The sequence below is a fragment of the Pseudoliparis swirei genome, chromosome 13 (assembly GCF_029220125.1).
Source record: "Pseudoliparis swirei isolate HS2019 ecotype Mariana Trench chromosome 13, NWPU_hadal_v1, whole genome shotgun sequence".
NCBI lineage: Eukaryota > Metazoa > Chordata > Actinopteri > Perciformes > Liparidae > Pseudoliparis > Pseudoliparis swirei.
Genome location: NC_079400.1, coordinates 7,582,151 through 7,865,764, shown reverse-complemented (window position 1 = coordinate 7,865,764; position 283,614 = coordinate 7,582,151). Strand labels below are relative to the sequence as shown.

Sequence of the window (283,614 nt, the reverse complement as noted above, 5' to 3'; positions counted from 1 at the left end):
TCTCTGATGACCATTTCTGACACTTTGAGCACGACCGCATGAGAGTTGTAACCTCCACCAATCTGAAACACAAAGAAGTCACTGGATTACTGAAATGTTCGTAGTAATACCAGCAGCCAGATATATTTTTAAAAAACAAGAAAGAAAACCTCATTAGTAAACACTGTGCATCGAAATTCTCAAGCACATGATGCAGCTGAAAGCTATCTTAGACGATTGTCTCATTAGATTTTAGGAAGTGATTGAGAAGGGAAGTCTGCTAAAATCTAGAAACAGTGGTTAAGTGTTTTGAAGGACGTGACCTGCCACATTTCTAACAATAACCGTGTTCTGCATGAAGGATCCTCTCACAGTGGGTATTTTATATATTCATAAGTAGAGTTATGCGAATATCTTTCCAACTTTACAGAATTTAGTTTTGTCTTGTCCCTGACGTCTACTGGTATTTACAATGCAAAAAAAACATTGTTTTGCGGACGTGAACGCACTTCATCAAACACCAGTACCGACTCAATGTTGAGACGTAACCGCTGATCCCGTGGCGGTCACCCTTTCCATTACTCAGAGTGCCATAGAAATCCCGCAGTATTTCATTCTTCCATCTCTTGTTATGGTCTACAGTTAACATTTTTACCAGTTATGGTCTTCACGTCTACTGGTTTCTCTTTACACCAGTTGGTGAAGCAGTTAATTGACTGTTTTTTGGTTGTGCAACATTTCATAGCTCTCACTTTCTTTCTTATTATTGGTAGCATGACGTCCACCTGAAGAATTCTCTTCGGCTTACCACTCAGCTGAAGTCATTCCCCCCAAAATATTAAAGTTAACACGAAATATGTTTGGTAACTGTCGAGCCTGAACTGGTTGCCCAAAATCTACTGTTATTTTTATTTTGAGTGCGCACTGATATGGAACACTCAGATAAATGTAAACAGCTCTAGGACATTATGGCTGAATAAAGTAAACCCTGTGACTCCCTCTCAACCAATCAGAATGCTTGATTTCATCTACCTGTATTATAATTTATTTTATCAGACTTTTCTCTCACAATATATAATGTTACTTCTTTAGGAATGAAACGGATACTTAAATAAAACCATCTGATAAGTTCAAAGTTAAACTCTATCAAAATCGTGAATATCCAAAGCGACAAAGCTAATGTAAAATCATATTTAGGAAAAGTAACTAATAAATTCACAGATAAATGTCGTGGAGTAGAACATACAACATCCTTTCAATTCCTCTGAAATATCTTGGAATAGAAGTATAAAGTAACATTGGAGGTACAACTTAAGTACAGGTAACTATGCCATGGCCCTGTTGATGCTCTGGTTCTGGGACAGGGATGTCGTATGTGTACAGATTGTAAAGCCCTTTGAGGCAAATTTGTAATTTGTGAGAATGGGCTATACAAAATGAACTGAATTGAATTTAAAAAAATGAATGTGCACTTGAGGAAATAAACGACAGGAACGACACCGGATTCTTGTACACAATCACGTATCTACCTGTCCCGCGGGTTGATGGGAGAAGGCCTCCACTAGTTTCTCCACACCGTAGTGCATGAGGAGGGAGGTGTTGTACATAAACTGGGAGTACGGGATGTCATCTCCGTCGATGAGGAAGCTGTCGGGCATGAGCGGGTGCCAGTGGTAAAGGTGGCTGAACTCCAGGGCGATGCGGTTGCTGTACTGGAAATGTGTGTTGAAGAGCAGGGTAGGGTCGAACTTCAGTTTCAGCAGGTAGCCACTCAGATGCTGCACGTACTCTTCAATTATAATGTTGATGATCTCTCCTGGGGGACAACAACAACAATCAAAATTTGTTCAAGGAATTAGGTGATTTTCTTGGAATATTTCTTGGAATATTATTGGGATTTGGACAGTTGGCATTATATTTTGGTTTGTTTTCACAGTTTTCTTATGTTTTAAACACCAAACAATGAGTTATTTGTGGGAAATAATCAGCTGATTATTAAATAACAACAACAAATATCAGTTTTAGCCCTAAATGTAATTTTTTACTGAAAGGAAAATAATTAGGAATAAACTGCCAGTTGTGTACTGAAGAGCTTTTACATAAATACAAACCTGTTAAAAGTTATTTCTTATTGAGAATAATGAAATATATTTGTGCCAATCCCTCTCTCACAGAGAAAGAAGACATTGGTTCTGACGTCCTCACCGATGATGATCAGTCTGCTGGTCTGGAAGAGCTGCTCGTCGTCCCAGGTCGGATGTTCTGCCTTCAGGATGTCACAGACTCTGTTGTGCTCCCTCAGCCATACGGTGGCGTACATGCTGAGGCCCGGCAGGAGGCCGAACACCTCCTGACCAATGGCCAGACGGTCTTCTGGAAGGATGCGTTCAGGGTACAACATGTGCACAGGGACCTCGGCTGCAGTAGGAGGGTACACATCCCCATTTACTGTCTGTAAACAAACACAAAATAGTATTTCAGAGAGACCATATTTTGAAGATGTGAATCAGAACCATTTTAAGGGAGTTCCTTCTCAAACCCTGATAACAAGCATTTCATTTCAAAGAGAAGAGTGTCAAAGGGTGTTCTCATATTAAAGTTATTTTCAATGATCACAGAATTGTAATTGTAACCCATAAAGCAGGCTACAGGAGGTGACATATCTTGCTCCTTGACTGGCTGCATGGCTCTTGCGACGTATATACAGAAAAGATATGCGAGTGATCAATCGATCTTCTCCTCTAACTGTCAGGTAAAAAAAAAGCCAATCAGCATATTTCTTGAAAATAAGACTTTCTTTGCCACCTGATATTTCAGCTTTCCATCTTCATGAAGCCGGAGGTGATGCTGTCTCACGAGGTTGTCTCCATAGATATTGCCCGCATCCACCTTTAGAGAGAAAAACACATGCATTTGTCAATAGATTCACAACCAACAATGAATTCATATTAGGTAGCAGGTATTTATTGTTTAATAATTACATTCTGATAATTAAAACTATGTGTCTCACCCCATGTCCTAAAGCCTTGGTGAAGCCACCTTGAACGGAATGGTCCGTCTTGAAAAACTGGTGGGTGAAGTGTTGGGCCATGAAGGCAAACATCAGATTGGATCCCTGAGGGTCTGGCCGAAAGGTCTTCCTCCTAAAAAAACGTTCAGTCAACACTCCGGGATCAGGTAGTTGTGGTTTACCTGTTGGAAAATAAACCGTTAAAGATGTCCTCGGGAACACCGTTGTCTGTGTGTGCAAGTTGTGCAGGTCTCACCTTTAGTTCCCATCGGCAACGGGCAGTCTTCAGGAATCGGAGGGAGGAGACGGGTGTAGTAGGAGATGTTGGAGTACGACTCCAAGTTGAGGTATCCATATTTGCTATTGTAGGTCGGTGGGCTTGGAATAAGTTCGGTTCTGACTTTGTGAGAATATGAGAAAATTATTGTTTTCTTTTTCAAAAATGTTTTCACGAAGGCTTTCAGTCTGAGTTTGTTAGCAAATGATAAAACAGTCCAAAGTTCCAAAGTGAGAGCATGCCACTCTGGCAATATTGAGCAATGGAAATACAAATTTGTGGGTTCAAATAATCTTTTTCATCACATATCTTACACGCCTCAAAACTTTCAAACCACATCAGGGGAATACACTCCAGATGCACTTCAAAAATAGATTTTCAGATGAGTTACTGCTCACATTTAGTTGGGGTTGTCTCAACAGTTTGTGTCTATAAAAGACAAACCCACTCTGACCTTGAATATTACCATAATTAACCCACAAGGCCTCATCTAAAACTGCCTTGAACTCAGCAATATATTCATCAAACTGTCTGCACCTTTAAATACAAGGCTGATGAAAACCCCAAATCCTGCCAATATTGTGTATTAAAGTGTACATGCTCTCACAGTAAATAAGAGCAAAGATCTGTTAAAAAAAAATGCTGGAGAAATATTAACTGCAAGCCAGTCGTGTTATTTTATCCGCCGATTGATTGACTTGTTGGCGGGCTTGCAGTTTTTTTTTAATACGTTGAACCTTTTTTCACTTACGCGTCAGCACTCATCTCATGATTGTGTCTCGCAGGAAAGAGTTGTTGACGAGGTCCCAGAACCACTGGAAGTGGGTGAGGATGTAGTGGAGGACCTCCGGGCTCGGCTTCATCGAGAGACGAAGACTGGTCCAGAGTTCCTCTGCACACAAAGATAGAATAAGTATATGTTCCATAAACTTCTAAACAATCTTCCTTTTGTAGAGGGTATATCAATTGGGAATAGTGGTAATACCGACGCTTTATAGATCACTTAAATCCACTAATAATGTAAGAAAAACCTGCGGACTTGTGTTTGTTCTCCTTCAAATGACCCTGAATTTGTGTTTTTAGTTCTTTTGTTCATAAAGAGGTGAAGGGTTCGGATTAGGATTGACCTCAGAAGAGCTGCAGGACTTTGGTGATGATGTAGTCATCACCAACTTGGACATATTTACAACTGCAGACTTTATTGATTAATGGAAGAAAAGAAAACAACGTTCATGTGTTTAAAAATATATTTTCACTAAAATAAGAAGAGTGGTTGTAGTTAGTGTGTAGCACTTGAGCTAGCAGGTACTTGGGAGGTTGACCATGCAGCCATTCACTTGAAGGACACCGTGGTAGGACTTGAACCGACCCACACGTCGATGAATGCAGATTCATATCCCAAATGCATATGTTTCTGTACTCACGATCAGTGCAGTTGTCTCCATAGAAGCGGTGCGAGTGCAGTCGCATCGGTAGCTCTCTGGACCAAAGCGCACGCACTCCTGTGTTCTGACACGGTAAGAGCAACAGGGATTCACTGCGAACGAGGACAAAGATCAACTTACTTTCCATAAAGGAGTAATTGGAATGATGTCAGACCTGCTCAACAAAATGACAGTGCATGTGGTGCATTGGCTCAGTCTCAATAATTGCAAATGCACACAGAGAGACTCACAAATGCAAACACGAAGATTCACAAATATATTCTATTTATAAATGCACGCACAACAATTCACAAATACATTCCAATGCACGCGTAAATAAATTACAATTTATATAAATGTAAAACAAAAATCACAGATATATTTATGCATTTCTATGTGGATTTATCTATTTTATTTTCGATTTATATGTATTTATTTGTGGATCACTAAGCCCCGCCCTCAAAGGCGGGACAACATCTGATTGGCTACAGATAGTAGCGCATGTATGAGTTGAGCCACACGGAGTCTCAAAATGCGTGCACAAATGTGTAGCAATCCACAAACAAATGCAGTGTGATCCACAAATAAATACATATAAATCCACAAAAATAGTCAAATCCACATAGAAATGCATACTTATATATTTTTGAAATTTTACATTTATATAAATCGTAATTTATTTACCTGTGCATTGGAATGTATTTGTGAATCATTCTGCATGCATTTGTAAATTGAATATCTTTGTAAATCTCGTGTTTGCATTTGTGAGTCTCTCTGTGTGCATTTGCAATTATTGAGACTGATCTGACCCCGAACTCATGAATACTAACGACTATATACAGTTCACAGGAAGTGTTTCTTAAATTAGGACTTCACTGCTGCCTCGCACGCAACCACCTCCCTCGTATCTTTAGCTCTCTGCCGTTGTAGCACGGCTTCCTGTGCTGCCTCCATACTTCCAAAAGTTAAATGTGATAATGATAATGCTTGCACGAGCTGTTTAAAATCATGTATTTTTTTTCACCAGGAAAACAGATAACAATGTGTTATTTATTGTACATGAGCATGAATAAATGCAACATTAGCCGACTTCTATTTGAGTTTAATCCGTGTCAGTCGAGGTATTTCATAACTATTTCTCACTTGTTCACATTTTTTATGGTATGAATTACACTCCTTAATCAAAGTTTGAATTTAAATAAGAAGTCTGTTTATCCATACATCCATTCATGGAGCTTATCCTAAAGATTACTTTTACATTTGATACTTTAAGTATATTTTGCTGCTTATACATTTTGTGCTATTATTTAAGTACAATTATGAATGCTGGACTGTATTTGTATTGTGTGGTCTGTAGCGTAAGTTTGCAACATTTAAGTCAAATATCTTAATACTTTGTCCACCACTACTCCTGAAGCTGCTTTTCAATATTTGACTTATTTAGATACTAAAACCTGTTATTTTCTGTGCTTACCCATACAATACCCGAACTATTTGTTGTTTTAAAACTGACCACTGAAGCAAAATGAGCCCCTTATACTCAGATGTGTACCATATACTAAAGTTAAAAGAAAGAATATGTGTGTCAGCTTGAAATAGTGTAATTATAACCTCAACCCACATTCTCAAATAATTATTCAAAACAATAAAGACTTGTGATGAGGGGAAAGAAAACTTACCAACACTTGAGTCAGCAGCACATGAGCTCTCCAGCAGCAACAGGTTGAGAAACCCGATGAAAAAGATGCTAAACTCTATAACAACAAAAACAATAACATGTGGATATTATCAATCAGTAAGCACATCAAATTCTGTCTGTAGGTGTTTGATTAGATAATTTCAGCACTCACCTTTCATGATTCCCACGAGAGGGTCGTTCTCTGAGGGCTCAAACTTAAATTGTAGTTGTCTGAAAAAAGTTTGTTCACAGTGTTCCTCTCCTTCTAGAAAGTAATTTGAGAGGCTTTGGTTTGCTGCTCTCCTCTGTAGCAGAAAGGGAAAGCAGAGGACAGCCATTTCCCTCCTCCCACAGGAAAAGTGGGTGGAGCCTAAAAGGTAACAAATGAGCACACCTGTGAGCAGAATAAGAGGGGGGAAACAAACAATTAAGAAAAGCAGCAAACTTAAATTGTAGTGAAAAATGTTTGTTCACAGTGTGCCTCTCCTTCTATGAAAAGCAATTTGAAAGACGTTGGTTTGCTGCTCCCTCATAACAGCCCATACCTGCTAATATGGTCAAACAGGCTTTATATGAATACCTATAGAGAATGGGCGGTGACATAGTTTCCTCTACTTCCTCCATTTAGTCTGCAGTACATTTAATAGAAAGTCTGCTGCCACTGGATGATGTTTAACCAGATGTGGAGGGCAAATTGATAAGTTCATGATGCACAGAGTGAACAGTAAGTCATGATAATATCTGACAGGGAATTTATTTGAGTTCTTGTGAGAATTTCGCCCCGACATGCTCCGCTCACGAGCCCCCGCTGCGCCACCCCCCTCCGCCTCCTCATGCCGCGCCCCCTCCCGTGTTTGGTGAGAAATTAACCACGTCGACATTAGCACTGCTGAAAACATGACTTCGCAACTGGTCCGTCGTTTCCTAAAAAAAATAATAATAAAAAAAAGACTCCCGAAATCCATGATTTCAAAGCCTTGTCCAGCTGTTTACCAGTGTTGGGCAAGTTACTGAAAATTAGTAATTAGTTACAGTTACTAGTTACTTCTTTTAAAAGTAATTTAATTAATTTACTAGTTACTGTATATCAAAAGTAATTAGTTACTAGGGAAAGTAACTTTTAAGTTACTTTTATGTCTGCTTTTTTAATGTAATGAACAGGACTGAACAGTCAAACACAATAAACATATTTTGTAGACCTATTTATTGCAATCAACAGGGCAACAGGCCTTCAAATCAAGCAGTAGTACACAAGTCCCTTTTAATACTTAACTTTATACAAAATAACTGTCTTTTAGATGTGGATAGGGTCTTTGCACCTGCACATAATTTACAACTCACCACTACATTTTTGTCTTTAATTTCGACGAGGGAAAAGTAATGTCCATACTTCCAGGAGAGAAAGCCCATTCTATCCGCACTGTCGGCCATGATGTGGTTTAATGCTCATTGATTGATTCGATTGGTGTATATTGTAGCGACCCTGTGAAGTGGCTGTCAATCACAGTGTGGCACCGTGCGTGCTGGTCGAGGGGGCGTGCCTGTGATTGGCGGAGTAGAGGGGAGGCGGGGTTAACCTGCCGGAAAACGGGAGTTAAGGTTGGTTGACGGAACCGTTGTTGTTGACGTTCGAGCTGCTGAGCTGAGAGGAGCACGCTGTCTGTAACATGTAAATCCACATCATGTAAACACACTGTGTTGGTGGATGCCCAATAAAGTGAGGATTAATAACGTCGTCCCGTCTCCGTGTCATCAGTGCCATAACGTCCGAGACGTTACAATATCATTGCGCCACCAAGGTCCTGCGATGTCGGATCAGAAGCAGCTAAAGTAGCCTAGCTTGTCTTCTTGTCTGCAAGTGTTCATTTTTCACAAAAGAGAGTAACGCGAGTAACTAACTCATTTACATTTCAGTAATTGTAACTGCGTTAGTTGAGTTAAAAAAAAAACTTCGTTACATGCTCGTTACCGCAAAAAGTAGTGGAATTACAGTTACTTTGTAACGCGTTACTCCCAACACTGCTGTTTACTGATGTTAGTTATGTTTAGAGAATAGGGAGAGGGAGAGATATACAGGCAGGCATCTTCTTTGTGTTGTATAAATGCTATTTAGATCATTTCGAAAGTATGTTGAACTTATTAATTCATTTTATATATGTCACAAGAATTCAATGCTAGCTCTCGGTGTCATGCTATCCTTGTGCCACATTTTTTATGTGGTATGTTTCTCTTTGTTTTGTCTGTTCCAATTTTACAAAGATCAATCTTGTATGAGCATTGTAGAAGGGTGAAAAGAGTAAACGCAAGAAAAAACAACACTTGTAATAACTACTTACTAACCCAGAGTCAGGTCATGCCCGGAAATATCAGACTGAGGCTTTATAACGTTTTTACAGAGGTTTAATATTTCCCGGCATTTTCCCGCATTTCTCAAGCGGTCGAGGTTAGTAAAGTTGTTTATTATATGGCATTTTTCGCTCCAATTATTTCGTAAATAAAAACAAATTGTAATGTTCATAGAAAACATTTCATTTTGTTCAGCTCTCATGTCTTCTCACAACACAAAAATGTGTTTCAGGTGTTGCTAGCAACCAATTACTTAAAGGGTACCTGTAGCCCAAAACAACAACGTGCTACATCCATTAGGCGCATCAAATAAATCATATTTTCCCCGCCGCTATTGTCAACAAGTCACGCATAGCACGAGGCTTTAAATTTCTTTGTCAACATTCCGAGTCCGTGAACGCTTCAGTGCGCAGACATATTGCCAGTTATTTACTCATGTCAAAGGTCACTATGACGTAGAGTCGTTGAAAGGAATTCAGCCAATCCGGAGCCACTTCTACACGCGTTGCTCAAACTTACCGATTTGACAGTTCTCCCTCGGGTGCAGGCCCCCGAACATGTCGGCCGAACATTGCATCAATGAAAGACATCTCCAGCGCTGGCTTATGCGCAATGTAGCTATCAAGCTCACGCTTTTGTGTAAAGCAGATTAGGTCTAATGTCACTATATCATCGGACATAAGTTTGTGTTCTTTACAACAAATGCACTCTATGTCTGTTTTTTGTGGCACACATTTCCAGGGCTCTCAAGTTTTGAAGACAGGCAAGTGTGAGATTTCCATCAGCACCCGATACAGCTGACCGTTGCGCGAGCCGGCATCGAGCCGAAAAGAGTTGTTGACGGGGGGGTGGGGTGCTAGTGACTATCTCTACTCCGAGAAAAGTTGTTGACCGGGGTGCAGTGACTATTTTTGCTCCATCCCAATGCGCGCAGACCGCGCCGGAGCTCTGCAGCGGAACAATCGATCGGCGTATTGAGCACCCCTGCATTCAAGCATTAAATAGCCGAGAGGTTTTTTCAGCGTGAGGAATTCGATGTGTGGCGGGAGTGCGTGAGATAAGACCGATATGCGTGAGTCTCACGCTCAATGCGTGAGACTTGAGAGCCCTGCATTTCCCACAACTGCACCAAACGTCCGCCGACTTGCGTGCACGGTCCGGTCCGCACGGTGAAGCATCTGTACCGGCGGTCCTTCGGCATCAACTTCATCAGAATCATCGCTATCGCTGTCACAATTAACTAAATGGGGATAGTCTGCTTTTAATGGTTCATACAAGTATCCAGTTGCTGAATCTGACAATCTTTCATCGTCCATATTTCGCCCGTTTTCTTTATTATTATCAAGTTCTCAGCATTTGTTTGCGAGCGCTCGACGTTGTTTACATTGGTTTCTGATCACATCCGCTGTGGTTGGCTGTCGATCTATCAACGATGTGACGTCACACCACCTGCGCCATATTCAAGCACCAGTGCAATGAAGCTTGTCGGAGTTGAGGGACTTTGAACAGCCTAAACTACGTATTGTTATTGAATACTGGACCGTCAGTGCATGAATAACCTTTAGAAACACATTATCTTTTGATCTGGCTACATATTCGCGATCTCAACAGGTACCCTTTAACTTCAGGTTACAGTGATCAATAGAAAAATCATTTTGCCGATGGGTGCCCTTTTTTGGGGTTTGAGCACCTGCCCCCCAAAATGTCTGAGCACGTGCCTGTATATATGTGCGTGTGTGTGCGTGTGTTCACACAGTATGAAGAAGACTGCAACCCAATGCATAAAAAAGGATTTAGGAAACACCAAAATACAATGTAAATTCATGATCCACTCCCAGCATGCCTTGTGTCACCATTTGTAAAAGGGGGAAACAATTGGTTCAGTTTAAACTAAAGCGGCAAGTTTAACTTTCTTATTAACATTTTAACCACGTACAAAGTATAAGCTTGTGATACAAATACTGCACCACGTGCGTGTACTACTTTATTATGTGGTGTAGTTTGTAATGCACCAGAGGTGAAGCACGTGTCTCCGAGCTAGTGGTCCTCCTCTCTGGTGTTCTTCAGGCATCACTCTTGGTTCTCTTCAGAGCGCATAAATCTTTCGCCTTTTACTAAAGATTTCCGTGGAGCGGACCAATAAGAGTCTAACTCAATTTTTTGATGCCCTGCTTACGCGGGGCTTCCTCATTGGTGTAAAAGTAATTAATACTATTATCACAGTTTTAATTTCATTATTTAGTAATTGTTCATTAGTAATACAAGGAGCCGTTGGATTGTGTCTGTGTACTGTATGCATTTGCTATAGAAGTATTATGCACAATTTGGCTTTTGTTCCAGTAGTGCCATCAGAGTGGTTAAAGTAATGACCAGGATTAAGTGACTTGTGATCAAAGTAACTTTATGAAATGAGAATATAAATTTGGGGGAGAAAGGAATCACATTTATCACTTTATTTATTTAGTTTACTCATTGATAGATCACGTTATAAGTACTGCTATGGAGTGCACCGCACTTTGTGTTTCATAAGGTTGTTGTGTGTGATTACTTTATAAATGTGTATACTTTAAAAGAAGAAGACTGCAAACTACTGCATTTTAAAATATTTTGAATTAATGGATATATATAAGACAGTGATAAAGAAAACAAAAAAACACAATGTTGATGACATGCTCCAGTCCCAGCATGCCTTGTGTCACGATTTGTAAAGAGGGGGAACCAATGTGTTGCGTTTAAACTAAAGCGACATGTTTTAAAAGTTTAAAAGTACATTTTAATCACGTACAAAGTACAAACTCAGCCAACAAACACTGCACTGACCGTATTTATGACTATTATGTTGTGTAAATGTATACACCAGAGGTGAAGCACGTGTCCCCGAGCTAGTGGTCCTCCTCTCTGGTCTTCTTCAAGCATCACTCTTGGTTCTCTTCAGAGCGCATAAATCTTTCGCCTTTTACTAAAGATTTCCGTGGAGAGGACCAATAAGAGTCTAATTCAATTTTTTGATGCCCTGCTTACGCGGGGCTTCCTCACTGGTGTAAAAATGTTAATCAACCCCCAAATACTTGAACTGCAGTGTTTCCAACAGCTGTTCCTTGTTTACTAAAGATGTATTATGTACACAGAATACGAGGTGAATCCCACATAAAATGGAGGCCAACTGCTGTTATATACCACAAGAGGAAGAAGGACGCCATTTCCTTTCTACAGACGGTCGGCCGAGTTGTCTGAGTTTCTCGGGTGTTTGTCTCATTCTCAGATCTAATCTCTAACAGTAGCGTATATATACACACAGTATGTCTAAGACTGCAGAACACTGGCTTTTAAAGTACAATAAATGTGTCGGATTCAATCAAAACGATAAAGAAAGCTAACAAAAAAACCGGAAACCAGATGTTGCACTCCCAGCATGCCTTGCGTCACCATTTGAAAAAGAGAGAAAAGGGTGGTACGACACTCAAACTAAACAAGTTATAAAAGTTAAATGACATTTTAATCAAGAACAAAGTACACGCTCGGGCTCTGGTTATATGTACTACTTTATTATGTGGTGTAGTTTGTAATGCACCAGAGGTGAAACACGTGTCTCCGAGCATTATTATTATTATACAAGCTCATAAACAAAAAGCATATTTAATCTCTCTACAATATCACATATGTATATAACTCCTTTTCTTTTAATGGTTTTTTAATATGTATAATACTGTACTGCAGGCTTTGGCTCGGTTTTATAGTGACGGACCAATTCATGTACCTTCTTTCTCTGAGTGGGTTAATGTGCATGTGTGATTCCATTAGAGCAGAGTGAAACTGAATGTAATGATTTTATCAGCATGTAATATTAAACAATTATAAATATATATATATATATATATATATATATATATATATATATATATATATATATATATGGTTTTGAGTGTCAGACCTTCTTTTATACAAATCCCAAAATAATGACACGGTAATATCTGAAGAGGACCATGAAAACTCTTCTTTACTAAACCATTTGATTGGAACACTTACGAATAAAGACATCCTGCAAGCTTACTCTTTGAATTATTTTCAAAACACAAACTTCACGCAGAAAGTGGTGTCCAATGTTCACAGACACATGTACGCACACACACATATACATATATATATATATATATATATATATGCAGGCACGTGCACAGATAGAGCCCTAGTGGTGCTCAAGCACCAGCCCCTTTGCCCTGGATGAGTAAAGTGCCCTTTTTGCTGGAGACACATTTTCTTTATTCATCCGTATTTAAGAATAAAAGTTACTCTCTCTGTCATCAAGTCCCCCCAAATGTGTCTTAATATCCGACGGGGCATTTATTTGAGTTCTTGTGATTATTTCGCCCCGACCTCCGCGCGCTCACGAGCCCCTCCTCTCCCCCCCCCCCGCCGCGCCCCTCCCTCCTCCACATCCTCCTCCGCGCAGTGCTCCTCGCGCCACCGAACGGGTGCACCTCCTTCTCCTCTGACCCGCAGCATCAGACACACAGGTCGTGACGGTGTTTGTCCCCTGACGTTGTTTTGTGATAAATCAACCACAACATTAGTGCTGCTGAAAACATGACGTCACAACTGGTCCGACGTTTCCTAAAAAAATAAACAAACAAAAATTCAATTTCAAAGCCTTGTCCAGCTGTTTACTGACGTTAGTTATGTTTAGAGAATAGAGAGAGAGAGAGAGAGGAGAGAGAGAAGAGAGAGAGAATTCAAGAGAAAAGAGAGAGAGGGAGAGAGAAGAGAGAGAGGAGAGAGAGAGAGGGAGAGAGAAGAGAGAGAAAAGAGAGAGAGAGAAAGAATTCTTATTCCGTTCTATTCAACAGGGGCTAGTCTAGGATTTGCGTGGCCAGACTGAAAAAATAATCATAAGGCCTCTCTTGTTCAGAGGGCCTGGCCAAATGTGGAGGCGGGCCTTAGTTTGAGGACCACTGCTCTTGGCTGTTGATGTCTATCAATATCGCTCATTTTGAAAATGACGTCAGAGGGCAATACGGATCCGTATCAGACCAGGAGGGCAATACGTGGCCACTAGCCAATCAGAACACTTTTACTGTCATTGCTGTATAATAATTCATCTTTATTCATAAAGAAAATGTAAGCTAGCGGTCTGATGCTGCCCAGAGCAAACGCAGTTCGAGGACAGCTCCATCAGTGTAATGCTGCTTATGCTTCAACTCGGTCAGAATGTCTTTTTTTGGCATTGGTTGCCCTTTTTTTGGTTTGAGCACCTGCCCCCCAAAATGTCTGTGCACGTGCCTGTTAGAGTTAGTGTGTAGCACTTGAGCTAGCAGGTACTTGGGAGGTTGACCATGCAGCCATTCACTTGAAGGACACTCGTGGTAGGACTTTTGAACCGACCCACACGTCGAAACGTGCAGATTCATATCCCAACTGCATATGTTTCTGTACTCACGAATCTCGCAGGAGTCTCCATAGTAGCCGCTGTTAGTGCAGTCGCATCGGTAGCTCTCTGGACCAAAGCGCTCACACATTCCGTTCTGACACGGGTAAGAGCAACAGGGATTCACTGCGAACAAGGAAAAGGGTCAACTTACTTTCAATCGAGGAGTAATTGGAATGTCAGCCCTGCAAAATGGCAGTGCATGTGGTGCATTGGCTCGGAACATTACTGAAAACTAATTCAAACAAAGACAAACTGAAAATGTTGAAATTATTTACATATTACTGTTTGTGTTTGTGTGTGTCAAACATGGCCCAATACTTTGTAACTGTTAAAGCTAATATCTACCCTGAATGAATATTGACTAGGGCTGTGAAACGATTAAAAATTTTAATCGGGTTAATCACAGGTTTTTGTGGATTAATCATGATTAATCACATATTACCGATATTCTCGGTATATTTTGTGAGAACATAGAGATTTATGACAAAAGACGGATATATACATTTATACATTCTTCTATACAATGGTGCTGCAACTCAGCAGTTATTTAGCAGTTTTCTTCCATATGGAACATTAATACATCTTCATCCTAAACAGAATGTTTAACCCTCCTGTTACCTTTCGGGTCAATTTGACCCCATTCAATGTTTAATGTCGGTGTTCTTTGGGGTAAATTTGACCCCAGGCTGTTTTTCACTGTGTCAAACATATAAGAAATATCAACTTTTTTATTTATTTAAAGGGCTATTTAGGTAGTCAACAAACAAACATAAAGTACCTCACACTTAAACTTGGGAAGCAATATTAATTCTAATAATTTTCTGAGGTTTTAATTGCTGGGGTCAAATTGAGCCCGAGGGTAAAATATGTTAGTAAATGTAAAGGTAACAGGAGGGTTAAACAGAACATTTTTCTCTTGTTTGTCAACCATTAACTCCACCATGACACAATCTAAAGGCCTCTAGTCTTCCTCTAGCAGCTGCTGAGGCAAACTGACTGTGTGGGTTTTCTTCATGAACTGGGCCGTGATGAAAGGGACGGCGGGACACCGCAAAGCTGAAACCTCACCGCCCGGACACGGACAGGTGGACAGATTGACAAGTGACTTTTTTTTGCTCGGTCCCGATGCGCGCACGGAGCTCTGTGGCGAGCGAGACGGAGATCGATAAGTGTTAACGCAACGCGTAGAGACAGAAATGACATGCTGCTGTGGAGATACGATCAACAACAGACGTTTAGTTTAATAAAAGAACAAAGACGTGCTATAGAGAACATGTCAGGGGGCCAATCTCTTTAATGTCATGCGATCTACCGACACTACGCCGCGATCGACTGGCAGGTCGCGATCGACGTGTTGAGACCCTGATCTACAGGGAACAAAAAGTCGTAACAAGGTTTCCGTAGGTGAACCTGCGGAAGGATCATTACCGATGAACAGACCGTCTGCATGAGAGCGGATAGAGTTCAGATTGAAGTGGTGTATTGGAAGCTCATTTTGCAAGTGACTTGCTTAAAACTCTGAGCAACTGAGGCACTGGGGAAGAAGCTGGGGGGGAGCTGCTGGCTGGGCTGTGCGGTAAGTTGAGCGGTTAACTGAAGCATCTGGGTTGGTGAAGACAGATGTGGAGGGAGGTTGTTGTCTTCACTACCGGACCTAGCTCAGGTTAATTTGGAAACTGTTGGTTCAAATAAATCTACGTGAATTGAACTCTGATCCAAACTTTCTGTGTTCTTTGGGTGTTTGATTACTGAGGTCAGGTGGGTGAGTCTCCTGTGGCATCTCACTCGCAGTCAGATAGGAGAGAGATACAAGTTTAAACAGCATCAGGTTAAGAAATGAGTCAGAATCGACCAAGAAGAAAGAAATCCAGCCACAACAATTGGCGAGCCAGCCAGGAGGGGTCCACGGGAGCCAAGCCGGAGCGAGGCGGCCTTTGCTCCCTCACAGACTGACCGATCCAGCCAAAACAGACATTATGGCTGAATGAAGTACACCTCGTGATTCACTCTCAACCAATCAGAATGCTTGATTTCATCTACCCGTTTTATAATAAACACCTAATATAGATTAACTAATTGCATGTGACACAGAAGTACTGCAACCCTATCTCTCGTTTTCAGACAGCAACGGAACCAGAGCAGCGTGTTGTCACTTATCTCACACGTGCTACGAGGTGATACACCACCCTTTGCATCCTGTCAGTCCGTCAGTATGAGAACTCCAACAGACATTTAACCATTTAGTATTGGGATTGGAGATTTTTCTTTATTCAAATTATATAGAAACACCAGTAACTCCACCTCTCCTAAAAACAAGTCTGACTGGGATTATGACAGATGGAAAGATATCAAACAACAACTACAATATATCCCACAGTCAGTACATTGATAAACTAATTCTGATTATTGAAATCGTCATTAAAGTTCAGTCGATGGTTTCCCTGGATTGGTTTCGTCCTCGTTTCGGGGCACATGGAAGTCCACGTATGGACACCACTTGGTGTTGAGGCACACCAGTTTCTTCAGAGTGGAAGTTTTCACGATATTGAACCCCGTCTCTCCCCCAAAGGTGCTGGGCTTCCAGTACTCAGGGGAGCAGATGGGGTTTCCCATCAGGCCTTTCAGGGAGAAGGGAGCACCCATCTCCACTATGCTCTCGCCAAAGAGACTGGTAGCACGTGTGTGCTCCAGCAGGAGGCCAGGGTAGAACTCCACAGCATCTATATCACCATAGAGCTCCTCTAAACCTCGGGCCATTTCGACGTCACCTGTTTGGAAAAGAGAAAACAGCAGGTAATAAACTGTTGGCAAATGGTAAATCACCCACAGTACGTGTCACACAATTGTGCTTACCAGTTAAGTCATAAAAAGAGGTGTATGGCTTTTGGTTGAACCTCTTCCTGTATTCATTGAAGGGCTGCACACGCGTCGCTCGGGACTCTCTGATGACCATTTCTGACACTTTGAGCACGACCGCATGAGAGTTGTAACCTCCACCAATCTGAAACACAAAGAAGTCACTGGATTACTGAAATGTTCGTAGTAATACCAGCAGCCAGATATATTTTTAAAAAACAAGAAAGAAAACCTCATTAGTAAACACTGTGCATCGAAATTCTCAAGCACATGATGCAGCTGAAAGCTATCTTAGACGATTGTCTCATTAGATTTTAGGAAGTGATTGAGAAGGGAAGTCTGCTAAAATCTAGAAACAGTGGTTAAGTGTTTTGAAGGACGTGACCTGCCACATTTCTAACAATAACCGTGTTCTGCATGAAGGATCCTCTCACAGTGGGTATTTTATATATTCATAAGTAGAGTTATGCGAATATCTTTCCAACTTTACAGAATTTAGTTTTGTCTTGTCCCTGACGTCTACTGGTATTTACAATGCAAAAAAAACATTGTTTTGCGGACGTGAACGCACTTCATCAAACACCAGTACCGACTCAATGTTGAGACGTAACCGCTGATCCCGTGGCGGTCACCCTTTCCATTACTCAGAGTGCCATAGAAATCCCGCAGTATTTCATTCTTCCATCTCTTGTTATGGTCTACAGTTAACATTTTTACCAGTTATGGTCTTCACGTCTACTGGTTTCTCTTTACACCAGTTGGTGAAGCAGTTAATTGACTGTTTTTTGGTTGTGCAACATTTCATAGCTCTCACTTTCTTTCTTATTATTGGTAGCATGACGTCCACCTGAAGAATTCTCTTCGGCTTACCACTCAGCTGAAGTCATTCCCCCCAAAATATTAAAGTTAACACGAAATATGTTTGGTAACTGTCGAGCCTGAACTGGTTGCCCAAAATCTACTGTTATTTTTATTTTGAGTGCGCACTGATATGGAACACTCAGATAAATGTAAACAGCTCTAGGACATTATGGCTGAATAAAGTAAACCCTGTGACTCCCTCTCAACCAATCAGAATGCTTGATTTCATCTACCTGTATTATAATTTATTTTATCAGACTTTTCTCTCACAATATATAATGTTACTTCTTTAGGAATGAAACGGATACTTAAATAAAACCATCTGATAAGTTCAAAGTTAAACTCTATCAAAATCGTGAATATCCAAAGCGACAAAGCTAATGTAAAATCATATTTAGGAAAAGTAACTAATAAATTCACAGATAAATGTCGTGGAGTAGAACATACAACATCCTTTCAATTCCTCTGAAATATCTTGGAATAGAAGTATAAAGTAACATTGGAGGTACAACTTAAGTACAGGTAACTATGCCATGGCCCTGTTGATGCTCTGGTTCTGGGACAGGGATGTCGTATGTGTACAGATTGTAAAGCCCTTTGAGGCAAATTTGTAATTTGTGAGAATGGGCTATACAAAATGAACTGAATTGAATTTAAAAAAATGAATGTGCACTTGAGGAAATAAACGACAGGAACGACACCGGATTCTTGTACACAATCACGTATCTACCTGTCCCGCGGGTTGATGGGAGAAGGCCTCCACTAGTTTCTCCACACCGAGTGCATGAGGAGGGAGGTGTTGTACATAAACTGGGAGTACGGGATGTCATCTCCGTCGATGAGGAAGCTGTCGGGCATGAGCGGGTGCCAGTGGTAAAGGTGGCTGAACTCCAGGGCGATGCGGTTGCTGTACTGGAAATGTGTGTTGAAGAGCAGGGTAGGGTCGAACTTCAGTTTCAGCAGGTAGCCACTCAGATGCTGCACGTACTCTTCAATTATAATGTTGATGATCTCTCCTGGGGGACAACAACAACAATCAAAATTTGTTCAAGGAATTAGGTGATTTTCTTGGAATATTTCTTGGAATATTATTGGGATTTGGACAGTTGGCATTATATTTTGGTTTGTTTTCACAGTTTTCTTATGTTTTAAACACCAAACAATGAGTTATTTGTGGGAAATAATCAGCTGATTATTAAATAACAACAACAAATATCAGTTTTAGCCCTAAATGTAATTTTTTACTGAAAGGAAAATAATTAGGAATAAACTGCCAGTTGTGTACTGAAGAGCTTTTACATAAATACAAACCTGTTAAAAGTTATTTCTTATTGAGAATAATGAAATATATTTGTGCCAATCCCTCTCTCACAGAGAAAGAAGACATTGGTTCTGACGTCCTCACCGATGATGATCAGTCTGCTGGTCTGGAAGAGCTGCTCGTCGTCCCAGGTCGGATGTTCTGCCTTCAGGATGTCACAGACTCTGTTGTGCTCCCTCAGCCATACGGTGGCGTACATGCTGAGGCCCGGCAGGAGGACGAACACCTCCTGACCAATGGCCAGACGGTCTTCTGGAAGGATGCGTTCAGGGTACAACATGTGCACAGGGACCTCGGCTGCAGTAGGAGGGTACACATCCCCATTTACTGTCTGTAAACAAACACAAAATAGTATTTCAGAGACCATATTTTGAAGATGTGAATCAGAACCATTTTAAGGGAGTTCCTTCTCAAACCCTGATAACAAGCATTTCATTTCAAAGAGAAGAGTGTCAAAGGGTGTTGTCATATTAAAGTTATTTTCAATGATCACAGAATTGTAATTGTAACCCATAAAGCAGGCTACAGGAGGTGACATATCTTGCTCCTTGACTGGCTGCATGGCTCTTGCGACGTATATACAGAAAAGATATGCGAGTGATCAATCGATCTTCTCCTCTAACTGTCAGGTAAAAAAAGCCAATCAGCATATTTCTTGAAAATAAGACTTTCTTTGCCACCTGATATTTCAGCTTTCCATCTTCATGAAGCCGGAGGTGATGCTGTCTCACGAGGTTGTCTCCATAGATATTGCCCGCATCCACCTTTAGAGAGAAAAACACATGCATTTGTCAATAGATTCACAACCAACAATGAATTCATATTAGGTAGCAGGTATTTATTGTTTAATAATTACATTCTGATCATTAAAACTATGTGTCTCACCCCATGTCCTAAAGCCTTGGTGAAGCCACCTTGAACGGAATGGTCCGGCTTGAAAAACTGGTGGGTGAAGTGTTGGGCCATGAAGGCAAACATCAGATTGGATCCCTGAGGGTCTGGCCGAAAGGTCTTCCTCCTAAAAACGTTCAGTCAACACTCCGGGATCAGGTAGTTGTGGTTTACCTGTTGGAAAATAAACCGTTAAAGATGTCCTCGGGAACACCGTTGTCTGTGTGTGCAAGTTGTGCAGGTCTCACCTTTAGTTCCCATCGGCAACGGGCAGTCTTCAGGAATCGGAGGGAGGAGACGGTGTAGTAGGAGATGTTGGAGTACGACTCCAAGTTGAGGTATCCATATTTGCTATTGTAGGTCGGTGGGCTTGGAATAAGTTCGGTTCTGACTTTGTGAGAATATGAGAAAATTATTGTTTTCTTTTTCAAAAATGTTTTCACGAAGGCTTTCAGTCTGAGTTTGTTAGCAAATGATAAAACAGTCCAAAGTTCCAAAGTGAGAGCATGCCACTCTGGCAATATTGAGCAATGGAAATACAAATTTGTGGGTTCAAATAATCTTTTTTCATCACATATCTTACACGCTCTCAAAACTTTCAAAACCACATCAGGGGAATACACTCCAGATGCACTTCAAAAATAGATTTTCAGATGAGTTACTGCTCACATTTAGTTGGGGTTGTCTCAACAGTTTGTGTCTATAAAAGACAAACCCACTCTGACCTTGAATATTACCATAATTAACCCACAAGGCCTCATCTAAAACTGCCTTGAACTCAGCAATATATTCATCAAACTGTCTGCCCCTTTAAATACAAGGCTGATAAAAAAAAAAAATCCTGCCAATATTGTGTATTAAAGTGTACATGCTCTCACAGTAAATAACAGCAAAGATCTGTAAAAAAAAATGCTGGAGAAATATTAACTGCAAGCCAGTCGTGTTATTTTATCCGCCGATTGATTGACTTGTTGGCGGGCTTGCAGTTTTTTTTTTATACGTTGAACCTTTTTTCACTTACGCGTCAGCACTCATCTCATGATTGTGTCTCGCAGGAAAGAGTTGTTGACGAGGTCCCAGAACCACTGGAAGTGGGTGAGGATGTAGTGGAGGACCTCCGGGCTCGGCTTCATCGAGAGACGAAGACTGGTCCAGAGTTCCTCTGCACACAAAGATAGAATAAGTATATGTTCCATAAACTTCTAAACAATCTTCCTTTTGTAGAGGGTATATCAATTGGGAATAGTGGTAATACCGACGCTTTATAGATCACTTAAATCCACTAATAATGTAAGAAAAACCTGCGGACTTGTGTTTGTTCTCCTTCAAATGACCCTGAATTTGTGTTTTTAGTTCTTTTGTTCATAAAGAGGTGAAGGGTTCGGATTAGGATTGACCTCAGAAGAGCTGCAAGGGACTTTGGTGATGATGTAGTCATCACCAACTTGGACATATTTACAACTGCAGACTTTATTGATTAATGGAAGAAAAGAAAACAACGTTCATGTGTTTAAAATATATATTTTCACTAAAATAAGAAGAGTGGTTGTAGTTAGTGTGTAGCACTTGAGCTAGCAGGTACTTGGGAGGTTGACCATGCAGCCATTCACTTGAAGGACACTCGTGGTAGGACTTTTGAACCACCCACACGTCGATGAATGCAGATTCATATCCCAAATGCATATGTTTCTGTACTCACGATCAGTGCAGTTGTCTCCATAGAAGCCGTGCGAGTGCAGTCGCATCGGTAGCTCTCTGGACCAAAGCGCACGCACTCCTGTGTTCTGACACGGGTAAGAGCAACAGGGATTCACTGCGAACGAGGAAAAGATCAACTTACTTTCCATAAAGGAGTAATTGGAATGATGTCGGACCTGCTCAACAAAATGACAGTGCATGTGGTGCATTGGCTCAGTCTCAATAATTGCAAATGCACAGAGAGACTCACAAATGCAAACACGAAGATTCACAAATATATTCTATTTATAAATGCACGACAACAATTCACAAATACATTCCAATGCACGTAAATAAATTACAATTTATATAAATGTAAAACAAAAATCACAGATATATTTATGCATTTCTATGTGGATTTATCTATTTTATTTTGATTTATATGTATTTATTTGTGGACTGCTAAGCCCGCCCTCAAAGGCGGGACAACATCTGATTGGCTACAGATAGTAGCGCATGTATGAGTTGAGCCACACGGAGTCTCAAAAATGCGTGCACAAATGTGTAGCAATCCACAAACAAATGCAGTGTGATCCACAAATAAATACATATAAATCCACAAAAATAGTCAAATCCACATAGAAATGCATACTTATATATTTTTGAAATTTTACATTTATATAAATCGTAATTTATTTACCTGCATTGGAATGTATTTGTGAATCATTCTGCATGCATTTGTAAATTGAATATCTTTGTAAATCTTCGTGTTTGCATTTGTGTCTCTCTGTGTGCATTTGCAATTATTGAGACTGATCTGACCCCGAACTCATGAATACTAACGACTATATACAGTTCACAGGAAGTGTTTCTTAAATTAGGACTTCACTGCTGCCTGCACGCAACCACCTCCCTCGTATCTTTAGCTCTCTGCCGTTGTAGCACGGCTTCCTGTGCTGCCTCCATACTTCCAAAAGTTAAATGTGATAATGATAATGCTTGCACGAGCTGTTTAAAATCATGTATTCATTTTCACCAGGAAAACAGATAACAATGTGTTATTTATTGTACATGAGCATGAATAAATGCAACATTAGCCGACTTCTATTTGAGTTTAATCCGTGTCAGTCGAGGTATTTCATAACTATTTCTCACTTGTTCACATTTTTTATGGTATGAATTACACTCCTTAATCAAAGTTTGAATTTAAATAAGAAGTCTGTTTATCCATACATCCATTCATGGAGCTTATCCTAAAGATTACTTTTACATTTGATACTTTAAGTATATCTTGCTGCTTATACATTTTGTGCTATTATTTAAGTACAATTATGAATGCTGGACTGTATTTGTATTGTGTGGTCTGTAGCGTAAGTTTGCAACATTTAAGTCAAATATCTTAATACTTTGTCCACCACTACTCCTGAAGCTGCTTTTCAATATTTGACTTATTTAGATACTAAAACCTGTTATTTTCTGTGCTTACCCATACAATACCCGAACTATTTGTTGTTTTAAAACTGACCACTGAAGCAAAATGAGCCCCTTATACTCAGATGTGTACCATATACTAAAGTTAAAAGAAAGAATATGTGTGTCAGCTTGAAATAGTGTAATTATAACCTCAACCCACATTCTCAAATAATTATTCAAAACAATAAAGACTTGTGATGAGGGGGGGAAAGAAAACTTACCAACACTTGAGTCAGCAGCACATGAGCTCTCCAGCAGCAACAGGTTGAGAAACCCGATGAAAAGATGCTAAACTCTATAACAACAAAACAATAACATGTGGATATTATCAATCAGTAAGCACATCAAATTCTGTCTGTAGGTGTTTGATTAGATAATTTCAGCACTCACCTTCATGATTCCCACGAGAGGTCGTTCTCTGAGGGCTCAAACTTAAATTGTAGTTGTCTGAAAAGTTTGTTCACAGTGTTCCTCTCCTTCTAGAAAGTAATTTGAGAGGCTTTGGTTTGCTGCCTCCTCTGTAGCAGAAAGGGAAAGCAGAGAGGGAGGTTAGCCATTTCCTCACTCCTCCCACAGGAAAAGTGGGTGGAGCCTAAAAAGGTAAATAAATGAGTTACACCTGTGAGCAGAATAAGAGTGGGGAAACAAACAATTAGAGAAAAGCAGCAACTAAATTGTAGTGAAAAATGTTTGTTCACAGTGTGCCTCTCCTTCTATGACAAGCAATGTGAAAGACCTTGGTTTGCTGCTCCCTCATAACAGCCCATACACCTGCTAATATGGTCAAACAGGCTTTTATATGAATAACACTATATAGAGAATGGGCGGTGACATAGTTTCCTCTACTTCCTCCATTTAGTCTGCAGTACATTTAATTAGAAAGTCTGCTGCCACTGGATGATGTTTAACCAGATGTTTGGACAGGAAAAACGATAAGTTCATGATGCAGAGGAACAGTAGAGTCATGATCAATATCTGACAGGGAATTTTATTTGAGTTCTTGTGGGAGAATTTCTGCCCCACATTGCTCCGGCTCACGAGCCCCCGCTGCGCCCCGCCCCTCCGCCTCCCTACATGCTGCGCCCTCCTGTGTTTGGTGAGAAATTAACCACGTCGACAATAGCACTTGCAAAACATGATCAAAGATCTGGTCCGTCGTTTCAAAAAAAATAATAATAAAAGACTTTGAAATCCATGGATTTCGTAAAGCCTTGTCCAGCTGTTAATGAAAAGGGCAAGTCTACTGAAAATTAGTAATTAGTTACAGTTACTAGTTACTTCTTTTTAAAAGTAATTTAATTAATTTACTATTGTTACTGTATATCAAAAGCTAATTAGTTACTAGGAAAGTAACTTTTAAGTTACTTTATGTCTGCTTTTTTAATGTAATGAACAGGACTGGAACAGTCAAACACAATAAACATATTTTGTAGACCTTATTTATTGCAATCAACAGGGCAACAGGCCTTCAAATCAAGCAGTAGTACACAAGTCCCTTTTAATACTTAACTTTATACAAAATAACTGTCTTTTAGATGTGGATAGGGTCTTTGCACCTGCAACATAATTTCTACAAACTCACCACTACATTTTGTGTCTTTAATTTCGACGAGGGAAAAGTAATGTCCATACTTCCAGGAGAGAAAAGCCCATTCTATCCGCAGACTGTCGTACATGATGTGGTTTAATGCTCATTGATTGATCTGATTGGTGCATATTGTAGCGACCCTGTGAGCGTGGCTGTCAATCACAGTGTGGCACCGCGTGCTGGTCGAGGGGCGTGCCTGTGATTGGCTGGAGCAGAGGGAGTACGGGTTAACCTGCCGGAAAACGGTGGGGAGTTATGTTGGTTGACTGAACCGCGTTGTTGACGTCGAGCCGTTGAGCTGAGATACACGCCGTCTAACATGTAAATCCACATCATGTAAACACACTGTGTTGGTGGATGCCCAATAAAGTGAGGATTAATAACGCCGCCCCGCCTTGTCATCAGTGCCATAACGCCCGAGACGCAGTCATCATTGTCACCGTATGTCCTGCGATGTCGTGATCAGGAAGCAGCTAAAGTAGCTCAGCTTGTCTTTCTGTCTGCAAAGTGTTCATTTTCACAAAAAAGAGAGTAATGCGAGTAACTAACTCATTTACATTTCAGTAATTGTAACTGGCGTTAGTTGAGTTAAAAACACTACAGCATGCTCATCACAAAAAGTAGTGGAATTACAGTTACTTTGTAACGCTGCTATCTCCCAACACTGCTGTTTTCATTGATGTTAGCAGGCTTAGAGAAGAGAGAGGAGAGAGAGCAGCAGCATCTTCTTTGAAGTTGTATAAATGCTATTTAGATCATTTTATATGTTGAACAGTATTAATCATTTTATATATGTCACAAGAATTAATGTTAGCTCTCGGTGTCATGCTATCCTTGTGCCACATTTTTATGTGGTATGTTTTGTTTTGTCTGTTCCAATTTTACAAAGATCAATCTTAAAGGAGCATTGTAGAAGGTGAAAGAGTAAACGCAAGAAAACAACACTTTTGTATTAAATTCACTTACTAACCCAGAGTCAGGTCATGCCCGGAAATATCAGACTGAGGCTTTATAACGTTTTTACAGAGGTTTAATATTTCCCGGCATTTTCCGATTTCAAGCGGTCGAGGTTAGCAAAGTTGTTTTCTATTATATATATTTTCATTCCAATTATTTCAGAATAAAAACAAATTGTAATGTTCATAGAAACATTTCATTTTGTTCAGCTCTCATGTCTTCTCACACAAAAATGTGTTTCAGGTGTTGCTAGCAACCAATTACTTTCTAAAGGGTACCTGTAGCCCAAAACAACAACGCGGTTACATCCATTAGGCATCAAATAAATCATATTTTCCCCGCCGCTATTGTCAACAAGTCACGCATAGCAATGAGGCTTTAACGCCTTTTGTCAACATTCCGAGTCCGTGAACGCCCAGTGCGCAGACAAATTGCCAGTTATTTACCTGTCAAAGGTCACTATGACGAGTCGCTGAAAGGAATTAGCCAATCCGGAGTTACTTATTACCTGCTCAAACTTAATGATTTGACAGTTCTCCTCGGTGCAGGCCCCGAATATGTCGGCCGAATATTGCATCAATGAAAGACATTCCAGCGCTGGCTTATGCGCACGTAGTTATCAAGTCACGCTTTGTGTAAAGCAGATTAGGTCTATGTCACTATATCATCGGACATAAGTTTGTGTTTTGCAACAAATGCACTCTATGTCTGCTTTTTGTGGCACACATTTCCAGGCTCTCAAGTTTTGAAGACAGGCAAGTGTGAGATTTCCATCAGCACCACAGCTGACCGTTGGCGCGAGTCGGCATCGAGCCGAAAAGAGTTGTTGACGGGGGGTGGGGAAGTAGACTATCTCTACCCGAGAAAAGTTGTTGACTGGGGGCAGACCATTTTTTTTGCTCCATCCCAATGCGCCGCAGATTCAAGGCCGAGCCTGCAGCGAACAACGATCGGGCGTATTGAGCACCCCCATTCAAGCACAACAGCCGAGAGGTTTTTTCAGCGTGAGGAATTCGATGTGGCGGGAGTGTGAGATAAGACTGAAGGTGAGTCTCACGCTCAATGCGTGAGACTTGAGAGCCCCTGCATTTCATTACAACTGCACCAACGTCACGACGGCGTGCACGGTCCGTCCACGGTGAAGCATCTACCGCGTCCTTTCGCATCAACTTATCAGAATCATTCGCTATCGCTGTCACAATTAACTAAATGGGATAGTCTGCTTTTAATGGTTCACAAGTATCCAGTTGTTGAATCTGGACAATCTTTCATCAGCCCATATTTCGCCCGCTTTAGACATATCGTTCTTGTGCATTTGTTTGCGGCGCTCGACGTTGTTTACATTGGTTTCTGAACACATCCGCTGTGGTTGGCTGTCGATCTATCAACGATGTGACGTCACACCACCTGCGCCATATTCAAGCACCAGTGCAATGAAGCTTGTCGGAGTTGAGGGACTTTGAACAGCCTAAACTACGTATTGTTATTGAATACTGGACCGTCAGTGCATGAATAACCTTTAGAAACACATTATCTTTTGATCTGGCTACATATTCGCGATCTCAACAGGTACCCTTTAACTTCAGGTTACAGTGATCAATAGAAAAATCATTTTGCCGATGGGTGCCCTTTTTTGGGGTTTGAGCACCTGCCCCCCAAAATGTCTGAGCACGTGCGTGTGTGTGTGTGCGTGTGTGCGTGTGTTCACACAGTATGAAGAAGACTGCAACCCAATGCATAAAAAAGGATTTAGGAAACACCAAAATAAATTGTAAATTCATGATCCACTCCCAGCATGCCTTGTGTCACCATTTGTAAAAGGGGGAAACAATTGGTTCAGTTTAAACTAAAGCGGCAAGTTTAACTTTCTGATTCACGTTTTAACCACGTACAAAGTATAAGTTTGTGATACAAATACTGCACCACGTGCGTGTACTACTTTATTATGTGGTGTAGTTTGTAATGCACCAGAGGTGAAGCACGTGTCTCCGAGCTAGTGGTCCTCCTCTCTGGTGTTCTTCAGGCATCACTCTTGGTTCTCTTCAGAGCGCATAAATCTTTCGCCTTTTACTAAAGATTTCCGTGGAGCGGACCAATAAGAGTATAACTCAATTTTTTGATGCCCTGCTTAAGCGGGGCTTCCTCATTGGTGTAAAAGTAATAAATACTATTATCACAGATTTAATTTCATTATTTAGGAATTGTTCATTAGTAATACAAGGAACTGTTGGGTTGTGTATGTGTACTGTATGCATTTGCTATAGTAGAAGTATTATGCACAATTTGGCTTTTGTTCCAGTAGTGCCATCAGAGTGGTTAAAGTAATGACCAGGATTAAGTGACTTGTGATCAAAGTAACTTTATGAAATGAGAATATAAATTTGGGGGAGAAAGGAATCACATGTATCACTTTATTTATTTATTTGACTCATTGATAGATCACGTTATAAGTACTGCTATGGAGTGCACCGCACTTTGTGTTTTATAAGGTTGTTGTGTGTGATTACTTTATAAATGTGTATACTTTAAAAGAAGAAGACTGCAAACTACTGCATTTTAAAATATTTTGAATTAATGGATATATATAAGACAGTGATAAAGAAAACAAAAAAACACAATGTTGATGACATGCTCCAGTCCCAGCATGCCTTGTGTCACGATTTGTAAAGAGGGGGAACCAATGTGTTGCGTTTAAACTAAAGCGACATGTTTTAAAAGTTTAAAAGTACATTTTAATCACGTACAAAGTACAAACTCAGCCAACAAACACTGCACTGACCGTATTCATGACTATTATGTTGTGTAAATGTATACACCAGAGGTGAAGCACGTGTCTCCGAGCTAGTGGTCCTCCTCTCTGGTGTTCTTCAGGCATCACTCTTGGTTATCTTCAGAGCGCATGAATCTTTCGCCTTTTACTAAAGATTTCCGTGGAGAGGACCAACAAGAGTCTAACTCAATTTTTTTGATGCCCTGCTTACGCTGGGTTTCCTCACTGGTGTAAAAATAATAATCAACTCCCAAATACTTGAACTGCAGTGTTTCCAACAGCTGTTCCTTGTTTACTAAAGATGTATTATGTACACAGAATACGAGGTGAATCCCACATTAAATGGAGGCCAACTGCTGTTATATACCACAAGAGGAAGAAGGACGCCATTTCCTTTCTACAGACGGTCGGCCGAGTTGTCTGAGTTTCTCGGGTGTTTGTCTCATTCTAAGATCTAATCTCTAATAGTAGCGTATATATACACACAGTATGTCTAAGACTGCAGAACACTGGCTTTTAAAGTACAATAAATGTGTAGGATTCAATCAAAACGATAAAGAAAGCAACAACAACAAAACGGAAACCAGATGCTGCACTCCCAGCATGCCTTGCGTCACCATTTGAAAAAGAGAGAAAAGGGTGGTACGACACTCAAACTAAACAAGTTATAAAAGTTAAATGACATTTTAATCAAGAACAAAGTACAAGCTTGGGCTCTGGTTATATGTACTACTTTATTATGTGGTGTAGTTTCTAATGCACCAGAGGTGAAGCACGTGTCTCCGAGCTAGTGGTCCTCCTCTCTGGTGTTCTTCAGGCATCACTCTTGGTTCTCTTCAGAGCGCATAAATCTTTCGCCTTTTACTAAAGATTTCCGTGGAGAGGACCAATAAGAGTCTAACTCAATTTTTTGATGCCCTGCGCAAGCGGGGCTTCCTCTTGTGTGTTCAAAGAAATAACTTTTTGATTTGGATATTCAAATTATACCATACTGTGCAAACCGAAGCTTAGATCTGCATGTGTTGCTCTACAGAAACATGTGTGTAGGAAATTCAGTGTTGCATTCTCAGAGCGTCCCAAGACACTATTTTATTATACTATACATTATATTTTGTTCTTGTGGTTCAACAATTGCAACAGTTTAGTTCATTCCTTCACCTTATTTTCAAGTGTTTTATTTAAATCTTGGCTGTAAATAAGAACTTAGTTGCTGATGGTCTATATTGAGGGCTCCCACGTGCAGCATTAAATAATCCTTCTTTTTTCCTGTATGTTAAACACATTTTGATCCAACGCAGTGTCCTTTTAAACTGACCAAGAAACGGCTTCCACTGTGTCCAGCTTTATTGTTGATGTATCTATTGTCCAAGATAAAGTTTATATCAGTTTAATACTGGATATTAAGTTGATTCTGTTCCTCTAAGTAGCGAGGGGAATTTACTTGAAACCGTAATAATTTCATGATCTATACTCTCGTTCAGCCGACAAAGACAGATGTTGTTCATTAATTATGGTAATGCTCATTACCATTAATTAATTATCTTCCTGCCACTCAACATTTACAACAGTATTACTTCAGTTTCCTGTTTATTAACTGTTTAACACATAATCACAGTCACACGTGTGTTAAGATAATAAAAAAACGTAAATCAATATGTAGTTGAATGTCTGCACCTCATAGGCAGTAGGAAACATGTTCCTCCTTATTCCTCATGAAAAGAGACTGGCTTTGTGTGCCAGTGTGTTCGTGAAGGGGGCGGGTCCTTCCGAAACTTACGATCAGGTTTATTATCTACTAGAAAGACGTAAAACAACAGATAATAACTCTTTTGACAGTGCTGTTGTGGCTTTTATCGTAAATTATGGTTCATTGCTTTAGATCAACGACATTAACCGTCAGAAGTGTGCTATTTTAATTCTATGTACGCAGGCTTCCCATTATGCATTGCGCCATAGTAGCTTTCGCTAATAAACGTTAAATAAACACGTGCTTCTTATATAAGCATACCATTTCTTCCGTAATATTATTCATTGTGTTTTGGTTTACAGTTTTAGTTTATAATTTGAGTTGTTATATAAGTGAGATTGAAGCGAACCATCAGCTAAAGTAGTGATGCCGTGAAAGTGTATGGTCTCAGCGACGGTGGCCGGGCAGATCACTCTTGGTTCTCTTCAGAGCGCATAAATCTTTCGCCTTTTACTAAAGATTTCCGTGGAGCGGACCAATAAGAGTATAACTAAATTTTTTGATGCCCTGCGCAAGCGGGGCTTCCTCTTTTGTGTTTAAAGAAATAACTTATTAATAATAATATTAAAAATACATCATACCCAGCAGGTATTAATGATGTCATACAGAATAGCAGTTTGACAATATACTCTCTGTGTATCAAATGTTTAAATATCTTATTCAAAGTTTATATTGTTACAATGTTTCCTGGACACATGTATTAGTTGTATCCTCTGAAACACGTTATTGGACACCATCGTGGATGTAGTGCAAGTATATTATGTGTTTGAATTTCTGTGACGTGTGTCTTGAAACTGTGTGTTTTGGTTAAAGACTCGTTGTCTCTTCCAAAGTTGTCAGAACATATATTCAGAAGAGACTTGATTTATATTCAGATGGCAGTTTTCCTTCTTATTGTTGAAGTTCCCTGAGTGGTGGGAAAGTATATTAAGTCAAATATTGAGGTACTTTCTTTATTCGATGCAGCTCTGTACAATTTCAGGATTAAAAAAAAAGAAATATTCCAAACAAATTGTATTCAAATTAAGTACTACAAACCTACCGTAACATTATATTTAAACAAGTAGTAGTAATGCCCAGAGTCAATGGAATTTTTCAAAATACCAACAAAAATAAATAGGATTAACATTTTCTAAAAGACACTTTAATTACTTCACTATATTTATTTAAACGCTATGATTACCTTGCAGACAAAGATTTAAACACAAAGTATTTGATCATGTAAGTATATTTGTACTGTTGGACCTTTAAAACTCTAATTTAAGGATGTTAACTTGTAGCATAGAGTATTTCTACATTGTGGGATCTAAGTCTTTATTTAAATAAAGGTCACACTTGGTGGAAAGTAACTAAGTACTTAAATACTGAAGTAGAATATTTGCAGTGCTTATTGACTAGATATTTCCATTTCATGTTGTAGTTTTACTACAGGTCAGAGTGAAATGTGTGGCCTCGTTACGATGCAGATTATACGGTTTATAAAGTTGTTCAGATATATCTATGCCTCAAGCTTTAATATTACAATTATTCCTAAACATATCAAATATGTCAAATTATTTTCCAATTCTGTAAAATAGATTCGTTTACCTTGTACACTTAAAGTCAGTTGTAGAAGAAGTAATCAGATATTCCATCTTAAGTATACTGGAGCATAAAAATACTCTATTACAAATCAACATCAAAATATACACAATGCACCAGAAGTGAAAGAACTGATTCTGCAGAATGGCCCATTTCAGAATAATTTGTATTATATTATTGTATTATAATAAGTGATAAGTATGAGACTTCATATTCTGCTGGATAGCTTTACCGGATCAATCAAGTCTTCTCCTTTGATACTTGATTTATTTGTTGATATATTATTAGTTTTATTAATCTGACTTTAAAATAAATAAAGTGAAGTAAAAAGTACGATATTTGTTTCTAAAAGTACAAGTAGAAAGTATAAGAGAAAAAACTAAAAATGTTACTTAAGCACAGTACTTAAGTAAATGTACATCACAGTACATCTTACTGATTGGTATTTCCAAGACGTGGCATTGGTACTTTTACACGAGTAAAGTATTTAAATACTTCTTGTCGACATGTCAGGATATTTGCTTAAGTGTTACAATTCAGGATTTAATTTTGCGTCCATGAATTGAATAATAGACCTTTAATCTGAAATATCACTCCAGTTATGTTTTCCTACTATACGCATGGAGTAACGCACACGCACACCACCACACACGCGCACGAACAGCGCCATCCAGCGTTGCACCGGAGCAGCATCATGCCAACAAGGTCCGTGTACGTAATGTTATTTTGTTTTTTCGTTTCATTCCAAATACGGAATACGGAAATCACGTGGTTTTTTCGTTTTCCGTTTGAAAACCAAAAACGGAAAAACGGAATACCACCTCCGTATTTCGTTTCTGCTGTCTGAAACCAAAAACGACAGAACGGAAGTGCTTAAAATGAAGTCAAAATAAAAGCCATTGATACATATTCGTATTAACCTTAGAAGAATATTAATTAATCAATATAAAGAATAAATAATTAAACGGGGATATTTTAACGATGCAAACACATAGCAGAAGAATATTTATTAGTCAATATAAATAATAAATAATTAAACCTGGATATTTTAGCGACAGTGGTGACTACAGGAAGTTTAATATTCATGTACACAGCAAGAATCAACTTGTCACTTAATCGTTGCATTGTTTAATGCAACACAGTTCCTAATATAGATTAATCAAAGTAATTTGTCTGTGCATAGTTGTTGCTGTTATCACATTTATATTTCCACCTCATTCTGCTGCTTCTTGGGCCAACACTGCAGACCCTGTGTGAGGATACGCAGAGTAAAGGGTTCACCTTTATACCACTAGATGGTAGTAGACCTGTATGTAATACTAGGTTCTTGATACATATGTATTTAATGCCGTTTATTTCCTCTGATATTTAATGTTCATGGTTAACTTCCAGCATAGTTGTATACATCATGTATTTACTTGTTTTATTTGTGTCATTTTGGAACGAAACATTCCTACATGGATGAGTGAGGATATGATGATCACCAGGCAATACATATTGCCAATTGAAAAATATAGAGACAGTTGATTTATTCTTATTAAGCAGCCTTCAGTTAGCACCCAGTCACAATACCACCTGTGCTTCACCTGTAACCTTCATTACTACTGTCATCATCATCATGTGACCTGTTCTGTTGTGACTCTGCTGTCAGTGTCTTACCACATCACATCATCATAATGTAGTACTTTGGTCTCAAGAAGGATGGAGCTCTGTGTCGTGTGTGAACACTGTTTTGAAGAGTTGACTACATGAGTTATTGAATCAGACTGAAACATGGAGAGCACAGCTACTCTCACATTTCTAAGATGACAAGTTAATGCAACGATTAAGTGACAAGTTGATTCTTGCTGTGTTTATGAATATTTAACTTCCTGTAGTCACCACTGTCGCTAACATATCCAGGTTTATTTATTTATTATTTATATTGATTAATTAATATTCTTCTAACGTTACCCTGCTATGTGTTTGCATCATATCCATCCATCCATTCTCATCCGCTTATTCCGGGGTCGGGTCGCGGGGGCAGCAGACCCAGCAGGTTGACCCAGACTTCCCTCTCGCCCACAACATTTTCCAGCTCATTCTGGGGGATCCCGAGGCGTTCCCAGGCCAGCCGGGAGATGTAATCCGTCCAGCGTGTCCTGGGTCTTCCCCGGGGTCTCCTCCCAGTTGGACGTGCCTGGAAAACCTCTAACGGGAGGCGTCCAGGAGGCGTCCGGATCAGATGCCCGAACCACCTCAGCTGACTCCTTTCGATGCGGAGGAGTAGCGGCTCGACTCCAAGCTCCCTCCTGATGTCCGAGCTCCTTACCCCATCTGAGCCCGGCCACCCTACGGAGGAAACTCATTTCGGCCGCTTGTATTCGCGACCTCGTTCTTTCGGTCACTACCCACAGTTTGTGACCATAGGTGAGGATTGGAACGTAGACCGACCAGTAAATTGAGAGCTTCGCCTTTCGGCTCAGCTCTCTCTTCACCAAGACGGACCGGTACAGCGCCTGTTTTACTGCTGCAGCTGCACCGATCCGCCTGTCGATCTCCCGCTCCATATACCCTCACTCGTGAACAAGACCCCGAGATACTTGAACTCCTTCGCTTGGGGCAGGCACTCTGTTCCCACCTGGAGGGAGCAATCCACAAGTTTCCGGCAAAGCACCATGGCCTCACTCACCTGTCGGCCGCTTCCACAATAGAGGCTTTGAACATGGTCCACTCGGATTGCATGTCCCCAACCTCCCTCGGGATGTGTGAGAAGTTCATCCGGTGGTGGGAGTTGAAGACCTCCCGGACAGGGTCCTCGACCAGACGTTCCCAGTTCACCCGCACTACACGTTTGGGCTTGCCAGGTCTTTCTGGCCGACTCCCCTGCCATCTGATCCAACTCGCCACCAGGTGGTGATCAGTTGACAGCTCTGCTCCTCTCTTCACCCGAGTGTCCAAGACATACAGCCGCAGATCAGATGATACGATTATAAAGTCGATCATTGATCTCCGGCCTAAGGTGTTCTGGTACCAAGTACACTTATGAGTAGGGATGGGTATCGTTAGGATTTTATCGATACCGATACCGATACCGGTATTGCTTATCGGTATCGGTATTTTTCGATACTCTTATCGATACTTTTCAATAATTTGGTGCTCAAAATTATAGACATGAATACAAGATGTGAAGATTAAACAGTTATTTTATTGATATTGTCTTGCAGAAGTAACTGTATAATTTACATTAGCTTCTCAGAAGCAGACAAAAATAAATATAATAACTTAAAGGGGCCTGGCTCTCCCTATCATGCTTTTTGGAGTTTTCCCTCAAACAGAGGATGAACATTTTTTGTAACATTAATGCATGGAAACATGTCCCAGAATGAAAACTAAATACTGCACTCAACAGTTTTTGTTTAAAAAGATAAGCATGTTCACTTTCTCCGGGAGAAGCCGAGATCTCTCCTTACTGAGAGTGTTGCCAGCTGTGGAGAACACTCTTTCAGAAGGCGTTGAGGAGGCTTGAACACAGAGGTAGGTGGTGGAGAGCTGAGAGAGGACAGGAAAAGTTTCCTTCTTTCTCCACCACCAGTGGACAGGGTCTTCTGATGTAGGGATGGGAAGGAGGCCTCTGTAGACGGACAGCTCATTCCTGATGTTCTCGAGGATTGTTGGCGCTGTTGTTTCCTGTTGAATAAGGCTCCTCCGCAGCTCTTTATCCTCTTCAGCAAAGAGTTCCTCCAGTGCAGAGACCCTGGGTTTCTTGACAACATGAGGCTGAAATATAATATTTACCATGTAAATGTATTCAGGCTTATTGCTTTTGTTAGAACATATAGCATTGGTATTACAGAATCATGTCTTACTTACATTTTCCACCTCCTCCTCTTCATCCTCTTCATCCTCGTCCACTTCCACTTCCTGAGCCTCCACTGGCACTGCATCCTCCTCTCCTAACATCTGAGAGGATATCAACATATTAATGTTGCTATGCACATTATTGCAATACAAATAAAAATACACTGTAGTAAACATTGCAAACTTTTTCTTAAATATGTAATTTTGATAAATACTTACTTCCCTCAATGCTGCTGCCTTCAGTCGTTCCCAAACTTCATCAGAAGAACTCAGCTTTCCCTTGAATCTTGGATCCATAAGAGTGGCCTCCTCCAGAAAGGCCATTATGTCATGATCCTGTACACAAGAAAATAATAACACTTCACATAACACTTCACAGTGAGGGAGCGAGGGTATATATCGTTACTCATTATTAGGGAAAGATATGCAGCTGTACCTGGTAACGTTTGGAGAGGTCACTCCAGACCTTTTCTTTTACCGTGGCCACAAATGTGGAATCCTCCTCTTTGACAGTTAAGTGGGTCTTCAGTTTTTGCAGAATGGGAATTATCTGGCCACATGTAGAAGACTTGTCGCTTGACACACACAGGGTACTTGTATACAGCATGCGCATCAGACTGACAAAGTCCTCAGCCCTCCTGAAGTCTTCATCTGTGATCTCTTCAAGTCTGATATTAAATTACAAAATTATAATGTATACTGTATTGACCATTTAGTTATACAATAATTTGTTTATATCATGACATGGATTTTCTTCATCCTGACAAGAATGAACTATTTTTTTAAGACTTATTATAATAGCATTATTATGTTTGCTTAGACCATTAATTAATTCATACCTGTCTCTCTTCATGAGCTTTTTGGCACGCAGGTCCAAGAATGCTGCCTGTATTGCAGGATATTGCTCCACAAATCTCTCCACCATGAGATAAAGAGAATTCCAGCGGTTTTGACATCAAGGACCACAGAATGGTCAGGCAGGCCTGAAATATATAAATGATGACCAATTAAAATGTATTTATTCCTCCTGTCCTGTCTGAATTACACTGAAACAATGAGGCAAAGTTTCTTACCCAGGAGACGCTGCTTCTCTTTGAAAATGGTCTTAATCATTGAGGATCTTTTGATCCAAACGATCACATCCGGATCCTTGCTGACCACTTGGAGATAGCTTGCACATTGTAAACCTTTTGTGCCCCTAGGTTTAGAGAATGCAAAGCATCCAAGCTTTGTTTGTAGCTGTCGTACAGCCACATCCATATTTGGAGCGTTGTCGACAGTTACAGCGACGACCTTCTGTCTCACCCCAAATTCAGCCAGGACTTCATCTATTTGTTCAGCAACAACAGGCCCTCTGAGACTCATATACTGCCTGTGTCTTAAGGACTTTCTGCTTCAACTGGCCTTGGTTAATGTAGTGGGCGTGACCGTTATGTAGTGGTCCTGTGTAATACTGGTCCACCCATCACTTGTAATGGCAACTTTTTCCACACTGGCAAGCTCTGCCCTCAGGTTCTCTTTTTCGATGTTATACCAAGCAGGTATGAGTGTGTTGGACAGAGTGTCTCTGGAAGGGGGGTGGTAATTAGGGTTAAGGGCTGTGGTCATCTCCCTACAGTTGGAAAAATAGCAACAAGCATACATATTTAATTATATACATGTATATTGTAATTTATTACATCAGTTAAACTGAATAACTTACTACACTCTGTAAATAATATGTTACATCTTTGCACTTCTGTTTATATGCTACCTGCCATACTCTATGCTGTAGATTTTTCAGAACATCCAATTTAAGAAGTAACATAGAGTGCAAGAATGCTCACAACGTCGTAGTCTGCTTATATTCAACACAGAAGAAAACGTTGGGTAAGTCAAAACTAGGGCTAACTTACCTAACAATTAGATAGCGATTTATGCTAAGCCAGCTACCGGCTACCAAACGTACCTAAACCAACTGGACTCCACTGTACTGAAGGGCTGCATATCCTTCACAATATACTTTGCGATAGCCCTATGACATGTTGCTTTCTGATCCTGTGTCATTGTCCTCGTTTAGCTATAGAGAATGGAGAGGCCACCGCTGTCTGACTTCTCCTAACATTCTCCTGTGTGGATGCTGTCGCTGTTGCTGCTGCTTGACTGACGTTGTCTATGGGATTATTTGGGGACATACATTAGAAGTTGCTTGATGGCTCCGAGTTAATAATTGTAGAGTTATAAACAAAAACAAATGTTACCTTCACGTGTCGAAGTCGAGGCAGCCGTCCCGCAACTCGCACCAGGTTGCACTGAGGAGGAAGACGTTGTTGTTGTGCTAATGCTAGCACTATTAGCACTAGCATTACTAGCAGCCACAGTGTTTACTAGGCTGTCAAATATGCTGCACCGTTTGAGATTCAACGAGTGTCTCGTTTGCAAATGCTTCATCAAGTTGCTTGTGTTACCCCCTTTACAAGCAACGACTTGAGTACAAAGATTGCACTTTGCACTATCGCCACTCAATTTTTGAAAGTGCACCCAGACCTTTGATCGCTTCGCTCTGTCCGCCATGACTGCGGGAGTCTCACAGTCACAACACAAATCACAACAATGATAAGAGCGCGCCGCTGGCCAATCAGAGGGGTCTCAAACCGGGATGAGGGTCACGTAATATACCGATAGCAGCACCGTATGTCCAGCGGCTTAACGGTAAACCGATACCGTCAAATCAGGTACCGGTATTGACTTAGTACCGGTTCTCGGTACCCTAAGCCACCTTATGTTCGAACTAGTGCTGTGAAAAATAACGCGTTAACTCAGTTAATTCAATTACAGGTTTAACTAGTTATTTTATTTTTACGCATTTAACGCATGCGCAGAATGAGCTTCCAATCCGTCTGTTGTTGGTCGTCGGGACGAAAAAAAAGTCACTTGCAAAATGAGCTTCCAATACACCACTTCAATCTGAACTCTGTCCGCTCTCATGCAGACGGTCTGTTCATCGGTAATGATCCTTCCGCAGGTTCACCTACGGAAACCTTGTTACGACTTTTACTTCCTGTAGATCAGGGTCTCAATACGTCGATCGCGACCTGCCAGTCGATCGCGGCGTAGTGTCGGTAGATCGCATGACATTAAAAGATTGGCCGCCCCTGACATGTTCTCTATAGCACGTCTTTGTTCTTTTATTAAACTAAACGTCTGTTGTTGATCGTATCTCCACAGCAGCATGTCATTTCTGTCTCTACGCGTTGCGTTAACACTTATCGATCTCCGTCTCGCGCGCCGCAGAGCTCCGTGCGCGCGCATCGGGACCGAGCAAAAAAAAAGTCACTTGTCAATCTGTCCACCTGTCCGTGTCCGGGCCGGTGAGGTTTCAGCTTTGCAGCGGTGTCCCCGCCGTCCCTTTCATCACGGCCCAGTTCATGAAGAAAACCCACACAGTCAGTTTGCCTCAGCAGCTGCTAGAGGAAGACTAGAGGCCTTTAGATTGTGTCATGGTGGAGTTAATGGTTGACAAACAAGAGAAAAATGTTCTGTTTAACCCTCCTGTTACCTTTACATTTACTACCATATTTTACCCTCGGGGTCAATTTGACCCCAGCAATTAAAACCTCCAGAAAATTATTAGAATTAATATTGCTTCCCAAGTTTAAGTGTGAGGTACTTTATGTTTGTTTGTTGACTACCTAAATAGCCCTTTAAATAAATAAAAAAGTTGATATTTCTTATATGTTTGACACAGTGAAAAACAGCCTGGGGTCAAATTGACCCCAAAGAACACCGACATTAAACATTGAATGGGGTCAAATTGACCCGAAAGGTAACAGGAGGGTTAAACATTCTGTTTAGGATGAAGATGTATTAATGTTCCATATGGAAGAAAACTGCTAAATAACTGCTGAGTTGCAGCACCATTGTATAGAAGAATGTATCAATGTATATATCCGTCTTTTGTTATAAATCTCTATGTTCTCACAAAATATACCGAGAATATCGGTAATATGTGATTAATCATGATTAATCCACAAAAACCTGTGATTAGCCCGATTAAAATTGTTAATCGTTTCACAGCCCTAGTTCGAACATGGTGTTCGTTATAGACAAGCCGTGGCTAGCACAGAAGTCCAATAACAGAACACCGCCGGTTCAGATCGGCCGTTCCTCCCAATCACTCCCGCCAGGTTTCTCTGTCATTGCCCACGTGAGCGTTGAAGTCTCCCAAGAGAACTATGGAGTCTGCAGGCGGTGCCCTCTCCAGGACCCCTCCCACCGACTCCAAGAAGGCCGGATACTCTGAACTGCAGTTTGGTGCATAAGCACAAACCGCAGTCAGAGCCTTATGGTGTGTTCACACCGGACGCGTCAAAATTTTGACGCGCGTCGAGATTACATGTTAAGTCAATGCAAAGCTGCGTCGAAGCTGCGTAGCTGCGATTTTCCAGCGAGCAGCGCGTCAGACTCGTTTGAAGCAGCACGAACAGATGGTTTGTCGCGGGGCGAACTCAGCGAACAGAGCGAGCAGACGCAGCTCCTCGACGCGCGAGTTGAAATTTCCCAACTCCAGCAGCAAAAACGCGTGAGTCATAGTTGCGTCAGCCAATCAGCGTTGAGCAGCTCCGCTCGTCATCGTCCTGCCGGTTGCAAAAAATGGAGGACAAGATTATTATCGCCGTCTGTGGGCACCCCGAACTTTACGATAGAACTCTTTATGCTTACCGAAACCGGAGCTATAAAGATAAAGCGTGGAACAAGGTCGGAGAAGCCGTGGGACTACCTGGTAAGTTTTGAATGTATGTATTTGCTTTTATTCTCGCTATTTGTTGTACTTTACTATCAACCAACCGCCGGCATATGTGTTTCATGGCAGAGGAGATCTGCCGCCGTAGGTGGAAAAGTCTCAGAGACACGTATCAAAGAGAGAAGAGAGAGAGAGAGAGAGAAGCGCAGTGGGAGTGCAGCTCAGTCCACTAAAAAGTGGAAGTACTCTGCGGTCCTGTCGTTCCTCGACCCATTTATTACTCCGCGTCCGACGCGTCCGACGCGTCTGGTGTGAACACACTTTTTTCGACGCGCGTCGAGCCTGCTGCGTCAGACGCGTCGAGAATTTTTTCGACGCGTCTGACGCAGCAGTTTCGACGCGCGTCGAAAAAAGTACGCAGCTACGCAGCTTCGACGCAGTTTTGCATTGACTTAACATGTAATCTCGACGCGCGTCGAAATTTTGACGCGTCCGGTGTGAACACACCATTACTCCCCGCAACCCATAGGTGCAGGGAGGTGACCCTCTCGTTCTCCGGGGCAAACTCCAACACAGCAGCGCTCAGCCGGGGGCTTGTGAGTATCCCCACTCCCGCCCGGCGCCTCCAGAAAAGAAGAAAGTCCAACCCTTCTCCAGGAGCTTGGTTCCAGAGCCAGCGCTGTGTGTGGAGGTGAGCCCAACTAGATCTAGTTGGTACTGCTCCACCTCCCGCACCAGCTCTGGCTCCTTCCCCGCTAGCGAGGTGACGTTCCACGTCCCTAGAGCTAGTCTATGCCGCCGGCGATCGGCTCGCCCAGGGTTGTTGAACCGCTCTGAGTCTGGACTCTCACCCGATACCTGTTTGCCTTGGGAGACCCTACCAGGGTCTAATGCCCTGGACAACATAGCTCCCGGGATCACTGAGCCTCTCAAACTCCTCCACCACGTTAAGGTGGCGATCCACGGAGGAGTTTGCATCATAGACCACTGTAAATACGCCCTTCCTTTCCACAACATCAGCTCTCTTTGGAGTGAGCAGTTTGATGGGATCAAAGCCGCATCTGTGATGTCACACAGTGAGGTCATCAGCTCTCAATTATCAAATTGAACGTGCACATTATTCAACAGAAAATATTTTCCAGAAGTTTAACATATTTTCTATTGAATAATGTGCACGTTCAATTTGATAATTTAATGACTTTTCCTGTAACTAAAAACATAATTTTTCTAACAAAGGTATATTATAACATGTAGTAACTTGATATATTTGACAAAAATACATTTTGCTTGATACTTATTAGTGTTGAGTGATCTTCTGTCCCTGCGTTGGGCGTCTCTCGTCCATGCATGCTCTATCAGATCCTGAAACGAAAGGGACAAAATGCAGACAGCGTCCAGTCTCTGCAAGGAGAGTCATTCGTCCTGCTCTCAACACTGAAACGAAAGGGAAAAAGAACGTTGCAGTCAATGCTAGTTTGACCGTTGCGTGACAAGCCACAATAATGCCGGCCTTGACGTTGATGCGATCTTCTGTCCCTGCGTTGGGCGTCTCTCGTCCTGCTCTCTGAACCTGATGATGTGGGTCCTACTTACACACTCTGAGAGTGAGTAGTGTGATGTCACTAACGACGTCAGCTCTCTTTGGAGTGAGCAGTTTGATGGGATCAAAGCGGCATCGTTGATGTCACACAGTGAGGTCATCAGCTCTCAACCAATGAGTTTTAGTCAAAGGCTCACTGGTCCGTGTACGTTTTGTTCGTTTGTATTTTCGCTTCATTCAAAATACGGAATCCGGAAATAACGTGTTTTGTTCACTTCTGTATTTCGTTTCTGTCGTTTGAATCCAAAAACGATATAACGGAAGTGCTTAAAATGAAATTCAAAATAAAAGCCAGTGATATGTATTCGTATATACAGTGTTCTATGATGCAAACACATAGCAGGGTAACGTTAGAAGAATATTAATTAGTCAATAGAAAGAATAAATAATTCAACCTGGATATTTTAATGATGCAAACACATAGCAGGGTAACGCTAGAAGAATATTAATTAGTCAATATAAATATTACATTATTAGGTTTATTTATTTATTATTTATATTGATTAATTAATATTCTTCTAACGTTACCCTGCTATGTGTTTGCATCATAGAACACTGTAAATACGAATATATATCACTGGCTTTTATTTTGACTTTCATTTGAAGCACTTCCGTTCTGTCATTTTTGGTTTCAGACAGAAACGGAATACGAAAGTGGTTTTCCGTTTCTGGTTTCAAACGGAATACAAAAAACCACGTTATTTCCGTATTCCGTATTTTGAATGAAACGAAAAAACAAACTAACAAAACGTACACGGACCGTCCACAGCTCCTCCCCGTTAAAACGTGACACACATCAGTTGTGTGACAGGTCACGTGACGGTAGCATTGATCCGGTAGGAGGAAGGGGAGGGGAAGAAGGGCGAGAGGAGGCGGAGGAGGAGGAGAAGGGGGTGGCTGATGTTGCCGAGAAACTGCGTCAGGTCAGCCGGAGACAGCCGGATCCCGACAGGAAGCGAGTTGGTTCAGTTTCAGAATAAAATAATGTAGTTTAGACGCATTTCCTGATTTAACATGTGAGCCTTCTGTATCGTGGCATGAAGAGGCCACTGGTCTCCTAAGAACAACAACATTATATCCCCAAAACCATGGCTGGACAAAGTCCAGAGAGTCTTATCAACCAAATCTGCAGCTCTGTTAAGGTTTTTTTCAGACTCGTTTAGCTCCATATTTTAATGCCATGCCACTCCCAACGTCCCCGATCTCATCGACCTCGTTTGTTTTCAGCTTCAGTCGGCTAGCTGGAGGAGGAAATGGAACATCAAGTGACTAAACCATTTTTTCCCTTTCTCTTCGAATCAAGGTTCAAGGTTGTAGAGAGACAACCAGGGGGCTCCCTGGAGAGGGCCAACGAGCTGAACTGTGTCTTCAATAGGTTTACTTCACAGCCCTCATCTGTCCACCTCACAACACACCTCCCAAGCACCTCCCGCTCCGTCCCCCCTTGGTGAGCTGCCTGGTCCTGGTTCCAAAGTCAGACTTAATCTGACCTCAAGGACTTCCAACCTGTTGCCCTCGCATCCCAGGTGATGGAGAGGCTGGTCTTGTCCCACCTTCGACCGCTGGTGAAATCATCACTGGACTCTGCAATGTGCTTACCATCCTTGTGTGGGCGTGGACGACGCCATCATCGGTGGCTCTGTGAGAATCAACATCATCCAACCACTGCTGCTGGGCGAGAAGCTGCGGGTGGTGGTGGTCGAAGCGTCCACCGTCTCCTGGATCACTGACGGCCTCACAGGCAGAGCACAGGATGTCCGACTGGGCCGCATTCCGTCTGGGACGGTGGTCAGTGATGTTGGACCCCCACAGGGGACCGGTCTGTCTCCCTCCCTGTTCACCCTGAACACCACCGGCCTCCAGTACACCTCGGGGACGACGGCTCCACAACCGTGGAGAGTTCTGGGAGAGGATGTGCACGTGGTGGAGGAGGATGTGGACGTGGTGGAGGAGGATGTGCACGTGGTGGAGGAGGATGTGGACGTGGTGGAGGAGGATGTGCACGTGGTGGAGGAGGATGTGGACATTCCTGATAGGGGAGAATATTCCTGCCCACTGCTATTAAACTTTATAATAAATCACCTCTGGCCAGATCCTCCTCAAATGAACATCAATAAACCTTGCACTGCTGTCACTTTATACTTTAGATACACTGTTTACACTTTAATTTTTACATTTTCATTTCCTTTGTTAGGGTTAGGGGGTTAGAATCTAAATCTAAAATAGTCTAAAATATAAAGATAAATCTTAAATGTAATATGCCCCGCTATTTTATTGTGTTGTATATTTGTAAACATGTTTGCTGCTGCTTCATGTAATTTCCCCCTGGGGATGAATAAAGTAAAATCTACTCTAACAAGTTAGTAACTATGGCAACATGATGTCAGGGATGTGTGGCTGTTGTTCTGTTTGGCAACCGAGTGTAACTTCATCGCCTCGCGTCATTAAAGTTTCTGTGAAGAACTTTTCGCTGGTTGCAAAACTGTTTCAACACGATGCCTCAATGTGACCGGAAGTAAACGAGACCATCAGCGGGAAGATTGTCTATTTCTGTCGAGTTATTCTGAACGCTCGCCAGCTCCTCCTCCTGCAAAGGAGCAGAGCTTTGCCTTGCTGAGCCGACTCCACGCCGGCCTCAGGATCTGCTGCAGTGAAATTACAGGTTTTGTAAAGAGGATCTGGTGCATGGAAACACGACCACCTTCGTGGTGAAATCAACACAAAATGAAAGTTCCTTATTCAAGTTATATATATATGGTTATTTGGGAGTTTTTCCTGATCTGATGTGAGGTTTTGGGGCAGGGATGTCTATGTGTACAGATTGTAAAGCACTCCGAGACAAATTTGTAATTTGTGAAATTGGGCTATACAAATAAACTGAATTTAATTTAATTGAATATAATATTAGAAAAACACTTCTCTGTAGGGCAATAGCTCAAAACCACCGACAGCCTCTATACCCATAACAATAACATTCAATATTGCCTCTCTAAAAACTGTTTCAACACACATTATAGGGAAACAGTCACATGGGGTCCTGAGACCAAGATGCTACTGTGAAGCCTGGTAACAAAACCAACAAAATGTTTGGTGTGTTTGAAACACAAAGAGCTGGATACAAAATAAACATTTATTTTGCTGTTCTGGTGGATTGGCTTCATCTCAGGGTGACATGGAGCTTTTCTTTCCTCCATAAAGTGTGAAGCTACTAATGGAGCATGTAAAGAAAGTGCAGTGGAGGGAAAGCCTCACAGCTGGAGAGGGTCCACAAAAGGCCCACAAGTAATTATATGAAATTACAAAAGCCTAGAATGACTACCTGTTACTACCCCTGTGCCTACTTCTACAGCTGCTGCATTTATTTAATTACTTGTTTCTACATTCAAATTCAACAACTATTATAAAAGATATGATATGTTCACAATTCAGACTTACTTGTGACCATGTATTTACATGAAAGGTAAACGCTATAAAGCAAAGAACCGACTGTGAAATTCATCGCTTACTGGGATCTTTTAAAATGTGCATGTACTCACCAAAGTGCCGTCAATCATCTTCTTCTTTTGGAATTGGCAGCAGCCATCATCCGGAGTGCATTATCTCCACACTTTGCTCAGGCGTGTGGACTACAAATAAAATCTTGCCCATTAATCTTGTCTGTCTAATAGAAATTAATGAACCACTCGCCATGTCCTGAAATCCAACCTCCCAAGTGTTCCTCTCATCGAACACAACCCCTGGAACCATTGTTCACACACAAGTCTTCCTTATCACTTAACATATTTAATTTAAGGAGGGTGATTCAGCCTTATTCTATTCAAAAATGACGTCCCTTCTCTCTCTTTTGTCCTGACATACCTCCATTACCATATCAGATCGACTCATCGTACCCTTTTGATAGAAAAGGTTTCCTTCCTTGTATTTTGTATTATTCACTGCAGAGAAAACCTCCATGTGACGCCACAAATGAATTTATATAAAATATACTAAAATAGAAACTCACATTTTTGTTGTACATAAGATACATAGTATTACAATTTGTATACTCTAAGGCAGCTATAATACATATTTCTATATTAATAGTGGGTAACAGTGTTATATACTGTATATGATTTTTCTGGATTATTACTGACAAGTGTGTATGTTGAATTTTACTGCTGTAGATGTTTAAAGTTGTGCTAATTTGAGCTCTTTTAAACTGTTAATAGTTTAATATTAAAGCAATGCATCATGTTTATATACACACATATATAGCACATGTGTATATGTAATCATGTGTTTGTAGTGAAGTGAGTAAATGTACTTACTTATATATCCCCACTGGAAACGTTGTGTTCAAACTATAAAATGTATGTATATATATTTCCTTTGTCATTTCTATGCACAGTGGATGTTTTAGTCTTGATTAATTGTCTTAACTCAGTTTGACCTCAGGTTTTATTTTGAAATCCGTCCCCGGAAGTGGTCCGTGTCGCCGGTTTCCTTGATGCTGGTTTGGGAGACCAGTCCAGCTCGCCTGCATTCCTCCTCTCTCTAAAGCCTGACCGATAGAGACAGAGCAAGAAAGGAGGGGGGGAGAAAACACCGATTATTATTCTCATTCGTGTTGGACTTTAAAAGAGCCAGTCGCCACGCAGGACCCGACAGAGCCGCAAACAAACCCCCTCTTCAACCTGCTCCGGTCGGACCTACAAAACACGACAAAAAAATGGCGTGTATTTCCTCTTTAATAACGACGGGACTTTCCCGTTAACGTGCAGCTCAGCTGTCGAAACGAAGCTTTCGGAGAAACGGCCTCCTCACGGCGGATATCTCCCCTCTTTTAATCCTCCTTTTTTCTTTTCTTTTTTTTTTAATGAGGATTTTCAAGATGGCTGATGACAGCTAACAAGGACAGAGAGGCGACGTCCCCTTTAAGATTAGGAGGGCTTTTTTTTCCTCTCCCTGTACTCTTAATCAGTTAAAAATATATAACGTTATATATATATAAGATATGACTGCTTCTAATAAATAATGACCACAGCTTACACGAAGCGTCCTCTCGGGTTGATCTAGTGTTTCATCCTGTTACCTGTGCGCTGGTGAGGTGACGTCTAAAGGTAATTTACACCGTTTTATCCGAGATAAGGAAGTAGGGAAACACGTTGTTTGCTAAAGGCTGAGCCGACGAGAGGTGAATACGGTTGAGGCCACTGGGTGAAACGGTCATCCTGATCTTTGTGTGAGGATTTATTTGATATATGTGTCGGAGTGGGGGGACCAGGAGCCTCTGCAACAGAAGCCAACATTCCTGCGGATCCTAAAACCCTTTGTTTTGTGCGCAGGAGGTGGACTCGATTATTAAAACGATTAACTATGCAGTAAACGGGCTCGAGATCAGGGCTCCGGGGGTGATTTTTTTCATGTTTAATGAGATTACAAGGCCTTTGTTGTCGACAGAAACCTGGTAGGACGAAGAGAAGGAGCGAAGGAGGAAAAAAACCGAGGCCTTGTGTACAGATATGCGAGCTTTGCCACACAGCAGGCGTTATTCAGCTCGTAGAAATGTGTCTTTTTTTGTTGAATTGAAGGGGCTGAAGGAAGCCTGGCTGTCGATCTGACTCGTTGGACAGTGTTTATTGTCTGCTGCCAAACCGTCGCTGGTTGTGTGTGTGTAGTAAACTGCAGGTGGAGGATCCTCGGATACTTATTTGTGATTCAACGGACAAAAGCTTCGCGCTGCGTTGAGATTATTGACGGATTCAAGCGCCCTTGAGGTCCAGATTTTAAAAAATCCGGTTTCGTGTTTTTTTGCTGCTAAAAAGACTCTTTGTGTGGGTAGTAATCAGGGTGTGGGCCGGACTGGAGCAGTCTGTTTTCTCGTGGTTTTCATGCTTCGTTTGTCGGTCTGAATTTGATCCACAGTCGATTATAATCCGAAACTCTCAAGGTAAAAGGGCCCGAGCAGGCAGCGAGGAAGTGGTACAAGGATCAACTGTCTTTTCATGTGCTACACAGAGATTGATTCGGCTCGTGATCATACAAGTAGATATGTAGATGTTTTTCTCTGTGCCTCGATTGCATTTCATGGTTTTACCTGCAGCTGACAGGCTTTTAGCTTCCTGTAGGCCTATAAACGCACAGAGGGCCCAGTGTGTGTATGTGAGAGATTTAGAGGAAAGGAAAGCACCGTTTACTGTAATCTGTGTAACATCAGCTCCTGCTGTGCGTGTTGAAATCACCAAGGTGTTGTAATCTTTGCCGTCTCTGCTTACATTTTCTGGATTTTGTTGCCTTCCTGCTGCAGCAGTGAGCACTACTGGTCACCTGTCAGGGAGTCTCGTTTGGTGTGGTCACAAGGGTTGAAATATATATATATATATATATATATAGACTGATCTTTCAGGCTGGCATCGGGTTTGTTTAAACAAAATATTTCCCCCCCCCCAAGACTTGTGTCGAGCCGTGTTTTCCTGCGAGGACCGAGAGGCCTAAGGGTCCGGTAGAAGTGGGGAACAGTTAGTGTATGCCTGCCCGCACCATGATGTCCTCTGACATGGCTGAGACGTGGAGGAACTGTTTTGAGGAGGAGCTCATCTGCCCCATCTGCCTGCACGTGTTCTCAGATCCCATCCAGCTGCCCTGCAAGCACAACTTCTGCCGGGGCTGCATCAGCGAGGCCTGGGCCAAAGTGTCCATGCTGGTCCGCTGCCCCGAGTGCAATCACGCGTACACGCAGAAGCCGAGCCTGGAGAAGAACCACAAACTGTCCAACATAGTCGAGAAGTACAACGCCCTGAGCGTGGAGAAGCCCACCGCGCCGGCGCTGCAGTGCATCTTGTGCCGCCGAGGCCCGCCGCTGCCCGCCGTGAAGGTCTGCCTGCGCTGCAACGCCCCGTGCTGTCAGTCCCACGTCCAGACGCACCTGCAGCAGCCGTGCTCGGCCCTCGGGCACCTGTTGGTGGAGGCGGAGGCGGTGAAGGCCTGGACCTGCCTGCAGCACGACGAGTACAGGCTGTACCACTGTGAGGCCGAGCAGACGGCCGTGTGCCAGTACTGCTGTTTCGCCCGCTGCCACCCCAGCCACGGCCACGCGGTCACCGACGTGGAGCTGCGACGCAACGACATCAGAGTAAGAATCAAGTGTCCGACGCTAACGTTAACCAAATGCACTCTTCTTCTTTTTTCACTTCAGGGTGTAGCCGCAAGTTGACAATCGGGACATGAACACAATTCCAGCCGGTGGTTTGCCTCCATCGCTGGCTCTTTAAACAAGAAAGATGAAATGATTGGCCGCTTTAATTATTTATTCAATAGTTTACAAAATATACCGGCAACTATTTGATAATCCAGTAATCATTAGTCATTTCTTAAGCAAATAAAACTCTAAAGATTCACCGGTTCCAGCTTCTCTGATAGTAAACTAAATGTTTTCTGAAAAGGAAGAAGACATTTGAAGATCTCGCACTGCACCCTGGGAAACTGACGTGCGTTTCATAGACTAATCCATTAATCGAGAAAGCAATCGATTAATGTTTTTGCACCCTGCTCTCCGGTGGAAGATCAACCGATAGTTGTGGCCTTGCTTGCAAGAATTTGTCAATTCACTGGTGATCAATAAGTGTTGGCTAAGTGCCCACTCAAGCACCAAAAAGGATCTTCACACAAGCCAGTGAGGTCATTTTTATTTAGCCAAGCAAATACCACCAGAACAAAGGGCATATTATTGTTTCGGTTCCCTTCCTCCTGGAGGGCAGGAATCAATTCAGTCCATCAGAAGCAGAATTATCCTTTCTGAAACAATATCGCATTTTACAGGTTTTTCTTCCGCGCTTGTTCGAGTCTCTTGTGCATTTTTCCGTTGTGATCCTCTCCGACCTCCGTTCTCATCTGTCGGAATGACAAACAATGCAGTCGAGGGTGGAACAATGAGGGGCCCTCAGAGGGCCTTATCTCCCCAGCACAGGTGCATCCTAGCTCGGGGATCGCCAGTTGTGAAGGGGGGGTTTGGGAGTGGGGACGCGGGGAAGGGGGATTAAAGTGATTAGTCGCCTGATTCTGCAGTCGACTTGGGCTTTTTTTTATTAACCTCTTCCCTTCCTGGAGATTTGGTGCTGGCAGAGGTCGGGTTGGTTTTCCTCCCCCCTTCCTTTTTAAAGGTGGTGTGTGACCGTCCAGCTTCGTCAGAGGGAGAACCATGGAGGCCTCGCTGCTGACTGACTCATGTTGTTCACCCAACACCCGAATTAGATGTCAACTGTGTCATGCTAGGGTGTATTTCCTGCTGCTAATGCTATGACTCAGCTTCATCTATAGTTAATCGGTTGCCTGGGGCACAGGCGGGTGGGACCTGTTCTGAATATTAAAACTGTAAAAACAAAAATGAATAAGCCTTCACATTGACATCTTTTTCATTTTTAATCAAGATGGGGCGATAAGTAGAGCCTGATTTAACCACGCCCGCATGCTCATAGCAGACCCCTTTCATGGCAGACATTTTGACATCACATAGCGACGGCACAGGAGACATTAATTACAATACCGATGGCTCGGTTCAATAATGTTTCTTGGTTAGCTGGCGTCCACAGAACCAGGACCTCCCTTAAGTGGAATGCAGGCATCATTAAGTTTATTACGTATCCTGCTGCGTAAAGATGCCGTTATTAAACCGGTTTACTGCGTTAACATCTTGTAAATGTGTGTTGGCATTCGAGGAATAGCAGTGCGTTGAGCTAACATGCTAACATTTGCTATTTTGCACGAAGAGTACAGCAGCTGAGGGGGATAGGAAAGGCTTCAGGTAATGATTATTTATTATATAAAATGCCAGACTTTCTTCTTTTTTTTAAAAATTGCCATTCTAGTTTTCCACAGTCCAAGGTGACGCCTGACTGAGAGATTGAGTTCAGCCCCATTGACCCTCATGGTAGTGACTGTGACTTCCTCCATGTTGAATGTAAGAAGAGTGAACCCCTTCTCCACACACACCACCCTACAGCGACTGCCCCACCCCCTCTTTCTCTTCACATCCGTCAGCCCCCCCCCCACTAAATGCACCTCTCACACTAGCCAGTACCGACCTCCCCTCTGGCCCTGCTCTCCTGCTCTGGTGGCTCTGATGGAAAATATGCTGTTGTGAAATGACAGCTGAAGAGCACCCTCCCCTCTTTATAACCCCCTCACTCCCCCCAAAGGTATCCCATACATGTAGTTGCGACCCCCCCCTCTGGGACGCTTGGCTCCTTCGACCCCGTTTTTCCTCTGGCTTCTGCTCGGAGCCCGACTCAATCAATCAGCACAACCAGGTCACAGTCCTGGATCTAACCATGCCATGTGTGTCTCTGTGTGAGGAGGGGGGGGGGGGAGAGATATCTAGGGCAGTGGTTCCCAACCATGTGCTACCGAGGCCCAAGACTATGCAGGTTGTCATTCCTGTTGAGCTCTACAGCAGCTGATCACCTCATGAAAAACTAGAACGGGCACTCGGTAGAGCGCATATCTTCGCATATCACAAGATTGGGCATTGAATTATGAACATTTTGGCATTAGTTGCATGCCAATTGGACAAAAATGTATCGTGCTTTGGTAAAAAAAAAGATGTTGACCTTTCCATGACCTTGACCTTTGACCCGATTGATCCCAAAATCTAATCAACTGGTCCCCGGATAATAAACAATCATCCCACCAAATTGCATGCGATTCGGTTCAATACTTTTTGAGTTTTGCGAATAACACGCATACAAATAAATAAATAAATAAATACACGGCGATCAAAACATAACCTTCCGGCATTTTCAATGCGAAGGTAAAAATCAGCTGCCCTCTTGAGATGATGATGATGATGATGATATGTGAACAGATCGGCAGCCTGTGAAAAACAACTGCATTTTAACTGGTGGGATTACAGATGAATTGAAGGCCCTTTTTAACCACTGAAATATTTGAGAAATACAATTATACAAGAATATTGTATAAATATTTCTTAAATGACCAATAATACTATTTATATAAAGTGTCTTTTGACAAATGATGTGGTCTGTAATTTATAAACGATACAAAGAGAACAAATAAATACACCGACTGGTTCTATATGGAGGCTAACGCACTCGCTGAGGTGGTTACCGTTGGACCTGTGAGCACGTTGGCACAAAGCCTCCCAAAGAATGAAGACTTGTTTGTTTGAATCTAGATCATTGCGGCAGTTCCACATTATTTAGTGCTGTAATATGTTATCACCATGCTTCTGTCCTTTAATGTTGATTGAGGATTATTCATATCACATTAAATATTAATAACATGAAGGATTAGCAAATCTGTGTCAATGACATTCCTATTCTCAGACTTAATGTCGGGAGCGACATAAAGAATCGCTGCTCTCATATGGAGCCTTTAATTACCTTTTTTTTTACAATTGATTTTGACCTCAAGCTCACCCAGATGGGCTTCTCGGCTTTGCCTGAGCAGGCGACCGCTGTTCACGCGCCGCCGCCGTCGTCCTGGAAATAACCAGTGTTGTTTCCACAACATTGCCAAAGCTCTCTGGGCGCCTTCCACCGCGTGAATGCAACTTTCTTACAGAGTACAAGTACTGAGAGAAGAGCGGCTGGAGCTTTTTCTGCCTCGGTATGCCCATTCATCGATCTCTCCGCTCGCTGCCCCCAGCTCCCCCAACATTAGTCCTCGCTCTCTAATGCAAACGCAAAATAGCTGTTTGTTGCCATGACGGCACACCCTCCCTACTCCGCCCGCCCACCCTCACAGGGATTGTGTGTTGGTTGGGAACTAAATTAGCCGGCTCCTGGATTCTCATATCTCCGGTGTGGGGAGGGGATGCTAGCCGAGGTCACCAACCCCTTAGAAGCTGAAATCTTTCTTTCTTCCTCACCTCGCAGCAAAGCCTGTTAAGGCAGCAGGAGCGCGTGGAGGAGCGCGTGCAGGAGATCGAAGAGCAGCTCTGCAAACTCGACTCTGACAAGTGTGTGGTGGAGGTAAGTTGTTTTTAACACCCTGATTCTTTGGGCCGTCAGGAAGCACACCTACACGGCGTTGATGCAAAGGGCCATTTGAGTGGCTTGTTTGCGCGTGTGTTTCTCCACAGGACCGGGTGTGTGAGCTGAAAGAGGAGGTGCGCCTGCAGTACCAGCGGATGCACCAGCTCCTGGAGGAGGATCTCGGTCGGACGCTGGAGGCTCTGGACCGGGCTCAGGCTCGGTTCTGCCAGGAGAACGCGGCCCAGGTTTTGGCTCTGGGCGAGCAGCGCCACGAGGCCCAGAAGCTGCTGAGCTCCATCCACACGGCCTTCAATAAGGCGGAGGAGCTGAGCTTCATGAAGAACACCAAGCCGGTTAAAATACTCACAGACAGGTGAGAACCAAGTTGGATTTTTTTTTTTCGGGTCGTTTTTTTTCTGTTTGGCCTGTGGGTCCAAACTGACGTCTTATCTTACATCTGACATGGCTCCTGGCATTTCTTTTGCAGGTCTCAGGCGTGTGTGGGCAGCAGCCTCCCTCCTTACAAAGTGGGGAATCTAAACTCTAAACAATTCCTATCTGAAATCTCAAAAAGAGAGAAGAGCTTAAAGAGAACGCTGGAAGGTAGGATAAAAAAAGACATTTCATCCGGTTTTAATCCCGGACATTAATGCGCTTTTTCTTTTAATAACCACTTTTCTTTTCTTTCACACCTTTTCTCTTCTCTCAGTCCCCCTTACCCCTCCCTCCACCTTCCTGCAGTCTGTCCCTGCGTATTCCAGCGGTCAGAGCTCCGGCTCTGGAGCAGAGAAACGGAAACATTCCACTGCCTTCCCAGAGGGGAACGGCAACGTCGGAAAGACCGCCACTCCGGGTTTCAAGGACTCCTCCTCTTCTTCCTCATCGTTAGCCAAACAGCCCTATCTGGGCTCCGGCTCTGCCTCCGGAGAAGGTCAGTCCACCAATCAGCAGCCTCTGGGCCCCTGCGGCCCGCCTCACATCGGTGAGAGCGGCGGGACAGGAAGTGGAAGCGGCTCTCTGACCAACCACCATTCAGGCTCTGTGTTCGGCTCCTCGCACTTTCCTCCCGGAGGCAGCGGCTCCTCGCACTCCTCCCAGCAGGCCGTGCTGCCTCAGTATGGCGGGCGTAAGATCCTGGTGTGTACGATGGATAACTGCTACTGCTCCGGCGTGCCGTCGGTGTCGGGCCACCGCAGCCATCCCTCGTACCCGCGCTCTGGCTCTTTTCCCTGGGTCAGCACCCAAGACTACCCCCCGCCTCCCGGCCTGGCCTCTGGAGGTCCGTCCATGCAGGGCTTGGCAGTGAGGGACTGGATAGACGCCTCGCAGACGCACAGACACGCAGATTTTTATGGGCTGTATGGGCAGCCCTCAACAAAGCACTATGTCACTAGTTAACAAAGTAGACATACACACACACACGCACACGCTTGGAAATAGAGACATGCACCAAAATAGCACACCGTTACCGTCTTATTAACCGGAAACAAGTTAGAGTATACACACATTCAAATATTACGATTTGTCAACACACACACACACCAATCTAGAACATGTACACACATTCGGGGTCAGGGTTGATCTCTTGTGTGTTTTTATTTTCTTCTTTTCTTTATTTTCAGTCAGTGTTTCATGTAGTGTATTATATGTAAAAATGCAAGCCAACACGCTCACTCTGGCACAACTTCACTCAGCGTTTTACACATGAACAAGAGAGGCCTCAGAGAAGATGGAGACATGCATCCTTTTATTATTTATAGAGCAGAAGATGGATTGATAGAAAATCAACTTTTGTTAGAAAACGCCTCTTCGGGGCTGTTCACCCACGACGCTAAAGGAAAAGAGATGACAACCGTGCAGTGTTGAGCTTTCCAGTTTAGCGCCTCATGTTTCTGTGTAATCACCCTCTAGTCGGACTGAGATCAATTGCCTTATTTTATTATTGGCATCATGTTTGTTTTCTTCTGCCCGGCTCACTTTGTTTGGTTTATCCTTTTAAAAGAAGGACTCTCGTTTTCATGGCCATGGCACCTCATCCCTTCTTTGCCGAGTTCAGGGATGGATCGTACGGCTTGAACACAAAACGCTCTTCCATGGAACACCCACAATGCACTTGTGGACGCCTTGTTATGCCTGGACTACAGATGCGGACCCACAGAGGGACACTGGAGCTGCATCTGAAGGGCCGGTTGACCCTGGCCCAAAGAGTTTTGAGGATTTGGCCCTGACGCTGAGCACTCCCCTCCTGCTATCAGGCTTCCCATCGGACAGAAAACCGTCTTCTGACAAAGACTGTTTCCATTTAGTAATTACTATGACTTTGTGTTATTTGGTACATCTGTAGGTGTCATGCTTGTCTAGAGACTTTGATTTTAGAGGAAAAGGCAAGACTGGACAGACCAAACCAATCAAGCATCTAAAGGATCTGATGATGCTGTAATTGTACTTCCTGCAGGGCAAAGATGTCACTTCCTCTCAATAAGCACACGAGCTCTTGGCTTCCTGTTTGCAGCAGAAATCATGCAAGGAAGAGTTTTTTTAAGCACTCATAAGAAGAACAATGGGGGGGGGGAAATGTATGCAGTTTTTAAAATGAGTGTATGGAAGAAAAGAAGGGTGGGAGGAGTTTTTTTCATCTAGTTTTTCTAAAAGATCAAGACTGGACTGCGAGATGTAAGCAATTGTCATCCTAAAAAGGAGCAACGTAAAGAAAAAACAACAACATAAAAAGTATCTTTTTTTTGTACATATTTTGTGAAATGGAAAAATTACAGACGTGATTTGGAGAAGGGTTCCAAATAAACAAACTCATTAAAACCAGTCTGCTGTCAATTCTTTTTTCATCTTCTTTTAAAGGATAACGGTGGTGATGCTCAACATTTTAGTGTTTGTACATTTGTCTACGATCTCCAGCAGCAGGTTCAACATTTGAACTGTTCTCGACTTGCTGTTAGAAACACTGCTGCACTGTTTGCAATAATAATAATAACTTTATTTATATAGCACATTTTTTTAAACAGTTTACAAAGCGCTTTGACAGACAACACAGGAAACAGTGAAGCCCAACAAAGCCAGACAGAAGTCAACCCTGATAGATCATTACAATAGATGTAACAATTATTCCCAAATAATCATTTAAATAATAAAGACAGTCTGTAAATATGGGTTTTAAGAAGTTATTAAAAGAGATTATTAGTCTTTTCAAAGAGTGATGATGTATTCACACTATATTCTCAATGTGTTTACAGTTGATAATGCTTTGATAAATTTATTTATAAAATGTCTGCATCAGATTATGCAACCACTCCCTTTTTTGATGCAGCATTCGTTTCATATTGGAGTTGTATAGCGTTCATGTCAACATAACATTTTAAATATATTTTTTTAAAATCAACTTTATTAACTTTGTTATACCTGACTTGGAAAACAAACCTGTCAACCAAAGTCTATTGATTTGAAGGTGCTTTTCGATATTCAGAGCAGATTCCGGGCTCTTACCACGGCTCGCAGCTAAGAAATCCTGTAAACAACAGACAGCTACTTTCTTCTCTGCAACATTACTGCAATGAATGTCGAGAGAAACGTTATTGATTATTGTAACTATGTTAGATTTAAGTTTATATAGTCAATACATCGATTAATACGACCTCCCAGAGCTGTTTTTATACATGAATGGAGCTCTATGGTACAAGGGAAGGAGTTAGGTTGAATGGTGAAGTTCATACAGTCATCCATACACAGTCGTCTGCTTACTCTTCAAGACTTTTAAAAAAACAAAGAAATGACATCCTCCCACCAAAGAATCGCCCGGCTCATCTCCTGTTGACCTTTCTTTGACATGCAAAAAATCTGCCTGGCTGCAGTATAAGTGTATTTATTTAGCTTAAAAACACACGTCCACAGGAGAACACTTGAACAAACTTTAAATATCTCTGTGTCTGCCCAGTTCAGACGGGGCTCATGAGTATGTGTGGGTGGAGGCCCGCAGAGAGAAAACAGGATGGAGAGAACGAGTTTTGAGATGAGTAGTTGTTTGTTCAACTCGTGATTAAGATGTTGCATTAATGCTCCCGCCCACCCTTCCGGCAGCCCATTTCAGAGAGCACGGACGATTTACCTGTATTTATGTGCTTTGAGTAAACAGGAAATGCAAATAATAACAAATAAATAAATATATCTATATATGTTAGTAGAGAAAATGGAATGTATATGGACAAATACACTAATCGCTCTATTTCCAAGAGTTAAAAGAGAAAATTGATACCGGGCTCATGTTTGTCTGCTATGAAGCTACAGCTAGCAGCTGGTTAGCTTAGCTTAGCATCGAGACTCAAGGGGAGACCGCTAGCCTGGCTCTGTCTAAAGGTTACACAATGCACCCACGTGTCCTTTTTTCCAGTCAAATGTTTTTTTCCAGATTAAACAAACAAGATATAACATGTGTAACCTTTGGACTGAGACTGTTTTAACCTGCTTTCAGTCTTTATGCTAAGCTAGCTGTCTGTAGCGGTGTACTTTACGGACCGACATGAGAGGGGTATCAACCCTCGACAAAAAGAAAAAGCAAATGTTTCCCAAAATATTCAAAACTATTCCATAATTTTCTTATTTTGTTGGGGGGTTTCATATTTCCAAGGTTAGTAATTACCTTTTGAGCTCAAACCTATAAAGCTAATGTGGATGCAAAGTCCTTAAATTGCTCCCAAAAAAATGGAAATATACTGTTTCATTAACTCAAGATAATGTGAAAGCTCTAAAACCCGTATCCAAACTAACCTCACGATGAAGCCATGAATGAACTTTCAAGAGTTGAACATTCATTCAAAAATGTCACTTTGAGTTTCTGAACACTGTTTTTTTCCTTCTGACGCCAATCAGCGGTTAAAGTAAAAACAATATTAAATCATATTTCTTGCTCTCCCTCCGCCCTCGTCTACCTCCCACCTCTTTCCTGTCCTGAGGTCTGATGTTTTTTGTTTCTCACATCAGCAAACCTCAGCAGAGACACAGGCAGCCAAGAACTGTGGGGTCGGAGGTGCAGCATAAATTACAGCTCTGCTCTATCTTTCACTCCTTGACACACACACACACACACACACACGTACACACATGCACACGCACACGAAAACACTCCCTCTCTCTCTCTCACTCTCTTTCTGTTGACACACATTTTTTCACTCCTCATGGATCACACAGCTGCAGAAAGGCAGTAATCTGGTCGTCTACGTCTTCGATATGTATCTGACGCACGCACACACACACACACACACACACACACACACACACACACACACACACATATACACAAAGTCTTGCTACTTTAAATTACCTACAAACACTGTGAGGGCGAAAAGCTTTTATGCACTGATAAACCAACCAAAAACCTTTTTCTTCTCTCATTGGAGGTTTTAAAAGAAACAGTTGTTAAAGTTGTTAAAACAACAACGTTGACTGTTTGCTGTTTTGTGTGTGTCGTCAAGCAGCTGGTTAGCTTAGCTTAGCATAAAGACTGAAAGCAAGCTGAAACAGCTAGCATGTCTGTTGTTGGTTGGCAGCCAGTGTAGACATGCTGAGCCAGATATGCTTTTTATAGTCTTTATGCTATGCTCAGCTAAGCTAACCGGCTACTAAATGTAGTTTCGGATGTAATGTTCAGAAATGACAGCGATATAAATTTTCTCATGTAACTCCCAAGGTGCGTCATTCTGTATTTCTCATCCTGCCTTGTGAGAATGTAATGATATAGAGAGTAAAGGGACAACAAAGAGGGAGAAGAGAGTCTTTGTGAGAAGAGAGGACGCCTTGACAATGAGGATCTTTGTGAGCGAAGAAGAAGAGGCCGTCTGCAGGTCTCTGAGGCCCAGTGATTGAGTCACAACGTAACACAAAATAAAACACATGGCAAACTGTTCCTAGACGCTAGGGACACACTGTTGGACACGTAGCACCTCCACATGTCTTCTTCTTTTAGGCAATTAGTTGAGTTGCATTTACTTTCGCTAACGCACTAAAATTACACATAAAGAGCATTTATTGAGACAATCGGAGAGCAAAACCTCAGCTCAACTCTCCAAAACTTTAACTCATTCACTGCTTTGCACCCAGTTTGCAATTAAAAACGGCAATTTTTGCGATGATGCAAAATGTTTCATTTTTCAGGACTTCAAGAATATTATCGATAGTTTTTCTTGCAGGACGAGTTCTAACTTTATTATTCTCATTGGTGGCCTCAGTAGGTCTAATCAGCCACATAACTGTCACAGCCAATACCTGAGTGGGTTAATCTATGATAATGTTTCTTATCAGATGATGTTTTTTATCAAAATAACCAGCTGTCAAATCCAATAAAAAGTGCAATCTTTCCCTCTTTGTGTGTAGAGTAGAAGTTTAAAGTCCATGAATTGGAAACTCGCGTCTAACATGCAGCACAGGTATGCAGGTGGCCTCAAGCTGTGTGGTTTGTGCAATGCAGACTGACATGTCCATGAGGAGAAATCCAGCTCCTCCCGCTCAGCCTCAGGTCACGAGGCGTTGACACGACCAGGTGGATATACAGCACCACCTGCAGATCTCACGCTGTTCCAACCGCGGAAAAACTAGACGTCATTCATCTTTTCTGAAGCAGTTAAATGTTTGATTGCCTCCGTAAAGGTAAAGAATGACACAGGCTTTTATTTTTCAGTTCGGAAATCAAACTTTTGAACTGCACACGTTTGTCTTAAAGCGATGTCAACTTGTGTCCTGTGGTCCCAGTTGCATAGCTAGCTGCACGAGTTGGAAGCAATTTCGATCCGAAAGTTATTTTCTTTTCTCAGACTTTTTATTTTGAATAATCTCTGGTGCTCGAAGAAGGCTTGAAGGTTAATGATCGACGACAGAAATAATAAAATGTTCTCCGTGTACCACACGAGAGAAAAAACGATAAGAGACAGGTCTGACTTTCTCTTTCTTATTTAGTGAAATTCATCTTACAATCTCTTTGATCCCTCTGTTAAAAACACACAGGTGTTTGTCATCTATATGTGGAACTATGGGCTACCGGAACCTGGTCTTTACTTCGAAAGGCTGTACTATCACGCCCTATTGGTCTTTTCACTTGGACCATGTTTAGTTATGGAACGGTTTGTCAGAGTTTAGAAGAGACATGCTGGAAATTTGACATGAATAGTTTTTGAGACCTTTTTTGTGTATGCAAGTAATACTTGTACAGGGGTATGACATAATAGTGCTATATCACTTCCAGTACATCTTAACACTGAATTCAATGCTCTACTTAATCCATTTCTTGTTCTCTTCTCCTGCTGTCTCCAACAGAGGCCTCTCCACACAGCCTCCGATGCTGTCATTGTCATGAGCAGCTTACTTCACCTGCTGCTGGTGTGTGTTTGACCACGAGAGCCCGGCGAGATCAGAGTGAACCGATAACGCAGGAAGCAACTTTAATCAAGAATTAGGAAAGGAAGGATTTCTAAATTTCGTGTCTTTTTTTATTCACATACAGTACCTTCAATTCTGGACAGATTACATTCAAGAATATCAAAAGGAAATGCCAAAAAAGTGAATTCCCCCACAAACCCAAGGAGCACACAGAAATGCATTACAGTACGTAAACCTTGGTTAAAAATGTGCACGTTAGATATGCAAACATTATAGACTACAAAGTACAGCAGGGTAATATATACTCTATAACATTTTCTTAACGTAACATTTGACCTCAGGGCCGAGCTATTTACACTTGATCCAAAAATGTAGTTCCTCTCAACGATTTAATCTCATCTTTTTTTATACATTTTAACATGTACAGTATCGTTCTTTAGTGGGGAGAGTTGGAATCATTTCTTCAACATCCTTTGAGTCGCACACACACACGTCACACTGGTTGTTGTTTGAAAGCACTCTACACTCTACTTTACCATAAATAACACAATTACAAAAATATACCTCACTTCAAACAGAGCCATCGTGGAAAGATAAAAAACAAACAGCACAAACTGGAAGAATAAAATGGAGGAAAAGGTTGGGAGGGAGGTAGGAGGTGGAGGCGCTGGTTTCCAGGACAGTGTGTGAGAAACAAGCTGGAATTCCAATGAAAAACAGCAGTTTAATGGGAATGTTTGAGGTTGTGACAGGCTGTGGGTGGTGGCTGCGATTGGTTGGGACAGTGATGGTGACGTGGGTAGTCAGGGTGGAGGAGTTTGATTTCCCGGTATGGGTTCCCTTTGAAGTCGAACAGCCCTCCTCTATGTGGAGGCCAATGTAGGAAGATGTGCTGAGATTAGTAAACCAGAGATATGGAAATGCAGGGGGTTAAAAAGTCCAGATCCATGTTGGATTAGTCGTGTGTTTACAGTCACAGGTATATCCCATCGTACTAAGGCTCAGGAGGGTGCAGTGTGTGTCAGTGTATGTGCTGCTGCTGTTCCTCCAGAGAAGCAGAAGACTAGAAGCAAAGCTATTTTTTCTTGGAGTTGATGCTCTTGCAGACCCAATTCATGCCCTCCTAAAAGGAAATAGCAGCATGGTGAGAAGAAGAAAACAAAAAGGCACGTAAAGGTGATCGCAAAGAAGTAAAGTTCAGCTCGTACGCTCACCTGAATCCCCTCACCAGTGAGGGCGGAGCAGGACTGGATCTGCCACATGCGATCCCGGATGGTGTGCAGGTTGAGACCCTCTGCGATCTCGGAGGCTGGGGCGGCTGTCAGCAGGTCCTGCTTGTTTGCAAAGATCAGCACGGGAACGCCGCTCAACTTCTCTTCATCCAACAACTCGGCCAGTTCCTGCAACACGCACAAACATCTGGCAATTACACACAAATGCCAAGTATATTCACTGGATCTAACTAGTTTGGATTTCCCAGTCTCTCAATTTAATTTTGTTCACCTGGTATGGACACAAATCAAAGGAATTATTTGACTTAGTAATTTGAAGACACCACCTTTGCTTTTTGAAAATGTGATTCTCTATTCTGAAATCTATCCATAACCAGACAGTAGAAGTACACTGCATCATGCGACGTTAATCTCTGACTATTTTTAACCTTGGTTTCACTTTTATCAAGAAGTATTATTTTCAGCTGCAGTTCCTATCTGCTGTGGGTGGTGGCTGTGATTGGCTGCTGACCCTTTAATCAGCAGGTTGAAGTTCATATTTCATTCCCTGGTGGACACTGACACGAAACAACACACGTTGAACACACCTGACCCGTCTCCTCAAATCTCTTTCTGTCAGCACTGTCAATGACATAAATCTGAAGAAAAAAAGATGTTTTCTTTGTTAGCATGTGCAGCAGGTTCTCAGTGCATGTGTGTACGGTGACTTCAACAAAGACAAACAGATCAAAACAAGAATGTAGATTTTGATTACAAAAATTAAAAAATAAAACCAAGTTATTTACTGTCTCACCAGCACATCTGTGTTTTCAAAGTAGTTTCTCCAGTACGGCCTGATCTTCCTCTGGCCCCCAATGTCCCAAACATTCAGTTTAAAACCCTGAGACTGGACGCTCTTGATGTTGAATCCCTGGACAGAATGCAACGGTTAGACAGGGGAAGCTGAAGCAATTCCTGGGACCAAGAAAGAGATGCATCCCTGTTGTATTTTGTCGCTTTGCTCTCATAACAAGTGGTGTCTGCGTGGACCTTCCCTCCGTACCTGTGTGGGGGTGATGTGACTGATGTCCTCAGATGCCAGCTGTTTGAGCAAGGTGGTCTTGCCACCGTTGTCCAAACCCAGCAGCAGTATCCTCACCTCCTGGTCCGGTGTGCTCTTTAGCTTACGCAGGATGGACAGCAATCCCTGGAGAAAAAACAGTGATGATGCTTTTCCAGTGGGACAAGAGGCAGGTGACAAGGAGACAGCGGGAAACTAGAGAGGGGGCAAGGACACAGGAGAAAAGGGGGAGCACTGTTGCAGCTAACCACCATTGTAAACATGCATCTCTTCCCCTGTAGTCCCCCTGCGGCTCATGAAGACGGCCAACTCTCCAAACGGAACCAATACGTGAGGACAATAGCGGGTCCTGAGAGCAGCTCGCCACATCAACTTCTTTGGTGTCACTGTACCTTGTTGGCTACCTCGTTAGTTGTTTCAGTGCAGGGCTGCTTAACGTTTAGTTAAGTCTAGTTAAGTCTAGGTAACGGTACGCAAGAAGGAGCTAGAAGAAGCTACCGTGCTAAGCTAATCTCCCCTGAGAACCGATGCTGCCGTTTAACGTTTGTTTTCTCGGTGGCCATTAAATCCCCAAAGTGTTCACAACGAGCTTCTTAAAGCGAATACGTTCACGTTTAGCGAGGCGTTTAACAGCTAAACAGATCATTATTACGAGATAATCTAAACTCACCATCTTGTTGCCTTCTCTCCTGGAGACGCCGCTGAGGGTTACTAAGGGGAGTGACGTCAGACGTACAGTTACGCACAGATCTCGGGCACGCGCCTAAAGATGGAGGATGCGCGCAGCCGGACGCCTGCTGAATGTTTCAAATGCAGGCCGAGAATAGTTGCACGTGTGTCGTCTGGTGGACGGTTGTTTGCCGTGAGACGTTGACATAACGTTTAGTTAATTAGTAACGTAATAACGCCTCACGGTGGGTGTCACGCAGGGAGCTGCCCCGCCCCGTGATTGGTGGACGGTCTGCCACGTGTTCGCGTGTCTTTACTCACGAGCACATTCGGTTACCTGACAGGTTGCCGCTGCTGTGTGTGTGTGTGTGGCGGTTGAGGAGGAATCTCTCTCGAGGGTAATGTTGCGTTCACGTTATTCAGTTTTGACTAAAGGTTGCAACTCGCGAGTCGATGCTGCGACTCGAATTGTGTTGGTTAGTCGCTGCCTGCAGAAGTCAGCTGGTCACTCGAGTTATGAGTTGCATCACTCTGAGCTCACGTTTGAACTCTGTGTCCTGTAGTTCTCTCGCTCGACTTAACAAAAGACTTAAAGCCTATTGAGTGTATGTCCGTTTTGTATTCAACACATTTAATGCACGCACACGCTTCAGGTCGCTGTGTGGACTGAGGAGGTGAGTCTCCAGCTGTACCATACTGCGGCCTGCAGATCCAGTTTCTCAAGACTGGTGAACATAACCTTTGTCATGTAGATTACACTAAACCCTGTATAGCCTACCTTCAAATGCATGTAGGGCTGCAGCTACTTATCGCTCAATTCATTCATTCACACATTATCATAAACCAACTATTCAGTCTGTTTTTGGGGCTGCAACTAACACTTTTTGTTGTTTATCGTTCGTTCATGGGAGGGGGAAAAGCCAATGTGCTTCTTATGTCCAACAAACAATCCAGAACATTAAGATATTCAATTGACTGATAAATATGTCACTGAAAAACAGAAAATCCATTCCATTTAAGAAACCAGCAAATATTCACATTTTAGGAGCTGGGTTCAGTCAATGTTTGGTGTTTGGGCCCGAAAGAAATCATTGAAATGTTTTTTTTAATTTACAGCATTGCTGCAGATTAATTCATATTTCTTCCCGCAATTGATCAACAAATAATTACGTGAGCTTCTTGATCCAGTTCAAGTTGCAGAACTGGGAACTACAAGTAATTCAATATACCCGTGAAGATATGGTTTGTTCATATTTTTCGAGGTATATTCTTATCCAACAATGTGTATATCTAATTATTCTTTATCAATCAAAAAGGCCAAATATTCTCTGGTTGCAGCTTTTCAAATGTGAGGATTCACTGCTTCTCTGTTCATGTAATTTGTGAACTTCATATATTTTCATTTGTGCCGGATGAAGCGAGCCACCTTGACCTACAGTCTTGGTTCTCTGGGAAATTGTTCAGTATTCTCAAACATTTGATAGTAAGAAGAATGATTATTAGCTGTAGGTATATGTTCTCTTTCTATTGATTCCAGTCTTTTCTTTTCTTAATTATATGTTGTTTATATAGTGCCACATAGACTTTTTACATTTTGCAGGCATTAACTTTACTTTCTAACGAACAGCTGCATAAACACTCCATTTCCAGCCTCATTGAGGCTTCAAAGAAGTGCACTGCTACGCTCCTCATTTTCCCTCTTGTTTGCAAAAGATTAAACCACACAAGGCTTGTTTTCTTGTTGTGAGGTTTCACCGAATCCCTCCATTAAAATATTGTTAATGTAACGCTGAAGATGCTCAGTGGGACGTTTGGGTAGTTTGAGCTGGAGTCAGCAGGTTCCCTCTGGTTGTGTGGAAGCAGAATGCTGCAGCTGCAAATACCCCAAATGGCAACCCATGGAAACATTTACCAGGAGGTGGTCTATAATTTCGAGTGGAAGTTTGACCCTTGGGAATTCTTTTGTTTGTTCAGGGTTGTGTTGGGTTCGAACCAAAGGTCCCATGTCGGCAGCAGCTTGGGAGAGAGGATCAAAACCAACACGAGTACTTTAGGGCCGCAACTCAAATTTAAATTATTGTTTGATCTTGCGATTTGTAATATATTAAACATAGCGATTGACTGTTAAACAACCTAAATATATTTAATTGACTATCATAACAAGACGTATACGTCTTCTCATTCGAGAGGCCGTAACAAGCTAGTGTTGAGCATTTTTGCTGAAAAATACCTGAAACGATTAATTTACTATCCAAATAATTGCTTTCACTTGTCTTAATCAATCGCTTGTGTTCAATCATATGTTTAACTGCAGGTGTAGCCGAGTCAGTCTCATGTACTTTTCTTTACTTTTAAAAGCACATTAAGGGAATTATATTATTATTCCTCTTTTCTGCAGGTTTCCACCGCAGCAGCTGAGCGACCTCCTGCAGAGTAAACCGAGGCGGCCATAGACGTGAACGTTTTTTTTATTGCATTAAGTTGCGACTGCTTTGTAGCAACCACCATGGATCTAGGCTCATTTGACATCGACGCGCCGCAATGGGACCAGTCGACGTTTATGGGCCGGCTGAAACACTTCTTCAACATCACAGACTGGCGAACGGCGGCTTTACCTGACTCGCGCTTGGATGAGGCCAAAGTTTTAGTCGAACACTGCAGGTAAGAAGACGCACGTTTGCTGTCGCACAGAGACCGTAAGAGCCGATTGTGCGACGAAACACACACACACACACGCACACACACACATTATATCTTAACTCGGCAGTTTCAGCAATCGCACAACCGAGAAACATAAGTGTTGGGCTGTTGCAATAGTTTCAGACGGTTTGAACTGTATCCACAAATAAATATTAACTGACTTAGTCCTGTACAGAGTTTGAAGGGTAAAATATGCTTTAGTCAATACTCATATGGTACATAGTATGAGAACTCCCTTTTGATATTTGGCTCATACCCATGGTGTCTGCACTTTAACTGCCATCTGCAAGTTTCAACATGAAAAAAACCCGCCTCTGCATGTAGGCGATGGTGTGAAAATAGAAACAGAGGGGAGATGTTCTATGTGTCCATGTCGTAAAACCCCGAGTCAAATTTGGGATTTTGGGCGATACAAAATAAATTGACTTGAATTGAACATCTGCTGGCCCTCTTCAGGTCAGGATTCGTCCCTCCCGGCACCACAGAGGAGCAGCTCCACTACGCGAAGAAGCTGTACGACTCGGCCTTCCACCCCGACACCGGGGACCGCATGAACCTCATCGGCCGCATGTCCTTCCAGGTGCCTGGAGGCATGGCCATCACCGGCTTCATGCTGCAGTTCTACAGGTACCGAACAGGAGGAGCTGCATTGTTACCACGTCATGCTCGTTTCGCAGAGACAAGCCGTCTCATCACCGTCTGCTTTCTAGGACAGTTCCCGCCGTGGTGTTCTGGCAGTGGGTGAATCAGTCCTTCAACGCTCTGGTCAACTACACCAACCGTAACGCTGCCTCCCCCATCACTCCCAAGTAAGAGCGTACTGCCCGCTTTCAGTGGATGTCTTGAAGGAACGATAGTCCAGCTGTGTTGTGTATTCAGCCTCTTTTAGACCTTGTTACTTCAACCTGATGGTGATTTTAGCATGTTGGTCTCATTTCTATATATGTTCCAGATTCACTTTCACTTTAAAGTCCCGATGTTAAAAGTTGGATCTCGTTGCATTTCCACAATTCTTCCCTCAAGTCTGAATTATTGCCGGCACGTTAATGTAACGGCAACAGATTACATCTACATATTGGCTATTAACATCATTTTTAAATCATCTCTTTGGCACAAAGGAAATCTGTTTGATCACAAAATACAGTTATTGTGACGATTTAAAGTTTTTGAGTCTGTACAACATGTTGTTTACCCCTCATTGCTGCGGAAACAGATGAAACCTTCATACAACCACAATCATTATTAGACCAGCACTCTCTCAATACGTTCTGTATTTCATTCATGCAAATAGTAGGACTGTAATTATTAATGCCCAGGAAAATGCTTCACAAACAAGAGTTAACGCAACGTTTTGTGACTTTTTTTTTTAAAGGTGAGGAAATTGAATGCAGCCTGAAAATATAGAAATGTTGCTCTTCTTTTTTAGATTGATAAACTCTTCAACTCACTGCTGTTAGTAAGCAGTAACGCCGCTCCCTCCCACACCGGATGCCGTGACATTTATGTAACGGACACCGATGTCTGAATGTTGTGTATTCAAAGTGTGAAAAAGGCTTTTGTTGTCCCTCTCAGGCAGATCGGAGTAGCCTACTTCACAGCGACTAGCACTGCGTTGGCAACAGCGGTGGCACTCAACCTCTACACAAAGGTACACACACACGTGCACACACACACACACACACACACACTGAGTTTTCCTTCTGGCTTAGTGTGTCATCAAACTCATCTGCCTCATTTTAGCTACAGGACGATCTCACTTTTTCAAAGCTAGGCGTTATCTTTATCAAATGAATTGTGACGATTGACAATTAAAGTTAATTATGTGATATCAGTCTTGGAATTATATAGTTTTTCTGGAACAATTTGCAAATATTAAAGTGTACCTGTTGTAATTAGGCTGAGATATCCATCATTATGCAAAGTGACCACTTCCCACTGATGACTCTCACCATGTGCTTTTTTTTTTACTGTAAAAGAGGCTTAAAGGGTTTACAAGTTTTATTTATGAATTCTGAATCATCATCATGGTACAGCTGACCCTAACCCCCCCCAACCCACGACAATATACATCATTACGGTTGTGGGGACATTCATTTCTGCAGAGACGTTGCGTGTTCTCTTCTGCATCTGCACACAGTCTCAAATGATTCCTCCTTTTTGAAGAATGTCATCGAGCTTTTAACGCCTCTCCTCCTGCAGAACGAGTCTGCTCTAGCGCCATCTCATGGCGACTCCCAACGGCAGGGGAAACCTCTAGACTAGAGCCCTGCTGAATTTAGGTCGAAATGGGTGTGATTTTACGGAGTTCTGAAAGTTGATCAAATGTTTTGACTTCTCGTCTTAAAACTCTAAATTTGCTTGATGAATCCAATGTGGGCTGAGAGTGCAGCCGAAGAGATACAACAGAGATAAAAACACCTGAGATTCAGACTTCCACTAGCAGGGAGGTTTTTGTTTTCTCTTGAGAGAGTCTTCGTTCTCCAAGTATCATTGTACCCCTCTTGATTTTAAATGTTTCAGTACTATCATGTGAAGTAACAAGCTAAATGAACCTGGTGTTTTTGTGTCTTTCTCCCGCAGAAAGCTCCTCCTCTCGTGGCTCGCTGGGTCCCCTTTGTCGCGGTGGCGTCTGCCAACTGTGTTAACATTCCTATGATGAGACAACAGTAAGTCCTCAAGTGCTATTGCTCCAAAATAAACTCCTTAAAAGAAAAATGCATGTGGAGGCATTGTGTTGCGCAGGTTTTACTGTGCTGTACTCCATCCAAGTGCCTCTCTTGGATCTGCTATTCAGAGAAGCTCAAATCACAGTGCTCTGTCTCCTGTGTTAGACCCCTGAGATGTTCTGTGTCAGGCTGATGAGGAAATCGCTGTCCAAAAATGTTTTTGAGCTGTAATCATGTTTTTGGAGGCCAGCTTTTAATTTAACAACTCCAAAAAATAGTTTTTTTCGGCATCTTTGGCCATCACCAGAGTGAAATATCTCAAAAACTATTAGATAGTTAGACTGGAATCATTACACAGGACAAGAGAAGCCCAAAGGATATCAAAAGGCGATACCCACCACAACCCTGCTGCCAAGTGACAAGAGATGCAGAAGCATCAGCTGCCACACCACCAGACTTTTCCTCAAGTCATCCCCAGTACTCATGACATTTATATATATCTCAATCTCAGAGAGAAAGAGAGATGTTTACAACTAACATGGTGGTTGATGAGAACCTGTTTTCACTTAAAATGTCTTTTTTTCAGGGAAATTCTGAATGGCATCTCAGTCACAGATGAAAATGGCAACAATCTGGGCCACTCTACGGTCGGCACTTTGGACTCACTTCAAGACACTTTTAGGATTAGTTCATTAAATGTTGTACAGTTCATAAAGTGTCTTGTTTGATCTCCCCCTGTAGAGAGCTGCAGTAAAAGGCATCACTCAGGTGGTCGTCTCTCGGATCAGCATGGCTGCACCAGGAATGAGTACGCAAAGAAGCCTCATCACATCAACATTGTGCTTTTGAAGCTACCTTCTCTTAAACCTTCTTCTTCTTCTTTTATCAGTCATCCTCCCCATCATCATGCAGAGAATGGAAAAATACAAGTTCATGCAGGTGAGACCTTCATTGCCCTCATCATCGTCCTCCAGCTAAATAAATGTGCAGCCGTCATCTGACTCTTTCTGTCTCTTCACAGAGGATCACGTTCCTCCACGGACCGATTCAAGTGATGCTGGTGGGAGTGTTGTAAGTAGAGGCGCACAACATGTTTCAATGAGCTCACAGGTGGTTTGTTCACATTTTTATTGTAAAATAACTTTTGTTTCTTGTTTTATTTTATAGTTTGGTCTTCATGGTGCCTGCTGCCTGCTCCTTGTTCCCGCAGAGATGGTAACAAACTTGTTTCTGTACTTTCACCTGCAGACAAATGTCGCTTAGAGACTATTTATAGCGATCCACAGAATTTTAGCATCGATTTCTGTAAAGACTCGTGATGGACAGTTAAATGATCAAAATTGATGGAACAGAAAACCGAGATGTTGTCGGTTTTTATTCCACACATCCTTTCTTGTCAAGACCGGGTACATTACCCACAATGCTACAGTTTTCTAAATGTCTAATAACTAAAATAAAAGCAAATAAGCTGATCATCTAAAAAAGAGACTTAATGAAGGGTTGTAGAAAATGTACTTGTTGGAAATACGATGTTTTAAATGTAAAATAACTTTTATTTCCTCTTTTCTTCTCTTTTTCCTCTGCTCCCTCGCTTCTTCCTAAAATATTTCTCTGTCTTCATCAGCTCAATGGCCGTGTCCAAGCTGGAGCCCGAGCTGAGAGACTCCATTATGTCTCAATATGGAGACGCTGTGCAACGTGTCTACTTCAACAAAGGCCTCTGAGGCGGAGGGCTGACTATCTGCTCGCGCACAAGACCGAATACACATGTCTGTCTCATAATTAGATTAGATCAATCATGTCATTTAAAAAAAGATCCATTTATTTGGTTCAAACTAGGTCGGTTTGCCTCCGTTAAACAGATACAAAGGGCGCTGTGTGGTCCTGTTGAGAAACCAATGATCTCCTCTCAGGAACAGCACATTACTTTGTCGGATTAGAGCTCTTGTTGGTTTGTCCTTCATGACTTAGATTTGAAAGAAATCTTCTTCTTTTTTAAACTGTTCTCCTTTCTGTCCGCCGAGCTTCCTTACAATCTGTGCCTTTTGTCAAAGCAGCAACAACACGGCTGGATTTATTTTTCTTTAAACTAGCTTTTCTTTGAAACCAGAAAAGTACTTCTATGCATGGGTCAAACTCATTCTGTGTGGTGCTGCAGTTCTGTGTGATAAAAGTGGAGGATGCTGCCCTCTTCTGGCAGAATGAGAGTAGACTACAACTTGTTTGCATGATTTATCTGAAAGGTTTACCAGTCGGATCATGTTGTGTGTTTGAACTCAGACTTGATGAAAGATGGAATAAAACCAAAACATTTGAAATGTCGAACCCTGGATATATATATTTTTTAACGGATCTATATTCGATAAATTTTACTTATAAAAAAGTTGAGGCAACAGTCAACTAATTTGGATGAAATGGTTGTTAGGTCTTTATTGAACTGAGGCCGTGGAGGAAGAAATACTCCGTTGAAGTAAAAGTACCAAATCACAATAGAAATCAAGTATTTAAGGATTTTCTGCTAAATATTCTTTAATGTTCTAATTCTGAAAACAAATTGACCTCTTAGGCGGATGTTTTGGATGCATCAATGTCTCGATGGCGTTTTACGGTTGTAGCTGGTCAATGTGATGTAGTTTTAACTACTTACATATTTCTTTAAATGCAGTTAGAGGTTGAGAGGTGATTAATGGGGGAGGGGAGGAGAAGAAAAAAGACAGGATCTGCTTTGAAAAACGAGGATTAATTTCTTTAGATCTTTCTTTTACTGTGAAATATGCCGAAAAGAAATTGTGAAATCAAAAGCAATTTTTGTTTTGTTGGTCGGACGCAGTGGCGGGCCGTCAGGGCCAGCAAGGCCTTCTCTGCTGGCCTAAACATCATCAGAATATATATTTTTTTCTAAATATATTTTCCCACAAATATGTATTCAATTATTTCCCAGGGTAAGAGTTATTCTCTTAATTTCATAGCGTTCCTCTTGGTTGCGCTGCTGCCAGCCCCAGGTTGAGATTTGGAGGGCTGGTCTTTTTGTTAGATCTTTTATCCAATCATATTCAGCCATCGTGTGTTGCCAGGGGGCTAACATCTGCCCTTAGGCCTGCAGAATCAACATTGCGGGCGCTGGTAGCTTCAAGTGAATGGGAATGACAATGTTGTGTCAACCAATCAGCTTTAGAGTTGGCTCCTGTAGGCCTTCTAGCTGGCCCCGGAACCGGCACAGGTTCCGTCTTTTGATTGGATTACCAATATTGAGAGGCGGGGTCTATGGGCAGGTATATGCAAAACCTCAGAACTAGGAAACTGAATTTGATAAAGGAATTAATTCGCGGACTACAAAGCTGTTTTTTCAACCCACAATGAGGAAAGAAAGAAGGGTGGATTTTGTGTTCAAATAATCAGTCTTTGGTGAGTCGGCATACAATGCATTCTATTTTTTATTAAATGTGTATGTATGTTTGGCACAAAATAAAATGGCAAATAGCCTATGTTGCAAATTATTTGTTTTCTTTCTTTTATTTTCAGTGAATAGTTATGTGTCTTCATCATCACGGTGAAACTGCTTTGGGTGCGACAATGCCCTGTTTAGTGAACAAACTAGTGCAAGTGACTTTTTTTCTTCTTTTTCTCCGTCCCGATGCGCGCATTCTGCAGCGGGCGAGACGGAGAGCCGAGAGAAATGACATGCTGTTGTGTAGATACGATCAACATCAGACGGCTGTTTAGTTGAATAAATGGACAAAGACGTGCTATAGAGAAAATGACGGGGGCGGGCCAATTTTTTTTAATGTCATGCGATCTACCAATACTACGCCGCGATCGACCGGTAGGTCGCGATCGACGTATTGAGCAGCCCTGGTCTAGAGCCATGGCATCATAATGATAGTAATAAGAGGTGGATTAATTCGGGTGGGACTGTGTAGGACCTCACTGAAGGCCCAGGCCCCAGGCCCACGGCCCGCCACTGGTCGGACTGTTAATGCAGAGTTACTGCTCTTGTGTTTAACAATGTGAAAAATAACATGCAGAGTAAATCTAGCTGTCAAAAGTTTAGAAGTACAATATTACTGAAATACTGGGGAGTAGAAGTATACATCTGCTTCAAATACAACTACTAAAGTACTAATATTGTGTAGGCCTACAATCAGAGAAATATCTCCTTGGATCGTGGTTATTTATTTAAAAATGCTAAAATATGAGGATGGGGTAAAATTAAGGAATACCTCAAATTCATTTTTCTAAAAGAATATATTAAACTTAATATATTTGCAGACAGAGCTAATGGACATGTTTAGTTCCAGCCGGAGGAGGCGGCGCCCCCTGTCGGTTCATCCGGTACCACCGGGAGGGGAGGAGGAGCCGCACGGGCTGCTTTATAAAACCGCCTTGATCTTGGAAACGAAAACACTCCCTGAAGACGGACAGCTGCAGACACCAGTGAGGACACCTCAGAGGAGCAGCCGAGCACACCGCGAAACCTCTCCGTTACACCGGAGCTCAGCGAGCGGACCACCCGGTGTTTATTCGGTTCCTGTCGGTTCAAACAAGAGAAAAAGAAAAGCGCAACGGGGCGCTGCTGGATCTACACCGCAACGCATCTACGCAGCTACGAAGAGGCTGAGCAGAAAAACGTCGCATCATCGTTTATGAAAATGTTTTCCGTTAACGGCATCCTCTGCACGCTCGCGCTGCTCGTCCTGTGGCGGGCGGAGGAGCTCGCGGAAGCGTGCAGCTGCGCTCCGGTACACCCGCAACAGGCGTTCTGCAACGCCGATGTGGGTGAGTAACGTCACAGCACCTCGGGGACTGTTGTTGTTGTTGTTTACCTAGCCCATGTTGCACCAGGCTCCCTACGCAGATACGGGGAGCTGCAGCAGCGCAGCCGCCTCTGGCGCGCGCCGAATGGGCTCAAAGAAGCTGCTGGAAACTGATAGAAAGCATGAAGGTGGAGGGTCCGCGAGGCCATGGCCCGACAGTGTGCATGGCATCCAGATCACACACACACACACACACACACACATCAGTGACGTGCGGTGAGGTTCACGGTTGGTGAGGCACTGACTCCTTTAGTGTCATGTTTACAAATATATAAACCCAAAAGGGTAGCTTATTCAATTGGCTACTGGTTATTTCATGTCTCATCAGCATTCTCCACACAACACAAACGGTACATATTACAGATACGTAAAACTTACTTACGTACTTCGCGGCAAAAAAACATATATATATTTTTTAAATGCAAAGTAGCGTGAATATATGTGAATAAACTTGACTCACAAGCATTAGTCTTGTTTTGGAGTAATTTTATTCATGTGTTTTTCTGTCTGTGTGCTTGCTGTTAGAGTCCTGGCGATTGAATCTCAGTCTGAAGAATCTGAGAATCGCCATCCCACCCACCCGACTCTGAATCTCAGAGCAAACCCTGTGAGGCAAGCTCTGTGCGAGATACAGAGTCAATTCCTGCTGGAAATCACTTCTATATATAAACTCTGTTTCGGCGCTCCGTGACGTCACTAGCGACGTCACAGCACAGAACCGTGAACGCTAGCGCGCTATTAGCATCCGCTAGCTAAACGGCGCTAGCCTGAAATAAGAACAAGTTTGAAGCAAACCTTTTAGCTCCGGCGTTGGTCTACCTGTGTTAATCACGTCCACTTTTGACTTAAAGTCTAGTATATCTGAGTATTATCTGCCTCACCCTGCGCCTGGTTTTATTTACAATCAGGGCAAATAAACATATCTTCAAACATTATATTTGCGACATGCAGAGATACGGCAACCCGCACGGGCCAATTGCATGCATCAACCCAGCTTGTGATGGATTGCGCAATCAGAGGTGAGGCTTGACTCGTCGCCTCAACTCTCGTTTAAATCCTGTGTTTGAACAGGAAATAGGCAAATTGAGCGATTTTGACTATAAAATGTTCGAAATTAGTCATACATAAAGATCGGTGGACAAATATTAATATACATTTGATGTTATCATTTTATTTTTTTATTACCTTCTTCCCCTGACCGCACGTCCCTGACGCACACATACATGCATACATACACGCCGATCGTCATGTCATGGTGGCACAACAATACAGCTCTAAAATACAAAAGTAGCCATCTGGGAAGGACATGAATATAAAAAACACGTTATTTAGTTGTCATGGAGACATCTCCCCCCCCCCCCCCTACACACACACCCACAGCTCATGTTGAAGAAAAGTCCCCCTTAAATGTTTTTTAAATATCACAACAAGGAGATAAAAGTGCACCTGTCAATACAACAAGGAGCTATAGTCACGAGCCCCTCTGATTTCATTGTGTGTCTCAGTGCAGTGCTCTCGAACCAACAGTAAAGGGGACGACAGTGTCTCTGGAGGTGAGAGCCTCTTCAGTGACAAACACAGGACGGCGCCTGACCATCACGCACATACATGATGTCTCGGGTCTGGAGGCAAAGTGCAGCTTCACCCGGGACGAAGCAGGGCAACGTGGCACAAGAGAGGAAATGAAACAAGGAGGGAAAGAGCAGAGAGGTGGATAAGGGATGGAGAATGTGAAGAGATTGGATGGGGGGTTGACTCTCAACCACAGAATATGTCCTTTCCTCTTTAAAAAAAAAATTCATTTCCATTCCGGCCCTGTTTCTTCCTGTGAGGGGTGGTGCTGGGAGGAATTACAGGAATGCTGCTGGGGTTTTCCCAACTTTGCTCCAATGTAATATACACACACACCCGACTGTAGGCCGGCTGCCATGGATGGTGGACACACACACACACGCCATTTGGCTGTCTGTTCAGGGTGAGTTTTAGTAGGAAAAAGCAATAAAGGTCCCGGTCCAAGTTAAAATATGCTCGGCATCCTTGAGAATGAGAAGCTCCAAGACCACACGACTTTGACTTCATCCTTTCTTCCTTCTCTCTCGACTCCGTGTTCACTTCCACTCGCACGGCTGTATGTTTGTGGACCAGATAGGTATCTGAGTAATTTTCTCATTGCAAAAGGAAATCTCTATTTTTAGGCGTGACTCAATGTCTCGCTGAGCTGGAAGGACTTTGAGACGGTATGTCTAACAGGAGAGGTGTATCTGAGGTGTGCGCGCGCTTATGTTGTCGTTTAAAGAGTGCATGAGTCAATATAGCTTTTATCCGAGGAGGGAGGATGCACAATGGTCTATGTCATTGTGCGGTGCGCCGATGATTTTCGGGGTGGACCTGAGGATGAGACTGTGTGTTTTTTGTCCTGAAGAAGCCCCAATGGGGGAGAAGACGCTGCACAGGACTGTAGATGGAGGAGCAGCCGGGTGAAATGGGTTTGCAAACTCGCGAAGAATCATAATACAGTCGGTTATCTGGTGGCCCAGAATGTGCATGTAGGACACAACACAGTGACTTTGTCAACAGTTGTGTGGTCGGACAATTAGATATTTGTTTTGGTGAAATTGGGACACTCCCACGCACACTGTTCATACAGGGACAGCAGTGTGTGTGTCACCTTCTATTTTTCAGGCTAAATGATGCACTAGATTAAGACCACAAGCCATTAAAATCTGACTGTCATGCACCTACCACACACACGCACACTAACGCACACTAACAAAACACACACACAGAGACACAAACATCCTCTTTTTATATAAATCTGGTGCCCACAAAGGGGAACTCCCCGAGCAGCCCGGCCCAGTCAGCCTGTCCGGAGGCTGGGCGCTGTGGAAGACCAGAGGCACCCCGCTGTCTGCAGGAGTGGAGAACAACACCCATATTTATAAAACTAGTGACCAGTTTCTTAGGGAAATGTACTAAACATGCAGCATATGTTGCTGTGTTGAGATATTTTAAAGTAGAAACCAATTGAATAACTTTTTATTGGACAATATTTGTATTTAGATTGTTTTGAATCATGTATTTTTACACCGATTGCTCCTATATGGTTCATAAAGTGTTATAGGGATATGCTTTTCAGTAAAGTTAATCATAAGAGAAAAATAGCGCTAGGAGTGAATGTTGGACTTTCATTCATCATTTTACCTGAAACACAAAACTCCAAATGAATGCCATGTCTTGCTCTGCATCAGCCGGATGTAAACAAGCGACTGTTTGTGTTATGGATTTCACTATTCTTGACTTATAAGGTTGATGCAATGTCAACAGGTGGTCAACAAATATAATGCTGCTTTAAATATTGAAACAATTGGCTCAGTTTTGTAGAATTGTAAACTGAATACTTTTTGTATCTTGGGCTGTTGGGGCATTCTTCACCATTTTATTTATTTTTGTCATTTAAAGTAATCCCCATCACAAATGTGGTCGAGGGTCATGAGGGCGGCTGAAGTGTGTTTGAGGGCGTTTCGTCACTCGTTCAGCAGAAGGCTCACATACGTCTGGACAAACCACTTCAGGGATGATTCGGTGGAGTATGAAAAAGGAAATGGATAGTCATGCAGTGGGATTAATTAGTGATGGGGCACTTAGGATGTGGTGTGTCTTCGTACGGGGTTCGCATGGAAAATATTGCGTAATGCAGCTGATGCAAGTATAAGTAATTAAATGTCGTGGCACAGGGTAGTGGTAGAAATGTGGGTCAGCTGGTGGTTTATGGAGGGGGCTCCTGGCTGCTGATTGGTCCTCAAGCCATCAGCAGGGAAGCTCGGCCTCCTGCAGGCCTCCCGGTCATCGTGCCGTTTTAGCATCACACTTGTGCAGTCGGCTGCCTCCGCAACACGCCGTTCAGACTGCACAGGATGATCCGCTCGGGCTTTATGACAGCGAGGGGGGTAAACACGTCTGCAACGCCGAGGCAGACGGATAAGCTCCATAACAGCAATCCAACAGGATAGTTTCCCCTCAGAATCGTGTCCGGCTGCTGATTCTTCGCTCATTAGTTTGCAGCTCAGAATGAGGTCGAGAAATGAGAGCGGAAAAACTAAGAGGAATGCAGGAGAGCGTGCCAGCCAGGTATACTTGTATGTGTGTGTGCGTACTCTGGCTGCTGCTGCATATTTGCATAAACACCAGAATGGAATTTAAATAAGAAGAAGTTTGCTTCCCTGCAGCTCACTAAATGAATTTATAAAGCCAGTTATCGGCGCTGATGGCTGCCTCTATTGTGGATTTGTTAATCCCAGAATCAACAAATCACAAAACGGATTAAACAGATCCTCAATTTATGTTCACCTTTTTATAAGGTTGATACAAACATCTGCCTGGTTAAAAACTGGATCAACTATGTGTTTATAGTTATAAGAATTACAGAATTCTGTATTTAGATGTAATAAACATTCAGGCTTTCCTGCCGTGTTTCGTCGTGGAGGTGATCCCCCTCACATTCCATGAAGACCACATCCTCTCAGTTCAGGACGTGGATGAATTGTTGCCCTGATATTGCCACTGGACCCCAGTCCTCTCAGTTTAGAGACACAAATACCAAACGGCTACGAGTTCTAGCTTCTCAAAGCTGAGGATTTACGTTTTGTTTACGTTTCATGTCTTTAATTTTTCACTTTTTTGACATTTTATACAGCAAACCAATAATAGTAGTTGTCGTAGTTACATGCGCGGAAAAGCAGAAGAAGAGCGAGACACGTGATAAACTCTTGGAGCCATGAACTCCCATATTTGTGTCTGCTCCAAGTCATAAACTGAATGTGTGTGTGTCCACTGTTCCTGCTTATTTGATGTTTTCTGTCGATTGCTCATATTTTCCATTCTGAATAAATGCCCTACGCATAGCTGCAGCTTGATGTCAGTTTGGCCATTAAAACACACGGTGAGAAACATTGTCTCTCTCTCTCTCCCCCCCTCTCTCCTCTCCTCTCGTGTGTGCATATTAGCTTTCAAGTTTACTCTTATTTATCAATTCTGCTCTTTTGCCGGTTTCCTGGTCATGTTTGGAAGCAGGAAGCTTCGTGCTGCAGGCCACATCTGTTTATGGGTCTGGCCCTCATGCAGTTTGGGACCTAATGGGAACCTTAGTTGGGTTTTCATTGACAGGTTACTCTCGACCTTGATGTGGTATGTTGTGCATGAGACTTCAGGAAGACTGCCCTTTTATTAGCCTGAGATGTGGTGAAAGAAAATGGGATGTTTCAGTAGCCACAACTTTCAGTGGAATCGTTTTATGATTGGATTTGTTGAGCGGACATTTTCAGTAGATTTTGTAGTTTAAGACATTTTTTAAACAATAACATCTGCTGTCAGTTTCTCCAATATGATAATTTACTGCTTTTTTCTGTTTTACATTTTTGTAAACTCTTTGTCGGAGAAAATAAGACATTTGAAATCGATATTTAAAAAAACATACATTAGATTAATCATGAAAATACTTGCAGCCCGACTTCTATTGTTATCCAGTGTGTTAGCCATGTTGTCTGAGTGAATGATTCTGAACAAAAATTACTCGATAAACACACTTTCGTGAAAAGTGGCCTTTGAGATTTTTACCGGAAGTAATTGTGAAACGCTGAAATCAGTGAAACGGTATTACCAACACATTCAGTGATGATTACAAATCGTAAGGCATGAAATCACGTAAAAAAACAAGAAGTGTTGTAAAAAGGAAACCAGTTCCTCAAAAAAGAATACACCCGCATTTTTTATGAGGTTCCCAATAAATGTAATAAACGGGATATTTCCAGTTGAAAAATAAACCACAAATAATAAACATGTACATCGATACCAATGTATCTGCAATGAGCTCACATGGTTCGGGCTCTCGTCTTTTCACAAGAGCTGACTTGGTCCACAACATGAGGACGCTTCATTTCCCCCCCCACCCCGCTCTCAGCAGCTTTCTGAGACTTTTTATTGGAAAATCTTTTTTTATTATGGTGGGATCATGTAACAACGTGTAATCTGACGGTGTCCTGCTGTTTTCCAAACAGTGATTCGAGCGAAGGTGGTAGGAAAGAGAGAGGTGCATTCTGGGAATGACGTCTATGGGAACCCCATCAAGAGGATCCAGTATGAGATCAAGCAGATCAAGGTAAGAAGACACAGATTTGAGTCCCCACCAGATGCCTCCTAGTATTTTGATGTTCGGGCTCTGACGCCTTCATTCTGACCTTTGACCCGGTCGCTGTGGTTCTGATCCAGATGTTCAAGGGGCCTAACCAGGACATCGAGGCCATCTTCACTGCTCCTGTGTCCGCTGTCTGTGGCGTTACCCTGGATGTCAACGGCAAGAAGGAGTACTTGATCTCAGGTGTGTATTACTTGTCTTTTATGTCTGCTTTAGTTCTGGAGAGATTTATTTAATCCAAACATGAACAGAAATCCTAAAACGACACATTGAGGAACTAACGGATAAAAAAAACAAGAAATAACATGTTATTAATGGTCTTTTGAGGTGCTGGTTGGTGAATAGAGCGAAGCAGATTTGAAGATTACCATTATATTTTAATAGTAGTAATTATTTAGTTATTAATTACCTCCAATCTGTTTTATATCTTTGTGTATATAGTATTTGACAGTCAAAATATTATATTTTTTCTTATATCTCTTTGGTCTCTAGTGACCTTTAACCAGTAACCAAGATTCAACCTTCAAAAAGATAGTGAAAGAATAGAAAGACAGACGGGAAAGCAACAGGAAACAGACACAAAATCAGATATCGACCTCCAGGTGTAAACAGTCGGTCAGACAAACATGAGATCGGATGAAGACTAACAGGCCATTTTGTGTGTAGGAGGAGTCAGTGTTTATGTTATTATGGGTAATGATATGCTGCTGACTAAACCCTGTGGAGACGGGGAGTGACCTTGTCTGTCGTGCTACAGCTTGAGCTCATGAGAGTTGCAAATATGCGTTATATGTGCCTTTTTATATCTCGATGCTCACGGTGATGATAACGGCCAAATGAAGAAAAAAAATGTAATTCTAAAGGGAGCTTCTTCCTTTTAGGCTGGATGTGTTGCGTGTCCGTGACCTTCCGCTGGAGGTGCATTTCGCTGCTGAAAAAACAGATCTTTCCCCTAATGTATTCCTAGGAGAGTAAATATTGGACTTAGATTTATCAGGTGGACACAAGCTCCTCAACGGCTTGCTGTGTAAATAGGCACCTGTTTGCTCACAAGTTAGTCATAAAATGATTAATATGTCCGTGTTTCATGCAGCGAGTTAGACGAGAAGATTGATGCCACTCATGTCTGTTTAGCTGCGACGCTACAGCCAGGAGATGCAAGCTAAGCATTAAGAATGAAAACGGGGCGGAAACGGCTAGCCTGACTCTTACTAAAGGAAATCTGTGTACCAGCATCACTAAAGTTCATTAATTAATACTTCATATCTGGTTAATTTAAGACAAAAACACTTGTCTCCAGTTTGTATGCTAAGCTAAGATGACAAGCTGCCAGCTTTAGCCTTATATTTAACAAACAGATATCAGAGTGGTATCAATCTTCTTATTCAGCTCTCTACTAGAGAGTGAATAAGCATATTTGTCAACCTCTTCCTCTCGTGTTCATAATACTATCATCTGGCTGTTATTGTGACTGAAAGCAGCAGAATGAGACGCACAGGATTGTGATGTCAGGCCTGCTCTGGTTTCCCCCTGGCAGACAGAAATGCACCCGCAAATACTCGGCCATAATTACAGAGTTGTAAGAGGAGGAACTGCTGAAGCCAGCGTTTCCTCTCTCGGACTGCAGGACTTGAGCAGTGGGAACAGTGGGACAGTTCACTTTCTGCGGACCGGGGCATCTTTTAAATCAATTCATCCCCCCTCCAGTTGGAAGTGTTAACAGCTGGAAGCGTTCCAGTGAAACGTGAGTCAGTCTCGTCCACGAAAGACGAGCTGTAAAGACTCCGACATGTTGAGAGTTGCTCTGCAGACAGATAGCGGCGAGGTCTGGAGGACGCGTCCTCAGCACATCTGCAAACTCAAGTTGAAATATCTTTCAGTTTTGACTGGTGCCGCTCGTGCGTGAAACATAAACACCAGCTTCTCACACAGAGGACAAACGTCTGTGTATGACAGATTATATCCGTTTTTACCTGTGAACATGTTGCCTGACGCTCAAAGCGTTTGTCCTTTAGTCCAATGAGAGGAGTGATGTTGACGCTTGCATCATCGTGTTATGTTGATATATATATTTTTCTGTCGTTGTGAAGTTGTTATCGCTGTCCCGTCCTCTTACAGGCAAGGCCGAGGCCGACGGAAGCATGCATGTGACCCTGTGTGACTACATCATGCCCTGGGACTCCTTGAGCAACACCCAGAAGAAGGGCCTCAGCCAGCGCTACGAGATGGGCTGCGAATGCAAGGTAAGACACAGGAGGACTGTCTGTGTACGCTGATCTCCAAGAGATCACTGTCCGTGAGGGTGGGAGGCAGCCTATTTCTTTAAATGTTTTTATGAGACCAAGTTATTTTTCTTGAGGTTACTGATTTCCTGTGGTTACTGGCTGTTTAATACTACAGCAAACACATTGAGCCTCTTTGTCAGTCATACAACAGTAGAGCAACTGTTGTATTGTTTTCCTGTGACTCAATGCAGGAGGGGGATAGTGGACTCTCACAATAGAAGGAACTGCATAGACAGATAATTACTAAATGACACAACATTTACAGGCTTTTGCAAGGGTTTTCAATTTCATGACAACTTTATAGTCAGTAACTAGTAAATAAGGTTTAATTGCTTTAGTATTTGTACCTAGACTCGGTTATCGTATTGGTTCTTGAATTGAACATTTTTGAATAGTCGCCCAGCAGGTTGTCCACACAGTATAGAGAGATTGTCCTGTGTGTCTCTGCAGATTGTGCGCTGTCCCTCTTTGCCCTGTGAGATCTCGGCTCCGAAGGAGTGTCTGTGGACGGACCTGATGATCGAGAAGCAGGTGCACGGACGCCAGGCCAACCACTACGCCTGCGTCAAGAGGGCGGACGGCTCCTGCTCCTGGTACCGCGGCATCGCATCGCCCAAGAAGGAGTTCCTGGACGCCGACGACCCTTAGTCACGTGGCTGACCTGACTGCCCACTGCACAGCCCGGCTGGGAAATACATGTTAACGATTCCATTGAAATTATAGATAACAACATCGGGCAAAGTGATTTTTTTATTAAAAAAAAAAAAATGAAAAGGGAAAGCTAATGTGACGGAATTTACCTGCTGGTCTGAAAACAACCTTTAGCCTCTCTTTGTATTTGATGTTCGTTAGCTTGCTCGACTTTACTTGACGGGGCTCAGAGGTTGTTCTCAGACACGGCGTCTCTGTAACAAAACAAATGAAATGTCATCGTGAGACATAGACTGGTCAAGTGATGATGTCACTTCCTCCTGAGGCTGGCGTCAGGAGGAAGTCAATTCTCTGGGCCACTGAGCACTTCCCTGCCCCTCAAAGTGCTTTCACAGCTCTGCTCTCCGACTCCACCAATCAATCCCAGATCTCCTGACGATCATTCGTTACCCCTCGTGTTTCTACTTTTATTACCTCATTCTCCATTTTATTCCAAAGCCAAATTACAAGTTGTCTTTCTTTTTTTTTTTTAAATGATTGTCTCGCTCTCTCTCTCTCTCTCTCTCTCTCTGAATACAATTAGTTACCGCTCCTCTCGTCTTCTCGAGCTGTTTGGCCACCGGTGACGCCCCACGACACGCTTAACTGTTTTCGTGAGTGCTCTTCTCTGGTTTCATTAGGTGACAATCTTTTCTCGTGGTGATTTTAACTGAAGCCTGTGACCGTCGCAGGCCTCACTGGACCAGTCTATGCTGTGTGAAGATGAGCGCTCTAAATTCAGACCGCTCATGAGGTAAAGCGCCTCCTCGTCGCCCCCACAGTCCAATCAGAAATATCCCAAATTCAACTTCCTCATCTTGTCTCATCCCTCTCAATTGTTCTCCCCACTATGTAGCTGTACAGTACCCATGCATATACTTTTGTTGTTACTTGATTATTATTTACTGCATTAGAACTAGATTTGCACTTTTTGAGGATGAGTTCCAGTAAAGACAAGAGCCTGAACACTCTCATGTGACAGTTATTATAGTTCGCCGAGACCGACGGATCCCCCTCAGGTGCAGATTTCTCCTATTTTGAGTGCTTTTGGTGATCCATATTCACAGACTTATTCTTGCTATCTTTGTCATAACAGATAAAATAGTACTTGCAATGGAAGAAAAACAAAAAAAAGGGGCGCGTGAGAGGTTCGGTTATAAGGGATCTTTTTACAGATTTTATGTGTGAAAGAGAAAAGAAAAAGAGCTTTGTTGGATGTTATTTCAGTGTCTTTGTATTATCTGTTGATTGTAAATGCCAACAGCAGTTTCATGGTTTGCCAGTATATTTTCGCAGATGATTAATTTCATGAGTAATAAGGTCTTTACATGCTTAACGTTAGCTTTGACTGCTCCCTCCACTTATTAATGAAAGCTTTACCGCTGTCATAGAAAGTAAGTTACTCAATCCAAGTTTACAGTGCTGTTTTATACACCTCAAGCTACATTAACACATATATATATTATATGTTTGTGTGTGTATATATATATATATGATGGAGTATTAGAGGCATAATTTAAAAGTAAACTTTCCACTTTCCATTACCTTATATTTTTCAGTGTTCTAATTATACCTGTCATGTGTTTTCTTTGTCCACGATGTCTTTAGCTGTAGTGTCGAGGTGAGAACGTCCTCTTGCGCTGGAGTAACGTGAGAGTGAGGGAGAGTAATCCTTTTTGGAAAGGTGTAGAGAAATGGGAAATGGGTACCTGTGTGAATAGAGGACTGTGCATGTGTTAGATGCTTTATGTAAGTCCGGGCAAAGGACAAAATATGCAGTATTATCAAATAAAAACCACACGTTTGAAAGAATGATTGCTGCCTGTGTGAGTCTTATTGGGTGTTTGCTGATACGTATTCGGTGGCGTGATGCCGGCTGGAGGTCCAAAGTGTTAAAAAAAAGAAAATGAAATAAAACATTATAAATTAAACTTGTGCTTTGAGCTAAATGCTGACGTTGGCATTTAACAACACTCTAGCCTCACAGGGCCACTAGCATGAAGTTAAGATAAGAAAAAGCATACCAGGCATTTAAAAATAAAAACCTGGTTGTGCCAAATGCTGTGAGCGTACACAGTGACAATGATAACATATTTATCAAGTATGTGTAAATTTGCCTTCTAATCCAAACATCTCCAATGTGCACTCAATTTCTATAACCTGTGGCATGAAAAGTGTAATCAATAAACTAACTAACGAGCTGCTAAATGAGTCAAATGTCACAACTTAATGCTTCATAAACACATGTCCGTGCGGGAAATCACATTGTGTTAAGAATATAAAAATGCATACATAGTACCCCATGTCCCTCGCTTTGCATTAAGGCCCCGAAGCACCAAACCGTGTGTCCTCCGATGGCATTCGGGCTCTGACCAGAGAGAACAGCTCATACTCAGCTCACCCACATGTTTTGGAACATACTGACACTGCTGGATAAGAAGCACAGATACTGTAGGAACAAACACTTCTTGACCTCGGCCAGAAGATGACACATCCACACAGGGAAGATAATCAGGAACTCTGTGCAACCCTTGGCTCTGACCTCATCCTGACTGCTCAGTCGTAGAATTGAGATTTAAATAAGAGCCGTACCTGTCACCGTCAAAGAACTTGTTTATGAAAGCAACAGATAGTTTCAATGCCTTTTAGTTTCTATTATATTAAAGAAACTGCACAGCTCCTGCTTTAGATGGAGAACAACATACACACACACTGATTATGAGGATGACGAGAAGATCGTGAGCCAAGAGGGTGGGACCACCCTGAGCTCCATCAGAAGGTGTTCAAAGTCTAAACCAGGAACACCTCCATCTCTTTTAACCAACCAGCGCTGCTGTCGTGAGCCCAGAGGGTGGGACCACCCTGAGCTCCAACGATGAGACGGACAAAGATTAAACCGAGTGACGTCTCCATCTATATGATCTAATCACGCTGGCTCTTAAAGATATAAAGAGTCATGTTCTCCTGGAGAACTGCAGTCTGTTATTGAACGATACTTTGAGCTGACTTCATCCAGGCCCGTGCTGCACGTTAAATATTGTGTGTCTTTGGTCTTTTGTTCTACCACACTTGATTAAATCCACTTCGTTTTGAATTTTACTTTGCCGTCCTGGTCATCTTTTCCCAACCTTCGACAATTGCTATCCTCAAATGAGAACTTTGTCAAACTTATTGAATCAATTTACCACGTGGACTTAGTAAAGCTAGCTAGCTAGTTAACCAGTCGATAAACAGGTTAACATTTAGAGCTGGTATCCTACCAGCCAGTACTAGCCAATCCCAGCACAGTAGGTCGGGACTAGACGGAACAAACTAATAACGCTGGTGAGTTTCCTCGTGTTCACCATCTTCATTTATCTTGTCAGCTAATTAGCAGTAAACTCAATACAGCTGAAGCTAATAGGGAATAATGTCAGTTTTACAAGTCAGAAACCAAAGTATTGAGCTTGATGGTACTGGAAGAAATGTTAAAGATCACCAGTTATTACATCTCGAGGGGATCATAAATGTCTAAACCAAATTCGATGGCGATCCAGTTGATGACATATTTCCGTCTGGACCGATGGAGCTGCCATGGCCAAACGTGAGCTTCAATAACTCTTTTATTGTGGAGAAAAGTACTCTTCATTTAAAAATATTATAATATATTATTCCACATTTTCGGTGCGGGTATCAATATGATCGTGTAATTAAGAACGTCTTAATTATTGACTGTAAAACCGGATAACCAGTAGAGTAGCTTCTGCAAGTCTTCACACTGAATTCTAAATTTAACCTCCAAACATCTGTAATGTTGGTACATAGAGATGTCGAACGTGGCCTTCATTTGGCATCTGATAATTTCCCACTGAGGTCGTCTGTGTGTGAGGGACGTACTTTAGAGTGGAGGAGGAGAAGGGCAGTCAAATACTCTTCAAGAGATGTGGTAATTGACTCAACTAGAAAAGTATTTCAGAAATGTGCAGGCAGAGCCCAGACCGGGCGTTTTTACCGTCTCTGTTCATTCTCTCCTCAATATGTCATACAGGATTGTCATAATCATCCGTTATAAGAAGGGATTTAACTTCTCCCTTCACTCGGTCACTGTGTCAGAGGCAGGGTGTGAATTCAACTATAAGGGTATTTAGGGGAAGTGGACTGATGCAAGGTGTGTACTTTACTGACTTCTGTCACTTCTCCTAAATCAACTCGTTGTACTTCTCCCTTTGTGTTTTAAACCCAGTTGCGTAACACTTGAGACCGAGAAGTCGGTTAATTGTTGCTGCAACCTCTGAGTTGCAATCCTGGTCACCTTAAAGAGGGAGAGGACATGCAGGAAGAGACACAGAATAAATACTTGTTTCAAACATCTGTAGTTTAGACTGGATGTTCTAATTATGAATCAAAGAAAGACTCAAACTTTTACATATTGTTGATTTGAGGCAACATCACATATTTTGACCTTTCTATTTGCAAACATTTTGCTTTTAAATAATTTGTAATCATACTTCTACTTTAATTTATTATACCCATGTCAAGCTTCTTTATATGTTGTACTCCACTACATGTATTATAGAGCTTAGTTTCTAAAATGTTACCTTGTTCAGGGATAAACTTAGATACATGGTATTTAAAATAATCTCAATGCTGACAGGCTACAGCTTTAAAAGTAGTGGTATAGTAATAAGAATCAGATTTTTTATTATTTTAACTATGGGATGTTGCTATTTTACTTCAATCAAATATCTGGCTACTGCTTTCCCCACTGGAGTAAAGGGTGAGGGAGGATGCTGATGTTTAAGATTACCAGAAGGCCTCAATTACTTCACCCTCCAGCAATAACCCAGGATGCAGATTGCAGATACTGATTTATCTAATGAAATAAAATCAAGTATGTATAGCAAAGCTTCAGTTACCTGTCGTAAATAATTCCACAGAAACACTATCCTTTGTAGTTGTGATGCCACCCGGTGGCCACCGGACAACACAACAGCCTCTTCACGCTCCACTGAAGACCTCAACAAGCCAAAGTTACTTCTCCAACTCATATTTATGTAACTATGTTCAAAGAAAACTCATAGACAGTGGAATAGAACAAATAAAAACACCAGGCTAACCACCAGACATAACTTAATGACAGACAGTAAAAGTGCAAAAGTGTTGGCTTCAAAATATACCTGAAGAACAATACGCAGGCTACTAATCATGCACAATGGTCCATATCAGAATGATTTATTTTACAATATTAAAATGTAATGATTGATGCATTAATGTGTCCAGCATGTTAATGTTGCAGCTGGTAAATATACAGCTGGGTAGCAGGTGAATTTAAGCTCGGCAGTAATAAAGTCTCATATTCATCTATAAAAATACATGTTACATTATTGGATGAATATATTTTCTATCTACAAAGTAACTTACGTTATTAGATTTACAAAAGTACAATACTTCTCTCAGATATTAAGTGAAGTATAGTAAATACTCAAGTACCTACACATTGTGATTGAATAAATGTACTTACATTCCAACACTGCATACACACACATACAGAGTAACACACACATTAAGTATGAGAAGCAATCGAGCACAACAATCAAAATGTCCAACGCTGTGTTAATGAGTGTGTGAATTGTGGATCACTGATATTATCATGTCAGCGCCCGCGTGTTTGCTCTCAGAGGTTTACAGAGTAACAGTCCTTCTTATAGCGAACAACCCAAACAGTTCCTGATCAGAGTCGTATGATTCACACTCACATCGCCTGATGAATTTCTTCTTTGTATTTTGGTTTCCATCCGTCCTCTTTCTGCCTTCACCTCCAATCTGTTTTGTTTGTGGCTGATGAAACTGAACTGTTGCAGAAAACACTGTTTCAAAGAGCTTTTGGTGACGATTGCTTCGCCTCATTCAGTGAACGGTTTTGTTAACCTGCAAGAGGCTCATTTCTTTACGCTTTCAGGTCAGGTCTTTTGAAAAGCACCGAACAAAACCTGACACCTTTGACTTTTGGAAATGTGCCCACTGAAACCCTCATCTTCTGTAAGTGTCTGTCAATTTAAAATAGTATAGAGATCAGATATTTAAAGCAAAATCATCTGAGATTAATCCTGTTCCTGTCATAAATGTAATGTGTATTTTCAGGGATGCTTTTTTCTAAACATTTTCCTCCACTGCATAGATAATAATAGAAGCAATAGTAATAATAATAAAAATAATAATGATAATAAACAATGCGTTTTAACTAAGATGAATGGAAGCTGCAGCCCCACACAAACCTTTTAGATTTTATCTTTTTGAATCCCTGAAGAACGTAGATATGTGGGCAGCATTTGGGGCTAATCTGTTCCCATGAACGTGATTAAATCCAGATCATGGTCAGCATTGTTTACATATTTTACTTATTTTTTTGACCTTGTCTTTTAACTCAGACATCTTCCCTGTTTTCTAATTTAGCAAACCTGAAGCTGACATTGACTTGGTTTTGCAATAAATGTCAGAAACTGTTAGATGGAGCGTTGAGCTCAGAGCTACAGCCTCGAGCCTCGAGCTTTGAGCCTCGAGCCGTCATCACGGATGGGATTGATTTATTCTTGTTGCCCCTGTTCTCGCTGTATTGGTATATTGTTATTGTATTTATATTAATATGTTGTAATATTTGCTTCATAAGTATTTAGTTTATGTATGACAATAGACCGAGTCTGGAGTTATTTTGTTTTTTTTGGAAGAAATTTGCTTTAATCTTAAGTACTAATATTAATTAGTAAGTAGTAAGTAGCCCGGATAAAATTGTTGAATTTATATATATAGAAAGAAAAAAAGATATATATCGTAGCCTATTACTAGGAGAGAAAAAGAGGGACTGAATATAGCTCTAATTTCATAGGCATTATGGAATTGAATATCCACCACAGGCTGACTGCAGTTTGAGGAATAGCCCCAATGAGGCTTAAAAGGAACAAGACGAAGATGAATGATACTTGGTTTCTTATACGAGGAACAAAAAATATGGTAATTACACTTTCTACTTCTCTTACATGCTGGTCTTTTTTTTTGCGGTTGTCTCGGCAACCACTTGCATTTAAATGATCAGAGCTATTCAGAGAGAGACCATGAAAATAAGACAATTGTGGTCTTATGTTTCATTTTAATTTTCCCATCAGGAGACATGTTGATTTACAGACATTTTTGAATGTTATGATTATGTTTTATACCTTTTCTGTATTCGTGCGTATGTGTGTTTGTGTTTTTTTTTTGTGTCTGTGTCTGTATGTGTGTGTATGCAATAAGAAATAAAGGATAACATAATGAAATAAAATAAACTTAATAATAAAGTTAAGAAAACATAATAAACACTGAGTCTTGAATCTTGTAAAGCCACACAATGCTGTCAAAGTTATCAGGAGTGCGAGGTCAACAGAAAGAGGGCAGCTCTACAGGGGAAGGAGAAGAAATGAGATAATCAAAGACTCAAATAGATTTAATGAGTGAAAGAAATAAATGGAGTGAAAATGATAGAATATAGTGCAAGTGAAAGTATAGAGAAAAAGAAGTACAAGGAAGTCGTTTGTGTGTAGAAAGTGCAGAATTAAACTCAAACACCAGCCTTAAAGGGCAATGATATCACACTAACTTAAACCTAATAGCACTGGTGCTTACTGGCAGATGTCAATAGCCAAAGTGTATTTATATTTATATAGAGGTTTATAAAGTAGCAGCTCCGACACTTGCTGGTATTTTTGACACAGTAACAAGGCTGCATGATAGGAAACCCCTCTCATTCTGTAATAAGACTCAGTGTTTCCTCTACTGACAATACTGTTACTTAGATGATTACTTTTAATGTAATAATGATGCTGTAATCACTGCTTCATTTGGTATTGATGTTAAACTCTATCGGCTAAATGATCAATAAGGTTTTGATAGCTGATATTTCTTCCACTACAATAAAGGCTATGCCATTAAGTGCTACTGCTTTGACCTTTGTTACACTTTCTTATCTTATATTACTACTATACTGTTACTTCTTCTATATTTATCGTGCTACTTTACTGTGCATAAAGTAACATTTCAGAAGCACATCATGTAGTATTTACTTCTTAATTTGGCAGCAATTTGTAGGTTGTTTTATACCAAATATCAGTTCATATTCATAAAATAAAAAGACTAATTAAAAGGCTGCTTACATGTTAATGTATCAGAAATCATAATAACATGTTATAATTTATTTTAATATTATGCTTTATATAATTTTTAAAAATGTATAGAATCATAAACCATAAGATAAAAAACATAAATAAATCAAACATATTTTAAATAAAATTATATAAACACAATTTTAAAATGCCTACATACGTTTGAATGTGGGACTTTTAATTAATTTATACACCGTCATTTAATTAAAAATAAAGTGTATTATTATATCTTCCCCACTGAAATGCAACATAAGGTACGTGTCTATGTGTCTGTGTGTGTTTGTGTCTATGTGTCTGTGTGTGTTTGTGTCGATGTGTCTATTTTTCTTTGTGTCTTTGTGTCTGTGTGTGTTTGCTCAGCTCTGACCAAACTAGTCTGAGCCCCTAAGTGTGTGTGGGGGTGTGAAACAGCAGGAAAGTGTGCATATGTCCATTTGTCACCACTTCCAAGAATAAATGAACAACTGTTCAAAGTAACACCGCAGTGGGTGTCTACACACACACACACACACACACACACACACACCAGCATCCGTGACCTTTTTATGTGAGGAATGTAGGCTATTATAACATGTGTTATGAGGCGGACACCTTTTTGTGTGTATTAGTGGAAGTGTGGAGAGTGTGAGGCTGGATTCAGGAGTGAGGTCAAGTATGTGAAAAAGAGGGAGGAGAGAGGAGAGCGAGAGAGACAGAGAGAGAGAGAGAGAGAGAGAGAGAGAGAGAGAGAGAGAGTAGTGTGTGCTTTTTTTCTCAATGTCAGAGTCTGGTGCCAGAGGGAGGGAAAACACCAAAAGACTTCTGATTGAGGCCGGAGCCTTTTAGTCAAGTGTGAAGTCGGCTTAGGAGGAGAGTAGAGCCCAGAGATGCTGAGCGGGTACCACTAGCATCGCAACACGGCGCGTTGTGATGGGGACGGTGAGCGAGCTGTGTGCCTCCAGCTTCCAGGCATTTCTCTGTCCTGCGGTGCGACCCAAAGGTGAGTGTTTTTATTACACTCGTCAATTTTGGTTGTCAAAATAGAAATAAGAGACCTATTGTCTCTGAGCTTATGAATACATATTGTGTGCCTTGATGAGTAAACCTTGAGTTGCATTATTTACACAATTGTCTTTATTTTTCTCAGTTTTAATTAAATCGGTTGCCATTATTGGTATCATGGCATTTTTGCTGGTGACAAACATGCAGAGCAAGACTGGCACAAAGTGCAATCAGTGTTCAGTTGCCGTGGTGATTTTCTGTTATAGGTTATCAAGACACAGAGTGCTCTATAAATCGGTGTATGTGTGTGTGTGCCATGCTGTGTTTCTGACATTTCTCTGTTTATCTACACACGAGTCAGACACACTGTGTGTGTGTGTGTGTGTGTGTGTGTTGTGTCATCCTCTGGTCCAGGGTCCTGCTCTCCAGTGGGTGCTCGAGTGACATCATCTCCATCGCCACTGCTCTCCCTCTGTGCAGGTGCTTTCGTACTGTACCAATGTGCTCATTCAAAAGCCATTCTTACTCAATGAAAGCCGCGCGGTGATCACACAGGTTGTTTCCCCACGCTGTAAAGCTTTTATGAGCTATAGCTAGACTTTCCCTTCTATATCATGTCATTTCTTCTGCTTGATTATTTATGTTACGCCTCAAGGCCTCTGAAAACATGTTCACACCTACACCCTTTACTTTTACATTTTTAAGTTGTCAGTTTTGGTGGTGATTATTAAAACAATTGTGATAAATAGAATTCATTTAATAAAATTAGGTATAATGTTTTGTTAATTTATATAATATGATTGTTATTATTAAGATTATTTTATTTTAACACCTACCTTTAATTCTCTACATTCCCCATTCTATGATTTTATTGATTTTTTCTTTTTTCTTCCTATTTTTCACATTTTATTTTTGTTAATTCTTCTTTTTAACTAATTTTCAAATACAAATTATTTCCATGCAATCCTACACAACAATAAGTATGTCGTATATTATGGATTTTCAAGATATTTGAAAAAATATTATTAGCATTTTGCTTTTTACCATTTATAATTAATGAAGAGTTGGATACTTTTTAAATTCAAGTTATCTTTTACTCTATGTTACTCTGGATAATCCACAGACCTCTCTGCCAACTGGTTTCATTTGAACTACTTTCTACCAAAGGAAACATCTGTCTGTTGTCTTTGGGTGAGCGGACCTTTTAAACGGTTACATTACAGCAGCTCTTGTTCCCTGCCCGTCTTTAGCATATCCTGTTTTTGGTGTGTCCAAACTCTGAATAAAGCACTGATTCAAGCACAGCTGCAAATCCTTTCCTCTATCCTTCCCTACATCCGCTCGTCTCCCTTCCTCTTTCCCTCACACATAGGCCATGCACCGATCATCTGATATCAAATTCCTCAGTCTTTAAACTCATTTATTTAAATATGTCTGTCTTCTTCAGCAGGTAGGGGGATAATATTGTAAAGTTATTTTCTTTTGTATCTTTTCAGTCGAGTTTCCTCTTCCTGCTTCTAATGAAAGCCATTCACGACTTTGTACTGAACAGGGTGGAGTGCTACAACTTGCATAAAGTAGAGCATTTACACACACCCTCAGGGGTAAATTCATTCAATCGGCTGTTTTGAGCATGCGGCTACACCCATAGAGATACACACAAAACACGTCTATAAAAACTCAAACAGATTTGAGGATGCAAATACATTTCTTCTTTTTAATTCTACTTTTCTTTCCACATACATAAAGGAAACTGCTTCTGCCAGAGAACAACAATATGGAAAGGAAAAACTTTCAAACTGTAAAAATACGAAATCAAAATAACAAGACAGCTGCTCCACAATTTTGAGATGAGACTATGAAATCAACAATGTTGACAGCAGGTTACTGAGTCAAAGACGAGCTATTATCACTCCGAATATCATGATTATATAGCTAAGAAATCATAATCCTGGTTTAAAAATCTAATTTCTGATGTATTATGTCATCAGCTCTCAACCAAAGGCATAGATATCTATCATAGATATATATATATCTATATATATCTATCTATATATAGATAGATATATAGAGAGAGAGAGAGATGGACAGACAGACAGACAGACAGAGAGATGTCAGTTCGTGCCTCTCCGCTCTCTGATTGGCTGCTGTCGCTGAAGCCGCGCCTACGTCATCCTGCCCCAACACCGGCTGCGTCTCTCCAGTCCACAGTTGTCATTAACTGCCAGTCTAACGGTATCTCACTGAGGAAATACAGACACGTTTCGAGATATAAAGTTACTGTAAAGTGAAACATTTAGCGTCGTTCTTTAAAACAGCGTTCACCAAAGTCCCAGATATGGTTTTAAAGTCGGAAGACGGAGTTGGTAAGTTGACCCGCTTAAGTTAACGTAAGCTAGCTAACCAGTTTAGCCAACCAGCTAATGAAACGTTATCCAACGCTGTGTCATCGAAGTGTGCGCGTGACATCACGTATTGCCCGAATACCTGCTGGTTTCACACTGATATGTTTTGGCGTTTAGTTTCTTATCAACAGAGCAAACGCTCTTTGGTAGTCTTTATAAACTGGTACAAGGGATCCATGACTATTCATGTAGATTGAGGCCAGAGCTCATGGGGGGTTGTGCTTATTGTGCAGCTTTATAGTCCATGTGTCTATAAATACAATCAATGCGCCCATTTATCGGGTGGAAGTTAGTTGGCTTGGCTGCAGGCACTTCTCTGCCCATTTTGGACACTGGCAGGGAAATTGGTTTGTGGGGAGACGTCAACAGGAACATAACTTGGATGATAAATCAGTTTCCTCACAGCTCCACCAGAGCTTCCTCTGGTAGCTTGAGCCACTCGTCCAGGATGTGCTTTATGAGGAGGTCTCTTCTTCTGTCATGATGAGGAAACCTGTTCAAACAGATTACACATGGGATTTAAGTTAAGATGTCTCACTCTGTCGGGGAGGAAACGGCTCTCAAAATGGACTACCAATAACATGTATTGTTTCAGTAAAGCTACCTTCACAACTTCTACCAGGACAGGAAGTTGTTCATATTGTGATTTTCCACTTTACAAAGTGACTGGTACCTTATTTTTAAGCATTATACTACTAGTAGTCCATTTAGCTTTTTCCTACCTGATAGATACTTCACTTAAAAAAAAAAAACGACACCACCTTGAGACAGCAGCTCAAGTTGTCATCACTTCCTCGCACGTTATTTTTCTTTTCGTGCGTCCCGGCACGGTTCGTTCTCCCCTGCTGCTTAGATTTGTTTCTGCGTCCTAACTGGGCTTTTGAGGCTGTGTGAATGCAAATCAGTCACCAGGGTGTTTACCATGACCACAAGCTCATGGCACTGTGTTCAGCTTGTTTTCCTCGGGGCCAGGGAACATTGAAACGCACAATTATTGCCTTGTGAACACGGACATTGATTTGTGTTGCCGTGTGAACTGCAAGATACTGGAGCACTCGATCTCAAAACACAGATCATTTTCTCACTGCGTTGCCTCGGGTCCTCGGTCAGCTGCCGTCCTGTGGGTGAAACGTAATGAGACAAACCAATGAGGGAGCTGTTGTTGGTGTTTTTATGAACACCCACATGTGATAAGCAGAAGATAATGAACTATTTAATTCTACAAGAACAGATAACTCTTGTTTAGCAATGGTTATTTCTTGAATGTTGGTTGTTGCTGCTGTCCAGGAGATGTGAGTTCCCTTCTCTCTCTCTCTGGGACACCAGTGATGACCACATGGGGGAGCCTGTGTTTGAGACTGAGTGAAGGAGGGAGGAGTCAAGATGGACAGGGAGAGGTGGGGGAGACACACACACACACACACACACACACTCAAAACACACGTGTCCTCATCTTCATTTAGCTGCAGGCCTGCTCTCCTCCTTTCCCCAGTGCTGGAATGAGACCCTGAGGATTAAGAGGCAGGGAGGCCGGACGAGAGAACCACAGGATTGGGATTGGGATCATTGGAGGGCTCGGGCAGGACTGGATTATTTTTGGAGCTGCCAGATTGAACTGCAGTCTGTCTACATTATCCACAGGCTGTTTTGGACTGTGAATAGTAACTCAGTTGGACTTAAAGACTTTATTAAAAACAACCGGAGTGGGAATCAAACCTCTTTTCAGCAGCACTGGGAGTACTGGGGCCATTAAAACCCCGCGGTGACGCTTCTCAGCAGAAGGTAGACTCTTTCTCCCGTATGAACCTCAGGATTATGGCACAAATTTGTGTTCAGTGCGTCATCATAACTTCAGCATCAGAGCTATTTTGAAGAAACGTATCTGAGTGAGTGTGTGTGTGTGTGTGCGTGTGTGTGTGTTGACACGTCTTCCTCTGAAAATGTCAAGACAGCTGGAAACCCGCACAGAACACCTGCATGTTTTCAGTTGTTTTCACGTCATTGTGTCTCCAGAGGGTGTAATGTGTTGCATAATTTACAAACAATAGAGCGGCAGGAGAAGGATAGAGAATGAACGTGAGTCTTGAATACGCTGGTTGTCCGTAGCAGGTGGTCGTCGGCAGCATTGCTACGGCGAGGTGTCCCATTACTTTACAACACAAACAAACTCGGTGACCTCCAGACGATGCAGAGCAGCTGGTTGAAGACCTATGTTGTTGTTTATGTCAGAATAAGTCTGTTTATTTGTCTGAGGGGAGGATGAATAGGACCGTTTTGTGAGTCTTATTTCCTCTCTAAATTAAAAGCCAGAGAGAGGAAGTGAGTGTGAATGTCAGTTTCACTACCTCTCTGCTTTACAATGCTGCGTTATTCTCGTCCTCGGGTTTATAATAAGAGTTGTTCCGGCCTACTTAACCCTCTCTCTCTGTGGACGAAGGTTATGTGTGTGTGACGAGTGTGTGTGTTCCTGTCTGTGTGTTTCCAGTATGTCAATAATATCACGATCCAAGGCTGTGGCGCCCGTCACGCCACATTGACCTTAGGCCGAGTTAAGTCACAAGAGTCTGCCTCCATGACCTGAGATGGAGTTTGAAGGGTTTACAATTTACATTAGCCTAGATAATTGTAATTACCTTCGCATTGAAAATGCGGAAGGTAATGTTTTGATTGCCGTGTATTTATTTATTTATTTGTATGCGTGTTACTCTCATAACTCAAAAAGTATTAAACCGAATCGCATGAAATTTGGTGGGATGATTGGTTATTATCCGGGGACCATTTGAATAGATTTTGGGATCGATCGGGTCAAAGGTCAAGTTTAAGGTCATGAAAAGGTCAAAATCTTCTTTTTACCATAACGTGGTCAATTTCTATCCAATTGGCATGCAACTAATGCCAAAATGTTCATAATTCAATGCCCAATCTTGTGATATGCGAAGGTATGCGCTCTACCGAGTGCCCGTTCTAGTTTGTATATGTGTACTGTACAACTGAAAGTTGACGCCATGTTATTTACAAAACCAACGAAAAACAAACACTTTGTCAACTTGGCCGATACCGTTTTATAGACCGGATGAATCGATTAATCAAGAAACAAGATAAGCGTCGCCTTTTATTGAAGCTCAGAAGGGAACATCATGGGTTCTGTGCACAAGAACCGAAATAGAACTGATGAATATAGAAAGTGAAAAATGTAAACGGGAGCAGGGACATTGACCTTGAGCTAGGATTACTTATATATATGTTGCTATAATTCAGTGTCTCAAATGTCCAGATGAGTAAATGGACTTCCGTTTGTGAAGTTGTTAAAGTTTCTTGCAGTTATATTTTTAATGGTTAGAAAATTGAAGGTCAATTGAAAACCAATAAAAAATGTATTTAATTGACAGATTAACTTTTTAGAATTTTAATGACAACAATCATTGTTACATGCTATACATCTTGAGTTCTGGTGAATCGTTCCTCCTTTGTTGCTCCAGAAGTTGACTGAGCGTCTCGGTCGGGCACTGGATCCCTCAGCGTGACTCACAGCACAGCTACACATGTCCTCGCTGGCTCCTTGTTACTCTGCGTAACTTTCGCATTTTCTTCACTTTTTTGTCCCTAGTTGGAGACTTTTGTAGAGAGTAGCCGGAGCAGAAGCTTTGTTAGGCACCCAGTGGAGAGGAGCAGTTACAGTTGACGGAGCAGAGGTGTGATGTGTGACACGTGCATCATGCCCATCAACACAATAACTACATGCTGCATTCCCTCTTTCATTACCTTCGCATTGAAAATGCGGAAGGTTATGTTTTGATCGCCGTTTATTTATTTATTTATTTGTATACGTGTTACTCGCATAACTCAAAAAGTATTAAACCGAATCTCATGAAATTTGGTGGGATGATTGGTTATTATCCAGGGACCATTTGATTAGATTTTGGGATCGATCGGGTCAAAGGTCAAGGTCATGAAAAGGTCAAACTCTTCTTGAATCGCATGCAATTTGGTGGGATGATTGGTTATTATCCGGGGACCATTTGATTAGATTTTGGGATCCATCGGGTCAAAGGTCAAGGTCATGCAAAGATCAACATCTTCTTTTGACCATAGCGCGGTCAATTTCTATCCAATTGTCATGCAACTAATGCCAACATGTTCATAATTCAATGCCCAATCTTGTGATATGCGAAGGTATGCGCTCTACTGAGTGCCCATTCTAGTTACTGGAATGTAATCTTCCTCTTTCCTTTTTTCTTGTTCTTGCTGAAGGTTTCTAAAGAAAACCCACATGTCTGTGACTAACAGCCACGTTTCCCTCCTCACCTTATCGTTCCTCTGCAGGTATCATGTGTGCTGTGGACTCAGGGACACACTTGTTCATGTGTGTATTAAATATAAGGCTGCATGCACATTTCAGCTTAACTAATACAGTTAGATGTCAAGTCTAATTAACCATTTCCAAACCATGTTTCTTCTATTTATAACGTGTCTCAACAGCCTGTTTTGTGGGTAATATCAATGTGAGGCACCATGGAAACACCTTCTATATGTTTCATCCTTTGCGATGGACATTTGTAAATTGTGAAGTCGATGCTGAAAAAGGGCCTCGTCGTGTTTAGTTTTAGTAACATGTATATTTATTAGTTTTTATCTCTGCCTCCTACACCTACAGGTTAACTAGAGAAACATAATTCTCCGCAAAATGTGGCTGAAAATTAATTTATTGTCTTCATTTTTACAGTTATTCGCGCTTGGGCTTCACGATACATGAACGCCGTCTGAGTGACATTGTTTTGTGTTTTAGATGTTATTAAAATCCTTCTTTGTCGTTGTCACCGATGTTACGACCCAAAGTCATCACGTGTCTGTGTGTGTGTGTCTGTGTGTGTCTGTGTGTGTCTGTGTGTGTGTGTGTACACATATCTATAAGACGAAGGGGGTTGATTTCATCCTCCACTTTGGGGTTTGGATGCTGAGGGTAGTTTGATGGATCAAAGATTGTGTTGCCATAGCGATCCAGAGCAGTGGGACTCTCGGGTCAATCTTCTTCTTCCTCCTCGTTGTATTGAGTGTGTTTCTCTCCTCAGTGCCTGATGATCTCAGTCCAGAGGAGAGACAGGAGCTGCACAGCATCCACCGCAGAAAACAGGAGCTCCTGCAGGACATACAAGTAATAAGACACACTCATCTCCGTTTCACCTTTAATTTATTTAATCAGTTTGTTAAGCCTTCATCTGAGGTTCCAGCTTCTTGGCAACGTTTTACTTTTTTTGTCCTCAGTTATTCCTGCTTGGACCAAATGCTTTAACAAAGAGAGTTTGTTTCGAGCCCTTCTTTAAAACCCTGCGGCTGTGTGGACTGTCGCACATTTCTTTCTTTTTAACAGTTCTTTTATATTTTTTATATTTAGCGTTCACAATGTCAGTGATGTTAAAATCCACAATGTTTGTTCTGTGCAAATGTATATCTGACGTTAAGAACCGGTTTCAGCAGTCTGAAATAGACAAATCAAAAGGGTGTTGTCCAAAGTTTATGTTTTTGAGGGTAATTCCCGCTTCGTGTTTCCTCTCCTTGCTCTGTTGAGCTGCAGTGGAAGGAAATCCACTGGATTTGTCTGACGCCTTAAATTCAGTTAAAAGTTTCAATAGATTTTGGCACAGAACGAGTCTTGTGAAAGTCTGTTTTTATGACGGATGTTTTGAGGCTTACTTGAAAAGTTGTAAATCTATTCTCGTAGCCATTTTATTTATTTCACAGAATTGCAGAATCGTACATTGCATTGTTTACTTTTCGATTTGCAGCCCTTTGTCTGAACAGCACATTGTTCAGGTGGTCCTTCCTTCTCTCTGTCCTTGAGTAGGTTTGTACCTTCATGTCTAGACATTTTTTGGTGTGTGTGAGTGAGTGTGTGAGTCTATGTTTGGAGGGGGGTGTATAGGCCTATGACCACTAGAGTGTTACTGTACACATTCAAGACAGATGAGTCTATCTCTCTCTCTCTCTCTGTCTGTCTGTCTGTCTGTCTGTGTGTGTGTGTGTGTCCGTCCTCCAGCTCTCTCTGCCTGGAGGGACAGTTTGACCCCCCGCCTCGGTCCCCCTTCAACCTTAAATAAATTAGTGGGATTGTCTGTGTCGGCCTTTTATCTGGACAAATGTGTTTTGCCAGATTAGGGGAATAGCTGTCTTTATCGTCTTGATCAAAAAATAGCAGTTAAAGAAATTCTGAAAGTTGAATCAAAGAACCGACGATGACCTTTTAACCAGCCTCGTCTGTATGTTTGTTGATGCATGAATGAGTTTAGGGCTGCAACTAACGCTTATTTTAATTAGCGCTGAGGCAGTTTGATAGTTAATTTGTAATTGTTCATTCGTTTCTCAAGTTTAAAATATCCCAAATTCCAGAGTTACAGTTTGTTAATTGTTTTATGTGATAATAGACTGAACATTTGGGGGTTTTGGACTGTTGGTATAGCAGTTTATGACATCAACTTAAGCACTTTGTTTTTGCACTATATGACACAATGTTATAGATAGTCATCTAATTAATTGATTGACTAATCACTTTAGCACCAGTATAGTTAATGTGGAGTATAATTTCCCTTGCAGCAAAAGGAAAAATTTGTCAGGACAGAGTTCATGAATCTCAGAGCCGTGATAAAATATTTTGTGAAAGCTCTTTCAACACAGAATGGTAGTTTAGTTTTGATACTGAGGGAAATAAAGATTTAATATATATATGTTATTAATTTCTACCAAGCAAAAATATTTAACAAGAGTTTTATAACAGGATTCAGATTTGGTTAAAATTCTATTGAACCCCATCACTATTCTCCAGTCAGCAAGGTGAGCGTCAAAAACAACACACAAAGACAAACACACACACACACACACATACACAGCCTCAGGGCAGCAACACTGTGCGACTAGATTGATGGAGTTTATTGCAGAGGTCGACTCTCTCCTCTAAGCCCGCCTTGTGTTGCCCTGGTGGGGGTTGGGGGGGGGTAATGAGCCATGAAATATTCCAGTAATGGAGATGAAGGATGCTGTTCGTTTATAAGCGGGATGGGGGGGGGGAAAGAAAAAAACGAATGCCAATTGAAGATATCTACCTTGTTTTCCTGGTTTTCACACATCGCATACTACACACGTCCACTGAGAGTTGTAGATAGTTGTAGCTCTAATCCGAGACACTGGCCTCGTCTGCTTTTCCAACTTTTTTCTATAATAATCTCAATTCCTTATCTTTTCTGCTGGGCTAAGTGTTTCTCCATCTGTTGCTTTCCTCTCCTCGTTCCTCCCATAAACCAGTCCAAGTCTTTGATCCGGCATATTCCCGTCTCGCCACCCGCGTACCACTTAAGTAGCCCGAGGGGGGGAGGCCGTCTGATGAATCTGGGTCAACACGGGGGAGAGGAGGAGCTGGGAGATGGAAACGGGAAGGGTGGTCGGCTCTGAGCCCAGAACAGGTGCTGCAGCTCCCAGAAAGGCTTTTCTGCAGAGGGCGGCTGTTCCACAAAACTCCTGCCGAGAGGAAGAAAGAGTTGGTCTGAGAGAGCGAGAGAAGCAAGTGTGCACTTTTAGCCTTTCTTTCTGGGTCATCTCTTCTGTAAGAAGTGCTGGTCTGGATGTGTTGGTCGGTGAGATGCAGCTGGAACAGACAATCGTGGAAAAAGCATTTAGCTGCCCAGAGCCAATTGACCTCACACATCATATCACATGTGTGTATCATTTGTTTTCTGCTTTCTGATTAACCGCTCTCTCTCTCTCTCTCCCTCCCTCTGTCTGCCTGCTGTCAGAGGCTAAAGGATGAGATAGCAGAGGTGACCAATGAGATTGAACACCTGGGCCTGACTGAAGAGAGGTAAAGTGTCTCTCAATCATTTCGCTGCTTGTGCGTGGGCAGCTGTGGTCCACTCAGACTTTGTTGTAGTGAAAGTGCATTCATGGGGAAAGACAGAAACATCTGCGTTACACTCATAAAAGAGTGCACTGCTTTGTGGGATGTAATGCTGCAACTAAGGATTGTTTACATTATTGATTCTTCTATCAAATATTTTCCTATTTTCTCCATAAAATGTGAGAAAATAAGAATCACTTTTCCCCAGAGCCCAATGCGAAGTCTTCAAATTTCTTATTTTGTCTGACCGACAGTTCAGAACAAACACATTTTAATTTTAATATTCCAAACACAAGGTCCACTTCACGGCTATTCGGGGAGCTTTCAGCCACATTGAAAGCTTCCTCTTCTTCATCTGAAGAGGGCTTTCGGTAAAGGTTGAGAATGAATCTCCACTCCACGATGTTCAGCTTGCTACGAGGAAAAGCACCAACGCTTCTCAACAGAGAAGCTGAAACTAGTGGATGTTTGGCGTTTTTTCTTGAGAAATAAATTAAATGATTAGTCGTTGGTTTTTTTGTGTTCATATTTTGCAGAGCCATTAATTACATTTCTGTTCTTTTTAATTGGTTTTAGGAAAAGCATGCAGAAGAATAAACAGATGGCCATGGGCCGAAAGAAGTTCAACATGGACCCCAAGAAGGTGAGAACAAATGAGGCGCTTCCCTTTTCATCTAACGGATAAGCGTAGGGCTGCAACTAAACATTATTTTCTTGTCGAGTAATGTTGTGATTATTTATCACTTAATCTTCAAAACCTTTGTGAAGATTGAGTGATATATTATTCTGTTTTGTCTGAACCAACAGAATAAGAAACAGATCCTCAGCTGCTGTTTGGTGGCGGTTGCAGGTCTAGATTAATGTTAAGAGTTTTGTGAAACTGCATTGGACTGCTTTTCTAAATTAAAATAACAAGCGCTGCATCTGATCACTTGGTGTTTGCACCTCATTGGACAAAACAATAATGTAATAATTGTGATTCAGATATTTTTAAGAAGTTAATATTTGGTGTATTTCAGTGAATGTTCAGACTGAGTAGTTCTGATTTTCTCCACCAGGGGATTCGCTTCTTGATTGACAGCTCCCTGCTGAAAAACACCAGCGATGACATCGGCCAGTTCCTCTACAAGGGCGAGGGGCTAAATAAGACCGCCATCGGCGACTACTTAGGCGAGAGGTAAGTGATACTAGTGCTGTTCGCTCCATCGGGTCATTTTTCACAGACAGACATTTTTATTCGTCATAGGAGGAAAAGCACAAGTGTTAGGAATAATTCCTTCTGTACAGCTTCAGCAAAGAGTCGGAAAACCTGGAAATTATTTTTGCACTTCTAGGTCCCTCCTCTTAAAGTAATTTTTTAAAAATATTTTTATTTAAAAACTTTTACGGTGCTAAAAAGAAGCCGTTGTTAAGAAGTAGATATTGAGACAAAGCGCCGTCACATCGACTAATTTGCCTTTCCAGCATCGTTGTGTTTACTTTGCGCTCATGTGACAGTTAAGAAGGTTGTTTATCGCCTAACGTTAGCTTTTAACCAACAATGTTGTGTCTTATCAATATGCTATTAGTTTTCTACATTATGGTGCATTATCAGATCTAAAAGATTGTGTGTGTGTGTGTGTGTGTGTGTGGTGCAGAGATGACTTCAACATCGAGGTTCTGCACGCCTTCCTGCAGTTACACGAGTTTTCAGACCTGAACCTGGTCCAGGCTCTCAGGCAGTTCCTGTGGAGCTTCCGGCTGCCCGGTGAGGCTCAGAAGATCGACCGCATGATGGAGGCGTTCGCCCTGCGATACTGTCGCTGCAACCCCGGAGTGTTTCAGAGCACAGGTACATGCTATTCAGAAGAGGGAGGATAAAAAAACATTACAAATCTACTTTCACACACATATTTTTTCAGTAGATGTTGAATTTATTTCAGGAGTCCATTGTATTTTGGTTTATCCTTCCCCAAGAAGTCCCTTTCTTATAGCTATATACTGTTTAAATCTTTTTTTTAAATCAATCACAAAAACACATCACAGATAATCTCATATATCCTTTTGTCTGACTCATTTTCAATGCACAGCGGCTGCACATTTCTGTCTTGGCATACACAACCTTGTGTACATGATTGAAATCAGCTAATACAATTGAAAAGGTACACACACACTCTTTGTCTGCCTTTACAGATACCTGCTATGTGTTGTCGTTCGCTGTGATCATGTTGAACACGAGTCTACACAACCCGAACGTGAAGGACAAACCCTCCGTCCAGAGATTCACAGCCATGAACAGAGGCATCAATGACGGGGGAGACCTACCGGAGGAGCTACTCAGAGTGAGAGGCATTTATTTCCCTTCAGCCTTCCCCTCTGTGGTATATTTGGACAGTAACAAAGTGTACTTGGTCGTTATGCAGACAAAAGTACTACAAAAGCACATGGTTGTATTTGCTTTGATGAATTGTGTATATCACACTATGTTTCCAGTTGATGTTACGCTTAGTTCTTTTGAATAAAATGTCTAACGTTAGTACAACAGCTAAAAGACTTAGTTAACACAACAAATGTAGCTTTATCCTTATTTAAGAGCTGTATTTAAATAACAATAGCAAAGTATCGGCATTAAAATATACTTCACTAATGTTGCAGCTGGTAAAAGGAGAAGGTACAGTTCCTGTGTCCTGCTGAGAGACTTAACCCATAAAATTACAATTATTAATTTATTATATTTTGTATTAATAATCTGATTTTGCAAAGTTAGTAAAGCTGTAAAAATAAATCAAGTGGAGTGAAAAGTACAATATTGGCCCCTGAAATGTCGTGGAGTAGATGTACAAAGTAGCATCAAATGAAAGTACTTCAGAGAAGTACTTGAGTAAACGTCGTCCTCCTCGTCTCCGTGTAGAACCTGTACGACAGCATCAAGAACGAACCCTTTAAGATCCCGGAGGACGATGGGAACGACCTCACACACACCTTCTTCAACCCCGACAGAGAAGGATGGCTGCTGAAACTCGGTATGAGAAGCCATGTGACGTGAAAGTCAGGAAACAGAAATAGTCATGCAACTCTTTTATATTTGGTGCATGATTATTACACAGATGTGCTTTGGGCCGGTCACCAGAAAAGACGGCTCTAAAACATGCGTTTTATCCATAAGACGTTTATTAGTCACCCTGACTGGATTTCACATGACTCGGGCTACAGATATGCCTTTTGGTCACACAGGATTTATACATGAAGAAGACGCAGCATTCAGCTCGAGCTTTCTGGGAAATGACTTTAAAGACGACTTTGTTGTGAAATGAACATTTAGTTCAACGGCCGACGTGGTAATGGAGCGCTCCCTAAACACTTCTGTGGTTTTGTGCCACGTGATTAAACTACACATTTTAGAGCGGCCTTTTTATTGTGACCAGTGTTACGCACACCTGTGTAATTATCATGCTGTTTAATCAGCATCTAAATAAGCCACACCTGTCAGGTGGATGGGTCGTCTTGGCAATGGAGAAGTGCTCACTCACACAGATTTAACCACATTTGTGACCAGAATTTGAGAGGAATAGAAACGGTCTACGTTGTTTGATTTCAACTTGTTTAAAATTGGACCAAAAACAATTGTTGCGTTTATATTTTAGTTTTAATGCATTTCATTTCACTCGTTCTCAGTCAGCGTTATTCCTGGTGTGATTCACTGAGCTGGGAGGCCCTCTACTGGACTAGATGTGTAACAGCGCCTTCAACATGAGGACAAGTGGTGTTGAATCGTTGTACAATCATTTTGTTGACATTGTTCTTGTTTGTTTTGTGTTTCATGGGTTTTGACTCCAGGAGGTATGTACCCTTAAACTCTGCAGCATTAATGCACTGCTTTGCTTCTGAACTGACACCCCCCACCCCCTCACCCCCGCCTTTCTGCTCCCACTGGCTTTGTGCTTTTGCCCTCGCATCACAATTGGCTTTCGATTGAAGACAGATCATTCCTGCGCTGTATGCTCTTCAGACCTGATGTGAAAACATTGAAAGTAGTTTCACATCCTTTTCTAACTGCTGGCAACCTGACCCACATTTTCACTTCAGCTTTCATCTTAGCGATCAGGAAGGAGGCTCATATATAACTCGCTGATTTGTGCAGTCGCTGTGCTTCTGTCGTCAAACGAAGTCCAGATTTCTGCTCCAACAATGTAAGTTTTGTGTCCTTAATAAAGTTGTAGCTCAACTGTAGTCTCTCCTCAGGTGGACGAGTGAAGACCTGGAAGAGACGCTGGTTTATCCTGACGGATAACTGCCTCTACTACTTTGAATACACAACTGTAAGTAATAAGAGATTTCTCATAAATAATGGATGTTGTCACAAGTATGTACTTGGATTTATTGTCTTTCTGCTGTTTTCAAGGACAAAGAACCCAGAGGAATTATTCCACTGGAAAATCTGAATATCAGGGAGGTCGATGACTCCAAGAAACCGGTAAACTCTTTATTTCCTCTTCTCTTTCGGCCACATTCTGTTGTGTAATTGGACAATTTCTGCTGAGATGGAAATGGCAGATATTGAGGAATATAAAACTTTCATAAAACTGGATGCAAAGATGCAAAAGAGATGCTGCATGCCAAAAATAGCATAATATGAACCAAAAGTTCAAATAAATCGGGTAATGTCTTTTAATGTCACCTCTATTCGCCATTACATGTGGATGTACATTATGTATTGTGGTTGGACAATCATTAGTTTTTTAATTAAAGAGCTATATAATTTTTTATTTGTTTTCCTCTCTAAAACACATCCAGAGTTTACCAAGAATTGTTTTATATATATATATATAAATTAGCACTTTTCAGTCGTTTCCTGATGAATCTTGTCGGTCGTGCCTCCTGACAGAACTGCTTCGAGCTCTTCATCTCGGCCCACAAAGATCAGGTGATCAAAGCCTGCAAGACGGAGGCAGATGGACGCGTCGTCGAGGGAAACCACACTTTTTACAGAATCTCCGCCCCGACCGCAGAGGAGAAGGACGAATGGATCGACAGCATCAAGTGAGCCACGTTGAAACCACCCCCCTGCAGGAAGTCCCGTATCTAACCCTCCCTCCTCCTCCACCTGCAGAGCGGCCATCAGCAAAGACCCGTTCTTCGAGATGCTGGCCGCTCGCAAGAAGAAGGTCTCGTCTCTGAAGGGGCTGTAGAGCTGCTGAGGATTACATCGTGGGAAGGTTTGACTGGACGAGGACCCGACTCCTTCGCTGCTGCTGCAGTGACGCTTGGACCCGACGGAGGATTCGGCTCTTAAAGAAGCTCCGCCTTTGTCCGGTTTGGACCGGTGCAGCTTCGGTACCGACGGCTCGTTCTCTGCCCTCCCGTTTAAAGTTTAATTTCCCACCCAGAGATGAAATGATTCAGTCGGAGAGCTTTTTATATTGTATCCTCTTTTTGAACACTACTACTTCTGCAGCTTTGAAGCTGGGCCCTGTGGTGAGCTCTCTCTCTCTGCTGCTCCTCAAACAGGAGATGTTTTCACTGGTTGATCTCCAGGTGAGAAGACGGCTGCTGATGTTTGATAGAAACCTTTCTACACCTTTTATGAAAGACCCATTACATAAAAGGAGAAGGATGGGAACAGCTGATGAATGAATCGCATCTTACATTAAGGGGAGTCAGAAAACACTGAAAATATCAGCTGGAAAACATTTCATCAGCTCTTCCTGGACGCTGGACTTTGTTGTTGTATTGTCTGACAAAACAAATCTCTTTTCTAAGCCTGTTTTCTTACTGCTGTTGGTCTTGTCAAAGCACTGTAATGAAGGCGATGCATCAATAGCTACATATTTATTTATCCAGATTTCTTTAATTTATTGTTTTGAGTTTTGTCTCATTAAAAGTTTGCAAACCAAAATTTTACGTTGAAATAAAAGTCAATGAAGACAAACCAGGACTGGAAAATGTTATTTCTGTAATTGTTTAGTCATTAATTTGTTGCGATTGCCGTGTAATTAAACAATTTGTGCCATTAACTTTCCTTTTCACTGAAAAAAAAGTAATCAAAACTGTATACTGGTTGCGCTGAAAAGTCATTTAGAAGATACAGGAAACCACTATAAAGACTTTTAATCGGATGTAAAAGTGCTGATGCAGCATGACTGCAGCATCAATCAGATGACGATGATTCCTGCCGAACATTTTACTCTACGGAAGGAATGCAGATTATTCAACAAGCAGGCGTGTCGCGCCTATTAAAACATTGAACTGTAAAACATGGAGATTAGAGAAGTATCACAAGACAAACTTTTTTAAATGAGCCGCTTTCTTTAAAGCGATTGGTTCCTCCATAAATATTTTTTTAAAACATGTAACATTAAATAGATTTATACTTTAGTGAATAAAACAAATAGCTTAAATCTGACATCACCTAATAAGGTTAAGTTAAGGTCCCTTTACATGAGCAGTTATTGATGGGTCGTTTCTGGACACCTGATGAATGTAACTCCAATATTATCTGTTTGTAGCTCCGCTTCGGCCTCCACCGGGTCAGGAAGCTCTCCGGATGTTGCGCTGCTCATTGCTCCAGTTTGGTCACCAGGCCTGAGCCGTGTTCGCTGAGCTTTTAGAGTCGCCTGCTGCTGGTTGATGATCTTTAACCTTTTAATAAAGTCTTGTCTTCATATGTTGCTATGGCGATGAGGGTGAACATCCACCACGGCACCAAACAAAAAGGTTCACGCATTTGAAGTCATTGTAAAAACTCACATCCTTTAATATACAAAGATAACACTGTACAGATGAGCTCCGATTGCTGCTGTAAACTCTTTCAGACGTCTTAAGGCCCCTCATGGGATTGTAATTCTTTACCATTACAGCTGCTATCAATATCGAATACATGCAGCACGTCCTCAGAGAGGTATCTGCAGTAGGAGAAGTAGTTTAAATGTTTTTTAATGCGTGTAGCAAAAAACATTTAAATGTGTAATGACATCAGATGTTAAAACTAACAGAGCAACAGTTGGTCAGGTTAGAAATGTTTTTAACTTCCTCCTCTGTGTGCGAGAGGTCAGTTCCTGGACACGCTGAGGGTTAAAGCCGAGGAGGCTGAAGATTACCCAGCATGCCGGTGGTAAAGTATCCCGTCTGCGGAAAGACCTCCAACTCGACCTCAACGCAGAAGAAGACTCAAGGAGAAGACTCACTCCTGTTCGAAACACAGAGAAACACTTTCAGTATTTTAGATTTTTACCACCGTATACATTTTACTAACATTTAACACTGACACTCTAAATTTATGACTGTGACAAACTTAAAAATCGATTTTTTCAAATAATAATTCATTCAATAATAATAACTTACGATACTTTGACTTTTAATAAGTCACAACACCATAACTATCCCACATCACTGCTTATCCGAATGCATTATATGAGGAGGACCAGTGACCCTCATTCAAAGCCATCAAATGGGCGAAGAGGGGTGAGTTCAATGTGTGAGACCACAGTGGGAAACCGCAGTCTCACCACTAGGGGGCAGGCAGCTCCACCCACACAAGGGTTCAACATGACATCAGCAGCAGTTGAACCCTGCCTCCCTTCAGGAGAGTGTTCAACGTGTCTCCAAGCTGTTGGACGTTTTTAGTTTCGAACAATAGAAACCTGTGCGGCCGATAAGAAGTTTGTTTTCTTTGTCCTTTTAACCGGAAAAGCTGGAGGTTTTTTCCTTCGTCAGGAATACACAATGAGATAAGCAGTAAACACAGAGGACAATGTCCTACAGATGAGTAAACAGCCAATGAGCAATCCAAAAATAATAAAGGAATTAATTAAATTACCAGACAAAATAAAACAGAACACTTTTTAAAAAAAAGTGTTTATTGTAAAAATAAGTGTTTATAGTATTCAGTTGTATAAATTTAGATTAAATTATTTTTATTAGATTATTTTTTATTCAGGCGCGAAATCCACTTCTTACATAATCACCATATATAGATAGATGGATGGATGGATAGATGGATAGATAGATAGATAGATAGAGACACAAAACTGAACACTATTCAAACATTAAACTGAGCTTCAAAAGAAAACCCCGGTGCTTCGAGTGATACGTCGTCAGTCGCGATAAAATTCAGAATCAAATGTCGCAGCCGTTTGTATTTGCAACTCATCGTGTTTGTATCGTTTGGCCCTCGAGGAACTTTCTGTTGTCATCTCAACGCGTTCACAGTTCAACAACATTTCAGCCGGAGGTCACGAGCCAGTGAACCTCCACTGCCAAGCTCCCTCAACACGTTTACAACAAGTAGATCACCCTCCCCCCCCCCCCCTCCTCCCTCCTCCCCCCCCCCTTGTTTCTATCCAGGTAGTGTTAAAGAACCACCCATTTACTGTAATTATCCTGCATGCGACACTTCCTGTTCTCAGAAACCAACACCCATTGTTTGTAATCTCCTGCTGTGGTCTTGACAGGTTTCCTCTTGGCTCGCTATCGAGTTTCTGAAATGAAAAAAAATGAAAAAACATCTGCCCTGTTCCGAGTGAGTAGTTTGTGTCTTTCCCTATTTTTATTTTTATAAAAAAAACCTCTTAAAAATGTTGACTGGCGACGAACCCTCCGACTTCCCCTCGCCAAGTCTTGACAGGACCCCGGTAACCGACCACGGCGTCAGACCATCAGCGCCACACGCCGCTGACTCACTTCTGGACACAAGTGGATCAGCCGCCGGCCGGCCCCGCTCAACCTCTGGTGACGGGGCTGCTGGGAAGACGAGGACGGGACCTGCCATTTGGGACACGCCACAATGACTGCAGGCATTTCTAAGAAGCCACAGCCTGTGTGTGTGTGTGTGTGTGTGTGTGTTAGGAAGTTCTTTACAGTTTGTTCAGGGAAGTATTTTGTCCACAAGGCAAAAAACGGACAAACAAAGCATGTAAAACATGCTTTAAAGGAAAAGTCTTGTTTTGTTTTATACAACTTGTGTCTTATTCTTAATGGATAACTCTGAACACTCGAGGGTCGACTGTGGGTCAGAGGTTAGCAGGTCCGTCTTTCAATCGGGGGATTAACTCTGTTTTAGGATGCACTGAGTACCTATCTCCTCTTTTTTCTCTCCTTAAGGATGAATTTTCATCTCTCAATCACACGTTACTAACTCTGCTTTCTCCCCGGAGTCCTTTTGACATAGATCCTATCTGCCTGATGGATCATCGAGGTCTGGGTCATGGAATTCCTGCTCCTGACTACGCCACTGTCCTGTTGAGACTCCGCCCACTGTTGAGTCTCCGCCCACTCCTCCTCCCCACCGCCATCTGCCTGATGGATCGTGGAGGTCTCCATCGTGGAATATGCCTACTATGAACTATTCATACACTCTGTCATATTCATTGAATGTATTTAAACTCTAAATCTGTCCTTCTGTACACATGACATCTATTGCATCTGTCCATCCTGGAGAGGGATCCTCCTCTGTTGCTCTCCTGAAGGTTTCTTCCCTTTTTTCCCCCTGAAGGGTTATTTGGGAGTTTTTCCTGATCCGATGTGAGGTTTTGGGGCAGGGATGTCTATGTGTACAGATTGTAAAGCACTCCGAGACAAATTTGTAATTTGTGAAATTGGGCTATACAAATAAACTGAATTGAATTGAACTCTGAATTGTTCCCTGTAGCTGTGCCTATGAATACGAATGTAACATTATTTTATGTAATGTCCTGAACTCAGTAGTGAAAACAAATTCATACTAGACCCTCAAAATAATACTTGAGTATTTCCATTTTCCGCTACTTTATACTTTACTTGAAACGTTGTTAATGTGCTGACGGAGCAGAAATCACTTCAGCACAACAATGACATTCATGTATTGATATTTTACTGGATTTGGAAAAACTTGTGAGCAAAGAGATGCCTCTGCTCTCTTCCAGCAGACACAGAGCAGCATTATTAGTCATGGAGTGGACTTTATTTCCACCTAAAGATTAAAAGGAATAATATTCTGTTCTTTTAGCTCCGTTCTGGTCTCCACCAAGTCGTGAGGTATATGTCTGGCTCTTCAGCCGGTAAACACTCCAGTAAACCAGCTAGATAATAACTGTGTCTGTCGGGTGCCGAGCAGCTGGCGTACGCAGAGTTTTACGACTTTTTCCACTGACAACAGCTGCGTCTGGAACCCAGGTTGATGCGAGACCGAACCAAAACATTAAAGTTCTGGCTGTAAAGAAGAAGAAAAAAACTGAGATCTGAAAGACCCTTGAACGTTGCATGGAGCTGCAGAGTTGGGTGCTATTCTCTGTGGGTCCTTTAAACCATTGTTGATAACAAATTATTAATCAGCTTCAAAACGGTCCGATGTGAAACAACCAAATGGATCAGAACAAAACAAACAAGTTAATTAGATGGGAAGAGAAATGCGATCACCTGGGGGCGACTTAGAAGAAGTTCTTGATGAAGGGAGTGACGAGCTTCACCCACAGCTTGACGTGGCGGTCCGGCCGCTCGAACGTGGAGCCGGACACCTCACTGGACCGCTGGTACAAGAGCTCCTGCTCCTGAGACGCACACAGGTGAGTCGTCCGCTCGGTCACGCCGTCATTCAGGCCCATTTCTGCTCGCGGTCAACTCACCTCCTGCAGCTGGCTCTGCAGCTCCTCGTTCTCCGTAACTATGGCGATTTGGGCCTCCAGGTCACGGTGAACCGAGCGGTAACCGAAATTAGGGGAGCCGATTAGAGTGAGGCAGGGCCGATGCTGCCCCTGGAGGTAATACCACAGACCTGCAAGGAGGGGCACAAGAGGAGTGAGCCGATGCTTCGGAGAGACGTTTTCCAGCAGGGATTTCTGAAAAGACCCAGACCACCACTAAGAGGAAGCACATGCAGAAACCCCCAGCGCCTCTCCAAAACCTCAAAGCTTGAGAGAGTGAGTGTACATCCTTGTCCCGAGGCTACGACGAGATGACTGTACAAGCCGTCTTCTCTCACGCTACATACTGCTGTGACCACAAGAACAACAACATCACAGCGATGCGTGTTATTATCCACGCGGAGCCGAACGACACCAGTCTGGACGCCGAGGGTCGGCTTCAGGCGCTTTTATACACGGTTGCCGGAAAATTACTTTTCACGCGCGCGCCATGGCAACGCAGGAACAAAGCAGACGGCCCAGCTGATGGCGGTTACGCAATCATGATTACGGATGCCGAAGATGATGGGACTAGGAGGAAGACGTCTCTTAATATTTTAGGGACCCTCGTGGGCGAGGAGAAGTTGTCGATGGAAAAGTTTGTTTGTTTGTGTATTTTATTCAGTCAATCAAATACAATATTATCCTATATAATATACAAAAGAGAAAGACTGAAAAGGTATAGGTAGAAGCAAAAAATGCTTATAAATTCCTATCCTAAATTGAAATCAAAATAAATCAGAAAATTAATATAAAATAAAGAAAATAAAACAAAAATAATAATAAACAAAATAAAAAACAAAATATATTTATATATACTACCACATACATCTTCCATATTAATAAGTTTTTAATTACATTTATAACTCAAGAATTGTTTTATAAATAATTCCCTTGAAAACCAAAAAGGAGTTCACCAGTCTTATATCCATTTCAACATTATTCCATAATTGGACTCCTACAACAGAAATAAATCTTCTTTTCATCCCTTTTTTAGCCTTTTGTACCGTGAACTTACAAACATCTCTCAAATCATATTTACACTCATGTATTGAAAATAAACTTTGTACACAGTCTGGCAGTGACTTTGCTTTAGCTCTGTACATTGTCTGCATTATTTTATAATAAACCAAATCATTAAATTTCATAACACGTGATCTGTAAAATAAATAAAAGTCAAGTCGCCCACGGAAGCGTCGACGCCGCTTAAATGTACCTGCGATGTTACCGCTTTCATTGGCGCCAGACGTACAGCGTTTCCCCCGAATTGTTACGAGATCTTGAGTTAAGGAAAATGCGTGTACAGATATTTCTCAGAATATGATCAACCCCGTTTCCATTCAAGGGATTTAAGATCGTAATCTCTTGTAATCCACATTGACGCTTGAGTCACTGCTCAAACTATTCGCGCTATATAGTCACATTTCAACTATCTCTATATTTTGCTCAGAAATGTGAACTTCAAGGACCTCATGTATGACATATCTGTGGATGTTTCCTCTTGGCTGGGCGGCAACAGAGACGTGTTGTCAGTGTTCCTGCTGGTTTACAGACTGAAGCACGCGATACTGCGTTTTCATTCTAAAGTCTTTTATAATCTACTTTTTGGTTTCTGGCTGCTACAAATATCTTGCCATTCAGTTTATGTTCATGTTTCTCGAAGAACAAAAAGGTAAGGGGGCGTCATCACTGCGGAAATACGGCTCATTTTCAAGAATTACAAATTTGACGAAACCGCAAACAAGTCAAAACACACAACATGGAAATAAACCAGGATACTGATTTAATTTAGTTGAATATTTCTGGTGAAGCAGATCTGGTGCTTATTAAATGCCGTTTCCACCCACTTACTGAAATAACAACTCATACACTCTCACCCGTCTGAGATCGTCTTAAAAAACTCCAGCTTCCGTTACGAAATATCACGGCTGATGATGGCAACACGAAAACAGTCAAATAGTCGGTTTCCTGCTTCTAAAAAGTAAGACTTCACTTTCTTTATCGTATTACATGTATAAATACAGATGACCTCTTGAGTAGAGGCGTTTGTCATGTGATCGGTTTTTAAATCATTGAGCGTCGACGATCACGAGAAGCTTCAAGCAGCTGCTGATTCACAATGTGCGACGCAGGTTTAAATGTTCGACTGAACTAATAAATCAGGACAACCTACAGATGTGTGCGTGAGCTTTGCTGTTTTATACAATTGTAAATTAAATATCTTTAGAAGCAATATAGAAAGTCGTCGCCGTGGTTTCTAAGATGATAAACAAAAAATGCTTCAAACAGAAGATTGCTCTCCTTAGCAGAACCGGACGGGCGCGCGTGTGTGTGTGCGTCTGCGCGTGTGTGTGTGCACTTTTGATTCGTCTCACCTTTGGCGTGGAAGGTCCACTGTGACCTCTGGTACTCGTGCAGGTGAACCCTCTCCTGCTGGCCCAGCCGGCACACCTGGTTGTAAAACTGTCGGGCGATGTGCGTGTACGCTGCGGGGATCGCCCCGGCGACGCCCTTGGCTCCGAAGAACCCGTTGACCTCGGGGGAGGCGGTGAGGATGCGGTAGCTGGCGCCGGCCCCGAGCACCAGCCGCATGTACGCCCGCGTCAGGTTGAAGTAGCCCGACGTCAGGAACACGCTGGAGTCCGGACCGGCTTCACTCAGCAGGCGCTGGAGTTCAGTTACAAAGACGAGTTTGTATTCGAGTCATTAAAGAGCTGAAATGCATCCGGATGATTGGTCGCCTTTGTATTGATAACGGTATAGTTAGTATAATTAGTATAATTCCCCTCCTCATGTTGGCTCACTTGTGATCGTTACGTCTTCAATAATTATGCTGACCAGTTTAAACTGCTTAGTGCTTCTTTTTTGTGTTATCTCATTAAAAACATGGTTCACATGTACGCGTTGAATCGTAACGCAACCACTCTGCATTTAAAAAGGACTCCACGTATTCACTGATTTTCTTTTCCTCCCTATTTTTTATTGAAGTGTATTTTATTTGTTTACTTCAGTGGCCTGACGATGCAGAAAAAAGCAGGTTTGGGCTGTGCGAGGACAACACAAGTTAAAATCGGTTAAACACTTCTTTTAAGAATTTAGTTTTTTCCAAAAAGCAACGAGTCTTCTTCGTGCACGACTGGAAATAAATATGCACAACAGCCACGTCACATCCTGGTAAACAAAAGCAACAAAAGAGGAACAGTGTATTGAAATAAAGTCCTCCCTTTGTGAAACTTGTTAAATGAAACTTTTTATGGAACCACAGTTTGATCTGTTGCTTTGACTTATATTATTATCACTTTATTGTGTTCATTCCCAGAATATTTGACGATCTGGAATAAATGTTCCTATATTTCCTCATGTTTTATCAGTCACATGGTTATCTATTAGTCATGCATTATTGTATGAATCACATGGTCAAATATCCCATAATGACAATAAAGAACCGTAGTCTAATTACATTCATGACTCGTTACTGAGGAAAATGAACAAAAGGTCAACTTCAAAGCATTGACGACACGAGTGGATACAAAATTAATAATTTAACAGCAGGGCCAAATGTTATGTTTTAATATTAACATCTTTTCAGCGTGCTCCGTGTATGCTTTGGGTTCCAATGTCCTGATGTCAGGTGTGGCGCCTCACCTGTGTGACCTGCTCGTCCACCTGGATCCCCAGAGGCTTCATCTGGACCAGCGGGAACACCCAGGTGTCCTCCTCCCCCTCGCTCATCCCATCGTCCTCCGACGCCCCCGAGCCGTTCAGCAGCTGCTGCCTGACGTGGGCCGTGTTCACCACCTCCATGATGCGCTTCCTCGCCGCCACTGAGAAGTCCTGCCTGTTGCCTGGTTACCGCGGAGAGACAAAAAACATGAGCGCGCACAAGTGGGAGGCGGGTCAAACCGATCTCTGGGTCACAGTGATCTGGGCTGCGAGTGGTTTGAGAGGATATAGGCACGCCTACGAGCACGAAGCAGAGAGCAGGATGTTGATGGGGAGGAAAACACAACCTCAGCTGAGGAGCCGTTACTCTGGAAAATACTCGTCTTCCCGGAAAATTACAGTAAAAACTATCAGTTTAAAAGGTTGTGTTCACAGAAAGCGAAGACTTCTGGATCAAAGGAGCGAACATCTTGATCATGAGCTTACTGCACTGCTCCCGACTGTTGACTTGATGCTGTGCCAACACACATCTCCTCCTGTGAACACCAAACTTTCTGCACTTCCACTTTTTCTTGGTCGGCGTTTAGGAAAATGTGAAACGTGACTATTTTCAACTTCATGCAAATGACATTTCCCAGTTCAGCTGGCGAGTTCCGCATGACCTAGAATCCCATAAAGCCTCGAGACGTGATTCGCTCGCGTCCCATAGAAAATGTATAGGTGTGTCCCGTCGCCTTTAGTGAGTTTTTACCGTAATTCTCACTAATCTGTCAGCCCAACATGCAGCACGAGGACACAATGTGGTAATTTAGTCTGATTATTATGGTCATGGGATGAGAGCGAGGACGTTTAATGTGGGTGACCCTTGAAACTGCAAGGTATTCTTTTAAGTCAAACTCCTCATTGCAGATCAGCAGTTAACATTTTACAGTTCCAGTGTGTGTCTGTTCCCAATCCATGTCGTCTTCCAGCAACGATGTGACGTCACAACCTCCTCCTCCTCCTCCTCCTCCTCCTCCACCGTTCCAGAGCATGAAGTGTCAAACTGTGTCAACACATGTTGGAGAGTAAACATGTGTGTGTGTGTGTGTGTGTGTGTGTGTACATACACACACGTTTGGTGCCTACCATTGTACGGGTGCACCATGCCCTCCTGCACGGTGACCGAGTCGTCGGGCTGCAGCTGTAGGGAAATGTCTCCCACGGCTTCCACCAGGTCGGAGAAGAAGTCGGCGACCTCGCTGCAGTTCTCCAGCAGCACGTAGCGGTCCTGTCTGTTGGTGAAGTACGAGTCGCTCAGGTTGGCCCTGATCAACGAGAGAGAGACTGTTGTCAACAGTGTTTAGACAAGAGGAACGACAAAGAACAATATATCTAAACCAGAAACATGAAGAAAGCCTTAAAAGGGAGAAGTCGTCATCAGCTGGAGCTAATTAATTATGTTACAGCTAAAATTGATTCACAACATCAGGTATTATTACTGAACAGGAAGTTTACAAATGTAATGCCCCCTCCTACAGGAGGCGGGCGTTGATCTCAGTGTAGTCCTAACGCTGCTCGGCCAGTGAGTGCGTTTTATTCGCCCTGACGTGAAGAGCCGGGATCCAACGCACCCGCTGATGATGATGCTGTCGTCAAACAGGTAGACTTTGATGTGCTGGACTCCGATGGTCTCGTTGAAGCGCTCGGGGACCAGCCGGCGCAGCAGCCCCCTCAGGTCTGGCGTGTGGTACAGAGACACCCTCATCTGAGAGGCGAAGCGCTGCAACAACGGCAGCAGCATGGTCCTCGAGTTGGTCTGTCCTGCACGCCAAAACACAAACAGGACAAACGTCAAGAGGACGAGCGGCGGCAACGACGAGAAAAAGAAAGAAAAAGGAAAATGCCAAGAAAACCTCGTGAGCCGCGGGTGTAGTCCAGCAGAATGGAGACTTTGAGGTCGGGGGCGTCGCGGTTGTCCTGCGAGCGGCGGAGAGCCTCCTCCATGCAGTCCACCTGCAGAAAAACAAACAGACAGAAACATCAACACCTGCAGCAGAACCAGAGATATCGTCGTTTTCCTCGACGCTTCAAGCAAGTGTTCGGCCATCCGTTGCACAATCAACCGATTAGTCGATCGAGGGAGAAGTCAAATCGATAATTAATCGGTATCGTGCAAAAAAAATACCAGAACATTTATTGTACAATTTATTACATTTTTACATGACATGTCATTTAGCCAACGCTTTTATCCAAAGCGACCTACAATCATGTTACATTCATACACCGTAGACGCAGCTACAGGGAGCAACTCAGGGTTAAGTGTCTTGCTCAAGGACACATCGACTAGGGGATTGAACCTCCAACCACCTGAATGAAAGACGGACCTGCTACCCACTGACTCATAGTCGCCCAATTGTCTTTTCTTGGTTTCATAAGATTGTAAAGAGATAATCTTTGAGATTTGGACGTTGTAATATTTTCAGCATTATCTGTCAGTTTGTAAATTAAACAATTCATCAAGTAAATAACAGATCAATTAAGATCAATAAGAACCACAGGCATTAAACGCAGCCATACATCTTCTCTGAATTTGGGGAATTGCGCTCCAGCATCAAGCTGCTCGGATCGTTTCACTGCAGCAGAAAACTTTGAGGACATTTTACTTTGAAAAAACAGCAACAAAAGATGTTTCCTGTTGTCTGTAATCAGGTTTTCATTTCTCACTCCAAGTCTTCGTTTGGCAAACCACAAACTGAGGTTTGTATCCCTCTCGTTGTCAGCCAGTGTCATTTGTTGTCACTCTTGAGCTCCAACAGCCTAGCAGGTGGTTTTTGCATCTAAATTAAGGGGCACTGGACTGACGTAAATGTTGATAAAAAAGCTGCTTCAGTCTTCAAAGTTGTCCAACTTTTCTTTCCGTGCACAACTGGGATCTCAGCGTCCCTCTGACGCTTACACTTTGTTCAGCTGCATGTTGTTTTGTAAACATTCAAAAGGATTAGATTAAGAAGTATTGACAGTAAACAGCACACGGCATTTATCAAACAGTTATCATCTGTTCACCGAGCCGTGGGCAAAGCGGGAGGAGATGGCCGCTCTTCAGAGGGCACCGCTGGTAGCGAGCGCAGAGTCTTTATTTGCGGCGAGCGTCGGCATTTGTTCCACATCTTTGATTTCTTTCAGCTTAATTGTGCATCTGGAGCCCAAATGCATTTTTTATACGCGACTGTTGTGTAATACGTAACGACACCTACACTTCCAGCTTGGCTCTGGAGGGAAATGTGATCATGAGGTGGAGGGGAACACTGAAACAATAGTTTCCTTTAAGGCAAAGAAGCATTTAGTCACGATGCAATGTCAAACTGCTCAAACTCCTTCCACCTCCCATTCCAGGAGAAAAGTTTGTTTCACTAGTGCTACATTTTAGTCATCAAGCAACAGCACTCTGACATCCTGAGACAGGAAGCGTTGACCCAGAGGACAGTTTGTTCGAGGAAAGGTGGACACTTGATTATTATGTAAATGAGGTTGATTGTGACCGTATCCCATTTTTATCGGCAATAGAAAACGCTGACGGTCTCCAGAAATACAATCTCAAGGAGCAGAGTGAAAATATATGATGTAGTTACATAAATGTAAATCTTATTTCTCCAGAGTATTCAAACAACCCTCGAGGAGAGAGCGACATGGTCAGTCGCTCCTCTGTCATCAAGTTTGATGCCCCACATTTAAACCATTGACCACCTTTCTGCATTCAGACACAGACTCCGGATGATTTATTTTGGCGAAGCTTTGTCCACATTGGCTTTTATCCTCTCATGTTTGGTTTTTAATATATTTATCATCAAGCTCTCTGAAAGAGGAGTAACATTGTCGGACTCAGTTAAAACACTAAAATGCAGAAAGTGACATCAGACTTTTCACATACGAGATAGCGGTACTCTCTACTCTGGATGACTTTTGCATGTGGGGAGCTGAAAAGGTTTCCTTTGACATTTCTGATTATTTTCGCTGCCTGCACCTGCGCTTACGTAAACGCGCCGCACAGGTGTGAGAGTCTGCATCAGTCGAGAAGCTGTTGTGCCGAGCGTGGGATCCCGAGCCTTCGGTTTAAACCAAGGACCACACACGTATTTGGAGTCTGAATTTAATTCAGGTCATTGTGTCCAATTACAAGCAAACCTGAGCATCATCCTGTGAGATTACAAAGTTTGGCAGCAATCACAACTGATTAAAATGCTGCTCGCTGTACTTGGACATGTTGGACTTGTCCGTGCCTCGTTCTGTGATTCACCGTCTGCTGCGCCAAACCAGGACACACACACAACTAAAAGAACAGCTGCATGAGTCCAGCCAGTGGTTTGTTCTGGGTTAACGTTGTTATGCTCGGCCTTCCAAGCATGAAAAACAGCAGGATATCACATGCCAACACTGGTCTCCTTATACCCATAAACCCTTGCACTTTGGGTTCATTCCGTGTCGCTGGCCTGGAGAACATTTTAACTCAGAAGAACACTGTGGGTTTCTTGGAAGGCGACTCTGACTCACATTTTCTGGCATCTCCAACCACTTATTTGGCACAAGCTTATGTTTGGATGCCATTGTTCTCACCTGCGCCACACACACGCACACACACGCACATGCACACTTGCGAACACACTTCTCACCAGCTCCTGCTCCAGCTGACCTGTTCCTAGATACAACGAGGCCATCACCACGCGCCTCCTCGCAGTCTTGATCCGCGCCTGAGGGGAAACAAAGAGAGAAAGAAACGGACACAACAATGAATGTGTGCGGGCGTCAGGAACCCGCTCACAAATATCTGATTCCGAGAAATAATAATAGGATTATTTACTGGCAGTCACATGCGCACATACAAACAAACCGGATTCCTCAAGAGTCGTTATTAATAGAACAACATCGGCATATCTTTGGCAGTTGTTGCAGCTTCAGGTGGATTACCGCGTATTTAACGTGGAGAGTTCCTTCTACGGTGGAGGCCGATTCAATGTAGTCAGAGGTGATCGAGGGACGGGAGAGTGAGGTTTGATAAAAATAGAAATAACTCTGGATAAAGCATGTTAAAGTTTTCATTGGGAGAAATGAAAGTCTGCAAGTCTGAGTTATCAAGAGGAGTCAGGACAATGTTTGAACAACAAGCAATTATGTCGATTCATTTATCCGTTTCCTCTATAAAATGACAGAATGTAGGGAAAGTGCAGATAAATTTTTAATGTCTTCAAATTTCTTGTTTCCCCCCCACAAAAAGTCCCAAACTAAAATCCATTCAGCTTCCAAGGATACAGGAAGAGGAAAATAGCAACAAACCCTCATAGTTGAAGAACTGGAACTTAATGTTTTATTTTTTCAGTTGAAATGAGTCATCAACAAAAGTTGCAGATTACTTTCCCATGAATCAGATTTCATTCCTGCAAAGACTTAATGAATGTATTAAATGTTACTACAGTGAACACCACACACACAACATGCACACCTCCATTGTACTGTCGAGAGGGAAATCTCAGGTCGACGACACAAAAGGGGAAGTGAAAAGGTATGATCCTTTGTAATTTGGGTGAACTGATCCTTTAAGGATAAAGGTCGCCTGACTCCACAATGGAGGGAGACATCCTTTGCATTTGTCGGCAACAACATCCAAAAGGCTTTGCTGCTTTAAAAAAAGAAGAAGATATTTCATCCCGTTCTTTGTGCCAGTTCCTTTCCATTTTGTTCAGGGCACCACACACGTGGTTGGCTGGCTCTGCAACACAAGTATCCTGATATACTGTAGCACCAAACAAAAGGAAGCTTGTGTGTGTGTGTGTGTGTTAGAAAGTGATATAAAAGGAGTGGAAGTGTCAATAAATCAGACAGACCGGTTCCTTCGTGTCCCTTTCGTCTCCTAGCAAACAGAACATGCCTTCAAGCTGCCGTGTGGAGGGTTCCCTCCCGACAGAGTGAAGAACCCAGAGCTGAAGACTGAGCCTTTAAGACGACGACACTGTGGGACTCTGACTAACGTTACATGTGCAGCAAGCACATCTCATGAATTTTTAGGCACCGTCGACACACAAATACAATTTTGTAATGGATATTTTCCTCTATGTTTTGGCCTAAAACTAAATTTTGGTCACTAAGATGTATATTTTATATTCACTTTTCTTCCTCTGTTAAGGTGTAGATTTTTATCGGGGGAATTTGGCAAAATAAGCGACGTCATTTTGCCAATTTGTGTGAGATGTCTGAATATTTCACTTAACTAGACTCCCCTAGATCCACTCTGTCTTCCGTCTACACATGAGGACATTTTGGTTTTCGCCATGGCACCAAATATCAACTTTGTAAAAAAAAAAAAAATCCGTTGCTCTTTCTTCACTATTGTTTAGTATTCGTTAACACTGACAAAGGAAATAAAGCTAATTGAGCACGCGCTGGTATTTGAAGGATCGTTGCCTTTAGCGGCGAGCGTTTGGAGTCGTTTGTGTGGACGGAGAAATCTAATAAAACTAAAAAGGTTGTGTGGACAGAATAATGTTTTAAAACGAAGGAGGAAAATCTTTGTTAAGAAAGGACCGGTATGTTTAGATAGGGCTCACTATATTTACCTTCGTATTGAAAATGCGGAAGGTTATGTTTTGATCGCCGTGTATTTATTTATTTATTTGTATGCGTGTTACTCGCATAACTAAAAAAGTATTAAACCGAATCGCATGAAATTTGGTGGGATGATTGGTTATTATCCGGGGACCATTTGATTAGATTTTGGGATCGATCGGGTCAAAGGTCAAGAAAAGGTCAAAATCTTCTTATTACCATAGCGCGGTCAATTTTTATCCAATTGGCATGCAACTAATGCCAACATGTTCATAATTCAATGCCCAATCTTGTGATATGCAAAGGTATGCGCTCTACCGAGTGCCCATTCTAGTTATGTATGTTATGCTAAAGCGTTTGACAGGATGCAACTTGTGTTCAAGTATAGTGTGTATAAATCACAAAGCTATACATTATGCTTGGAAGGGTCTCGGCTACGACAGCAGCAACGAGCCGATTTCTTGTATGCAAAACGACCGTTTACGCTAAACCACGTCCTCGTAGGAGGGAAGCTGCTGCACGGCTGCCACCATAACAGCAGCGGCGGCGTATAAAGTGTAGATTCCTGTTTCCTTGTTCCCAGAGCAGCTGAATAGGCTAAAGTTAGAGGAAACACACAAGGATTCCAACGTGGTGACACACAGCAGGTGAGGGACGACGTCAAGAAAAATAAAGAGCAACCCAGTTGGTTTAATTCCAACTGAACATTTGCTTCTTTGTTAAAATTGAATGAGTCACAATTGAAGGGAAATGTGCCAACTAGCACATTGTTATGAATGTTTTAACAGGTAATCTTTTTTTAAGTCGTCAAGCCTCTATATTTAGCACAAAAGAGCTCAACAACAAAGTCCTGACTGCTGCAGCGCGCTTCTCTGCCAACTTAGGTGTTGCAGAGAAATACACTTTGGGTAAAGTAATGCTTCCTCAAATACCTCAAGCCCCTCCGCCCGCATTTGTTACCTCACAATACATAAATATCGGCAGGCCTTTGTTTTGGTCTTTGAGTTCTAAGCTAAATGAAAGAACTGACCTTCATCGCCTGGTAGAACTGGTCGGGTGAGGTGAGGATGTGGATGTGGGTGCCCGGCACACGGAAGGCGGGTACGTGCTCCGCCATCCATTGGAAGTGGCCACAGAGGCCGTCGGCGCCCTGAGCTCCGGCTGTGGGCTTGGAGACATGTCGGGGGGGCGGGTCGGCTTCAGCCAGGAGGGGAGCCAGCAGCAGCACCGAGGACCTGGAGGGAACCATCGGGAGCTTTGCTTTGACATATGTAGATTCAACGGTGCGTCTGGATTTTCTTCTTCAGTGTCCTAACGTTCACCCCGACACCACGTCCCCATCGTCGCTGCCAAACGATCTCACGATACGGTCCGACAATACCGCCACATTAAATAAAGACAGGGTGGGGTTTGATTCTCAGACATGACTGTGAACCTCAGAGGCTGATTGTCAGAACTCAACTGAATTCCATCATATTCATTACCACCAGAACACACACGCATAGTTTACGTTTTGGTTCGGAATCAAACCCTCAAAAAAAAAAAAAAAAAACACGTCTGCGAGAAGTCGGAGGAAACAAAAGTCACATAAAAACAAAAGACGGAGCTCGGAATTTTTTCCAAAGCCACTTTGCTGACTTAAAACTTCTGCAGCAAACGCAGAGAGGGGATTTCCTCCCTGGGCTCAAAGTCCCATCGTTCATAAACACGCATACACGCAAAGAGCCCGAAAACAACTGTCGCATATAGGAGAACATCTTCGTGTCCATAAAGTGACAAATGTTATCTGGAAGGAGCACCTTGAGCTTGGTGATGGGGTTATGCAATATGTGACGGATCGCCCCTTGACCCTAAAGCACTTAAATTGTTAATGCAAGTGGTAAAAGATAAGAAGAGTGTGACAGGAGATAAGACACACTTTGAAATGAAATCCTTTACAAGGGTGGAGTTTCTGCACACATGCATTAGAATACCGTCTCCGTAGATGCCCCCTAAATTAAGACCATCAGAGCGGTGTAGCGCACTTAGGAGATCAGCGATTTCGTGGACACCGAGATGAAGTTAACTCAGGGGTGGGCAAACTGTTTGACCTGCGGGCCACATTCGGTTCTAAAATGTGACAGAGGGGCCGGGCCAGGAGCATTTGGACACGCAATGTAATTTATTAAACCTGGAGATTGCGTCTGTTTTTTATACATTTCAATTTAAGGTGCAAAGTTAAAGTAATCAATATTTACTGGAAAGAGATGAATGGAATCACTTTCAACATTCAAAACAAATTATTACCCAACAAAATACTCAAGCTCAATCATTTCTAATGGTTTTAAACCCCGCAAAATAATGGACGGATTGTCCTGAGAGATAGACTGTATTAAATATCCTGCCTGCAGCAGAAACTAAAAAGGTCTTTAAATTGAGGGCGATGTGCGGCGTCATCTGGTCAGCATGTGTATGAACCCGTCACAAACAGACTGACAGCGCTTTACTCGAGAAAATATGACCCTAAATCTGACAATTGAAGTTCGATTTTTAAAAATTATTCATATCTCTTCTGAAAACACTCCTTTACTCATGTGGACAAACTGTTTTGGTGTTTGAAATTGGTTTACCAAAGGTCATACGTTCACAAAAGCAGTGAAATATCTCTATACAATGCTAGATACATGTAATTGCACCTGTCCATCCTGGAGAGGGATCCTCCTCTGTTGTTCCTGACCCGATGTGAGGTCAAAGGTCAGGGATGTCTATATGCACAGATTGTAAAGCACTCCGAGACAAATTTGTAATTTGTGAAATTGGGCTCTACAAATAAACTGAATTGAATAAATGAGGAAAACAAAATTTTGTATTCACGTTTTTTTAGTAAAAATGATGTGGTCTGTCACACATTCACCAAAATGATAAAGATGGGACTGAGAAATGACTTCATATTGCAGATAGTTTCATGGGGTGTGTGCAAATAAAAAATGACCATTACATTTTTTTATTTTTATAAATATGTATTGTACATAAAAATAAAAAAAATCTACATTATATACATGTTGTGAAATATTAAACAGAACACAACTATTGACTATTTACAATATGGCTTCACTATAATAACATCATGTCATCGTGTCACGAGACCTCTCTACTGGCCGGGCAGGTGGAGCTGCAGGTGGAGCTGCAGGCTGCGCTGCAGGCGCTGGTGAATCCTCTCTGTAAAATACAATACTAGTCAGCACCGCGCACAAGTTACGGACACCGGGATGGACACCGTGACACGTAACGTGTAGTAAAGACTCTTACCCGGTCCAAGTGGCTCTCTTCTGGCTGCGTGTTCCTCCTCGTGGCTCTGCAGCCCCTCCAGGCTCCGCGCTGCTCGCCAAAATCACTGCGGCCGTTTCTAAATGAGCCTCACCTGTGTGGTGGGCGGGACCTTTGTGATTTACTGAGTGTTCATTGGTTGTTTTTTTTCGCAAAATGTTGACAGACAAACGGATTGACAAATCATGGTGAAGGGTTTTGTGTGACGAGTACTTTCCGCGCCAACTCACACCGGAATTAAACAAAGTCGCGATTTGGACAAGTTCGGCGGGCCGGATTAAAAAGCCTAACGGGCCGGATGTGGCCCGCGGGCCGTAGTTTGCCCATGTCTGAGTTAACTCGTGACATTTAATGAGGTTAGATGCTAAGTTAATAATGCTGGACTTTTGTTCGTTACTGCAATGAATAGAGGAGCCGTTTACTTCAATACGAGAGTGCATCACATCCCTCTTGATCTGAAGCATGTGACGGGAAACAACCAAATCCGTCTGTCTTCCTCTGAATTCAAAATTCCCTTTCTGGCTTAATAGATTTAAATCCCTGTTTGTCTCCACAGATTTAGATTCAGTTATCAAACTGTTTACTGTCTGTCTAATCGAGTGATGAAAAAGACTGTCTTTTAATATATTTTACACCGGACCCAAGACCACAAGCCAAGACTTTCCACCAGATTCTGGTTGCAAGAGTTGTTGTGAGGTCGACCATGAAGCCGTGACAAAGCCGAGCCTTTTATATGATGGAGGAAATTCTGCAGGATTATAGTACGAGATAAAGACAATAAAAGATATGGAGAGGACAGATTCTCATGCCATGCTCTACACTTGGTTTCCTTTTCGGTAACAGAGACACGATCCAGGAAACTGCCAATCACACCAAGTACCTAACAATGAGGCTTGTTCGAGATTAAGTATTGCAATCACACAGAAAATAAAGATTTTCTTGTCGTCAAATCAGAGAGCCAATCAGCTCTTTGATCTGGAGACAGCCAGGCGTTTCCCATCATGCATTGCAGTTCATGCAGACAGCTAACACTGAGAAAGTTCTCCTCCTAAACAACCAAGAGCGTCCTGACAGGGAACATCGCATCACCGCCTGGTGCGTAAACGGCACCGAACGGGCCTGAAGGATATTCACACCAGGTGTTGCAAGAATTAGACTGAGAGAATCATGAAGGTACCGGATACTCCAGGCCAGCACAGAGTCTCAGGCCACCAGGATTCTGAATGAGGTCTCGGCCTCAGACGGTGCGATTGATGGACTGAACAAAGACATAATCATTAGTCAGAATTCCTTCTGCTCAGACGTGTCAGGGCGTCACATTAAAAGAAGAGTCCCTCTGACCAATAACGCCTCAGGTGCGTTCTGCTACCGAGTGACATCACCTATGTGAACGCCGACTGGAAGCATCACATGATGGGGAGGCTGTCTGAAAGATGTAACTCAGTACGCCTGGTAGAACTGGTCGGGTCAAGTACTATACTTATACTTCATTCTGCGCTACTTTCTACTTCACTACATCTCAGAGGGATAGATTGTAATGTTTAACTTGACATGAATGATGAAACGCTTAAGTTACTTAACAAGTTAAGATTATTGCACAAAAGAAGGAAAAGTCGAAAGGCAAATTGTTGTAACTTTTCATGAAAATACATTTCATGGTACAAACTTCTCAAGTGTAAATATTTGGTTTATGCTGTTGTACTTTAGTTAAACTTTAATAGCAGGACTTTTACTCATAACCAAGTCGTTCCACAATGTGGTGCTACTTGAGTAAACGATCATTGTACTTCTTCCAACAGCTGCGCTCTCACTCACTCTCACTCCTCCCTCAAACTCACTCCCTCAAACTCACTCTCTCACTCTAACCTTCACTGATGGAAACCCGTACTTTCTCTGACGACTGGCTTCGACGTGAAGGGTGGAAATCATAAAATTCTGACGATAACTTTCACCCTCAATAAGCTACATGTTGAAGGCTAAATATGTTAAATAATACAAGATCAAAACAGAGCGTCACATGTCAGATCATTGGCGCATGAGCAGTGACAACATTAGCAAAGCATCTGTATCTCGTGTGGTCGAAAGCTCCACGCAGGAAACATAAACGTCCGTGGTATCCTCGTGTCTCCGGGCACGAGTCGTGTCTCTTACCCTCCTCTTCTGTCCCGCGCGCGGAAAAGCCGGTCAGATATTCGGGTGAACACCCCGGTGATGGCCGGTGAGTACACGGAGTACACCAGCCTCCTCCAGGACATGGGAGCTGCCATTGCTGCGGCAGAGAGACTTTGAATAAAACTTTATCGACACAACTTGCACAGACAGGCAGTGCTTATTGCCCGCTGTGGTCGTAACGGATACGCAGTGTTACGAAGAGTGTTCTTTATTATGTATTTCCCGCAACAACAAGTGAATACATCAGAGACAATAATATAATTAGTTGTTTATGTCTGTCCGTGGTGTTTTGTGATGTTTAAATGCCTTAAAACGACCTCTAGTGGTCAAACTGTAAACTACATCGCAACTTCAATGTTGTGGAAATGTTTTTGACAACAACAAAAAAGATTTACCCTGAAGTCAACCTAAAATGTAAAAAAAATCATCAATATTATTATGATTATCATGATAATAATAATGATTATTATTATTGTGATTTTAATTATCTGCATTCATATTATTGTTGTTGTTGTCATTATTATTAATTTTCCAATTTTTCAAGTGTGTTTTTTCTTTGTATTTTAATAAAATGTTTGTTTATATGGGAAAGAAGCAATGTAATATCATGTTTTATCATCTTTAATAATGATGCTTCACAGTTAAAAAATATTTGAGATTAACACATCAATGCATTTCTGGTAACACACACTTGACTTTTGCCACTTACATTATCTTTTGCAGGTGTGAACCAGGTTTGTGGTCGTGCAGTACACATCTTGTTCACAGGTGTTTGTTCCAAGGAACAGTCGTTATAGAATACAATGGCTTTAAACTCATTATCACACTGTAATTACATATGTGTGTATAGTAATTAGTAGCATGATGAGCATGAATTGCTGTTATCAATAGTGTTGTTATAGTTTGAAAGTTGTTTTATTGATGCCCACATACAGTGAGTAGAAGCAACATAGTCGTCATCTTTGATCTTTGTTTACTTTTATTATGTGTGCAGGATTTTTTTGTGAGAAAAGAAAAAGAAAAAATAACATGTCAAAATAAAAATAAAAATAATATTTGTGAGCATATGAAAGGTATTTTGTTGAGTACCGCTTATTAAACTACCCAACAGTAGAACCGCTTAATAATAGCTCATACATAAAATATAACGATAAAATACTGCTTTCACATCTTCCAGTAATAATCAATCAATACAATATATGACAATATAACACTGACAGAGAAAATTCTGCATTATTAGTACATTTACTCTTAATACCTTCAGCGCATTTTCTGAAAATACATTTATGTTTTTATTGAAGTAAGCCTTTGGCTGCAGGACCTTTAGCCTGTAATAGAGTGTTTCAGTTCAGCAGTATAGCCAGTTGTTGCTCAAGAGCAATGACAGTAAGTCAGTTGCTTCCTGACACAACACCAGGGCCTGAGAGACATCATCTTTAAACCTTAACTGGCTTGCAGCTCAATAATAGTCCATTATCTGTCATGTTATGGATTATACTTTTGCCTGCAGTTAAGGTAAGGGGATCCTGTGTGGAAGAAACCAACATGTTACAGCAGCACACGATATCAAAGGAAATTAATTGAGTATTTAGATCAAAATAATAAATGTATGTAATCAAGAATGTGACATAGAAAAGTACAAGAACAAATATTATTGAGCAAATATTTGCAGTCGTAGAAAGTATATGTGCTCAACAATGTTGTGGTGCTTTACTTCAGTGTTTACATGTTATATTCCTCAACATGTCAGAGGGACATATTTATTTATTATTTGACATACAAATTCTCAACTTAGAAAATATGTTGCATCAAGATTACATTATATAAAGCTATAACAGCAGCCTGGTATCATAGCATATAGTCATATACAAGTGTCTCATATTTTAATACAATGTAGTTTATATGGAGTAATGATTGTTGCCCGGCATAGACTCCTATCTATATCAGCCAGTAAAGTCTGGAACACACATATAATAATGTAACCTATTATCATTTTTGAATTATTCCGTATGTAGAGTTTGTAACTCATTCACGTGTATGCGTGTGCGTGTACGCGTGAGAGAGAGAGGGTACCAGGAAACAGCCCTGCAAAGGTCACGCTGATTATTTATTGGCAATCTGCCGAGAACGAGCGCGGGCACGTGCATGTGTTCTCTGCGTGCACGAGCGTGATTCCTGGAAGAGGATCTGGAGGCGGAGCCTTACGAACATCGGCGTTATTCCGAAACAACCTCCAGTAACCTTTATGCACACACGTTACACGGTCTCGCCTTCAGATATCGCCGACACAACATTCCTCCGCGCAGGAAAGGAACCCACACTCTTTTTGGATACTTTTTTTTTCTTTTTCTGATTTTAATGCCTGAGTTAATAATTCATTTAGGACTACTCTCGGGTAGTTTGCATATCTTTTCTTTTGGCGAAGAGCGGCTGCGCTGCGGGGCTGAATATATCCGCAAGGTAAGTTAAAGAAAAGGCATCCGAAGCGGCTCGTTGTGCATCACTCGGGCAGACACGGTGACAGAAAAGAGACGCGTTATAACGCAGATGTAAGCACAGCTGATGTTAGTGGCTGCTATTGGTGCAGTGCAGCCGGTGAGGTTGGAAGTATACATTTTTTTAGGGGGGGTTGTTTCGCAATATTGTGAGTAGGAGACCGACTTCCATACCAGCGGCTCCTCCATACCAGCGGCTCTGGTGCGGTTCTGAACCGTTATGGCGCCTCCTGCTTCCCTCGGTCCCGCACGGTTCGGCGCTGCCGTCTCCAGGTCCCCTTTAGGGGGATCAGAGCAAACCGGACCAGGCAGAACACTTTGTGTCTGTTTTATTCACGGTGAAACCGGAGAACGGGGCCTCTGTAGCGCGGTCGAGCAGGGAATAAGGAGTTATTTAGTCAAAACGAGAAGGGGGGGCGGGGGATTTAAAAAAAAGCGCGCCGGACTCCTTCACAGTCACCCCGTTTCTAAAATCCCTTGTTGCGGTACGCCCGATCGAAGACAATTGAAAGCAATCAGGATCCAGTTGCTGTCTGGCTGCGCGGCGCAGCATCAGGCTCCGCGCGAGTAAGCGAGGATTCATTTAAACTAAATATAACCTGCCTGCCCAGTCGTGCCTTATGCATTTGTCAGAATCGTCTTCTCTGCATTTCATGGGGCTCAACTGGAGCTCCATGTGGCACAGTGGTCGTTTATTTTTGTCCGCGAGCATGAATGAAGTGTCAGAGGAGACTGCAGCCTGAATGTGTGCATCAGTCTTTATATAGATGGGTCATCTGTGCTCCTTGTCTCCAGCTGTGTGTAGGTGCTCTCTCCCAGCCCCTCTCTGGATGCATCAGACTCCTCTGCCCCGGGGCCCTGGACCCGGTGTGTGACCCAGCCACTCTCACCCCACCCCCCCTCTCTTTCCTCTCCCTCTGCCCCAAACTCCTTTCCACCTGTCCACCTCTGCGCTCCTGTCCTGGGCCCCCTGCCTCTCGACCAGCGGGCAGAGGCAGGGGGCCATGGCGCCATGGTAGTCTTCAGCGGACGCAACCCCCTCGCCATGAGCAGCGTGACCCCTCCGGAGGGCAGGGTTCAGGGGTCAAACTCTACCCTGCATCACTACAAGCCCTTCAGCTCACATGCACACTACCAGCAGGTCAGTCACACATGAGTATATAGAGAAAAAGCTGTTTCCATGATTGAAGTGTAAAAATGGGCTGATAATGACTTTTCTTTATTATCATTTCAGGTGATGCGTGCATTGCGTAAGCTGCAGGAGAGTGGGTTTTACTGGGGTGCTGTGGGGGGCCGGGAGGCCAGCGTCCTGCTGCGCTCTGAGCCGCCCGGCACCTTTCTGATCCGCGACTCCTCGGACCACCACCACTTCTTCACCCTCTCCGTCCAGACGGCTCGAGGGACCAAGAACCTGCGCATTCACAGCGAGGGAGGCGGCTTCTACCTACAGCCAGACCCACAAAACACCCAAGAGCTCCGGCAGTTTGATTGCGTGCTGAAACTCGTCGCGCACTACATGGGGAAGGGGCCGGATGCTGGAAGAGGCAGAGAAGGGGCGTGTGGGGGTAATTCAAGAGAGGCGGAGAAGACGGGGTGCAGCGTGTATCTGATCCACACCAGCGGAGAGAGGATTCCCTTGGAGCTGCGGCGGCCCCTCTCAAGTTCTCTCTCCTCCCTGCAGCATATGTGCAGGAGGACCCTGAACAATCTGGGGGGGTCGGAGCGAGCGGAGCAGCTCCCACACACACTTAGAGACTTCCTGGAGGAGTACGACGCTCCCATATGACTGACGGGAACTGCAGAAGCTCCACCACATGGACCAGGTGCCCACGAGGACGGCACAGACAAGTTCTCGGCTTGTCCGTGAATAGAGGCGCCGTCGGATGCCGACCAGAGTTAGCCTCAGATGCCAACGTGAGGTCAGTTTTTCATTGTGTCCCAGATCTGCTTCAACTCTGGCGGACACCATCTATATAGTCTCCTGGGGGGTCTGGGGCGAGGAGCGGGATCTAGGTAACCAACGATTACCTCGTCCGTCCAGCCTTTGCAGAAACTGACCACTAATGTGAGTGGCAAAACGAAGTCGGAGGTCAAAGGTCAATGTTTTCTTATGACTGACTCAGACGCAGAGCACAGCCTCGTAGAAGATTAACCAGTCGATAGTAACGACGACAGCGACGCCAAGATCAATGCACCAACCGGTGATCCCCGCGGGTTAAATGTGCTGAAGAAGAAGCCTCTCCTCTCTCAGCCTGACATTTACACACTTTGGATCAGCGGACTGAAAGAAAGACGACAGAGAGCAGAAAGGTGAAAGAAGGAGGAGTTAACAGAGAAAAGGCAAAGTCCAAACGTGGGGCGTGTGTGTGTGGGGGGGTGGGGGGGGAGTTGAGAACATACAGTATTTATTTGTCTGAGTGTGCGTGTGTGTTTGTGTGTGTTGTGGTAGCGCACACATTTCCATTGCTGCTTCCCGCAAATGTTGCCTCACAGAGGGGCGAGGGAGAGGGGGGGTGGTCATGCACGCCAGCTCCATTCTCACACACATACACACACAAACACACACACACACACAGGTACAAAGCCAGCATGAAGGTTGATTGGAAGCGTGGGAACAACAAAGAGAGAAGAAAAGGCCAAACAAATCATTACAAAGCATCTTCTCCAGTTTGAATCCCGGTTCTCCTTCATTACCTTGACAGTGACAGAGAACAGGCGGCTGTTGCCGAGACAAAAGCTTGTTACCGAGACAAAAGTCTTGGCGCGGAACCAAACAAAATAGCAGAACTTATTTTTATCCAGACCGGCTGGAAAAAAGTGTCACTGTTAAAGCTCCTTGGGGAAAGACGACGGGGATGACGATCCATAATATTTGAGGGTGGTGGTGTGTGTGTGTGGGGGGGGAGAAGGATTGAACGAAGGAGAAAGAGGAGCGGGAAATGGGATTAGGAAAGGGAAATTGAAGAGGACGGAGAACTGGGGAGGGGGCTTGGGTGAAGGAGAACGGGGAGGAGACATACTGGTATACAGCTACAGAATTGATGTGATTGATGTCCCAGACTTTGAGGAAATGATGGAGCTCAACAGGACGCCGCTCCTTTAAATATAAAGCCACGTTTGCCAAGATGGGAAGGAAAAAATGAAGTTTTGGCTGAGTCTTAATTCTGTCTTTCAGACCCTCTCACAGTGATTTATTGTTTAACATTATCATCTCCAACGTATTTCTTTTTGTGCTCATGAAGGAGAAAGTGAACTGTTATGTGGACGTTTTTTTTATCCCAGTAATTTTAGAAAGGTCCCCCGTCCCCCCGTCTTACTTTCCATTGTTACCTCTGAAACAGGAGTTGTTTGTGTCTGTCTGAATGTCAAGGGAACACAAAACTTCCTGAAAGTGATTCTTAAAAACAAAACTAAAAAAACAAAGTAAAACCAAGACTCAGATTTGATCAGAATGTTTTTTATCTGTGTTTGATTAGTGCTCATACTTTACCTGTGATCCATATTGGAGTGGGAGCCTTTTCACATCATAAAATGTTTTGATCTCATGTGGCCACTTGACAAGAGCACTGAAATAGTACCACGGTGATGCTTACTATTATTATTATTATTACTTTTGGTCAAATCTCAGTCTTATTTCCTCACGTCAACACCCAGTTTCTTTGTTTGTTTGTTTGTTTACATGTGTTGCACGAGTGACCCACATGTGTTATGTGAATCATTTTGTCTTTTATAAAGACTCTCGCTAAAGGCTGGCCACTAGTCTGGCAAAGATACAAGCTGTAATATCTGAAATGACAAAGCATTACATAAAAAAAGGAAAAGGAAACGTTGCACATATTTATATTTCTAAAATATTTCAATAATTTATATTAAAGAGCACTATTTTTACAAAAGTCAATGTGTTTGCCATGTGTGTTACTTCACTTCTCTGTTCTCTTACTCCACTGAGTCAATATTGACTTCACTTATCGTAACGTATTGTTAAGGCGGACTGTATTCCAGCAAAGCCCCGCAAATAGATTACTGACGGGAAAAATAGGATTTCCTCGTGAAACAAAGCAATGTTTATTCAGTCGGCAGGCTTTAAAGGAGCCGGACCGTCCCAATACGAGCGCACACACACACACACATTCATCATAGGGTTAAAATCACTGCAATCATCACTTATTGTTTTCTCTGCTGGAGCATTGTGGGTAAATTCCAAAGGCATGGGGAAACATATAGTAAGGGGCGTGGGCACGGTTTTGTCAGATGTTCCCTGCAGATGTACACAACACACAGTGATAAAGGGATTCCCAGAAGCATGCCGTTATGTTAACAAACACACACACACACACACACACACACACACACAATTTGACACAGCAGTTACTGTGTCGAGAACTCACTTTGGGTTGGACCTAACTGGAAAGGAATGCAGCCCGGTTTTATACATCCTGCCTGAGGGCCTGAGTGAGGAAGGTGTCTTCTTCAGAGAGGGGGAGAGAGAGAGAGAGTGTGTGTGTGTGTGTTTGAGGTCAAATAGGTGAAAGGGTCCACGTGGAAGAGATTTATGATGGTCTGTGGTTTTAGTGTGCAGCCAATGCAAAGTGTGTTTGTGTGTGCTGATTGTTGTTAAAAATGAAGCAAGAGGTGAGTTTCTTCACTTCAGTATTCCTCAAACACACACACACACACACACACACAGTTCCAATTCCCCGCATACCTTGTGTTCTATCTGAGGCTGGCTTCCAGGAAATGAGGCACTTTAATTGAGTTGAGTTTTTACGGTTTGACTCGTGATGGTGTGTGTATGTAAGCGCAAATGAGGTGTCTTTGTGTGAGTGGGTGCATGAGAGAGAGAGAGAGAGAGAGAGAGAGAGAGAGAGAGAGAGAATGCCACCTGAAGCGACGACAATAGAAAAAAAGCAAAAGGAGGCAGAAAGAGCATTGAGTTCAGCTCAGAAGGGTTATACATATAAATCTATATATATATATAAATATTCACATTAGATTATTCACCACACATACACATACATAGACACTCACCACTCACAACAACCCACATATATACACACACGCCAGCCACAGACCTCTTAGGAAGTGAATGGACACAGTTTAACAACTGTTTGTGCAGCTTACCTCAGTGCAGGTATAGCTACAATAACTCAAAAGCCCAGTTTCATAGTTCCCTATTTTGCTATGACACTTGGAGGAAGAAATGTGTGTTGAAAGTTGCTGTGAGTGTGTGGGCTGAATACAGATAATTGACTTGAAATGGGAGCAAATCCCCACAGGCGAAGAGATGATCAACAATCACATAGTATGTGTATAATGTTTAGTCATTCACATACTTTTGGCTGTAAAATGGCAACGAACTACCACGATTGAGCTTCCCTTGCATCTTAAGAGCAAAGTGTGTGTGTGTGTGTGTGTGTGACACTAGTTCTTTATGGGGAGGACTGAGAGAGCCATTATAAACACATAAAAAATGACGTAGCTCAAACAGCAACGAGAAAGCCGTCTTCCCAAAATCCAACCTGAGTAATTCAGTTTTATACACAAACACATTGTCTAAATAAGCCAGCTCGGCTCACTATGACTCACTGTGTTCCCCACAGTTGCCTGGTTAGCGGGGCTGGAATATTCTTGCCTGCATCCTTCGCTCCTCTCGTGAATCTCACACACTCATAGAAAGTCTTTCCACCATGATTCATTTTTTTTGGGTAATGACTGTGTGTCCAGGGCTCAACGGTTGTCAACAGTGTCCCCGGCCAAGTACAACACCCTCAAACAACTGAGCTTGGTTCGTTTTTGTTGTTGTGTGTGTCGTTTTTTTAACAATCAAAACGTTCACGCTAAAGTGTGGACGTAAAAGCTTCGACAATGTGTTTCAATACAACACAAGGAAATATGAAGCAAGTGGAGCGGTGAGGGAAATGCTTTCAAAGTGACTGATAACATTTTGCGGTATGATTAAAATCTAAGTGTTATTAACAGTTTATGTCTTCGTTTCTTTTTTTTAATCTCATGCCAATGTCAACGATGTCAAGCGTAGAAGGTGGAAAGAATATTAAAGGGTCCGGGAGTATGCCTGCAACGAGCAATCCACAGTGGTCTTCCAGGAAGGAGCTCCGGTTTGCTGATTATTTCTTCCAGGAAGGCTTTTTTGTTTGGCTGATCTGCGCTTATAGGAAAGACGTTTGGTTGGCCCATCAGCTTGAGTATTGTCACAGCCGCTTCTGATAAAGCCAGACCAGCTTCCAGGAAACCAGAGAGTTACCCTCCAGCATTCCATCATTCCTCCACCATCACCGCACAGAGGGAAGGAGAGGGAGCAGGAGGGGTATAACAGGGACACGGATCAATAAAAAACATATGAGAAGCATACAGATGCACTAAAAAATGCATGCATGTATGCATTTGTGTGCTTGAGTGTGTGCGCATGCATGTGTGTGTGTGTGTGTGTGTGTGTGTGTGCAAGAGACACACAAACACAGCCTTGACAGGCTCTCACTAACAAGCTCATTGTGACATATTAAAACCGCAATATTTTTCTGAACTGACTACACCACCATCCCCCCTACACACACGCACACAAACACACACACACACACACACAGCAGCAGCATCTGGAACTCATTGTAACTTAACTGAAATTGATTTCCCGTAACACCTGGACAACCTGACGGATGGGTGTGCCCGCTGTTCCTGGTTGCCGAGGCGACCTGCGATGACCTGGAACGTACGAACGTGGTTGTGAAATGCAGTTGTGAGACACGCTGTGGGAGACGCAGCCGCGTTGTCATGGGAGGCGGCTGTTTTTATTCTCCATCCACAGCTGTGCGTAGCGGCGAAGACGCTCGGCTGCCAAATGGCTTACTGTAACGGCATGGACGCAGACCAAACCCTCCAACACTCTCAGGTGTCACTGTGTCCCCTCTGCCAGAAAATGGGGCTGCATAAGATTTGAACTTGAGACTGCAGTGGACACATGAACACTCTCTTATGCACATACACGTGTGGTGAGCAAGCGGTACAAATCTACACATGCAATGTCAATTGTCTGAAAGACATTTGTAAATGTCTAATTGATGTGAGTATCAAGAAAAAGAAGTAAAGATGTCAACCTGCTATAGTAGTAACCAAGTCATGACAAGTCATCGTCTGAGGGACATAAATGCCTGTAGAACCATCTGTTGGCCAATCCATTGCAAATATGTATACATATTTAAGAGGATATATTAACATTTCAGCACAAGAGAAAAAAATTAACTCATTATTATTCATCCTCTGAGGACCATGTCTGAACAAAATGTCACGACAATCCATCTCTTAGTTTTTGAAATATTTTTGCAAAGAAAAAAAAAAAAGGATTCACCCTCTAGGGACAATGATTATCTGTACGTAATTTCATTCACAATTCACTGGATAGTTGTCGGGACACAGACACTCCCTCACTCACACAGACTAAGTCAACACTACTACCATGTGTAATGTGTATGAATTAGCAGCAGTAGAGAAAGTGTGGGAGGGTGTCAGTTACATAATAAAGAATAAAGAGGAGATTAAAAAGGCTCCACTGGCCTTGGCGTTTCTTTATCAATACTCTTACATTGTGGCTTCCACATTTGATCAAATCCTTAACTGACTCTATTGTACTGATTGTACACTCCATTTGAAGAGGTCTTCTCTGCACATTAAACCTGACATAGGCCTTCTATCCAAACTGGACATTTTAAATATGATCAGCGGCGCTTTACTGCCAATAACTGGCAGGCTGCTCTGTTTCGTCCCAACGAGGATCCGATTGGATTAAAGCAGCCTCATAGCTGAGCCCCCTGCACCGAGTCCTTTCAGCCATTGACCTGCCACTGCACGAATCTCCCAACAAATGGCCCTTCACAGGCTCAAGTGTGTATGTGTGTGTGCACACTTAAAGGTGCAGTGTGTAGGATTTAGGGTGAATCCAGCAGGGACTTTCCCTGCGTGCTAAGCGTGTAGTTGAACTACAGTGGGCGACACGAAAACTTGAAACAGCGAATGACCCTGTCCAGAGCCAATGTTTAGTTTGTTAGTTCTGGGCTGTAGAAACATAGCAGCCGGTTCCATGAAGAGGACCCGCTCCGTACGTAGATATAAACGGTTCGTTCTAAGATAGCAGAAACAAAACCGTTCTTACATGCTAAAGAAACATCCTGAGTAATATTATATACAATTTCTGCCAATAGATCCCTTTAAACGTGACTCACTGTTCTTTCAGGCTGGTCTCATTTAGCATTCATAGCTTCACCCAGGAAAATTGAGTACGCCGTAATTCATAGATATCCCATAGACTTGTTTTGTATGTTATCCACGTATTCATGAACGAGGAAGTTTAAAAACGGTAAAAGCACACACAAGGCGGGTGAGAGAGGAGGCGGATCAGTGAAACAAACAGCGATCTTTCAGCCAGGAGACGAGCTGCTCGATGTGAAAATTAAAAGTCAACGTTGATTTATTCGTCACGTAACTTGCGTGATGTAGTTACGGCATTTCTGTGGTAATCTTAACACAAACAACAAACTTTTCCTGAACCTAACGAAGTGGTTTTGTTGGCTAAACCTTTCCTTTGAAGACTAAAGTATTTTTGAAAAGACCATATACATGTATCGAGGGAAAATTAACACACGTTCCTGACAAAAATAAATACCTTTCTGGAAGATATTTTGTATTTGCTGTATGATGATTTGTTGGTTCCTTTCAATGATGATGACATCTGACTAATCATTGCTCTAATTGAATATCCATTCTCTGCAATAGGTGCATTTAGTCACATAAACACAGACCGTCTCATTGTATTGTAATGTGAAGGATCACAATTTGTTCCAGAAAGAAGAAAACAGGGGGTCCGCTGTCTGTGTGTGTGTCTTGGTGTCTGGATATCTGGACATCTGTCTGGACATCTGTCTGGATGTCTGTCTGGACGTCTGTCCTGGTGTCTGTCTGGGTGTCTGGAAATCTGGACGTCTGTCTGGGCGTCTGCCTGGACGTCTGTCCTGGTGTCTGTCTTGGTGTCTGGACATCTGGACGTCTGTCCTGGTGTCTGTCTGGGTGTCTGGACATCTGGACGTCCGTCTGGGCGTCTGTCTTGACGTCCGTCTGGGCATCTGTCTGGGCGTCCCTCTGGACATCCGTCTGGGCATCTGTCTGGGCGTCTGTTTGGGCGTCTGTCTGGGCATCTGTCTTGACGTCCGTCTGGGCGTCTGTCTGGGAGTCTGTCTGGGAGTCTGTCTTGACGTCCGTCTGGGCGTCTGTCTGGGCGTCCGTCTGGACACCCGTCTGGGCGTCCGTCTGGACATCCGTCTGGGCATCCGTCTGGGCATCCGTCTGGGAGTCTGTCTGGGCGTCTGTCTGGGCATCTGTTTGGGCGTCTGTCTGAGCGTCCGTCTGGACATCCGTCTGGGCATCTGTCTGGGCGTCTGTCTGGGCGTCTGTCTCATGGACCACTTCAGCTCTGGGAAAGTTCCTGGGAAAGCCCGGTGTCTCAAGTGTATTGAGAAACAATATTATGTTAAAAAAATGCATTGCTGCTTTAAAGCGAGAATGTTTGAAGCAACGCTTTTACACGTGTGCACTATGGGTTAGCAGTTAACAGTTGGTCGTGAGGCCTTATATAGGCTTGTAAGTGTAAGACAAAAGTTTAACAGTGTCACCTGGTGGTGGTTTGTGTTATGACACAATTGGAGCATCCCCGCTGGGTTAGAAAAGACTGACACATTTTTGAGCCATTTTCCTATTTGGTTCCCAATATAAAAATGAATGTGATCTAAAGTATGCTGTTATTTCATTTAGAAAGTAGTGTCCCCACGTGTAACCTCCTAGTCTGGCATCCTCACGGGGCAGCAAAAACAAGTGTGTGTGTGTGTGTGTGTGTGTGTGTGCATGTGTGTGTGTGCGTGTATGTGCGTGTGTGTGTACGTGTGTGAGTGTGTGTGTGCGTGTGTGCGTGTATGTGCGTGTGTGTGTATGTGTGTGAGTGTGTGTGTGCACCAAGCAGTCAATGCAAGAGCCAATCGGGGAGCTGCATAGACACTGAGCCCCCCAAGTACTGCTGGTTTATAGGGCCCAGATTCAGGGAAGTCACATGACTTCCCAGTGAGAAAGAGAGAGGGGGGGGGGGGGGGGGGGAGAGGAGTGGGCAATGTGGGAAAGGAGGATGAAGAAGAGGAGTGAAAAAAGGGTCAGCAGGGTGTGAGGGGTGAACTGAAGGTCTGGTATATAAAGGGAGGAGAAAGAAAGGTTAAAAAAAAGAGATGCCACTGTTCTCGGAAGTGAAATTGTCCAGGCGGGTGTCTGTAATTACAGCTGAATGAACAAAACAATAAATGAGTGAGAGAGGAGAAGTCGGTAAGTGGCTGAATGAAGGACGAGATGAATGAGTGCACACAGGCAATCGTGGTTGCAGTTAATTACTACAGCGGGTAATCTTGATGGTCTAGTAAACCCTGCCTCATACTGTCATATAACTCTCTCCACCACATCACTTAAAGGGACAGTTCACCCAAATTACATAAAAACGTAGTGGTGGATGATTATGGCAGAGGTTATGAATGGCTACAATGGAAGTGACTTAAATTAACTTTGAGCACTTAAAACCTTTTAAGATCGCAATTTTCTGAATACTGTAATACATCCGTTGTTCATTGGGACTATTCATTTGGAAGGAAGTGGTTCCAACGAAAACTAATTTTTCCGATGTCATGCTTCAATCGGTGGTAGAGACAGAAGAATATCTCAAACCCCCTCAGGTCCAATGATGGGAAATCTTAAAGCTTCAGCATACAATGACACTTTGGAGTGTGCATCCATCTTTGCTTCAAAGGTGTGTGGGAAAGCCCTTTCCCGTTTCACCAGGACAATACCCAATTTATACAAAGTGAGGTCCATGAAGAAATGGGTTTCCTTGATTGTTGTGGGAGGACCTGACTGACAAACCCATCACACTCACTAATGTGTGTGAGGCTTGAAGCAACACATTATGTGATTATGTTTAATAATCATTTCCTTATATTCAATTCTGTAGCTGACAGGACGCCAGTGCGGTGACATAAACATCGGGGTGATGTGGTCTGACGTTTTGGTTCCTTTAAGTTCTCACGCAGCAGCATTTTGAATGGGCCGAAGCTTTTTGAAGGTTCTTTTGGGAACCCAAAGGATTAGGAGATGAGAAGATTTCAGTAGTCAATCCTTGAAGCAATAAAAGCGTGAATGAGCTCTTGACATGAGTTTGGCTACATTAGTAATGCAATAAGAAAAAGCTGATGTTGTTACTGATTTTCTGTGACTTTCATGAGTCATGATAACACTAAGGGGCATTCGTGTCTCGTAAAATGTAAGTTCCAGAAAAACTAAAGTAAATTGTGAATTACGCTTCGAGGCATTACGTTCACCTTTGACATATCACAAAAAAGTTTCAAAGGGGTAAAGAAAGGCCACGCTTTGACCCAGGACACTGCTGCACATGTCCAATGTGGATGAATTGTATATTTTTTATTTTGTTTTATTTCAAATTTCATTTGAATCCAAACCATGATGTTGCAGTTTTGTAGCACTTTTAGTTTAGTTTTGTTCGTTAACCACATGTTGAAAACCTTTATCACTGCGACCATTTGGCCCAAAAGAACGTAACTGAGAGTACACTTCAGTTGTCCAGGAACATCATTCTGTAGTAGACATAGATAGATAGATATAGATAGAAACATACATACATAAATACAAACATATACATGGATAGATAGATGGGTAGATGGATAGATTGATGGGTAGATTGATGGGTAGATGGATAGATAGATAGGATGAATGTAAATCCCTTCAGGCAACGAGACGATCAACAATCACATAATATGTGTGTAATGTTTAGTCATTCACATACTTTTTGCCGTAAAATTGCAAAGAACTACCCCAATTGAGCTTCCCTTGCATCTTAAGAGAACTGTGTGTGTGTGTGTGCGTGTGTGTGTGTGTGTGTGCCACGCGCGTGTGTGCGCGTGTGTGTGTCTGTGTGTGAGAAATAAAGCTTGTCCACATGGTCCTTGACATATGAAGGGGGGAGTGGGGAGGTTGAAATGTGAAACAGATGTTACTCTTGTTTCACAGTCACTGATGTCGACACCTTTAGACTGCAGAGGGAAGAGTGTGTGTATGTGTGTGTGTGTGTGTGTGTGTGTGTGTGTGTGTCTTTTGTGTGTGTATGAGAAACCTCATTTGAGGGAAGGCTTCCCATAAACACCTGTTTTGTTCCAGTTAATAGCTTTCGTCATGGTGAAGAAATGATGGCCTGAGAAAGAGAGAGAGAGAGAGAAAGAGAGAGAGAGAGAAAGGGAGAAGGGGGGTCACCTCCATTCCCCTCCTTCTGTGAAAGAGAAGAGCTCGTGTGGGATGAACACATTCGTTTATTCATTCGGCCCGTCTATTTTCAGCCCAGTGGGTTTATGGTTATTGGAAAGGCGTTGCCGTCTCGCTCCTTCCCAGAAGGAGTCAATATTTCTCCCTCTCCTTCATTTCTCCCTCTCTGCCTTTTTTTCTTCTCTAATTCAATATTTTCTCCAAAACACCACTCTCCTCTCTCCACACAGAGGCAAGGAATACTTGAAGGCATCTGAGAGAAACAAAACACACACGCACACGGGCAAAAGTGTGAGGTTACAGGAGCAAACCGGGATCCCGGAAAAACCAACTCCTCCTCAGGCCGTCTCTCCTCACAGCTCCCCTTCGCCGCTCTGTGTTGCTTACATCTTTATCTCTCTTCGTTCGCGGCTCTTGTGGGGCTCTCGAGACCGACTGTGGCCTTTTTACGACGCTGATGTTTGCTAATGACTTTTAATGACGACTTGTTATGGCTCATAAAACCCGGCTCTGTTACTGGCAATATCAACTTTAACTACAGTGTGGTGCGGCCCTGATAACACACACTGGGACCTCCAGCGAGTGATTAACATCCGACAAGACAGCGTGAGCGTGCCAGCGAGTGGGAAATGTGTGTGAAGGGGAGGGAGACGTGAATGTAGTCGTTGTGGATGCACTTGTGGGTCAGAAAGAAAAAAGTGAGTATCAGAGGGAGGTGGGAGTCGTTTTGTAATGAGTGCAAATCCCTCGCAGCCTAATCTCAGTCCACGGTAGATACATTTACAAATATTGACCAAGTCCCGGAGGCACGAGGGAGCCGGGGTTATATTGCCGATAAAAATAGAGTTACGGGCTAGATATAACCAGTTCAGTTTGGGCCCAGCCTGTGGCCCCCTTATTTAAAGTGTTTGTGTAGGTGTGCGTAGGGAGATGCAGATTTTGTGGGACATGCTTTCACCTCCTTTTTCACTCTCTGTAATAAGATAAATGGATGATGGCTGACAGCTCGGAGGAGTCAGCTTTACAGCTCGGCGCGGGGATAAAGGTCAAGCCAAAAGCAGGTTTGTGACCCCTGAAGAATCTGAGGGTGTCACTCGTGGCCACAACACAGTGTAAACACATCATACACCGACAGACAGACACACACAGATGCACAGGGACACATTTTCGCATGTAAATGCCTCACTGCACTGAGGATTAATGCAGGACACAGTTAAAAACATACTCAATGTGAATCACGATGTCTGTTTGCAGATAATTGTCGAAAAGTGGAATATTTTGAGGGAAAAGCAGTATAATTCAGAGGGCCAGAGGAGGATTAGTGTGTCTGAGCGGAAATGAGTAACTTAAGTATTCAAGGCTGATGATAAAAGAAAGATTCTTCTCAACGAACACGTTTTCTGTGGTATAGCAAGTCACAGAAGACGAGAAAAATGGGATGTTGACCGCTCAGGTACTCTTTAGCTCAAGGAGGGTTAAAGAGGAGATGTCACGCTTCATGTCACATGGACAGTAAAATGTGGTCTGCAAATAACATTAGTCCTATGTCCATCGCGTCACATAATAGCCCAACATTGTGGCAGACATGCTTCGATTTTAGTATCGTCTGGTTATGCTGTTTTTTTTCAGTAGGTTGTCGTATTTATTTGTGATTTCTGTCAGAACCGGATTCATACCAAAAGGCAAACAGTTGCAGAAAAAAACAGCACACTGTATTTATGGTTTTCATCTTGGTCCGGGGATAAGTATATTTTACAGAAGTGTATGTAATAAAAGTTGTGAAATAATTGCTTAAATCAATGTTTGCTCATCTGATTACTGTCCTGCTTGTGTGTGTGTATGTGTGTGTTGACGTGGTGAAACGGTTGATCTTTTCCTCGCTAAAGATTCTTCACACGGTGGCTCTATCAGGGGTTTGTCACGGGGTGAGGCTCAGTTGCAGAGAAACAGGCTGGACTCAATATGAATAAGAAAAAGTTCCAAAAACAGCAAAAAGTCCAAAAGGGGGCAGGCGGGCAGGTCAGGAAACCATAGGGCTCAACGAAGACAGAATTAAAGACAACAATCCAGCAGGTGACAAGGGAAATACTGACACAATATATAGGGGGGGAAACAGGTGTACGGCATGAGACACTAACGAGACAAGGGTGGCTGAGGGCAGGTGCAGGGAATGAAACAAACCAAGGAGACATGAGTGGCTGAGGGCAGGTGCAGGGAATGAAACAATCAAGACAGAGGAGACACAGAGCAGACATAGAAGAGACACAGAACACAGGAGACACAGGAGAAACAGAACAGAGTGTTACAGGCTCATTGATTTTGTTGTGTCATCGAAGCAGCTACATTTATTATTGTAAGACATATAAGTAGTGATGGTGAGATGAAGCCTCATGAGGCATCGAACCACTTCAGCCAATTGGTTCGAGAAAGGGTTCATTTCTCGAAGCTTCATGTGCTCACGAAACCACCTACTGGCCAAGTGTATAATCACAGGCAGCTGTATCTGAACCACATAATGTGATGCATTGCATTTTTGTGTCTGTTTTGGCTGTTGGGAATGACTATGAATTAAAAAAAATTATGACCAAATCATTTCTGTATATACATTATCACATATGTGCATAATAAAATATTTTTTTAATGTATTCTGTGTGTGTAAATGTTCCCAAAATGGTAGTATCATATGATATGGCAGGTTGTGTAATAATGTTATTATGTCACTTTAGGAAAATGGCATGGGCTTAAGCAGGCAGAGGACAGTGAACGTGTGTGTGTAACTAGGAAGAGGGGACTGAATATGCTTGTGTAACTTGGACAGTGATGTACAGGACAAGGGACATTTTATTCATTTTTATTCAGAAATAACAGTTTCTCAACAGTTCCATCTTATCACCTATCCTTCTCTCCTCACTCTCCTAACTCTCCAAACTATCTCTCTCTCTCAACTCTCCAAACTCTCAACCAACAACCCACATTTTGAATGGAGCCTGAGGGGATTATATTGCCAGGGCTCTCAAGTTTTGAAGACAGGCAAGAGTGACATTTCCATCGAGGAAACGCCCCCTCCATTACTCGACACACGCTTCGAAGCGTCGGCACATCTCGTAACAACACTACATATAAGCTATGTATAATTAATTTGTTGTACTCATGTCAATTCATCAAAATCTAGGCTTAACACTGTTTTTACTCATTGTTTTTCTTTAGTTTTCACGACCAACTCATTTTATACTGTAATGTGTGTAATATCAAAGACGGCCAGCAGATGTCGCCATCTTACCACAGAGTTATTGACTATTTTAAAGGGGCACTATGAGGAGGAACACACAGACCTGCACCAGAGACGCAGACGCATATCTCAGGAACAGAAGGAAAATACTAAAAACTTCCTGTTCAGGGCGATAGAACTCAAAGCCTGTTATAATGAACCGCAGGAGCAGGATAGCCCGGTTTGATTGAAGTCTGTGGGCTGCGGGGCTGTCCAGTGATAACATTACATTACAGTTAAGCCTTATCTAGATGACCCAGAGGCCAGTGATGAGATGATCATTGAAAGAGAAAATGAGGCAGCAAGTGTTGTGGCTAAGACACTCAACAAACTCAAGAAATCCACATTCAAGTGAGCCGGCGTAAATGAGCTGACCCAACGGCACCGGCTGGGAGGAGCAGCCGAGCCCGAGACCAGAAAGAAATGCCTCCGACAACCAGCCACACACCAGAGACTGACATGCATACAGTCGTGAGGGATGTCACAACAGAAAATGGCAGAAAATAAGAATATGGTATTGGCTTCCATGAGCACAGACACCAAACAGGAGACAGACAATGGGTTAGAGAGGTGCTCGGAAGAGAAGCTGCATGGCCTGCCAGGACAAAGGTGAAGGAGAAAGCTGCAACCACTGTTTCATGTGTGGCCAGGCTCGTGGGTGCAGGGCTCCTTATCAGCCTCAGGCAAACAGGAGAGGGTTGCTGTCGAGTGAACCGCAGGAACCCAACAACAACCCTCAGATTCCAGACGAGACCACAACTGCTTGCAAAAGGAGGAACAGGGCAGAAGACTAAAGAAATGTAAGGGGTGTTCAGTCACAATCCTCTCTGTGTGGTGATAAGTCAAGTTGAGAAAAAGGTAACTGAGGAGGAAGAAAAGATGAAATACCAGTTCTGTGTAAAGGGACGAAAAGGGTTGAAAGGTAGCCTTGACAAAATACCTGTGAAAGCACTCTGGGACACGGGGTCAGGCAACAGTGATGAATGATGCCCGGAGCGTTAAACACCTCCATCACTTTCTCAGATTGTCATGGCTGCAAGACCCACCAAATGGAGTTGCAGCCATGACAGAAAGAGCATGTATTGATTGGGTACTTGTAAAGGGTTCTACAGTATACCAGTGCTTGTGTCCAGTGACCTGAAGGTAGCTGAGGATCCCAGAGGCTTCAATGTGATCGATGAAAGAATAAATACACAAATAAAACAGCCGGGAGTGACAACAGATGTATGTGTTGCACAAAGAGTTAATATGGCATTGACTCCACTGCTGCTGAGACCTGCATGCAGTCAATGTACACTTAACAGATGAGGAGGAAGTGATTTTGAAAAAATAGTCCTCCTTACTGGAATTTCATACTATGTCAAACCTGAGTGACAGCAAAGCATAGGATCCCAGACATGGAGGTGAAGGGGTACCTGCAATTGAACCAGATTCAAGGATATTAATCAATTTCTGCATCTCACTACTGCATTTTATTTCTTAAACTACAGTGCAATTTTTATTCTATAACTTGCTTTTTGACTGTTTTTAATGTTTTAATAAATGTTCTTAATTTCCTTTTATCTTTTTTTGATGCTTATAATAGATGTATGTGAAGCACCTTGAATCGCATGTTGATGAAATGTATTGGACCAATGAATTTACCTTGCCGCAAGACAGACAGCCTATCCCGTCAAGACAGGTCCAAGCAGGCTCATCCTGTCAAAACAAGGATTGGGTAATGGCAGCGAATGTATTGAGCTCTATTTTCACACTGAAATCGTAATGAAAGGAGACAGAACAAGTGCGGCTGCAATCGTCCTAACCTGTCACACGTGTGAAGCTCTTGTGGAAGTTTTTGTGCAACTTTTTGAAACCTTTTGAAAAAACATCATGTCCTTGAAAACATTTTCCAGCAGAGTTTTGTTTAAAGTTTTGAACCATGGTCTCGCAGCTGCCGCGGTGGGATGCAGCTCTGTGCGGGGCTATTACATCCTCAAGAAACCCACGCTCCGAGGACCGGGGCGGGGCGCCCACATCCGGGTGGTTGACCTCCGCAGTGACGTGATGACCCAGCCCGGGCCAGCATTGAGGCAGGCCATGGCGAAGGCGGCGCTTGAAGATGACCTGATGAAAGGAGAGGAGAAGATTTGCGGTAAGAGTCAAAGCAACTGACATATTTATGAATTACAGAAACTAACATTAGTTTTTAAGGCACCTGCAATTCATTCGGGTACACGTTGTTTTGAGGCTACTTTTCAGAAAAATTATATATTTTTTGTCAGATGGCTCTAACGTTACCCACCCGTGTCTTGACAGAACGACTATCCTCACAGCATGACTCTTCTTTTTGTCCTGTCAAACCAGTCCAATGATATCCTTGAATAAAACAAGGCTTTTTGACTAATTATCCAAATTATACCACAAGTGTGACATCCTCAACCTCTGAGCCAGAGGAATCTAATGTGATCTGTTTGCACTCTCCATTTGTCTTAAAACATGGAGCTCTTCGGTCACATAGGAGTGTTGATCCATAGTGTGTTTGATAAAATACAACATGAGGCTTATTTGGTACATTATAGTTTCATTCAGAGTGAAATAGACTATAAAGTTGGGTACGATTTAAGGTGTGGCTAACTTTTTTTGGAGATCAAATCTTTTATTGTTTTTCAAAATATGCACATGCAAAGGAAAATATGTACACATTGTACGTATACAAAGGTACTCAGACAAAAAACTGAAAAAACGTATAAAAGAATATAGATCTAAATACGGGTTGTCACGTCACGGGCTGTCCCAAGTGCCGTCTAGGGTGGGGCAGTGCAAGGGAGAAATAAAAACTGGCAAAAGTGCAATGTTTAAAATGAACAGGAAGGTTTATTCTAGTGTTGTTACGAGATGGAGGGGGGCGTTTCCTCGAAGCGCGTATCGAGGCTTGCTTCATTTAGGGGAGGAGCCAAAAATGATGACGGCCGAAGCCTCGCTGCCCGGCTGTATCACGTGACTGCTTCGGGAAGTGGTTCAGATATTGCCGGGAGGTTTGACAGCAATATAAACCCCTCAGGCTCCATTCAACATGTGGGTTGTTGGTTGAGAGTTTGGAGAGTTTAGAGAGAGAGATAGTTTGGAGACTTAGGAGAGTGAGGAGAGAAGGATAGGTGATAAGATGGAACTGTTGAGAAACTGTTATTTCTGAATAAAAATGAATAGAATGTCCCCTGTCCTGTACATCACTGTCCAAGTTACACACGCATATTCAGTCCCCTCTTCCTAGTTACACACACACACGTTCACTGTCCTCTGCCTGCTTAAGCCCATGCCATTTTCCTAAAGTGACATAACTTTATTACACAACCTGCCATATCATATGATACTACCATTTTGGGAACATTTACACACACAGAATACATTAAAAATATATATTATTATGCACATATGTGATAATGTATGTACAGAAATGATTTGGTCATACATTTTTGTAATTCATAGTCATTCCCAACAGCCATAACAGACACAAAAATTCAATGCATCACATTATGTGGTTCAGATACACTTGGCCGGCCAGTAGGTGGTTTCGTGAGCACATGAAGCTTCGAGTAATGAACCCTTTCTCGAACCAATTGGCTGAAGTGGTTCGAAGCCTCATGAGGCTTCATCTCACCATCACTAGTTTATTCATTCCAACAAAAATAAGAAAAAGTCCATAGTCCAACAAAAAGCGTCCCGGGGGAGAAAAAGGTTCTTTAAACAAAAACTTATCTTCAAACAAAGTCCTCCTCTGGGTTGTTCGCTTGGGCTTGGGCTTGGGCTTGGGCTTGGGCTTGGGCTTGGGCTCCTGGCTTGTCCAGCTCCTTCCCTCTTTGTGCTCTGCCCTCTGTCTCCTCTTAAGCTTCCCAGCCCTGCCTCAATTAGATGTCCTAAGCACCTGCAGCTGGGTGAGTGGTGAGGCAGTCTGGGAGCTGTAGTTTCCAACTGAGCGGCCATTTTGTCAGGTGGCCGCTGTAATCGAGTGGGAACATAGCGTCCCTCCAGTACCTGTCCCCTTGTGATGCCACAGGGTAGACATGCAAAAACCTGCACACATTAACATATGCACATAAGGTGTGTCTACCCAGTAATTTACCTGTCGTTACCACAGCGTTGTCTGGTCTGGGTGTTTTATTCTTTGAACTTTTACGCTTTCACAGTCAGTATTGAGTTCATGAAAGTAAAGTCAAGATCCAAAAACATATTTAATGTCTCTCAACAGCTGTCAAAGTGCCAAGATTGCAACGGCCAAAAACTAACTAAACTAAGTGCCAAGCCTTGAAGCCTCAAAAATTTGTTCCATACAGTAATGAATTCATAGAATATTTCAGCATGCTATGACTTGGATCAGATGAGCAAGAGTTATTTTAAGCAATGAATTCACGACTTTTATTGCATACACTTCGAACCAAAGTTTTTGAGGGTGCATGTACAAATCCGGTTTCTTGAGTAATTGCAACTAAATACTATGCTGACAAAAACATATAATAACCATTCAATACTAAAAACTAAACAAGATGTCTGCCACAATGTGGGGCTATTATGATGTGATGCGATGTGACAGACATTGAAGTAATGTTATTTAATTACCATTCTTTTTTTATTACATTAATATAATTTGTTTAATTCCTGCAGAGTTGGAGGAAATTACAGCCGATATGTTTCAGATGGAAGCTGCACTGTTCGTGCCTTCTGGATCAATGGGCAATCTCATCGCAGGTGAGCTGTGCCTTTATTGGCAGAGTCTGAAAACACTTTTCTGACTTCAGAATAGTCAATTATGGGCAATATTTTTTCATGCAGTGATGGTTCACTGCAGGGAGCGCGACGACGAGATGATTGTGGGCGACCTGTCCCATATACACATATACGAGCAAGGAGGGAGCGCACAGGTGAGTGTCCCACAGCAGCAGACGGGCCTCCTTCCTCATCTATGAACATGCATTCATTGTTTGCATGTGTGTTGACACAGATAGCAGGGGTCCACGCCACCACAGCGACCACTCTCCCTGATGGATCATTTAACTTGGAGCAGCTGGAATCAAAGATCCGCCACAATTACCCCATCCCCCACTACCCCCGCTCACGCCTCATATGTGTGGAGAACACACACAATGTACAGGGAGGGCGTGTGCTGCCTCTGACCTTCCTGCAGGAGGTATGTGTGTGTGTGTGTGTGTGTGTCTGTTGTACTATATATAATTGCCTTCCTGCAACATAATATAACGTGCAGAAGCTCTCACAGGTGTGTTTCTTTTTCCAAGGTTCGTGCTTTGGCAGATAGATACGGTCTGTCAGTTCACATGGATGGAGCCAGAGTGATGAATGCTGCTGTGGCACAGAAGGTGCCTCCATCCACCATACTGCAGCACACACACACCGTCAGTGTGTGCCTCTCCAAGGTGGGACTGCAAAACACAAACACACACTCACAGAATTGGCCAGAACATACACATGATGTGAACCAACAAAGAGCTTGTAGATGAACAAAGCAGAACTTCTCAAAGTCTTATTCACATTCCTCTGTGTACCAGGGGTTGGGTGCCCCAGTGGGGTCCATGCTGGCTGGACCCCGAGACTTCATATCCAAGGCGGTGCGATGCCGTAAAGTTCTGGGTGGGCATATATTTAAAAGTGGTATACTGGCAGCAGCTGGAAAGCTGGCTTTACTGGAGATGGTAGAAAGACTGGAGGAGGATCACCGTAATGCAAAAACCTTTGCTCAAGGTGAGCAGCTCTTAATTCTATAAATGAAATAATGAACTGCCTGCTCATAACTTCTTCTCTTTTCTTCTCCAGCTCTGCTCGACTGTGACCCTCCTCTATTCGCTGTAGACATGGCTGCCGTGGAGACCAACATCCTGCGTTTCCATCTACGGGAGTCCAGTTTCAGCCCCTCTGAATTTTGTGACCGCATGTGTCAGGTTGGCGAGGGAGAGGAGGCAGCACTGGGAGAGGGGATACAAGTTCTCATGTACCCTTTTTTCGGAAATTCAGTCCGAGCCGTATGGCATTTCGGGATTTCCTCTAAAGATACCCAGCTGGCCATCCGGAAAATGCAATTTGTGGCGTCTCAGTTCTTGGAGGAAAAAGTCAGGGCCTAGTGAAACCTGATGCTTCCTAAGGTGTGTTGTCTAATATATTGGACTGATCTGAGTGAATGAACAAGAGATTGAATTTATGATTATGATTATTATGAAAGCTTTTATATCAGCTGATTGAAGAATATTGTGGAAAAATAGAGGAATACCTTGAGGAATGAAGAATTGTCAGGGAAATTGTCATGGTCTGAGATAATCTGTGTTTCTATGTGAAAATGAATATGTTCGGACACTAATGAGAAAAATGACAAATCCAGACATTTGATGGTTCCATGTTCTCAAAGTATCTATTGTTGGTGTTTTTGTATCACAGTTTACTAATTATCTTTGGGTTTTAAAGACGTCAAAATGTCCATTTCTTTCATGATTTCTAGAGCAACAAGCAATCGATTGACTGAGAAACCCTCTGACAGTTTAATCATTTTTTTACATACCTGTGAGTTGCAGCCCGAGTCACAATACAATCATTATACTTTATAATATCCCTTGTGTATGTGTCTATAAACAAATAAACTATATATATATATATTTTGTTGTTGTAGTTGTTGTAATTTGGCAATGTAATTCACTAACATTACTACCATAAACTGCAACCTCATAATTTACCAACTCGTCTTAAAAACAATAGGAACAACACATTCATTTGGATTAAAATTGCAGGTTAGTTGTAATGGATTACAACTGGAGTGACCCATGTTATTTAATCTGAACGATTTATAATTCTCTGAATTATATTACCAAAAAAGATACCGTTTGAAATTACATTACAATTAGAATCAGAAATAGAGACTAACTCGGTAACCTTTAACGTTTGTCAGAGTTCATATGCAGTATAATTAGCTTGTTTGGTCTAACAGCGACACCTAGCGGTGTAGATTGCTCGGCGCAGGCTGATGGGCCGATAGGTCATCTGTTAACTTTCCTTGCAGTCAATGATTATCGATAACAAGAGCCAAAGTCCGACAATAAACATCACAAGAACATATTTGGAAGAGGAGCATCATGTATTGTAAAACGTTTTCCAGCAGGGTTTTGTTCAAATGTTTTAATCACGGTGTCGTCGCCTCTAGCAAACCGCTCAGTGCACGCGATGCAGCCGCTGCGGTGCTGGTACGGAGCTCCACGCGGAGCTATAACAACACCGGGAAATCCAGGTACCAAGGGCTGGGAATGGCGGCCCGCGGCCGGGTTGTGGACCTCCGCAGCGACACGGTGACCAAGCCTGGGCCGGCGATGAGGCAGGCAATGTCTCAGGCCGAGGTTGGAGATGACGTCATGGGGGAAGACCCGAGTGTTAACGGTGAGAGCCGAAGCCTTTTGTAGTAATGAGTACATTCGGAACCAGCTTGTGTATAAGTAGTTGACAAGTCATTACGCAATTACTCTGAATCAAGGACTGAAGTAGATGCATTGATTATTCAAATGCAGGATATACTATGTTTGTTTCTGTCTATAAAGGCCTATATACGTATAATAATAATAATTTAGACTTATATAGCGCTTTTCTAGTCCACAAAGATGCTGAATAGCCTATTCTACTGTTTGTGGTGGCACAATCTGAATGCATGGATGGAGCCCTTCATCTTTACATGTGAGATGAAACTTAATTCTTGCAGTATTTGACTAATGTCTGCAGAGTTACAGCAAATTGCGGCAGATATGTTCCGGATGGAAGCTGCACTATTCGTTCCTTCTGGAACCATGGGTAATCTCATCGCAGGTGAGCTGTGCCTTCATTAGAGTCTGAATCTACCCACATGGGGTCAGAATGGCCATTAATGTGCACACTTTTCATTATGCAGTGATGGTGCACTGCAGGGAGCGGGGCGACGAGATGATTGTGGGCGATCTGTCCCATTTACACATCTATGAGCAAGGAGGGAGCGCACAGGTGAGTGTCCCACAGCAGCAGACGGGCCCTCTGCACCTCTTTCCTCATCTATGAACATTCATTCATTGTATGCAGATAGCAGGGGTCCACGCCACCACAGCGCCCACTCTCCCTGATGGATCATTTGACTTGGAGCAGCTGGAATCAAAGATCCGCCATGATTACCCCGACCCCCACTACCCCCGCTCACGTCTCATCTGTGTTGAGAACACACACAACGTAAAGGGAGGACGCGTGCTGCCTCTGACCTTCCTGCAGGAGGTGTGTGTGTGTGTGGATATCTGTGGATATCTGTTGTACTTGTGTACTACAAATGATCATTTAGACATCAGAATTTAAATAATTTTCGAAAACATTAAGTTAAAAGTGGATAAGTGTAATAATAAGAGAGTTAATCTTGACAGTTAAAAGGTTAGATTCATGCAAATGATCTTTGTGTGTGCAGGCACGTGCAAAGATAGACCCCCTATAGGTGCTCAAGCACCAGCCCTTTTGCCCTGGATGAGAAAAGTGCCCTTTTTGCTGGAGCCCACTTTTTTTTCATTCATCAGTATTTAAGAATATAAGTTACTCTCTTTGTCATCAATTCCCCCAAATGTGTTTTGATATCGGACGGGGCATTTATTTGAGTTCTTGTGAGAATTTCCTCCTCCTCCACTTCCTCCTCCGCGCAGTGCTCCTCGCGCCACACCAAACGGGTGCACCTCCTTCTCCTCTGACCCGCAGCATCAGACAAACAGGTCATGACGTTGTTTTGTGATACATCAACCACAACATTAGCACTGCTGAAAACATTAGGTCGCAACTGGTCCGACGTTTCCTAAAAAAAGAAACAAACAAAACTCACGATTTCCGTGATTTCAAAGCCTTGCAGCTGTTTACTGGCATGTTTAATGAAGAGAGAGACCAGTCATCATCTTTGTGTTGTGTAAATGCCATTTAGACAATTTCAAAAGTATGTTGAAAGTATGTTTATAAATGTCACGAGAATTCACAGCTAGAAAATAGTAGCTAAACTATGCTAACTCTGTGTCATACTATCCTTGTGCCTTATTGTTTTATGTGTTATGTATCTCTTTGTTTGCTCTGTTCCAGTCTTACAACGATCAATCTTGTAGAAAACGGACAACACGGCTCAGCAAAAATACATTTTAATTTACTGTCAGGGCTAACACCACAGGTAGCGAGGTACAGGAGCTCAAACGCAGAGGAAACAAGAGGACTCAATATAGATGAACAAAAATGCGCTCTTTAATGAGGCAAAAAACAGGTTACAACAAAAACAACAAGGTCCAAAAGGGGCAGGCAGAGGATCGTCGGTCAGGGCAGGCAGGCAGGGTCGAAGCAGGCAGGATCAGGTACAAAAGACAGGACAACGGAAAAAAGACAACAATCCAGCAACAGACAAGGGAAAGAGTGGCCCAATATATAGGGGCGAAAACAGGCGTACGACATGGAAACAGGTGTACGACATGAGACATTAACGAGACGAGAGTGGCTGAGGGCAGGTGCAGGGAATGACACAATCAAGGAAACAGAGGCGACACAGAGAAGACACAGTAGACACCGAGGAGATACAGAGTACACACAGAACAGAACCTTACATTTACAGTAAAGTAACAACACAAGTGTTCCAAACTATAGTTTCTAGTCTTCATCGCTTTCAAAAACACATTTTTACTGCTTCTAAATCTCCTCTTGGCTGTTGATGACGATCAATATCGCTCATTTTGAAAATGACGTCAGAGGGCAATACGGATCCGTATCAGACCGGCGAAGAGGGCGATAGTGGCTGGCATGACGACCCATTAGCCAATCAGAATGCTTGTATTGTTGTTGCCATATAATAATTCATCTTTATTCATAAAGAAAATGTAAGATAGCTGTCTAATCCTGCCCAGAGGAAACGCAGGTCGAGGACAGCATCATCAGTTTATTGCTGCTTATGATTCAACTCTGTCAAGATTTTTTGGCAATGGGTGCCCTTTTTGAGGTTTGAGCACCTGCCCCCCAAAATGTCTGTGCACGTGCCTGTGTGTGCATGATTCAATATGTGCCTTCTGTCTAACTGTCTCACTTGTTTTAGCTGAGTAATCTGTCAATCTTTCTTTTTCTGTGTGTTAATTGGGTTGTCCTGAGACCAATCCAATCTCATTCACAGGTAGAGGGGCGGGACTTAAGCGGATCAAGAGGTATAGGTGTTAGACAAGGCAGAAGCTAATTAACGCTGAACTGTGAATATTGTATGAGAGCAACAATGTTCATTACTTTGACTTACTTTGACTAGCTAATGCTAATCGCGATAAGCATTAGCATGATATGGTTAGCTTTGCCTTCACACAGTTAGCGCTGCATGTGAAATCAGTTGGTAAGACAAGCTAATGCTAACGCACCATGAATAAGCGTATGGACTCGGTGCTTAGCTGATGTATGTGATCGAGAGAGGTCCGGGAAAGATCCTTTGGACCACATGGAGGACTGTTTCCCGCGTATGCTTCTGTTGGTTGCTGTTTCCTCTGCCTGCTGAACACCACCTCCCTAATATTCCTTGTATTATTGAGTAGCTTGCACGTGTGTTTTGTTAATTGCTTGTGTGGACAGGTGAGGCGGCCATTACGCTCCCAAGCGACGACTCAGTGCTAGTGACTATTTTTTTGCTCCATCCCAATGCGCGCAGACCGGCGTCGGAGCTCTGCAGCGGAACAATCGATCGGCGTATTGAGCACCCCTGCATTCAAGCATTAAATAGCCGAGAGGTTTTTTCAGCGTGAGGAATTCGATGTGTGGCGGGAGTGCGTGAGATGAGACCGAAATGCGTGAGTCTCACGCTCAATGCGTGAGACTTGAGAGCCCTGAGTTAGGTTAGACTTGTCAATCCCTTCGTCTCCTCTAGAGGAGACTTACGGCTTTCTAACGACGTGTTGCATATGCAAATTGAGTCACACGTAACGGAACTCCTCTGAAATACGTGGGCGCAGCCAGTCTTCTCCTTACAGAATATATTGTTCATGTATAGAAATATATATATATATATGTTTATACATACATATATATTTGTGTGTGTATATATATTATGTAGTATATTATATACGTATATATACCACATATATATGTCACTATGTGTGTACATATATCTATATATATGTAGTATATATTTATATGTATATATTATTTAGCAATACATCTGCTCTACTTGGAGTAAAAGTTATATTTTGCAGTGATATTACAGTTCTTTACATTGGTATATGTTGAAACATATCAACATGTAAAGGAAAACACCTTCAGTGTCTTATAATATCATTTGGGTACCATGTGAGCATTTGGAGTCTGCAAATGTCCTTTTTGGAGCTCCGCCTGGATCTTTTCATGTAAAACAATGTAGGATGGTCATACTTTGTCCTATCCTCTTCAAATTTGAAGCAGGTGTTTAGTACTAGTGCAGTTACACACCTATACTCTCCTTTTCCTGTACAGATACAGTCACAGGCAGTTATTTAGACTGAAATATACTTTTTTATTTTAGGCGGACAAAAATCTCACATTTTTACTGACTTCAAAGGCCCACTACTCTGTTTCTGTATGACCTAAAGGATTTTTGACACTTTCACAAGTAATCACAAGGGTAATCTTTCTAGAAAGCCTTCATTGATAAATTTATTTAGAGGGGTTCAGAAACTACAGCCATTTTAATTTCGTCAGATCATTTTAGGCGTTTTTGCTCGAAAATGGGGGTGGAGTGGAAGAGGTTAAAGGAAGTTAAAGTAGGGTTTTCCAAAGTTCAAGAACTGTTTAAATCAGATCGATCCATCCATCCATTTTCAATACCGCTTCATCCTCATTAGGGTCGCGGGGCGCTGGAGCCGATCCCAGCTGACATAGGGCGAAGGCGGGGGACACCCTGGACAGGCCGAGGCCGCCAGTCCATCTCAGGGCTCACATAGAGACATACAACCATTCACACCTATGGGCAATTTAGAGATCAATTAACCTGACTGCATGTCTTTGGACTGTGGGAGGAAGCCGGAGAACCCGGAGGAAACCCACGCTGCCACGGGGAGAACATGCAAACTCCACACAGAAGGACCGCCTCGACCGGGAATTGAACCCACGGCCCTCTTGCTGTGAGGCGACAGTGCCAGCCACTACACCACCGTGAAGCCTCGTTTAAATCAGATGTTAAATACAATTTTAAAAAACAAGCTAAAATGCTTGAGGCACAAACCTTTATTTTGATACCCTAATTCTATTGGAGGCTCCGCCAGTTATTTCAGTTTTCAGAATAAGAGAGCAACAGTTGTAAGAACCATATTCATTTCTAAGAACAGGTAATAGCGCCATCACTTTTAAAACTGTACCCAGGACCCCGACAATAGTACTGCTACACCTAGCTGATTAAAATAATAGTATTTATAGCTCCATGGGACGGGTGTTACACTTATAAATCCTTTCCTTACTAGCTCTCACAGGTGTGTTTCTTTTTCCAAGGTTCGTGCTTTGGCAGATAGATACGGTCTGTCAGTTCACATGGATGGAGCCAGAGTGATGAATGCTGCTGTGGCACAGAAGGTGCCCCCATCCACCATACTGCAGCACACACACACCGTCAGTGTGTGCCTCTCCAAGGTGGGACTGCAAAACACAAACACACACTCACAGAATTGGCCAGAACATACACATGATGTGAACCAACAAAGAGCTTGGAGATGAACAAAGCAGAACTTCTCAAAGTCTTATTCACATTCCTCTGTGTACCAGGGGTTGGGTGCCCCAGTGGGGTCCATGCTGGCTGGACCCCGAGACTTCATATCCAAGGCGGTGCGATGCCGTAAGGCTCTGGGTGGGGGGATGCGACAGGCTGGTATACTGGCAGCAGCTGGAAAGCTGGCTTTACTGGAGATGGTAGAAAGACTGGAGGAGGATCACCATAATGCAAAAACCTTTGCTCAAGGTGAGCAGCTCTTAATTCTATGAATGAAATAATGAACTGCCTGCTCATAACTTCTTCTCTTTTCTTCTCCAGCTCTGCTCGACTGTGACCCTCCTCTATTCGCTGTAGACATGGCTGCCGTGGAGACCAACATCCTGCGTTTCCATCTACGGGAGTCCAGTTTCAGCCCCTCTGAATTCTGTGACCGCATGTGTCAGGTTGGCGAGGGAGAGGAGGCAGCACTGGGAGAGGGGATACAAGTTCTCATGTACCCTTATTTTGGAAATTCGGTACGGGCCGTATGGCATCTCGGGATTTCCCCTGAAGATACCCAGCTGGCCATCCAGAAAATGCAATTTGTGGCTTCTCAGTTCTTGGAGGAAAAAATCAAGGCCTAGTGAAACCTGATGCTTCCTAAGGTGTGTTTTCTAATATCTTGGACTGATCTGAGTACATTTGCTCAGTCTAAGCAACCTTGACAAGAGATGTCAAACGCAGCACACATACTTTACAACTGGAGTCGCTTTGGATATCTTTTATATTGGTATTAATTTCATTCTATGAATAAAAAAAAAGATTAAATCTATGAGCCAGAGTCTTTGTAATGTATTTTGTTTGGTATATTTGTTTATATAGAAACAGTAGAGTAGAAACGAAGAATGGGGCACCCCTTTTCTATTCTGTTAATTTGACCAGCAAACAATATCAATATATATTATTTAAATATTTCCCCACAAATATGTATCTAATTTCCCAGAGTGGAGTAATTTATATTCTCTTAATTTATTCTTCTTCTTCTTGCTGCTTGCCGCCAGCCAGCGCCATAGGTTGGCTGTTGATTTGCTGGTCCTTATTTATCAAATATTATCCAATCAGTGTTGCCAGGGGCTAACATCTGCCCTTAGCCTAGGCCTTCAAATCAACAGGCGCTGGTAGCTTAGCTTCAAGGAAAAGAACGATGTGATAGTCAATATCAGCTTAGTTGGCTCCTCTAGGCCTTCGAGAAGGCCCGGAAGCGGCATTATGAGGAGCGAGCAGGCGGAGGACGTGCTGCAGCTGATTTGATGACTACGACATATTGAGAGGAGGTCCTATGGAAGGTAGATGCAAAACCTCGGGAAACTAAAAAACTGAATTTGATAAAGGAATTAATTCGGTGACTACAAAGCTGTTTCAACAACCCCAGGCGGGAGGAGGAAGATTTGATAAGGATTGAGCATAGTATACTAGAAATTGCGCATTGAATGCCTGTTTAGTGAACAACACTGATGCAAAAGTGACTTTTTCTTTTTCTCCGTCCCGATCTGCGCATTCTGCAGCGGGCGTATGCAGACGGAGAGCCAGAAGAGACATGCTGCTGTGTGATCACAATCACGATCATCAGAGGGTTGTTTAAAATAAATAAAGACGCAAGACGTTGCTAATGAAATGACGGGCAATTTTTTTTTTTTCATCGATCTACCAATACTACGCCTTGCGTGATCGATTGCAGCCCTGGTGGTCTAGAGCCATGGCATCATAATGTCAATAAGAGGTGGATTAATTCGGGTGGGACTGTGTAGGACCTCACTGAAGGCCCAGGCCCCAGGCCCACGGCCCGCCACTGAATTTGACCATATATCTATCAGATTCATCTGTTTTCAAGAGTTAATGTTTATAATTGAGAGGATTTCGTTTTTTCTGTCTTATCCTCGAACTTCTCATATCTGCATCTGTCGGTAGTTGTGTTAACATTACATTTGGATAATTTAGCTAAACGATGGCTCAGGTGCGTAAGTAGCTTTGTGTTGCCATTAGGCAGAAGTTCAACTCTTCCTGATTGATATTGCCTGTTGTTTTTATTTTCCCACATAGTAAACAAAAAACATGGCAGCGGTGGGATTCGAACCCACGCCATCGAAATGACTGGAGCCTAAATCCAGCGCCTTAGACCACTCGGCCACGCTACCCCACAACAACCTTCGAGATTTCGTTCACCTATGTTTTAGATACCATTCTCATCCACTTATTCCGGAGTTCGATCGCGGGGGCAGCAGACCCAGCAGGTTGACCCAGAATTCCCTCTCGCCCGCAACATTTTCCAGCTCATTCTGGGGGATCCCGAGGCGTTCCCAGGCCAGCCGGGAGATGTAATCTCTCCAGCGTGTCCTGGGTCTTCCCCGGGGTCTCCTCCCTTCAGTGTGTCATCGCTAATATTTGTTGGTAACGGCTGGCTCATCCTGACTGCAGCTAGTTATTGAGCTCAACTTGCTATCGTTGTTGTTAAACCAACCATTCATAGACCTTCTGCATGTATATGTTTGACACTTGTTTCCCTTTTCCTTAATACATACAACGTTTGCGTTATGTGTGTAACGTTTTTTCAGAAATTCCTGAGTGAACTTTCTGAGTCCCCTTTTCGAGAGGCATTATATTAAAGGGGACATATTATGAAAATTCCACTTTTTTAGTCCTTCTATACGTTAATTTGGGTATCTGGCATGTCTCCCAACACAAAAACGCTGGGGGAAAAAACTCACGCGGCTTGTTGTGGTTCCTCTATATCAGAAACGATATGCTTGAGTGTGTCAAATGGGATCACCACCAACGTCTACGTAGATTTTGAAGCACGCCCATGTAGGGAGTCTGGCTACATGGCCTTGGACCGCCCCCCACCACAACTTTGCAGGTAAAGTTTATTTGAAAGTTGTGTTCATATTACAGACATGAGTAATCAAATAAGTCATAAGTCATCAAATACAACGATTTAATAAATAAACAAGGTTTAAACGCTAATTAATGGAGGTAAAAACGTTACCCCCCCTGCTTGGTCACTTACTGTTGTCAGATAACACTTTAGTTTGATGGAACTTTACTCATGTAGCATTTATATCTTTATGGCGTTCCCGTTACTTGCATTTACACAAACACTTTCACAAACAGTAACTTACATAAACACACTGTATTTGCTACATACTCATACATGCACAAACTATTCACGTACTCGAATCTCTAGCACCACTATGCTCTCAAAACCGCTAACAAGACTGTGAGACCTTAGCCAATGTACAAACAACATTTTTTTTAGAAGTGACATTCAGAAACGTCCTGTTGAGCCCTAACTTCTCGAACTTGTTCGGGAGCCTCTTCTTGTTCAGGGTCTGACTCTGGTTCAAAACGATATGGTTGCACGACGATATCTTCATCTGTAGCAGTCAGCAGCTAGACGAGCGCATCTCGTGGAGGAGGGGGAGGGGAGAGGGGGAGAGGGGGGAGCTGGCTCATTAGCATTTAAAGGAACAGGCACTCAAAACAGGTAAATCTGTGGGGAGGTGTTTTTGACAGGGTGAAAAGGGTGCTGTTTGAAATGATTCTTGTGGTATTTTGACCAAAATATGTGACAAACATTTCATTAAGACCCCAAGGAACCATATAAACTTGTGGGAAAATGGGCATAATATGGGTCCTTTAAAGTTAATCTAAACGGTTTGGCGTTCGCCTTTTGTTTACTCTGCTGCTTTCACGTACTCCTCCGTCGTCTTTAAAATCGGTTCGCCCGTTTCCTTACAATTTAATTGTTATTTATGGGGTTTTTTTGTCCCATGAATTGTAGATACATTCTCAGAAGTAATTTTACATTCTCGACCGCACCTCTCGCACACATACGGTACATTCACCCATATAATCTGCTCGTGGTGGTTTTATATTTCCGTGAGCCGTGAAGGCAGCATGATGCAGGGGCGTGGCTTTCAGAGACCCATTCTACGTGCTCTGGGCTCAGGTCACTGTGGCGGACTACATCCCGCTGCCAGGCGCGTTCCCGGACCTTCAGGAGACATTGCAGAACCAGGACCGAGCCTGCCTGGTCCGGGATGAGAGTTTAACCGTCGCTGCTGCCGCCTCCCGATCTGTTTAACTTCTCACTGAAACCGTGAGACGGAAGAGGACCTGGTTAATGTCACTTTGTGACACACAGTCTATCGAGATACGGTGATTAAAGACGTGTTTGCGCCTAAGGTTAAAAGGTAGGTTTGTTGGCCACGATAGACCAAACTAACGTCAATGCTTTTGGAGAAATGTGCATTGCATCTTGCTCTTTTATAATATCCAAAATCCATGGTAGCTGCTGAAGTTCTGTCTGTGGGATGACGGCTCACGTGACCGCACTAGCACATTGTTGTGCAGATCGTTTATCTTGCTTGTATCTGCATTCTTCTCCAAATTTGCTCCTCGATTATATATAAAATATTGCGTAACAACAGATGTTTCTGACTTTTGAATGCTGACGCTCACCATTGATGCCTTAAATCAACATCACATGAATATGCATTTTTGATTTTATGTTATATTCATATGAATGGGATGTCATGGTGCGGGCACATTCAAGGCAAACCAGATAACTCTCTCACAGGAGATAATCTGCTGTGCATCTATGATGCAGGGTTGTTGTTGTAAACACTTACTTACATGGCTGCCTGCCACAAATGAACTCCACACTCTCTTCATGTGGCTCGACTTTCCACTCGGTGCCCTGCACTGTTCTCTAGGTCCACTCTCACTCTCCTGTCTTGTCAACAGCACAGCAGACATCATGGAGGATGACATGATGTTCAGCATGGAGGAGGAGGGAAGCGCCAAGAGGCCCAATGTCCAACAAAGTGCCCCCAGCCAGCGCGCCTCCTCCCTCAGTGACTCCGCCAGTGATGATGAAGACCACTTCATCTGCCCCATCCTGGACGACTCCACCAAAGACATCTGTCACTACCTGAAGAATATGGTTTACGCCCGACAGCTGTCAAACTCTTATCCTAAGGGCGGCTTTATGTTCAAGGTGAGCGGCCGCCTTGGCAACATGATGCCAAATGGACATGGATGGTGAAAAGTATCAGAACATGTTGTTGGAATAAAGTTCTGGGGGATTGTTTAGTTCTGCAATTGTCTGTGAGAACAGCTCTTTGCCTTATTAGGAGAGGTGTCCTGTGCATGCCTGCACGCACACACGTACCAGCATGTATATATCTATTTACTGAAGCGGAAAGCTGTTCAGACACCTCTCAACTGCACTCTCGCTGAAGAACAGGAAGTTCCAGACAGTGTTTCTTGTACTTCATGTGATTATGTTGCATATGGACCCGTCTCTCACAGCTTCGAGTTGGGCCTCCTTCACATGTGAGCGGTACAAGGGCTCTTTTCAGACCCACTGGGCTCCAGCCAACTGCCCGGGTTGTGTACTGTTGCTGCTTAAAGCAACACAGCAATTTATGTTATATGAACTGTTTTCAATTTGCAATGTAAATGTCGTATATTCTTTTCTTGTTTATTGATGAAAAGCTGTCCGTTTTCTTTACGTTTCTGTTTAGAATGAAACAGAAAAGTTGGAAGAACCTCAACCGTACAGGGTTTTGTCACTGAGAGCACGGGTATGTTATATATCAGTTATATCTTCCTTCTCTCCCTCTTCACTGGTGACCAGCTGCGCCTCCCTTTTCCCAACTGCACTCTTTAATTTACTTTCTTTTTCCTTCTTTTAAAACAACTTTCCACCTACTCACATTGACTCTCTTCATGACTGATGTGTATTCTTATCAATTCATCCTCCCTGTCTTCTCACTGTATCTTTGTTTTATTTAATCAATCTAATTTAACAAACACAGAAAATGTGTCTTTTTCATCGTCGTTTCGGAAAGCTGCTGCTCTATTCTGGAAATCGTTTCAGAAAATGAAAAAAAGTTTTCAAAAGTAGAGTTAAGAATGTATTTTGAGAATAACACTTCAGACCTGCAACATGTTGATCCTAAAGCATGGAGAAACTGCACACCAGCATGTAAAGAAGGTCAACGTAAAATGTGCCATCAGCTTTTTTGTCACAAACAGACGGGCCCCTCTTTCAGTTCAAAAACCGGACCCTTCATGGAACTCCCTCGCTCTAAATATAAACATGTCCCGCTGCACCGTGCTGTACGAGGGAGACGTGCTGCTGTGCAGTGCAGCGTGGGTCAGGGTTCGGGGTTACTGTAGCAGGTCTGGCTTACAAGTGACACTTGATTCCCACCAAGAAAGTTATTTATTGCATGTGGCATGGCTGCAGATGGCCAAGAAACATCACATGCTTATCACATGGTGGAGGGAGCAGTGAATTAAATGTATTTCAGTTAATATTATGGAATAGGAGACCTGGGTTTACCCCAATTCATCAATTAATTCTGAGGCCTGCCTAACATTTAAACCCTATGCGCCTTTTCATTTGATTGAGATTGGCCTTGTATTTCTTTCCTTCATCCCATAACATTTAAAAAAATTTGGGTTCAGGGGGAGGCCCCCAAACGTTGTTTGTGGAGGGGTTTTCAGGGGGAAAAGGGTTCCCATTTTTTTAAAATTTTTGGTTTTTTTTCCCGGGTTTTTTGGCCTTTTTTTTAAAAAGCATAAAAAGGGCAAAACCCCCCCACCCCGTTTTTCCCAAAAAAATTTGATTATTTTCTTTTTTTTTGATTTTGAAAAAATTTTTCTTTCCGTGTGGTTTTCCTTGGGGGGGCCCCGTCCCTTTGGGCGAATGGGGCTCCCCTTTTTTGGTTCGGACTGGGGTCAAAAAAGGGCCCTTTTTAAAGGTTTTAAAAGTTTTGGGGCTTGGAAACAGATCGGGGTCGCCTTTTATTTCCATTAAATTTTTTCCCGGGGGTTTTTTTCCCTCTTTGGGGACAAAATTTTTTCCCCGGGGGTCCCGGGGTTTTGCTGGGCGGGGGGGGGCGCCTTTTTTAAAAGAAAAGGGCCCCCAAAAAAGGCTTTCCCTTAAAATTTGGGGTAAAAAATTTACCGGGTTTTTTGGGCTTTTGTTTAAAAACCCCCTTTAGGGAAAGCACCTTTTAATAAGGAAAAAATCGGGTTTTGTTTGTAAAGCAAATTTTCAAAAAGGCCCCCCCCAAAAATCCTTTTTGGGGAAAAAAGGCTTTGAACCCGGGAAGGGTTTGGTTTTAAAAAAGATTAAGAACTGGGGGGGAAAACTTTTTAAAAGTTTTATTTCCCCAAAACCTCCTCCCGCCAAAAGCCCCAAAAAAAGAAAAAGGGTTTTTGGGGGTTTAAAGAAACGGGTTTTTGGGGAAAGAATTTTTTTGTTTAAAAGGTTGAAAAACGTGGAAGGGGGAAAAAAGCCATTTTTAAAAAAACCCCCCCCGCCCCCCAGCCCCGGGGAAAGGTTTTTGGGAGAAACCCCCCAAACCCGGGCACTCCAAAGCACCCCCCAACCCCCGGGAAAATTTTCCCCCCTTTTTAAAACCCAATTTTTAGAAAGGAGGCACGCATTTTCCAAGGGGGATTTAAAAATTAAAAAGTTTTTGGGGGGTTTGGGTTTTGGGGTTGGGAAAAATTTTCGGGGGTTTTGTTTTATTGGGGGAGGGCCTTGATGGGGGCCGCCCCAAAGCCCCCCAAAAGGGAATTTCAACGAAGAAAAGCGTTCAACACCCTCAACGATTAAAAAAAACCGAAAGGGTTTTGGGGCATTTTGAAAATCAAAACCCTCCCCGCCTTTTGGTTTAATTTGACCCCTTCTTTTTTTAATTGGTGTTCTTTCTAGCCAAAACAAACTTCCTAAATTTCGGAAAAAAATTTAACAAAAATTTTCGGGATTTTTAAGTGGGCTTGAACCCAAAGGGAAAAATTGTTAGAAAATAAAGGTGGGGGGAAAACATTAAGGGGTCTCCCCGGGGGGTTTTTTTTCTCAAATACCCAAGGGCAAAAAATTTTAAACCTCAGATGTGTAAAAAGAATTTTGTTTCATCCCCGGATTTTGAAAAAGTAATAAAAAAATACCATTTAAAAAAAATAAAAATAAAAAATTTTCTGTTAGTCCCGGGGTTGGGCCCCGGTTTTGGGCACTCTGTTGTTAAGACAAAATGGTTTGGGTTTTTGGATTTTTCATTTCTTCGTAATAAACTGTTCTTTAAAAAATTCATACGTCATAAGTTACTTTGTTTTTCCTTGAAAGAAGGGAAAATTTCCCCCAAAAACCAGCGGTTCTTTTTTTTTCCCAAAGCCTATGGGGGTGGCCGGTTTATTTTGAGGGCCTCGGGGGGGCCCCTGGGGGGGGTCCCGAGACTCCCCGGTCAAAAAACCAACGCGCGGTGCGCCTAGTTAACGGGACGGCCCATAGGAAACCCCCCCCTTAATTTGATTTGGGGTAACATTATTTTCTTAGATTTTTAAAAAAAAAAAAAAAAGAATTGATTTTTTGGCCATGTGCCCAAAGGGGGAAAAATTCAAGAACCAAAATGGTTTTTGGCTAAAAAAAACTTTTTTTGGGTTTGACTGCTCAAAAATTTGCAACTCCTGTAATGGGAAATTTATTTTACTTTTAGATTACAAAACCTTTTAAAAAATTAAAATCCCCCTCCCAAGTTCCCCCAGACCCCGGGAATTGAGCAAAAAAATTTTTGGGAGAATTAGGGATTTGCAAGGTTTTATTAACTTTAAAAAGGTTTATATCACACTTTGTTTCCAATTTTTAATTTAGCCTTTTTTTTGGGGGCACAATTACTTTGGGTTTTACAGCTGGTTTGGGGTTCCATAACTCTTTTCACCAAGAAGCATCTTTAAAAAAAATCCCCAAAAAATAAATTTTGAGAGACAAAAAAACAATGCCAACATGCAAAAGCTTTTTCTTTTTTTTTCTTGTTTTTTTTACCTTAATTTCCTTGGAAAGATTCCAGCACCCCATTTTTGGGGGAAAACCCCCCTTTGGCTTAGTTAGTAACCTCGCCGGCCTTTCAGGGATGAAGGTGGGTGTGGGATTGGGTTTTTATCTCAATTCGGTGGAACAGCTTGGGGTTTGAGATGCGGCAGCCAGGAAATTTTTCCCCACCTGGAACATTACATCGAGGGCAAGTACATCAAATACAACTCCAACTCTGGCTTCGTGAGGGACGACAACATCCGACTCACCCCACAGGTGCGCTGCGTCACCTTTTAGTGTTAATACACGTTAGAGCTAATGCTAAATTCTTGACCTTCATTTATTTCTGCACCCATCAGGCCTTTAGTCACTTCTCTTTTGAGCGATCGGGCCACCAGCTGATCGTTGTGGACATCCAAGGAGTTGGAGATCTCTACACTGACCCTCAGATCCACACAGAGAAGGGGACGGACTTCGGAGATGGAAATCTAGGTGCGGTTCCCCTTTGATGCTGCTAGATACACCTGTGACGTGAGAAATGATATTATTCATTATTCAAGAAATCCTTCCTGTGTTCCAGGTGTGCGAGGCATGGCGCTGTTCTTCCACTCCCACGTGTGTAACAAGATCTGCAAGAGTATGGACCTGACGTCGTTTGACATTTCCGCTGCAGAGAAATCCCAGCTGGACTGCACCAACAAACTGCTTGTAATTTTAACATTTTTATAATAACAAATAAAGTGTCAGGCAGGGTCAGATAAAACCGCAGTGGGTCAGGTTAAAAATAGTTGATAAGATAATAAAAATGTCCCACAGATGTCCCTAAGATTTAGAAACTGTCTGTTCCCATAAGCGAACAATAAGGGGGGCAGTAGCTCAGTCCCCGGGGAATCGGTGTGGAAAAAGAGGACCACGTATGGAGAAGAGGGATGTTTATCTTCAGTGTATTCTGCTTTTTCTGTTGCTGTTTCATCAAGAACGATTGATCTCTTTTTATTTCAGAAGTCAGCCAAGACGGTGCTGAGGGGGTGCGAGGAGCACTGCGGTTCTCCTCGTGTTCGCACCATCTCAGGAAGCTGGGTGCCGCTGCAGTTTTCCCACCCGTCTTCTGTGGACGACAGCACGGGCGACGGGGACTCGAACCCCTGCTCCCCTCTCACGCTGCCCTGCTCCCCGCTGTCCGCACATGGATTTCTGGGAAAGTCTCCTCTCGGTACGGTGTCCATGAGCAATGTCATTACACACTGCACGTGTACAACAGTACATTTAAATGTAGTTATTATCGTGTCCACCATTGAAATAGTTTTGTATTATTTCTACATTTTACAGGCTTTTCATTTATGGGAATGGGCGAACATGAAAGACACAGTTATTACAACACAGGTGAAAACAAGGTGAGCAATACCTCATAACCACACTGTCGTTAAGTCGGTGTACCTCAGGTTGAGTCCCAAGAGTCTCTGTTGTTGTCCTTTTACATTACGTTTGTATCTATTTTCATATATAAATAACACACAACGGGTTGAGCTGCACTCGGCAGCACACGAGCCGCTATACTGGTTCAGAATGTATTTCTGTCTGTAGGACTCTGATAGCGGCGGGGACAGCGGCTACCCCAGCGAGAGGAGGAGTGAAGGAGACCCGCATGACCATGTGGACGGGGTAAATATTTACATCTGACTTTTGTTTGATTTAATTTTGACAGATTTTTTCTTTTTAAGTAGAAATTATATAATATTTATTATATTTTTAGACACACTTGTAAGTTTACTCACAAATATTATCCTAAACAAATGATTATTAAACCCCAACATGTTAGACGTCTCTTGTTAACTCTCCGTTGTCCTTCAGTGCTCTCAGCAGCTGTTTCCCACATCGAGTCTAAGTGTAGGTTTTCTAAATGCATGTTGTATCGTCACTCAGGCCCACCATCGCAACCAACGGCATCACTCGGAGTCGGACGACGACAGTTTCAGATGGGTAAACAGACCTAGAGACAACAGTCTGTACATGTCATCATCACCATCACCGTGATCAAATACCCCCCTCTGATTTCCCTCATCCTTTCTTTTCTTTCACTTTGTCTGTTTTCCCTTTTGTTTTTCTTCCTCATCACTTAATTTAACAGCAGATGCCGTTCCTCACCTGTCCTCTGATTTAACTCCTCCTGCTCTTTGTGTTCCCTCATTAGAGGAAGATGCCAGCGTCTCCAAGAGTCACTTCATACCTAAATTCTTACAATGCTGAAAACGAATGGGTGATTATTTTCATGGAGGATTGTGACGCCAGGCGGTTTTATCACTATTTATGAAGCACGACTCTCTCAAGTTACATTTGATTGGATTACACCGCTTGTGAATGAAAACCAAAAAGCAGAAGGCAAGGAAAGCAAAACTAACATTTGGATCCGAAACACCATCGACCTCTGCTTCACAGACTCTGTCATCTTGCCAATTGTGTGTGTGTGTGTGTGTGTCTTGTATATCCTGACTTCCTTTTTCCTCCTCAGCTGACAGAAGACAATTGGAGCTTCTACCATTCGTCTCGCGCTCACATCCACCGGTCGTCCTGTGTGGCCACCGAGGTGGAGCGGCTCAGCGCTCTGATGCAGAAGAAGATTGGCCAGTCCATCCTCGGGAAGGTAAAAGATCCGATCGGTTGGTTTGACGGTAATAAAGACGACGTATGTGGCTGGGGCGAAGGACTGAAATGAACTCACACGTGTGGGCCTCAAGCAGGAATAAACATTTTGACAAAAAACACACACCTCACACACATTCACACCAAACACAGATTGGTTTGGTGTTGATAGTACAAAAGGAGCACATATGGAATAGCTGTGTCCTTCATAGATCGTATACAGTAAATGCAATATGGTAATCTTTGTTGTATATAGTTTCAGCTCTACAACAAATCTAATAAGTTGTTTCTCTTGAGAAGATCTTGCTGGTACTTTCACTTGAAAGTGAACCTGGCTTGAATTAATTAGTTCGTAGTTAGGGATTGGGATGCATTGTACAACAAACAACAGCTATAAAAACAGTTTATAGGTCAAAACACACACAATTATCGCAATGAGAGCGACGGGCAACAGCAGTTGATAAGAAGGCAAACATCACAAAACACACTTCATGAATTGTCGCTCCTGTCAACACCACCTGGCCCAGAAGCTGCATATCTAAATTTCTCTTCTAAGATCCTGACTACGCCTGTGTCTGCTGAAAGCTGGTGTTCAAGGTGAATTTCATTTGTTGAATAAATCCTGGATCCCCTTCCTCCTGAACCAGGTCCACCTGGCGCTGGTGCGGTACCATGAAGGGGGGCGCTTCTGCGAGAAGGACGAGCCGTGGGATCAGGACTCGGCCATGTTGCACCTGGAGAGAGCTGCGCTGTGCGGAGAGCTGGAGGCCATCGTGGCCTTGGGACAGTGCTGTCTGCAGCTGCCTCATCACATACTGCCGGAAATGGTGCTGGAGGTAGGTGTATTCAGCCTTTTGGTTGTATACAGCGTGAACCCTTGTGCTTTAATATGTCTGTGTTGTTGGCAGGACAACGCTGGAAACAAGATGAAAGGTTTCAAGTACCTGCTGCTGGCTGCGGAGGCCGGAGACAGATCCTCTATGATCATAGTGGCCAGAGCCTTTGATTCAGGGATAAATCTGTCAGCTGACCGGTCAGTGTTTCAGCGTTAACTCTTGTATTATGAATGGACTTGTGGTGAAGATAAGATATGACAACACTGCCCCCTAGTGGGATTTCTGAAAAGATGATACTTTTTTTGCTAAAGGGTTTGTGCATTATTCTTTTCTCTATTTTTCAACTATCCAGAAAGCAGAACTGGGAGGAAGCGATTCACTGGTATGAAAGTGCGTTGAACATGACGGATGACGACGAGGGAGGAGAGTTCGATGGCACGCAGGACGAGCCTCGCTACCTGCTGCTGGCCAGAGTGGCAGAGATGTGCCAAGTGGGAGGCTACAGCCTCACGGCGGACCCACAGAGAGCAGGTTGGACCCCACGCTGGCTTAACAAACCTCAATGTGTTTTATACACTTTATTATACAAATAATATTCCACTGAAATGTGCCCCGTGTCTTTCATAAGTTATAGCTTCCAGTAGTTTGAAAGACTCACGTTGTGATTAAATTTGAGTCTAAGCTTCGAACCCGTCAGAGCCTGGCGGGTTGATTGTTTGGTACTCAAAAAGCTAGATTTTCAGTGGGCTGAGTTGTTTAATAGAGGAGGCTTCTTATCGACCTTCACTGCTGGTTTCGGTCTTTTTGAGAGATTTGCTCACAGAAAGAAAAATGTTCATTATAAAAAGCCTTTCTTGAGTGAATATATATTGAAAGTTTCTCGTTAATTTATGTATATAATTGCGTCTGCCTGCATCTTAATGGCTCCTACCTTCCTTCTCTGCAGGTGATCTGTTTACAGAAGCAGCAGAAGCTGCCATGGAAGCCATGAAAGGTCGACTGGCTAACCAGTACTACACGAAAGCTGAAGAAGCCTGGGTGCTAATCGAGGAGTAATTTTGGATACACATTCTAATTACAAAAAGGCCACCGGAATTTTAATTTTTACACAGACAACCTGAATGGTTACAGTTTACAATTTTTTTATTGGATGATATTATCTTTTTGCCAAGGTGATGGGTATGTGTGTGTGTGTGTGTGTGTGTGGGTGTTTGTTTGTGTGTGTGTGTTTTTTAACCTTCTAGAATCAGGCTTCAATGTCCAGGTCTCTGTTCTTCTTCTTTCTATTTCTTTTCTTTCATTCCCTGTCTTTTGACTGTTTGACCTTGTGAATGTGGTTGAATGGAAGAGAAGGTCTGAATGATCAAAACAATGCCAATACAACTTTGCTCTACATTCATGTTGGAAGAATGCATGTTAAACAATTCTTGGAATATAAAACGGTTAAATAAAGTTGGCTTTTTATGGGTAAACACATGTCACTAGTCCTCCCTGTTTTCTTTCAGCACTCTGTCATTAAAGGTCTGTTACATTTCTTTGGACAGTAAAACACATTTTCAAAAGCATTTCTGAATGTTGAGTTCACTTTTCTCAAAATGCTCTCATAACAATTCATCTCAAAATACACAAATGCAACCAAAGATCTTTGTCACTTACGACACAATAACCTAAAAATGGGAAGCATTTTTATTCTCGAACAAGCATCCCATACAAAACGTATTGGATGCACATTAAAAAGGTTAAGCTCGCATAGTTCCTGTAATGTCATACTAAATACTACTAGTTACGCTACAGTAAATAGATGGTAAAAAATTGAAAATTAAAATCACTTCAATTATTCCTTATTAATTTATGAAATTTATTATTTATTATTTCTATGTATCTATCTATATTTCAGTGACTTTTCTCTCCTCTACGGGGGTAGCGTGGCCGAGCGGTCTAAGGCGCTGGATTAAGGCTCCAGTCTCCTCGGAGGCGTGGGTTCGAATCCCACCGCTGCCATAATTTTTGGCCATTCCTACCTAACAGTACTTAATTACTACGAAATTAATGAAGTATGCAACTGTAGAGTTAAAGAAATTATGAGATTAAAACCCCAACTCTTTAGTGGTCTCGCTGTGCATTATGGGCACTGGCTCCTCCCCACGTGTCTGTGGAGCACAGTCAACATGGTACGGACACCGACACATTTCGGCTGGCCGACGTAGGACACTTACTCGCCCTCACGCACCACCTTTCTGTACTTTTCAGACACTAATGAGAAAGCGAACATCTTAGAGTGAAGTGTGCAGGTGAGCTCTCGACATATTCCGGGTGTTGTTTTAGGAAACCAGAGGGGCCGTTGTTAGCACGCCAAGCTATCTTGCTAATGCTAGGCTGCATGTTAGCTAGTTTCGTTGCTCGTACGTTTGTTTAAAGGACATTTACACATCGACCTGTTGGTCTTGCTTTCTTTTGCAGGTGTACATATGTTGTTCAACGTTACGTTTGAATACCGTAATACCCCGCACGTGCAGGACAGGCCTATGACAAGTGGACTGGAGGGTTGTTGCTAGCTTGTTAATCGAGCTAAACTAGCCAGTAATGTGACTTATTTCTACAAATACTGTAATGCGTTTTGCTATAAACGTACGTCGTTTGTTACGTGTTAACTACATGCGACCTTTGTCTCAGTGTCACAGATCAGTGGTTTAATGTTGATTGCATTGTCTTGCATCATGTGAGATGTACCTGTTTGTATGGATCAAAGCATCACTTAGTAAACCGCCATGCCTGGCTGTCTAACTTTGGGGTTTTCGTTGTTGACTTTAAGTTTAGTGAAACAGAAGACCGTCTTTAAAAATATAAATACATTAAAAAAATCTCGAAGACTGACATCCGTGGCACAAAACGACAATGAATGAATGAATGATGTAACCTGGATATGCTGAATCACAATCTTCCTGCTGCACCAACTAACTAACATCGTGTTTTGTTGGGACATAACCAGTTTGGGTGTAGCCACATGGACACAGTGAGGTGTAGCTTTAGAATAAATTCCACTAACGGAGTGTTTGTCACCAGGTTGGGTCTCTGGGATCTGCTGCTCCTGTTTCCTCTCCACATCAATATGGCCAGCGGGGATGACGATGACCCCATTATAGAGGAGGTATGTCTGCAGGCCAGACTGGAGATACATTAACCCACACAGACTTTATCTGAGTAGCTTTTTTATCTGTGCTACTAACTGCCATTGTTGTCCCAAAACTATTTAATAAGAAACAGCATTTTCATTGTGTTTTCATCATCATGATCATGGCACTGTAGTTTATTTAAACCAGAGATACTCGCTCACAAAAAGTATATCAATACACAGCAAGAAATAGTCTCCAACAAATGCACCATTTACTTCTGTTTTGAGTCAAGTTTGATAAAGACAGCACCCAGCTGTTTTGGGATATCTAGAGTCATTGTGAATGATTCTAGATACCGCTAAATGTTTAATATTTATTAAAGTACAACGTTTCCATTTTATTTATAGCACTAGTTTTTTTAGTCTCGGATATAACATAAACAAATACAAATGTCACATACCATTGCCAAACTATGTTAAAGAATTTAAAGTTCATTGCTCTTTGAAAGGGTTTAATATTATTATTATGCTATTTATCAATGTTATTATTAGTTATTTAAGTAGTTATTGGGACTGGCTTGACTGACTCATCAGCTCCTCAAATAACTTTGATTAATGTTTCCCTTTCTGTTTAGATCGATGTGTATCTTGCCAAAAGCCTTGCAGATAAGCTGTATCTTTTCCAGGTAATACTGTCCTCTGTTGCACTTAATACTGATGAGTCCGACTCTGTTTCTACAAGCTATCTCAATTATTTTGAACATGTTCAAAGTGTCACAAGTCCCTCATCGCCTTTATTTATTTTATCCGGACTAGTACCCGGTCCGACCAGCCACGATGACCTATGATGATGTCAACCACTTGACAGCTAGGATCAAACCCAAGCAGCAAAAGGTAAAAAAAAGGTCTCTTTAATACATAAATCATCCATCAGTGTAGAACGTGTTTGTAGTCTATCTTTTGTCCCACTCAATAATAAAGGTGGAGTTGGAAATGGCCATCGACTCAATGAGTCCAAACTACTGTCGCAGTAAAGGAGAGCAGATCGCTCTGAATGTGGACGGCACGGTTTATGACGAAACCAACACCTACTCAGCGTGAGTCTATCAAAGCTCATCTGCACTCACTAACCAACATGTTGTCAAACATTTGCTTTTTGCTGACTAACGGCTCGATGAGACGATGGATACCCATCTCATGTTTGTACATCGTATGACGCTGCAGCCCAGCCAACGGTTAGCTTAGCATAGAACTATCTGACATAGAACTATCTGACCATTACAATATAGGATGAAGTGTGCCCCAATACATAGTAAGTTAAAGCGGCATTAAAAAATATCAACATTGGATGAGTCTTGGTTTACTTTTCTTTGCTCAAGAGCAGAACAATTAAGTGGTAAGGTCTCTGGCTTACGCATTATTCTTTTTTTTTCTCCAGGAAAGTGATGGATAAACAGTCCTTCACCTCCATCCAGGCCACCACCAACACCTCCAGATATGCTGCTGCTGTGTTTCGTAAAGGTCTGATTTGAACCAGCAGTCCACTTTAGCGCATCACTAGTGTTTTTGTTTGTCTTGACCTCGTCGCTGCTTCTTGTAAATACTCGTATGTTCACGGTCCGTATAAATTGCTTTAAAAATATATGTGTTTACATTGAAAATAACCAGATTCTCAATATATTCCCCATGTGAGCACCAAACGTAGTATTTGGGTTTGAGATTGTTTTATTATTTGTATTGCAGGTGAGCTTCACGTCACACCTCTGACAGGAATCCTCCAGATGAGACCGAGCTTCTCTTACCTGGACAAGGCGGACACCAAAACCAGAGAGAGGGAGGCGGCCAACGAAGGTGTGCCAATTAAAACGAAAATTAATAATCGAGAGATTTAGAGTATTTCGATTTTTTTTTCATTGTTATCTTTTTAAATGACGAAGAAAAAGGGGCAAGATCTGTTTGTATTTTTACTCTTTCTGTGGGCTGTGTTCTTTCATTATAATATTTTAGATGAATGACATAATTCAGTACTAAACTAAGACTAGCAACATCAGAATCTAAAACAAGTATGTATATATTTTTTACATATTTTTTTTTTAAGTTTCATTGATGGATAAGCTGATCCACAGAAAATTAGTCAGCATCTATTTAGATTTTTTGATTAAAGCAAAAATGCCACAATATTCTGCTTCTTTCTCAAATGTGAGCAGCCGCTACCCGTCTTTGTTTCCTGTATAATTCTTCCAGTGAAGACATTTTAGCGGCGCATAGAGAATTAGTCCTGCATGTTTTTATCATTTGATCAGCTTTTGTGGAAATAATCAAACTATTCAGAACAAATATTGGCCGATGTTGCAACTCGGAGCTCCTTCAGCAGAGCTCACCTTTTGTTTTTCGGAAGAAATACTACATGAAATAAAATGTTCCAAGTTTTGTTCTTAAGTCGAATTCATTTTTTTTTTTTTAAGAAAAGAAAAATACCCATGATGTTTTACTAACTTGTAAAAATGGCTTAAAACACGACTGTTATGTAACCAGAGTCTTTGATCTGCAGGTGGAGATTCCTCCCAAGATGAAGCTGAGGAGGATGTCAAGGCCATCACGGTGAAGACACACTCACGCACTCACTCACTTAACCCATCAGTTCTAAAATATATATATATGAACTCTGCATGCGTTTCCTCTCCAGGTGAGGTTTGCTCGACCAGAGTCGGAGCAGGCGCGGCAGAGGAGGATCCAGTCGTACGATTTCCTCCAGAAGAAGCAGGCGGAGGAGCCCTGGGTTCACCTACGCTACCACGGTGTCAAGGTAGGGGAGCACTCATCAGGCCACCGCCGACCTCGACAGAATACATGGACCATTAGTTTTGGGTTCGTGGGCAAATGTGACGGAACGTGCGCTTGTTTTGTCTTCGTCATATTATTTACATTTTAGGACGAGCGCTCGGAGCATGAAAGGCAGTACCTATTCTGTCAGTCCGTGGACTCCTCCGAGAACTCTGAGCTGGTCAAAACCCCAAAGTGAGTATCGAGAAATGACATTTTAATCTTATGACTTGAAGTTTAGATTATGTTTTACTTTGTGATGGGGATGTCACGATACCAGATATCAGATACAAGCCATGATTTACAATAGAGTGGTTAAAAACAAGACAATAAACACATAGAGCTATTATTGGGAAGTTCCCTCTTTATTATCTATTTTATATTACTGTGAAAACCTCTTTCACAGAAATGTATTTTATTCAAGTTTCTCGTCCAAAACTCTATTTTACAAGATTATATTTGAACACATGTTGCTTTTATAATTTACAGACACCTGATTCTCATTTTTACTGAAAAGAGCTTGAACGCATCGTGAAGAAACTCGATGCAACCTCTGTAAAGTTAGCCGTTAGCTTTGTTATTTTGCCAAGAGTGCGAGCCCACCGTAATAGCTTAACCGTAAAAGCAATACTGACCTTTGTAACTTTATGCATCTGAGTATTTTCTGCCATCATAATGCTTGTTTGGTCTTCTTGTAAATATCACATGTGGATTTGATGTCTGATAGTGGTGATAACTTGTTCCCTGTGTTTGACTTATATTGATTTTGTATTTGATCTTCTGGCAGGTTCAATTCTTCTGGTTCTCCTATCCTTATTTAATTTCTGATGGTTCCCTCTTTACATGCTCACCATTTTTATTGCTTTGTGCAGGGAGTACCTGGCAATGCTGATGCCCCCTGTTGAAGAGGAGAAATTGTAAGTATTCCTCCCAACTGACCAGTATGAGATTTAAAGAGGACGACAGTCACAGAGATGCTTCATTGACACGTTCCTCTCTTTCTGTGTTCGTTAGTGTAAAACCAGTCGGTCCCAGTAATGTGCTCTCCATGGCTCAACTCCGCACTCTGCCACTGGGAGAGCAAGTCAAGACTCTGATGAAGAATGGTAGGCCATCGCATTTAAGACCAAACATTGCACATTTAGACCAAAGCGGAGCCAGGAAGTAGAGCTGGTCGTCCTTTAATCAGGGTTGGTGGTTGCGAAGTTGTTCCCGATGGGCAGGCCAGCGCCTTACATGGCTGCTCCGCCACTTTTAGTATAAGTATGAATATGTGTGTGAGAATAAGTTATTTGTCTAGTAATGAAGTGAATGCAGCATGTACAGATAGGACACCGGTTCATTACGTTGAACAGTTTCTCGTGCTATTTTTGTTTAAGCCAGACGGGTGCGACAAAGCCTTGATATCTATGTTAGACATTTGAAATGATTTTATAAATAATTATTTAATGCATTCAAACAGAGGTGCGGAGTTCCCTCAGCAGCTCGTTTCCAGTTGGCCATTTTCTTTGCTCTGTGCATTTCTCACACACATGAAATGCATCCTATTTATACCCTATCATCAACATTCAGTTGAGCTGTCCTCCCTCTGGCAGTAATATTCTATATTTTATACCCATGTCTCGTCTTCAGTCAAGGTGATGCCGTTCGCTAACCTGATGGGCCTGCTCGCCTCTGGCACCGACTCCACCGCAGCGCTGCGCTGCATCCAGCAGGTGTCGCTGCTGGTTCAGGGCAACTGGGTTGTCAAGAGGTGAGAGAAAACGTCACTCAAAGAATTTAACAGATTAAAGGTGTTTTTTAAAAGTTTAATAGGACTATGCAGCCGACAACGAGAGGATGCGTGTGTTCTTCGCCATTTTATAATGTTCTCATTAAACTCTCGCACCGGGCAGCAGAGTGACGTCTCTGTGTGTTTTTGTTTCTTTCTGCAGTGATGTCCTGTATCCCAAAAACACCTGCAGTCCCCACAGTGGCGTCCCTGCCGAAGTGCTCTGTCGTGGCCGAGACTTTGTGGTGAGCTGCTGTTACTGATCGCCCAAAGTTACACCAACAAAAGGGCTCAGCCATTAGAATGTGTGGTTTTAAAGTCATCGTGACTCGGTTGTTTCTTTTGCAGATGTGGAGGTTCACTCTGGAGCGCTCTGTGATGAGGAAGGAGATTGCAGCCATCATCAAAGTAAGACCATAATCCCAAAATGACTGATTGTTCCTGCTTAATGTAATATTGCAAGATGGTCCAACAGATGCATCATTGTGCAAAAAAATCATTTTATTGAATGGAGGTTACCATTTTAAAACGAGCATATTTGCAACCATTTTGTGTAATTCGACCATCTTGTAAATATTAGAAAGATTGCAAGTTAATTGCAGTGAAATTAGGCTCCTGGGTGCAAGGAAGTCGATTTAATAATAATAATAATGCATTTTATTTCTAAGAATCTCAGAGTGCCACAGAGCCAGTACATAGTTTAAACAAACTAGAATAAAAAAGGATTTCAGAGTATCCGTCTGATCTATTGGAGAAACCGTTCAGGTTCTTACAACAAGCCTCTACAAGTTATGTGGGAGGAGATGAATTTGTAATTAGTTGTTGTGATTTGACCAATTGCTGATGAGAGTTCGGAAACCAAAACGTGGTCCGTATGGAGTTGCCCGGTGCCACCAAAGTATCTCATGGTTGTTTTTGAAGTAAAAAGAATTAACAACGTCTTCCTCCCGTCTTCTGCCAGCTTCCTCCAGAAGATGTGAAGGAGTTCTTGGAGCATGTGGCCGTTCCTCGAGTCAACCGGGGCTGGGAGTTCATGCTGTCTACTGATGCAGAATTCATTAAGAAACACCCAGACATCGCTCACAGGCAACACATGCTGTGGCTCGGCATCCAGAACAAGTGAGTCGCACTTTCAACTGACGAATCGAGGTGCTGTCAGTCATGGAAGTGTTGTCTAATGCTGCATCGCTTTCCTTTAAGGTTGGAAAAGGTCTTTAACTTCTCCAAAGAAGACTTCAGGCCAAAGAATCCCCCGCCGCCTGGTGTGTACGAGCTGTGTTTCGCACAGCCGGCTGTTGACACGCCGACAGTGAAACATTTGTCCGAATGGAGCTGACGCCTGCGTGTTGTTTTCCAGAGCCTGTTCATGTCAGCGGGGAGGAGCGTCTGAAGGTGGCGCACGAGCGCGCTCAAGGAAAGCAGTCGTCCCTACAGAAGGACCTGGACGACAGGCGGGCAGGAAGCAGCGTCCAGGTCAAACGGGAACCCGTCAGCGACAGAGAAGATGAACCGATGGACACCGCCTCCTCCATGCCCAACGGCTCCGTCAATGGGCACCCCGGGGCCACCTCGTCCGCCTTCGCCAACGGTGACGTCGGGAACGCGTCGTCCCAGGAGCTGCACGACTTTGTGATCAAGACTTTCAAGAAGCATCTTGTACTGACGCTGAATGAGTTCAAGAGGCTGCTGAGCCTCCACATGGCCTCCATGCCGGTGGGACGAAGCGTCTTCCCCTCCATCTCGGACCACATGCTCCAGGACGCCATACTGCTCTGCCAGTGCAAACAGATAATGGTGCCTGTGAGTATTCAGGCCGGATTTCCTCCTGTCAAAACGAAGGAGTTCCGAGGTTTTGGTTGTAAAACTCCCGATTCATTCACACCGGATGCTCCTTCTTTCCCTCTCGCTCTCCAGCATTGTTTTATCCGTTGTTCTCATTCCTACGATTCAAGCCCAACAGTCGAGTGAAATGTAAACTCTCGTCAGACGATAGTCGGGTAAAAACACTGCAATATATATGAAAACATCACAATGGGCTTTGGGTATTTTGATAAACATGGATACAATTATTAAATATAACCTAATTTGTAGATTTATTGATATGAAAAATGTATCATAAGTTGCTGCATGGTAAACGCTCCCCAGTCTGTGCTGTGCATAATAAGGAAAACAGCTTCTTGGTTTGGTTGACAGACAACAAATTTGGGTTCAGAAGTGCTGAGATGACTCCACCTTTGCTCTTGCAGTAATAGCTGGACTGGGGTCCATGTCTGTTTAAAAGGGTTTTTTCTCAGATATCGGTTTTCAGAATAACGGCTTTTAACGGCCGTTTTGCTCGAGCGCTTTTGTCCCTTGGAAAGCGACCGGTAGGTCCACTGGAGCAATGCAGACCCGCTTCTCATGTTCCCCTCGAGTTCCAGCAGCCACCTGATACCTCCGTGTGTTCGGTCTCTCCTCTGTGGTTGGACTTAAGAGAGACCTTTTCTCTTTCTGTAGCTGTGTTTTTTTTCACTTGGTGCGGCGTCTGCTCGTCGGGCAGGAAGTGGCGTGGGCCGCGTCCTTGTTGTTGCATTAGGCAGCTGGGTCACCTGCCTGGACCGGCCCTGTCCTGGTCTAGGTCTTATCCAATCAGTATGCGTGACATTAGAGGATTTTAACAAACGCATACGGGGGGGGGGGGGGGGGACTGGACGGCACCATCTTTGATTTACAACAGATCATTGGCCTTGACGCAAAGCTCATTACCGCTCATAGAGGGGACTGAGCCGGTTTGTTTGCAGATCTGGAGTCAGTGAACATTATTGCTTAGACGTCTGATGGTTCAGACTCGTATTGTTTTGTCAACAGACAAATGTGTCTGAGAAAGACGAGCAATGCCGTCTTTAGGTCACCGTTGCATAAAATAACGCTTGTATCAAGGCTTTGATTAACATGATGCTTTGTCATGAACACACTTCACTGGGCCAAACTCCGGCTGAGACCTTAACTGAGGAATGAGCATGAACTACCGTAACTGGTTTAGGGATTTGAACTGGCAAAAGCTTTTCTAACGTTTCTATTTCCCTCCTCCTTTAGTTTCCTCCTCAGACCAAAGCAGCCCCTGATGAGCAGAAGGTGTTTGGTTTGTGGGAGACTGGACAGGAATCTGACAAGGTAAATACTTTTTGAAGAAGGTTCTAAGTAATTCCACAACATCCTCCTGGTCTCCTGACTACATGCAGCCTTTTGCATTTGAAATGCACCACAAGTCATCCTGCGTTTCAGAAACCAGCGTGTTGCTAGGTCCACTCTCACTCTCCTGTCTTGTCAACAGCACAGCAGACATCATGGAGGATGACATGATGTTCAGCATGGAGGAGGAGGGAAGCGCCAAGAGGCCCAATGTCCAACAAAGTGCCCCCAGCCAGCGCGCCTCCTCCCTCAGTGACTCCGCCAGTGATGATGAAGACCACTTCATCTGCCCCATCCTGGACGACTCTACCAAAGACATCTGTCACTACCTGAAGAATATGGTTTACGCCCGACAGCTGTCAAACTCTTATCCTAAGGGCGGCTTTATGTTCAAGGTGAGCGGCCGCCTCGGCAACATGATGCCAAATGGACATGGATGGTGAAAAGTATCAGAACATGTTGTTGGAATAAAGTTCTGGGGGATTGTTTAGTTCTGCAATTGTCTGTGAGAACAGCTCTTTGCCTTATTAGGAGAGGTGTCCTGTGCATGCCTGCACGCACACACGTACCAGCATGTATATATCTATTTACTGAAGCGGAAAGCTGTTCAGACACCTCTCAACTGCACTCTCGCTGAAGAACAGGAAGTTCCAGACAGTGTTTCTTGTACTTCATGTGATTATGTTGCATATGGACCCGTCTCTCACAGCTTCGAGTTGGGCCTCCTTCACATGTGAGTGCAAGGGCTCTTTTCAGACCCACTGGGCTCCAGCCAACTGCCCGGGTTGTGTACTGTTGCTGCTTAAAGCAACACAGCAATTTATGTTATATGAACTGTTTTCAATTTGCAATGTAAATGTCGTATATTCTTTTCTTGTTTATTGATGAAAAGCTGTCCGTTTTCTTTACGTTTCTGTTTAGAATGAAACAGAAAAGTTGGAAGAACCTCAACCGTACAGGGTTTTGTCACTGAGAGCACGGGTATGTTATATATCAGTTATATCTTCCTTCTCTCCCTCTTCACTGGTGACCAGCTGCGCCTCCCTTTTCCCAACTGCACTCTTTAATTTACTTTCTTTTTCCTTCTTTTAAAACAACTTTCCACCTACTCACATTGACTCTCTTCATGACTGATGTGTATTCTTATCAATTCATCCTCCCTGTCTTCTCACTGTATCTTTGTTTTATTTAATCAATCTAATTTAACAAACACAGAAAATTTGTCTTTTTCATCGTCGTTTGAGCTGCTGCTCTATTCTGAAATCGTTTCAGAAAATGAAAAAAAGTTTTCAAAAGTAGAGTTAAGAATGTATTTTGAGAATAACACTTCAGACCTGCAACATGTTGATCCTAAAGCATGGAGAAACTGCACACCAGCATGTAAAGAAGGTCAACGTAAAATGTGCCATCAGCTTTTTTGTCACAAACAGACGGGCCCCTCTTTCAGTTCAAAAACCGGACCCTTCATGGAACTCCCTCGCTCTAAATATAAACATGTCCCGCTGCACCGTGCTGTACGAGGGAGACGTGCTGTGCAGTGCAGCGTGGGTCAGGGTTCGGGGTTACTGTAGCAGGTCTGGCTTACAAGTGACACTTGATTCCCACCAAGAAAGTTATTTATTGCATGTGGCATGGCTGCAGATGGCCAAGAAACATCACATGCTTATCACATGGTGGAGGGAGCAGTGAATTAAATGTATTTCAGTTAATATTATGGAATAGGAGACCTGGGTTTACCCCAATTCATCAATTAATTCTGAGGCCTGCCTAACATTTAAACCCTATGCGCCTTTTCATTTGATTGAGATTGGCCTTGTATTTCTTTCCTTCATCCCATAACCTTTCTTTTCTCCTGATTGCCACCACAAAATAGGGATGCACCAATCTGACACCCGATCAGATGCCGATACCTGGGCTTTAGGTGTGGGCTGATACCGAGTATTGATCCGATGTTTAATTAATAAGCTGTATTCCTCACTGTGGAAGTGACAGGGATCATTCTTATCTGTAAGGCAACAACAAGCTTAACTTAATCATTGCTTTCCTATCTTTGGAAAACAAAATATTAGAAAGAAATTGATATGAGTGTCCTGAATTGTTATTATTGATATATTAATGGTATCCAATACCAGATCAGTCCGTTGTAACGGATAGCTCATTCAGTGATTTACAACTAATTGGGGATCTCTAAAAAAATAAAAAAGTTTCCCTTGAGCTTTTAAACCCCAGGTTTGCCCCCCAAATGATTAAAAGCAAACCCTGTAATGGAGAAGTTTAAAAAAGATTAAAAAGACTTGTCAATGAAGAAAAGGGAAAAAGGGAGCAGAAAAACAAAAAAAGAATTCCCTTTTCCCCCTTTTTGGGAACCCGTTTGGGCGATGCCTTTCTTTGCTAAATAAATTTTGGGTAATAAAGGGGGTTTTTTACCCGGGCTTTGGGAAAAGCCAGAAAAAACCAAACTTGCCCGCCCTGGGATTTTACCCGGAGGAAAAAGGAAATGAACCCGTTGTTCATCAACAAAGTTTGGCTGTCAACAAAGGAAGGTTTATACATTGCCAGTAAAACAGTTTTTTTCAGTGGCCATACCCGGTGGCCAGGCCCCTGACATACCAGACCAAACCAGGCCCCAAAACCCGCCTCCCCGTCACTTTTCCCTACCAAATTTCCCATGTTACCTTGTTAAAATTTTTATTCTTGAATAAATTAAATGAAATTTTTTTTCTTTTTTGGTCGGGGCAGTGAACAACAAACACAAAATCACTCAAATTCATTCGTTTTTCTGTGGCTCTTTTTCAATGTCCCCGTGTTTTAAAATTTTCGGTGGGCTAAAAATTTTTTGGACTGCTTTTTAAAAAAAAAAACATAACTGGGAAAAACCAAATTTTTGGGAAAATGCGATTTTGGAATCGGTCAGGGAAAAGTTCACATCAATCCAGTCTCTGTTTGATAAAAATTGTGAGTTGGTGTTTTCAATTGGGTATTAATTTTGGTCTAATTATGGTGCACATTTTCTTTGAAAAAATTATGCCCCCGGGCATTTTCCCTTTGGTGCCCCGTCTTTTTTTTTGGTTTTTGAGGGGGGAAACGAGGTTTAAACCCGAAACCAGCCAAAAAGGTTACAAATTTTCAACCTTTGCAAATAAAAAAATAAAGAGAAGAAGGGAAAAAAAAAAAAACCTTTTTTTTGTGTGTGTTGTGTTACCTTTTCAACAAACAGACTGAGACTTGTCAGGGCTTCAGCCCCCATTTTCCTAATTTTACCCCCTTCCTCTTCCCCCCCTAAAATAACCCCCCCCGAATGAATCAAAGGAATGTGTCCTTGGTAACGGTTTTGGGAAACGGGTTTTTTGGGGGGGAAACCGTTTGGGGGGGGAAAGGGGCCTTTTTTTTTCTGGAGGGTTAAACCCAAACGGTTTTGCAAGCACCCCCTTAAAACTTCAGCGATTAACTTTTGAAAAACCACAACACCAACCAAACGCAGCTCCCAAAACATTTATTCAAAGTTTAAAAACCCAAAAAAATTTTTCAAAAAAGGGCCCCCCAGGAAAAACTCGCCCCCAAATTTGTTTTTCCCACCGTTTTTTTTCCACGAAAGAATTTTATGTGAGTGGGAATACATTAGCGGCAAGAATCCCTTGCGAGGGAAAAGGGAATTGGGGCTAAGTGATTTTAGACCAAGTCGCTCAAAAGAGACCAGTTTGTGGTTGTAGACCCGGTGAGGGAAGAAAGGGGGAAAAAAAGCACAAAGGGGTCTTTTTTCCCCCGGGAAGTAAAATGTTTCACCCTCTGTTAAATGTTTTTTACCCTCCCGTTACCTTTTGGGTTTTGTTTAATTTTAAACCCGGGGTTTTTTCAATTTACCCCCCTTTTTTATTCAAAAATTAAAAATTAACTTTTAAATTTTTTAAACATTTTTGGGACCAAACAAACTGACCCAATAAATTAAAAATTTAATTTTAATTTTTTTTGGGGTTTTTTTTTGCGGGGGAAATTGAAGGGGAAAAAATTTTTAGTAAAGGAAGGTAAAGGAGGGTTAAAAATGCATAATTTTGTATCAATTTTGTACTCCCGATTGGTTTTCTAATTAGGGTGGAAAAATCTAATAAGATGAAATTCATTTTAGGTGTTTTACCCTCTATTTGGGTTTTAACAGAAAACTAAAACCAAACCAAAAAAATGGGGGGATAAATGCCATTTTTTACATTTTTTTTTAAAAAAAATGAACAAAAAGAAATTTTAATGTGGGTTTTAGGATTTTAAGGGGACCACATTTAGAACCACATTTATTGCTTTTGACATTTTAAAATTTTCCTTTTTTTCTGGGGAAATGCCTAAAGTTTGGCTAAGGGGAAAAGACCCCCAAGTTTTTCCCGTTTTTCCCTTTAGAAAGGTTGAAATTTTCCCTTTAAAAATTTTTAATTCTCCCCCTCAAAATTTTTTTTCCCAAGGGGAAGTGCTAAACTTTAGACCCGGTTTAAATTTTTCCCTTTTAACCATCAGTTTCCCCCAAACGTTATTACCCTTTTATTTTCCCCCCTTTTAAATCCCATTAAAAGGGAAAAAGGGTTTTTTTTAATGGTGCTTACCAAAAAAAAAATTTTTAACTTTTCTGGGTTTAAGCCCTTCTGAAAAGGGGTTTTTTTTGAAAAAAAACAAAGGGAATTAAAAGGAAAAAAAAATTTAATAATTTTCTATTTTAGTAAAAATTTAACCCGGGGGTTTTTAGTTTTCTGAAAAAAACTCAAAGAAAAATTTAAAAAATAAAAATTTTTGGCCCCGGTTAAAACCCTTTTTTGGTTTTTCAAAGGGTTTTTTTTGAAACCCCGAAATTCCCTTAAACCCTCAGAAAAAAAATTAATTTAAAACCCCCAAGTTTAATTCTTTGTTTTTCCCCCCAAAAAAATTCCCCCCCCTTTTTGGACAATATTAACTAAAATTTCAGGTTTATTTTTTGGGGTCCTTTTAAAAAGGGAAAAAAAATAAAAGTCAAAAGGGGGAAACAAATTTTTGAAAGGAAAACCCCCAAAAGGGGCCCCCCAATGGGGGGGGCAATTTTTAAGAGTAAAAAAAAAAGGGGGGCCAGATCCCAAAAAGGTGAAAAATTCAAGTCGTCTAATGAGGGTTGGCTGGGCCAAGGACCCAAAATTATTTCATCAATTTGGGGTAATCATTTTTTTATTTGATTATTAAAAAAAAAAAATTAAAAAATTATTTTTTAGAAATTTCCAAAATTTAAAAACAATTAACCAAAAGTGTTTTTGGCTGAAAAAAACTTTTAAATTTTGGGGTTTTAATTGATAAAAATTTGTATTACCCTATGAAGGAATTTTTTTACCTAAATTATATTCACAATTTATCTCAAATTTAAAAAAATTTGGCCCGTCAACCCCGGTTTTTTCTGCTGGAACTTGGAAAAAAAAACATAATTTTGGGGGGGGAATTTGGTTTATTTTGAATTTTTAAACATTTTATGAAAGGTCTTAAACATACTTTGATTTCAAATTTTAATTGTTCCGGGTTTTTTTGGGGTCTTAATTCTTTGGGTTTTTTTTTTCATGCAAATTGGGGTTACCCAAAAATTTTGTGAATTGCATATTAAAATACCCCCTTATTGGGAACTGAAAAACTGATTGATGTGAAAAAGTTATTTTTCTTTTTCTTTTCTTAATTTTTAGGAAGAGCACCAGAACTCTTTTCATGAAAAAAATCCCCCGGCATTTCATTATTAAAATCACCTGGCTTCTTAGGGCCACAACCGTACGGGTGGGGTTATTTATTTAATCCCGGTGGGCTATGCAATTTTGATAAATCGGCAACCATAAACCTTTTCCCCCTCTTACATCGGGGCAAGTAAACTAAAATCCAAGGTTGGAGGGGGCCAAAACCGACTCACCCCACAGGGGCCCCACCCTTTTTTTTGAATACGTTTAATGCTAAACTTGACCTTATTTTTTTTTCAATCAGGATCCTTCCTTTTAGGTCGGGCCCCCGCGTGTTTCACCAAAGGGTTAGATCTCCCCGATGACCCAAAAGGGGGACATTCGGAGGAAATCAGGTGGGTTCCCCATGCTTAATAACCCTTATAAAATAATTACAATTTTTAAAAACCCCTGGTTCCCGGTTAATGGGGGTTTTATATGTTAAAAAGATTCAAGATTGGACCCGCTGTTTCATTTCCCCCAAAACCCCGTGGCTGCCCCAAAAAAAGTTGAAAACATTTTAAAAAAAATAAAATTTAGGATCGTCCCGGGGGGTCATTAAAAAAGTTGATTAATAAAAAGTCCCAAGAGTCCCCAAGTTTTGAAAATGCGTTCCCTCGAAAAATGGGGGGAAACTGTCCCCCCGGGGGGGGTTTAAAAAAAAACCCCTTTGGGGAAGAGGGAGACTTTTGGACTGCTTTTTCTTTGGGTGCTCCGTTTTCCTTTTTTTTTTTGAAGTCCCCGGGCAGGGGGGCAGGGGCATGCTTCCCTCGTGTTCCACCCTTAGGAAATGGGGGCCCTGAGTTTTATCTTCTTGGCCCAGGGGGGGGCCCAACCCCCCCCCCAGTTCCCCGTGGACAGGTTTTTGGGGAATTCCCCCTAAAATGTCCTAGCTGTCTTCAAGTTCAAAGTCTTTTGTGTTTTTCTTACCTTGAAATATTTTTATTATTTTTTAACGGTTTTCTTTATGGGAAGGGCGAACTGGCAATTATTCCCAAAGGGGAAAACGGGGAAACCCTAAACCCAGCGAAGGGGTAAGGGACCCAAGACCTTTTTGGCCTTTTTAATTTTTTTATCTATTTTTATTAAATAAAAAAAGGGGGGTTATGGAAAATATATTTAGAATGTATTTCTTCTTTAATCAACCGGGGGGGGGAAAACCCCCCAGGGAGGGTGGGGAAACCCCCTGCCTGTGGCGGGGTTTTACATCGATTTTGTTTGTTTTTTTAAGATGTTTTCTTTTTGGAAAAAAAAAAAATATTTTAGCCAAAGAAGTTTATAAAAAACCTAAACAAAGTTTTAAACCCCCCATTTTTCGTTCTTTTTCCTCCGTTTCCTTTATCTTCCCTTTTCCCCTGGTTTTGGTTTTCTTCATTTTATTACCAGGCCCCCTCCAAACCCGGTCCTCGGGGTACCCGTTTGTTAAAAGAAGAGCAACGTCTTAAGTCATCATACCTATTAAATCCCCCGATTTTATTTTCTTTTTTTACGCGTTTTCCTTTTTTTTCCCCTCCTTAATTTAAAAAGGGTGGGTTTCCCCCCGCCTTGATTTTTTCCCCCGCCGGCCCCCCAAAGGAAATCCCGGTCCAAATCACTTTTCCTAAATTTTTCAAACTGAAAAAAAAAGGGTGTTTTTTCTGGAATTTGGCCCTTTTTCCTTTTATGAAGAGACCTTTAAATTACATTTGTTGGATTCACCGGGGTGAAAAACCAAAAAAAGGGGGCAAAGGAAAACAAAAAAATTTTGGCCAAAAAAATCCCCCGTTAAGACTCGTTTTGCCAATTTGGGGTTTGTGGTTTTGGCGATATTTATTTCCTTTTTCCCCCCAGCGAAAACAATTGACCACCACTCCCCTCACACCACCGGTGTTGTGTGGAAGGGGGAGGGAGCCCTATGGAAAAGTTGGCCGTATCCCGGGAAGGAAAGATCCTGGTTGGGTTTACTAAAAAAAGTTGTCTGGGGGGAAGGGCTTGAAATCCCCTGTGGGCCTGCGGGAAAAAAATTTTAAAAAAAAAAATTACACCCAAAAACAGTTTTTGGGGGTTATAGCAAAAAACACATATGGAATAGGGCCCAAGTGATAAGAAAGCAAATTAACTTTTTGATTGTTTTTGTCACAACAAATCAAAAGTTTTTTTCTTAAATCCCTTTTGTACTTTCCCCGGGTTTTAACCCCGGTTGAAAAATGGGTTTTTAAAGGTTGGGGCCTTTCAAAAAAAACCGTTAAAAAAAAGGGCAACCCCAAAATTTCGGGCTTTTAGAGCGGACGGGGGGCGTTGATTTGGGGACTTTACAAAAATTTTATGTTTTGGTTGAAAACCTGGCCCAAAGGGAAGGTTTAAATTTTTTTTTGGGGGGCCGAACCCGCTTAAAAATTTTTAAGGTAAAAACCCCTTTTTGTAAATCGGGGGGTTTTTTGGGAAAAACCAAAAACCTTTTTTGGGGTCTTTCCTAAAGGGGGGTTTTTTCCAAAACCGGGAAAAACTGGGAAAGGGGTTCAGGGAATCGTTTTCGGAGGCGGGAAAAGGACTGGGGGAAATGCTTCTGGGGGCCCAAAACCCCTACTCCCGGGGAAAGGGCTGGAGGGGAAAATTTTTTTCACCTTTGGTTTTAAAACAGGGAAACCCCTTTTTTTAAATTTGGTTTTGCAACCTGGGAAAAAAAAAAAAAAGGGTTTGTACCCGGGTGGTCAGGGGCGATTTTAAAAAGGGCCAGACCTTTATTCGGTTCGTCCTGAGGATTTTCACGAATGTATTATAAGGCTTTGGTGAAATAAATTGAAAAAAAGAATTTTAAAAGTGTACTTTTTAAAATTTTGCATTTTTCTTTTCACAACTTCCAGAAAACAGAAGGGGCCCCTCTTTAAAACTTTGGGGGGTGCACGAGGGAGGAATTCATCCAGGGAAAATTTATTCGGCCAAGGGAAGGGCCCAATAGGTAATCGCCAGGAGGGTTGGGTGGTTTTTTTTTTTTTAACCCTTTTTTAAAACAAATTAAAATTTCCCCGTTTTTCCCCTTTTTTTTTTTTTTGTTTTGAAAGTTTTCCTTTGTGTTAAAGAGTCAAGTTTCCCTTTTAAACCTTTCTTATTTGTTTTTTAAAAGTTTAAATTTTTTGGTTAAAGGAAAAAGGGTTTTTTAAAAATTCACTTTTTCTTTTTTTAGAATTTGTCAAAAAGTGTTCATTTCCCTTTTTAGTAAAATTTAAAAAATTTCTTTAATTTAGTTAAAAAATTCCTTTTCCCCACAATCTCCATTCCCTTTTTCCAAAATTTGTTTACGAAAAAAACTAAAAAGCATTTTTAAACACTCTAAAGTATACACAAAGTAAGAAGCCTGGGTGATCAATTTTTGGTACCTTCTAATTTAAAAAAAAAAATTTTAAATTTTTAAAGAAAACCCTTGTTCATTTCAAAATTTTTTTTTAAATTTTTTATTTTTTTCCAATATATTTTTGTGTTTTTTTTGTGGTTTTGGGGTTTTAACCTTTTGAATCACCCAAAGCCAGGGTTTTTTCTTTTCTTTTATTTTTTTCTTTTTTCTTTTCTTTTTTTTTAAGGGGTTAATAAAGGGTTAAAGAAAAAAAATGCCAATCCTTTCTTACATTTTGTTAAGTCTGTTAAAAAATTCTTGGAAATTTAAAAATTTTAAAGGGGTTTTTTTGGTAAACACTTCCATCCCCCCTTTTTTTTTCAACCTTTAAAAGGTCTTTCACTTTGGGCAAAAACCAAAATTTTAAAAACATTTTAAATTTTTTCACTTTCTCAAAATGTCCATAAAATTACTCAAAATCCAAAAAGCAACCAAAACTTTTACTTTCGCACAATAATAAAAAGGGAAATTTTATTTAAACAAATCCCTAAAAATATTTATAATTAAAAATTCTTCATATTCCGTAATTCAAATTCTACTTTTCCACGTAAAAAAGGGGGAAAAATTTAAAAATTTACTTTTATTTCCTTTTAATTTTGAAAATTTTTTATTTTTTATTTTTAATTTTTATTTTCATGATTTTTTTAGGGGTAAACCCACTCTAATGGTAATCCCGCTCCTCCCCGTTGAACAGTAAATGGAAAACATTTTATAAAAATTAAAAAAATTGCCCCTTGATTAAAAAAATTATAGCCCCCTTTTTTTGTTGCAAAGGGGCTGGCTTCCGTGTTGTAAACAAAGGCGGAAACCCCACTTTCTAAATGCATTACTTCCGCCCAAATTTTTTTTAAAAAATAAAGAAAGGGGCTTTTTTGAGTTATTCAAAACTGACCAATTGGGGTTTTGGGAAGGGCCCTTTGTTACAAACTACTTGTAATCAGGGTATTTAAAGATTTCTTCTTTTTTTTAAAGGTTTTTAACATGACCTTTTCTTTTTCCCTTTTAGGGTAAATGTTGTTCAAGTTACTTTGAATCCGTTTTCCCGCCCTTTGAAAGGCCTTTAATTTTGGGGGTTTTTTACTTTAATTTAAAAAAAAGAAGTTTAAAAAAAATTTTAAAAACTTATGGGCCAAAAACACTGTTTTTTAATTTAACTAATGCGACCTTTTTCGTGCCAACTTAAAATGTTTTGGGCCCAAAATTTTGTACCCCCAAAAAAGGGGAAAAAAACACTTAAAATTTCCCATTGGGGGTTTAAAAAAGGGGTTTTTTTTACTAATTTGGAAACGGGTATTTTAAAAAATCGGGGTAACTTTAAAAAAACTTTAAATTTACTGTTTTTTCCTTTTTTCATTAAAGTTTTTTGTTTTAAAACCTTAACTGGCACTGAGGGATTTAAAAAATTACGGGTTTACCAGGGCTCCGAATTTCTTTTTTTAAAATTGAAAACAAATGGGTTTTTTGAAGGGGGTGTCTGAGGGAATAATAAATTTAAACACCTTTATTGATAGTTTTTATCTGGTATAACTCATTTTGTCCCCAAAAAATTTAATAAGAAAAAATTTTAGGTTTTTATTCTGAAGGTTATTTATTTAAAAAAAATATGTAAAAAAGTATTAATAAAAAGGAAAAAAACTAAAAAATGACCATTTTTTTCTTTTTTTAATTTGATAAAAAACCCCCTTTTTTTGGGGTATTGATTTGGAAGTTCAGATAGCTAAAATTTTTAAATTTTTTAAAGTCCTTTCCCTTTTTTTTTTTTTGCACTGTTTTTTAGTCTCATATTTTAAAAAATCAAATGTCACATCCATTGCCAAAAATTTAAAGAATTTAAAATTCGTCGAAAGGGTTTTTTATTATTATTAATTTACAAGTTTTTAAAAAAAGAGAGGGAGGCTTATACCCTATCCTCAAAAAATTTAAAGTTTTTTTGTTTTGTCATTTTCCCAAAATTAGTAAATGATTTTTTTAGGTAATACCCTCTGTTGCATTTAAAGAGAGCCGACTCTGTTTTACAAGTTTTTTCCCAAAAACATTTTAAAGTGTCACAAGTCCTCATCCTTTTTTTAAATTTTTCCACATCCCTCCGACCAGCCCGATGAAGATGGTTAACCACTTGGTAATCAAACCGCAGCAAAAAAAAAAGGTTCCTTTAAACATAAACATCCACATTTGAACTTTTGATCTATTTTTGTCCCCCAATAATAAAATGGGTTGAAATCCATTAATAGAAACACGTCCGTAAAAACAGATTCAATTACCACGGTTTTAGAAACCCAAACCCCCAGGGAGTTTCAAAAATATTTCAAAAAACCAACTGTTTAAACTTTTTTTTATAACGGTCAGGGAAAATTTCCCACTATGTTTAAACGGCCTAACCCAAATTGTTAGCTGTATTCTGCTAGACCCAAAAATTAAAGGTAAGGTCCCCTACATTACTTTTCAAAATAGGTTTAAACAGGTTTTTTATTAACAAAACCAATATCTTTCGGGTTCAAAAAGGCAAAGGCCCCAGGAAAATTGGGATCTAAATGGGCCCAAAAAAAGCCTGTTTTAATTAAATGAGTAAAGCGTTATTTTTAAATAAAAGTGTTAAAGGGATAAAAAATTCAAATTATGAGCGGGTTTTTTTTTTTGAAAAAGGAAAAATTAATGGGAAGGCCTTTGGGTTACGTTACTTTTTTTCCCGGAAATGATGGGAAAAAAAATCCCTTACCTACCAGGCCCCACCAAACCCCAGAAGGCCGTGTTTCAAAAGGGATTTAAACAGATTTAGGATCCATTTTTTGTTTTTTATGCGGGAAATCTGTTGTTATCCTTTTCTTTTTTTTTTCATTAAAATAAAGATTTAATAATTCAGTAACAAACTAAAAGGGTTTAAGTTTTATTATTTTACATATTTTTTTTCCCCCCTTGAAGGAAACCCCAATAGCCAGCTTTTTTATAAAGGGGGAAAAAAAAAAGGGGCCCAAAATTGCCTTCAAAAATTTTAAAAAAAAGGTTTGGGTTTTTTATTTTTTTCATTTAACTTTTAAAGGGAAAAAAAAGGGGGGCTGTTTTATTTTTACCTTTTGTGGGTTTTCTTTCAAAATATTTTGATGTGCAAATTTAGTCTAAAAAAAGACTCAACTGTTAAAAAATATGATAATTTTTCAATTTTTTTTTAAGTTTCATTTTAAGAAAAAAAAATACCATTTTATTTTTATTTAAAAAAAAATGCCCAAAACCCTTTTAAAAGTAACCGGTCTTTGTTTCCGTTAAAATTTTTCCAGTGAAGCAAGCGGCCATAGGAAACCTCAGTTTTTTTTATTTACACTTTTTAAATAAAAAATATTAGAACTTTGGCCATGTTCCTCGGGGTTTCACAGAGCCACCGTTTTTTGGGAAATCTCAGAAAAAAAGAAATTTTTTTTTAACAACATTTTTTTTTTGAAAAAAAAAACCCATAGCAACTTGAAAATCTTAAAAAAAATTTTGTCCGGTTTTTACGAGGTGGGTTCCTCCCAAATAATAAATTAAAGGGACCGGGAAAACAAAGCATACCATTCCCTCAGTTCTAAAAAAAATTTTTAAAAAACTCTGAGCTTCCCCCAGGGGAGGGTTTTTGAAGATAAGAGGGCCCAGAAGGTCCGTCCGATTTTCCCAAAAAAACGGCAAGCCCCCGGGGTTCCCCCCCTTCCCCTGTAAATAGGGGGGCCCCTTTAGGCCACCGGCCCCACAAAAACGGTTATTTTGGGTTTGGGGGGGAAAATTAGGAATGGCCTTTTTTTTTTGCCATTTATTTCATTTTCGGGGAATGAAAGGGGTCCTTTCTTCGTTGGGTTCCCCCGAAAGTGGAAAACCCCAAAGTGGTTGAAAAAACATTTTTTTTATATTAAATTTTAAATTTTTTTCTTTTATGGGGAGTCCTCCTTCAATCAACCTATTTACTTTTAAAAAAAAAATCACTAACTAATTGGGGGTTCCCCTTTATTACTATTTTATTTACTTAAAACCTCTTTCACGAAATTTTTTATTAATTCTTAAAACCAAAATTTCCCTTTTTTGAAACTTCTTATTTTGGGCCCCCCTTTTTTTTGGGTTTAAAAAGGGTTAGCCTTTTTAAAACGTTTTTTTTTGGGTGACCCCGTAAAGAAAAAAAAAAGAAAAACTTTTTTTTCAAAAAGGGCCCCCTTTTTGTTTTTTAAAAAAATTTTTTTCGTTTTTAAATTTCCCCTTTTTTAAGAAGGGGTTTTCTGGGGGGGATTTTTTTTTTTTTTTTTATGGTTCCCCGGGGTTTTTTATTTTTTTAAACCCTTTTACCTTTAAAAAATTAAAATTTTCAATTTGGATTTAAAAATTTTTCCCCTTTTTATTTCTTTTTTTTCTTTTTTAAAAAAATTTTTTTTTATTCTTTCCCTCTTCCCCCTTCCCAAAAAAAAGTTTCCCAAAAATTTTTTATTTTGGTATTTGTGAAAGTTTACATTTAAAAAGCCCCCCATTGAAGGTAAAAGGGCCTTTTTTAAAACCCCCCTTACAAACCCCCCTTTGGAACCCAAAAAAAAAAAATTTTTAAGTTTTTTAAGGGAAAAGGGCGTTAAATTTTTCTTGGGTTTTTTTAATTTTTTAAAAAACCCTTTTCCCCAAAAATTTTTTTTTTGAGGGAAACCCCAAAAAAAAGCCCCCGTAACGGGGTTTTTTTAAATATTAAAATAAAATTTTTTTTTTTTTTTTGGGCCGGGGTTTTTCCCTTTTCCCCCTTTTTTTAAAATTTTTTTTTTTTTTTTCCCTTTTCCAAATTTTTTCCATTAACCCAAAAACCCATTGAAAAAATCCCACCCCCGTCTTTAAAAAGACCCTGTTTTTTAATCAAAATTTTAAAAACAGGGGGAATTTTCTTTTCCCGCCCTTTTAAATGCTTCCCCTTTTTGGGAAAAATGAAAAATAAAAGTTTCCAAAAGGGTTTTTTTTAAATTTTTAAAAACACCTTTCCCAACCTAACAATTTTTGTCCTAAAAAATAAAAATTTTACCGGGGTGTAAAAAATTTCCAAAAAAAAACCCCCCTTTTTTCCCAAAAACCCCGGGCCCCCTTTAAAATTTTTTTGGGGCCCCAAAAGGGAATTTTGCAAAAAAAACAAAAGGGCGCCACTTTTTTTTCCGGGGAAAAGGGTGGTTCTTTTCCTTTAGCCCTTCTTGTTAGGGGTTTGTAAAGGGGTTTGAAACCCCAAAAGGAAAATTCATGGGCTTTTCTGGAAAAAACCCCCCATCTTTCCCCTTTTTTTTGGGAGGGGGAAAATTTTTTGGAAAAAACAGAAAAAATGGAAAAAAGGGGACCTGGGAAAAAAAAAAAAAAAAAAAAACCTAATGGGTTTTATTTTTTAAAAAAGGCCTTGTAAATTTTTCTTCTTAACCCAAATAATCTTTTTTTCCCCCCTGGGGATGAACCCAAAAAAAATCAATTTTTCCTTCTTTTTGGGGTTTTTGGGGGAAAATTTTCCTTTTATTAAAAATAAGTTTATTCCCACGTGGAAGGGGGGGGGAACAAAATTTTTTTTGGGGCCAAAAACAATAAAACTTTTTTTACAAAAACCCAAAAAAAATTAAAAAGGGTTGGGAAAATGGCCCCAATTTTTTATTTTTTGGGGTTTTTTAAGGGCAAACTTTTCCCCAAAAACTTTTAGTTTTTTTCCCCTGGGGGGGTATTGGGAACCTTTTTAACCCCCAAAAGGAATTTTCCTTGGCTGGGTTTTTTCGTGGGAAAAGGGGAAAAAAAACCCCAAATTTAAATTTTGGGGGTTCTTCAAAGCCCGCTTGAGAAAGTTTTATCCTTTATTTAATTTCCCCCTAAAAATTTTTTAAAAGACCCCCCCCGGGGTTTAATTAAAAAAATTTTTTTAAATTTTTTTAAAAGGGTTTTTGGGGCCGGGGAAAAAAGGGCCTTTTTTTTTTGGGGTTTCCCGGGGAAAGCCCCGGGGAAAAGGGTTAAAAGGGAAACTTGGGGCCCCCCCAAAATTTCCCCAAAAAAATCCAAAAAACCCACTTTTAGGGAAAAAAAAAACCCTTTGTTTTTTAACGGGTTTTTAAAAAGGGCAATAAAAGGCCCTTAAAAAAAATTTTATAAAACCGGGGCAAAAAAAAGGGGAAGATTTGGATTTAAATCCGAACCCAAAAAGAAAAATTTTTTTCCCTTTAAACCCCTTTTTTTAACAAATGAAAGCAATTTTTCTTTTAAAACATAAAAAGTGAATTGTTAAATCTTTTTTCCCCCCGGGGCCCCTCAAAAGGAAAAAAAATTTTTTTCAATTCCCCCCGGGTTTTTCCTGTCTTTTTTTTATTTTTCTTTTAAAACCCTAAAAAATAAAGGAAATTTTTTTAATAAAAAAATTTTTTTTTTTTTGCAAAACAAAAAATTTTTTTGGGAAAAGGGTAAAAATGAAAAAATAATTTAAAATTTCCCAAGTTCCAAAATTCGGGGGAAATTTATTAAAAAATTTGGGGTTTTAAATGTTTTTCCCAGGTTTTAAAATTTTAAAAGGGAAAAATTTTAAAACTGTTTTTACCCCAAATTCCCCTTTTCCCGGGAAAAAATTTTTTGCCCATTTTTTTTTGGGCTCCCAAGGTTGGCCCTTTTTTTACAATAATCCAAAGCAAAAGCGTTTTGGGGTTTTTTCTTGAAGAAGGGGAAAAATTTTTTATCAAAATTTTTTAAAAAGAAAAGGGAAAAAAAAACAAAGTTGTTTTTTTGCCCCTACATTTTCCCCCCTGGAAAACGTCGAATTTGTCATTTAGGCCAATAAACACGACCACTCCCCCTCCAAAAAACCCCCCCCAGTTATCAAGAATGGGTTTTTTTCCTGTTTAGGGGAAATTTTTTAAATTTTAAAAAGTTTTTTTTTCATGGAAAAATTAAAACCCCCTTGGTTAAGGGTTTTGTAAAATTTTTTTGGGTTAAAAACAAAAAAATTTTTTAAACTGGAAAAAAACCAAACGAGTTTAAAACCCCCCAAATTAAAAAAAAATTGGAAAAAGGGTTTTCTTGAAGAAAATAACCCCAAAAAAAATTTGTTTATTCCCTAAAAAAATTTCTTTTTTTTTTTAAGGGGGGGCCCCGAAAACTTTTGGGAGTAGGGAAATTCATATTTAGCCCTTTAAAAAAAACCCCCAAAAAGGGGACTTTGGGGGTTCTGTTTTGTTTTTGTTTCAGGGAAAATTTTTTTAAAGGGGGTTTAAAAGAAAATTTTTTAAATACAAATTTGGGGAAAAAGAAAAATGGGTTTTTTTCCAAAGAAGGGCCAAATTTTAATTTTTAACTTGTTTCACCCCCCCTGGGGGGGACCCGGCTTTACCATTAATGGGGAAAACTTTTCCCGGGGGCCCCAAAAGCCACCCCTCCCGTCTTTAAAAAATACAACTTTATAAAAACCCCCATTTATTTTTACCAAAAAAAAAAATTTTTTTTACAAGTTAAAAAAAAATTAATTTTAATTTCCCGGGGAAAATTTTAATTTGTGGGGTTTTTTTAAAAAACAAAGGGGGGAAAAATTTTAAAAAATTTTTTAAACAGGGGGGTTTTTTTAAAATTTGTTACAAAATTAAATTAAATTTGGGTTTTTCCCCTCAGAAAACCCAAAGGGGCCCCCTAATTTTAAAATTTTTTTTAAAAAATCCGTGTTTGGTTTGGTTATTGTAAAAAAACAATTTAAAAATTTAAAACTTTTAAAAACCCTTTTTTTCCCGGGAAATTTTTAAAAAAAAGGGGGTTTTTATTTTATGTGTTTTTTTTTTTAACAATTCTTTTAAGAAACCCAAAAGGGGGGTTTTTTAAAAACCTTTTCTTTAAATTTCCGGGGTGTTCCAAACCCCCGGGGCCCAGGGACCTTTTTTTGGGTTTACCCCTTTAATTTTTTTTAAAGCTTCTTATTTTCCCAAGCCTTAAGGGGGTGAAGGGTTTAAAATTTATTTTTGAAATTAATTTTTAAATACGGATTTTTTCAAAGAAAACAATCCAGGGAAAAAAACAATTTTTTGGGGGGACCCATCCCAATGGTTTCCCCTTTTGTTTTTTTAAATTTAAACAAATTCTTTATTTTCCGACCAAAAAATTTGGGGGTTTTTTTTTTTTGGGCCCCGTACGGGGCTCCGGAGGGGGGGTTTAAAGCCCCAAATCCCCGGGGGGAAAATTTTTGGCTTTTTGTTTTCCCTTTTTTAGAAAAAAAAATTTTAATTTTAAATTTTTAAATTTTTCAAAGATTTTCCCCAAATTCCCCTCCCCGTTTTTACCCTTTTCAAGTTAAGGTTTCATCTTTGTTTCCCCAAAATCCACAAAAGGAAAAAATTTAATTTAAAAATTTTTTTTTTGCCGTCAATTAAAAACCCGGGGGGGTTTTTTAAATATTTTTTTTTCCCCCGGCCCCCGTTTTTTTCCCAAAACCAAAAGGGGTTCCCCCCCCCGAATCCCCGGTTAAAAAACCACGTTGAGGGAATTAAATAAATTTTCCGGGTTTTTTTTTAAAAAAGGGGTTTTTTTTAAACAATTTTTAGGGGAAAGGAAAAAATTTAAAAAAAAAGGGGGGGCCCCAAAAAATTTTCCAAAAGTTTTGGAAAGCCGGGGGGGTCCCCATGTTTTTTCCCCTAAAAGGGGAAATTCTTTAATTTGTTGGAACCCTCCCCCATGCAACTAAAAAAGGAATTGGGAGAAAAATTTTATTTTTTAAATTTACAATTTTCTTTAAAAAAGAAAAACCCCCCAAAAAAGGAAAAAAAAAACCCAACCCACTTTTTTTTGGTTGGAAAAAAAAAGGGTTTTTTTAGTTTTTATCAATTTTAAAAAAAAACGGGAAAGGCCCCCCTATATTTTCAAAATTTGTTTAAAATTTGGGGGCCGGTTTAAAAGGGAATTTGGGGGTTTCCAAAACGTTTTTTATTGTTTTTGGAAAAAAATTTTTTTTGGGGGAAAAATTATAATTTTCCCCCCAAATTTCCCAAAAATTTTAAAAAATTTTTTAAACCCCCAAATTTTGGGTTTTGTTTAAAAAATTTTTTTTTCCTAACGTCCCCCCTTGTTTTTTTTGGGGTTTTTTAAAACCCTAACCCCAGGAAGGGGCATTTAGGGCCCCCTTTTTTCAGGGGCCCCCCTCCCTTTTTTACTTGTTTCCCAAAACCTTTTTCTTTTTTGGGGCCCTTTTTTTTTTTAATCGGTGGGGGAAACCCCCCTTATTATCCGGTTTTTTTTAAATTTGAGGAAGCCAGGTTTAAATCCCTTTAAATAAATTAAACAGGGGAAAAAATTAAATTTTTAAATTTTCCCCCTTTTTTCTTTTTAACCCCCAAAAGGGGGGTTCCCCTTTTTTGTTAAAAAAAGGAGAAGGGGAAATTCTTTCCCAACGACCCTGGCCAACATTCCTTTTGGGGGTTTTGGGGCCCGGAACGTTTTTTCACCAAGGTTAATTTACCCTTTTTTTCCCCAATCCCCCCGGGGAGGGGAGGGGTCCCGGGTAAAAGTGGGTTCCCCCCGGGGGTGAAATTTTTTACGTTTAAAAAAAATTTTTTGGGGAAACCCTTTTTTTCCGGGTGGTTTTGGGGGGAAAAAATTTAAAAACCCAAAAAATTTCCCAATTTTTTTGGTCCCAAAAAAAAATGTGTTTTTAAAAAATAAAATAAAGGTCGGAAACAGTAAAAATTTTTTTTTAAAATTTTAAAAAAAATTTTTTAAACCGACCCTTTTTTAAAATTTTTTATAACCCAAAAAAAGGGGGTTTTTTTGGGGGTTTTGGAAAAAGGGCCCCGGAAGGGTTTTTCCTTTTTTTTTCTTTTTTTTGTTTTATTTACCAATTTTTATTTAAAGGTTAAAAAAATTTTTTTTTCCCGGGAATGGGTTTTTTTTGGGAATTAAAAAAAGGGTTCCCCGTTTTCCCCCCTTTTGCAAAGGGGCCAAAAGGGTTTTTTCCCCCCCCCCCTTTTGAATGGTTTCTAAATTCCCCAAACTGATTTGAAAGAAATTTCCAAAATGAAATTTTATTTTTAAAAAAAAAATAGGTCCCCTTAAATTAAATTTAATTTTTTAAAAAAGGTTTTTTTTAATGGAAAATAAAATTTAAAAACCAAAAAAGGTACCTTTTTTAAAATTTTTCTTAAACTCGGTTTTTAGGGGAAAAGCCTGTCCTTTCTTTTTTTTTTTTTTCTAAAAATTTAAAAACGGGTTGGTCAAAAGGGGAGGGCCAACTGTTTTTAAATCTGTCTTAGGGGACTTTTGAAGGGGAAAAAATTTTAAAAACAAGGGGGTTTAAAAAAAAATTTTTAAAAAAGGGAAAAATTTTTATTTTTAAAAAAAAAAGGGAATTTTTTTAAAATTTTAAAAAAATTTTAAATTTAAATTTTTTCCCGGGGGATTAAAAAAAACCAAAAAATAAATTTTTCCCCCCCAAACCTTTTAATTTTTTTTCCCCCGTTTACATGTTTCAAAATCAATTTTTAACCTTTATTAACCCAAACCCCCACGGGGATCCCGGGGGAAATTTTTTTTTTGGGGGAAAAAATAGCCACATACATCGGAGACAATGAGGTCAATTTGAGGAATGTTATAATTCCAGTTGTTCTCTTTTCTTTGGCATCTTCCTCAATTTTTCATGAATTCAAGATCGTTCAGAAATGGTTCAAAATCTCCACAGCAGGCGAGTACAAGTGGACCTTGAGTGGATATGAATTCGTCCTCTCTTTTACAACTCTCGGTTGTGTGCGCTTCATAAAACGGGCAAAACAAAGTGAAAGGTGACGAGGTGTCCAAAGGTCACGAGGTTCAAACTCACAACACTGCGGATTCATCATGAGACATTTACAAACAAACGGTTGGGCGATTTAGATCCATTAAATCAAAATCCATTTAATATGTATTTTTTTCAAATACGTACCCGATACTGGTGTCCGTCTATCCGTCTTGGATATCTGTGTTTTTTTCACAGAGATCTTTATTTGGTAAAAAACACTTTAAGATGGTAAAAATAACAAAAAATCTAAAAACAAACAAACGAAAAATGAAAATACATTCTTGCCAATAATGTAGCTCCATTCCAATTGTATAATGTATCAGTAGATTATAAATCAGATGAAGAATTAATCTCATCTGGAGAGAGAGATTGAGACACGTTCGCGGCCTCCAGCTCAGACTTTGACCTCTTTCCTTCCAACCTCATCCACCAGTTCACACCCATTTCATGGCTCTGTGTCGAGTTCATCGGGGAGATGTACGGCCGTCTGATCGGGATGTTTTGAGGCTTCCGTCCGGGCCGACAGCAAGTGACCACCGCGTGCAGCGAGGAGGATTAGCAGTCGGCAGGACTCAGTGGAGGATTTGCTACTTCCCTTCTCGAAGCTCACAAAGAGCTTCTGGATCAGTGACTAGGCCTTTAAGAGGGTTCCTCTTCCAGGTTCAAGTTAACACCAAACAATCTTACAATCAGGATCAATTCATCCACAAGATAACCGTGAGCTGAATGACTCCCTGCCCCAGTCACCAGTTTTTATTGTTTACGAGACTGGTAACTGCGGGTGTCAGTCCATCAATCAGCAGTTATTTGGCTTTCATTTGAAAGAGACTATGTGTATTTTCTGAATAATATTCTCTTAATTCCAAAAGCCAAATATGTTCAATGACACTATTTTTATAAAACAGAGAAAAGAAGCAGATCCTCCGTTCGAAGAAGTCGAAACGAGCGAATGTTTGCCATTTTTGCTCGATAAATGACTTTGACGAGGAATTAATTATGAAAATGATTCTACTGCTATCGACTGATCGACCGACCGACCGTCTCAGAATCAAACTCTTTTCAAGTAAATTGAAATAGTTCATTTGGTTTCATAAAAAACAGAGAAGTTGTGTGTCCATCAAAAGTGAGGTCACGTCTTCAAGTTAACCGTCTAAATTAAATTGAAAAGCCCAAAATATCACATCTATGTGGATGTGAGGCGGAGGGAGTCTGTCCGACGACGTATCCATCGGCGGCGCCCTAAGGACACAAACACCGAGCGCCAGCGTCCTCACCGCAGAGTGTTCTGCAGCTCCTTCAGGCAGGAGACGCTCTGGGAGCTGCGAGGAGGCCACTTCTCTCTGTGCGGACGCTTCTGGGCCCGAGACGGACTCAGCTTCAGCTCGTCCACCTGATGCAGCAGCTCCTCCACCTGCGTCTGCAGCAGCTCCCCCGTCTCCGTCAGCCTGGGCGCAGAGCCACGAAGGTCGGTCACGTGACCGGCGAAGGAACATTGGAGTCGAGATGCAAATGTGCTTCTCTGATCTGCCGCCTCACCCCTGGATCTTCTGCTGCGCCGTCCGGCCGGCCACCACCAGTTTGCGGTTGCTGTGCTCGAGCTCTCGGGCCGACACGTCCAGCTGCTCGTACACTTTAGCGTGCTGGTCGTTGACCTGCCGGAGGAGGTCCACCTGCTTCGTCAGGTACTGGAGGAGGTGACAGGGGGAGGGGGGCGGCATGAATGACGGTTTGTTGTGCATCGTCATCTACACAACAAACCGTATATAACGAGACACCCAGTCTGGTATTGATATTTCCGTATGCGTTATTAAAATATTGTATTTAATTAAATTAGAATGGTATTTATAAAGCACATTTCATACAAAAAAGATGCGCAGAAAAAGACAGAGCCGAGAAAGAAACGGGAACATTGAAGCAAAGCTGATTTTTTTCTTTTCTTTTTAAAGAAACAGAGCAGAGATTTTCAAAAAAATTCAATTGACACTTAATTGAGGCTAAAAATCAGGTCTTAAACCTCACCTTTTTCTGTAGTATTTTTACTACAAGGCATTTCAAATATTGACAATAAAAACAAATCAATAATATGTAGGTCAAACTACCAGCGGAATCAATGGTTTCTAATGATTACAGTGGCCCTCGTACAGGAAACAAACCCACATTATTATTTGCAGTTAGATGTTTCAGCTGTTTTTCTCATCATAAAAGAAAAAGAAATCTAAAGAGCTAATCTCACATTTGTGTTTCCGACCTGAATGTCTCTAATCAGCTCAGCGTTCAACACTATTGTTCCCGCCAAGCTCGACACCAAGCTCAGAGGTCTAGGCCTGCACTCTACCATGTGCAGCTGGATACTGGACTTCCTGTCGGGCCGCCGCCAGGTGGTGAGGATGGGCGGTACCACCTCAGAGCCGCTGACCCTCAACACGGGAGCCCCTCAGGGATGCGTGTTGAGCCCTCTCTTCTACTCCCTGTACACCCACGACTGCACGGCCATGCACAGCTCCAACGTCATCATCAAGTTTGCTGACGACACAACAGTGTTGGGGCTGATCACCGACGACGACGAGTCAGCCTATAGGGTGGTGGTTGGATCACTGGTACAGTGGTGCCAGGAGAACAGCCTCGTCCTCAACGTCAAGAAGACCAAGGGCTGATCGTGGACTACAGGAAGCGGAGAGGAGAGCACACCCCATCTCCATAGACGGAGTTGCAGTAGAGAGGGTCAGCAGCTTCAAGTTCCTCGGCGTGCACATCTCCGAGGACCTCACATGGACCACGCACACCACTCACGTGGTGAAAAGGGCCCAACAACGCCTGTATTTCCTTAGGCGACTGAGGAAATTCAACATGGCCCCGCATCCTCAGAACATTCTACACCAGTACCATCGAGAGTGTTCTGACAGGTTGCATCACCGTCTGGTACGGGAACTGCACCGCCCTGGAGCGTAGGGCACTACAGAGGGTGGTGCGGTCGGCACAGTACATCGTTGGAGGTGAGCTTCCCTCCATCCTGGACATATACACCAAGCGGTGCGTGGCCAGGGCCAAACGGATGATGAAAGACAATAACCACCCCGCCCACAAACTGATCACCCTTCTACCGTCAGGCAGGCGATACCGCAGTATCAAGTGCCGACAAACAGACTGAGGGACAGCTTCTTCAGTCAGGCCATCAGGCTGCTGAACAAGGACTGAGACCCTCATTAACACTACACACCAGAACATATTCTGTGAATATCTATGGCCATGGTGTATATTTTATTACATTGTTTATATATATATATATTGTATATATATATTGTATGTATATACATATATATATATATAGTCTCAAAAAAAGTGTATATTTTATTACATTGTTTTATATATATATATTGCCATGATGTATATTCTATTACATTGTTTTATATATATATTGTTAATACTTTCTTCTTTTTTGTGTGTGGATATTGTATAGTTTATTCTCATTCTTATTCTTTTTTTAGTCTGCTACTGCTGTCGGGTGTTTTGCACATAAGAATTTCACGAACCGATTATACTTGTATAAAAGGGGATGTGACAATAAAAACTTGAAACTTGAAACTTGAAACTTGAAACTTGAAACTCCTCAGTCAGTTTCCTTAAGAACAGGTTATCTTATCAGCTGCTGCAGCGAGGACACTTTGAACCTTTTTCTCATGTAATCTGCTGGCTGTCAATCAACTGACCAACGTCACAGACCTGCAGGTCAATGTCAGACTGAAAATACAGTCACAAAGAGATGAATACCATGTATCATAGTGAGTATGTTAAAAAACGTAATGTGTTGTTTACATTCGTTTAGATTGTCTACAAAGAATGACGCAAATTATGACGAGCGTTTCATTCCGGTTCACACAGTAAAGCTTAGGTCATGAGCGGGATTCAGAAACGTGACATCACAAGTGTCCCGTAAAGTCTTAAGAGATTAAACTCTGGCAGCCGTGAGAGATTTAGTGTCAGACCAACCTCACTTTACCAAATTAAGAGGTTGCAAGTCCTGAAACATTGGAAAAACCTGAAGCTAAATATTGAATTTCTTTGAAATAAGACCATAAACTAATAATTTGGTTAAAGGGCACAATCCTGCGTGGCCCTCTCTTAAATATGTAGAGGAAGACACATACTAGTAATATAACTGTAATTTACTTCATTTATCCACTTTTATACTATCTAGCAAATCATATGTCATGATTAAATTGGTCATGCTTTCCATAATAATGTTAATATACCAAATAAAGCCACTCCAATTAATGCACAAACCAATAACTTTTATTATAGAGAACTGCTACTTTTAAATATTGTTAACATGTTAAACTCAGTTGACAATATTGTATTGATGTATTTACTAAAGAGCACTGTTTTTCTTACTGATGATCAGCTCTAGCATCTGTTTTAGGGAGTTTTCAATATATTCTGAAGCAATATAAACCTGCGATTGGACAATTTAGAGCAACAATCCAGAGGAAACCAGTGCTTCAAGAACCAAGCAGGTACTTTTGTGACAGTACCCTCTTATTTACTGGACGCCGCCTCTTTACCTCGATCTCCTGCAGTTGCTCCTGGTTGGTGGAGTACATCTGCTGCAGGCCTTGCTCCAGCTCCCGGTTTCGCTCCAGCAGAGACTTCCCGAGCTCGGCAGCCAGCTGCAGGTCTGAGGAGAGACGCGTGAGGAGGAGTTAGAGCTTCAGAGCTGTTCAGCCTGATGGAGACACGCCGACTTTAACAGTAAAAGCAGCTTTGTGAGATTGTTGTTGGTGGCCAGTAACTCACTTTCACCCACCTTTATATATGAACTGAATATGTAAGTCTTTAGATAAGTAAGGACTGCTTGTTATTTCTTTATGGGCCTTTTCATTTACCTGACTGACAATTACCCCAACCACTTATTGTTTGTCTTTCCTTCATATACCATAAAGAAAATTGTTTTAAATTAAACAAAGATTACCCAATTGAGAGGGGAGGGGTACATTACAAACCCAAATCCATAAATTTCAGTGTAAAGCATGAAAACGTCAAAGGTCAAAGCCCACTTCTTCATTACGGAACCTTCTTTCTTTTCTTTTTTCACTTTGCCGCATATGTGAGGGTCCTGCTGACTCCTGTGGTTCCCTGCAGCCCGCCAAGATGTTTTTACACTAAAACATATTTTAGACTCCATAAAACATCCTGGCTGAAAATATTATACATTACAAGGCTCAAAAAATCACATGGAAATTCTTACACATTTAACCTCCCGTGCACCTGCTGGTTAGATAGTGAGGTTGTAATGCAACACTTACATTAAATGTCATAAATCCATATTCGTTTTTGTTTGATTTGACTGTTGATATTATAAAATGATGCATGTGATTCAATGGGATTCAGAGACAAAGACTGAAAGAGAAATTGTACCATGTTCAAGGTCTTGCTTGTCGTACCACGGTTCCTCCTCCTTGATCTCAAATTCTTGCTCCACAACCATGTCTGTCAACATCTTCGCGGTTCAAATCAGTCTCACTCTTTCAGGAGGAATCCGCTTTGTAAACATGAGAAAGGAGGAGAGCACCGCGCGGCGATCAGCGGCTCAGCCTGCGTCCTTCCTGCCGCTGTCTGCACGCCTGCAACCGGCACCGGTATGCGTTCATCTCCAGACGGACGGACGGACAGACAGCTCACGCTTGGTGACGGCTCTGCTGCGTTGCAGACATGTTTCCGGTTTCGAATTTTCAAAATAAAAGCAGCCAACGTTGTAGATGAGGGGGTCATTGCTAAAATATCACCTGCTGGTGGCATATGGATATGTGTTTTTATTTTTATTAATCTAATTCAAAATGAATACATTACACTATATAAAAAACAAATCTGAATCAACGTGGAGTGGTTCTCCAGGCTCACAGCAAGAGGGGCCAGGGTTCGGTCCCTGAACTCGGGCGGTCCTCCTGTGTGGAGTTTGACCATGGACGGATTAAGAAACCACGGGCCCCTGGGCCTGGACGTGTCAAGGGCCCCCCCCCCCCACCCGCAAAAAAAAAAAAAAAAGTCAAAAAAAAAAAGTCTTACATTTTTTTGTTGATTTTTTATTTTTTTTACATCGCTAACAAAACAGTCCGTATGGAACAACGATACCGGAGCTGAGCAGACAACATAACGCGAATTATATGACCATGACATGAATGACTTAAGCCTAGCATATACCGGCTATGGCGCATCGTGTCATATCATCATATCAATACAAAGTTAATAACAGCTACTTCACGCAGAGGCTCTGGATTAGGGGCCCCCTGAGCTCATGGGCCCCTGGTGCGTAGGCTCGTTGGTAATCCATCCCTCAGTAGGACTATTGGGGCCCTGTTACTGACATGAATGACTTCAGCCTAGCATATACCGGCTACGGCGCATCGTGTCATATCATCATATTCATATCAATACAATGTTAATAACAGCGACGTCACGCGCAGAGGCTCAGGCCCAGGGGCCCCCTGAGCTCATGGGCCCCTGGTGCCGGTAGGCTCGTTCGGTAATCCATCCCTCAGTAGGACTATTGGGGCCCTGTTACTGACATGAATGACTTCAGCCTAGCATATACCGGCTACGGCGCATCGTGTCATATCATCATATTCATATCAATACAATGTTAATCACAGCGACGTCACGCGCGGAGGCTCAGGCCCAGGGGCCCCCTGAGCTCATGGGCCCCTGGGCCTGGGCCCGGTAGGCCCGTTGGTTAATCCATCCCTGAGTTTGACACTATGTGTCTGGTATTATCACCCGTGTTGAACTGTGTCCTCTTAAAAACGTCTTGGGGGGTAAGAAAATGATAGCTCAGACCCATTTACAGAACAATGTTTTTTTATGAATGACTGATGTAAAAGCTTTCCGTGACCAATCAGCAGCCTACCGTTTGTATTTTTAGACACACATGGAGCACGAATCAAACTAATTGTATCTCGACATATCGTCCAACAGTTTGTATTTTGGCAGTTCACAGATGTCCAGTTTATTTCGTAGTAGTTCCTGCTCTTATTTTGAAGAGTAGTTGGAGTGGTTTCCGGTTTAGATTGCGTCTCTCTATGAGTTTGACGCATGGTTGGACCGTCAGTTCACCACACCTGCTCCTCTGTGTGTGGTTCGCCCGGTGGAAACCGCAGCGCACTGAGTCCGGTTGACCACAGGAGGGCGCTGCAGCACCAAAGCGCCTTTAGACTCATCGCAATGTGACGTTAGAGCATCTGGTTCAGAGAGGAGTGGATATACTCAGATAATCATGTATGGACAAACGACAGAACAAGTGAACTTTTTTTAGGTTTCTACTTTCTAGCTGTGTGGTTCGATGATAAGTTAACATGGAATGAGATTCAGGGGATAGTTATGAAATGTACTAATATGTTTAATGTGAGGTGTCTCACAGGGTCAGAATGGGGAGCCAACAGGCCAATGGCAAATATTTATATCGCTCTGATGACATCAGTATTTAACTATGGTTGTGTGGTATTTGGATCAGCAGAAAAAACGTCACAAAAAAAGCTGGAAGAGGTGCAATCCCAAGCTCTGAGACTCTGTCGTGGTGCTTTAAGAACAAGTGCTGCGTTTGCTCTTCAGGTGGAGGTGGGTGAGATGTCACTGCATTTGAGGCATGAGCAATTAACTTTAATCTATTGGGCCCATGTGCAAGGACAAAGGTGGTCAAAGAGATATAGCATTGAATCAAATAACATTCACTTCTATACCGTTTTCAGAAACACCACCGTGACTTTTTAGTTGATCATTATTTTCTTAATTTGAACAAAACCCAAGCACTGAAAAATATTGAGAATATTGCAGGAGTGATGGAGGATAGACTTCAGACAACATACCAATCATTTCCCCCAGCATACAAATCTAAAGATCCTAATACAGGTAGAACCGTGTTTGCTGTCACTCCATCGTTTCAGTATGAGGCCAAAAGAAGAACGTCAGACCATCTGTCGGTGTTTACAGTTGAGTCATTGGTCATTTGACCAGCACTGCAGTGGGTGGAGGAGGTTCAGGGCAGAAAGGTCATCATTTGTTCAGATTCCAGTTCAGCATTAGTATCATTACAATCATTCACATCTCATAGCAGGAAGGATTTAATCAATGAAATATACAAATCACTGTTCAGACTTCATCATTTGGGTATGTTGGTATAATTCATGTGTGTGCCGTTACATTTAGGGTAAAGAGCAATGAAGTGTCAGACAAATTGCAAGCATTGGAATGTCAGAACAAGACAAACATTTTATTTAGAAAAGCAGAAGCTAAATCAATAATCAAAAGAAACATTATTAAGTAATGGCAGCACAGTTGGGACGCAGTAGGCACAGGAACACATCTGTATGCTATCCAGAAGGAAGTTGAAGGGAGGATGACCAGAGGAAGCACTGCAGAAGAAGATATGTGAACCAGAGGATTGGACACACAAGGCTGAACAAAAACAATGCAACTATTAAATAAACACCCAACAGGACTATGTGAACACTGCAATATTGCGTGAACTGTAGAGTATATCATTTGCCATTGCTAGAGATTCATAGTTGAGAGAGACTGAAGAGGAAGCTGGACGTAGAGGAAATACAATTAAGAGATGCATTAACCTTGGGGGCAGGAAAGGTACTGAGTATTATTGAGAATTGTTTAACCCTCCTATTACCTTTGGGGTCAATTTGACCCCATTCAATGTTTAACGTCTCTAAACAAATGATTGACATAATTTTTTTTGATTCATATTTCAGGACTTTTCCTAATTTATTGGGGACAACTTGGAAAACATAAAATTCTCATGATGATATGTTTTCAATGTCCTGTACAATTTGACCCCAGGCTGTTATTCACTGTGTAAAACATATAAGAAATATCAACTTTTTTATTTATTTCAAGGGTTATTTAGGTAGTCAACAAACAAACAAACATACCTCACACTTAAACTTGGGAAACAATATAAATTCTAATAATTTTTCTGGAGGTTTTAATTGCTGGGGTCAAATTGACCCCAGGGGTATAAGATGTTAGTAAATTTGAAGGTAACAGGAGGGTTAATCATTCAGGATGTTTGCTTGTCGTTGTGTGTATGTATAATGACTTCATATATAATATTATAATTCATATGTAAAATCATAATCTGAAAGATCCAGAGATTGAGACACAGAGATGGATGTTTAGCTGCTTTTATGATTCTTTTTTAAATAATAATTCAAATGTTTGAGCTTTGAATTATCTGGAAAAGGTACAGCTTCAAGGGATTCTAACACATGTTGTACTCTTTTACAGGACATCCATATCAGAATGATTCAAAACGATCCCAGATTGAAACATGTATTATCTAACAAAGTGCGCAATGTTTTCTGTTCTGGTGTCGTTTATTTGGTATTATTTTGAGTTTGTAGTTCAACAATCTGTTCTCTCTTTAACAAACTTAACTAAACCAGCACTAAAAGCCTTTTGCCTGAGATACATAGTCCTTTTATATTGTGACGCCCTTTCTATGGAAAGCGCCATTTCAATCAAATAACCGGTGAACTGCATTCTGAGGATGAGCGTCTCCACCACTAGGGGGCAGCGTGGACTCATCATTTGATCTGAATTCCCCATTCAGCTCAACATTCCCAACACAAACGTCTTTTATTCAAACAAAGAAGAGGTTGACAGTAAATCATACATTTTATCACGAAATAAATCAACATAATAGATTCACGGTACACACATGATGAAACAGAACAACAGGCCAGAGCCTTGAGCCACAGACAGATTCACATTTAGCGTTGTTATAAAGATGATTACATCCTCACGGTGGATCTTTTGTCTGAGAACCATCCTGCCAGCTCACCATGACGATGCCTTCAATGATGATGAGTACAGCATTTTTTTAAATTGGGTTTATTTAATAAGGGACAGTGCACATTAATAAAAACATTTCAGTAAAGAGGCTATTTTTCATCTGTGGTTCCATCACCCTCTTCACACTCTCTGTCTTCCTCTCTGTCTTCCCCCTGTCTTCCTCCATATCTTCCTCCCCATCTTCCTCCCTGTCTTCCCCCCTGTCTTCCTCCCTGTATTCCTCCCTTTCTTCCCCCTGTCTTCCCCTGTCTTCCTCCATATCTTCCTCCCCGTCTTCCTCTCTGTCTTCCCCCCTGTCTTCCTCCCTGTCTTCCTCCCTGTCTTCCCCCTGTCTTCCCCCTTTCTTCCCCCCTGTCTTCCCCCTGTCTTCCTTCATATCTTCCTCTCTGTCTTCCTCCCTGTCTTCCTCCCTATCTTCCCCCTGTCTTCCTCCTTGTCTTCTGCCCTGTCTTCCCCCTGTTCCCCCCCCTGTCTTCCTCCTTGTCTTCCCCCCTGTCTTCCTCCCTGTCTTCCTCCCTATCTTCCCCCTGTCTTCCTCCCTGTCTTCCTCCTTGTCTTCTGCCCTGTCTTCCTCCCTTTCTTCCCCCTGTCTTCCGCCCTGTCTTCCCCCTGTCTTCCTCCCTGTCTTCCCTCCCTGTCTTCCCCCTGTCTTCCTCCCTGTCTTCCTCCCTGTCTTCCCCCTGTCTTCCGCCCTGTCTTCCTCCCTGTCTTCCTCCCTGTCTTCCTCCCTGTCTCCCCCTGTCGTCCTCCCTATCTTCCCCCTGTCTTCCTCCTTGTCTTCCCCCTTTCTTCCCCCTGTCTTCCGCCCTGTCTTCCTCCCTGTCTTCCTCCCTGTCTCCCCCTGTCGTCCTCCCTATCTTCCCCCTGTCTTCCGCCCTGTCTTCCTCCCTGTCTTCCACCCTGTCTCCCCCTGTCGTCCTCCCTATCTTCCCCGCTGTCTTCCTCCCTGTCTTCCTCTGCCATCCTCCTGATTCTCCACCTCTGTTTTGCGGATGTCAGTGAGATGAGAGAAGTCGGAAGCGAGAGCTTTCTGCTGGGACTCGGCTTCTCTGAGTGATCAAATAGCTGTGATCTTCGTTTCCTTCCCTTTACAGAATCAACACTCTCTGTGTATGTGTGTGTGTGTGTGTGTGTGTGTGTGTCCCCTCCATCTGCACTGACACTCGTGGCCTTTATGCTTTTATTGATGCTGTATTGCCTTTTCATTTGAGATTTCATCGGGTGTGAAATGCAAAAGCGGCCGAATGGCCCCCGTGCGCTCCTCCTGCCCTCCTGTTATTCCATCACGAGGTGTGTCTCGGATGCAAAAGCAGCGATCCAATCATGCGTCTGAAAGCAGCACAGCGTCCGCAAGTAAAAGGATGTCAGATAAACGAAGGGAGGGAATGGAAATATTACAGGGGAGGTGGGGGGAGCGAACAGGATGATCACCACGGTGCTCACCAAGCCAAACTCTGACATTAATGGGCAGCAGCGACGTAATGATTCGTTAAAAGACAGATTTGGAGCTTTACTGATCTGTTTCCATACCAACTGCCTCAGCCGAGCTGTGTGCGGGTGTAATGGGATTTGCTGGAAGTGCTTCTGGCTAGAACACACACATACACACACACACACACACACACACACACACACACACACTCACACACACACTCTCTCTCTCTGTCTCTCTCTCATACACACACACACACACACACACACACTGTGTGTGCTTGTTTTAAGTTAATCTTCAAAGCTCTTACATTTTTGCAAAAATCCATCGTGACAGGCATAATTTTAATTTGTTGTGATTATATTTGAGGGGATCTTTTCCTCTTCTTTGATGTTTTCTTTCTTTCTTTTAACGTTTTCCTCTTTCGCCCTGTCGCCCTTTTGTTCTGGACGTGCGCGCTACAAACAGTCAAGGATGAGCAGATTTACAGTCGCATTGAGAGAGGAGCCGCCATGTTACCATGACAACCACGCGTGATGCCAACTCTCATCCAGGATCACATATGGACTTGTGTGGGGAACAGACAAAGGACTCGGCAGAAGCAAACGGGCACGCTGCACTTGTGTGCGCATGGTTTTGCTTTATTGGTGCTCTCGTCCATGTTGTTTACAGGCGGAACGCAATAAAGAGGAAATTAGAAAAAGAGAGATGCATACACAGTGAGAAAGATGATGATAACAGAAATTGGATTTGGGTTAAAGATAGCAAACTGTTATTGAACACCGACATCAAAGGCATCGATGGCAAGGGCAACTATGAAATGTGTTTTTTTAAAGTTTAATTTCCCAAGTAATCTCCCAGCCAGAGGCCCGTGGGTAAAACCAAACTCTGTGAAGTAGATGAATTTAGCTAATCTCTCTCACACCGCTTCAGGGGATAACACAGGCACATAGATAGAAAACTACACTGGTGGTTTGGCTCTCATACTTTATGAAACGGTGGACATCTCATTCCTCTGATATACGGAGCATCGATAGTCGTACAACCCTGACCCCAGACACAAGAAGAAAAACGTTAGGAACATTAGTGTGAGAGGAAGAAAGGTGGAGAAAGAAAGAATTACTGACAGAGGTCTCCTGCTGCGATGTTTTCTGTGTGTGAGTTTGTGTGTGTGTGTGTGTGGATGAGAAGAGACGTGGCCAATGTAGCATCAACACAGAGTGCTGAGAATGCAGACAGCAGGGATGATGGATGGTGTGTGAGACAAGATGTCGAACTCAGTTCCACACAAGCAATCCAATTAAGAGGTGAAATGATTAATCCAGTCAATCCACAAGAGAATTAATCTGCAAGTATTTGAAAAGTCATATTTAGAGATATTCTATACGGATAGTTGGCCGCTCCAACACTTTGCTTCATTGGATTGATTGAGATGTGGTTTCCTCGAGAATGCATCCTAATAACTGATGCATCCTAATAACTGATGCCTTTTCATTTTCTGGCCAACGCCATTTTTTTGTCCAATACTTTACTTTGTGTTCATTTTCAGCTGTACTTTATACATACATCCATTTTCTGCCCCGTACGGCGGTTTGGGTCTCGGGGCCAGCCGGCTATACAAGGAGGTCCATTGGTGTATTGTTGGTCCCCACGGTGACACAAGTCCCCATGGGTCTGTGTACACTCAGGTAAATGTCCCCAACAGGATATAAGTACAAGAACACACACACACAAATTGTGGAAAAAAAGCTGAGCTGACCACTTCTCTCCAGCAGTCACAGTCCAGCTGCTGAGTGAAGACCGAACGTCCTGCAGCCAGCTCAGTTTTTTAAAATCTGTGCTGATCTGAAATGCTTCTCGTTGGATTTGCTTCAGACGCCATTTTGAAGCAAAGCACGGAGGCAGTTTTGTCAACAGCCATAATCAAAATGTGTGTTTTTTGGAAGAGCGTTTGACACCCTCAGCCAAACTCTTTCTGGGCTGATTTTATTTCACAGCCAGTTCCTGTTTTGGATGTTTCCTCGCAAAGCAGATCATGTTGAGCAGTTTCACAAACAGGAGAAAAGTTAGGGGTTTTTCCATTTGTTGTAACTGGAACGATGAAAATCGTTCTTTCAAAATCTCCCCATCTGTTTTGATGATGATGAAGATGATGATGATGATGATGGAGGTGGAGAGTGCTGTCCAACACTCCGAAGCCTCCCATTGATGTTGAGTATAAGGCTACAGATATGGATCATTTTTTCAGTGTTCATAATGTTTCCAAACTTGCTTCTTCATGTTTCCCCTGACTACGTGTCACATATGCAGCAGATGGACAACGTTATTGTTTTGCACGTCACAATTAAGTCTTACATGTTGGTTATGAAGTCTAGATTCAAGTCCGGGTGGGAAACGTTGTACATTTCTAACCCCGCATTAAGGTTTTATATTTTTGGCTTGATTATTTCAGTTGTGCGGCGGACATCCACCGAGAGATTATACAACTGAAATGACTGCGACATTAATCTGAACTAATAAACTTTTTTAAGGAACTGGTCTCACGGGTCTGGACAAACCTCCAGACAGGACTTCGGGTCAACCACTCAAACTGTCATGGCGGACTCGGCAATGTTTGATGGCCCCATCTTTGTGGTTTGTACAATTATTCACATTAAAGACTTAAAGAAACTGTTGCTATATATTCTTGTCCAAGACTATAAGTCCCTCTATAGTATAAATCTATATTAGTATCTATATATTTAAAACATTACGTAGTTACTTAAAAATCGAGTTATACAAATCCATAACTAACTACACACTTGTTCAAGCCGAACCGTCAGATATATCTTAGACCTATTAAATGAAAACTAATATATAGGTGCTTCACCATATTTACTGGTATCAGCTATACTGAACTAAATCATTTGCAATAAATTAAATGTAAAACATCAATTATCACTGAATACCTGGTCAAATGTAATTATCTTCATTTATTTGTAGTTCATCATTATTCATTGTACAGTTCATTATATTATGAATGAATTATTTTCAATTATTTTATTTTATTGTTTATTCATTTATTCATTTTTTAGTAGTTTATTTGTGTTAGTCAAATATATATTTTGTTTATAAATAACTTGATCACTTGTATATTTTCTAAGAGAAGAATGCAACATCTTACTGTATATCTTGGATCACGTGTTTATCATCTCCACGTGGGAAACACGTGAAGCCAGAGGGATCGTTAAGTTTGTCCAAAAGCCCAAACAGACTGGATGACTGACTAGAAAAAGGAATGGACATTTGTTTTCATACATCAATGTCTCCGTTTGACTGGTGCATTTAGTGACGTTCATCATCTGCACAATTGTAAGTGATTAAACAAACAAGATCAACGATTAATCAAACAGATGACGGATGAAATAAAGTGTGATTGTGAGAGATAGAGGGAAAGAGAGAGGGGAGGAAGGGACATATGCTTGTGGCATCAGGTTTTTGCAAAGCTCAACACTATTTCAATCAGGATTGGGTCTGTCTGTCTGTCTGTCTCTCTCTCTCTCTCTCTCTCTCTCTCTCTCTCTCTCTCTCTCTCTCTCTCTCTCTCTCTCAGCGTTTATAGTGCCGCACCCTGTCCTCTGTGCGTAAAACCCACGTACATCATCATCACACAGCACGTTTTTCATTCTTCCAGCATCTCGGGACGAGCGGAGGATCCCGGTTCACCTCGCGCACAGGTCGCGCACAGCGATGGGAGTGGAGCGCGGGCTGTTCTGCCTATGACACGGACGCGCCGGGCGGGAAGGATGGCTCTCACCAGCCGGGACATGCTGTGCTTGATCGGAACCGCCTGCCTCTGGCTGCCGTTGTTGGCGGAGGTACGTACTCCTGTCTGATGAGGATGTTATGTTGATGATGAAGATGTTATTTTGTTGATGATGAAGATGTTATTTTGCAATGTGGCCTGATTTTTTTGGGTACTGTTTTTGCCCTTTTTTTATTGACCCATGTCCCATGACAGTCACGCTTTGATGACCTGAGCTGCGTTTGACATAGGCCTACACACTTAATTTAGGTCGATAATTACTAATGATATAGGATCGATAAGCCTATACACAATTGAGATGCAATGCAACCACATATTTGAGAAGAGACTCGTGTATGCTGACGTGCTCCACAATAAAACCACCAGTGATTGATTCCCGGGTGCATTTCCAACAAAGCAGGTGCAGGTCGGGCCGTTAAAAGAGCAGCAAACACCTCTAATCCGTCTTTTGGCCAATTAATGGCGCATTTCAAAGCGCATTGTACAATTAAGTAGGCTCACACGCACGCACGCGCGCGCACCAGCAGTCATGCATGATCTCAATTACAACCCCTCCTCCTCCTCCTCTTCCTCCTCCTCCTCGTCCTCCAGCCACCTCGGCGGGATACCAAGAGGAACCCGTCCGTGGCTCCTGTGCCAAGGTGGCGCTGTGAATGAACCCTGCACTGGACCGTCTGCTCAGACATGTTGGATCCTAAAACTAGTGAAGCAGGTGTTGTCCGATGTGGGTCAGAGCACCCATGAGTCACAGCTGGTCAAGTGCAATCATTTAGACGTCCACATTGTTTTAAAGTCCTTATTTTGTATATTACAGTCGCAGAACAACACATTAATGCTAAATCAACCATTAATAATCCAAATAATTTATTTTATGTGATGCTATGTTGTATGGTAACATGTGTGCTGAGCTAATGTGCGGCATATGAGCCGTAGAGAAGTCATTAGTGGAGTATGTGCAGGATTTAATTAGACCCCCTTACACTGGAAGCAGCCGTGCATGTAGCACACATAGCACAGTGCAGATGAGTTTCAGCTTTTTCATTTCAACTTCATTAGACACGTCTTTTCATCAGCAGGAGACTGAATGCAGAAAGAGGCTACACAACATTTTAACAAAACATCAACGATGTTCTCAAGTAAATAGAAAGGAAACCAAACTGTGGAAATCCACCAATCTGGAATCTCCAAACTATGAATCACCTCCTATGAACGTATTTGTATTTAGATCCAAAGTCTGAAGATAGCTCCGTGTTAAAACTGTTCGTGGTAGTTGTAAGATGAAGTTGCCCTCGTGGCCGGATCTCCTGGGGTCCCATGCACTGAGGGCTCCGCATGCCAATGCACATGTGCAAGGAACACATCGAAATAAATGTGCACAGATCCTTACCACATTTTAGCCAAGCAGTCCTTCAAATCAAATACATTGTCCATGTCCTTCAGAATATGTCTGTGCCTTCACAAACCTTCACACATCACTTTTAATCTAAAACACTATGGTTTAGGTTTGATTAGGATTAGGCTCAGAAAAGGTTTGGTCACATTTAAAAAAGGATGTTGGGTTGGTTCAAATAAGCACTTTGGCCACATATGATATTCAGAGCTTAAATATTGCAGTTATTTATGTAATAGTATGGTGGAGAGAGGGTCTCTCTCTCTCTCTCTCTCTCTCTCTCTCTCTCTCGCTGTGTGTCTTTGTAAGCTTCCCTGTGCTTTGTCAACTGCCGGCTGTGCTTTTAGAGCCCGCGAGTCTCTCTGAAGAGCCTCTATAGCGTCACATGCTCACGCCCCCCGACACGGTGACTATGGCCACTACAGGGTTTCTTCAAACATATGTCCCGTCTTGGTGCACCTGTTGGAAAGACTGATGCTGTCCTTCATCGTGAGAGGATAATCTTGAACAACTGCCAGCCCACCGTCACAGAGCACCTGCTGTATCTGCTGTATACATTTGTCTTTATGCAAATACACCAACGCTGTCTTCTGGAAATTACACTGTATTCTTCTAATATCAGCATGAGAACATGTTGTGAAGCTAACATGTTTGATGGATGATATGAAACCTCAACTTAACCCTTGTGTTGCCTTAGGGTCATTTTGACCCGAATCAATATTACACCCTCCCCCCAATTTAGGATTAATTTGACCCCATTCAATGTTTAATGTCGGTGTTCTTTCGGTAGTCAACAAACAAACATAAAGTGCCTCACACTTAAACTTGGAAAACAATATTAATTCTAATAATTTTCTGGAGGTTTTAATTGCTGGCGTCAAATTGAACCCAAAGGGTAAAATATGTTAGTAAATATAAAGGTAACAGGAGGGTGAAACATTGAATCGGGTCAAAATGACCCAAAGGCGGGGGGAGGGTGTAATATTGATTCGGGTCAAAATGACCCTAAGGCAACACAAGGGTTAAAGCACTTTACCGTTAGTAAATAGTTCTACGGGTTTGAGGCTCTTTCCGGTTAAATCCAGACATGGTGCCCAAATCATAAAAGAGGAAACTCAGCTGAAACAAATAAAATCTGAACCAACCAGTCAGGTCAACACCGCTTTTGGTCATTTAGCACGAAACAGGTTGGACGATAAGCATCACTTTTCTATTCCGCATGTATCAGACGTCTTGCTTCTTCATTTCGTCTCGTCCACCTCTGCAGTCCCACACACCTGCCCCAGTGTGTGTTGGTGTGTGTTTGCACTGGACGCAGCTGTGGGAGCGTCGGGACTGATTACCGCTGTAATCGAGCCGTGTGATTGATATGAACGGAGATATCAGCGGCCGTGTTCGCTACCACATGTCACCTGTTCCTGTAATGTCATTAAGCCGAGCGGAGAGACACACTGCAACGGGTGTTTCACACGTGTGCATGTGTGTGTGTGTGTGTGTGTGTGTGTGTGTAGGTGTGTTGTCGGTCTGAAGAGCAAAACTCACCTGTGTGAAGGTGAAATGTGTCGTATTTCTCTGCCCTCACAGCGGCAGCAGTGTGTGTGTGTGTGTGTGTGTGTGTGTGTGTGTGTGTGTGTGTGTGTGCGTGTGTGTGCGTGTGTGTTCTCTCCTCTTCTGCAAGGTGCCCCACTGCTTTGTATTGTCACCTGATTTCTGAAAATATAAAACGACTTCTCTTCCGTCAGATATTTTCTGTAACTGTGAAGTAATATCAGTGTTGGTGTTTACACTCTGACATCTGGGTGGCTTGTACCTGTTAGATTTATTTGACTGATGCCTCCTGCTGTTAATTAATAAACTCATTCACAAAAGCAAGTCAATTGGGAAAATGCTCCTCAGTGTTCAGCCTTTTCTTCTGTCTTTGACCTGAGAGCATTTCACATTCAAGAAGAAAGCAGCTTCACCGCGGCTGAGGCCTCTTTTCTCTCCATAAATTCATGTTCTGGGCCCGGTGCTTAACGTATTTCCACCAAGGTTTCTGAGATAATCTGCAAATTAACCCCCTGCCCTGTTAACAGTCTGTCTTTGCTGTTCGTCGGCGTTTGTTTTTTTACCTCACGTCTTAAATAATGAGCTGAATTCTGTCATTCTGGTCTTCTGTCTTCCTGTCTGCAGGTGGTGGCTGAGGACAGTTACTTAAACGAGGTGCAGAACTCAGGTGAGTGGGAGGTGATACTCTGAACACAGCAATCTCCTCCCGTCTGTACTCCTCCGACACCATCGCTCCCATCCTGTACTGTGCATTTTAACCCACATTCTGACTCAGACGTCATAAATCCCTCCGTTGACGCCTCTTCTCCACTCTCTGTATCCACCTGCCTCAGCACCGCTCTCACACTAGCTCTTACCTCTCTTCTTCCCTGCAGCCTGCAGCTTTCTGCATTTTATTTCCCTCTTTTCTCTTCCTTCCCCTACATCCCCGAGAGGAGTGGAGGCCATGTTGGGGGGTGGGGCGAGGAACTCCTCCTCCTCCGTAGGCTCATTTCCATCGCAGAAACGTCTGCGCTTTGACAGCCGTGCACACATTGACAGAACATGTTGTGCAATGACAAACACACCGCTCACCTCTCTGCTAAAACAGTGAATGTGGAAACCACCTCAAGGCTCAAAGATTGGCGCATGGATAGCAAGTATGAAAATTCAGCAAATGTTGCACAAGATGTTTCTCTGTTGCAACGTTTGCCTCCAGCTTCCCTTTGTTGCACAATATTGTATTACAAAAAAACAGGTTACGCCGGGAAAAACAGAAGCAATTTTCCCATATTTATTAAAATGTGTGTGTTTTGTGGCGAAAGATGCAATTTCCACACATACCCCCCCACCCCCCACACAGGGAGCCTCCGAGTGTGAACCGTGTCAAATACTCATTGTGGCTGGGAAATGGATTATGGGTAGCAGGGAGACTGAGTGTTCCCATGGCGATGGGCAGAGTACCGTTGTCGTGGCAATGAGGAGGGTGTTAGCTGCGAGTGTGTGTGTGTGTGTGTGTGTGTGGTTGTGAACAGTGCGGGTGTTGAGAGGAATGAAAGAACATGAATGAGGCACACATGACGAGGGAGGAGGCGGACGTTAACGGTCGTGAAGGAGGGGAATTTAATATAAAAGAGAGACATTATAAAATTTCGTTCTTTTCTCTGAAGATGGAAGTGAAAATGTAGCCTGGTTTAGTTACACTTTTTTACTTTATTAAAATGTAATCAAGCTGACTATATAACTGTTATTACCATTACAGAAGAAATACAGCTTTAAAAAGAGAAGAAAGTGACAAAACACAATAGAATACATTTGATGTTATCATAGAAACCAAAACAGCATAAACATTCACATGTCTTTAGAGAGAAAAGGCTGTTATGAGCTGTAACATGGCTCACTTCCAAGCACTGGACCCTGAGTTAATGTCCCCCTCGTCTTCAACATACGTGACTGAATGTCAGTTTATCATACATTTTCAAGCAAAAATGACATTTGCTTGTTTCAAATGTGAGAATTTGATATTATAGATTTTGGACTGTTGAATGTTTTGTTACTTTATTGACAAAATAATTCTTAAAGTTAGCGCCACATGTGTATTGATACGACCAAGGAGAAAAAAGTGTTGAACTAAGAGGCATGTTGGTGAATTTTAATCAAGTATTGTATCATGTTTGATGAATAACTGTCCACCAGAAAAACCACAAATTAATTTATCAAACATCCTACCCAGAAATTACATGTTTCCTGTAAAAAAATAAAAAATAAATATTTTCTGCAACCAAACCAACTGGAACCACCACCACCTCACTTATTCACAATGTGATAAGGTGCACACATGGCAGCTGTACTGTCGTAGTTTATCTACCAATCTGCACTAGATTAATTCATTCAGTAAATATCACGATCACTGATTCCTCTTAAAACTTCCGTTCACTCGGTACGATGGACAGGAACGATTATCATCGGCCCCAAATTTGAACCGTGTTCATTGTCACAAGGGTTGAAGTACGGATGCAGTTTTTCAGTAAAGCCGCACTCGGTAAAGGAGTAAATGAGAGTTGAGGTCTTCACGTCGTAGAAAGAGATCTGCCCTCCTTCATAATCCACAAACACGCCGACCCGCTCCACTTTCCCGAAGAGTGCCGGCAAGTTTGGAGAAGTGAAGGTTTTAAACTTATCCTTTACGAACTGGATATCCCAAAGTCCACAGTGAGATATTTGCGCAGGCGCACCCCTCCTCTGGATGGACGCCGCGGCCACGCCCAGAATCCACTCCGTCTTCCCGCCCACGAAGACCTCGAAGTAAAACCGACGCGCCGAGAAGCCTCTCTGGCCCAGAACTGCGAACTTTGAAGTGAACATTTTGGGGTTCTGGCTTCCTTTGATGCCTGAACTCGTCATGTATCTCACCTGTTTCCTGTCGTCAGATAAGATGAGCCGAGGGTGAGCGGTCTCAGCGTCCAGCACGACGTCCACCTCGTACTGCTGCACACGTCTCAGCGTCGCGCTGTCAGACACGTCAGAGCCGTCGGAGACATTTTGAATGTCTGTGCTCAATTTTTTCAGCAACATTCGCAGTTGAGAGACCGAGTTGCTCAACACTTTTTGTATGTGGCGCATTTCCACTTGCCCATTAAAGCTGACTGTGGACAAGTCCATCGTGCGTGGTAGGAGGGATGGGTTTGAGGAGCAGTGGAGGAACGCAAGTGGGTCTTCGGTCTGTTTCAGCTCCCTCAGCTTGGTGGTCGTCTCCTGCAGCTCGCTGATCTCTCTCTCCACGCCGCGAATCAACCCGGCCGCTCGTTCTTCCGCCGCTTTCTGCTTCTCCTCGATCACCTTCACGAGCTCCGTCTGGCTCTTCTGGATCTCAGAGACCAGCGTCGCCAAGTCCTGCACGCCGCTGGCGATCACCTCTTTGGTTTCCGTCTTGCTTCGTTCTACCGTCACTGTCACGTCTCGGACCTTCTGCACCCGTTCCTGGATCATCTGCTGCACTTGAACCTCGGTGTCCTCCAGCAGAGCCTTCCTCTCTTTGTACAAATGCAGCGCGTACACAACGTCGTGGTTCGCGTGGCGCGAACCGGCGCAGACGTCACACAGCAGAACCTCGTCGTTCTTGCAGAACACCGTCAGCAGCCGGCTGTGCTCCTTGCAGATCCTGTCCTCCAGGCTCGCCGTGGGCTCCACCAGCGTGTGTCTCTTCAGGCCGGCAGCTCTGTGATGGGGCTCGAGGTGGACGTCGCAGTAGGAAGTTAAACACTCCAGACAGGATCTGAGAGCCTCTCTCCGGCTGTCGGTACAGATGTCACACAGCACCGCTCCACCACAGCGAGGCTGCCGTCCGTGAGCGTCGGTCAATTGAAGCGACATGAACTGCGACGTGAGCTGGGAGATGAAAGTGTTGACCTTGAGGTCGGGCCTCCTCTCAAAGGATTCCTTACAGACGGGACACTGGCTGACTGGGATGTCGTCCCAGTAGGCCGTGATACAGGACAAGCAGAAGTTGTGTCCGCATGGTGTGGAAACTGGCCGATTGAACACATCCAGGCAGATCGGACAAAGAAGCTGCTCCTCAGATAAAAGACTGTTGCCGGAAGCCATTCCTGAAACACAAACAAAGAAAAACAGATCAGGAAGTTAATAGATTCACATGAACAAAGTTCACTCTTGACCTCAGAAACAGCAGTTGCAAATAATAATCGTACTACTTTTTGAATATTTGTCCATAACAAAGAGCAAAGCTGAGGAAGAACATGTGATATGAAAGATTAATAAAAATAACTTTGTGTTTAGATTATTTCTCCAACCGGGCAACACTTTTTTTTTAGATACATTTCCCAACAAAATTTGATAGAATTGGTAAAAACTACGACACCCACACGACATAGACTGTACTTCTTATGTGTTAATAGTGATAGTTTAGCTCAGTAATGGCTACTTACCTCTGTGTGTGTGTTGGTCTGTAGAGGAGAAACAATGACGAAGATCTGCTTGCTTGCAGGAAATAACTTTGCTGTCAGTTATTTCCTGTTTCTAGTTTCTTAAAGAGACAGGCACATTGTTTTGGTTGTCTGTGAAGTCAGAGGCTTTTTAAAAAAAGAATTGGATACCAGTGAGAGAGTTTTATAATCCAATGACTGAGTGTGTTCTGTATTATTTGTTGTTTGAGGATGGATTTCTGTTCTCTGTCAGTGTATTTCTGCCTGATCGATTTCCTGTTTATCTGACTCTCTCTCTGCTTCCTCCTCCGACTCTTCCTCTTCCTTTTCTCCAAATTGGATGACTAATAATAATGACTAATAATGATGATCTACGTGTTACAAATATATATGTAAACGTATATTTATATATGTATATATGTAGCATATAAATGTATATATATGTATATATGGGTAACTAATTAAATAAATCAAAAGTAAGCAGATCGTATACAATAACCTTATACAAGTTAACACCATTATTTCAGCAGTGCAACAAAACAGGACTATTAAATGTGGTCTCCTAAATATTCGATCTCTGTCATCTAAAGCTGTGTTACTAAATGATTTAATATCAGATAATCACATTGATTTATGTTGCCTAACTGAAACCTGGCTGAGCCATGAAGAATATGTCTGCCTGAATGAATCGACTCTCCAAGTCATATTAATACTCACATTCCTCGAGGCACCAGTCGAGGAGGTGGAGTAGCAGCCATCTTTGAATCGAGCCTATTAATTAATCCTCAACCAAAATTACACTACACCTCATTTGAAAGCCTTGTTCTTAGTCTTTCACATCCAACCTGGAAAACACTACAGCCAATTCGATTTGTGATTCTGTACCGGCTACCAGGTCCATATTCAGAGTTTATATCTGAATTCTCAGAATTTATATCAAGTTTGGTTCTTAAAACCGATAAAGTTATTATTGTTGGAGATTTTAATATCCATGTGGATGTTGATAATGATTGCCTTAGTGCTGCATTCATCTCCTTGTTGTACAGAAACCCACTCACAGTTTTGGCCACACGCTTGATCTTGTTCTTACTGTCAGACCACAACCTCATAACTTTTGAATTTATACGTTTCTACACCAGATGTCTAACTGACAGTGCTGTAGCTAAATTTAAAGATTCCTTCTGTATTTGATTCGATACCACGTCTCAATATAACAGAGGACTCCTGGTCTAACTTTAGTCCGTCCCAGATTGATCATCTTGTTGACAGTGCCACAGGCTCCTTGAGAATGACACTGTAGCCCTCTGAAGAAGAAGACAGTGAGGAAGAGGAGGTTTGCTCCTGGTATAACCCTCAGACCCGCAAACTGAAGCAATGTCACGAAAGCTTGAACGCATAACTAATCTCAAGAAAGAGCAGCCTATTACTCATCAGTAATAGAAAAATAAAACAAATAAACCTCAGTGGTAATGACTTTATGAACTTCTTTAATGAAAAGATTTTAACTATTAGGGACAAGATTAATATTCTCTTGCCCATAACCAGTGCCAATCTGTCCTCAAGTGGAATGGCCTTGGAAACCGCTGTATGTCCTGGTGTATATTTCTACCATCAACCGTGACCAATTATCGTCAACGGTTTCTACTTCCTACCTGTCTCTTGGACCCCATCATTAGATATTATCAATGTGTCTCTGCTAACAGGCTGAAGAAGCCCACTCTGGATCCAGAGGTGTTGGCTAACTACAGACCGATCTCTAACCTCCCTTTCCTCTCCAAGATCCTTGAGAAAGTGGAAATCAGTACTTTCTACATCATAATAGTTTATTTGAGAAATTTCAATCAGGATTTAGAAAACACCACAGCACCGAGACGGCACTGGTGAAAATTACAAATGACCTCTTAATGGCAGCAGATAAAGGACCTCTGTCCTGGTCTTGTTAGACCTTAGTGCTGCATTCGACACCATTGACCATGACATCCTGTTACAGAGACTGGAGCAGTCGATTGGCATTTCAGGCACGGCACTACTTTGGTTTAAATCCTATTTATCAGATCGATCTCAGTTTGTATTTGTAAACGATGACGCCTCGATAACCACCAACGTTAATCACGGAGTTCCACAAGGTTCTGTGCTTGGACCAATTTTATTTACCTTATACATGCTTCCTTTGGGCAATATTATCAGGAAACACTCCATAAACTTTCATTGTTATGCAGATGATACTCAACTATACTTATCGATAAAATCAGAGGAGAGCAACCAACTCGGTAAAATTCAAGCATGTCTTAAAGACATAAAAACATGGATGACCTGCAATTTCTTGATGTTAAACTCAGACAAAACCGAAGTAATTTTAATCGGCCCTGAGCACCTCAGAGATCAATTATCTGGTGATGTGGATTCATCCAACACCACTGTAAAGAATCTTGGCGTTATCTTTGATCGGGACTTGTCCTTTAACTCCCACGTAAAGCAAATCTCAAGGACTGCATTCTTTCATCTACGTAATATTTCAAAAATCAGGCACATCTTGTCTCAAAAAGATGCAGAAAAACCCGCATCCTCAGAACATTCTACACCAGTACCATCGAGAGTGTTCTGACAGGTCTCCATCCTGGACATATACACCAAGCGGTGCGTGGCCAGGGCCAAACGGATGATGAAAGACAATAACCACCCCACAAACTGTTCACCATCAGGCTGCTGAACAAGGACTGAGACCTCATTAACACTACACACCAGAACATATTCTGTGAATATCTTGTATATTTTATTACATTGTTTATATATATATATATTGTATATATATTATATATATATATAGTCTCAAAAAGTGTATATTTTATTACATTGTTTTATATATATATATTGTCATGATGTATATTCTATTACATTGTTTTATATATATTGTTAATACTTTCTTCTTTTTGTGTGTGGATATTGTATAGTTTATTCTCATTCTTATTCTTTTTAGTCTGCGAAACTTGAAACTTGAAACTAAAAACATGGATGACCTGCAATTTCTTGATGTTAAATTCAGACAAACAGAGATCAATTATCTGGTGATGTGGATTCTGTAGACGGCATTGCCCTGGCATCCAACACCACTGTAAAGAATCTTGGCGTTATCTTTGATCGGGACTTGTCCTTTAACTCCCACGTAAAGCAAATCTCAAGGACTGCATTCTTTCATCTACGTAATATTTCAAAAATCAGGCACATCTTGTCTCAAAAGATGCAGAAAATTGGTTCACGTTCGTTACTTGAGACTGGATTACTGCAACTCCTTATTATCAGGCTGCTCTAATAAGTCTCTTAGGTCCCTCCAGTTGATCCAGAATGCTGCAGCTCGTGTTCTCACTAAAACTAAGAAAAGAGATCACATCACTCCTGCACTAGCTGCTCTGCACTGGCTCCCAGTAAAATCAAGAATCACTTTTAAAATTCTTCTCTTAACGTACAAAGCCTTGATTGGTGATGCCCCATCATATCTTAAGGAGCTTGTAGTTCCTAGAGTCTTAAAAAGTTATCAAGCTCCTCTTTATGGAACCAGCTTCCAATTTCAGTCCGGGAGGCAGACACAGTCACCTCGTTTAAGAGTAGACTTCAGACTTTCCTCTTTGACAGAGCTTATAGTTTGGGCTGAATCAGGTTTGCCCTGGTCCAGCCCTTGATAAGGATGCACTGAGTACCTATCTCCTCTTTTTCTCTCCTTAAGGATGAATTTTCATCTCTCAATCACACGTTACTAACTCTGCTTTCTCCCGGAGTCCTTTTTGACTTCACGTCTCATGGTGTCATCGGCCCCTATGAAACGACATAGATCCCATCTGCCTGATGGATCATCGAGGTCTGGAGTTCCTGCTCCTGACTACGCCACTGTCCTGTTGAGACACTGTTGAGACCTCCCACCGCCATCTGCCTGATGGATCGTGGAGGTCTCCATCGTGGAATATGCCTACTATGAACTATTCATACACTCTGTCATATTCATTGAATGTATTTTAACTCTAAATCTGTCCTTCTGTACACATTACATCTATTGCATCTGTCCATCCTGGAGAGGATCCTCCTCTGTTGCTCTCCTGCAGGTTTCTTCCTGAAGGCAGATTGTAAAGCACTCCGAGACAAATTTGTAATTTGTGAAATTGGGCTATACAAATAAACTGAATTGAATTGAATTGAATATATATAATATATATGTAACAATTATATTTATACATATATACAGATATATATATATATATATATATATATATATAAATATACATATGCGACAAATATATAGGCAGGTGAGGCAGAGCCTGTCATCATGAGTAAAAAAAGTAAAAAATAAAAAATAAAATAATGATAACATCAAATTTATATTAATATTTGTCCACCGATGTTTATGTATGACTAATTCCGAACATTTTATCGTCAAAATCGCTGAATTTGCCTATTTCCTGTTCAAATACAGGATGAAACGAGCGTTGAGGCGACGAGTCGAGCCTCACCTCTGATTGCGCAATCCATCACAAGCTGGGTTGATGCATGCGATTGGCCCGTGCGGGTTGCCGTATCTCTGCATGTCGCCAATATAATGTTTGCAGATATGTTTATTTGCCCTGATTTTCCACAGTCTGGCTAAGGTCTTTAACCATTACAGTTTAATGTTTGTAACTGACATATGTAGTGTAAATAAAACCGCAGTGAAAAGGCGCAGGGTGAGGCAGATAGTACTCTGCCTCACTGAAGGGGCGCTAGTGAGCCAACAGGTACTTGTTGCTGCTTCTTCTACGCTGAGGCGCCAGGCGAGTCAAGTGCGTTTGTTTTTTTATTTAGCTACGTCAGACTGACAACATGGAAGAGGATTATATATCTAAGCTTAAAAAAGTATCAAAACTAGACTTTCAGTCAAAAGTGGACGTGATTAACACAGGTAGACCAACGCCGGAGCTAAAAGGTTTGCTTCAAACTTGTTCTTATTTCAGGCTAGCGCCGTTTAGCTAGCGGATGCTAATAGCGCGCTTGCGTTCTAGCGTTTCCGGTTCTGTGACGTCGCTAGTGACGTCACGGAGCGCCGAAACAGAGTTTATATATAGAAGTGATTTCCAGCAGGAATTGACTGTATCTCGCACAGAGCTTGCCTCACAGGGTTTGCTCTGAGATTCAGAGTCGGGTGGGTGGGATGGCGATTCTCAGATTCTTCAGATTGAGATTCAATCGCCAGGACTCTAACAGCAAGCACACAGACAGAAACACACATGAATCAAATTACTCCAAAACAAGACTATAATGCTTGTGAGTCAAGTTTATTCACATATATTCACGCTACTTTGCATTAAAAAAATATATATATATTTTGCCGCGAAGTACGTAAGTAAGTTTTACGTATCTGTAATATGTACCGTGTGTGTTGTTGTGTGGAGAATGCTGATGAGACATGAAATAACCAGTAGCCAATTGAATAAGCTACCCTTTTGGGTTTATATATTTGTAAATCTGACACTAAAGGAGTCGGTGCCTCACCAACCATGAACCTCACCGCACGTCACTGCTACATATATAAATACATACATATGTAGTTGTTACATATTTATATATATGTATGTAACATATATATGGGTAAAAACTAGTACACCAGAGACAACATTATATATGAATCTAAACACTTTTGACTTTGTGAGTTAGTTTTTAACATGAAGGCAGAAGTAAAACTCTATAAATAATGAAACATATCTCTCACACCATCTGCATGTGCTCTTAATAGTACAACATTAAATGAAAAGTGTACGACGGCGTGGAGACGGACTCCTTTGGGTCTGAGCGTGAACTCATCGAGGGCTTAACGCCTGCAGCCTTTTAGTTATAGACATCATTTTATTCCTGTGATGTTTATGGTTCAGACTGTAATTGAATGTGTGTTTCTGTCCCACTATGCACCAACTTTGTGAGTGTGTGTGCTGCATGAGGATTGCACTGTGGAGAATAGATAAGTTCCCAGGACGGCCACGCTGTGTGTCTTGAGGAGATAAGACTTGCTGGTTGCTGAAGCACCTCTGCCATTAATCATAGTTTAGTAGCTGCTTGGCCTCAAAATCCCTCAAAGCAGAGAAGGAGTGAAGTCCTTCAGAGAGTGGAGGTGAAAAATATTTCACCTCAAGTAAAAAAATCCAATCTACATTTAGAAGGAAATTAAACAAGACAGAATAGAAGGATGCAAGAAAAAAAGAAAAAATAATGGAAGGATTAAAGAATCAGTTCAAAACTTCCTCGGAGGGCAATAGTGTGCTTTTATTTGTGCCACTCAAGTTAAATTGTGCCATGTAATTCATTATCCTTAATGCAGGATGCGCGTCTCTATTTGTCCGCAGTATATAACCTGCTCCATATTGTGTGGCCTCATTTTGCTTCACTTTGCTGTCAGCGGTTTCTCTCTCCGTCTGTCTCAGCTTCACTCACACACTGCTCCCTCTCAGAGAACATTACTGACCACCTCCATGTTAAAGGGCTGGTTTAAGGTTATGGAGATTTCACCAGTTCAAGGTGGATCAGCCGGGGTAACTGCATGAGGAAGGACCCTGACCATGTCAGCCTTTATGCTCAGAGAAAACACAGACATGGGGATAATGTGAGTTGAGTAAAGCAATTCCACTCCTCTTCCCTCTCACTTCTTCCAAGCTCCCCTACCCTTCTCCCCCTTTTAATTAACATTGTCCTCTCTGACCCAAATCCACCACATCTCTTTCTCCCATCTTCCTCAACACTCACGCTCTCTCTCTCTCCCCGCCCTCCTCCTCTTGTGCAGTGCCTCTGTCCTGCTCTGAGGGATTCACAGAGTTGGGCTACTACAACGGCACCGTGTCTCAGACGGATTCTGGCGCCCCCTGTCTGAAGTGGACCGAGTTTCCAGACTACGTCATGCAGTACCCGGGCCGAGGGCTGGGCGACCACAGCTACTGCAGGAACCCGGACCGAGAGTCCAACCCCTGGTGCTTCTTCAGACAAAACTCTGGAGCCATCGGATGGGCCTACTGCGACTGCCACCAGGGTATGGCACGACACTTCATTTGTGTATATATATATATATATATATATATACACTACCGTTCAAAAGTTTGGGATCACTTAGAAATGACTTTATTTTTCAAAGAAAAGTTTTTGTTTTCACCATTTTCTAACAATCACAAAAATCATCATACATTGTTAATGTGGTAAATGACTATTCTAGGTGGTGACGTCTGGTTTCTAATGAAATATTCTCCATAGGTGTATAGAGGCCCATTTCCATCAACTATCACCCAGTGTTCTAATGGTACATGTGTGTTTGCTCGCCTTAGAAGAGACTAATGTCTGATTAGAAACATGCCATCAGGTTAGCAGCTGAAAACAGTTATGCTGGTGATATATTGACAATACAACTGGCCTTCCTTTTGCAAAGTTGAAGTTTGTAGAACAGAAACAACATACGTTTTCAAAATAAGATTCGACAAATCATTATTTCTAACCTTGTCAATGTCTTGACTATATTTTATATTCATTTATGATAAATAAAAGTGTGATTTTTCATGGAAGACACAAAATTGTCTGGGTGATCCCAAACTTTTGAACGGTAGTGTATATATATTAAAGAACAATAAAATGTAGTGTTGGTCATACATTGTTTTCTACCCCACCATTTTCTAACAATTACAATTTCATCAGCCAAGTCCAATATAAGTTAATTTCTTTTTGTTTTTTTGTTGCTTTTATATATATATTCCTCATAGTCTAGTCCTAGGCAATAATGCTACACAATAAATAGAATGCTTCAATCGACACTGTGATCGGTGATCGGCACCAAAAACCTGATCGGTGCATCTCTAGAAATAAGTTTAAACTGCACAACACAATAAGAATATTGTTTCAATTAATCTGATGAGGGGTCTGGACTCCCAAGGGATGGCACAATTAATCTGAGGAGAATAAATATCTTCTGTTCATAATAATGCCCAAAAGGTTGGGAATCCCTGGTTTATAAAATGTCAGATATCTTTGATAAAGCTGGTCAAAGTTTCTTAATTGATGTCTGCAAATTCATTGCAACCATTCTTAACCCCAAAGCATTTACAATGAACGCAGTTTGTGTTTAAGGTGTTAGCACTGTTATATGGTTGATACAGCATCAAATGACTTGTTCAAAGTCACAGAGAAATATCCCGACTGCATTCCCACTCAGCTCCACAGAGTTTGATTAGACTCAGTAACAGACAGAGATCTCCTTCAGGAGGTAATTTCCATCAAAGCAAAGATAAAATATGCTTCATAACAGTTTGAGGATGTCATGTTGTGTTCACAGCTTGTTCTGCACCCCCATAGTGGCCACAAACGTAATAATATGAATGAAGCTTTTAAAACGATTATTAGATCATGACTTCTGCCGGTGAATATTAGATTGTGCGCAGCTCGTTGTGTCGTAAACCATCTCTTCTCTCTGGGTGTTTTTCTCTCAGGTGCGGCTCGCCTGGTGGGCAGCTCGACCTCCGGCAGTGGCCGAGTCGAGGTCTACCTGAACGGCCAGTGGGGGGCGGTGTGTGACTCCCACTGGTCAGACAGAGACGCCAGTGTGATCTGCAGGCAGCTGGGCCTCGGGTGAGAGGAGACGAACACCTCCTCCTTCAGAATCGATGTTTCGCCACCTCTTTTTAATTTTATTTACACACATGTTCTCCTCCTCCTCTCGACAGCGACATCGGCGCGGCGCTGCAGCCGTCGCAGTTCGGCTCCGGCTCCGGCCTCTTCCACTACGAGCGCCTGGGTTGCCGCGGCGACGAGAACACGCTCAGCTTATGCTGGAGCAGGACGTTCGTCACCGGCGACTGTAGCCATGGAAACGAGGCCGCAGTGGTGTGCGCGCCACCGGAAGGTCAGCGTGACTTCCACAGTGTCGTGGCAACCAGACCTGAATATTTCACCCTCCACACACCTGAGAGACTCACAGAGATTTATTAAAACCACCCTGTGTGGTATATGTTATCCCTTAAATAACAATAGTCATGCTAATAATTTGACACAATAATAAAAGGCTGTTTGACCTCTATTGGTGTATTTCCACATGCTCTCTCAGGCAGCGGCCCTCCGCTGCGATTGGTCGGAGGCGAGGAAGACTTTGAAGGTCGAGTGGAGGTGTTTCACTCGGGAAGGTGGGGCTCCGTCTGCGACGACCAGTGGGACGACAGAGATGCTGAGGTGGTGTGCAGACAGCTGGGTTACGGGTACGTTCATCAGGGCTGTTTCACAGCTTCACACAGGTCAACAGACATGTGGGGGGGGCATGTTGGGCCCTTTTGTAAACACATCCCTCACCAGCAGCCCTGGACCTCGGGGCTCGTACATTAAATCACCACTAGGGCTTTTTGCATGAAAGGATATGGACAAAGCCAACAATGTGTTAATCCATCTCACAATACGCCTGCACGCCTCCTGTGGGCTCCTACTGAAGTGACTAGTCGCATTTAGTCTTAGTCCTGTTATAAACGTAGTGTCGCCCTCGGCTTCGTTATAAAGACACGATCAAGAGAAATCTTAAGAAAAAGGGAAATTGAAACCAACTCGTGGACATCTCAGAGAGATGCATGCAGAGTGGCTGTAGGGTAGTACAACACATTGCAAGCAGTCTTTGTCGCTCTGCGACCGACAGCCATGTGACATATGTTTATATCAGATTGATTAACATCATTGTGTTGGTTGGAAAAAGCAAAGAAAACGTTGCAGGTGTAATCCTGATACGGCGCTCACAAAAAGCAGTACCTGTAGTTTCATTAAGAACAAATGGTAGTTGTAATTACGCAAATAGGAGCAAATCAAATGCATTTGCTTGGGTTTATTTTTCATGCCGCTGTCGTGAGTATTTGTACGTGGGATCGTCTCAAAATAAATGTCAGTGGCCAGTTTCATCGTGATGGAGAAACATGTCATCCAGTGCAACGTGGTGACTCATCTAGGGGTTGTTAATCGCTGCTGGACAACAATGGAGCTCTGCAGCACAGAGGAATTAGCTTTGATGAAAAACACTGAATATCAAGAGCTGTGTTCTGGCAGACAGAGGTAATGAAGTCCGTCGGTGCAGATGTGCTTGTTGTAACTTCTGCAGGTGTCGTCCTCTGTGTGTTCCCCCTGCAGAAGAGATGCAATACAACATGCCTCACGATGTTGAGTGTTAAACAAGTGTTGATGTTGTAGCTGTGAAGAGAAAGAGCTCCCCCCGTGCTCAACATTAGGTTTCATTTCATCTCCTCTCACACAGTGGGACATCTCACTCTGTGTGTGTGCCTCTGAATAATGGATGCTTTGATGCTGATGCACAGGTTCTCACACAGGCAGCCGTGTGTTTTAAGTGAGTTGAGTTTTTTTCCTGCCACAGGTATGTGTGTCAAACATTTACACACTTTCTGTTTGCCGAGTGACACCCGAGTCCCGCGGCGATATCGTTGTACTTCTACATGAGCTCACAGTCAGTTGTGGTATATCTGGCGGGCGGTGTTAGTCTCATTGCAGTGGATATGCCCTTGAGTTTAAGATGATGAAACATTTCAACACATTACGAGAAGAGAAGAGAGATGGATTTTAATTTGTTTGTCCCGACTACTGGTCAGTAAAGTGACGCAGAGGAGCAGGAAAGTGAAAACACACAGAATGGCCTTCTGCAGCATTTCAGCATCAATAAATAATCACCACTTAAACATCCTCGTAGGAGCTATTCATTATTTATTTGGATGATTTGATTTATTTTGGACATTTTAGAGTGTTTTTCTTTTGCTGTGTATAAGAACGGGGAAAAACAAGAATAGATTCAATATGCACCTGAGAAGGTTTACAGTGTGTGGCCGTGCTGATGTGTCATTTTGTTGTCAACTCATTGCCATTAACCTTTCTAATGACATTCCCGATGCCTAAACTGTGTTCTCTTAAAGACTCTGCATGGTGATCCTCCAACTTTTCCATCTAGCACCACTTAAAAGCTATGAGTTGGATTACCATGGATCACCCAGATGTTGCCCTCAGGATGACATGCAATACATGAAGTGATCCTTTAACTGCCAATCATGTGCCACCATCAGGTCCCAATTTAAAGCGAAGAAACACCGTGCATGTCTGTGTTGTAGGGGGGTGGCGAAGGCCTGGTCGTGGGCTCACTTTGGTCAGGGTTCAGGCCCGATCCTGTTGGATGCGGTGAGGTGCACAGGAAACGAGCTCTTTCTGGAGCAGTGTCCCCATGGCGACTGGGAGCAGCACAACTGTGACCACATGGAGGATGCTGGGGTGTCCTGCAGCCCTTATACAGGTACATGTAAAGCACACGCTCACAGTTTAGGGCTTCAAGAGGCTATTTATATCCCCTGAATATCAATAAATCATGACTGCATGAAGCAGAAACATCCTCTTAGTGACAAGCAGGATGTATGGGAACTGAGGAGTAACATATCTCATGGCATTAAATAACAGCTACTATCTATCAAATGAATTCAACATTAGAGATTGGTGTTTGCATCTATACAAATGTAGTCTGGCCGCATGTTTGCATAAATAATGTTCTGGGAAGTCAAGGACATCTGCTTTCAACCATATTTGCATGTGCTTCTTTCTAACGGCCACTAAATGAACGTGTTCCAGATGGAGTGGTGCGTCTGGTTGGAGGAGACAGTCCCTGGGAGGGTCGGGTGGAGGTTTTCCACAACAGTGACTGGGGTACGGTGTGTGACGACCACTGGAACCAGCAGCACGCGGAGGTGGTCTGCAGACAGCTGGGCTACAGGTCGGGAAACAGGTGGACACATTCATGTTGGTCCTTATGTTTGAGAGTGACCTGAAGACGTTATCAGATAACAAATTATTCCTATTATTAGTTTAAAAAAGTCATGTCCCGTGTTGGGTTATAGAATTATCTTTCTCCAATGGTTTCACTTGTTTTGTGTTTGAGCCACAGTGACAATATTAGTTGTTTGTTTTCTTTGTTGAATTTTGAAAGGAAAAGACAATAACATCAAAGTATGGAAACATGTTCGAGTGGAAACCTAAAAAACAAGTATGAACTTGAAAAAGAGCACATTTGTCCTTCAATAAGGTTATGCTACTCAAACTTATTAACTGTATTATTAGAATGTATTGTAATTTACATTAGCTGATTATCAATTTGAAACCTGAGAAGAAATCAGGTTGACGATGACGATGATCATTAAATGATGAAAGCCAACAGAGATGTTACTTTGCATCACGTTTCATGTTTTATTTAGACTATTTTCATCTGATAAAAAGGTGAAACTAAAAAGACCTAATGTCCACAGTACAAACGGGGTCAAACATGAACCTCTTCTGCCTCTCAGAGGTCACGCTGAGGTCGTATCCGATGGGACGTTCGGCGAGGGCGTCGGCCTGATCCTCCTGGACGACGTCCACTGTGAGGGATCTGAGACCTCCCTGCTGGACTGTCCACACGGGATCTGGGGCCGCACCGACTGCTCCCACAGTGAGGATGTTGGTGTTCGCTGCAGGAGACGACCGAGCCCAGAAACCAATGAAGTGCCGGTTATCTCGCCTTCCACGGGTAAGAGATGAGATGATTGTCATTCAGGCCAGAGTGCATATAATTACTTGAAAGAAGGGTGCGAACTGGGCTGATTCACCTCTTCATTATTCTGTGTATGTCCGTCTGCCCCGACCGCTGTGTTCCATCTGGTGGGTTTTGTAGTCGGGGGCGTTGCACTGTGCTGCTGCAGGTCATCCTGTATGAACAGAGCGATCTGTGGAGTGCTGGGCTCAGGCCAGGCTGTGCGCGGTTTACTTTACTTTATAACCCTTACAGAAACGTCATCACACTTGACTGAATCCCATTTTGATAATAAGCCTGCAAAGTGTGTTTCTGTCTCGTCTCTGAGGGGAGAAACCAGCTCCGCTGTATCATTACCTCGGTGTGAAAACATCTGTGTTTCTCTCAATCCAAAGGGTTTAAATGCCACATGTTGACAGCGGGGAGAATAAAGAGGTGTTTACTGGGCCTCCTGTCGACACACAGTCCATTAGAATGAGAATAGAGGCTGAATAAAAGAGGCACCAGATGACATTTAACACCGCCAGTGGACGTATCTCTCGCTGTGCGTGTGGACCGGAGGCTGTAGGTGAATATGAAGGAGGGCCGTGTGTGCTCCTCTCCGGTCAGGCCCCCTGGTGCGTCTCGCGGGCGGCGGCAGCAGAAAGGAGGGTCGAGTCGAGGTGTATCTCCGTGGCGACTGGGGAAGTATTTGCGACTCGGGCTGGAACGACCTGAATGCAGCCGTGGTGTGCAGACAGCTGGGACACGGGTCAGTATGCATCCGTATGAACGAGACACAGTGCGGAGCTTTGCTTTATCACACCCCAAAAAACACTTTCCCCCCCCCCCTCAGTGGTGGAGCGGTCGCATCCAGAGGGTTCGGCCAGGGGAAAGGGCTCATCCACCTGGACCAGGTGAGGTGCACTGGGAAGGAGGAGTTCCTGGGAGAGTGTCCGTCTCTGGGTCAGAGCATCCGGGGCTGCAGGCGGCGGGTGGACGCGGGAGCGAGGTGCGACGTCACCCCGCGGGAGTCGGCGGTGCCGGCCAAGACTCGGGAGCTGAGCTGTGGGCTGAGGAAGCTAGTGGAGGAGGAGAGCAAGAGGAGGAACCAGGGCGAGGAAAACGTGCTCGGGTAGGATTCACAAAACCTAGTGAATGGATCAATGTTTCCCCAACGCCCCAAGATGGCGTCCTCAAACGTCTTGTTTTGTCAACGCCTCACAGATGTTGAGTTTGTTGTCAGACGTGAGCAAAGGAACCAGAAAGAAACGGATCCATGATTTGCTTTGAACGCTCTAAACACCTCCGTGGCTTCATCCTGGTGACTTAGCAACTCACAATGAAGCCGTAGCGTTGATATTTTCAAAAGTGTGAATACTGTAATATAAATATGATCATAAAATAGCCAAAATAAATGACTACAATGAGTCTCCACTGACTTCCTGCTCGTATTTATGTCGCCTTCTGCCTCCTAGTTCCCTCCAGACAACACGTGGCAGCTTCACGATACACACAGAGACCCAAAGACCAGCTCATGCGCTTGAATGTCAGTTATTTTTGTAATAACTTGATTAAACACAACTTTATATAAAAATATGCTCTGTGTGAGGAAAGCGTCACCTCACAATGTGAGCGGTCTTACAATAAGATTGAGGGAATAATGCAAAACTCAACTCAGTTGTTATTTACATTTGCAATTAAAGGCATTAAATAAAAGTAAATAAAATATAATGTTGAATGCATTGAATAGTTTTGGAAGTCACTTTTCTTCATGTCAACCATCAAACTATTTCCATATCGGGCGACTAAGAATCAAACTACACACGGCACCAATTCATTGACACGGTAAACCTCGGTGTGGGGATCAGCTTTGAGTTTGCATATTTTTTAAAAGCTGTTATCTTTCCAAATACTTGGAATCGGGCGGGTCCTCCCTGGTTAATATGCTCTTGTACATTTCCTGCAGCAGTTTATTTCAAAAATAAACCCCAGAAACCCAGAATGAAGTCATCATAAACCGCCACACAGTCGTTCATGTGCGTCGACAAAAAGAGCAAACCGCCTTCAGAAAGTCAAAGAGGAGGCAGACCGGCGTTTTGACGGCGCTCTTCTCGCTCCCTGCAGCGCCTCGTGGCCGTGGCAGGTGTCCGTGTGGCTGCGGTCTGAAGCACAGGATGGCGATCCTCTCTGCAGCGGCACCCTGATCAGCCCCTGCTGGGCCCTGACGTCCGCCTACTGCGTCAGCAGGTAAGTGACCCGCTGGAATAAAACCAGATTCCTCTTCGGTGAGACCCGGCTCCACGCTTCCCTTCCTGCAGGTTCAGCGGCGATCCGTCCAGCTACGTGGTGCGTGTCGGGGCTTCGGCGCAGACGCTCGTCCCGGAGCGGGTGGTGGTTCACCGGAAGTTCAAGGGTCAGAGCGGCGGTCACGATCTGGCTCTGTTGAAGCTACCCAGCACCGAGGGTCACTGTCTGACCTTTGACCCCGACACCAACGCAGCGTGCCTCACGGACACGGCACTGGGAGGGGCCGCTCCGTCTTCTTGCGTTGTCACGGTTGCCGCTGGCTGGACAGGACCAGGTAATAATGCCTCTTTAAAGATCAAACAAGACTCAGAATGGATCTGAAAATAGGTTTTGGAAGATTTCCATACATTTTGATTTCAGCCCCAGGTGTAATTTGTGTTTAGTGCTAATTAACAAATGATAGCATGCGAACCCACTAAAGTTATATTCAGATTTAGTCACTTGTTGCCCCTCCTTCCATCCTCTCTCGTAGACTCGGTTCTTGCATCCTGGGTCCCTCTGATGTCGTCATGGCAATGCAAGAAGCGCTACGGCGACAGCTTCTCCAGCCACGGCACCCTGTGTGCAGGCAGTCCTCCGGACACCAGCCTCCTGCATGACGACAGTTGTCAGGGCAACTCCGGAGGCGGGCTGGTGTGCCAGGCGCAGACGGGCCGATGGGTCCTCATCGGGGTCGTTGCCGGGGGTTACGGCTGCGCCGGCCCCTCGTCTCCCGCGCTCTACACTCGAGTCAGCCGCTTCAGGAGCTGGATCCATGAGGTCACGGACACACGAGAACATGCAGAGGAATCGAACGCACACGCGGACACACAAGAGGATCTGACACGCGTTGACAATGACCCGACACGCGCGCGAGGAACACACACGCGTCGAGGGCAAGGATGAAAAGCTCCGCGCGCACGGAAAACTCAAACACACACACAAGAAACCAATGAAATCAGTGATGCTCAACATCAACACAGCCACCATTCACACGCCAACCAGCACGGCAACACACACGCGCATCGTGTCGGGGACGCCGGCGCAGACACACACGGTCCGGTCTGATTGAGGCCGTGTCATTGGCTGGACCACCTGCGCCATGTGACCCGGAAAGAGGGTTTAAAGGAAGACAAAAGTAAACTTTAAAAGAAAGATGCTCCGAACGGAGGTCAGTACAGAGGTCAGTACAAACGCCGTCTCTGCTCATTAAGAATCTGGACCCGTGTTGTGTGTGTGTGAAGAGTGTGTGTGATCTGTGGCGCTTTTCATGCGAGTGACAGCCTGTTGAGAATGAGAGCGATGGCTGATGGGGCCTTTCACTGAGACTGAATATCCACAAAATCAGCATGGCATGTATTCTAAGGACAATGTTTCAAAAATAAATTTTCCGGGGATATTCCTAAGATGTTCACACAAGAATCTATGCTAAAATTCACCCTTTAATGTGTGTCTTCTGTGTCTAACAATACAAATCATCAAACTAACCACCAGGACATCTCGAATGAAGGCTGGCTGTAGATCATCATTGTCTCTTTAAGATTATTGATGTAGAATCGTAGATTAACCCCAAACAGCATCAGACGTCACACTTCAGATGTTCCACCAGGGCTCGTCTCTTCAGGCTCTTTCACGCTTACTGGTGAAAGTGATGAAGCTATTTTACTGAGGACCAGACCGGTTGTTCTTCATGTTTGAGTCGATTCATTCACATCACCAATGATTTACACAGACTATTTTTACTCATTAGCTGCAACCCTAAAAAACAACTGGGCTTTCATTGTGAAGTATAATGGGTACCGTTTTCTATATTAAGGCACACGTTCATAAAAAAGTGTACTTTTTTTTTAGTAATGGCTAATAATTTGTCTGCTATTAATTTATAGATCAGCTTTTGAGTTGCCAGGTTTATAATTATTTATTTGTTTGTTTATTGGATCCCCATTAGCTGACGCCTTAGCGACCGCTAATCTTCCTGGGGTCCACAGAAAGGACAAAATACAATACATACAAAACATATCGTGAATCCAACAGTTAAAAATAGTACAACAAAGTAAAAGAAAAAGAAAAAATAGTGCAGTCAGATGCTCAGTACAGTTAAAGGATAAGATATATGTTATGTTGTGCAGATCAACTTAAGTCATACAAAGAATAAGAAAAGGAAAATCAGATGACTAAAAAGCAATAGAATACGTCAAGTGGTGAATGTTCTTAGGTGCGCCTTTAATTGTTTTTTTAATGATAAATTGTTACTCATGTGAGTTAAACGAGGAGGCAGTAGGTTCCAAGCGGTAATTGCACGATAGATCACAGTATGTTTGAGGAGGTTAGTTCTTGGGGTTGGCGGTATCAATTGACCTAAACTAGCATTCCTAGTGTTATGGTTATGTCTGTTAAATGTGTATTGTAACTGATTGAAGAAATATACCGGTGTCTGATTAAATACTACTTTCCTGAAAAACATGAGAAGACAAAAGTGAAGTTGAGTTTCAACTGAGAACCATGACAGGCGAGAGTGCATATATGCAGTATTAGTTCTAATTGAACACTGGAGTGCTAATCTGGCAGCTCTGTTTTGAACCATTTGTAGTTTGTGTATGTCCTTCTTAGCAGCCACTGCCCATATGAATGGACAGTACATCAGATGACAAAAGACCAGTGAGTGTAACACCTGACAAACAACAGGGAGAGTTAAATAAGCAAAACACTAACATTTACCAACTTCTACTTTTGGCTTATTCGTAAAACACCTTTTTTATTAATGTGTAATTAACATTAATAATGGCAGGCTTGATATTAGAAAGTAGCAAACAAACCGATTGCAAACAGAAAAGCTGTAATTTATTAACCATGAAGAAACTCATTACTTAGATCTTATATAATCCCTTCATAAAGGAGGTTTTATTAGAACGTGTCAGCGGTCAACATTTAATCCACACCTGCAGAGAGCATAACATATCAATTCCCGTTTTCTTTGCATCTTAAATGTGATCTACTCCAAACTTCCCTCACTTTCAGGAAACGGTTTCCATTAATTTCACATGAAACACTCTTGAAACTTGAATCTATCACAATAAATGTTAAATCAGCATTAATTTTTTTTCTCAGATCAATTAACCGGCATTACCTCACGACAATAATGGAGAAAAGCGTCTCGCAGACGTGATCGATCGAATTACACAACTCGAGTAAGAGTCTGCTAATTGATTTATTAAGTGGGGGAAAAAATTAAACAGGAAGATATGGTTTTCCTCAGCAGTTATGTTAAGTGTATATAATTTATTCAGGGGATCAAACTTGAAAACACACCGGTGTGGTCCTTTTTAAACTGTACAGAATAATTATCTCCTTCTAAAAAGCCATTGGAAGCTGTCGGGTTGTAAAATATCTTTTTGTATCGATCGGCTCTCGATAGATGAATAGATGAATAGATAGCTGCTAGTCCTGAGATTAGATAGTTTGTGTTACTGCATTTCATTCTCGACTGGCTTAGATAGACGAACTCTAGTTAAATGTTGTCTGTTCTGTTGTATTCTAAGCAGATGCGCGATCCAACCACTAGGTGGCGACATTGTTCTCTTCCCCCGGTCGTTGGATGAGTGGCCCTGATTTTCTTTTTATACTATAAGTGTTGGGACTTGACTTGTGCTTTGATGTGCTGTGAACCATTGTGTCGTGAAGCATCCTGTAACCTGCAGCGGCGGTTCTCTCCGACAGGGAGCCGCCGGCATCGCCTGCCCATGAGCCCGTGTGTCGTCATGGAGGTTCATGTACTGTGTGTCTGGCTGGACGGCGAGGGGGCAGCGCGCCGTGTTTAAGGCCTTCTGTGTTAAACTACTTCCTGAGTGTAATGTGCTGAATCCTGGTTGAGTATTAAAAGATATACCTGGTGAGAACACCTCTGTGTTGGTGTGGCCTATCTTCTGTACATGTGATGAATAACCGGGAGTTAACTCTGATGTATGATAATGGTAAACCCACCATATAAGGATCATTATGTAATGCGCAAACCGTTAACCATGCACCATTTTCCACACACAAAATACATGGATTGTGTCACTAAAAAGATGCTTATAAAAGCTTTATTGCCTCTGTAAATGAAATAGCTCCGAGTCACTCGTGGGCATGTTAATCTTTTCTTTTGTTTGGACTGGTTCTGCTCTGAAGAACAGGGGGATCAGACCCCTGCTGCAGCGGATTGGCATATTTTTATAGAAATCTGTAGAATAAGTGATTTGTAATGAGCCTTAATGACTTTGCTTTTGGGACGTGGCTAAATGTTTTGAAATCTGATCGAAATATGTTGAATATATCTGCAAGACGGGCTGCAGTTATTTGAATATAACAAAGTAGTGAGATTGGGACGTAAACTTATTCCCTATATATATCCACTACCGTTCAAAAGTTTGGGATCACTTAGAAATGTCCTTATTTTTCAAAGAAAAGCATTGTTTTTTTCAATGAAGATAACATTAAATCAATCAGAAATACACTCTATACATTGTTAATGTGGTAAATGACTATTCTAGGTGGAAACGTCTGGTTTCTAATGAAATATCTCCATAGGTGTATAGAGGCCCATTTCCATCAACTATCACTCCAGTGTTCTAATGGTACATTGTGTTTGCTAATCGCCTTAGAAGACTAATGGATGATTAGAAAACCCTTGTGCAATTATGTTAGCACAGCTGAAAACAGTTTTGCTGATGAGAGAAGCTATAAAACTGGCCTTCCTTTGAGCTAGTTGATTATCTGGAGCATCACATTTGTGGGTTCGATAACTCTCAAAATGGCCAGAAAAAAAGAAGTTTCCTGTGAAACTCGCCAGTCTAATCTTGTTCTTAGAAATGAAGGCTATTCCATGCGAGAAATTGCAAAGAAACTGAAAATTTCCTCCAGCGGTGTGTACTACTCCTTTCAGAGAACAGCACAAACGGGCTCTAACCAGAGCAGAAAGAGAAGTGGGAGGCCCCGGTGCACAACTCAGCAAGAAGACAAGTACATTAGAGTCTCTAGTTTGAGAAATAGACGCCTCACAGGTCCTCAACTGGCAGCTTCTTTAAATGTACCCGCAAAACGCCAGTGTCAACGTCGACAGTGAAGAGGCGACTCCGGGATGCTGGCCTTCTAGGCAGAGTGGCAAAGAAAATGCCATATCTGAGACTGGCCAATAAAAAGAAAAGATTGGTATGGGCAAAAGAACACAGGCATTGGACAGAGGAAGATTGGAAAAAGGTGTTATGGATAGATGAATCCAAGTTTGAGGTGTTTGGATCACACAGAAGAACATTTGTGAGACGCAGAACAGGTGACAAGATGCTGGAAGAGTGCCTGACACCATCTGTCAAGCATGGTGGAGGTCATGTGATGGTCTGGGGCTGCTTTGGTGCTGGTAAAGTGGGAGATTTGTACCAGGTAAAAGGGATTTTAAATAAGGAAGGCTATCACTCCATTTTGCAACGCCATGCCATACCCTGTGGGCAGCGCTTGATTGGAGCCAATTTCCTCCTCCAACAGGACAATGACCCAAAGCACACCTCCACATTGTGCAAGAACTATTGAGGGAAGAAGCAGGCAGCTGGTCTGCTGTCTGTAATGGAGTGGCCAGCACAGTCACCAGATCTCAACCCCATTGAGCTGTTGTGGGAGCAGCTTGACCGTATGGTCCGCAAGAAGTGCCCATCAAGCCAATCCAACTTGTGGAGGTGCTTCAGGAAGCGTGGGGTGACATTTCAACAGATTACCTCAACAAATTAACAGCTAGAATGCCAAAGGTCTGCGATGCTGTAATTGCTGCAAAAGGAGCATTCTTTGACGAAAGCAAAGTTTGAAGAAAAAAAATTATACTTCAAATACAAATCATTATTTCTAACCTTGTCAATGTCTTGACTATATTTTCTATACATTTTGCAACTCATTTGATAAATAAAAGTGAGTTTTCATGGATAACACGAAATTGTCTGGGTGATCCCAAACTTTTGAACGGTAGTGTATATAGAGAGAGAGTTTAATTTATAGAAATAGTAAATGTTTGACCATAAAAAATAAGAAAAATTGGGGGATAATAATTTAAGTTGTAGAATAGAGTAAGTGAAAAGTAGTAATGCCACAGTAAAGAAATACTCATGCTGTAGAATAGTCTTGGTATTCTTATCTACTTTTATGGCAAATTATATTATTTTAACATTATTTTATGACATACTATACTACTTATTTAAAAAATGTTGATGGTATACTATTTATATATATATACTATGTTTCGACATTTACGATGAGCAATTAAATATCATATTTTATATGCCAACACATATTACTATTACCTCTTTTTTTAAGTAATATGCAATGCATTTTTATGGCAGACTTATGCCCTATACTACTACTTCAACATGTATGACATACTATACTTTTTTCATGACAGTACTATTTTGTGCAACATTTTTTACTACACTACGACTACTGGCATAATGTAATTATGTAATATGGCTTGACATTATTTTTTTAGGGCACTATGACGTGCTACACTAAGACAAATTCATTTTTATGAAATACTATATTATGACTTTTCAGGAATTCTTGTTTTGACACACTATACCTTGAAATAAGAAATAGAGAATTGAAGATTAAACCTAAGCAAACGGAACGCCCTCCAGAGGTCTCTCCTCTCCTCTTCCCCCTCTCCCAGAGGCCATATGGAGGATAAGACTAAGGTAAGTAAGTGATACTTGTAAAGTAAAGAACCAAAAAATGTTAACCACCTTGTGAGGACCCAAATATATTTTTTTAAACTGTCCTGAATTTAATAAAGTGTGTAATATATAAAGACAAAAACTATGTGTATTGTCATCTTTTGGAACATGTTTGGGTGTCAATGACCAAATGAAGAAACGGTGAAACTGTTGAGCAGCTGCCACACAAACGATTCATTGGTTATTTTTATTTATGGCATTCTGCACCATGACACATTTCTAAAGCATTTCCAATGACTTGCTTTACGACACTTTTTGTTACTACACTTTTTGTGAATACTCTTTCAACCACATACTTTGCCATGATGTTATTACTTTATATTTATGACATAATATACTAAGTGTCCGTGTGACATTTCTTGACTATACAAACACTTTATTAAAATGACATTACTTTATATAGAAAGTTGAATGATGACATAAAAATGCCATAAAAGGAATTCATGACTTTTTGTTTTATGTATTAAACTCAGACTTTTACATGTTTATTTTCCACGACATGCAATATGACTTTTTATTGAAAATGTTAATAAAAGGTATCCACTTTTTAAAAAAAGGACTTGTTTCACTACCTTTCCCACTATTTGGTGAACAGGTTACCTCCTCACAGCCTCCAGGAAGAGTAACACATTAATCTCTATACAACCAAAATGTTATGTTTTAAGTTAAGGTTTTTCTTAGATATAAAATAATAAAAAAAGAGGAAGCTGGTCAGACCGGCTAGCTTCAGCTTTCTGTCTCCGGGCTGAAGCTTCATACCGTACGAACAGGAGTGGTATTAATCTTCAGAATTTTAGCATTTCACCCAATTTAAAATTCTCATAAATTCTAATTATGATTGACAAACTGAACCAATCGCTTACATCTTGAGAATTTAAACTCAACTGAAGCTTCTGACCAAACAGCCCAACAGGAAAATAGTTGAGGCCTTCAAAAATAAACCTCCTTTGTCGGAATATTAAATAAAATCCTGTCTGACTTCACTGTGGGCAAAGTTTTCAAAAGATGGGTTAAATGTAAAAAATAATAATTCTAAACCAGCTAGAACGGGCACATTAACAACCTCTCTCCTTTGCTGCATCTGCAACAGGAAAGTCGAGCAAAAGACGAACTGCATTAACGGTTTCATAAACACACATGAGTTTTGAGAATTAAATGCGTTGGATGAGGTTTTGCTGCATCTGCTTAGAAATCATCAGAAACATGTTTGAGCTCCGAGATGAAAAGAAGAAGAGGGGAACACGTCCTTTACAACCTTCACAAAGTCAAAAGTAATTTAGATTCTGGAGGCTCGTTCTGGGGCAGCTTTTCTTCTCATTTTATTGACACGAAGAGTCGAAGAGCCAACGAGACATCAAGAGTTTCTCCCTTGTGTCCTTTAGAAAGTGTGTGTGAGTGAGTGTGAGTGTGTGTGTCCAAGTTAACCAACTGCCGAGCTCGCATTAATCACAGAGCAGTGGAACCAGAGGGAGCTGTCCTACATCCCACGGACACGCTCCCAAGACTCATCCTTAAAATAACTGGGCCCATCATAAATAACACCACAAAACCTTCTTTTATGTTTTTAATAAGGCTGCAGCATGACTCAACACTTCACAGGCCGCACTCCAGCTAAAATATGTGCAGCAGAAGATGGAACAAACGAGTTGTTGAAGGGAGAGCAGCCATTGTTTTGTGTGTGTGTGTGTGTGTGTGTGTGTGTGTGAGAGAATGGCCCTGGAGGATAGCAGCGTTACTCAGGCCTAATCTGACTTAATGCGACGGACACGTACAGCTGTGATGCCGGGTGGCGTTCAGAGGATCCAGCAGGCCACAGAAACATGATCCCGTTGTATGTGTTTATTTTTTAAATCTTTTGTTCTTCAACAGCTGCGTCAGAATGAGACACGTCCCCCGAGACAAACTCGTTCCCTCAAATTGGACGAGAATGCACGAGCAGATATTCGGCATGGCCAATCAATGTTGCAGTGTTGCATCGTCAGACACGCGTGTTGCATATCTCCATTAGCTCCATATTTGGTGATTTCCGGTTTGAGACTCTGCGGATGAAAATCCTGAAATCAAAGCTGAACAGATGAAGAGCAAAGGGCAAAAAAGGGCCGTTATGCTGTGATTTTGGATTCATCCCCCCCCCCCCCCCCCCTAGATAGACCAGGTCTCAGAAAGAACCCAAACACAGGAGCGCTTCTGGAGGTGTTCTGGTGGAGCACAACCATCAGACCTGAAGAGGAAATAAACCAGTCGAGAGAGATAAACCAGTGCTGAAATAGTATTTTTATTAAATACTTATTAAGATCCAATTTTTGAAGAATAACAAAGCTATGATGAAGACCAACTAACACTCAGACAAACACTTGATAGTCGTCAATTCATGGTTGTATTTCATTGTACATCATGATCATGCAAAAAAACTCCAGCATCCACGTGAAGGCTGGGGGAGAAAGCGCAGCCCAATAATATATCATTACAACGCAGGGAAAACGAGAACATCGAGGGCCTCATACCAAGCTACGGCTCCTGAATCCTTTTTTTTTTTTTTTTGGCGTTATTTTAAATATAGTTTTCATGTCACCGATTCAACATTCTGGATGGAGGATATTCTTAATTCAAAAGATGCAAATATCATATATTAACACTAGGCTCCATCTGTATTCAGGTAGGTACATGGTAGAAATGTGTAACTGAAACATGCATATAACTAGTCTCCCGCTCACCAGTGGAGGTCACACACACACACACACACCAACTCAAACTCCTCTCAACTGAGCAGGCACGATTTACACCCTCGTGGGTAGATTACCGTTATGAATAATTTAGTCTCGATCAATCCATGATCAGTCAATCTGTAATTTGTGTTGTTTTTACTTCCTCCCTCTTTTCCCTACTTTTTCCTGTACGAGGGAGAGTGCAGAACTCCAGCTTGGCAGATCGGCAAATCACCAAACGACAAGTCAACAGCGACAACGAAAAAACTCAAACCAGTAACACGGGAAACGAGAAACAACAGAGAGAGGTACAAATAAACATCTCAAGAGCGGGTTGGTACACGGGGGGGGGGGGGTTAAGATACGACTGTCGCGAATGGATGGAGACAATTAAGCAGCACAGCAAGGGCGGCACCTCGGTCACACAGCAGTGGTGCAGATATGTCACAAAGCCTAAACACACCACCAGGCGCGCACGTGTGTGTGTGTGTGTGTGTGTGTGTCTCTGTATGTGTGTCTGCGCATATGATATAAAGAGACGGCTCACAGCATTGTGGGATCAGGAGTTAAGAACACTACGATGAAGGTCTTCATGTTTAAAATCAATTCTTAAAAAAAAAAAAAAAAAAAAAGGGGGGTAAATCTATTTAAAACCTGTTAATTTTATTCCCCGTCTCTAAAAACAGTCTTACGGCCACAGGACTAAATCTGGTAGCCCACACGAGGGCTTACTCGTGTTTTTCCTTCAATGACGGAGAGCTACCAATATTTTAAGGAATTACCTTCAGGAGGAGAATTCAAACAAAAATTAAAATTGTTGAGGAAAACCTAAACTAGACCGGGGTCACAGAGGTCATGGGGTGGTTCCCAGATGCACAGGATGAGTGTCTCTTAGATACATGTACATATATTACACTTTTCTACATATATCTATACATACACTGTATTGACACAGTGATTATAAACAAACCAGGCCCTTGCAGAAAGCAGAGAAAAGGAGTGGGAGGGTTAAACGAGGGGATAGTTTAAGAGGGAGAACAAAGGAGAGGGTGGGGAGGGATGAATGAGGGAGAGGGGGCGGGCAAACATGCAAAACGCAGACGCCTCTCCCGCCACGGCATACAGACAACAGAACGTGTTCACGCGTTAGATTTAAACTTGCACAATTAAATCCCGCCCCCCACCCCCTTTTTTCTTCTTCTTTTTTTATACTCGGTTGCTTTAAAAAGAAGCCTTGAATAGAGGATCAGTCAGACCCCCCCCCCCCCCCCCCACAAAAATAAAATAAAAAAAGGCTTCGGTCATTCACAGAAACAAACAAGGACGTTAAAACAACAGAAACACGGAACACAAATAAAAACACCGGCCCGACACACTCTTCCGTTTGTTCGGGAAACAAACAAAACACATAAAAAGCCTAAAGTTCTACACTTTGGTGCTTCAGGTTTTTGATATCAAGTTTCTCTCGTCATCAAGTTCTGACTGAGCAGACTTGACCCCCCCTCTAGGATTCAGATGGGGAAAATCTCCCTACATCTTTACATCAACGTCCGGGAAACGAGCTCAACACTTTCTACCCGGTAATCCCTAGAATGTCCAAAATCTCAGCCGCTAACCTCACACTCCCTCCGGTTCCTCCCTTATTAGATGGTGAATATAAATGCTTGGTTGGGTTTTGGTGGCTTCTGGTACATCTAGTCATAATTTACACAGCATATTCATAACTCATACTCATAAACCGTCACAAGTTCAACTGTAAATCCTCTCCTCACGCAGGACGTCTCATGTCGCGCGGGCAGAAAAAAGATGGCTGCCATGGGGAGGGATAGAGGGCAAAGACTCGCCCTCCAATCAGGCGCCAGATGCATGCATCATCCCATGGGGGCGGTGTCTTGTGTTCAGCCGGCCCCCAGCAGGTCAAAGGGGGGACAGGATTGGTTGGTATCGTGGAGAGGGATGCGATCTTGCCCGGCCGGGCTCCTGGCACGAGCCACTCCACGCGGCGGACGTGCCTCTTAAACACGCTCGCTGAAAAAAACTGCCCCCCAAAACACACACTCCAGTAGACTGGAGGCTCAGGGCCACTGGAGGGGAAAGAGGAGGACAGGCCGACACGTCAATTAAGAAACTAGACTAATTCATTGATTATATGCATCATTTAATTCGTGGAGTGGGAGGAGAAGCTATCCAACGTATATAATCTGTATTACAGCATCTCGTAGAAAGAGACCTGCTCTGTGAAACTCAGCGCCGCGCGTCAGATGCGTGTCCAGCAGGGGGAGCCAAAGAGTTTCTACACATGTGACTTCAAGAAGGCGCCTGAGAGGAGTACCTGATCACTGGAGTGGTGCAGCAGGAGCTCCAGAGCAGTGGAAGTGAACATTGAGCCACTTGCCCTCGCGGCGATGCCACACCCTGGTCTCCTCCGATTGGCTGGAGCGAGGGCGGCCCGTGGTGTCCACAAACTGAGTGAGCCGGATGTAGGCGATGCACGCGGCCTCCTCGCCGATCAGGTGCACGTGGGGGTTGAGCAGAGTGGTGTGCACCGGCTTGCTGTTCTTGCTTAGCACTGAGGAGAACAAAGAGCGAGGCATCGAGTAAAATACCACACGGACGAGATCCCTCGTGTTCTTTTCTGTGGTTTACAGGAGAGGTACTTCAAATCGGCTTTGAAGGGAAAAAGTCTAAGAAAATATTGACGAGGAATTTCGGGAGGAAGGATTTAGGCAGATCCATTAGCAAATATAAGAAATTAAATACATTATATTCCTTATTATGTTTTCCTATTCACCTGAAACTATGAATTGTTGTGTTTTCATTGCCTGAGAATGAACCCGTACATGCAGAGAAGGCGCTGGTCCTCCTCACACAGTCAGACATGTTGCTATGGTAGCTGAGAAAGGACAAACCAATCACCGGCTCCAGAGTGACTTTCGTTTGATTTTATTGACCAGAAGGCCACTGTAGTTCGGACATGCTTGAAAAGGGAGGGGCGAGTGGAGGGCCATTTGGTTGGTTGCAATCTGCAATCTCACCGCCACTAAATCCTACATACTGGATCTTTAATAAAGATTAAAAAACATCCAGAGTTGAAAGTTACGGTTTGCTTAATGTTGACAATAAATGTAACATCTGTTGGTTTACAGACAAAACAACGTTGTCACAAAGTCACATTCGCTCTGTGAACCGAGGACTGACCTGTTGTAGACCTTTAATACACAAAGTATTTGGCAGATGGAAGTTAAGTGTATAATCTTTTTGAAATGAAAAGAAAAATAAGTTTGCATCATGTGAGTGTGTCTGTGTGTGTGTGTGTGTGTGTGTGCACGAGGAGACTCACAGTTTTCAAAGTAGAACTTGTGAAAGTCCATGCCCTCCACCAGGTTGCCCAGGGCCTCGGGTTCAAAAGAGGTGAGTCCAGGATCACAAATCCTCCTGACGAGTGGGACAAAAGACATGAAGAGAGCCGAGGAGCCGAGTCTCGAGAAGACAAAACGTAGAGCACGACGTAGCTGTGACTTCTGGCAGTGGTACTCACGTGTAAGCGTCAAAATCTCCGTTGTTGATCGCTTCAATCAGCTGCTCCGTGATCTTGATGATCTCCTGTTTACGAGCTGCAGACAGAACAAGAGACACAGACAGACGGTAAATGGTGAGGAGGCCGTTAGGAGGTGAGACAACAATTAACTGTGGGGGATTGTCTTGATGACATTTCCTCTCATCACTTCCAGGCTCTCTGGTCTGTGGCTACAGCTCGTCTCTCCTCTTTGACCTCATCACTCGTCCCGAGCAGCTTACCAACTGCAGCTCCAACTCATCGCTCCGTCTCTCCGACCTTCTGTACGACAACAACTGACTGAACACTTCCCTCTGCTGTGTGAGCACACACTGCCAGCCCAACCAAAACAAACAGATCCTGCTTGTAAACGACGCAGGCCGAGCTAAACAAAGTAAACTCGGGAACCTTTTTCAGGAGCTTTGAGTTTAATCCATAATGATAACCGAGTCGCTCACCGAGAGGACTCCGTCCACGGAGGCGAGACTGAAAGCTCCAGAAAAAGACAGCAAGTGGACTTTGAGCTAAGATTAATAAGAATTAAGAGCCAACCATAAGCGTTCAAAACTTGGAACAAAAATGACATGCTTAGTTATAATTACAGCTGCCTCTATCCAGGTTTAGTAATAAATAAATATAAAACTGTTCAAACATTTCCTGCCTCCCACCAAATTTTTTCTGATATTTCTATATATTTTTCCAGATGCTAGAGTAACTTTTCCACACATTATACATACAATTTAAAACGACAATGAAACCAAGAGAAAAGTTTCAAGAGTACATAAATGGACCTTCAACAAAAAGCAATCCTAACAGGCGGGCGATGTTCTAGATTTCTCTTTCTCTTCTCTTCAACAAGACCAAAACCAACAATGAACTGATCCGACCAAACATTACTCCAGAGTCCAAACGTGTTTTTTTGTTGATCATTTTGACCCGATCCCACATAAACTGTCCTGCTGACTTAAACACTCAACAGAGCACGACATGTGTATTAATCCACGGCTGAAAATAGCCCTCAAAAAATGCTCTGCTAAATCCAGTTAGTCTTTGATATAAATATATATAATCCTTGCAGTTCATATTAATTAACATATATAATAATATCTTTCAGGACCTGAACGTGCATCAGTCCGGCTGTAATTTATCCGATACACGTGGAGTTATTCGCCTCATTTCAAGTCTTAAAACAGAAGAAAATTAACCCAAAACAAGTCAAACGTTTGTGAGATTCTCCAGATTTAAACACCCACAAAAGACTCGTTATGATGGATATCCTCTGCAGGCCTATTTCTTCATTCCAAAGAAAACTTTTAATTCCAGAGATGCAAGGTGAGCAAAAGCCACAGCGAGTAGACGACAAGGAAAGCTTTAGGTGAGTCGCGACCGTGTCCTTACTCTGCTTAGTGGTGCTCCCTAGTGGAGCGGCAGGCATGGAGGACTGAGAGAACTCAGAGTCAGGGCAGGAGCTGTTGCCCGTGCTGTCCCATGCCATGCGCTTTACTTCATGCGGTGGAACTGAAACACACAACGGATGGTCAACAAACAGGAAACACATAGGTGGATGACACACACACACACACAGGATGCTGGTTACTCTATAGTAAAATGAGGGAACCAAAGAGTTGGAGCGGGTTTCTGACGGACATGCAGATGGGCAACATGAGGACAGGATGGCAGCTGGAAGCGAGATCAGTGCAGCTCTGGTTGTGATGTGGAAGTCATAACTGCCGGCTCTGCTCACGTCAACTGGGCTCTTCATGCTCAGATACATTAGCAAAGTCCCGTCTGACGAGCGGCAGCACCCAGCGGACAGAGAGGATCGAAGCCTTTATTTGAGATCATGCCAGTGAGTAACCCATGGTCAGGAAGTAGGGTGGGAGTAGAGGACCGAGTCAGGAGGAGGAGATATTAGACCGTCCCTCTAGTGCAGGTGTGTCTGACGAGAGCGGGAGGACCAGAGGTCAAGAGACGAGAGGAGAGTGTAGGAGGGCAAAGCGGCGCGGTAACGACGGCGTATCGGAGAGAAGTGGAGAATACATTCGCGAAGATTAAAGAACAGAACAGAGAATAAAGCATCAGAGTAGAAAGAGGAATGGAGGAGAACATGGAGGAGAACATGGAGGAAATGGATGTGAATGGTTCCAGTGAAGTCAGACTGGGAGGCCGGGTTAGGACACACAGCTGCAAGGTAAGCCAGGCTTCCTCCAGCTGGAGCGGTCACATGAGGAAGACGAGGGGATAGATGCTGTGATCACACACACACACACACACACACACACACACTCACTCATTCAGGGTTTCCACAGTGGCCCTAACGAAGAGTTCCTTTCTTTCAGGTGTCTGTGACTTTAGTCCTAGTCGTTTATATATTTTTAACGTTTGTTCGGAGCACAGTGAAATTTAGTCCAGTTTTTAAATACTTCAGTATTAATGGATGTACACAACAGGAAATGATCGTCTGAAATCTGTGGAAAACAAATTGTAAAAATGCAACTCGGGACACATTTTTGGAGATTTAGCCTCATGATTATGATAACACTTTACAATTATGTTAAAAATATGTTGTATAAATGCGGCTACTCAAGAATCGATATGTCCCATCGAAGAAGTTATGCTGTGAATTGGTACAATCTAAATGTCATTAAAGCCTCGGCTAAACTTCCCGTGAGAACAATCGTGAGAACGAGAGAGAACTCTCTTGACAAGGAAACGTTGGGGATCTTTTATACTTTCCCCTCGAGGCAAACGGACATTCTCAAAGCAGAGACCAGTTTTTAATGTTCTCTGCCAATCTGCAGTCACCGATACAAAACACGCTGACTCAGTTATCCGAGAGAATGGGACGCCGGGGTTCGCGTCAAACATCTGTCGGACTTCTCGTGTTTCTTGTATTTTATTATTTAGTTTATCTTTACCAATAGGAATAATGTGCAAACATGAACAACAAAAAACAAGCTCATCTTTGTAATTATATCTAATTAACGCCAATATAAAATCAATATCTGGATACCCTGAATGGAGTAGTTCAAATTATTTAAACATAAAAATCAACAATACTCCACACATTGCAAAACTAGTGGGAACCCTTAAAAACAGCTTGGTGGATCAGAGTGAGGCGGCTCAAAGATGTAAGGTTGCCAGTGACTACAAAAAGCCTGGGTGGGAGTGGGGGGGTTAGGTCCTTGCCAGTGGCGACCGCATAGCTTCTGGTTGCCATGGATAAACTTACTGGCGGGTGAGCTTTGAGATGAGGGCAGAAGTGGGGGCATCTCCTCTGTGGCGCTGCTCTGACTCAGCACCGAACTGTCCGCTAGAACACACACACAAAACGCAGCCAGACACACAATAAAATACATTCATGTACACACGCACACATCACAAGAGTGTGAGAGACACATGATGTATCTCTGCACAACTGCCAGTTCACGACAGTCAAATACACACTTTACTGGATGGAGAGAGAGAGAGAGAGAGAGAGAGGATAGGAATGGGAAAAGGGACGAGAACACATGACCACCGTGCCTACCTTTCATTTCCTCCTCGTCGTTGGTGGTGTTGCTCTCTGTTGAGCCCTGGAGTGCAGAGATACAAAAAAAAGATACTGAAATTAACACATCCGGGTCCGAGGTCCAGCATTCCTGAGACCGGAGCAGCTGACCGACGCGCGGGCTTTCACACGAACCGGCACACACGTCTCACCTTGACTCCATCAGGAGGGTTGTGCACCACGGGGCTCTGAGACTCCTGTGAGGCAGAACACGAGTTAGTCCGACACATCAGAACCCTGAACCAGTGCTTCTCAACCGGATTGAAACTGGCAGCCACACCTCAGCTATGGGGCCAAAACCCAACCTTCATTCAGAGAAGTTGGACACGGAACCAAAGGCTCGGACTGGGAGACGCAACGATTCCTTTCATTATCGATGAATATATTTAATTATTAAACCCAAAGCTGACAACCTAATTGCTTCTTTAGTTTGACAAACAGTCTGAAACTAAAAAGGTATTAAAGTTTACCATCAGAGAACATTATGATCATAGAAGATCAGAATAAAAGATATTCACATTTGAGATGCTGGAACCGGGAAATTATTCTTTATTCTTTTAAGCATCCGCAATTTATCGATTAATTGATCTTTGCAGATTCATTTTCTGCTGATTGACTTATTGGCTTTAATTGGAATCATACTGTGATGATATCATTTATTAATTAATTGATTACATTCGGAAGAAAACTGTAATTAAAAGTTTGGTTTCAGTTTTATCTCGGACTGCAACCAACAATTATTTTAATCATCGATTAGTCTACCAATCTTTTATAATGATTTAAATGACCTCTGGTCTACAAAATGTCATCTCTTGTTTTATCCAACCGAAAGACATTTTTCTAAACAGACAAAAAGAGAAAAGCAGAAAATCCGAGATTGCATTTGTCCTTCACATCAGATAATCCCAAAAAGTTGCTGATTCATTGTTAGTCTGTTTACGAATCAATTATTTGTTTCAGCCCAAGTTTCATCTGTTGTAAAACATACAAGGGAGACGCAGTACTTTAAATTGAGCAATAATTTATGTTTTTTTGCATACATTTGTTACAGTCATACCCATGGCCTACTTTGGGGTCCTGCACCACCCGTTGAGAAGCACTACCTAACCAGACCAGACAGTGAACCATGTGTATGCAACGCATGCTCTTAAAGCACCCTACAATGACAACATGCTCGTACTGGACGAGAGCGCGATGAAAGAAGTTAAGCAGTATTCTGAGGATGTCAATGGGGATGTGATGGTGTCAGGGTGGAGTGGGAGACATGGGTGATGTTAGGGCTGGTGGTTGCAAGGCGGTGGTGACCTTAGTAGGGAAGTTAAGGGATGGCTGGTGAAGCAACGGGATAAACGAATACCACAGAGGCCATTTCAGGATAAGAATAGATTCTACTCATCATCCAGACCAGGACAGTTCTCTGTGCTGCCACTCAATCACATAAAGTTCATGCTCTTTAGAAACCTAATAAAGTGAAACGTGTGCAGCCCGAGACTCAAAGTAATGACGAGCATTTATAATAATTTCCAAGAAGTTATATATATGTATATGACAGGAACACGTGCACCGTGGGGGGGTACAATGGGCAGAGCGGGGGTGCTACATCTCCTGTGTGGTAGACGAAGGAAGCCAAGCAGCAACTATGACGATGGAGGGTGAGGCACAGCGGGCTACTAAGCAACTACTGGTTGGGTTTTAGAGGCGGGAGCCAACACTGCGGCGGCCTACTGTACCATCTGGGCGTTGGTTGCCATGTTGGTGTCTTTCATGGCATTGATGGCGCTCACTATACTGTTCTTACTGTTGTTGGTAGAAGGCTGGGACGAGAACGCAAACACTCAAAGTGAACACATACGTTGCGCACACGCACACATGTAGATGCATTAGAATTAGAAGCCTTTTAGTGAATGGGGCTTATGTTGGTCGAGGCTCCCGGGCTGTTGAGAGCTAACGGGGTAAACGAGAGGGTGAGTGCCACAGAATGGCCTCTAGATCATCCTTTTAACTGCCTCACTAACTCTATGCCTCCGCCACTTAACTGCACAGAGACCCCTGGGGCAAGGGAGAAAGAGAGGGAGGCAGGAGAGAGGAGGGGAGGGGAGGGAGACGCTTAATAGCAGCAGAAAGTGATGGAGACTGCTCGGAAAAGAGAGTAGCAAACCTCCGACTAAGACTAGAAGGTGAACGAAGGCAACAAACATTCTAAAATTATTGTTACGGGATAATTACACAGAATATTGTGACGGAAATTGGAGGAATAAACAGTCAAACAGAGTTTCTAAAACTTGGATAGGATAACAGGAATGGGATCTAAACACAGGCTACGGAAAGGTTGAGATATTATTCCTATAAATGGAATGGGACATTCTTAACCAAAAAACCCCTGTATTAAAACTGACAAAAATAATTACAGTATGAAAAAGATATTCCTCAACATAATACTAGGAAGATAATGCGAGCTTGAGGAAGTCACTGAGAGGTACCGAGAAAGAACAGAAGGCAAAACAGAGGGTCAGCTAATGGAGGAGAGACCGGACACAATATAGAGAACAAAGAGTGCAGAGGGCTCAACCTACCTTAGCAGAATCCGATTTCTTGTTGAGTAAACTTTTGCATGCTGTAAAAAAAAGAAAAGAACAAGGATGATAGAAAGGAAGACAGGTGGGTACATGTTTACCATTCAGCTTCAACGCCAATCCATCCTCTTAGACAGCTTTTATAGAAATCCACAACTTAAGCAAGAAGCTAAATCTACAATGTGTCATATCTATGAAATCCCAGTCGAGCTTTTAAGGCAGAGTGTGTTCCCAAAGAATAACGTGCATTTAATGGATTTCTTGGGCATTGTTTTCCTTTGGCTGTACAAGCTGTTACACTCTGCAAGAAACATTCTCATCATAATCCATTCATTGCCATCTGGGGAAAAAAAAAAATAGTAACCGGAGAGCAAAGTAAACTTCCGAAATCCATTTCCTGTCTGAAAGACCCCAGATCTAAGGAGAAAGTGATGGTCAGACTCAAACTGACGCAAGGATTGACAGCAATGAGCTAGGTTAATGTAAAAACATTGATTTCCTTTAACCCTCCTGTTACCTTTATATTTACTAACATATTTTACCCTTGAGGTCAATATGACCCCAGCTATTAAAATCTACAGAAAATTATTAGAATTAATATTGTTTTCCAAGTTTAAGTGTGAGGTACTTTATGTTTGTTTGTTGACTCCCGAAAGAACACCGACATTAAACATTGAATCGGGTCAAATTGACCCGAAGGCGACAGGAGGGTTAAATATTGAATCGGGTCAAAATGACCCTAAGGCAACACAAGGGTTAAGGGCCCCGGTCTCTTTTCCCCTGTCGGTTACTTATTTTTCTCTCATTTTCTCTTGACACACGTTCAAAAACTCTTATCTTGTGTTTCTTACCTTCGATAAAAAGATATGGAAGAGGGAAAGGGGGGTGGGGGGGGGGAGAGAGGGGTGGGGAAAGAGTGATCTTAGTATTTCAATACAGGAGAGTGGAGATAAGGGGCACAGCATTTACAGCAGTAAACAATATCAAGTGACAACTCGTGCTCTTTAATTTTGGCTGTCGACACACAGCTTCTATCTTGGGCTAGTCATGCAGCATTCAAAGAAAAGAAAATTTAAATATATATAAAAAAGAAACATTTTCATTAATTTGGGTAAAAGAGCTGATTGTTCAGTGCACAAACATCCGCTCTTAATACAGCTACATCTCTAACAGCCATCGAGGCGCTAATTGTGACATCATGGGAACACCACCTTCACATGCTCTCTGAAATCCGTCCTTCACTTCTTCCTCAAGAGAATGATCACCGATTTCACATGACATGATGGGTAAAGTCAAGATGACCCTCAGTGGGAGGGATGCACCACTCAAAAGACACATACCAGCTTGATGAACAGAGAAGGACGGATGAGAGACCATCTCACGGGTTTTTCTCCCAAGAACATTTTACGAGTTACAACCACACAGGACACAGCATGCAAGGCAAACGCCTCGCTAGAAACCTACAGAATCTCACATTACTGTCACATATTTGCTGTAATGTCATTGAAAAAGGAACTTCATGAGCAAACTGCCAAGCCTGGTTTCAGCCATATTCTACAGATATGTGCAAGGAAGCAGTTATAGTATAGAAATAAAAATGGTTAAAAAAATAAATAAATAAAAGAATTTTGCAATAATGAGTGACAGAGGAAAAAACAATTAGTCGGACGATTAAAGAGAAGGAGCGCTGAGGAGTCCACTCTGGAATGATGACGTCACACATGGGATTTCCGAAAACTTACAAAACGGTGAACGTGGTCCGGTCCATGTGAGGAAGCCCCGCGTTCAGAGGGGCTCTAGCCGACAATCAAACCACCACAGCGCACAAATCACACATACCAGCACCGATTCACCTCCTTTCACCTTTATCCTACCTACACACTGATCCTAGTTACCTCTGGAGAGATTCATGTACACTGTAGAGCAAAGAAGATTTTCACGTCTGAAAAAAAAGGTGACAGGAAATCCAGAGTGCTCCACAGTGTCTGTTTCTAAAGTACTCAATCCATGGAGCCACCAGCGGAATCGCCGACCTTCACCACCCGGCAGATTGAGCGCTGAGCCTGATTTTAGTACTTTCAAAACAAAGGAAAGCACCCTTCTGTTCGTGGAGAATCAAGTGAACACGTCAGTGGGTATTTTACAAAAGTTGGTTTGTGGCATTCCTTCGAAGAGGCAGTGAGGCATTTTTGAAAGTACTAAAACAGTCCTCAGGAGGGGGGAGATGAGACTTGGGATGCCTTTTACCTTTACGGTACTCGTCAGCAACGGCTCCACAACGGTGACGGTACAACAGCAGCAGCAAAGGCAGCACCCCCATCCTCCGTCTAAACATCTCCCCCAGCTTCTCAACATCCGCCTCTTCCCTCCCATCAGACCCAGGTTCGACGATGGCAGCACGCCAACCCAGCTCTTGCCGGCCCCCTGCATAGTCAGTTCCCTGCCCCAGAAATACAAGCCCCTCCTCATCCCCTGCCCCAGTCTGCCCTGTGCTCGCCCCGGAGAGAGAGCACAGGGGTGTACGGGGTCAGCTGGAAGTCAGGATGGAACTAGCTAGATGTGATTATATAACTAATTTGGGAGCTGAAATGGGTGTTACAAGGTTGGGGCTGAGTGGTGGTGAGGTGTAAATGTAAAATAAGCACTTTGGAGTGCAGGTTGAACTGAATCGATTAGCATTAAGTGATGCTGATGTGCATGATTGTGTGCATAAAATGTGATAACTTTGCGCAACAGCAAAGGAAACAAGGATCTATATGACCCTAAATTAACAGACATGTGTGTAAGTATGCATGTGTTTGTGAATGTCAATGAAGATGCTGTCAGAGGCTGCATGCAGGGGTTTGTGGGTTATAATGGGGTCCCACCCTGTCCTATGAATCAAAAGTAGTAAGCTGTGTGGAGAGGAAGTGGATGGGCGTGTCTCTGGGACGTACCTTCCTGAGCCAGTGAGGCCGTGGAGGAGGCGGCAGCAGCAGAGTTGGTATGCTGCCGGCCCACTATTGGACAGAAATGCTACAGTTGGGAGGAGCTAATCAAATTAGGCAGCTTGATCTCACGTTGTTCAAACCATGGGCCTAGAAAGCTACAGGGCGTGCTGGCTGCAGCCCAGACACATCACAAGGTTTGAGAGAAAAGGGCTAAAGCAAAGACGTGCACCCCTGTGGTTTCCTAGGCCCGGGGTTGAAATCATTAGCCATCGACTGGCCAATTACTTGGAGGATGAGAACAAAGCTTCAGCGAAAACAAGTCACTCTCGGCAGACTAGGGAAAAAAAACCCACAGAATCTTAGCAGACACCTTGCCCCCAACATAAAAATCTCTTAAAAGTCTAGGCTTTCCTCTCATACATGCAAAAGCTCCACAGGCAGCAGAGAGACACACACACACACACACACACACACACACACACACACACACACACACACACACACACACACACACACACACACACACACACACACACACACACACACACACACACAAGGAGAGAAACATTAGCATGAACATAACTGGCACCAACATATAATCTAGTACATGAAAATATTATCACACGTTAACCTGCTCACATTTATCAGGATGAAATGCACTTACCATAGTCATTACCAATATTGTTTCTATCATGGTTCCAAGTAACTTTCAAATCCATTTTAATGTTGTAAGCAAGTAAACTCCTTCGCACACACAAAATCATCTTGTTATTTTGAGGATGAGTGGGTGTGAGAGTGTGTGTGTGTGTCTGTGTGCGTGCGGTAAGGGGGTTAAAAGAGGTCCAGAGGACACTATCCATTCTCCTTCCGCCTCCCCCTCTGCATGTGCTACGTGGGAGGCCGAGGGCGAAGGGCACACCCACCTGAGAAGTTTCTGGACACCAGCATTGTGGTGAGAATGGCTCCCTGGAGGAGGAGAGGAAGGAGGAGAGCGCAGTGAGGGAGGTATAATGAGTGTAAGGAGTTTTATTTAACGGGATCTCAGTTTTTCTTTAACTGCTCCCTCTTCAACTCTAATGGGACATTAATATTTTTATCTCTGCTTTTTTAACAGCAGCGTCTTCAAGACAGTGTCGTTCTTTTCAACAGCTAAATCCAGTCTTGATTTGTTCTGTCAAACAGTTTCTAATTTTCAAAAAACATGTGATGTATTGTATTATTGGTGCTTTGTTAACGGTACATCTTCACATCTCTAAGTTCAATTACATATTCTTCTATTCAAACACATTGAAAATAACTAAATTCATCTGCATGTACGGCTGTGAATGCAAACTACAGCAACTCAGTCGGGTAACGTTTGAATGTTTCAATACTGCTGTCGATATGAAAATAAAGTGTCAGTACCCATTCCAAAGTGATATCTAGCATTAAATAAATAGATTTACTACAAAAAATAAGTTATCATATGTTCCTAAAGTCAGGAACTAACTAAAATAAAAATTAACCACACATTTCACCCCAGCTTTGAGTACTCAACAGTTTTAATACTTAACGCTACGATATCAAAAAGCCCTACAAGTAGGGAGATTAATTTCTAAACGGCAAAAGGTAGGTTAAATAAAATAAGATGTACAAGTGTGAAACGCAAAGCAGCATCAGGAAGGTGGCAAATCAAATTTTAAGATTGGGTACCTTAAGTTTTCGACGAGCGTTGAACTTGCGGAGACACTCGACAGTTTCCTGTCTGTGCATCATAGATGCCACTGTAGAACGGTGCTGCAGGAGGAGAAAAACAAACTATTAAAACACACTCTGTTTCTACAGAATTGTAGTTATTTTAAGGCTATAATACAGTAATTATCTAACTTGGTATATCCAGACCTGGTTATGCATACATTTGTAACATGCAATAATTCTCTGAGGTGTTTTCTGTGAAAACTTACGCAGATCCAGGGGTGTTTGAGGGCCTGGTCGGAAGTGATTCTCTTGGCTGGGTTAATGGTCAACATCTGGTTGATCAGGTTTTTTGCCTCTGGAGTCACTGTGTCCCACTCAGGGGATGGGAACTGGGACAAATGAAGAAAGTAGGTGTAACAGTTGGGAAGGAAGGAAGGGGGATTGGAAACAATACACATTTCCTTCAGGACTTGTTAGGAGTCTGCATATTTCTGGCTAATCCACAACATCTGGGCATCAAGTCTCGAGTTTATTTGTCAACATTGTGTAGATAGGAGAACAAAATGAATTGCTAATTGTTTTTGAATCAACAGGACTCAAGCTTCTGTTGCAGAAAACATGTTTTATTCGGAGTACATTCCCTACTAATAGGATGTGTGAAACTTCCAGCCTCTCTGGAAACTGCAATGTGACTTAAATATCCAGAGACGGAGAACCAGAGACGGGGTATCCTCCTTTCTCCGTCTCTCTCATAGTCTCCCTCTGTCTCACACACACCTCTGCAATGCGTCAGGGAGGCCCAGATAGGATCAATAGCTCTGGACCAGCTCTCAATTGGACACTATTAAACATTCAAAAACTGCTTAGCAAAGCCCTGCACTGCACCCTTCACAAGTATACACCGAATGCACACACTTACATCGTATGCCCCAGCTTTGATCTGCTGATAGAGTTTGTGTTGATCTTCATCCCAGAAAGGAGGATATCCCACTAACAAGATATAGAGAATAACACCTGGCAGAATACAAAGTGAGAAAAAGAGATCATGGTCCATGTTGCGGCTCAAATTAGGAAAGGCAACTTGATTCATTTCGCATATTTCTTTTCAAGTAAACTCATTATGCTTTGCATTTAAATGCATGCAGCACGAAGCAACAACAAAAATAAAGTGAATTCAGCACAGCTAAATGCATTCTTTTCTCTTCATGAGACACTTCACATGAGGCTAAATTCTTCTTTTCTTTGCAAGAGGTTTTCGAAAGTTAACCTCAGATTTATCATTAACTATTTACTTTTGGTGGCTCAGTGGCAGGTCTGTCTTTCAATCAAGGGGTTGGCGGTTCAATCCTCGCCCTAGTCAATGTGTCCTTGAGCAAGACACTTAACCCCGAATTGCTCCCTGTAGCTACAGTTTATGAATTGATTGTAAGTCCAGGGTATTTCCTGCATAGAGAAAATTTGGGCGCGCGCCTAAGCCGTTTTCCCGAATGCCTATGACAAATCCCGAGCGCCTAAGGCAAAAAAAGTCTGCGATGAAAGAAGAAAAAAAAACTGTTCATCACGTGCATGTCAGCGAATATGTTCTCAATAGTATGTTTCAAGTAGGCTACAGCCGAACCCACGTTCTGTTTGGATCAATAGTAATAGAGTTGATAAGCGTGTCTTCTTGTCTGATCAATATGCAACTGTGAGGTGCGAGAATGGACAGAGCGGCCAGCTGCTGATCACTCAACAGCCCGACGTGCACCAATACACCTGGACTATTGTCAATCGGGATGCACCGATCTGATCGGCGCCGATCCATATCGGCCGATATTCCCATTATCGGTTTTGATCGGCGTTCTCAAAACGGCCGATCAGATGACGTAACATCTGCGAGAACTATCAGAGACGTTTCAATCGCCGCGCACCGCAACGGAGACGATGCGCCCGGCGAGGGCCGCAGAGTGAGAGGTCAGAGGGGATCCTCACCACCGAGCGGCGTCCCCGTCCCCCGAGTTGAATCTCTGGGTCGACTCAGCCGACTCTCACATGTCTGCCCCTAGAGACTGATGCTCACGGTAAACACATTCGATCAGGAGCGCGAGGGTTTTGATAAAGTTAGCGGAAGGATTTAAGTGACAACATCCAGTTTTGCAAAGTTAGCGGAAAGAACCACGTGAAACAACATCCGTTTATCAAAATAAGATGTCGACAAATCATACACTAACAAATACAAGTAAACAATGAACTGATTTTGTATCTTTATAGATCTTTTCTGAGATTTAGCTTAAATTATGCTAACATTAAAACATTTTTACTGTACCAAGGAAGAGTTTATAAAAATAAGTCAGACTTTTGTATGTTAAAAAAAGTTCTGTAAATAGATTTCCCCAAGAGTTCCAGGAAATGAATGATGCAGATGTGTTCCATACATATCTGAAATCCCCTACAATAGCAATCAAACAATTGTAATGTATCAATTAGGAAATTTTTCAAAGTAAAAGTCCTAAATGTTTAAAGAAATCGGTAATTTCTTTAATGTTTGAGGTGCTTTATATATGTATTTCCTCATAGTCCTAGGCAATAATGCTACACAATAAATAGAATGCTTCAATCAACACCGTGATCGGTATTATCGGATCGGCAGATACTGATTTCAGTGATCGGTGATCGGCACCAAAAAACCTGATCGGTGCATCTCTAATTGTCAATCTATTAGCCTATCTATTTTAGCAAAATGATTTCCTCAAGCATTACCTCAATTATTTCTGGGGCAAAAAAATAAAAAACACAGATGTCTGCTAATTACGGTGATATGGTAATACAGATTATTTTGGGAACACCGAAGACCCATTTTGACCCAGGAAAAACCCTGAAGTCGCTTTGGATAAAAGTGTCAGGTAAATGAAATTTAATGTAATAATGTTATGTACAAAATGTATAAAGTCTAGTTACAAATCGTTTAATTTGACAAAATCAAAACTATGTCTATAGTCTGATGTTTGTGTCCCACCACTGTTAAGTAAAAAATGCCCAAATCTCACCGCAAGCCCAAATGTCCACAGGCTTGCCGTAGGGGTCCTTCCTCAGGACTTCGGGGGAGAGATAGCCAGGGGTGCCCGCAAACCCTGCCGGCCAGACAAACCAGAGGACATGATTAACCGACGCCTTTGTGCAACTATGTGAATGGTTCAGATGATAGTGACCTATTCAATGCAAGATCAGATGATGACAGTGTAGAGTCACAAGCAAACGCTCGTTTATCATGCAGGACAGCCGGCAGCTCGGCTGTTAGCCAAGACACAATGGCCTTAGCATTAACTGGAGGCGTACTCATATTCTTTGGCTTCCAAGTGGGCGAGTTGATGTTTAGCTCTACAGATGCACTGTAGGAAAGACCGTCTGTTTAGCACTGACTCGTACACTGAAACATGAAAAACTATGGAGGGCTAAACACCCAGATAGAATAACAGATCAGGTTATGGTCCAGCACATTTGATGCGCGTGTGTGTCTGTGTCACTGTTTATGTTTTCTTACCAAACCAAGCCTGCTGGTCTCCTTGCACTTCAATAGCAAGGCCAAAGTCTGCCAGCTTCACTGCAGCTCCCTTCATCTTACTGGCCAACAACAGGTTCTCAGGCTGAGAAACAAACACACACACATGGTGAAGCAGAATGTATGACAAGAGATCAAGACAGTGATAGACGGAGAGTGACGGGCGATCTTCAGCAAAGCGCTTTCTTCGAAATATTTCTAATTGATGTATTCGCCACAGCTTGTGTGGGGGTGGGGGTAAAGGTGTGCGAAAGCGATGGAAAGACGGAGGATGTAGAGGGAGAGAAGATGAGTGGTTGTGAATCTCCACAACGCCTTATATGGGCCTGTGTTGGTAGCCATGGAAACCGCTCGGGAGTCATTTAGGCAGCGCTGCAGACTGCATGCTAAATGGAAAGTGTACTTAGCGAGCGGCGGCGTGTGTGTGTGGCAGCGTTCTAAATGGCCGTTGTTTGGGCAGTAGGACATAAATGGCCACAGTAAAAAGCCCACTCAGGATAAAAGGCCAACAAATCAGACAGGCAGCGCTCAATGTAAGAGTGTTATTCTCCAATACAGGGCGTGCACGCACACAAACAACAGCCGCCCACACGTATCCAAGACATCTTCGGAGGTCGATTTATTTTCCACACCCTGCAGTCTCTGCTTGAAAATGTACACTTCAGTGTTGTGCTCCTTCCTCCCATAATTTGTTTTATCACCTCCTTTAACCGAGTTAGGGAGGAAACTGGAGGTAGCAGAGATGCTCTCCTCTACTCTTTGCATCTAAGCCCATCAGCAATTTAGGACGACTCAAGCCCCTCCCCCGCTGCTCCATGGTTGGATGTTATGTCACATGGGTTGTCGTGGCAACTCTTGAGGTTCATCCATGTCTTCACTGCCTCTCTCATAATAGACCCCCTTCACAACAGTACAAAGTGTGTAGCTGTGTGTTCTCATTTGCTGTTTGAGTCCTCGTCTTTTCCTTGGCAAAGGTGAGAACCCTCTCCCCTCCACCTGACCTGACCCACCATCTCTGTGTGCTCAACATGAACATGTGTGCATGTGTGGACACACAGAGGTCTGGTCACAGACAGACAAGCCGACAGATCTGAGAACAGATAGAGGGTAAAAACAGTCGACGGGAGAGGGACGCTGGGTGGAAAATATAAAAGATAGAAACCTAAATGCAGAAAGATGGAGATACAGAGAGAGCTGGAGCAATCGAGAGCCATCTGTGTGTTGCCATGGCCACGAGCAGAGGTGTGTGTGTGTGTGGTTGTCACGGCAACGGGCAGCCACTCACCTTGAGGTCTCTGTGCACAATATCATGCTGGTGGATATGATTGACACTCTCCAAGATCTGATTAATGCAATGACTACGGAGAGCGGAAAGGGGAACAAACCGAGAGAAAGGCGCGTCAGTTGGTGCCTCTCATTACACACAAAAACACGTCACATATACAACTTGATCTGCGAGTGCGTTTCACGTCTAGGTATGAAACCGATGCATTTAATTAGGGGAAAGAAACTCACGTCATTATTTTTCACTACAGGATAAATAACATGAAGCTAGAAATTATGTGTAAATTTTTTTTTCCGGCTGTTTCGCGTAAGAAGACTTAAATACTGTCACGGATGAGATAATAAAAATTAAAAAACATATAAATATATATATACACAAGTTTTGGTTTATTCGCCTCATTCGTGCCTTAGAGGGGGCGTGGGTTATCTCTTTGGTTTCTTCCCTATTTTTTCACAGTGACGGGTTGTTTGGGAGTTTTTCCTGATCCGATGTGAGGTTTTGGGACAGGGATGTCTGTGAACAGATTGTAAAGCAAATTTATAATTTGTGAAAATGGGCTATACAAATAAACTGAATTGAATTGAGGTTTTACTCCGTGGAAGCAGTTATCATTTCCGCCATCCACCGTAGAAGAAACAACCACTAGTTCTACTTTATACTTGTTGTGGACAACCTTCAAACGTCGGAACATCCAACGCCCTCGTGTTTGGGTTCATAACATCACCCGCAGGCTCACACCGCTCGGTGACTTTCGCCGATTACGTCTGAATGACTGCCTCTTCCAGCGCTGCTAGAGAAGCAGCAGCCAGTTAGATTCACCAACGGGACGACTTCAGTGACGACGGGTGGAGCGTCTCAACGCTGATTGGCTTTCACGACTCAGCGTCAGGTGAATTTTCTGCCAAAGTTGAAACATTTAAAGTTGATGCAAATTTTTTTGCTTGGCTCCATTTGCTTCGTTCGCGCCGCCCGGCGAACATTTGCGTCCGTTGCAACCATTGCGGCTTTGCATCGACTTTGCATGGAATCCACTGGTACGAAAAATCCGCAACGCTATGGGTGTGAACGCAGCAGAAGAAACACGTGCGAGAGGCCTTACACGACACGGTCAATACGTCTCTATCCCAGTAGCAATTTTAATAATGGGGGCATCAATGCAGCTGCTACTAATACCATTATTTCTAAATACTGGCTGGTGAGCATGTTTTTAACAAGCCTTGTGACTGTAGGCTCATGATGGGTCTGGTTAAATTGTCCAGTAAAGACAGTACCTGACCACCTTCATACTGCCCGATGCACTGTGGTGTCGGGCGGCCACCGCTTGAGGCTCATGTCAAGTCTCCAGAAAGATTAATGGGTCAAAGGTCAGGAAGAGCTAGAGAGGCTTTTTCCATGTGGATTGATCTGTGTGTGTGTGTGTGTGTGTGTGTGTGTGTGTGTGTCTCCCCAAAGCCCATGTGTGCATGAACAGACAAAGACCCGAATCCAATTGCACCAGAGACTTCATAAGCTGCACACCACAGCTCCAGAAGAAAAGGGGGAACTCAGCGAGGAAGTCGAGAAACTGCAAATGTCGCAATGTCAACAGAGTGTGGTGGTGCTGACAAATACAAGCAACCCAACTACAACAATATCATTATTTTATATGCAGGAAAGTGCATCATGTCCAGAGCAGCCCCATGTGAAGAGCTTACCTGGCATCAGCCTCACTGTAGTACTCCCTGGCTACAATGTCTTCAAAAAGTTCTCCTCCTGTCACCCTGGAAATGGGAGGGAAAGGAAGGAAGAATAAAAGGGGGCGTAAAGCAAAAAAAGATAAGGCGGGGAGGCAAGAGAGAGAAGTCAGTTAGCATACACAAACCAACCGCAGCGGCACGCATGGATTAAATGTCACTGTGTGTGTGTTCAGAATATACTCACAGGTCAAAGACGAGGTAATGAAAGCCTTCCTCTGAAATGCTGTCATGGAGTCTCACTGCAAGAGAGAGGGTGGGCAGTGAGACAGCAGGTGGGTACACAATCAAATTGCTGCATTGTTTTGGCTATTAAAGCTTCCCATAAAACTGAGGCTACGACTAAATGCAAACATATTTTAACTGAGAGGTGGACCAAAGTGGATTTACAGGAGGTGTTTTTACATCATTTTACATGACAATAAATAGCTCGGTTTTTCTGGCATTTTTTTTCCGGCACTAGTACAAGAAGACGACATCCCCATTCTTAATATCTCATACAAAATGCTGATCGTCTCTGGTAGACAGACAAAGGGCACAAGACATACGCGAGTAACTGAAAGATAAATTGCAGATGTGGGCAGCGATTAAGAGGAGAGTAGGAAATGTCGCGTTTCATAAAGAATGAAAGGACGACAAATAAATAAAAACGTAAGTGCTTGTTCCCAGAAATGTTTCTTGATTACCGACGGGGATATGCGAGTGCTTGGTCGAGAACAGGAAAAAAAGTGGCTCAGTCATGAGCTCATATTACCACAATACTGCAGTTATGCGGTAACCATCCCGTCCCGACTGTCAATACAGCGGGAGAATGACGAAGCAGGATGGAGGCAGAGGGAGCCCGGCATTAAAAGAAAGGGCCTAAGATGCATCTTGGGTTTAGTGACGAGGCGCCACGGTTACCGTTATGTAAAATAAATATCAGTTGTATAAGAAGACGGCCCTGCAGCAAGAAACAAGAGCGACTGCTCTTTCCTCCTCCTCCCATCTTCTCGCTCTCCCTCCATCTGTCTCCTACTCCTCCTGCTTTCGTCCCTCCATCTGTCTTTTTTTTTTTTTTGCCCTCTTTTATCCAAAGTATTAATGCAGACAATGCCAAAATATATCAAAACGAGGAAAAAGGGCAGAAGAGAGCGATCTATACGGAGAGGGGAAGAGAACAGGAGAAGTAGGTGAGGGGCGAATGAGTGCCTGAGGGGGTGGAGGACTAGGACACGAAGAAAAGAGGACAAGAAGTGCAGTGAGAAAAGGGTCATTGATTTGGTCATATTTCCCTTTTCTGCCCTTTCACGCCCATCTCCTCCGGACATCTCAATTAGATTAGCACAATGTATTTCTTCTTTCTAATCGCCGCTGCAATACACACGTCCACAATTAGCGAACGGCTCAGCGGTGCAATAGTCACTAGTAATAAAACCAGAAAGTCCAGAAAGAAGAGTCTGACGCAGAAAACGCCTGTCGTCGGCGTGAGGAAGACCTGCCATCGCCTCACTCTGACTGGGTTTACTTGTGCATTTGAAAAGGCAGTGCTGGTGATGTCATCTACTTAACCTTTTGTTTCTGTTGTTACGACAACTGCACCACTTATTTGCACAAGACTCATAACATTATAACCGCAGGTAGCATTCCTGAGCCGTTAAATGCAAAGCAGTAATGCTAAAATCAAACAGCCATCCTCTTCTACTGTATAACAGACTCCTTTGCCGTCTCTAATCTTTTATATTTTAATACGTTTATGTGCCTACTAATAAATGTATTAATAAGGCTTGTGCAAAATGGTGAACACATTGACTACTGACAATCAACCAGATGATCTACACTTGTTTTTTTTCCGTTTATTCAATATTAAGGAACTGTAATCTAAAATCTGCTCCCTATTGTGCATTTACAGGAGATACTTCTGGCAAAGTGGTGAAGAGGATCACCCTAAACAGCAGAAGTGACCCTGCACCTTCATTTCAAAACAACCTGTTTGCCAATCCTGCGCTGAGTAATCTGACACAACCCTGCTTCTCCATTGTCTGGATGCCTTCTCACCAAAGATTTGCTCTGTTCAACATTGTTCATAATGGACTGTATAGTAAATATTCTAAATTAAATTGGCTATATTGAAATGTGAAATGAGTAATTACAAAGTCATAGCCTCTTTTAAGACTCAATGACTTGATAAATGAAGATAAAATGAGCCAGTTTACATAATTATATAATTCAACTTTCTGAACATATTCCCATGATCCTCCATGTGAGCATTAGTGGTGTAACGGATTCAGCATGCGTGTGAAACACGGATTAATTACAGGTTAACGTTAACCATCACAATGTGAAATAAAGTTGTAATATTTAGCAAAATATGCAATCAGAACGTCGGCATTGATGATTTTCTAGTCGTAGATCTCTGATAATGTAAACAAGCAATCTGTGTTTGGTTACATTATGATGCGTTCAGGCTCTGTGAAAATGAGTTGAAGATAAATTATAATGTTCTGATGTGTTCACATAAAATCTCAAAATATAGTTTTCATTAGAAATGTGAAAAAAAGGAGATGTGTTAATATTAATATAAAATAGATATTAGAGATGAATTATGAGCCATTTAACTTCATACCACAAGCTCTAAGCAGCTGATAAATCATTAACTAATGAAAAGATTCAATAAAAATAAAAACTTTAATTTTCTTATCAATTGAATTGTGTGCGTTAATAATAAGCACTTTAACAAAGTAAAAAGAACATTTTGAAATTCTGATAGTTTACAAACAACAGAGTGCATGAAATGATTTTTGGGAAGTCGGGGAAAAATAGTCTGGAGTCTTGTATACAAGCTGTATAATAAAAAGAACAAAGGATCTATATCTGACAATATGGATCATCAATGATCGGCTGCAAAAAATGTGATCAGGGATCTTTTTAAAGTTATATTCGCTCCCTTTTTCTGTTGTGCCGATCCGATCCGTGAGGCTAATGATCGGTACCTGTAGTAAGAATAATTTAGAACATAAAATGCTCATGCAGCTTAATTCTTGTCCGATTGAAGCACTCTGTTACTCAACCGATAAAACCTAGAAGTAATTATCTACTGAGTGAACCCTAGCTTGCATAGGTGCGTTTCTCAATGCCAGGATAGAAGTTCAGATTATGATGCTTATATGTGAATCAATGGAATATTAAAATAATTAGGATACGGGAATGTTCCACTTACCAATTATAAGTTTCACTAAACTAGCATTTTCTTTTTTGTGTTGAGATTATTTCATCAAACTACCGTTTAAAAGTCAGCGATGCGGTTTCACACTCAACATATTCATTTGGATTAACAATATTCGAGGAAACTTCCGTTACGGATATCAAATATTATATCAGCATTATCCGAGAACGTCAAGTCAGCACCGGTATCGCTATACTCCAGCAATACAGAACAAAACATCAGGTCACGTGCACAGAAACTCACCGATGTTGGGGTGCTTCAGCAGACGACAGATACGAGCCTCTCTCTCCAGCTTCTGATGGTCTGTGGAGAGAAAATCAAGAGACATGTCAAATCACAGAGCAGCGACTTGTTTGTGCATCGTGAACTGGTCAACCCATTGGGTTCAGCAGCGGCCTCGCCTGAAAAGGACATTATGATGATACAGTGAGGGTCTTAACCACGAGGCCACCTGACACCACATTTGCACCAATTTAGAAAAACTCATGCAGTAATGTTTGTTTGTTTGTTTTTGGGGCCATCAGACATGTCCCCTTTCCCAATAATGTCTTTCAGTAAGAGAAGAAGCTCTAGCTTTGGTCCACTTTAACATCTCTTCACCCTGTTGTATAGTCTGTGCACCGGCTGCACAATGAGACAGACTACGTCTTCCAGTAAAGTAATAAACATAAATGCAAATATTTATTGTGTCACGGATGCAAAGGGAAACGGTTTAGGCACAAACCGATTAGTGATACGGTCGTTTATGCCGAGTGGCTGCATTTGCCTCTCATAACAGTCACAAGGTGCACCGAGGCAAATCTCCGCTGATCACAGGTTTTGGTTTTTATTTAAGACCATTGAACAGTTTGTGAAAATTAACGAGGCTGTGTGATGCAATTACAAGTTTGCCTGCGTGTGTGTATGTGTGCAAAAGAGTCGGTGCAAAGCCCAGATATACAACACGAGTGTGTTTGCATTTCTGCTCGGAGAGGATACGAGCAAGAACACACGCCTCATGTCTAAACAAACATCCTTGTTGACGATTTGACTGAATCCGGTAGCGACGTGCGTGCACACGGGCGCGCGTTTGTGCGAGACGACGGCGTGTCGACCACGTGACTGTTAGAACTCCCTCGCATCACTTCGGGAGGCGTGAGGTCAAAAGGTGATGTGGGGTAACTGCAGTGCCGATACCGTGCGTAGATGTGTGTGTAAGCCTGTGTGTTACCACTGCGGTGAGGCCACCTCGACCCCACAGCTTCAGAGCGATTACGCCACACAGAGGCGGCCTCGCAAAGATTTGCATTAATTTTCAAAGTGCAGCAACAGCCTCAGATAAAATCCACATGCTGCTGCTGAGCAATCGTCCACCGACGTAGTCAACTGTTCATCCACAACCGCATTACACATTATCATAAAAAGCAGCGTCACCGTCTGCAGCCACTCTGCATTCGCCTGACTCGTCCCCAACTTGTTGCCGACTTTGAATATTTATAAAGCTGCAGTTTCTAAGCTGTCTAACACGGTGCGACGCTCTCCACATCTACCTTCCGCTTCCCTGCAGGTATAGATTTCCCTCGTCTGAGAGAAAGCGAGTGAATAAGGGAGAGACATGAACCTCCTTCTAATTACACCAGTGACGCAGGACTGAGAGACAGACAGAGAGGAGGGAGGATTACATGGAACGTCCATTTGCTAGAAGAGGATCACAGCGTGCGTGTGTGTGTGTGTGTGTGTGTGTGTGTGGCTGGCCGTCTACCCTGGTGCAGTGTCACTGCAGCACTCACTAATTCATTCAATCTCCCTATTTGTTGGTGCGAGAGTGTGTGGTAGAAGAAGACAGGAAAGAGAGGGCTGGAGGGTAATTACTGGCACTTCCTCCTGCTCTCTAATTGGCCATCTGCTTTGCCACGGGGCAGGCCTCCAGCCATCTTACGTCAGCTGAGGAGGATGGAGAGGGCCTGACATACACACACACACACCCCTCTGACCGTCTTGACAATCTGACAGGAAGCTCGAGGACCCAGTTTAGACCGTTGGAGACGAGTTTACATCCAAACTGTTCCGCTTGGGAAGTACTGACAAAATCAAAACGGCACATTATTATGCAGTACCTCAATACTGACAATGTGACAGTATTTTGTGCGAGTGCAGGAATTTTTAGAGCATACCTAACGAGGATGGCTGCTACATTTCTTTCCTTTAAACACAGCATCCAATATATACCGATAGCCGTGCAATACTCAGTTTTTCCACTTTGATATCTAGCGGTAGTGAGCAACCGTTAAGATAAACAAAACAAACCTGTTTATGCCATTTTGCTTTTGCCAGTAAGTAGCTTACTTGCTATGGTAGTATATGACTGTCCCACAAACCTATCTGTCAGTAAGACGTGTTAACATAGCAAAAGCACATCTGTATTATATTGGTGTTTATTAGAGATGCACCGATCAGGTTTTTGGTGCCGATCACCGATCACTGAAATCAGTATCTGCCGATCCGATAATACCGATCACGGTGTCGATTGAAGCATTCTATTTATTGTGTAGCATTATTGCCTTGGACTATGAGGAAATACATATATAAAGCACCTCAAACATTAAAGAAATTAGATTTCTTTAAACATTAACGACTTTTACTTTGAAAAATTTCCTAATTGATACATTACAATTGTTTGATTGCTATTGTAGGGGATTTCAGATATGTATGGAACACATCTGCATTATTCATTTCCTGGAACTCTTGGGGAAATCTATTTACAGGACTTTTTTTAACATACAAAAGTCTGACTTATTTTTTATAAACTCTTCCTTGGTACAGTAAAAATGTTTTAATGTTAGCATAATTTAAGCAAAACCGGATGTTGTCACTTAAATCCTTCCGCTAACTTTATCAAAACCCTCGCGCGCTCCCGATGGAATGTGTTTACCGTCAGCATCAGTCTCTAGGGGCAGACATGTGAGAGTCGGCTGAGTTGACCGAGAGATTCAACTCGGGGGACGGGAACGCCGCTCGGTGGTGAGGATCTACTCGTGGACCTCTCACTCTGCGGCCCTCGCCGGGCGCATCGTCTCCGTTGGGGTGCGCGGCAATTGAAACGTCTGATAGTTCTCGCAGATGTTACGTCATCTGATCGGCCGTTTTGAGAACGCCGATCAAAACCGATAATGGGAATATCGGCCGATGTGGATCGGCGCCGATCAGATCGGTGCATCCCTAGTGTTTATATGACTCTTTTCGACGCCCAAGCCATTGTGGTCACTCTGGTCACAAAGTACCAAAAACATCCGATCAGCTGACTGACAGTTTCTGATCAATGGCAGTCAGCACACTGCCTGATGAGAAGACCGTTTCACTTCATTATTCAGCCCGACATTGTGAGCCATTTTCAGTAGACAAAAGAGCTGTGTTAGCGGTCGCTAGGAACAGTTAATTCCACTTTCTTTTTCCTGATGAATAAAGAAATAAGCAAATTTAAAAGGATAACGACACTGTCAATTTCTACATGGACAGTCAAGCGACTGGCCACCAATCAGTGCTGCATCGACAGTGACGTGGAGCTGCTAGTCGGAGCACGTCAACCATGAGCAGCTAGAGTCAGGGAAGAGACCAAATACAAATCTGGACTAAAAGCTAAATACCAGCTTCAATACCAACCAGCTGCAATAATAAAATGTATCTTACACTTTTATGCATCAGTATTAACCAACTAATAATCATAAAACAGGATGTTTCAGTTGAAAGTTTTGATTTTTACTTTAGACTTTATTTCTTTTTATTCTTTTTCTATTTTGCTTGCTGCTGCTGCCTGCTGCTTACAATCACCTTGTGGGTTGCTGTGTTTCAGATGAGGTCACATCTACGAGAGGACAGAGGAACGAGAGTGTAGTGCCCTGTGTGTGTGTATTTGCTTGACTGTAAGTCTAAGTCTGTAATATCTGTTAAATAATGATGATGATTGAAATTCATTTATTTTCATGTGTTCTACTGAGTTGCAGAATACATCTCACACACACCTGTTTCTCACTGCTTTTATAGCTTGCTGGCTAACTATAAGCTAGGCTAGCATTCGTTTGTATTCTTTGTGGTGGCGGCATAACAAAAAATTGCCTATTCCGGGTAGAGAGAGGAGTGGACAGATTTGGCTGAAACCAACGGACATACCACTGCTCAAAAAAGAGAGAGTCATCCACAATTTTCGTCTTCTTCCAAAAACTCACTTTTATTTATCAAATGAATTGAAAATTGAATAGAAAATATAGTCAAGACATTGACAAGGTTAGAAATAATGATTAATATTTGAAGTATTAATTTTGTTCTTCAAACTTCAAGCTCAAAGGAAGGCCAGTTGTATAGCTTATATCACCAGTATAACCGTTTTCAGCTGTGCTAACATAATTGCACAAGGGTTTTCTAATCAGACATTAGTCTTCTAAGGCGATTAGCAAACACAATGTACCATTAGAACACTGGAGTGATAGGTGATGGAAATGGGCCTCTATACACCTCTGGAGATATTTCATTAGAAACCAGACGTTTCCATCTAGAATAGTCATTTAACACATTAACAATGTATAGTGGGTATTTTTGATTAATGTTATCTTTATTGAAAAAACTGTGCTTTTCTTTGAAAACCAAAGACATTTCTAAGTGACCCCAAACTTTTGAACGGTAGTGTATACGAGCAAATTTTCAGCAGAAAAATAAGTTTTACAGAAAATATAGATTTCGTTTGAAAGTAATCAGCTGTTGAATCTCAGGTTTTCCATAAATACTAATGAGACATTTTTACGACAGGAAGCACCTGGACATTGCTGAGCATTTAATAATAATAGTAAAGTAACCAAGGCTGCGACAGTAAATCGATAAAGATCGATTATTAAAATAGTTGGCAACGAATTTCATTATCGATTCGTTGCGTCGCGTGATTCTTACGGCACTCAAGAAGTCGCGGAGAAGTTGGAGGATAAAAAAAATTGTGAAAGAGCGAAGCGGAGGGAGAGGACAGACCAAAACGCTGCTTTGAGAAAGCCAATCAGCGTTGAGCTGCTCCTCCGTTGGAGAATCTAACTGGCTGCTGCTCTCGTAGCGCTGGAAGCGGCAGTTGTTCAGATGTAGTCGATGACATTCACCGAGCTGTGTGCGCCTACGGGTGATGTTATGAACCCAAACACCAGGGCGTTAGATGTTCAGATGGCGGAAATAGAGATAAGCCACGCCCCCTCACCGGCACGAATGACACGATTAAACTCATGCGAGTAAAGCGCCGTCAGTTCTGTTTTTGACAGGGTCAGACACATTTCCAGGACCTTTCCAGGATTTTAAACTAAATTTCCATGACCAACATTTTTTTTTAAACTCTGTAGGCCTATACATGAAAAAGTGAGAAGATGTAGTATTTAAACTAAGAATGAGAATTCCAAAGCATAGAGTATATACCGCGTAAATGACCATGAATATAACACATTTGCACTACTTTCTCAACTTTTGGGATTTTATTTTTTATCAATGACCTTTCCATCGTATGAACCCCGTTTTGGATAAAGGGTTGAAAATGTGTTTTGTTTTTTTATCCGATTAAATCGGAAAAATAGTCAACAGATTATTAAAATAATCGTTAGTTGCAGCCCTAAAAGTAACACAAATGAAATAAATTTCACTGGGACAATAAAGCAACCCAATGACAGAAAGGAAATGGAGGAAGAGAGGTCTTATGGTCAAATGGATAGTCTGTTTTACTTAGTGTTGCAGCAGCCATCCTCTTTTCAGTCACTTCACTCGTTAACAATATACAACAAAGCTTTCCTTCTGCAGAAACTTGCATCCCAACACTGTGCGCTGCCATGTAAAACAAATACGATTAATATAGTTTTTAATATGGGGGGGGATGGGCTAAATCTTGTTCCTTGGCTCATTTTAATTAATTGCACTCCATTTATGAAAAAAATATAAAAAGACTAGCTACAAATAAGGGTTGCATCAAAGATCCTTTCAAAAAATATTCATGCAGGAGCATATTATGTCCCCTGCCACTCGCTCACATTCACCCCCAACTGCCTGTTGGCTGGACCATCCCACAGCCAACATCCATCCTCGCCATGCTGCCCAGCCTCCTTCACTTCCTTCCTCCTTTCACTTCCTTCCTTCCTTACTTACTTACTTTCCCTTCCACCCCTCCCCCACTCCTCAGATTACTGCAGTGTTTACCAGAGCTTTGCGAGACTTACCCACCAGGCCACGCGTGAGGTCACACTCGCCCCATTGGTCTTTAATAAAAAAAATTAAAAAGACCCAAATCCTACCGGGCAAGCTGCCTGCTCACGCGTGCATGTGCGCCCGTTTCGTGTAAGATGAATCAGCCACGCGGCCTACCGCAATACTTCTCGTTGCACAAAATCCTCTCGTCGTCTCCTTCGCGAACCCAAACGTTCTCATGCCACCGTGCTTCCCTGATGTGTGGCGTGTCGCTCATGTCCTTGCAGGACGATATTGTTAAACACCTCTTCATCTTCTTCCCTGGCAAACGTGCACAGACACAGGCCGACATTGTGCTGCCTTGCCTCTGCAAGCAGCCGACGTGTTTTCTGCTGAGCCCTTACTTTTCCTTGGTGGGATATTAATACCAGGAGCTGCCCTATGTGGACACTTCAAGGCAGGGATAGAACAATAAGGGTATTACAACACACTCACAGATGCCTCACAATACAGACATGCTCTGTTAGTGTTACTCCCCGCTCTCTCCCTCACACACACAAATGCCATCAGACACAGACGACAACAACAGGGCAAACAGGGAGGCGCCTATGGAATCCGTGGGGCCTTAGTGGTTGATGAGATACATTTTGCATAACTGGATTAGCCTCGATACAAACCAATCCCCCTTTGCAGAGAGACGAGAGAAAGGCAATGAGTGAGAGAGGCCAGCGGAGAACGATAAGCACGGAGGTAATGAGAGTGCAGGAAAGGAGAACAAAGGAAGCCAGGTGTCTGTGCGAATGTCAGGAAGGAAAGCAGGTCGAATTTGTCAGATATTTTAAAAAAGGGAGAAAGCAATTAAGTATCTCAGTCAAAAGCCAGGGGAGGCTCTGACACACCGCCATGAGCTGACGTCATCATTACAACATGGCACGCCACACCAGGCATGTGCACGTGGGTGTGGATCTATTGCAGGCACAGCAACCGACGCAACAAATACAATTCAGGAGTGCACAGTGGAGCTACGTGAACGCACCAATTATTAACACGATATCAGCGGTGAAACATCTTTCATATCCTGTCGGTTCTTATTGTTTTATTTCAGTCCCGGCATGCATGTTCCCCTTCCATGGAGAGCGTCTCCGAAATGTGGATCAATCCATTGTACAGCAGTTGTCTAATGATACCACAGTGGAGCAATTGAGAGTTACTCTATACAATGTTTATAAAGAGGGTCATTAAACCATCAAAAGGTTGCAGATAAGAACTCCCCACAGACAACGATTGAACAAAAGACTGCCTCTGCCATGGGAATGATGGGACTCTTGGTTTATGTGCATACTTTCCAATAAGGCTGGGCGATGTGACGATATATAGTGAGGCGAAAGGCGTGGATCAGTAGAGATTAGTTATTGCTTCATTATCTCTGGTAAGCCAAGGCCGACTTAGTGTTATGATCTGCATGATGCAATCCATCAAAAGGAGGCCACTCTATGTGGGAGTATTACAGTTTACATTAGAAATAATATACTGCTGTTTTATACTGAGATTTTGTCACAGTAATTGACCTTAATTTGTGATTTAATATCTTTAGTCTTTTAGCCAGTATGTGTGCGCGAGTCAGCTGCACGTTTGCATTCACTTGGATATTTTCACCGTCGTGTCTTATTAGTGTTTGAGTGAGTCGTTCTCTCATCCCATCTGACAGGTCACTTCATTACACTTCATACCCAGAAGAAGACTTGTTGAGTTGAAACACATTGGTCATCAATGCTTTAATAAAGGATAACTAACTTGCATTCAGAGTGCATCAGATATTTTTCTGACAATTTTTTTTATATTACATCACAGAGTTCAGAACTCCCCATTTTTCATCAACAGGACGAAGCACTTTGCCAATTTCACTGGATTAACCACCAAAAGACACCACCACTTGTTGATTTATCTAAAAACTGTTTCTCAATATAATTCAAAGAAACTTTATGGAATACCAGTAATGATAGCCATCACGAAATAAAAATGACATACCGCAGAGCCCGACTTCAGTTCCACACATCAAATCTGCATATTTTAGAATCGGGGTGAGTGAGCATGGTGTTAACATACCTCTTGCAGACAGCTTCTTAGTGTTGATGATTTTTGCAGCATATTCCTGTCCTGATGACTTCTTTACACACCTACGCACCACTGAAAAAGCTCCCCTAAGAAGAAAGAACACAAACAGACAAAAATCAGTCCATCTCACATGCTCTTTGGCCCTCTCACTCACACACACAACGTGGGACATGTGAAACTGCATCCACTCGTATGCAGCAGTTGGATTTGTGTGTGAGCCAACAACCTTGGTGTCTCTCACACAGACATTGAGTGTACAGTCATTACTATCGCAGACTCAGTGTGCAGAACCTGTGAAGGTGTAAAACAATGAAGTAAATCAGCATTGATATAACAAGCATGAGTGCTGATATCAGTTTACATATTGGATTATAAATGAATAGCCAAGTACTTTTGCTTATCTTCGATAGGCACACAGTACAATGTAACCTACAGCCCCACAGGAAATTCAATTTGCAACAGCTAGCCCAACAAATGTGCTGCATAGAATGGGTACTATCTAATACATTCAAGAGGTAACAATGTTTAGTTTTAAATCTGTTAACTCCTTCTGAGGAGTCTCATATTGACCTAGATGAATGCTCCATATTTTTCACCTGCAAACTGCTCGGGTGATCCTTAAATTGTGAGCAACACAGAACAATAATTAGGCATTATTTTCATGGCGACTACATCTCAGACTGTACTACCTGCAGTATCTGGCCCTACGCAGTTTTCTTGCGAGAGGAAGGCTGCCTTGCACTACTCTGGATGATGTATGGAGGGTGGCTACTTTCCGCTGCACTCTGCTCTGCTCTTAGTTTCAATTATTTACCAGTAAATGAGAGGTGACAGAAGTACAAGGCAGTGCCTTGACACTAATAACCTATGACGGAGCTAAATGCATTAACAAGCGGGCGCAGAAACAGAAGCGGAGGTAAGTGGCCAGTCGGCAGAAGGATCGGGAGCGGTGGGTCCACGATGGAGGACGTGTAGGTGTGAGTATATGTGAGCCAGTGCAGTGGCTGTGCAATCAGTGCCATCGATTACTCAATTATGAGGCAGAGAGTGGAAATGGCAGATGGAAATTAAGGCTGGTGTGTCTTTATCGGACCAGTGTCACCCTGCAGCCGCTGGTTTGGGGACAACAGGGGGAGAGAGATGGAGAGAAAAAGAAGACGAAAAAGCCTTCGCCAGCCAAGAACAGCAGACGCTGCTGCTGATGAAACAGAGGAGGTAGTGGCCCGATTTTCTTGCCGTCATCAAAATACCGAGGAAAAACACGTCACTGCCTCTTACACAGCACACGTCAGATGGCGCGATGACAGCGCGAGCTTCACGATCCCTTTCGTTTTAGACCACCAGCGCTTATTGATAACTTGACGACCATCGAGCCAGCTGGTGTCGGCATTACTGTGCAAACATAACGCAGCGCAGCCTGCGCCGCATAACTTTCTCTTGACGCGATCCAGAGGCAATACGTCACGCTGTACAACACGGCTAGTGTGACACAAATCACCTGCAGATGCTAATGAGAAGAAGAAGAGAAGGGGGTTAAAAGTGGTCGGCCTAGTTAGCCAGCGACCACAGCCCCTGGTCTGCGGAGCCAGCGCGGAGCTGTCAGACCGCCCTGGGCCGGTGAAATGTCACAGGGCGACGTCTCCCGGGGCCCCTCTGGCGAGTTGAGCAGACCATAAAATTCCAGGCAGCTAACACAGCTGTTAGTGCACCGACACTCCCATGAGCGGCGAAAAGACGCAGCGCCCGGTGCGCTAACTCGGCTAGTTTAATCAACATCAGCGTGGTAGCTGGTTGGTTAGCAACTGAACGTCGGCGCACTGCTGTCCGTTAGCTAACCGACACCAACGGCTGTTTCGCGTGTCTGCACCGCGGCAGCAACGGCCGTCGTTTAAAACACACACCGACAACGTTTTACCGCATAGCGCGAGACGACACAAGGCGGCTCTCTATCAGCTGCTAGCGGGCTAACCAGACATAATGCGAGGCGAGGTTGCGGGGGTGGGGGACAAGACCGCAAGACAAACACGATGCACACTGGGTCGTTACGGCTGCTGCTTACTTCCCGAGCTCCTCGTACAGCTGGTACTCGTCGGTAAACCGGGTGGAAGTAACCACAGTGGCTGCCATGGTTGAAACCGTGAGTGGGGGAGTCCAAGCCTTGGGGTACGACGGCGGCTGGCTCTTGTATGTGGTCCGGGAGGAGGGTAGC

The 283,614-nt window shown here is 42.3% G+C and overlaps 17 protein-coding genes, 8 non-coding genes and 1 pseudogene across 30 annotated transcripts in view; 17 read left to right on the top strand and 9 right to left on the bottom strand.

Moving 5' to 3' along the window:
* LOC130203947 (prostaglandin G/H synthase 1-like) overlaps positions 1-4,736 on the bottom strand; it is a 5,423-nt gene extending 687 nt beyond the window's left edge. The window contains exons 1-8 of the mRNA XM_056430415.1: positions 4,691-4,736; positions 4,050-4,158; positions 3,246-3,454; positions 2,990-3,171; positions 2,785-2,868; positions 2,185-2,431; positions 1,509-1,795; positions 1-62 (exon numbers count right to left, since the gene is read on the bottom strand). The exon at positions 1-62 is cut by the window's left edge and continues 86 nt beyond it. Coding sequence (XP_056286390.1) covers positions 1-62; positions 1,509-1,795; positions 2,185-2,431; positions 2,785-2,868; positions 2,990-3,171; positions 3,246-3,454; positions 4,050-4,158; positions 4,691-4,736 — 1,226 coding nt within the window. The remainder of the gene's footprint in view (positions 63-1,508; positions 1,796-2,184; positions 2,432-2,784; positions 2,869-2,989; positions 3,172-3,245; positions 3,455-4,049; positions 4,159-4,690) is intronic.
* A 6,048-nt stretch (positions 4,737-10,784) lies between these two features.
* On the top strand, positions 10,785-10,898 carry LOC130204184 (U5 spliceosomal RNA). The gene has a single exon (XR_008833573.1). It is a non-coding gene; the product is annotated as a U5 spliceosomal RNA (small nuclear RNA).
* A 731-nt stretch (positions 10,899-11,629) lies between these two features.
* On the top strand, positions 11,630-11,743 carry LOC130204177 (U5 spliceosomal RNA). The gene has a single exon (XR_008833567.1). It is a non-coding gene; the product is annotated as a U5 spliceosomal RNA (small nuclear RNA).
* A 4,648-nt stretch (positions 11,744-16,391) lies between these two features.
* LOC130203369 (prostaglandin G/H synthase 1-like) lies at positions 16,392-27,910 on the bottom strand (annotated as a pseudogene).
* On the top strand, positions 27,790-27,903 carry LOC130204181 (U5 spliceosomal RNA). Its single transcript, XR_008833570.1, has one exon. It is a non-coding gene; the product is annotated as a U5 spliceosomal RNA (small nuclear RNA).
* A 727-nt stretch (positions 27,911-28,637) lies between the features above and the next one.
* Positions 28,638-28,752, top strand: LOC130204193 (U5 spliceosomal RNA). The gene has a single exon (XR_008833581.1). It is a non-coding gene; the product is annotated as a U5 spliceosomal RNA (small nuclear RNA).
* Positions 28,753-29,353: 601 nt separating this feature from the next.
* LOC130204179 (U5 spliceosomal RNA) lies at positions 29,354-29,467 on the top strand. The gene has a single exon (XR_008833568.1). It is a non-coding gene; the product is annotated as a U5 spliceosomal RNA (small nuclear RNA).
* Positions 29,468-30,689: 1,222 nt separating this feature from the next.
* Positions 30,690-30,803, top strand: LOC130204188 (U5 spliceosomal RNA). Its single transcript, XR_008833577.1, has one exon. It is a non-coding gene; the product is annotated as a U5 spliceosomal RNA (small nuclear RNA).
* A 4,225-nt stretch (positions 30,804-35,028) lies between these two features.
* LOC130203372 (E3 SUMO-protein ligase ZBED1-like) lies at positions 35,029-36,564 on the bottom strand. The gene is made up of 5 exons (XM_056429488.1): positions 36,541-36,564; positions 36,138-36,369; positions 35,921-36,037; positions 35,714-35,803; positions 35,029-35,620 (listed from the first exon to the last, which is right to left on the bottom strand). The coding sequence occupies exons 1-5, from the start codon at positions 36,552-36,554 to the stop codon at positions 35,246-35,248; spliced, it is 828 nt and encodes a 275-aa protein (XP_056285463.1). The 5' UTR covers positions 36,555-36,564; the 3' UTR covers positions 35,029-35,245.
* A 10,052-nt stretch (positions 36,565-46,616) lies between these two features.
* Positions 46,617-55,814, top strand: trim8b (tripartite motif containing 8b). Its single transcript, XM_056429482.1, has 5 exons — positions 46,617-49,135; positions 52,896-52,991; positions 53,102-53,367; positions 53,482-53,597; positions 53,704-55,814. Exons 1-5 carry the CDS (start codon positions 48,530-48,532, stop codon positions 54,390-54,392), a joined length of 1,773 nt encoding a protein of 590 aa, XP_056285457.1. The 5' UTR covers positions 46,617-48,529; the 3' UTR covers positions 54,393-55,814.
* A 4,643-nt stretch (positions 55,815-60,457) lies between these two features.
* arl3b (ADP ribosylation factor like GTPase 3b) lies at positions 60,458-63,433 on the bottom strand. The gene is made up of 6 exons (XM_056429490.1): positions 63,334-63,433; positions 62,646-62,789; positions 62,397-62,513; positions 62,191-62,241; positions 61,586-61,771; positions 60,458-61,494 (listed from the first exon to the last, which is right to left on the bottom strand). The coding sequence occupies exons 1-6, from the start codon at positions 63,334-63,336 to the stop codon at positions 61,447-61,449; spliced, it is 549 nt and encodes a 182-aa protein (XP_056285465.1). The 5' UTR covers positions 63,337-63,433; the 3' UTR covers positions 60,458-61,446.
* Positions 63,434-63,642: 209 nt separating this feature from the next.
* On the top strand, positions 63,643-72,195 carry sfxn2 (sideroflexin 2). 2 transcript variants are annotated; one of them, XM_056429486.1, is made up of 12 exons: positions 63,643-63,730; positions 65,731-65,993; positions 66,489-66,659; positions 66,743-66,841; positions 67,605-67,680; positions 68,613-68,698; positions 69,285-69,345; positions 69,440-69,506; positions 69,588-69,637; positions 69,720-69,769; positions 69,866-69,913; positions 70,323-72,195. In XM_056429486.1, exons 2-12 carry the CDS (start codon positions 65,839-65,841, stop codon positions 70,420-70,422), a joined length of 963 nt encoding a protein of 320 aa, XP_056285461.1. In that variant the 5' UTR covers positions 63,643-63,730; positions 65,731-65,838; the 3' UTR covers positions 70,423-72,195. The 2 variants fall into 2 exon arrangements, with proteins under 2 accessions (XP_056285461.1, XP_056285462.1); XM_056429487.1 differs by lacking the exon at positions 63,643-63,730 and having other exon boundaries at positions 64,592-65,993.
* A 906-nt stretch (positions 72,196-73,101) lies between these two features.
* timp2a (TIMP metallopeptidase inhibitor 2a) lies at positions 73,102-84,492 on the top strand. Its single transcript, XM_056429489.1, has 5 exons — positions 73,102-73,474; positions 79,566-79,666; positions 79,777-79,885; positions 81,821-81,945; positions 82,438-84,492. The coding sequence occupies exons 1-5, from the start codon at positions 73,342-73,344 to the stop codon at positions 82,633-82,635; spliced, it is 666 nt and encodes a 221-aa protein (XP_056285464.1). The 5' UTR covers positions 73,102-73,341; the 3' UTR covers positions 82,636-84,492.
* Positions 84,493-94,033: 9,541 nt separating this feature from the next.
* LOC130203370 (cytohesin-1-like) lies at positions 94,034-108,030 on the top strand. The gene is made up of 13 exons (XM_056429485.1): positions 94,034-94,195; positions 99,304-99,386; positions 102,016-102,080; positions 102,693-102,759; positions 103,175-103,293; positions 103,754-103,947; positions 104,289-104,437; positions 105,007-105,118; positions 105,933-105,935; positions 106,338-106,414; positions 106,498-106,569; positions 106,981-107,135; positions 107,206-108,030. The coding sequence occupies exons 1-13, from the start codon at positions 94,168-94,170 to the stop codon at positions 107,282-107,284; spliced, it is 1,203 nt and encodes a 400-aa protein (XP_056285460.1). The 5' UTR covers positions 94,034-94,167; the 3' UTR covers positions 107,285-108,030.
* A 788-nt stretch (positions 108,031-108,818) lies between these two features.
* On the bottom strand, positions 108,819-128,714 carry LOC130203368 (CDP-diacylglycerol--glycerol-3-phosphate 3-phosphatidyltransferase, mitochondrial). The gene is made up of 11 exons (XM_056429483.1): positions 128,447-128,714; positions 124,020-124,224; positions 121,063-121,140; positions 118,309-118,408; positions 118,027-118,216; positions 117,542-117,720; positions 116,396-116,595; positions 115,126-115,417; positions 112,694-112,842; positions 112,488-112,618; positions 108,819-109,281 (listed from the first exon to the last, which is right to left on the bottom strand). The coding sequence occupies exons 1-10, from the start codon at positions 128,560-128,562 to the stop codon at positions 112,499-112,501; spliced, it is 1,629 nt and encodes a 542-aa protein (XP_056285458.1). The 5' UTR covers positions 128,563-128,714; the 3' UTR covers positions 108,819-109,281; positions 112,488-112,498.
* A 1,814-nt stretch (positions 128,715-130,528) lies between these two features.
* On the top strand, positions 130,529-132,750 carry LOC130203626 (suppressor of cytokine signaling 3-like). The gene is made up of 3 exons (XM_056429963.1): positions 130,529-130,927; positions 131,758-132,103; positions 132,197-132,750. Exons 2-3 carry the CDS (start codon positions 131,975-131,977, stop codon positions 132,746-132,748), a joined length of 681 nt encoding a protein of 226 aa, XP_056285938.1. The 5' UTR covers positions 130,529-130,927; positions 131,758-131,974; the 3' UTR covers positions 132,749-132,750.
* A 46-nt stretch (positions 132,751-132,796) lies between these two features.
* tha1 (threonine aldolase 1) lies at positions 132,797-153,234 on the top strand. Of its 2 annotated transcripts, XM_056429962.1 has the most exons (8): positions 132,797-132,881; positions 148,530-148,730; positions 151,238-151,321; positions 151,406-151,494; positions 151,575-151,760; positions 151,867-152,004; positions 152,137-152,329; positions 152,402-153,234. In XM_056429962.1, exons 2-8 carry the CDS (start codon positions 148,643-148,645, stop codon positions 152,704-152,706), a joined length of 1,083 nt encoding a protein of 360 aa, XP_056285937.1. In that variant the 5' UTR covers positions 132,797-132,881; positions 148,530-148,642; the 3' UTR covers positions 152,707-153,234. The 2 variants fall into 2 exon arrangements, with proteins under 2 accessions (XP_056285937.1, XP_056285935.1); XM_056429960.1 differs by lacking the exon at positions 132,797-132,881 and having other exon boundaries at positions 148,436-148,730.
* A 451-nt stretch (positions 153,235-153,685) lies between these two features.
* On the top strand, positions 153,686-160,107 carry LOC130204112 (uncharacterized). Its single transcript, XM_056430638.1, has 7 exons — positions 153,686-154,003; positions 154,340-154,423; positions 154,506-154,594; positions 154,670-154,855; positions 159,080-159,217; positions 159,350-159,542; positions 159,615-160,107. The coding sequence occupies exons 1-7, from the start codon at positions 153,706-153,708 to the stop codon at positions 159,917-159,919; spliced, it is 1,293 nt and encodes a 430-aa protein (XP_056286613.1). The 5' UTR covers positions 153,686-153,705; the 3' UTR covers positions 159,920-160,107.
* A 1,281-nt stretch (positions 160,108-161,388) lies between these two features.
* trnal-uag (transfer RNA leucine (anticodon UAG)) lies at positions 161,389-161,470 on the bottom strand. The gene has a single exon. It is a non-coding gene; the product is annotated as a tRNA-Leu (tRNA).
* Positions 161,471-163,298: 1,828 nt separating this feature from the next.
* eef2k (eukaryotic elongation factor 2 kinase) lies at positions 163,299-173,114 on the top strand. Its single transcript, XM_056430414.1, has 16 exons — positions 163,299-163,525; positions 164,079-164,331; positions 164,861-165,026; positions 168,311-168,438; positions 168,522-168,654; positions 168,743-168,870; positions 169,165-169,375; positions 169,492-169,556; positions 169,747-169,824; positions 170,086-170,142; positions 170,354-170,419; positions 170,672-170,803; positions 171,450-171,638; positions 171,711-171,835; positions 171,991-172,169; positions 172,585-173,114. Exons 2-16 carry the CDS (start codon positions 164,092-164,094, stop codon positions 172,692-172,694), a joined length of 2,007 nt encoding a protein of 668 aa, XP_056286389.1. The 5' UTR covers positions 163,299-163,525; positions 164,079-164,091; the 3' UTR covers positions 172,695-173,114.
* A 443-nt stretch (positions 173,115-173,557) lies between these two features.
* trnal-aag (transfer RNA leucine (anticodon AAG)) lies at positions 173,558-173,639 on the top strand. The gene has a single exon. It is a non-coding gene; the product is annotated as a tRNA-Leu (tRNA).
* Positions 173,640-173,796: 157 nt separating this feature from the next.
* On the top strand, positions 173,797-183,729 carry polr3e (polymerase (RNA) III (DNA directed) polypeptide E). 2 transcript variants are annotated; one of them, XM_056429543.1, is made up of 21 exons: positions 173,797-173,929; positions 174,702-174,786; positions 175,386-175,436; positions 175,567-175,644; positions 175,732-175,847; positions 176,189-176,271; positions 176,494-176,601; positions 177,302-177,351; positions 177,437-177,556; positions 177,683-177,768; positions 178,446-178,490; positions 178,588-178,679; positions 179,206-179,326; positions 179,508-179,589; positions 179,693-179,752; positions 180,306-180,463; positions 180,545-180,606; positions 180,702-181,144; positions 182,420-182,497; positions 182,663-182,910; positions 183,437-183,729. In XM_056429543.1, the coding sequence occupies exons 2-20, from the start codon at positions 174,748-174,750 to the stop codon at positions 182,684-182,686; spliced, it is 1,896 nt and encodes a 631-aa protein (XP_056285518.1). In that variant the 5' UTR covers positions 173,797-173,929; positions 174,702-174,747; the 3' UTR covers positions 182,687-182,910; positions 183,437-183,729. The 2 variants fall into 2 exon arrangements, with proteins under 2 accessions (XP_056285518.1, XP_056285516.1); XM_056429541.1 differs by having other exon boundaries at positions 182,658-182,910.
* A 19,869-nt stretch (positions 183,730-203,598) lies between these two features.
* On the bottom strand, positions 203,599-207,912 carry LOC130203943 (cerebellar degeneration-related protein 2-like). Its single transcript, XM_056430405.1, has 4 exons — positions 207,741-207,912; positions 206,888-207,000; positions 203,865-204,013; positions 203,599-203,773 (listed from the first exon to the last, which is right to left on the bottom strand). Exons 1-4 carry the CDS (start codon positions 207,820-207,822, stop codon positions 203,599-203,601), a joined length of 519 nt encoding a protein of 172 aa, XP_056286380.1. The 5' UTR covers positions 207,823-207,912.
* A 9,366-nt stretch (positions 207,913-217,278) lies between these two features.
* Positions 217,279-243,513, top strand: LOC130203682 (neurotrypsin-like). The gene is given in 16 exon segments (XM_056430043.1): positions 217,279-217,469; positions 220,980-221,022; positions 231,570-231,812; positions 233,254-233,392; positions 233,488-233,666; positions 233,868-234,015; positions 235,906-236,084; positions 236,414-236,555; positions 237,124-237,344; positions 237,957-238,098; positions 238,183-238,461; positions 239,454-239,576; positions 239,648-239,910; positions 240,109-240,475; positions 240,477-240,556; positions 240,559-243,513. Coding segments are annotated over 16 exon segments (2,772 nt in total). The 5' UTR covers positions 217,279-217,370; the 3' UTR covers positions 240,684-243,513.
* Positions 221,926-224,879, bottom strand: LOC130203683 (E3 ubiquitin-protein ligase TRIM39-like). Its single transcript, XM_056430044.1, has 2 exons — positions 224,780-224,879; positions 221,926-224,440 (listed from the first exon to the last, which is right to left on the bottom strand). Exon 2 carries the CDS (start codon positions 224,436-224,438, stop codon positions 222,768-222,770), a length of 1,671 nt encoding a protein of 556 aa, XP_056286019.1. The 5' UTR covers positions 224,439-224,440; positions 224,780-224,879; the 3' UTR covers positions 221,926-222,767.
* A 5,104-nt stretch (positions 243,514-248,617) lies between the features above and the next one.
* LOC130203157 (calcium/calmodulin-dependent protein kinase type II subunit gamma-like) overlaps positions 248,618-283,614 on the bottom strand; it is a 35,035-nt gene continuing 38 nt past the window's right edge. Inside the window, exons 1-23 of one of the 3 annotated variants that reach the window (XM_056429063.1) lie at positions 283,465-283,614; positions 281,397-281,491; positions 273,357-273,416; positions 270,096-270,150; positions 269,870-269,935; positions 268,176-268,248; positions 266,873-266,975; positions 266,379-266,462; positions 264,272-264,366; positions 263,619-263,741; positions 263,368-263,451; positions 262,599-262,641; positions 261,682-261,744; positions 258,746-258,786; positions 257,903-257,986; positions 256,325-256,369; positions 256,152-256,197; positions 255,855-255,935; positions 254,021-254,140; positions 252,605-252,680; positions 252,407-252,501; positions 251,399-251,635; positions 248,618-251,150 (exon numbers count right to left, since the gene is read on the bottom strand). The exon at positions 283,465-283,614 is cut by the window's right edge and continues 35 nt beyond it. In XM_056429063.1, the coding sequence (XP_056285038.1) occupies positions 251,403-251,635; positions 252,407-252,501; positions 252,605-252,680; positions 254,021-254,140; positions 255,855-255,935; positions 256,152-256,197; positions 256,325-256,369; positions 257,903-257,986; positions 258,746-258,786; positions 261,682-261,744; positions 262,599-262,641; positions 263,368-263,451; positions 263,619-263,741; positions 264,272-264,366; positions 266,379-266,462; positions 266,873-266,975; positions 268,176-268,248; positions 269,870-269,935; positions 270,096-270,150; positions 273,357-273,416; positions 281,397-281,491; positions 283,465-283,532 (1,833 nt within the window). In that variant the 5' untranslated portion in view covers positions 283,533-283,614 and the 3' untranslated portion in view covers positions 248,618-251,150; positions 251,399-251,402. The remainder of the gene's footprint in view (positions 251,151-251,398; positions 251,636-252,406; positions 252,502-252,604; positions 252,681-254,020; positions 254,141-255,854; positions 255,936-256,151; positions 256,198-256,324; positions 256,370-257,902; positions 257,987-258,745; positions 258,787-261,681; positions 261,745-262,598; positions 262,642-263,367; positions 263,452-263,618; positions 263,742-264,271; positions 264,367-266,378; positions 266,463-266,872; positions 266,976-268,175; positions 268,249-269,869; positions 269,936-270,095; positions 270,151-273,356; positions 273,417-281,396; positions 281,492-283,464) is intronic. The other 2 variants (XM_056429065.1, XM_056429064.1) reach the window with 2 other exon arrangements.

Bases quoted from the DNA above. Each gene is read 5' to 3' on its own strand.
- LOC130203372 (XM_056429488.1), bottom strand. The intron at 36,038-36,137 runs GTACAGCTGCAT...TCTTGTGTACAG, and splicing joins ACCTCTCCAAACGTTACCAG to GATCATGACATAATGGCCTT. The intron at 35,621-35,713 runs GTAAGTAAGACA...ATTATATTTCAG, and splicing joins AAGAGGAGGAGGTGGAAAAT to CCTCATGTTGTCAAGAAACC.
- trim8b (XM_056429482.1), top strand. From the start codon at position 48,530: ATGCCTGCCCGCACCATGATGTCCTCTGACATGGCTGAGACGTGGAGG. The intron at 49,136-52,895 runs GTAAGAATCAAG...CTCACCTCGCAG, and splicing joins TGCGACGCAACGACATCAGA to CAAAGCCTGTTAAGGCAGCA. The intron at 52,992-53,101 runs GTAAGTTGTTTT...GTTTCTCCACAG, and splicing joins CTGACAAGTGTGTGGTGGAG to GACCGGGTGTGTGAGCTGAA.
- arl3b (XM_056429490.1), bottom strand. The intron at 62,514-62,645 runs GTACGGAGGGAA...CATTCTGTCCAG, and splicing joins GTCACATCACCCCCACACAG to GGATTCAACATCAAGAGCGT. The intron at 62,242-62,396 runs GTGAGACAGTAA...TTTTTTCTTCAG, and splicing joins TTGAAAACACAGATGTGCTG to ATTTATGTCATTGACAGTGC.
- sfxn2 (XM_056429486.1), top strand. From the start codon at position 65,839: ATGGATCTAGGCTCATTTGACATCGACGCGCCGCAATGGGACCAGTCG. The intron at 66,660-66,742 runs GTACCGAACAGG...TCTGCTTTCTAG, and splicing joins TTCATGCTGCAGTTCTACAG to GACAGTTCCCGCCGTGGTGT. The intron at 67,681-68,612 runs GTACACACACAC...TTTCTCCCGCAG, and splicing joins CACTCAACCTCTACACAAAG to AAAGCTCCTCCTCTCGTGGC.
- timp2a (XM_056429489.1), top strand. From the start codon at position 73,342: ATGAAAATGTTTTCCGTTAACGGCATCCTCTGCACGCTCGCGCTGCTC. The intron at 73,475-79,565 runs GTGAGTAACGTC...TTTTCCAAACAG, and splicing joins GTTCTGCAACGCCGATGTGG to TGATTCGAGCGAAGGTGGTA. The intron at 79,667-79,776 runs GTAAGAAGACAC...GTTCTGATCCAG, and splicing joins ATGAGATCAAGCAGATCAAG to ATGTTCAAGGGGCCTAACCA.
- LOC130203370 (XM_056429485.1), top strand. From the start codon at position 94,168: ATGGTTTTAAAGTCGGAAGACGGAGTTG. The intron at 94,196-99,303 runs GTAAGTTGACCC...TTCTCTCCTCAG, and splicing joins AAAGTCGGAAGACGGAGTTG to TGCCTGATGATCTCAGTCCA. The intron at 107,136-107,205 runs GTGAGCCACGTT...CTCCACCTGCAG, and splicing joins GAATGGATCGACAGCATCAA to AGCGGCCATCAGCAAAGACC.
- LOC130203368 (XM_056429483.1), bottom strand. From the start codon at position 128,562: ATGGCAGCTCCCATGTCCTGGAGGAGGCTGGTGTACTCCGTGTACTCA. The intron at 121,141-124,019 runs GTCAGTTCTTTC...GTTTCCCCTCAG, and splicing joins AGTTCTACCAGGCGATGAAG to GCGCGGATCAAGACTGCGAG. The intron at 117,721-118,026 runs GTGCGTTGGATC...CTCGTTGATCAG, and splicing joins GACAGCATCATCATCAGCGG to GGCCAACCTGAGCGACTCGT.
- LOC130203626 (XM_056429963.1), top strand. From the start codon at position 131,975: ATGGTAGTCTTCAGCGGACGCAACCCCCTCGCCATGAGCAGCGTGACC. The intron at 132,104-132,196 runs GTCAGTCACACA...TTATCATTTCAG, and splicing joins CACATGCACACTACCAGCAG to GTGATGCGTGCATTGCGTAA.
- tha1 (XM_056429960.1), top strand. From the start codon at position 148,469: ATGTCCTTGAAAACATTTTCCAGCAGAGTTTTGTTTAAAGTTTTGAAC. The intron at 151,322-151,405 runs GTGAGCTGTGCC...TTTTTCATGCAG, and splicing joins AATGGGCAATCTCATCGCAG to TGATGGTTCACTGCAGGGAG. The intron at 152,005-152,136 runs GTGGGACTGCAA...TCTGTGTACCAG, and splicing joins TCAGTGTGTGCCTCTCCAAG to GGGTTGGGTGCCCCAGTGGG.
- LOC130204112 (XM_056430638.1), top strand. From the start codon at position 153,706: ATGTATTGTAAAACGTTTTCCAGCAGGGTTTTGTTCAAATGTTTTAAT. The intron at 154,004-154,339 runs GTGAGAGCCGAA...TAATGTCTGCAG, and splicing joins GGAAGACCCGAGTGTTAACG to AGTTACAGCAAATTGCGGCA. The intron at 154,424-154,505 runs GTGAGCTGTGCC...TTCATTATGCAG, and splicing joins CATGGGTAATCTCATCGCAG to TGATGGTGCACTGCAGGGAG.
- eef2k (XM_056430414.1), top strand. From the start codon at position 164,092: ATGGAGGATGACATGATGTTCAGCATGGAGGAGGAGGGAAGCGCCAAG. The intron at 168,439-168,521 runs GTGCGCTGCGTC...TGCACCCATCAG, and splicing joins ACATCCGACTCACCCCACAG to GCCTTTAGTCACTTCTCTTT. The intron at 168,871-169,164 runs GTAATTTTAACA...TTTTTATTTCAG, and splicing joins ACTGCACCAACAAACTGCTT to AAGTCAGCCAAGACGGTGCT.
- polr3e (XM_056429543.1), top strand. From the start codon at position 174,748: ATGGCCAGCGGGGATGACGATGACCCCATTATAGAGGAG. The intron at 177,769-178,445 runs GTGAGTATCGAG...TGCTTTGTGCAG, and splicing joins GAGCTGGTCAAAACCCCAAA to GGAGTACCTGGCAATGCTGA. The intron at 178,491-178,587 runs GTAAGTATTCCT...TGTGTTCGTTAG, and splicing joins CCTGTTGAAGAGGAGAAATT to TGTAAAACCAGTCGGTCCCA.
- LOC130203943 (XM_056430405.1), bottom strand. From the start codon at position 207,822: ATGTTGACAGACATGGTTGTGGAGCAAGAATTTGAGATCAAGGAGGAG. The intron at 207,001-207,740 runs GTACAATTTCTC...GTCTCTCCTCAG, and splicing joins CAAGCAAGACCTTGAACATG to ACCTGCAGCTGGCTGCCGAG. The intron at 203,774-203,864 runs GTGAGGCGGCAG...CTCTGCGCCCAG, and splicing joins GCGCAGCAGAAGATCCAGGG to GCTGACGGAGACGGGGGAGC.
- LOC130203683 (XM_056430044.1), bottom strand. From the start codon at position 224,438: ATGGCTTCCGGCAACAGTCTTTTATCTGAGGAGCAGCTTCTTTGTCCG.